The 241,629-nt window shown below is 37.4% G+C and overlaps 1 protein-coding gene, 1 long non-coding RNA gene and 2 pseudogenes across 16 annotated transcripts; 3 read left to right on the top strand and 1 right to left on the bottom strand.

Annotated features, from left to right (window-relative positions):
* Positions 1-12,507: 12,507 nt before the first annotated feature.
* Positions 12,508-226,976, top strand: AHI1 (Abelson helper integration site 1). Of its 15 annotated transcripts, XM_045499718.1 has the most exons (29): positions 16,216-16,393; positions 16,758-16,836; positions 20,787-20,854; positions 21,302-21,426; positions 28,381-29,021; positions 29,504-29,551; positions 31,781-31,962; positions 41,164-41,383; positions 42,790-42,982; positions 45,284-45,379; positions 54,954-55,139; positions 56,486-56,638; positions 61,320-61,452; positions 65,388-65,511; positions 72,321-72,550; positions 74,972-75,078; positions 78,195-78,313; positions 81,078-81,208; positions 83,383-83,523; positions 96,713-96,909; positions 100,614-100,640; positions 114,764-114,881; positions 143,101-143,156; positions 179,644-179,806; positions 183,441-183,541; positions 202,474-202,515; positions 205,028-205,086; positions 221,401-221,503; positions 226,375-226,976. In XM_045499718.1, the coding sequence occupies exons 3-29, from the start codon at positions 20,845-20,847 to the stop codon at positions 226,375-226,377; spliced, it is 3,708 nt and encodes a 1,235-aa protein (XP_045355674.1). In that variant the 5' UTR covers positions 16,216-16,393; positions 16,758-16,836; positions 20,787-20,844; the 3' UTR covers positions 226,378-226,976. The 15 variants fall into 15 exon arrangements, 12 of the variants coding, with proteins under 12 accessions (XP_045355676.1, XP_045355677.1, XP_045355680.1 ...); XM_045499720.1 differs by lacking the exons at positions 16,216-16,393; positions 16,758-16,836 and adding an exon at positions 12,508-12,604; XM_045499721.1 differs by lacking the exons at positions 16,216-16,393; positions 16,758-16,836 and adding an exon at positions 12,515-12,534.
* On the top strand, positions 77,243-78,169 carry LOC123609051 (annotated as a pseudogene).
* Positions 166,367-173,167, top strand: LOC123609050 (annotated as a pseudogene).
* Positions 174,781-179,674, bottom strand: LOC123609052. Its single transcript, XR_006717590.1, has 2 exons — positions 179,534-179,674; positions 174,781-174,948 (listed from the first exon to the last, which is right to left on the bottom strand). It is a non-coding gene; the product is annotated as an uncharacterized LOC123609052 (long non-coding RNA).
* Positions 226,977-241,629: the final 14,653 nt, after the last annotated feature.

Below are 241,629 nucleotides of genomic sequence, written 5' to 3'. Positions count from 1 at the left end.
AATAGTCAGGACTAATTTATAGTCTCTTTGGATTGCTGCCATCAGATTAATCATCAATAACTGTGTTATTCCATTCAAGATTTAATTTCCAGAGAGAGAGTTTATTGTCCTTGCTTAGCTCAAGTGTCCCTGTATCCATGTCTTGGCCTTAGATAAGGCAAAAGTAGGGCTTTTTCATTGACATCCCTTCCAAGACCACATATAATGGGAGAAGGATTATTTTCCACATGAAAATATAAGTATTTTTACCAAAACAAGAAGGAAGAGGTGCTGGGTAGAAAACACACACACACACACACACACACACACACACACACACTCACTATATTAAGATATACTGTCAATCAATAACATTTGAAGTTCCTTTTCCAGATAGTCTGCCCATTAAAAAAAGCAGCTGGGTTGAGATTAAGACAGTTGCAATACTTTCTCAGGAAAAGGACTAGAAAGAACATGGTAGAGCCTCAATTCTACAAAAGGACTGGAGTTACTATAAGAAAAACTAGAGACTGGGGATAAAGTAGGGTGATAAGGCTCACAGAAAGAAGAATCAAATGCAGGGAACCCAAGAGAAAATAAAGGAATAGGTATGACTCAGAGAGCAAGGCCAGAATGTGGCAATCACTCCTGGGCAGCAAGGGCACTCTGGGTGTATTAGACCAGTGGTCAGCCCCAATCAACCCCATTCACCCACTTCTGTCTTCCCTTGTTACTCTCTGCCTCCAAACTAAGTCCCACAGTGGGTTTAGGTCAGTTTGATCAGGTCTTTCTTTCATTAGGATTAGGTCAGTAATTAGAGATCAGTATCTATTGTAGAACCAAGTGTGTTTTTTCCAAGAAATTTTCAATTTCCCAAGAAATTTAATTTCTGAGAAGTATAGGTTAAAATAATCTAGTGGGAAAGGGGCTGTGAGTTTTTATGGCTTTCACATTTTCTAAGGAATCTCTATACCCATCATGGGGCTCAAACTCACATTCCGAGATCAAGAGTTGCATGCTCCACCTACCGAATCAGTCAGGTGCCCCTGGCTTTGACATTTTCTGAGCGATGTTAAGAGAATGAAATTCAGTTAAAATATAGTTAGTGTCTACTATGTGCAGAGCAGTATGATAAATACTGGACAAAAAAAGGTGGACAGCCATCATCATTGCTCTCAAGGTGCTTGCTATAGACTAGAATGCCTTTGTTCCCCCAAATTCATGTGTTGTATCCGATGTGATGGTATTTGGAGGTGGGCCTTTTGAAAGACGACTAGCTCATGAGGATGCAACCCTCATGAATGGGGTTAGTGCCCTTATAAAAGAGGCTCCAGAGAGCTCTCTTGCCCTGTCTTCCATGTGTAGACACAGAGAGAAGATGGCAGTCTAAAAGGAAGCAGGCTTTCACCAGACACCAAATCTGCCAGCTTCTGAATCTTGGACTTCCCAACCTCTAGACCTGTGAGAAATGAATTTATGTTGTTTATAAATCACTCAGTCTCTGGTATTTTTGTATGGCAGCCAGAACAGACTAAGACAGTACCTATCATACAGGAGGGGTATAGAAATACCAATGTTCATTGTATATATAAATGCAATCAATGTGTTTCAAAGGCATTGGAGCATGAGTATCTACTCTACACTGGGGAATTGGGGGCCATGTGAAAGGAGAGGTGACATTTGCAGGGAAATGGGACTTTGACAGATGGACAAAGTGGATGATAGTGTTCCAGCCAGAGAAAATAATATGCAAAATTATGACTGATATGACATGTTTCTACTTTAAATACTGGAGAAACTGACATCTTCCAGAACTACATATAGTGTTTCTGGTCAGGGGATAGGAGAGTAATGGTGGGGCTGATATATGTGGCTCACTGTAGGCCATATATATCGAGTATTTGAGGCAAACCTTTGAAAAATTCTGATCAGGGAAGTGAAATGCTAAAGAGCCTTGGAAAACTGTGAAGAGGATGGATTGAAGAAAGATGAGATGTTCTGCCCTAAGGGGCTTCTGTATCATCCAGGTAGAAGTAATGGGAGTAGATATGGAAAGAATGGAATGGATCTTTAGTACATAAAATAAACAGCAATTGATATAATAAAGGTTACGAGTTATAAAGCTCTATTTGTCAGGCACTAGCATTGTGTAATGACTAAAACTCCAGATTCTGGAACACAGTCTTCTGAATTCAAACATTGTGTTTCCATCTATTTAGTAGCCATCATGGGCAAAGTGCTCAGCTTTCCTGCACCTTAGTTTCCTTATCTGTAAACTACGACCTACTTAATGGAACTGTGACGATTAGTTACTATATGAAAAATACTCCAGTGCCTGAAATATACAGCAAGTACTCACAAATCTTAGGAATTATTATATCATTTTCCATATGAGTAAACTGTAATATACTTAGATTAAGGTTAGATAACTAATGTAGGAAATGTGTTTCAAATTCATGTTTGTCTAGTTCTAGAGCATGAGCATATAACTTCTGGTATTACTCCAAGTTGTCTGACCAACAGACTATGCTCAGTGATAGAAGCTTGAAAAGGAAAAAAACCTTCAGAAAACTAAATGATCTGTGTTTGATTTAAATGTTTTATTTAAACTTTGGATTTCCTATAGTTTCAGGTTTGGGAGTTGCATAATCTTTAACTCCAAGGGTTCACTAGAGATACTATCCTATTTTCTTTTAAGAGAAGGCTCTTTCTTCACTAATAGTCCTTGATGTTCCCAGTTACCATGATTTAAATTGGGGGTGGACAACAGCCCTAGAGGCTGTGCTAAACCAATCAAATTCTCTTTCTTGAACATTTATACTGAGAAAATTGGTCCTGAATGATAACAGATCATGCATGCAACAGACAATTTAGGGGTATCTTGTTTCAGGTTAACGATATTAAATCATAGGCAGAATATGGAAGAGTTTGAATTACAGACTAAGAAATTCTGATTTTATTATACTAGCAGGGGAAAAATCATAAAAGATTTTGAGTAGGAGATTGCTTGTGAAAATAAATAAGAATATTGAATTTATAAGGTTATATAAAGTGAACTGAAAGTTAAAAAGGTCAAGTTTATTGGGAACATAGATTCTTAGTCTGCCTCAGACTAGTAACAGCTGTTATACAAAGTAATGGATAATGCAAAGGTTCTTCTGAGGAAGAATTTACAAGGCTTGGTAATGGATAAAATATAAAAGGTAAAGGAAAGAGAAGAATCAAAAGTTAAATAACAGATTTTGAGATTAGAGTGTGAATTACCAAAAATACAGAATCTAAGAGGAAAAGATGTTTTTAAGGCATTGAATTAAAATTTTTAAAATGTTGAGTTTCAGGTAATGATAGACCATTTAAGTAAAAAATCTCTATATGGGTATTTGATATTAAAAGATTTCAGAGCTAGGAAGTATCTTAGAAATTATCATAGTCCAATTGTTTTATTGCTCAAGTGAGAAAACTGAGATCTAGAAGGATAAATAATTTATCTAATGTAACACAAGTAATTAATATAGAACTAGAACTCAAGCCTTTTGACCCCCAATCTTTTAATTGATTGGTTATAGCAGAAGATATATCAAAATGATAACATTGGAAGTCTACAGTGATATAATATGTTGAAGTCATGAGATTTTTCAAAATTTATTTTGAGAAAAATAGAATGAGCAGGGCAGGGGTAAAGAGAAAGGGAGAGAGAGAATCCCAAGCAGGTTCTGCACAATTAGCATGGAGCCAGACATAGGGCTCAAACTCACGAACCATGAGATCAGGACCTGAGTCAAACTCAAGAGTCAGATGCTTAACCAATGGAGTCACCCAGGTGCCTTGAAGTCATGAGATTTTTAAGGTGGAGAGATAGCAAACAATTTACAACGTACATGCCAGCACCAATAAATTAGTAATAACTGCATGGATAAGTTGAAAGCAATTCTGAATCTGTGTCCAGGCTTATTGAGAAGGAATGATATGGCCATTAGTGATCCTGGCCAATAGCAAGATTGGAGAAGTGGGAAGCATATATGACACCTGCTGCCATTACTAGTCAGAAAGAATATTGCAGTCATAATCATGAGGAAGAACTGAAAATATTTGAAAAGGTAAAAAACCGGCAAAATTTCTTAATAGCTTTGCATCAAGTAATAACATCTCCTTTCCATTATTTGGTTCCTATCTTAAATACAAAGTGTTAGATAAACTGCTGAAGGCTTATTGGAAATATGAAATGTTTGAATATTTGGGAAGTCATGATGCAAGAAGCTGAAAAAGATTAAGAGGCAGAGAAAAAGAGGGAAACAGAGAGAGAAACAAACTATCAATTGAACTTTTTTAATAACTTGGTTTATTTGGTTTGTATATTCCCAGATTTAGCTTAATTTGTTTTATTCAGATACTACCTAGTAAAACTTCTTCTGAAATAAATTATATATGCTAAAGTCAAGATGTGAATTGACCACACACATATATCTCTTCCTCTTTTCAATAACCTAGAAAATGGTTATAAAGAAAACACACACCACCACACATACATATATATGTGTACACATACCTATAATATATGTGAGTATATACACAAACTCAATAAAGAGAACAGAAAGTAGACCATCAGCAGAAAAGAAATGCCATAAATTTCTTTTTTCTAATTTTTTATATGTTTATTCATTTTTGAGAGAGAGGGACACACAGAATATGAGTGGGGGAAGGACAGAGATAGAGGGAGACACAGAATCCAAAGCAGGCTCCAGGTTCCGAGCTGTCAGCACAGAGCCGGATGCGGGGCTTGAGCCCACAAACTGTGACATCATGACCTGAGGTCAAGTCAGACACTTAACCATCTGAGCCACCCAGGCGCCCCCCCCCCCGCTTTTTTTTATTGTTTTTTTTTGTTTTTTTTTTTTTAACTGCTATCAATTCCTTAAAGAGAATAGCAGTTAGGAGAGTAGGATAGTGAGTTGAATGGTGGTCTCCCAAAATATATGTCCATGTCCTAATCCCCAGAACCTGTAAATGTTACTTATTTGGAAAAAGGATCTTTGCATGCAATTAAGGATCTTGTGATAAGGAGATAAAGAGATTCTTGATTTTCTAGGTAAATCTTAAATCCAATGACAAAAGTCCTTATAAGAGGGAGATTACACAGACAGAAGAGAAAGCCCTGTGAAGATGGAAGCAGAGACTGGAATGATGTGGTTACAAGCCAAGGAGTGCCAACAGCCACCAGAAGCTGGACACCCTAAGCACAGATTCTCCCCAGAGTCTCTGGAGGGAGTGTGGCCCTGCCAACGCTTTAGTTTTGGAGTTCTGGCCTCCAGAGCTGTGAAATAAATTCTTGCTGTTTTAAGCTCCCTAGTGACTGTAAATTTGTTATAATAACCGCTGGAAATTAATGCAAGTGGATTCTAAAGAAACTGGGAAATTTGGCCTTGCAGAAATAAAGAGAAGCTCAGAAAACACTAATTTGAAGCAAGGGATGGAATGTAGAGTTAAATGGGGGAATTAATTGAAAGTGAGTATAAGTTGGAGCTCCTGGGTGGCTCAAACAGTTACCCGTCCAACTTCAGCTCAGGTCACGATTTTGCGTTTCGTGGGTTCGAGCCCCATGTCGGGCTCTGTGCTGACAGCTCAGAGCCTGGAGCCTGCTTCAGATTCTGTGTCGTCCTCTCTCTCTGCCCCTCCCCACCTCTCCTTCAAAAATAAATATACATTAACAAAAAAAAGAAAAAAAAGAGAGTATAAGTGATAATTGTCCCTCATACTACTTCTCATCCCAATAAGCAGGATATGCAGAAGCCAGGTATTTACCACTCTAGCAGAAAAGGAAATAAAAGAAAAGGGAGGGATCCTTCTCAATAGAAACTGCACTGTCAAGAGAAGTGGGGCAGCTGACATGGCTGTTCCCCAACCAAACATCCTAAAGCAAGGTTAATCAGCTGGCAAGCCCAACCTACAACCTTGGAGCTCTCAATCAGCTTTTCATTGTGTTATTTTTAATAAATAAAAAAATAAGGAAGGAACCTCAAAATAAAGAAAGGCCAGAGATAAACAGGGAATGGGGAGGGGAGAAGTATAGAAAAAGTTGAAATGATTCAAGGAACAGGAGAGAACCAAGAAAGGGAAGGCAGCTTATTTACTGAATAGACTCAGAGAAATATGCCAGTGAGTACTTTAGCGCCTCTCCGCTCCAAACACGTCCCTTTTTTCCATGGTGATACTGAAAGTGGGCTCTGCAGGTAACATTCAGCCTTGGCTCGCTGGCCCGATGCAGCCTCTGCCAATAGAGGGCACTGAGGAGCCACCACGAGGTCAGTGAAAGAGGAGGTATTGGCCCCTCTTTCTTTTTCTTTCAGGGTCTAGCAGAGGTCCTGCCTTTCCTAACCTTAGCAGAAGGATTGGGTGCTCCAGTGCTCCAACCACACCCACTGGTCAGTGTCTGAATCTCCCCCCTTCAGGACCACTTCTTCCGAGATTCCAACTTCCTTCCTTATTCTCTTTGCCCTCAACCTTGGGAGTAGTAGCTGTTCTCTGCAGTTACTACCTCTATATACCTTCGAGTTCCCTTTCACCCCTTTTGGTAAATACGTCTTTTACTTAGTTCACAACTGTGGAATCGTATACAGTTTCTGGCCAGGAGAGGCTCCATTTTCAAGTTCCATTTTTCCTTCCAACTGATGAACTTTCGAACTGAGCCATAGTGGTTATTGTTATACAAGCTGTTGCTCATAAATCCAACAGAACAACTGCATTTGAGCCATAAAACCATTGATATGAACTTTCTGAGGACAGAAAAGTTAAGTAATACATATCAGGAATAGTTTTGTTTGATAGCACCAATAAAATAATTAATTAGATAGTAATCAAAAGCTGCTCAACTGGTTAGCACCAAATTATCAGGTTGTGGGGTTTTTTTTTCCCCCCTCTTCTTTATCAAAATCATGTAATCATCCCTTCCTTCTCATAAAAACCCCTTACTTCCCCTGTATGAGCTGGACACTTTGGTTACTTCAGAATCTGTGCTCTGAGAACTGCAATTCTGAGACTCTCAAAAGGTCTGTGTTTTCACTTTTGCCTCCTTTTCTCAATGGACACAATGTACTTAGTTCACAGTTATTTTCTCTATTCAAAGTATCGGTGTGGCAATTTTTGTTCACTGACCGGATCCTGACTAACACAATAGTCAAGACAAGTTTGAATCTTTAAAATCCTGTAAAACTAATGATTAGGTAAAGCTCTCAGATTGCTAAAGTAAAATTTTCAGTAGATGCTCAGAGGATCAAATCGAGAAAATCTCCCAGAAAATAGAACTAGTTAAAAGATGGAAAATACTTGGAGGTGAGATGGAGGTGTGGAAAGGGGGGAGAGAGTAAAAGAAGGGTAAGGTTGCCAATATCTTTATCTTAAAAAGTAGAGTGACAAGAGATATGATATGTAGTTGACCAAAAATGAAGGGGTAAGTATATTACTTAAACTTAAAAAATAACCAGGAGAGAAATTAAACATAGTAATATCAACACTTGGTTAGTGCTTTAGGTGTATTTTGACCCATTTATCCTCATAATAATCCTCTGAGGAAGGACTATTATTATCCCCATTTTACAGATGAGGGAGAGGATTCAGAGGGACGGATTCACTTGCCTAAGTTCACACAGCTTGTAAGGGGCAGAAATGGGATTCCAGAGTGTGCTCTCCTCTACTGTAGTCTGCTGCCTCCTCACATGACTTTATTGGGAAGAGATGGGGAAGGAATATAGAAGGTGATACAAATGAGTTCATTCATCTCCTTTAGCAGTACATTAAGGCAATACTTAAAACTGATGAATTTAGCAATAATGTTAAGAGATATGGAGGTAAACACCAGAAGAAACAAAACCAGAAACTGTTTAAAGGGCTTTAAAAAAGATTTTTTTTTTTATGTTTTTATTTATTTTTGAGAGACAGAGCATGAGCAGGGGGGCAGAGAGAGAGGGAGACACAAAATCTGGAGCAGGCTCCAGGCTGTCGGTGCAGGGCCCAATGTGGAGCTGGAACTCACAAACTGTGAGATCGTGACCTGAGCTGAAGTCTGACAATCAACCAACTAAATCACCCAGGCGCCCCTGCTTAAGGGGATTTAGTAGTTCTCCTTTATCCAAGGAGAATACATTCCAAGGCCCTCCTCCCGCCACCCCCCCCCCCCCAGGGGATGACTGAAGCTGCAGCTAGTGCCAAACCCAGTATGTACTGTTTTTTCCTATACATACACACCTATGAACAAGTTTAGGTTATAACATAGGCACACGAAGAGATTAACAGCAATAGTGAACAATAATATAGAACAATTATACTGTAATAAAAGTTATGTGACTGTGATCTCTCCAAATATTTATTGTACTGTACTCACCCTTTTTGTGATAATGTGAGATGATAAAATGCTTATGTGCAGAGATGACAGGAGGCAAATGACATTGTGACATAGAGCTAGGGTACTATTGACCTTCTGCTGATTCTCCTAAGGAGGATCATCTGCTTCCAAACCCTGGGTGCAGCAGGTAAATGAAACCCTGGATAGCGAAACTGCGGAGAAATGGGAATTGCGAATTGCTGTACTCTTCAGACCAGCACTTGGAGGAGGAAGTGCTGAACCACTTCCTTGTCATTTTCCCCTTCTTTCTGTATTATTAATGTCTTCCGTTAATAATAATTTATTCTAGGGGCGCCTGGGTGGCGCAGTCGGTTAAGCGTCCGACTTCAGCCAGGTCACGATCTCGCGGTCCGTGAGTTCGAGCCCCGCGTCGGGCTCTGGGCTGATGGCTCAGAGCCTGGAGCCTGTTTCCGATTCTGTGTCTCCCTCTCTCTCTGCCCCTCCCCCGTTCATGCTCTGTCTCACTCTGTCCCAAAAATAAATAAACGTTGAAAAAAAAAAAAAAAAAATTTAAAAAAAAAAAAAAAAAAAAAAAATAATAATAATTTATTCTAAACATTTCAAAAGACATAAAATTATAAATTATCTCAGGTGTGGAGAGAAAATTTAGCTCATGAAGCTAAATTATACATCCAAATTACATATTTTTTTAATTTGACATGCTGATTATACAAAGATAACCTTAAATGTGAAAACAAGTAAAGTCCCTTCTCACTCATGGTAGAAATATCTAACCTGAGTCCCTAGAGAAGGAGGCCTGGTAATTACTCATCATAAAGCTTGGGAAGCCTCTATTTTCACACTTTGTAAGAAACGTGAAGCTAGTTCTCAATCTAATAAACATATCATTTGAATGATAAGATGAAAATTTAAGCATTAATAGGCACAAGAGGCTTACAACACAGGAATAGGAATGAGTGTCTGACATGTACCTTTTGTCCAACCACAGGACCTCACATCATAGACAAAAGATGAGCTGTGTAGAGAGTGGTCTTGAGAGAGTGGATTCTTGGAAGTGTTGCTGGACAGACTTCTGATGGTACGGGCACCATTCTGTATACTATATTTATTAATCAAGAAACTACATTTTTCAGTCCAAGTCTCAAATATATCTTACTATTATAAATTCAAATTAGTAGATTAAACATCAGTAAATTAAATGGTTTGGATTATAAATGGATGCATAATAAGATGCAATGAGGCCATGTCTTTAAACTGGGATCTTTCAGGCCCCGGTAATGACAAATGTTGATTTGCTGCCATCTAGTGTTCATTGCTTGAGAGACCTAAATTGAGCATTTGATGAATTTTTGTTGTTTTCCTTTATCTCTGCTGCAGTTCCTGTTATTCATGAGGCCTTATGAGACCTAAATCAAAACACTTTTCCTAACAAAACAATATTCATATATATAAAATAAATCTATAAATAGCTTTATACATTGTGGGAAGTTCCATGAATTCTGACCTAACCCACATCTACGGGCTCACCAAGTTTTATTAGCAAGTCTCTTCACAGAAAGTTTATAAAGAAAGCTCAATTATTTCAGTAATTAATCTAATCTAATTGCTGAATTTGAATGGCAACCACTATTACAAGGCAATCACTATCAACCCATACATACCCTGTAATATGTATTAAGAGTTGAGAGAGAAGGAATCCTTTTTTACCCGATATGTCAAAGAGATACTCGGAAGAAAAAAAAAATTCTGAAAATCAGCTAGAAATGCCAACCAAATTGCCTCACTGAACTCTCTGAAAAGCAAAGGAAGTTTCTCAGGGGCCCAAAGAGAAAAAAAAAAAGTGAAACAAAATGGTAAGCAGGAACTACTCACGGGTAATCCTACACTAGAGGTATTTGCTGATTCCCTAAATGTAGTCCCACAGTGGATTGGCCTACCAAAACATAGAATATGAGCTCTTGTTCAGTGTGGGCATTAAGACCTTTGACTAAACCTGTGACCCTCAAGAGACTACACCAACAAAGGAAGACCAGGAGGCTGGTCTGGGCTAAAGTTTGAGTAGAAGAAAACTTTCCCTTCCAAATCATAAATATAGCCTCTCTTATGTGGGATTTGGGTTCAAATCAATATTAATCTGATTGGTTGTATATGGGGTATAATAAAATGAGAAAAGTCAAGAGTACTCCAAGGTGTTTGATGTTTAGCGTCAGTAACTGGAAAAAAAAATGGAGTTACCATTACACAAAATGGAGAAAGCCTCAAGGGAGGCATTGATATTCAAGTGGTGATTAGGAGTTTAGTAAGCGTGACACGTGTATTAGACATCTAAGTGGAGATATTCAGTATGCAGTTGGATGTATGAGTCTGAAGTTCAGGAGAGAGGAATGGGCTAGGGAGACATGTGTGGAAGTAGACTGTATGACCAGGGGACTATAGAGACTGGAAGAGATCACCAAGTGAGTACATGTGGATAGAGAAAAGTTTCAAGAGGTTAGTTCTGGGATATTCCAATACCAAGAGGTTAAGGAAATAAACAAAAACTAGCAAAAGAGACCTAGAAAAGAGGAAAAGTAGGAAAATGTGCAATCACCAGTTAGCAAATGAAGCGAGAGAAGTTAATGAATTCAAACTAATACCAAACATATATAAAATACTGAGGAATAAATTTAGTGATAATGTGAGACTCTTATATGAAAGCTCTTTTAATTCAAAAAAACCATTATATTTGGCATTCTTATCATAATTGATAAGGCAACACTGGAATAAAACTGATAGAGAATGAAGCCATTAAAATGAATGTATAGATGCATGTTACTGACATTTAAAAAAAGTCTTCTAGGATGGTGATACATGGTATAGACTAAGCAAGGCATCAGGACAAAGTTGATAGTATGAAGTTTTTTGTTTTTTTTTTTAAACTTGGTATATTTGGTATATACATGAAGGAAAGGAGTAAGGTATAAAAGACTATTACCAGTGATTATCATATGACAGGGTTTCAGTTTCCGCATTATAAATGTCTGGATGATTGTTTGAATTGTTACTATGAGTACACACAAACATTATTAACAAGCTTAAAAATTTTAATGAAGTTTACATGGCATATACAATAGTATGGAAATGAAAGTATAACATAATGTTAATTCAAAAAACAGAAATAAGCGTATTATATACAATATGACCAAAATTAAAATATGCATGGAAAGCAGACTGAAAACAAAATTGCCTTAAAAAGCTAATTGGTGGGGCGCCTGGGTGGCGCAGTCGGTTAAGCGTCCGACTTCAGCCAGGTCACGATCTCGCGGTCCGTGAGTTCGAGCCCCGCGTCGGGCTCTGGGCTGATGGCTCAGAGCCTGGAGCCTGTTTCCGAATCTGTGTCTCCCTCTCTCTCTGCCCCTCCCCCGTTCATGCTCTGTCTCTCTCTGTCCCAAAAAAATAAATAAACGTTGAAAAAAAAAAAATTTTAAAAAGCTAATTGGGATTCTCTTTAAGAAGTAGTACTGAATATTTTTTCCTTTTTCTCTGTGGTTCTATGTCTTTCAAATTCTCTATGAGTTTTTCTACTTTTGTTTTGACTGCGTATTACAAAAATTTCCAAACACACAAAGAAAAAGTATAATAAAATACCAGGTACCTACCATCCAGCTTCAATGACCATCAAGATTTAGGTATATATGTGTTATCTTTCCCTTACCTGTTTTTTTTTTTTTTTTTTTCTGGAATATTTTAAAGCAAAGTTTAGACATCTTGTCATTCTATCCTATTGACTTAAGAACAGCTTATTCTTACATAACTACACTGTCATTATTTCCTTTATAAAGACATAAAAATTCCTTAATATCATCTCAAACTCAGCCCATACTGAAAAATCTCTGACTGCCTGAAACATCGTTATCTAGACAGTTTGTTCTGAATGAGAATCCAAACAGGTCCCATCTTTGCATTCTGTTGTACTTTCAGCACAATAACACCCGCAGTGTTGCAGGCTGAATTTTTGCCCCCAAAATGCATCCGTTGAAATCCTAAACCCTAGCACTTCAGAATGTCACTATATTTAGACATAGGATTTTTAAAGAAGTAATTACACTGAAATTAGGTCATTAGGGTGGGCCCTAATCCAATATAACTGATGTCCTTCTAAGAAGAGAAGATTAGGACTCAGGTACACAGGGAAGACTATGGGAAGACAAAAGGACGAGGTAGGAGAGAGGCCTCTGAAGAAACTAACCCTGCCAACATCTTGATCTTGGACTTCTAATCTCCAGAATTGTGAGGAAATAAATTTCTGTTGCTTAGGCCAACCAGTACTTTGTATGGTAGACCTAGCAATGCAGTACAAGCAGTAACGCCAACATCTCTTTTGATTGGTTAATGGATATTTTGTAGAGGGGAGAAACATTTTGTCTATCAACCATACTTAGGTCTTATTCAATAAATTTGCTATTTTATATTTATTAAATGTTTTGAATGCCCTAAATCTATTTCATGAATAGTTGGCCAATTTTATTATGAGCGCTACTACTCTTGATTGCTTGCCTCTCCTAGTACCAGTAGGAACTCAGTCTGGTGCTCTGAGCTAATGAGGGAAAGCAACATATCTGCTTTCTCCAGTTTGAACAGGGCTTATTTTTATATTTACTATATATTCAATTGCCTACTGGATATATCCCACTGAAACTATCTTTTCCTTTATACCTGCTCTTCCTGCCTTTCCACTGTTAATTAATTAGCCATTTTCCATCCAGTTACCTAAGCCAGAAATCTCAGTACCTTTACAACATTTTTTATTTTAAAATACTTTCAAACTTACAGAAAATATTGCAGGAATAGTACAAAGAACTTCTATCTTTGCCCAAATCTTCCAATTGTTGACATATTACATTTGCTTTATCCTTCTCTGTCTCTACACATACTCATATTTTACTTATTTATATATACTTTTTTCTGAACCATTTGAGGAAGTTACAGATATGAAGCTTCATTACTTTTAAATAATTCAGTGTGCATTTTCTAGAAACAAAGTATCTCCTATATTACCAGACTGTAGTGATCAAAATCAGGAAATTAACATTGTTAAAATACTATCTAGTCCACAGATCCCATTCAAATTTTGTCAATTGTCCCAATAATATCCTTACAGAAAAAGGATACAATACAGAATCGTATGTTCCACTTAGTTGTCATGCCTCTTCAGTCTCCTACAACCTAAAAAAGTTCTTTAGTTCTTTTGTGTTTCATGACCTTGACAAACTTTTGGATAGTAAAGACCTATGATTTTGTAAAATGTTCCTCAATTTGTGGTTGTCTGATCTTTCCTCACGATTAGATTCAGGTTGTACATTTTTGGCAGGAATATCACAAAAGTGTGTTCTAAGTGTCTGTACCAGGTGGCTTACAATGCTGATCTGTCCTATTACTGGGGATGGTAACGTTGGTCACCGGTGCCAGATTTCTGTACTGTCAAGTTCCTATTTTTCCCTTTGTAATTAGTATTTGGTCAGAAGATACTTTAAGACTATAATGTTCCTCTTAAAATTCTCACCCTCTGGTATTAGCATACATTGATGATTCTTGGCTGAATCAGTTTTTACTATAATAGTTGCCAAATGATGATATATCTACCTACATCATTCCTTCTACATTTATTAGTTGGCGATCTAAGAAAGGACGTTTCCTTATGCCCATTTAAAAATATTCATGTACTTATTTCAGTATAGACTCAAGTATTCCTATTTTATTCAGCAGATCATAATCTATTAATATTATTAAAGTGGTGCTCAAATTGCCCCAGATGTTGCTGATGGGGGGCTCCTTCAAGCTGGTTTCTGAGTCCCTTTCATATGTTCCATTATTCTGTAAAAACTCTTTAATTTCTGGTGTAAAAAAATTTTCCAGGCTCGTGTTATACTTCCCCTGCTCCTGTTCTGAATAAGCCATTTCCCCAAGAGGCTCTAGTTCCTTTAAATAGAGAATGGTGTTTAAAAACCAAGAAATAGGCATTATGTGCTCATTGCTTCTAGGGTATCATTGTTCCTTACATCTCTTTAGCAGAGGGAGCTAGGGGAAAAAATAGCTAAGTGGATTCAAAGTATGGACAACCTTTGAGGTGAGATGTGGGGGAGTAGGAGTTTACAAGAAGAGATTTTTCAGGGAGAGAAGACAATATGTGGAAGAATGGGGACATGAGGGTATGGATTGTTTTGCATGGTACACATGAATTCAATATTGCTGAAGCATAACATTGAAAGAAGGCAATGAGAGAGGAAACTAGTCAGGCAAACGGAGTGTCTTATAGTTTAAGTAAAGCGACTACATTTTCTCCTACAGATAGTCCTTGAAGAATTTTCAGGACAGTGGCATTATCACATTTATAATTTTAGTGAGGTCATTCTGGTAACTGTATGGAGGATGGCGTTCTGGAATCAAAACTGGAGTCAGGGGACTGGTAAAGACGCCATCCCACAATAATCTTAGTGAGAAGTGATGAAGGCTGGCACAAAGCAGTGGGAGTCAGGATGGATAGGCTATACACTGGGAGTGTTAAAAAAGCAGAGCGGACATAATTTGGTGTAAGAGGCATTCGGGATGCTCTTTAGGTATTTGGAAAACTGGGAGGAGAGTGGTGGTTGAAACCAAGATAGAAATCCAGAAAGGGTAATAGATTTTATTTATTTACTTATTTATTTATTGGTGTTTATTTATTTTGAGAGAGACAGAGACGAATGCGAGTGGGTGGGGGCAGAGAGAGAGGGAGACAGAATCTGAAGCAGGCTGCAGGCTCCAAGCTGATGCGGGCCTTGAACTCACGAGCTGCGAGATCATGACCTGAGCCATAGTCGGAAGCTCAACCAACTGAGCCACCTAGGCGCCCTGAGGGTAATAGGTTTTCAATAGAAAGTTGAACAGTTCATTTTGAGATACCTCAGATGGGAATTTTTTTCACTGCCTTCTCACAGCGTTTGGGAGAAACAAATGAGATGTGCTTTGTTAAGTGTGGTGGTTCTAATATAAATGGAAAAGCTGGCCTCCAAAGAAATATGCATAACACTCTCACTTTACAAACTAAGCAACAGGTTATAGCATAGAGCATGACTACAAACTGCAAAAAATTCAAGAGCTGGGGAGGGGCCTGACTAGTATTTTTCCATCCCTGGTGACTCGGAGCTAAAAATGGCGCCTCTGGCAGAAATTAGAAAGTGGGAGGGGGCACTTGGCGTGGAAAAAGATGAGGGTTTTCTTTTTGTTCTGCTTTAAACACATGGCGACATAACACCGCGCCAGACGAATCGTGGAAATTTGTTTCCTTAATATCTGGTCTGTAGCACAATTCTATTCTCCACGCTTAAAAGGATGTTTCATTTTTGTGCGCGCGATCGCTAGGGCGGTGACGTGCCTGTTGCTTTCCTTCATTCATGCTTCTCGCCTTGGAGGGCTCCACGACTGCCTCCCTGTCTATCCCTGCCCCCTCTCGTTTTGCTCCAGCGATGGCTACGGTTTTGAGGGACAAAACGCTTTTTCAGGCGTGACGACCAAATGGGTTCAGACCCTTCCCTGGGCCCCTTAGGGCTTCTCGGCCGGGCATTTCTTTCTCTTCGGAGGGCCGCGGCCTCGCGCTTTCCGCACGGGCACGAGGAGTCCGGCGCGCGATCACCGGAGCGCGTGCCCGGCCGTAGTCTGAAGGCCCGCGGGCCGGCGCGCGCGCACCGCCTCCACAGGCGCCGCATTGCAGCAGCTCGGGGCCCCGGCGTAGGCGGCGCGGGGGCGGGGCCGCGGACCGGAGTCTAAGTTGGGCAGCGGTCCAGTCCCGGAGCTCGGGCCGCATCGGTTGTCGTGGGAACGGCGGCGTAGGCAGGCGCTGACGTCAGCAGGCGGCGCGCCGCCCGCACTGCGGCACCTAGTCGGCTCTCTGAGCCGGAGTGGCTGGCTGGTTGCTGGGTAGCTGCGGGGGCGTCCCGTGACTGCCCCGCCCCGCCCCGCCCGGCGCGGTAGGCAGATTCGCACCGTCCCAGTGTCCGCCCGGGGGGAACGGGCCGTCGGCCGCTCTGAGCTCAGTTCTCTGTGAGTACGCTGCAGGCCTGCTGGTGGCGGGAGCCCGGGCCGGGCCCTGGGCCTGCCTCGGCCTTCTCCGGGGACCGCGACTTGGGGGACTGCTTGAGTCCGAGAGCGCGGGGGCGGCACTGCGCCATCGCAGGCTGACCCGCCAAGTGCCGCGGAGCCTTGGGATGTAGTTTCTGATGAATACCTCTAAGTACTTTCCCGTTCCCTTCCCTGGGCTCCCATGCGTGGGCTCCCATCCCGGGCCCGCCCAGTGTGGTGTCCTGAGCCAGCGTGGAGGGAATGCAATCTTTGGCTTTCCTACTCCGGATTCTGGCTTAAAAGCATTTAAGTCAGATGCGCACTAAGGATGTTTATTTCCTTTTAGGGTGTCTGTTTCCTTTTAGGGTGTCAGTTTGGTGCTGAATCTCGAACCGGTGAAATGCCTTAATTACATCTGAGAAAAGGTGATCAGTGTGTTACGTTTATAAGAAAAGGGTCGTTTTGATATGTATGTGAAAAGTACACTCTTTAGAATCGCTACCAATGGTTGTGCTGCATTTCAGCATTACTGTGAGAACATCTACTCACTGGGGTATATAGCTTTCACGTTTTGAGAAAAGGATGCTAACAATTTTCTCACCTGTTGCTTTAACTATTGCTGTTACTGATTGGGCTTTCAGGAGGAAGATTGCTCCTTGTGAGAACTCTGGGAAGTTTTTAAAAAATATCTGAAAAATCCAAATACCAAACGTTTTTTAAAACCGTGCTTGGTTTATTTGTTTATCTTGTTTATTTATGGAGGCTATCTTCATTTATTAGTTGAATTATGCATACAGGGTTGTTTTTTTTTTTTTTTGGATTCTTTTTTTTTTTTTTCCTGTGCTATAAAATTCAGTTAAAGGGTAAATTATTCAAGCCTCTGCTTCTTCTCCCCATGGTCTTTACACATGTATTGGCCAATAATCAGACGTTTAGAGAAAAGGAAATATGAGATGAAATGTACTGCATCTCATATATAAATAGCAAAATTTAGTATTTCTTAGCAGCTCCTATAAAGGGATTTGTGAGGGAGAAGCTTTAAAATAATGGTATATATGAGGGCCAGAGATTCCATTTTAAATTCGTCCCTTAATTTTTGCCAGTGATGTTACTAATCAAATGTTATTCATTCAAACACATTAATGTTTGGATGTGATTATTTCTGTTATGTATATGCTATATTAAGTAATATTAGTGTCTATGCAACTATACATTGTACTACTGATAGTAAATAATGTGAACTTGTAATTCACTTGATGTATTTTATTTATGGCACAATTATTTTTAGTACTATAATAATAGACATAATTTTATTGAGCACCTACAATGTGTCAGCCACTGTGCTGATCACTTTGCTTTTCAGTATTTCCTTTTCTCCGTACAATAAAGTAGGTGCCATTTTAATTTCCTGGATCATAGAACGTTTTACCAAGGTGGAAATAAAGGGCTGAGGTAGAGAGGGAGGTGTAAAGCTCAAAGCACTGTGGGATCACAGAGAAGTATTTAACTGCCCCTTTAGGTTAGAGAGCTCCCAGAAAAGATACCATTTGCATTTAGTGTTAAAGGATAGTTAGGAGTTTCCTAGACAAAAGAAGAAAGTCATTTCTTAGGAGAGAGAGGTGTACGTGTAATGGTACAAAGGCAAGAAGGAGTTTGGCATGATTGAAGGCTTGTAAGTAGTTGCACATGGCTAGAGTTCAAAATGTGTATGGAAATGTGGCTGGAGAAAGAGAGGTTTAAAAAAAAAAGGGCAGGGAGTCATCTTATAAGTAGCCTTGAACCCCGGTGGTAAGGACTTACTAGTTTTTCCAGTGGGTGATTGGAATCTAGTGAAGAGATTTAAAAAAAAAATTTTGTAATGTTTATTTTTTTTAGAGAGAGAGACAGCACGAGTGGGGAAGGGGCAGAGAGAGAGGGAGACACAGAATCTGAAGCAGGCTCCAGGCTCTGAACTGTCAGCACAGATGCGGGGCCGAACTCACGAACCACGAGACCATGACCTGAGCTGAAGTTGGAGGCTCAACTGAGTGAGCCACCTAGGTGCCTCAGAATCTAGTGAAGATATTTAAACAGAAATGATGCCATCATGTTTGTATTTTAGAAAATTCCTCTGCTTGCAACGTGGAGGATGACTTATTCATTTATTTTTAAAAGGATAGGGTGATGGAAACATGGAAACAATCTTAAGAAAAAAAAGTAAAAACTTTCCACAGTCTTTTTGTCTCTCAAAGCTACTGCCTCATGTCACTGCCTTTGGGGGTGGGGGAAGACAGTTGGAAGCAGAATTGTAGAAATAATTATCCACACGTTTCTATAGATCTCACCTTCCATTCATTCCTCCACCTATGGCTGCCGGATTTCTGCCCATTCACAAACATTTTTGCAAACACGTGACTTCCAGACTGCAGATCCAGTGGACGCTCTTCACAACTTGCTCAAATCTTCAGACTGGCTCTCCTTGCTGGATTACTATATTCTGTTGCCTACCAAACAATCTGATTATACATACACAAACACAGATTTATATATACAGTGCTAATAGCTGTCATTTTCAAAGGGCTTGCCATGTTCTAGGCATTGTGCTAAGTATTTTACATGCATATTCCTATTTCATTTTTACAAAAACCTTGTAATTTACAGTTATGATTCCCTTTCGAATGATTAGGAAGTTGAGGTCCAGAGATTAATTTACTGGCAGGTGGAACTGGGATTTGAATCTAGGGATCTGACAGTGGAGCCAATGTTTGTAGCTGGTTAGTGCCCCAGCTCAACATGCCCCACCAAGCTCACCTGAGTGTTGTCCCGGTAGGAAATATCTGTTATAATCGTAACAGATGTTTATCAGTGCTTTTTTTTAAGGCATTGTTCTAAATCATCTAACCTTTACAACAGCCTTTTGAATGTGCACCTTTAGATTGATTTTACAAATGAGGAAACAAACACCTAAGGTCACAATTAATCGTTTGTAAGACTAATCCCAAGACTTGGGTTTTAAAGTTCTCCGTTATGCTTGTACTGTATTCCAGTTAGTAATACTACTAGCCTAATTATTCTACTTGCAGAAGCACGAGAATCATCCTTTACTCTTTGTCCTGCCTCTTCAGTCGTTTTTATTTTATCTTTCTGAAATGTCTAAAATATCATAATTTTTTTTAAGGGAAAACAGGTTAAGCTGAATATAAGTAAGCCTTTTCTTAATGACTCAAAGTCATATATATAGTTCAGCTGTTTTCCTACGTATTGAATGACCAGGGAATATATAAATATTAGGTTCTTATTTGCTTTATGTTTCAGTTACTGATGCACTTGCCTTTGAGTCTTCTCTTTTTTCTAACTTAGAGTAGATTGGAAAGTGGATGACCAAACTTATTAGATCTGTATCTACTAGAAAGAATACATTCGGGCTCCCATCAGTAAAGTGTAAGAGTCTTTACTGTGTGGATTTAGTGACATCTATTTTGTCTGTGTACCAGATAGTTGTTATATTTAAACTGCATAATAAGGTGTATGTGTGTAGTCATTGTTTCCTTTTTAGCGTTTCTTCTCAGACTTTTCTGTCCAGAATACCCTTAATATTAGAGGAACATGAATGTGGATCCCCAGGGATCTGGAGCCTCAACCAATAATTGCTGAGCCAATTCAAATTATATTTCTCTCTCTCTTTTTTTTTCTTTAACAGTCTTCCACTTTATTCTTTAAAATGTGTGAATATTATGCTCTAAGGTGGAAATTAATATGTTTTGGACACATACCTCCATCTTTAAGTAAAATTGGAAATGCAGGAATATGTATGCTGAGTTTATCCCTGGTTTTGATATGTAATAATACACACCCAGGTTTTTATTTGAGGAGAATGATATGAATGCTTGTGCTTAACCTTCTCTATTGTTGCAACATTTTCAGTGGCAGGTACAAAAATGTTTAAATTCATTTTCTGTTAATATGGTACCCACAGTCATACTTTACCAATATAATAGTGTGTGCTCTTGGGAAAGTCAATTCTGGGGTGGAGTTTGGCTTCTTAAAAGTACATTGAAAAGCTTATTTTTTACTTACAACACTTTTATTAAAAGTGCATTAATATACAAAGTATGTATTTACTGCTTTCAAGATTCTTTTTAAATTTTTTGTTTCAAACATATAAATATTTTACCCAAATACGATCCAGTTTTCTTTACCTTTTTTCAGACCCTAAACTGATTTGAATGTATTTAAGTCATTTGCATAAGATTAAAGTAAGAGAAGAGAACTTAGCTTTATTGGTATAAATCTTATGAGGTAGTAGATAAATCATGACATAATCTTGTATGAAGAATGTTTTGTAATTTTTATTTGCAAATTCCATATTACAAGTAAATTCTCTTTGTTTTGATAGGATGCTTATCAAGTCAGGGCTTTACGTTACAACTTGGTGCTCTCCATATAGCTGAGATATGCCCACTGGTAAGACTTTTATGAAATTTATATATGCAATACATGTTATTTATTTATTTATTTATTTATGTATTTAAAAGTTGGGATTATTTAAAGGGATTCTTTAACCGATTAATGAATAAAGTCAATGTCATTAACCAATATTATATTTAGATATAGTTTGGTTTTCAATTTCTATTTAATGTTAATATTTAATGTTACTGTGCATCATAAATAGAAAGTTAACTGAGTAAAGGAAACTTTTAGAGGGAGTAACAGGTGAGAGGGATACAGGTGAGTGTGGTGACACCATAGCCAAAAGAAGAGTTTTTTAAGAAGAAAGGACTGGTCACTTCTTCTAAGGTAGCTAAAGAACTCAAGTAGTTGTCTAAAGACTGTGTTCTTTAACATAATAATAATGCAGATATGTGCTATAGTAATATTGTTCAGAAAATGATGAGTCTTTATCATTTGTAGTGGAGAGTGAAGCCAAACTGAAAACCAGAGTTCGCTTTGAGGAATTGCTTAAGACCCACCATGATGTTATACATGAACGAAAAAAACTGAAGAAAAAAACTGGCATATCTGGAGAAAAAATTGTAGTGAGTAATCAGTTATTTGGTAATGATGACTTATATTCTGCATGAAATTATGACTCTCATATTAAAACTCTGAGGAACTTTGGAAATTAACAACAGTAAAGCTATGTCATGGTCAATAATGTGTGGTAAAATAAAGTTTACAGTAAAATCCACATCACTCTTGGGGTACTGAGTTCAGTCTTGAGTGCTGTCCTATGAGAATAACGTAGACAGAGTGATGAGAGATTGGGCAAACTCAGGTGCCCACACATATTACACATTTTTAAAGAAAATGAAGATTTTTAACCCAGCATTGTGAAGGACTTAGGGAGTAATTATCTTACTTCAGCTATTCAGTGGCTTATCTAGACTTACCCAGTCTAGATAATTTGATTCTACCCAGCAAAAGCAAGAGGAATCAGTGGAACCTTAAGACCGTAATTATCCTTTTGTACTTGAGGTGCACTTTCAAATGATAGAATTTTTTTGGCAGTACGTTTGGAGAGATTAAAAATGCAGAACTCAAATAGCACTAAACAAATCAACAAATGACTGCAACCTGATTCCAGGGTATTATAAAGTGTCTGTAATAGTATCCACAATTAATGTAATAGTCACTCTTTAAACCTGTCTAGCTACTTCACTCCCACCTTTTACTCTTTTGACCATAATCTGTTTTGTGCACGCACACACACACACACACACACACACACACACAAATAACTTCATGCATGTTCTGGTAAATTGGTATATAGTGTTTCTTTGGCAGGAGTTTTAGAAGTTATATATATAACCTGTATTTTGTAGCAAATTTTACCCTATTCTGAATTTTGTCATGTGCTCTCTTCATTCTAATATTCTCTTTGGCAGTTACCAGTGTAATAGTATATATTCTCAAGTGAAGCAAAAGTAAGTACTGACATTAGCCAGAATCAGCTGCACACACATACGGGGTTCATAGTACACCTGCGTAGTACTGCACATCAGTTTAGAACTACTTACAGAATGGGGCAGGTTAGGTCTCCTGTAGTGGATGCTGCCCTTAGATAGAACGTGCTTCTTCTGGTGGTACCAGTATGTAGTTTGGTAGGGAACAGAGGCATGTGGAGGATGGAACATTGCTTATTGGGATATGCCCTTTCCTTGAGCAAGTTGGTATGTACTCAAAAAAAGCAGAAAGAACCCTGGAAACAACTGAGGATATTTTTATGGACTTATTCAAAGTGAAACCTCATATTTTCTCTCACTATTAGAACTGGGCTTTGTGAGTATGCACCAAATGCTGTTTAGGCCTGGAATGCTCAGTTAAGTGGACAGCCAGAAAGTGGGCAGAAGGTACATCCATTTACCTATGGTCCAGTTTAGATATTGGGAACACACAAGTGTGAGGTGACTAAACATGACCTACCCAGCCTCTTTTAGTTCTTAGGAGGCCATTTAAAATCTCTCTCTCTCTCTCTCTCTCTCTCTCTCTTTTTTCAGAGATGAGTATACTAGGAAAAAATACTTAGGAAAAGATTGTTCAGCTCAAAAGAAGGGGGGATATTCCTGGAGGACTTAGAGGGAAACAAAATGTTTTTGAAATGATTTATTTTAGGAGTAGAGGAAGAATATCTGCTTCTATTTACTAGATAGCAGTGCTTTTCTATCTTTCAAGCACTTCTAAACATTTTATGCATATCCACTCATTTTTAATACAAACAACAAAATGATGTGGTTTATCTCCATTTATAAATGAGGAAACTAGATCACAGAGGTTGAATAATTTGCCTAAATTTGCACAGTTAGTGGTAGAACCAGACAGAATTCACAGGCTTAACAGTCTGGCTGTGGAACCTCCTCTCCTAACCACAACCCAGTAGGATCTCTTTCACTAAGGTGCGAAGAGATGGGACCTCTTCACAACAAAAACAAGGAGTCTCATGTACAGAGCAGGCTGACATGGGAAGGGAAGCTGGCTGAAATAAGAAAAGGAAGCAAGGAAAAGGCTGTAATAACTCGTAATAATGGCAGATTCACCTTATTTTTTAGCAATCTATTAGGTACTGTGATGAGAATTTTCCAAATGCTGTTTCTGATTCTCATGTTAATCATGGAACATAGGTATTGAGGCTCTTACTTTGCACATGAGAGATTTTATAGACATGACAGATTTTATAGACATCTGAACAGAAAAACCACTTAACAAAGGTGTTAAGTGGTTTGCCAGGGCCATATAACCAAAAGTAGAATAAGTGAGATTTAAAACCACCACCTCCCATGTTCTTTCTTTAGTTGTTTTTTTTTTAACTATATCTTAAGCCCAAAATAGTAGAATTGGTACCAATGGAAAATGTAGTTAGTGATGTGGAAGATAAATTTGAAGCATTCTTCCATGAGAAGAAGTGGCTAAAACACTTAAAATGAAATAAATAAGTAGTGAGGACATATAGAACTATTGGTCCTACAAATAAACGTTCCTGGACATTTATTTTTAATTTAAAAAATTTTTTATTCCAGAGAGAGAGGGAGAGCATGTGTGTGAGCGTGAACAGGAGAGAGAGGCAGAGGGTGAGAGAGAATCTTAAGCAGGCTCCATGCTGAGCATGGAGCCTGATGTGGGACTCAATCCCATGACCCTGGGATCATGACCTGAGCAGAAATCAAGAGCCAGATGCTCAACCAACTGAGCCATCCAGGCGACTCTAAACTTCCTATTTTTAAAAGTAGACTCGGGGCGCCTGGGTGGCGCAGTCGGTTAAGCGTCCGACTTCAGCCAGGTCACGATCTCGCGGTCCGTGGGTTCGAGCCCCGCGTCAGGCTCTGGGCTGATGGCTCAGAGCCTGGAGCCTGTTTCCAATTCTGTGTCTCCCTCTCTCTCTGCCCCTCCCCCGTTCATGCTTTGTCTCTCTCTGTCCCCAAAAAAATAAATAAACGTTGAAAAAATAAATAAATAAATAAAAAGTAGACTCTAAAATAGATTTTTTAAATGACAGGCATTTGACTTACAACATTGACAGATCAAAAACAATGACATAAAGTTTAAAAATAAAAATTTGCAGGGACGCCTTGGTGGCTCAGTCAGTTGAGTGTCTGACTGCATGGCCTCTAACCAGATCGATTAAGAAAAAGGGAAGACACAAGTTACCAATTAGGACTATAAGAGGGTATTCACTGTAGATGTTACAGACCTGAAAAGATTAACGTAATATTTCAAATAATTTTATGACAATAAATTTAGCAGTTTAGATGAAATACATAAATTACTTCAAGGACACAGACTACCAAAGCTGACTCAAAGAGACATAGATAACTTGTATATTGAACACCTTTAAAAAATGAAATCTGTGGTTAAAAACCTGCCCATAAGAAAACTACCTACTTTTCTCAGGTGTCCACATTGGTAAATTTTACCAAACATTTGAGGAGAAGTAATAGTGATTCTGTACAGACTGTTACAGACTATACAAAATGAGCAACTGTTTCTCTACTCTTTGGGCAGGCAAGCGTTAATTATCCTGATACACAAAGACATTACAAGAAAACTATACCAGTATCCCTTTTGAACATAGAGCAGACATACTCCATAAAATATTAGGAAACCAATCTTAAGTTATATGGAAAGGATAATACCCCATGACCAGATAAAGTTTATCTCAAGAATACATCATTAACTCAGTATTAGAAAAATCAGTCAACATAATTCATCACATTAAAAGATTAAATAAAAAAACAATATGATTGTCTGTATAAATGCAGTAAAAGGATTTGACGGAATTCATCACCCGTTCTGTTAACTCTTAAACAAAAAGAATAGAGAATTTCCTTAACTTGATAAGGGGAATCTATAAAAACCTATAGCTGACATCATACTTAAAAGTAAAACATTGAAGGCTTTTACCCTAAGTTTGAGCTTATGTCACCATGAGTATTCATGATTGTACTGGTGACCCTGACCAATGCAATAATGCTATTTTAAAAGATGGCATGAAGATTGAAAAGGGAGTAAGAGTGTCTCTGTTTACAGGTGACAAAAACCTACAAAAAGTGCTACTAACTAGAACTATTAAGTGGGTTTCTCAGAATATAAGGTCAAAGTTGGGGTGCCTGAGTGGCTTGGTTAAGCATCTGACTTCAGCTCAGATCATGATCTGACAGTTCATGAGTTCGAGCCCCACATCAGGCTCTGTGCTGACAGCTCAGAGCCTGGAGCCTGCTTCCAGTTCTGTGTCTCCCTCTCTCTCTGCCCCTCTCCTACTCACACTCTGTCTCTCTGTCTCTCCAAAGTAAATAAATATTACAAAAATAAATTTATCAAAAACTGTACAAGGCGTGTTATATCCTGATAACCCCCAAACTGCTAAAAACAAAGATCAAATAGATACTCATGTTCATGCATCAGAAGAATCATTGTTGTCAAATAATAACTGACAGAACATTATTATCCACTCTCTGAAAGTTGATTTATTGATTCAATTCAATTTTATCAAAATGCCAGTAGGTGTTTTTTTTTTTTTTTAAGAATTGAAAAACTAATTATAAAACTTACTTGTAAATTTAAGCAGTGGACCTAGAATAGCTAAAAACAATTTTTAAAAAGAAGAACAAAGTTGAAAGAATTTGACTGTCTGATTCAAAGCTCATTGTAAAGCTGTAGTAACCAAGACAACCTGTTATTGTCATAAAGATAAACATATGATTCAGTGCAACAGTATAGAGTCTAGAAGTAGACCCAAATGTGTATGGTTAATTGATTCTTGACAGAATTGCCAAGGTGTGCCAGAATTGCCAAGGAGTGAGAAAGATAACCTTTTCAAAAAATGTTGCTGGAACATATCTCCATATACAATATTATAAACTATGATCATATCATGTTCAGAAATTAAATAGAAGTGGAGCAAAGACCTAAGCATAAGAACTAAAATTACATGTTATAGAAGAAACAGGATAAAACCGTTGTAACCTTGAGTTCTGAATAGATTTTCTCAGCATACAAAAGCATGAACATAAAAGAAAAAAATATGAATCGGGTTTGTGAAAATTCAAGACATTGCTAAGAAAATGAAAACATATGCTATAGATGGAGAAAAATATTTTCAACAACATACTGATAAATTATGTGTAGAACATTTGAAAACTCTTAGAACTCAATGATTTGAAAATAACCCAATGAAAATGGGCAAAAAAATTTTAACACTTAATCAAAGAAGAGATCACGTGTAAAGATTTTCAATACCATTGCTAATTAGGGAAATACAATTTAAAACAGTAATGATAGGGTACTCTGCTGACAGTGCAGAGCCTGCTTGGGATTCTCTCTTTCCCTCTCTCCTTGCCCCTCCCCTGCTTGCACACTCTCTGTCAAAAAACAAACAAACAAACAAACAAACAAAAAACTTAAAATGTAAAACAATACTGAAATGCCATTACACACATATTTAAATAGCTAAAAAACAAAAATTGACAACGGTAAATGCTGATAAGGCCATTATGGAAATGGAACTCATGCATTTGGAACTACAAAATGTTACAGCCACTTTGGGAAGCAGTTTGGCAAGTTATTTAAGAAGTTAAACATCTAGGGGTGGCTGGGTGGCTCAGTTGGTTAAGCATCTGACTTTGGATCAGGTCATAATCTCACAGTTCATGAGATCAAGCCCCGAGTAGGGCTCTGTGCTTGTCAGAGCCTGGAGACTGCTCCGGATTCTGTGTCTCCCTCTCTCTCTGCCCCTCCCCCCTCAAAAATAAACATTAAAAAAAAAAAAGTTAAACATCTACTTACTCTATAGCACAGTAATTCTTGGGTGCTTATACAAGAGAAAAAACATGTAACAGTGCAAAACTGGAAATAACTCAAATGTTCATTAATTAGTATATAGAGAAACAAAATATAGTATAGATCCATGCAATGAAATACTGCTGAGCAGTTAAAGGAATAAACTACTACAAATGCAACAACATGAATGAATTCCAAAGCTTTATGCTGAGTGAAGGAAACCAGTCACAAAAGGCTATATACTGTAAGATTCCATGTACGTATGGTGACAGTTGTACCTACCTGAAGCATGCCGCATGTCCCTCTCTCTGTTCACCTGCTTGTCCTCTGGGTGAAAGTCACCATCTGACACAAATGGAGGTGAGGGACAGAGCTGTCCTTCCCAGCTCCTCAGTTGGTCATCCTCAGGTTTAATCCCCTCCTTCTGCTGATGTTACTTGATTCAGGGCTTATGTGGCTTCTCCAGAATCACCCTTCCACGGAGAAGTCTTTTCCTACGGGTTGTGGTTTTTTTCTGCTAATTTCCTCAAAGATCTAATCCTTTCTATTTTTTATCCTTGGGAAATTTCTCAGAATATTTATTCTATTACTAGTAACATTTCTTTTTGATTCCTAGCCCTTTTCTAGTAAAAATATCTCTTATTTTAAATAATTTTAATTAGAAAGATATATAGGCATGTATTTAGTCTGTGATTTGATTTAACTTGATAATATTTAATATTTAGCAGGATTTTCAGTGATGTATTTGAATCAGTTGTAGGGTGATTCTAGAACTATAGACTTCTGACTTCAGAATATAATTATGAAGCAAGATAAATGACCTGTGTTTTCTGTAGGGGGAATCTGAATTGCTTTAACTCTGTGCCTCTTTTAGCAATTTCTCAAATACTTTATAATTAAAGTATACATCATTCTGCCAAAGAGAAAAATAACATTTGAGGTTTGAGCAATTTATTCACTTCTGAAAAGTCATTAACTACTTTTTCTCCCTGTTAATTACCTCATTTATCTGAAGTTACTCTCAGAAATTACTAATTGAATGCTGAGAGAATAAACTAGGATAGTGCTAATGAGATGGTCTAGAATGGTATCAGTGTGTCCAAGTGAAAAATGTAATAACTTTCCCAAGATTACACATTGGACAACGATCATTGTGCTTTCTCTTTACATAACTGAACTGTGGTCGGCTGAAACTTTGTTATTGTGTCTTCTTTTCCCAGCTTGACGCTGTTAGAAGCAATCTTCAGAAAAGTAAAGAAACTAAAAGTGATGATGTAAGTGCTAGTAACACTAATAACCCAGAGAAGATCATGCCAGTCTCTAAAAACAAACTAAGGAATCTCCAGTCAGCCCCTGAAAATCCAGATGATGTCATTGCAGAGGAAGACAAGCAAGGAAAGGCGAGTAAAAAGGTAAAAACAGCACTCCAGGTGACTGCACAAGAAATGGAACTGGCAACTCCCAGGAAGAAGGTGGATTCTATGCATCGGAAAGCACAAACCAGGTCACAGCCAGGTGTTGCTCGTCAGAAAAGCGAGAAGGCAGATGAAGAAAGAGAAAATAATAATTTAGATGAGGAAGAAGAGCTGATGCAAGCATACCAACTTCAAGTAGCTGAAGAAATGGCAAAGGAGATTAAGAAGAAAATAAGAAAGAAACTCAAAGAACAGTTGACTTACTTTCCTTCAGATACTTCATTGCATGATGGCAAATTGAACAGTGAGAAAAAAGATACTTCATTACATGATGGCAAATTGAACAGTGAGAAAAAAGATACTTCACTGCATGATGGCAAATTGAACAGTGAAAAAAAAATAAAGAAAAAGAAGAAAGTTCCAATCTCATCTAAAGCTGAGTCAAGGTACTTTGTGTTGATAAATATGAAAGGTCCTCTTTAAAAAACACTAGTGTTCTCAGCTTTTGAGTAATATCTGCAGTTATACTAAGGAAATTCTTAACCTTTCATGTGAACCATGAATACCATTGTATTGCCAGTACAATAATAACAGTTATGCTTTCCATAGCACCTTAGTATATGCTCAGTGCTTTGTAAGAATTAACTCATTTATTCCTTGTGACAACCCTATGAGGAATAGTAATACTATCATCCTGTTTTGCAGATGAGGAAACTTGAAAGGGTGCAGTCACAGAACCAGTATGAAGTTTAGCCAGAACCTTACCAGTCTTGTTCTGGAGTCTCTAACCCTTAACTACTTATTTATATCAGCTTATTTAATAACAGAAACCCAACTTCTCCCTCATTTTTGAGTTATGAATGCCTGTTCAGATATATGAATATAGTGTTTTTTTCGTTCTCATACAAGTAACATGTGCTTATTGTAGAGCATACCGACATAAAGAAGAAGCTAAAAGTAATCCAGCCATCCAGAGGTAATCATTATAAGAAATTTTGTATTCTAGGTTTTTTTTTTCTATATATGATACTTACATATATGTGTTTGCATGTACAATGTGAGTTTCTGTGATCATACTTGTATTCTTATGTCTCTCTTTGGGGAAAACAAGATAAAAAATGTCTTTTAACTAATTACCTTCATTTTCTATAATCCACATTTACATAAACAACTTGAGGTGAGAACATTCTATATTTGATTATTCCCTGGCATTCAGGGACAGTTTGCCTTAGTGTCCTCACCTAAACATAATTCCCCCTTGCCAAAAGCTAGACAACCAGTGGTAACAAAGGGAAGGCAAATAGATTTGCTACATGAACACGTTACTATATGTATTGGTTATCTGTTGCTACATTAAAAAGCTACTCTAGGGGCTCCTGGGTGGCTCAGTCGGTTAAGTGTCCAACTTAGGCTTAGGTCATGATCTCATGGCTCATTAGTTTAAGCCCCGAGTCGGGCTCTGTGTTGACAGCTCAGAGCCTGGAGCCTGCTTTGGATTCTCTCTCTCTCTCTCTCTCTCTCTCTCGCTCTCGCTCTCGCTCTCGCTCTCACTCTCTGTCCCTCCCCCTCCCCCGCTCATGCTTGTGTGTGCTCTCTCTCTCTCTCAAGGATAAACATTTAAAAAATTAAAAGAAAAAGCTACTCTAGAAGTTAGCAGAACAGCACTTATTGTCTCAACTTTCTTTGGATCAAGAACCTGAGCCTGGCTTGACTGGGTGCCTCTGACTCAGGGTCTCTCGTAGGCTGCAATTAGGACGTCAGCTGGGGCTGCGCTCATCTTCACGCTCGGCTGGGGGACATCGTTGTTCGAAGGCTTGCGATGTCTGTTTTTAAGTTTACTCATGTGGTGCTTGGCAGGTCTCAGGTCCTGACTGACTTTTGGCCAGAGATGTCAGTTCCTTGCCACATGGACCTCTCCATATGAGCTACTTGGAAAGGGAGATAGAGAGAAGTCATAGTCTTTGTGAAACCTGATCATGGTGTGGGAGTGACATCTATTACTTTTGTCCTATTTTGTCTATTAGAAGTGGGTCACTAGATTCAGCCCACAGTCAAGGGAAGGGGATTAGACAAAGATGCTAATGGCAAGAGGTGAGGATCGAGAGCCATCTTAGAGCCTACCTGCCACAGTATACCACAAACCTTTCTTAAAACTACCATGTCTGTTATGAACTGGTAAGCCATACTCACTATTAAATATTAGTTCATGAATTTTAAATAAAACCATGGGTTACATGACTGGCATGCAAAAGATAGCTCTCTTTAAATAAAAATACATGTATTTGGTGATGTGATAAAATGGCATGGCCTTCTGGAGTGATAGGCAGTTTTGAAATATTTTTCTAATCTTTTTATTTCTCAACGTGTTTTTTAAAAATATGACTATATATATTGAAGTCAGTTTTTTATTACTTAGATACAGATTTTTTACTTGATAAATTACAAACTTTAATAGGCTGGTTTTTCTCCACAACTCAGTATGCTTTTAGGCTGCTACCCCTTACCATTTATTGGTTCACGTGATGCAGAACTTTAAAATTATTAATTTTAATAACAGCCTTCTGAAAATGTAGTGGTACACCAGCCACTGGAAAACACAAGCAATTAATCATTACCTAGAAGTCAAAAGTTGGGTATTTGAAGCCTCTTGAAAGCAGAACAAACTTAAAACATTTTTTTTTTGTTTTTAAATAATTTAAAAATTCCTTCATTAGTCGTTTACTTGGCAACAGGGTGAGGATCCTTTCAACAGTCAGTGGAAAAACAGAGCCCCTTGTCGGGCTCTGTGCTGACAGCTCGGAGCCTGGATCCCGCTTCGGATTCTGTGTCTCCCTCTCTCTCTGCCCCTCCACTACTCATACTTTGTCTCTCCTTCTCAAAAATAAACATTTTAAAAATTAAAAAAAAAAAGAAAGATCTATTGCTGATAAGCATGTAAATTCATTTTTTTTCTGGGAGTTTACAGCTTAAGTTTAATTTGGCTCATGGGTATGTAACTCATTACCAAATATGAAATATTACCCATTGATACCTAATTTGACAGTTCACCATTTTAGTGCATAATAAAATATATGTATCCCCTTAGCAGGAAATAATACTGATTTTAGGATTATCCTTGACTCTGTTCATTGTTCACTTTGCTGCACCATTAAGAAGAAAGTGAAGAATGCATTTGTAACAGCTTGTACTTGGGTTGTATTTGCAGTACATTAACCATCTCTGATGACACAGTTGAAGGTGAACAAAAGAAGAAATCTCCAGTTAGAACAGTTACTTCAGATTCTCATCAAGATGGTAAAATAAGCTCAATGGAAGAAAATGGAGAAGACAGCATACAAGAGGACACAAAATCCAAACCAAAAAAAAAGAAAAAGAAGGCCAGATCAGGTTTGTTATCCAAATTAAGTGAAAAAATGTGTGCCTTGATAAAAAGAATTTGATTCTAAAACTTTGAGTCCTTAAAACTAAAGAATATCTGGTTCCAAAGACTATAATTGAAAAAAATCCAATAGAACATACAGTCGACCCTTGAACAACATGGGTTTGAACTGTGCAGGCTCATTTAAACAGATTTTTTTCGATAAATAAGTACAGTACTGTAAATGTATTTTCTTTTCCTTGTGATTTCCTTGTAACATTTTCTTTTCTCTGTCTTTATTGTAATAAGAGTATATATATTCTTGCCAAATATGTGCAACATGTGAAATACGTGTTAATCGACTATTTATGTTATCATTAAGGCTTCTGGTCACCAATAGGCCATTAGTAAAGTTTTGGGGGGGGTCAGAGGTTAAACACAGGTTTGCAACTGCACAAGAGGTTGGCGCCCCAACCCTGGCATTGTTCAAGAGGTAACTGTATTTGGCACTTGTTCTTGGGTTCATCTATATTAAAACATTGATTTATTTGTAACTGTGGGTCTCTGTGATGAGTTAATATTACTTGAGTCACCTCTAATTCTTAATTTAATTGAACCCTAGAATGACATTAACTTTGTAGTTCACTTTTGTGGCACAGAAGATTTCTTCTTTATACCATTGAGTTTTAGAACCCCTAAATAAGACTCGTAGTTATTAAGAGCTATAAATGGTCACAGCCAATAAACATTTCAGATGTTAAGGCTGTATCCCTCTGCTAAACATTGTTGTCTTCCCATGTCCTCAGCCTAATTCAGTTTCTGTTCTTTCTTCCCACTTTTCCTTTCCCCCCACTTACTTTCTATTTTTCTCTTGTTTCTTTCCTCTTATTTTTCTTTACTTGTTACTGCCTTTTTCCTACCTCTTATTTTTTTTTTCCTTTTCAATTTCCATTTTATTGGCCAAAAAATGGGACCAAAATAGGCAATTTTTAAAAAATTTAATGTTTATTTTAGAGAGAGAGAGCAGGGGAACAGAGAGGGGACAGGGGATCTGAAGTGGGCTCTGCACTGACAGCAGGGAGCCCAACGTTGGGCTCCCTCTCAAGAACTGTGAGATCATGAAGATCTGAGCCCAAGTTGTATGCTCAACCTACTGAGCCACCCAAGTGCCCTCCAGAATAGGGAACTTTAGAATTTATGGTAGTTATTCATTGGATATGCAATTGATGATGCTTTGTGGTTCCCGTTACTACATTTTTAAAATGTTTGTTGCAGTGTGGTATACATATAGAAAAGTGTGCAGGTGTCGGGGACACTACTTAGTGAATTTTCACCAACTGAATGTGCCTATAAAATCATCATCCAAATCAAAAACAGAACATCATTAGCACCCAGAAATCCCTTAAATACCCCTCCAGTTCATTGCCCTTCAGGAGTACACATCATCTTGACATGTAACACAGTTTATTTTTGTCAATTTTTCTACTTTAATATAAATAGAATCAGAAATACTGTGCTCTTGGTGTCTGGCTTCTTTCACTCAAAATTATTTTTGTGAGATTTATACTGTTGTTGCCCGTAGTGGAGCTTCTTCATTATCAGTTCGGCTTTTGCACCGTATATGTATCCACTGTGTGAATGTACCACAGTAATTTACCTGTTGTACTGATGGACATTTGAGTTGTTTCTAGTTTTAGGTGAGTACAGATAAAGCTATAATATTCTAGTCACATCTTCTGTCTGGGGAGCATAGATACACATTTTTCTTGGCCATCTTCTTAGGAGAGAGTCACTGTGTCATAGATTGTGTATATTTTTCACTTTAATAAATATTTGCCATTTTCCAGAGCTGGTTTAGTATTGATGATACTAGCAATATTTGAGAGCTCCCAGTGCTTCACATCTTCACTAACATAGTGTCAGTATTTTAAAATTGTAGGCATTCTTAATATATAGTGATATTTCGTTTTTACTTTAAACTTTTGTAACTAGTGAAGTTGAACAACTTCTTCATGTTTATTGTCTACTTGGATTTCTTTATTTGTGAATTTGTTGAAGTCTTCTATGTGTGTTTTTTAAGAAATGGAATTGTCTGCCTTCTCCAATGTGAGAATATTTTATATAGCTAGATGACAGTCTTTTCTCAGATAGGAATACGTACGTACATATACACGTGCGTAGTGCAGCTATCTTCCCACTCTGGCTTTTACTCTTCTATTACTGGTATTTTTTGAAAAGCAGAATTTGAAAATTTGATATAGCCCTATTTATCCACTTTGTTCCTTTGATGGCAAGTGCTTTCTGAGATTTGAGAAATATTTCCCAAGTCCTGAAGATGTTTTTGTATACATTATTTTCTGAAAGTTTTTTGTTTGCTTTTCGCATTTAGCTCTACATTTCATCTGGAATTAATTTATTCTTGTGTATGGTGAGAGGTAGTGGTTAAGACCCGTTTTTTTCCCGTGTGAATGTATAATTGACCTAGTACCATTTATGGAAGAGAGCATTTTTTCCCCCTGTATTGCAGTGTCACCTTTATCATCAATAACATGACTATGTGAATGGATCAGTTTCCATTCTGTTGCATTAGACTGTTTGTACCAATACAACTATGACTTAATGACTGTACCTTTATGATAGATCTTGCTGTTTAGTTGTGTAATTACTCCAGTAGTTTTTTCTTCTTCAGCATTACCTGGGCTGTTCTTGGCCCTTTGAATTTCCGGATGAATTTTAGAAGCAGCTTCTCAATTCTCCCTCTTTTTTCCCCCACACCCACCATTATTTTGATCCAGAATTGAAAGATATTTATAGTTTAACAACTTTCTAGATCTATTTGACATCTTTACCAAGTATTAATTCTTGCCACTTATGAAATTGGTATGCCCCTCCATTTATTTACATCTCCAGTTTATCTTGGTAATATTGTAAGTTTCGGGAGAGTCTGTGTTTAGATTTATTCCTAGGTATTTGGTGTTTCTTAATGCTGTCATAAATGACATTGTTTTTTAAATTTTTTCTGTTTGTTTGCTGCTGGTTGTGTGTGTGTGTGTGTGTGTGTGTGTGTGTGTGTGTGTGCATGTATACATGCTTCTAAATCTATGTAGATAGAAATAGAATTGATTTTTTAAAAATTAGCATTGTATCCAGTGTTTCTGCTAAATTAATTTAATTACTTCTACGAGTATATCCATAGCTTATTTTGAATTTTCTACATACACAGTCAATATCTTCTGTTAATAATGATTATTTCATTGCACTTTTTTTAGTCCTTGTATCTTACTCCTTTTTCTTGCCTTGATACGCTGGCTAGGACTTCCATTATAGTGTTAAATAGTAAGTGAAAATACCAGGTACCCTTTTCTTGTTTATCAGCCTTGGGGAAAAGCTTCCGTTAATTAATTCACCACTGAGTGTGGTGTTTGCTGTAGGTTTTTTTGTAAATACCCTGTATCAAGTTTATGAGTTATCTTCTATTCTAATTGGCTAATAGTTTTTTAAAATCATGAATAGATAGGGGCGCTTGGGTGGCTCAGTTGGTTAAGCGTCCAACTTCGGCTCAGGTCGTGATCTCGTGGTCCATGAGTTCGAGCCCCGCGTTGGGCTCTGCTGACAGCTCAGAGCCTGGAGCCTATTTTGGATTCTATGTCTCCCTCTCTCTCTGACCCTTCCCGGTTCATGCTCTGTCTCTGTCTGTTTCAAAAATAAACGTTTAAAAAAATTTAAATCATGAATAGATACTGAATTTTATCAGGTGCTTTTTCTGTATCTCTCAACTTGATCATATAAATATTCACCATTTTTTTCTATTAATGTGACTAATTGTTATTTGAATATTAAGTCATCTATGTGTTCCTGGAAGAGGTCCTCTTTCTCTACTTTTTAATCTGTTACTGGATTTGAATAACTGATACTTTGTTTAGGATTTTTGTATCTGGGGTCCTGAGAGAGAATGGTTTGTACTTTTCCTTTCTTGAAATACTGAGAGTTTTTGATACCAAGGTTTTGGTGATCTCAAAAGTAGTTGGGAAATGTTTCATCTTTTTCACTTCTCTACAAATATTTGTATTAATTGGTGTTTTTCCTTCCATAAATGTTTAGAGAATTTACTAATGAAGTCTTTTTGGTCAAGTTTTCTTTGTGGGAAGAATTTTACATCTGATGTAGTTTCTTTAATAAATATCACTCTTCATATTTTCTATTTCTTCTGTCAGGTTTGAGAGACTGTATTTCTTGAGAATTTTGTCTATTTAATCCAAATTTTCAAATATTCTATGTCTACAGCGTCTGAAAGGGTGTCCCTTGATCTTGGTAATTCATTTTCTCATGATATCTTATTAAGTCTCAGGATTTTCAAAGAATCACCCTTTAGCTTTGAATTTTATCTGTCATACATTTGTGTACTATTTTGATTATTTTATTTGTATTAGTTTTTTCATTCTGCTTTTATTTGCTATTTATTTCTAGCTTTGTAAGATAGATTTTAATAAGATTTCAGTCTTTATGTGTATTTAAGACCTTAACTTTTCATCGAAGTATTACTTTAGTTGTATCCCACAAATTTTTGATGTATCTTCATTATCATTCAATAAAGACATTTTCTGATTTCCTTTTTAATTTCTCTTTCCATCGCCCATTTTAGAAGTATATTGTCTAAGTCTCAGGCAGCAGGTGATCTTCTAGTTATCTTGTTTTCGTTTCTATCTGCCATTGTTTTCAGAGGACAAACTGTGAGTGATTTCATTCTTTTGAATTTATTGAGGCTTTCTTTATGACCAGCTTATAGTCAATTTGATAGATATTCCATGTGCACTTGAAAAGAATGTGAATTCTGATGCCATGGGGCACAGTGTTCTATGTATGTCAGTTAGATTGGGTTTATTGTGTCCAGCTCATTTTCCTGATTTTTTTTGTCCTGCTTATTCTATCATTTGTTAAGTGTTAAAATCCACACTGTAATTTTGGGTTTTTCTTTTTCTTTTTATTTCTGTTTTTTTCTTTATATTTTTTGAAATTATGTTATTGAATTTATGCATGTTTAGTATCATTATATCTTCCTATCAGATTGATACTTGCAAGTTCTTAATCATTGAGGCTGCTGTAACGAAATATCATAGACTGGATGGCTTAATGAAGTTATTTGCACATTTCTGGAGGCTGGGAAGTTCAAGATCAAGGCACCCACAAATTTGGTGTCTGGTGAGGACCCACTTCCTGGTTGTAGACTTTCATAAGGGCACGAATCCCATCCATGAGGACTCCATGCTCATGACCTAATCACCTTCCAAACACTCCAACTCTTAGTACTGTCACATTGGAAGTTAGGATTTCAACATATGAATCTTGTGGGGACAGAACCATTCAGTCTATAAGAGCAATCATTATACAGTATCTTTTTTTATCTCTAATAATTTTTTTTCCCTCAAAATCTACTTGTGTTTGAGTTTGCATCATACAGTTTTGCCCATCATCATTTCTCCATCATTACCCACAATACACTGCCAGGTGGTGCCAACTTGGTGAGGGAGGGGTAGCCTTCAGACCTATGCTTCGCCCATGGTCCCCAGGTCTAGATAGAGCTTGCCATTACTCTATTTCTCCTCCACGCCACCTCCTAGGTGTCCCACCTGTGCCTACTTTGCACCCCCCCCCCCCCCCTTTGCTTGGGCCATAGTGTCTCTTCATTTCCTTTTTGCCTTCACTTCTTTTCTTCCCCCACCCCAGAACATGTGGGGTCACAGCCCCCAGCCTGTGAGCATCTTGGGAACAGACGTTCAATAAAAGTGAAGGCAATTTAAAAAAAAAAAACAAAAAGCCCCTTGTTTGCAATCTTTCTGTGTCTTTATATTTATTATCTCATTGTTTGCTTCTTGTATGATATATCTGTTTTATGTTCCTTTTCCTCCTTGTCTTCTTTTGAATTGTTCAAGTTATTTTAAAAATTTTCTTCTAGGGGTGCCTGGGTGGCTCAGTTGGTTAAGCGTCCAGTTTTGGCTCAGGTCATGATGTCATGGTTCGTGGATTCGAGCCCCGTGTCAGACTCTGTGCTGACAGCTTAAAGCCTGAAGCCTGCTTCAGATTCTGTGTCACCCTCTCTCTCTGCCCGTCCCCTGCTCATGCTCTGTCTGTCTCTCAAAAACAAGTAAACATAAAAAAAAATTAGAAAAATTTTTCTTCTTATATTAACTTGTTAATTCTATATTCTTTTACAGTTTGTTACCCTCAAGAACATGAAGTTTATTCTTATTATAGTCTAATACAAATTAATTCCCTAACAAAATATGCTCCCCCAATACTGCTAGAACATTAGAATAGTTTAATTCCATCTTAATTTTGCCAGGTGTTTTTTTTCTGCATCTCTCTCTCCTGCCTCATAGGTTTCTTATCATGCATTTTAGTTCTGCATGTATTTTAAACTTCACAGCTAATATATTGACCATTTTATACCGCTGATCTTTATATTCACCCCCAAATTTACTTTTTCTTTAATCTCCATTTTTCCATTTTTCATCTGCTTGAGGAGTTCAGTTTAGTATTTCCCTTAGTACAGGCCTCCTAATCCCCTCAAATTTTATTGTGTTAAAATTCGTTTATTTTACCTTCATTTTTTTTTTAAGTTTATTTATTTATTTTGAGTGAGTGAGAGAGAGAGAGCATGTGCAAGCAGATGAGGGGCAGAGAGAGAAGGAGAGACAATCTCAAGCAGGCTCTGTGCGATCAGCACAGAGCCCAGTGCAGGGCTCGAACTCACAAACCATGAGATCATGACCTGAGCCGAGGTGAAGAGTCCAATGCCTAACTGACTGAGTCACCCAGGCGCCCCACTTTACCTTCATCTTTGAAGCCTATTTGCTAGTATAGAATTTTAGGTTGCAGGTTTTTGGGTTTTTTTTAACACTTTAAAGAAATCATGCAGTTGTCTTCTGACTTCCATCATTTCTGTTTCCAGCAGCAGTCTTATTTACATCCCATTAGTGGGATTATTACTTTTTTTTCCCCTCTGACTCAGCTATAGATTTTCTTTTTCTATTTGATTTGAGTGTTTTATTACATTATACTTAAATATAGGTTTGTTGGAATTCACCCTGCTTAGAGTTTACTGATAGATATTACTTAACAATTGTGGAAAATTCTTGGTCAGAATTTTTTAGAATATAGCTTCTTCACTATTCCCTCCTCTTTTTCTAGACTATAAATTTATATATATAAATATAAGTGTATCTACATGTTTCTTATGTTTTTCCCCATATTCTTTTTAAATTTTTTCCATTATGCTCCAGTTTGAATATTGATATAGCTCTTTCTTCTGTTTCACTAATCATGTCTTTCTTTGTATCCAGTATGCTGTTAAACACATCTATATATCCAGTTCTTAATTTCAGATGCTTTATTTTTCAGCACCAGAATGCCTGTTGGTTTTCTTAACGCATTCCAGTTCTCTGTAGAAAGTTTCCGTTTTTTAAAAATGTTTTTAATGCTTATTTATTTTTGAGAGAGGGAGAGAGAGACAGAGCATGAGAAGGGGAGGGGCAGAGAGAGAGGGAGACACAGAATCCAAAACAGGCTCTAGGCTCTGAGCTGTCAGCACAGAGCCTTACGTGGGGCTAGAACTCAGGAACCATGAGATTGTGACCTGAGCTGAAATAGGACGCTTAACCAACTGAGCCACCCAGGTGCCCCAGGAAGTTTCCATTTTAACCCATCTTTCCCTTTATTTTCTTGAGCATATTAATCATAGTTATTTAAAGTTTTTGTGTGCTAACTCCAGTCTGGATCATCTGTGAGTCAGCTTCTGCTTTCTGTCTTTTCTCTTGGTTGTTGGTTATATAGTCTTGCCTCTTTTATGTCTAGTAACTTTTTATTGTATGCTGGATATTGTGTGTGGAGTGCTAGAGGCTCCAGCTGATTTTATCTCCTATTAGAGTTTCCTCTTTACTCTCTTAGGCAGATAGGGTTGAAAACTGATTTTAATCCATCAGAAATTGAGCTAGGTCAACACTGGGTTTTAGTTTTGGTAGACTGTATTTTTGATTTGCCCCATTCCTCGGATGTGGCCTTCCAGGAGTTTTGAACTGAGAATCTGACAAATATTTATCTCCTCAGCCTGAAAGACTGTGAGAGATTCAGTTTTGCCCTTCCGAGGTTTTCAGCTTAGTCCTTTAGCCTTCCACCCCATGCAGCTTCAGAATTTAGCAGATACCTTGAGGGGGAGACTGGCCATGTGAGGCCCCTCAAGTCTTCAGTTTTGTTACTCCGGCCCCACGTGAACACCAGAATCTCTGCTGGCTTCTCTGTGCCCCCAGTCGGGGCCTTCTTCCAGGGGCCATGCCTGGATTCTCAACCTCTAGCTGCACCCAGAATTAGTAAGTGACCCCAGGTGAAAAGTGGCTATAGGTGGAAAATGATCATTCCCTCTAGGGCTTTATTTTGCCTGTTTTGTTTCAGGCCTCTTCCTCTGGTGGGTCATTGTTTCCTAGTACCACAAGATTGGGGAGATTTCACTACCTCTTCAGTCTCTCAGTTCAGTTTTGCGGGGAAAAATTAGCCATGTGTTTGAGGCTCTTCAAATCTCCAGTATGATGGCTATAGCCCCATCAACCGCTAAAAGTTTACTGCTACTCTTTCTCCCAGTGGTGACCTTTTGCAGGGCTAAACCCTCATCCTCAGCGTACACCCTGAATCAACAAATGTCCCCAGAGACTAAAAGAGCTGTCAGTCCATCAGCTTATCACTGAATGATTCTCCTTCTCTGGAATTTTAGTCCATCTGCTATACATTGTCTCTGTACTGTTCTGATGCTTTTAAAAATAAGGTTTTTGTAATTCATTTGACTTTTTCCAGTTGCTGATGCCAGAAGCATTGACCTGCTACCTCCTACCCAGAAGAAGAAATTGCAGTTATAAATTAATTGAGTGATACATATTCTACTTAGAAAATACCTAAATAAAATCACTTTTTGTCTTTAGTTCTCATTATTTTCTTTTTGTGTTCTTGGTTCTTGTTAGGGAAAAAAAAAGAAAGATTCCTCACCCTATTTTAATGCATTCGTAAACATAATATTTTATCTTAGAGTGTAATCTGCTATTGTCTGGCTTTTTCTTTATTTTCCTTTGAAGTTACTTTGTTACACAGACAAATAATCATGGGTTGTAAAGATTAGGTTGCTGTATTGTTGCTATATTGTTATGGGAACAATTAATTATAATGTAGATTTTCTTTCATGTATGTAGTTTCAGATGATAAAGAAGACACAGGTGGTGATGGTGTTCATGAAGTTACAAGCCGAGATAGTCCTGTCTATCCCAAATGTTTGCTTGATGATGATCTTGTCCTGGGAGTTTACATTCACCGAACTGATCGACTTAAATCTGATTTTATGATTTCTCACCCAATGGTAAAAATTCATGTGATTGATGAGCATACTGGTCAATATGTCAAGAAAGATGATAGGTAATGTTTTTAATTGCACAACCAACCCTTGAATTTGAAACTGTCTGCAGTAGAAGTCCTATTTTCTATCATTAGAAATAAAGATTTGCATTAGAGAAGAGTTTACTAGTTGTCGGTGTTCATCAACCATTGATACTGATCAGTATGTTTTATAGAAGAAATGGAGAACATATGTTAATTCAGTGATTATTTTTAAAAATTTTTTGTAACATTTATTTTTATTTTTTTTTTTAATTTTTTTTTTTCAACGTTTATTTATTTTTGGGACAGAGAGAGACAGAGCATGAATGGGGGAGGGGCAGAGAGAGAGGGAGACACAGAATCGGAAACAGGCTCCAGGCTCTGAGCCATCAGCCCAGAGCCTGACGCGGGGCTCGAACTCCTGGACCGCGAGATTGTGACCTGGCGGAAGTCGGACGCTTAACCGACTGCGCCACCCAGGCGCCCCAATGTAACATTTATTTTTGGGAGACAGAGCGTGAGCCAGGGAGGGGCAGAGAGAGAGAGATACACACACAGAATCCGAAGTGGGCTCCAGGCTCTGGGGTGTCAGCACAGAGCCCAGTGTGGGGCTCGAAATCACAAACTGCAAGATCATGACCTGAGTCAAAGTCAGATGCCCAACTGACTGAGCCAGCCAGGTGCCCCCAGGGATTGATTTTAAGTCGAGGGGAGTTGAGAGAGCTTCTCCCAAACTTCATGACTAATTTATGGCATGTAACTTGCAGTGTAAAATCATTGCACGTTGTACTATAAGTGCTTTAATTGTCTAACTTCATGTTTTTCTTTTGAAGTTAGTATGTTACCTGGGCCTCATATGAGGGAAATGAATCTTGAATTTAATCTTTTTTCTAATATTACTTCTATAGCTCATACCTGCTTGAAGCTTACAAATGAAAAGCACAGTAAAATAAATGATTATACTAGAATTCAAAAAAAGTCATTTGGCTTGAAAAATGACAGGGATGAGAAACATGAAGATTATCAAAAAAGTCACTTATTCACTTGTCTTAGGGCATACAAAAAAATATGACATACCTCAAAAGGTTTGCAATCCTGTTGTACTCATTTTCTTATTTAAATGTAGTGTACTATTTTATCATAGACTCATTTAAGATTCTAAAGGAGTTACTTTATTGTAGCTCTGTATGCCGAACTCTTGCTTTATATTTCTGTAATAAAATGATTCACTGAAACCAATCAATAGCATATAAATACAAGATGATAGTAGGATACTACCACTTCTAAGTCTCATAAAATTTGTAATTTTCTCAGTGGACGACCAAAATAATTTTTCATCATATATCACGACTATTTGTTATTTCTTTACCTCAAGCACTATATTTTTTTCTCATCTTCTCAAAATAATCTTAATCGTGTTATTGGACGTATCTGTTTTTGAACAGTGAACGGCCTGTTTCATCTTACTGTGAAAAAGAGAATGTGGATTACATTCTTCCTATTATGACCCAGCCATTTGATTTCAAACAGTTAAAATCAAGACTTCCAGAATGGGAAGAACAAATTATATTTAATGAAAACTTCCCCTATTTGCTTCGAGATTCTGATGAGAGCCCTAAAGTCATCTTGTTTTTTGAGGTATGATTGAATAGAGTGATTTAAACTATGTTTGGTTATTAATATTTTAATTGCATAAATATAAGCTGTTGTTTTTAGTAGTTTAATAATGCAACAAAGTAGTGTGAGGATTGAATCCCCAGGATTTAGTGTTTGTAATATGCTATGGAGATAACAAGTGAGAAATTCAAGTAATAGCAAGTTTCCTGAGCATTTACTAGTGCAAGTAATTAGCCATTTGATTCACTCTATTATTTAATTCTTACAGCAACACCATGACTGTAAACTGAGGTGATGAATGTAATCTGTATCTATATAATCCTCTTTCTTAATCCGTTTTATAAAATGTAAACTCATTTAACCATATCGGACTCTCTAAGAGTTTATATACTATCAAGGGCAATAAAGAGGAATAGAGATCGCTTAGCTAAGATAGTGTAATATATAACCAAGAGGAAGTAGAACTTCTTCGATGCTGAGGGTTAGTGCAGAGTCAGAGCAGTCAGGGAAAGTTTGAGTTGACTTTGAGTTGACTTGTTATTCTGATTTTTTTCCAGCAAAGGAAATCAAGGTTCAGAGTGTAAAGGAAATATTTCCCCAAAGTTACTCCAATTTTAGGTGTAGGTAATTTGTTTTTGATGGTGATTTAAACCTGAAATACACATTTCTCTTCTTCATGTCATCTCTCCATAAGCCCAGGGAAGTGGAGAAACCTCTCTTCCCATTTAAGCAAGATGCAGAATTTTAGCAGTGGAACAGCAAGATGTGACGAGCACCAATGACTGATTTTGTGGAATTACATGTTTTTCTGATCTCTAACTTTCATATGATCTATATATGTTTATCATATAAACACTATTTACATTCTGTGATTATGTTGTGTGATGTACACAAAATTGTGATTTTTTTTAAAAAGTGATGTAACTTGTATGTCAAGGAACTTTTTCTTTGTCATAGAAACTTGTCATTTGTTATAATGCTCATTCACATTTATTTTAGTAAGATTAGTAGATTTAAGAAAGATCGTTGGATTATGACATTTTTTGTTGCTTCTTAAGTTTTAACATAATGTTATTGTCAAACAAAACTACTTTTTGACTTCAGCTTTTTTTTTTTAATTTTTTTTTTTCAACGTTTATTTATTTTTGGGACAGAGAGAGACAGAGCATGAACGGGGGAGGGGCAGAGAGAGACAGAGCATGAACAGGGGAGGGGCAGAGAGAGAGGGAGACACAGAATCGGAAACAGGCTCCAGGCTCTGAGCCATCAGCCCAGAGCCTGACGCGGGGCTCGAACTCACGGACCGCGAGATCGTGACCTGGCTGAAGTTGGACGCTTAACCGACTGCGCCACCCAGGCGCCCCTGACTTCAGCTTTTTAAGGGTTTATTGAGGACAATTTGGTATCTATTAGAAGTCTTTAAAATCATTTTTTAAGCAATCTGTAAAGACTTGTTATCTCAGCTGAGCTCTTGAAAAGTACCAGGTAGTTCTAAGTGATCGTCTCTGACAAGTACCTAGAGCACGGATAGTGTCTGTGGCAGCTTGGGTCCACATCCATGAGTCTGAACATCCAGACAGAATGGAGATATGAAAGAAATCCTCTTGAGAGCCTAATGACAACACATATCCAAAGAGAAAAATCCCCAACTTCAGGAAAGTGATCCAAGGAAGGACCCAGAGATCAGATCTCAGGTTTTTTTTGTTTTTTTTTTTTAATTTTTTTTTTTTTTCAACGTTTATTTTATTTTTGGGACAGAGAGAGACAGAGCATGAACGGGGGAGGGGCAGAGAGAGAGGGAGACACAGAATCAGAAACAGGCTCCAGGCTCTGAGCCATCAGCCCAGAGCCTGACGCGGGGCTCAAACTCACGGACCGCAAGATCGTGACCTGGCTGAAGTCGGACGCTTAACCGACTGCGCCACCCAGGCGCCCCAGATCTCAGGTTTTTTAAACAATCTTTAGAAGTTGCTCTCAGACATCAATCAATCAATCAGTCAAAGCCTAAGAATTCTGTGCTTGGTGTATTTGTGCCTAGACTATATTTGAGATACTTAATATTTGGTCTTGGATGTGAAATAATTCTTAATAAATGATTTATTAATAAAAGATAAAAGTGGTCTAAAAAATGGACCCTCACTGACAGAATGAGTTAACTTAAAGGTGAATGAAATGAGATAAGAAATGCTTCTCTTCCATGTGAAGAAAACATCTGTGAAGTATACTAATTTTTCTTTTAATTTCAATAATATTTTACTAGAAAATATTAAATTTCATGTAGGCTAGTATTCTCTGAAGTAATTTTTTGTACCTATTTTACAGATTCTTGATTTCTTAAGCATGGATGAAATTAAGAATAACTCTGAAATTCAAAGTCAAGAATGTGGCTTTCGGAAAATTGCCTGGGCATTTCTCAAGGTATGTTTTTCACCCATTTTAAATGCTTTAAAAATCATCTTCAAATCTGATTGGCTACATTTCCCCAAGTCACTTTGCTTTCATATAGGGAGTTGTGATGTGAGGCAAGATTGCAGTGGAGAAGAATTGTTAATTCAAGCTTAGAGCATACTCATTCAGATTCTTAAATATTCATTGAGCATGTAGTATGTGCCAGATACACTATTTGGTTCTGAGTATGTAGTATTGAAAAAGATACTGTCTGTGTGCCAGCAACTTTTCTAGTCAGTGAAAAAGAAGATAAACTCCTTGACCTTGTAGATTTCATTTTCTAGCAAGAAAAGGAGATATAAAACAATTGATTATACAATTTATCATTCCTTGCAATTTTTGTAAATACTGTGTGGAGGTCACAGAAAGCTTTCCTAAAGAAGAGAGGTTGAACCTGAGTATTAGCCAGATGGTGGCAGTGGGAGAGAGAGTTGTAGGTAGGTAGAAGGTACCATATATGCAGTGACCCTGATGTTGGGAGGAGCAGGATGTACTCAGATAACCAAAAGGCCGCTGATTTTGGAGGACAGAGACTGAGGGTGGAAATGGTGTCTGAAAAGATTGCTGACGTAGACAGAGTCTTGATTATGCAAGGTCTTTGAAGCCATTATAGGAACAGAAAGCCATTATGGAATTCTAAAGAGCAATGGGAAGCCATTATAGGACTTTAAACAAAGTGGTAAAATAATTTGATTTATGTTTTCGAAAGATTACTTTGCTTGGTGGAGGATGATTTGAGAGGGTACAGATATAGGTACTGGAAGATTAAGGTTAAAAATTGTTAACAGTAATCTAGGTAGGAAATGATGGTGTCTTTTGAGTGTTTCAACAGACATAAAAGACATGGATAGGTTGGTTATTACAAAAGGGGAATTTTGTAATTTTATATTTTATATAATTTATATATATTATATATAAATTCGTGTAAATTTATATATTATATATAAATCATAATTTATATAATTTATAATTATAAGGTTAAAAAAATTCTTTTATTCCTGGTATCCTCTATTTCTGACTTCAAATATAAATGAGTTACAAAACATCTTGAAATTAACCTATTTTGTACACTTTATAAAACTTTTCCATTTTTTGCATCCATCCATTCAATAAAGCTTTAAGTGTCTGTGAAATGCCAGGCACTCTGCTGAATACAGAGCATTCATAGATAAATTAGACATTGTCCTTACCCTCCAGTTCATTTTCTGTATAAACATATTACTTGAGCAGCTGGGTGTCTCAGTCGGTTAAGTGTCCGACTTCAGCTCAGGTCATGTCACGGTTTGTGGGTTTGAGCCCCACATCAGGCTCCGTGCTGACAGCTCAGAGCTGGAGCCTGCTTCAGATTCTGTGTCTCCCTGTCTCTCTGTCCCTCCCCTGCTTGTGCTCTCTCTGTCTCTCAGCAATAAATAAATGTTAAAAAAAATTTTTTTAAACCATATTATGTGATTATGTGCTATAGAGTGGATGGTGTGAAAACCCAGGTAAGGCACTTAATCCGCATTGGGGGTTATAGAGAGGCTTTAGAAGAGGTATAGTCTGACTGCCTGCTATAAGGCAGCCAGATTGGCTGTGGGAGGAAGTTATTCTAAAGTGGACTTAGGAATCAGTTGGTCCAATGCACCTTCTAAAATCACCCTTTTGTAACGTGTTAAAACTTTTTTATATCCCTCCCCCCCAAACTGATTTAGAGCGAAAAATAATGCAAAAGCCAAAACAAATAAAAAAAGGTTACTTTCACATAGTAAATACTGTCATTGTGTGGTCTTACTAGAAAGTACTTTCGTTCCTTTTATGCTAATTTTTGTGCAGAACTACAGTATTTACTACGAACTGCACTTGGGAAACAATAATGTCTCATAGCCTTTTCCCTTTAAGTGTCACATAGGTTTTTATTTATCCATTTTACGCCATTGGCAGAAATGGCAAATCAGGAATTCTCTCCTCTCCACCCCCTATAAAGGGTAAAGTATTCTATGTATTTCCTGTATTATAACACTTATGTATTCCCTTCATTAGATTGTAAGTTTTTCAAAATCACCAGGAACTTCTTTTTGGCAAATTTGCTGAATATGTTTTAGTCCTTATTTTACCATATCTCTTTGCATTTGACATACTACTCTCTTGAAAATCTCTCTTGCATAATTACCATTAGCTCCCAGCCTATTAGTGGTACACAGAAAGTGTATGGTGAATGTCTATTGAGAAAATGAACAAATGTATGGAAACAGTGACTAGGAAAAATCCATCTTTGAAAGTAGCATGGATTAAGTTAAAATTTAAATGTGTTAATACCTATACCATTGGTTCCAGGAATGTCCTAGTATATTGTAAAGTTATACAGGGGTTCAAATAAACCCAAAGGACCCTTATCCAGATACAAATTCTCAGTTAAAGGTACTTTCAGTTCATTTAGCACATATATATTACCATTCTTTTAAATTTAATAAAGCTTTATTTATCCAAGTTCTACTAATAGCAGGATGTTGGCTGGATTGTAGTCATTTACTCATGCTAATCATCATACTAGTGTAAACTAGATTGCCTGGTGGGTATTAAAACAACCTATAGGAAAGTTTGATTTAGAATCTGGGGAATAATATCTCCTTAAAATATTATTCCCTTATGATAAGCTTAAGACAGGAGTAGGATTTATGAAGGGAGTCTTTTTTTTTTTTTTTTTTAATTTTTTATTATATGAAATTTATTGTCCAAATTGGTTTCCATAAAACCCCCAGTGCTCATCCCAAAAGGTGCCCTCCTCAATACCCATCACCCACCCTCTCCTCCCTCCCACCCCCCATCAACCCTCAGTTTGTTCTCAGTTTTTAACAGTCTCTTATGCTTTGGCTCTCTCCCACTCTAACCTCTTTTTTTTTTTTTTTTTTTTTTCTTTTTTCCTCCCCCTCCCCCATGGGTTCCTGTTACGTTTCTCAGGATCCACATAAGAGTGAAACCATATGGTATCTGTCTTTCTCTGTATGGCTTATTTCACTTAGCATCACACTCTCCAGTTCCATCCACGTTGCTACAAAAGGCCATATTTCATTTTTTCTCATTGCCACGTAGTATTCCGTTGTGTATATAAACCACAATTTCTTTATCCATTCATCAGTTGATGGACATTTAGGCTCTTTCCATAATTTGGCTATTGTTGAGAGTGCTGCTATGAACATTGGGGTACAAGTGCCCCTATGCATCAGTACTCCTGTATCCCTTGGATAAATTCCTAGCAGTGCTATTGCTGGGTCATAGGGTAGGTCTATTTTTAATTTTCTGAGGAACCTCCACACTGCTTTCCAGAGCGGCTGCACCAATTTGCATTCCCACCAACAGTGCCAGAGGGTTCCCGTTTCTCCACATCCTCGCCAGCATCTATAGTCTCCTGATTTGTTCATTTTGGCCACTCTGACTGGCGTGAGGTGATACCTGAGTGTGGTTTTGATTTGTATTTCCCTGATAAGGAGCGACGCTGAACATCTTTTCATGTGCCTGTTGGCCATCTGGATGTCTTCCTTAGAGAAGTGTCTATTCATGTTTTCTGCCCATTTCTTCACTGGGTTATTTGTTTTTCGGGTGTGGAGTTTGGTGAGCTCTTTATAGATTCTGGATACTAGCCCTTTGTCCGATATGTCATTTGCAAATATCTTTTCCCATTCCGTTGGTTGCCTTTTAGTTTTGTTGGTTGTTTCCTTTGCTGTGCAGAAGCTTTTTATCTTCATAAGGTCCCAGTAATTCACTTTTGCTTTTAATTCCCTTGCCTTTGGGGATGTGTCGAGTAAGAGATTGCTACGGCTGAGGTCAGAGAGGTCTTTTCCTGCTTTCTTCTCTAAGGTTTTGATGGTTTCCTGTCTCACATTCAGGTCCTTTATCCATTTTGAGTTTATTTTTGTGAATGGTGTGAGAAAGTGGTCTAGTTTCAACCTTCTGCATGTTGCTGTCCAGTTCTCCCAGCACCATTTGTTAAAGAGGCTGTCTTTTTTCCATTGGATGTTCTTTCCTGCTTTGTCAAAGATGAGTTGACCATACGTTTGTGGGTCTAGTTCTGGGGTTTCTATTCTATTCCATTGGTCTATGTGTCTGTTTTTGTGCCAATACCATGCTGTCTTGATAATGACAGCTTTGTAGTAGAGGCTAAAGTCTGGGATTGTGATGCCTCCTGCTTTGGTCTTCTTCTTCAAAATTTCTTTGGCTATTCGGGGCCTTTTGTGGTTCCATATGAATTTTAGGATTGCTTGTTCTAGTTTCGAGAAGAATGCTGGTGCAATTTTGATTGGGATTGCATTGAATGTGTAGATAGCTTTGGGTAGTATTGACATTTTGACAATATTTATTTTTCCAATCCATGAGCAGGGAATGTCTTTCCATTTCTTTAAATCTTCTTCAATTTCCTTCATCAGCTTTCTATAGTTTTCAGCATACAGATCCTTTACATCTTTGGTTAGATTTATTCCTAGGTATTTTATGCTTCTTGGTGCAATTGTGAATGGGATCAGTTTCTTTATTTGTCTTTCTGTTGCTTCATTGATAGTGTATAAGAATGCAACTGATTTCTGTACATTGATTTTGTATCCTGCGACTTTGCTGAATTCATGTATCAATTCTAGCAGACTTTTGGTGGAGTCTGTCGGATTTTCCATGTATAATATCATGTCATCTGCAAAAAGCGAAAGCTTGACTTCATCTAAGCCAATTTTGATGCCTTTGATTTCCTTTTGTTGTCTGATTGCTGATGCTAGAACTTCCAGCACTATGTTAAACAACAGCGGTGAGAGTGGGCATCCCTGTCGTGTTCCTGATCTCAGGGAAAAAGCTCTCAGTTTTTCCCCGTTGAGGATGATGTTAGCTGTGGGCTTTTCATAAATGGCTTTTATGATCTTTAAGTATGTTCCTTCTATCCCGACTTTCTCAAGGGTTTTTATTAAGAAAGGGTGCTGGATTTTGTCAAAGGCCTTTTCTGCATCGATTGACAGGATCATATGGTTCTTCTCTTTTTTTTTGTTAATGTGATGTATCACGTTGATTGATTTGCGAATGTTGAACCAGCCCTGCATCCCAGGAATGAATCCCACTTGATCATGGTGAATAATTCTTTTTATATGCCGTTGAATTCGATTTGCTAGTATCTTATGGAGGATTTTTGCATCCATATTCATCAGGGATATTGGCCGGTAGTTCTCTTTTTTTACTGGGTCTCTGTCTGGTTTAGGGATCAAAGTAATACTGGCTTCATAGAATGAGTCTGGAAGTTTTCCTTCCCTTTCTATTTCTTGGAATAGCTTGAGAAGGATAGGTATTATCTCTGCTTTGAACATCTGGTAGAACTCCCCTGGGAAGCCATCTGGTCCTGGACTCTTATTTGTTGGGAGATTTTTGATAACCGATTCAATTTCTTCGCTGGTTATGGGTCTGTTCAAGCTTTCTATTTCCTCCTGATTGAGTTTTGGAAGAGTGTGGGTGTTCAGGAATTTGTCCATTTCTTCCAGGTTGTCCAATTTGTTGGCATATAATTTTTCATATTATTCCCTGATAATTGTTTGTATCTCTGAGGGATTGGTTGTAATAATTCCATTTTCATTCATGATTTTATCTATTTGGGTCATCTCCCTTTTCTTTTTGAGAAGCCTGGCTAGAGGTTTGTCAATTTTGTTTATTTTTTCAAAAAACCAACTCTTGGTTTCGTTGATCTGCTCTACAGTTTTTTTAGACTCTATATTGTTTATTTCTGCTCTGATCTTTATTATTTCTCTTCTTCTGCTGGGTTTAGGCTGCCTTTGCTGTTCTGCTTCTATTTCCTTTAGGTGTGCTGTTAGATTTTGTATTTGGGATTTTTCTTGTTTCTGGAGATAGGCCTGGATTGCAATGTATTTTCCTCTCAAGACTGCCTTCGCTGCATCCCAAAGCGTTTGGATTGTTGTATTTTCATTTTCGTTTGTTTCCATATATTTTTTAATTTCTTCTCTAATTGCCTGGTTGACCCACTCATTCGTTAGTAGGGTGTTCTTTAACCTCCATGCTTTTGGAGGTTTTCCAGACTTTTTTCTGTGGTTGATTTCAAGCTTCATAGCATTGTGGTCTGAAAGTATGCATGGTATAATTTCAATTCTGGTAAACTTATGGAGGGCTGTTTTGTGACCCAGTATATGATCTATCTTGGAGAATGTTCCATGTGCACTCGAGAAGAAAGTATATTCTGTTGCTTTGGGATGCAGAGTTCTAAATATATCTGTCAAGTCCATCTGGTCCAATGTCTCATTCAGGGCCCTTGTTTCTTTATTGATCGTGTGTCTAGATGATCTATCCATTTCTGTAAGTGGGGTGTTAAAGTCCCCTGCAATTACCACATTCTTATCAATAAGGTTGCTTATGTTTATGAGTAGTTGTTTTATATATTTGGGGGCTCCGGTATTCGGCGCATAGACATTTATAATTGTTAGCTCTTCCTGATGGATAGACCCTGTAACTATTATATAATGTCCTTCTTCATCTCTTGTTCCAGCCTTTAATTTAAAGTCTAGTTTGTCTGATATAAGTATGGCTACTCCAGCTTTCTTTTGGCTTCCAGTAGCATGATAAATAGTTCTCCATCCCCTCACTCTCAATCTAAAGGTGTCCTCAGGTCTAAAATGAGTCTCTTGTAGACAGCAAATAGATGGGTCTTGTTTTTTTATCCATTCTGATACCCTGTGTCTTTTGGTTGGCGCATTTAATCCATTTACATTCAGTGTTATTATAGAAAGATACGGGTTTAGAGTCATTGTGATATCTGTATGTTTTATGCTTGTAGTGATGTCTCTGGTATTTTGTCTCACAGGGTCCCCCTTAGGATCTCTTGTAGGGCTGGTTTAGTGGTGACAAATTCCTTCAGTTTTTGTTTGTTTGGGAAGACCTTTATCTCTCCTTCTATTCTAAATGACAGACTTGCTGGATAAAGGATTCTCGGCTGCATATTTTTTCTGTCTAGCACACTGAAAATCTTGTGCCAATTCTTTCTGGCCTGCCAAGTTTCAAAAGAGAGATCAGTCACGAGTCTTATTGGTCTCCCTTTATATGTGAGGGCACGTTTACCCCTTGCTGCTTTCAGAATTTTCTCTTTATCCTTGTATTTTGCCAGTTTCACTATGATATGTCGTGCAGAAGATCGATTCAAGTTCCGTCTGAAGGGAGTTCTCTGTGCCTCTTGGATTTCAATGCCTTTTTCCTTCCCCAGTTCAGGGAAGTTCTCAGCTATTATTTCTTCAAGTACCCCTTCAGCACCTTTCCCTCTCTCATCCTCCTCTGGGATACCAATTATGCGTATATTATTTCTTTTTAGTGTATCACTTAGTTCTCTAATTTTCCCCTCATACTCCTGGATTTTTTTTATCTCTCTTTCTCTCAGCTTCCTCTTTTTCCATAACTTTATCTTCTAGTTCACCTATTCTCTCCTCTGCCTCTTCAATCCGAGCTGTGGTGGTTTCCATTTTGTTTTGCATTTCATTTAAAGCATTTTTCAGCTCCTCATGACTGTTCCTTAGTCCCTTGATCTCTGTAGCAAGGGATTCTCTGCTGTCCTGTATACTGTTTTCAAGCCCGGCGATTAATTTTATGATTATTATTCTAAATTCACTTTCTGTTATATTATTTAAATCCTTTTTGATCAGCATGAAGGGAGTCTTGAGGGCTTACTATTTAATTACTGAACAACTCTATTACTCTATTGAAACTGTTGTTTACCCCTATATATCATAACATCAACTCTCAGCTTACGACCTCCATTGACTTTACATTCTTCCCTAGAAGGCTAGGGATGAGATAGGCTATATTTTTGTCAGCTCTGTTTCTTTATTGATGCTTCATTCCTGAACAGACTACAATCTGGATTTTGTTTCAGCTATGCAAACATCTCCAAATGAATCAGTGACTTCTATTTGCCACATTATTGAGTGAACACTTTAGGTTTTTTAAATCACACCTATGTGTGTTTGATCCATCACTCTCTCGAACCTCTGTTTTCTTGGTTTCCTTCATTTTCCCTGTACTCTTCCTTCAGTTTCCGGCATGGTCTTCCACTTACCTCTTTAATGTCACTCCTACTCATAGTTTCAGCTTTGATCTGCCTTTCTTAGACCCACTTTTCTTGCTTCTGCCTCACATTTCAGACATTGCAACTTGGATGACCCATAAATATCTAGACTCCTATAGTCTGAACATCTACCTATATTCTTTACCCCTTCTGTATCTGCTACTTCAGTTGATAGTGTTGCCATCAGCCCAGTCTCCCACGTTTACAGCCTTAGAGCTGCACTGTTCATTTTGGTAGCCACAAATCACGTGTGGCTATTAGAATTCAAATTAATTAATTAAAATTAAATATAATTAAAAATTGAGTTCCACAGTTGTGCTAGCCACACTTCCAAGTGCTCAATAGCCATAGATGACTAGTGTATGTTGTATTGAGGACCACAAGTGTAGAATAGTCCTATCATCACAGAAAGTTCTGTTGGAGTTTTTCTTGAATCTTCCCTTTTTCTCCTTTCCAAGTTGCAGCAGTCAGGAACAGCTACTCAGTATATTCACTGCACCCAGTCCCTGTTCTCTTAGTTTGTCACCCTCATGTTCTGTCTGAACTGCTGCAAAAGCTCCAAACTGTTTCTACTCCTAATTTGTAGAGGACACAACGGCTAACAAAGACATTTTCTGGGGCGCCTGAGTGGCTCAATTGGTTCAGCGTCTGACTCTTGATTTTGGCTCAGGTCATGATCTCAGGGTTCATGAGATTGAGCCCTGTGTTGAGCTCTGCGCTGACAGTGTGGAGCCTGCATGGGATTCTCTCCCCTGCTAAGGTCTCTATCTCTGTCTCTCTCTCTCTCTCTCTCAAAATAAACAAACTTAAAAAAAAAAAAAAAAAGAAAACAGACATCTTCAACTTAGAGTCATGGTCTGGTAAAAGAGGACATATTTTGAGTTGGTAAGGTTTTTATTTTTCTCATAAGAATCTCCATTTACTTAAGTATAAGTTGTTTTAATAAGTTTTTTTATTGAATAAACTTTTTTAAGAAGGTAGATTAAAATATTTTTTATTGTAATGAATGCCTTTATGTTAATTACTCTTTGAAAGTGATTTTGACTTTTTGAAAATTAAAACATTAAAATGTTCCCATTAAAAAACTGATACAAACAAATGGAAAATTTGTTTCTGTGTTTAAATAATACACATTTTAATTTTATCATTGTTATTACAAACAAAGGTGTTTTGATCACCTCCTTTGTGCAAAGTAACATCTGGCACAGTAATGTAAGTGCTTTACCAATAGCCTGAGTTTGTACGTGCCAGACGGCTATCAAGAAAATATGTAAAAAGTTGTTTGGGTTACCTTTTGCTGAGATGATCTGGAATTGTGTTTAACCAATTCAGTATTCTTTGCTTTATATCTCTAAGGAATATCATCATGCCATATTAATCTTTTTTTTTTCTTCAATGAGTTTTTGACTTGTACTATTGCTTTACTGGATATATTTATTTTCAGTGAAAGTAATATTTTATATGAATTTTTATTTTAAGCTTCTCGGAGCCAATGGAAATGTAAACATCAATTCAAAACTTCGTTTGCAGCTGTATTACCCACCTACTAAGCCTCGATACCAATTAAATGTTGTTGAAGTTTTTGAATGGTGGTCAAAACACCCAAGAAATTGGTACCCGTCAACATTGTACGTAACTGTAAGAGGACTGAAAGTTCCAGAATGTGTAAGTTAATAGCACATATAAATTATATGTTCTCCATTGTTGAAATTAAATGGTAACATTTTCCATTTCTAGAAAGATAAGGTCTCTAAAATTATTTTAATTGATTTCTGGAATATAAAAGTACTTTCAACAGCTATGTATTAAGCCTATGCTTAAGTAAAGATACTTAAATGGCGGTGCCTGGGTGGCTCAGTCAGTTGAGCATGCAACTCTTGTTTTTGGCTGAAGTCATGATCTCAAGGTCATAGGATCAAACCCCACATTGGGCTCTGTGTTGGGTATGGAGCCTGCTTAAGATCCTCTCTCTTCCTCTAGACCTCTCCCTCTTCCCCCTCCCCAGTTTGTGTGCCCTCTCTTACTCTCTCTCTCAAAAAAAAAAAAAAGACACTTAAACGAATTTTTTAGTACGAAATAAAAGTTTCAGTGTTAGGAAAATTTTTAAAAATAATATTCGTTTTTAAAAATTAAACATAAAAAATGATATGAAGTAGGAGTTGACCAATATTTTCTGTAAAGGACCAAATAGTTAATATTTTAGACTTTGTAGGTCATATAGTTTTTGTTGGAACTACTTTGTCTTTGTAGCGTAAAAGTAGGTACATAACACATATGTAGGCAATGCTAACAGATGGGTATGGATATGTTCCAGTAAAACTTTATTGACAAAAACAGCAAGCTAGATTTGGTCCAGGCATTTGCAGTACCGTGATTTATAGGCACATTTTTCATGATATTATTCAAATAATCAGTAAATGTTTCTGCTGCTGTTTTCCATAGATTAAAACTATGAATGACTTTAGCAAAGAATTGGTTCTAAAACAAAATTTTTGTTTTTGTCTTATTTGCAATGAGACATTTCAGAACATTTGGATATTTTGTAATTGATATTGTAAGTTGTGACCACAGGGTTGGTTTGCATTGATTTGAATGGAGTTAAGTCTCTTCTTAAGAAAAGCACAATTTAAAAACTTTAGGTCTTTAGGGTATCAGTTTTGCCATGTTAAGGGGAGAGATACCATTGTATATCAGAGCTGTGAAATAACATCTGGTAGGTGTTGGTGAAGAGGCAAAAACAAAGGGATAGAATTATTAAAACCATTTCGTGCAACCATCGGAATTGTTTTTTTCCTCCCAACTTCTAGGCTTTTTGGTTTTATAGAACTACAATTTCAAGTTCCCTTCATCTTATTTAGAATAATGTACATAAAAGTAGGATGTTTTTCTGAATTACATTTTGAAAACATTTCCACATTGTTTGTTTCAATATTTAAAAAACCCTGTGTGCTAGAAAAGAGAAAAAGATTAAATCAATACTTAACATTTTCTCAACTTCTATACATATTTAGATAAAGCCGTCTTACCATTCTGTGGTGGCTCTTCAGGAGGAAAAAGGTAAACCAGTGCACTGTGAACGACGCCACGAGGCCAGTTCATTAGATGCAGAACCTGGACTAGAAGATTCCAAGGAAGTGGTGAAGTGGAAACGACTACCTGGGCAGGTGAAGTGTTGGATTATTCTTGATTCATTTAGAGGTGTCCTTACTTACTTTAAAAGCTCCAACAGTTCTGAGGGTAACTAGCTTGCTACTTAAAACTCTCAGATTATCCCTGTTTTTTTTACCACAATCTTGTCTTTTCATTAATTCACTTGGCAACTAATAATAGAGAGTGCATATCATGTGCTTTATGAAAGCACTATCTTGGGGCTCCTGGGTGGCTTGGTTAAGCATCCAACTTCAGCTCAGGTCATGATATTACTGTGAGTTCCAGCCCCAGGTCCGGCTCCCTGCTGTCAGCACAGAGCCCGCTTCAGATCTTCTGTTCCCCTTTCTCTCTGTCCTTCCCTCTGCTCCTGCTCATGCCCTCTCTCTCAAAAATAAATAAAAGCATTTTAAAAAAATAAAAATAAAAGCACTATCTTAGGTTCTTTGTTAGGGACCTGGGTTTTTTCTATCAGTTGGCTGCAGCTGCGATAAAGAAATACCACCGACTGGGGTGGGCGGGGGGGGGTGCTTAAACACCATAAGCTTACCTCCTCATAGTTCTGGAGGCTAAAGTCCCAGGGTTAAGGGTTGGTTTACTCTGAGGCCTTTCTCCTTGGCTGGCAAATGGCTGCCATCTTGCTGCCTTTTCATGGTCTTTTCTCTGTGTGTGTTCATCCATGGTGTCTTTTCTTCTTGTGAGGACAGTAGTCTTAGTAGTTTAGGACCCCACCCTAAGAAAAACAAACAAAACCTTATTTTAATATAATCGACTCTTTAGAGATTTTTATCTCCAAATATTATTATTAGAATATAAATATTCTGAGTTACTAGAGTTAGGGTTTCAACTATGAATTTTGGGAGACACAGTTCAACCCATAACAGCAATAAAACAACAGATTTCTGATGTTTATAAAAAGTAAATCTCATAATGGGTTTTCTTAGTAAAATGGATTTTATTAAAAAATGGATTTTTTTAATGGGTTCATGAGATTTATTTTTTAATTCCCAGCTTCTTCCTGAATCACATTTTGATGGAGATACATATACTTGCATATTTTTCTACCACAAGTTGAGTAATATTTAAGCTTTTATTAATGTTTTCCTTTCTGGTTAGCATATTTTACAGTAGCAGGAAACATTGTTGATACAGTTTTGCAGATCTCTTACTTATTTCCACAAAGAGTGAAGTGGTTCATTCTGTACATCTGAGACATTGCCAGGTGCAGTTTATCCAAAATCTTAATTTATCCAAACATTCAATATATACATAAGAATAATTACCTTCATAGACTTTTTTACTTTCTGTATTTTGCATCATATTTGACTTTCTTTTTGAGTCCCATTTCACAGATACATCTTAAAGTCATTTTATTTTATTTTATTTTTTTTAATTATTTTTTTTTTTCAACGTTTATTTATTTTTGGGACAGAGAGAGACAGAGCATGAACGGGGGAGGGGCAGAGAGAGAGGGAGACACAGAATCGGAAACAGGCTCCAGGCTCTGAGCCATCAGCCCAGAGCCCGACGCGGGGCTCGAACTCACAGACCGCGAGATCGTGACCTGGCTGAAGTCGGACGCTTAACCGACTGCGCCACCCAGGCGCCCTTAAAGTCATTTTAAAATACTTTGAATATGGAACGAGTGGGTGGTCAGTCAGTTGAGTATCTGTCTCTTGATTTTGGCTCAGGTCATGATCCCAGAGTCATGGGGTTGAGCCCTATATCAGGCTCCACACTGAATGTAGAGCCTGCTTAAGATTCATTCTCTCTCTCTCTCTCTCTCTCTCTCTCTCTCCCCCCCCCTCTCCCCCTCTCCCCCTCTCTCCCTTCCCCTCCCTCTCCCCCTCCCTCCCTCCCACCCTCTCCCCCTCCCTCTGCCCCTCTCCCTGGTTCACACTCTCTCTAAAATAAAAAAAATAATAAAATACTTTGAACATAATAATAATGATAGAGTAACATTAGACTGTGCCCTTGGAGACCTACAACATTCGTTGGGGAAGCAGGAGACAGTTGCCGTGTTGTTCGCTGTCAGGTGTACTGCAGACAAGTCTTGAGGAAAGGCAGTTCTGATGATAATTGCAGAGTGCGATTTGGGAACTGCTGGAAGTCCTAAGACCCTTTCAGGGCGTCTACAAAGTCATCTAATTTTCATAATAGAATTGTAATGATTCTGATTACTTCATAATGATTTAGTTTATCTTCTTCACTTTTGTTCTCCCTTAAGTATACACTGGAGTTTTCCAGAGACTAAGTGATAACATGATAGCACAAGAGAGTGACAGCAGAAGCAATTATGAACATTTGGCTGTCTTTTATTAAGCAAGATATTAAAGAGTTTTTCAAAAGTGTGGAACAATTCATTTTATGTAGTTATTTTTCATAAAAGACTAATATCTTTATGTTGACATTTAATAGGTTAGCTATTTGTTATTTTTTTCAATGAATTAAGAAATGTTCTTTAAATTTCTCAATTGTAATTTCTAATATGATAAATATGGTTATATCCACATAGAAGTTTTTTGGGGTCTTCAAAATTCTTTAAAGACTCTGAAGCCATCCTGAAACTAAAACAATTTGAGAATTGCAGATATGAAGAAGGTGAGCTGGAGTGGTGGAAGAAGGGTTCATTCCACAGGTTGGGGGAGCTTGAAATAGACTTTAAAGGCAGCCAAGTTAGGGGTGGGTGAAGAGGGACAGGGAAGGGTGTTTCAATATGGGGGCAAAGTTGTAAATAAATGGGAATGGACCTCTTGTATTCAGGCACTCAGACATTTGGCAGGCTGGATTGGGCACCTGGGTTGCTCAGTTGGTTAAGCATGTGACTCTTGATTTCTACTTAGGTCATAATCTCTCAGTTCGTGGGTTTGAGCCCCACATCGGGCTCTGTGCTGACCAGAGCATGCTTGGGCATCTCTCTCTCCCTGTCTCTCTGCCCTTCTCCTGTGCTCTCTCTTCCTCTCTCTCTCAAAATAAGTAAATAAACATTTTTTAAAAAATGGCTGGCTGGAAACCACAGTTTGCATAAGAGATAAAGTGGTATGATTGATTGGGCCCACGATGTAGAGTATCACTAATGGTAGCCCAATACTTGACTGTGTGGGATGTGAGAAGTAATGGAAAGTTTTTGGGTAGGAAAAAAGTATAGTAGTACCTCATAACCATATTTTAGAACAAATTAATTCTGGCATAGCATGTTGGAGATCTTGAGGTAGGATACATCAGAATGAGAGAGACCACTACAAGGCAGTTGTAGTCATTAATGTGTGGGGGGAAAAGGTTCTAACCTTGGGATAATGGTTCAAAAAGGAAAAATATGGGATGAATACAAGAGAAAGATAGAACAAAAACCAGCATAATTTAATGACTGACAGGTAGGAAAGAAGGGAGAAGAGTCAAAGATGTGGAAGACCTTTATTATCAATTGTTCATTGAGTGCCTCTTCTAGTACAGTGCCAAACCCTGGTCATACGAAGAAAATTGTAGTAGCTTCAGTGATTTTACTTTGCTGGTGTGGCAGAGTTTTCCTCAGCCGCATCTACTGCCGGCAGCAAGTGCTTATAAGACCTCCTGATTTTTCCTTCAATTTTTATCCTCTTTTTATCACCCCTCCTTTTCTAAAATGTGTGGATGGAGAATGGAGGGCAAAGATGGGTAGCATGGTGTCCACTACCTTGTTGACACCTAAGAAATGTCTGTTGAGTATTCCACTTTCCTAGTAGCTGCTTGTGATGCTGCCTGCTAATAATGCTGCTGAATCTTGGTGCTACTTGTGACGCACCTGGTACCTGTCCAGAAGGCAGAGTCTTGAGCTAATAGTCTTTGATTAGGCCCAGCAAGTTGCACTTGACCCTCTGAATAATCCTTATTAACTGTATGTAGAAATAATGGTTACTTACAGGGTGCTGTGATGAACATATTAAAAGACATTTGTGAGGTAGTACCACATTCATAGCATATAGTAAGGGTCCAATATATGTTTAATTGAACTTGCAGAATAACAAGAACTAAGGCTCACGAAAGTTTGGAAGAAGTAGAATTAGGACAAATAAAAGTAGTATTTTCTACAGTAGATACTATACATGGAAAGTTTTGGGTTCATCTGGTAATTCATAAAAATTAACGAAGAAATTTTAATAAAATTAATGAAGAAACCAACAAGAGGTGATTGATTACTTTGAAAGTACCTTTTGGAAGGCAGCCACAAATGATGATGATTTTAAGAGAGAAGAAGAGAGAAAATGAGCATTCATACATTCTGGGCTTAAGCTAGACCCTATAGGGCATTTATGGTCTCAGAATTAGTTGTGGTTCAGCAAATATCACTTATTAGGTGTCATGGAATAAAGATCTGATATGACATTTTTTTGTGCGTGGCTATATCTTTTGTGCAGTAGTGACAACTTTAGAGTACCAGATAATGGCATTATTGCTTCGTAGTTTAGGTGAATTAAGTGCTAGTACTCAATTTATTGAGTATAAATTGACTTTATTTTATGGAGAACTGATTCCCTCTTTAGGAAGTAAAATAATTTACTATAGTTTTCCATCATTCTGTTTACTTGCTTTTCTCTTTCTCTGCATCACAGTAGAGGGACTTAAAAAAAAAAAAATAAAGCTCTACCATTTAGTAATTGAATCAACAACTAGCCTTCATATTTTAATGTTTCTTATTTTTCTTAATATGTGTTTTCTTAGGCTTGCCGTATTCCAAACAAGCACCTCTTCTCACTAAATGCAGGAGAACGAGGATGTTTTTGTCTTGCTTTCTCTCACAACGGAAGAATATTAGCAGCAGCCTGTGCTAGCAGGGACGGATATCCGATTATTTGTGAGTAATAATTCTGCCTGTTTAATCTGATCGAAGTCTATGTGGAGGACATTGTTTGGTTTTTAAAATTCATTGAAATCTTAATTTGAGTAATCCTCCAGTTTTTTAACAATAATTTTACAGCTTTCTATAAAATTTATGTTCAGGAGTAGAAAGAGAATGACCAAATGAAGGATGGTAAGTTTACTTTTAAAACATGCAGGAGGGGGGCGCCTGGGTGGCGCAGTCGGTTAAAGCGTCCGACTTCAGCCAGGTCACCATCTCACGGTCTGTGAGTTCGAGCCCCGCGTCAGGCTCTGGGCTGGTGGCTCAGAGCCTGGAGCCTGTTTCCGATGCTGTGTCTCCCTCTCTCTCTGCCCCTCCCCCGTTCGTGCTCTGTCTCTCTCTGTCCCAAAAATAAATAAACGTTGAAAAAAATAAATAAATAAAAAAAAATAAAACATGCAGGAGGATTTTTGTAAGCATTTTCTATTTTAAAATAGAAATTTAGAAATGTGCAGGCATTAATAAATCTCATGAGGAATTCTAGTCCATTATGGTCAGTTGGTAACAGTGATAATTTAAATTATGAAAGCCTTTGAATTTCATATGCATTAGAAGGGTTACATCTGGCTCAGGAGTATCTAGAGAACGACTTCTCATTATGGTAGAGAAGTCAGCAGTGGCCCAAAACCCACTCTCAAATTGCTTCTAAAAAAATATAGAAAACCTTGTTGGGGTGCCTGAATAGCTCAGTCAGTTAAGCCTCCAACACTTAATTTTTGCTTAGGTCACGATCTTAGGGTTCATGAGTTCGAGCCCTATGTTGGGCTCTGCGCGGACAGTGAAGAGCCTGCTTGGGATTCCCTCTTCCTTTTTTCTGGAGGTGCATGCTTGTGTTCATGCGCTGTCTCTATCCCTCAAAAATAAACATTTAAAAAATATAGAGAAAACCATATTAAAATTTTCTGTAACAGTTGAGATCTTTTTTAAGTGAGCATCTCTTCTAGACTTAAAGGCATTAAGTACTTTCCCTTACTTTTTTTCCTTTTTAAATATTTATTTATTTATTTTTGAGAGAGACAGAGTGAGTGAGGGAGGGGCAGAGAGGGAGAGAGAGAGAATTCCAAGCAGGCTCCACATATCAGCAGAGACCCAGGTGGGGCTTGAACCCATGGACCACGAGATCATGACTGAGCCAAAATCAAGAGTTGATGCTTAACCAGCTGAGCCACCAGGTGCCCCTACTTTGCCTTATTTCTTGCATAATTATGAAAACCAGCTTCCTCAGCAGGAAGTAACCCACTCCCTATGGGCATCTGCCCAAAGCACTAGGTAGTGTTGAACTTCCCTCAGTCTCACACAGTTTATTTCTTAGCAGATTTATTCTTTCAGCAGGGACTTCTAATTGGCTTGATTAACATTTTTTAAATAAACATTAAATGTTAAATAAATCAAATAAATATTTTTTTCATGAAATGTTAGTTTAAAAAAAACATTTTTTTTGTGTAGTTGTATTATACCCATGCTATTTTAAAAATTCATCAAAACCTGTTCATGAAGGAGAAAAGATTCTTAAGAAACATACTCCAGAGTGTTAATAGTGATTTATTTCTTTCGGGCAGTGAAGGAATTATTTTCATTCTTATTTATGTTTTCAACATTTCAGTGACAAATGTTACTTTATGCTTAAAAACAACTTGTGCAAAATGCTATATAAATTTAGACGTACTTATTGCTTAAGTCTCAAAAAACAGAAGAAGAATTTGGTCTTTGGTTTTTGATTGTTTGGTTGTGATGTGTCTGCTTGAAATTTATTTAGCTTGTTAGATGTGTGGATTAATGTCTTTCCAAAATTGGGAAGTTTTCAGTCTTTCTTTCTTCACATTGTTCTGTCTGCTCCTTTCTATTTTTTCTCTTCTGAGACTTGTCATCTCTTTGTTGGTACACTTGGTGGTGTCCCACAGGTCCCTGCAGCTTTATTCTTTTATCTTCATTCTTTTTCTCTCTTTTCCTCAGACAGCATAATCTCAAATGACCTATCTTCAAGTTTGTTGATTTTTCTGCCAGTTCAGATTTGTTATTGAGCCCCTCTAGTGAATTGTTTATTTCCATTATTGTATTTTTCAACTCTAGAATTTTTGGGGTTTTTTTATATATAATTTCTGTCCCTTTGTTGGTATTTTTTTGGTGAGAATTATTCCTAATTTTTAGGGATAGTTTTCTTTATATCTTTGAGTATATTTGTAAAAGTGGGCTTAAAGTCTTTGTCTAGAAATACCAACATCTTGGCTTCCTCTTAGACAGTTTCTGTGGACTGCCTCATTTCTTTGTATGGCCATAGTTGACTGCTTGGTTTTTCATGTCTCCCTAATTTTGTGTTGAGAAGTAGATATTATTACAGTGTAGCTGTTCAGGAAATCAGATTCCTTTCCTTCCCCCTCCTCTCTACCCACCCACCCAGGATTTGTTGTTGTCTCTGAAGTCTCTGCTCACTTAACTTGGTGGTCAGCCACGGTTGGAGATTTTTAAATGTCTTGACTGAGCAGATCACCCAGCCTTTGCCAAGGGGATCTGTGTGTGCATTGGGATGTACTCTTAACATGTTGTGGTAGGCAGTTTGCAACTCTGCCATAGCCTTCACTTTATGTTTGCACAGAGCCGCCTGAGGTCAGCCAGAGTGAGAGAGGGCCTAGAGTCTTTCACTCACATGTACATGCCCTGCTAGATTCCCAGGAGTTTGTTGAAGTCCCCTATGGACATCTCATTCTCATTGTTTTCCTTTTAAGTTTTTTGCTCAGCCTCTTCTTAGCCTCAGTTGGCATCACTGCCTCAGACAGCTGTGCCACTGATTATTTCAGCGTGTACCCTAGGGTTAGGGCTGTTCGCACAGAGCATGCTCTGAGCCCAGTTAAATAAAGCCAAGCCCTGAGAATGGAGACTTTCAGGGAACTGCTAGACTGTGTTAATAGTAGTAAGTCTTGGGGATGGGGATTTGGGGGAGCTTCATACCTCTTCTGCCCCATCCTGTGGCTGCTATGCTGCTGGCTTTACGTTGTGAGGCTATTGATTTTTAAAGCTTCTTTGGAGCTTGGGGGAAGAGAATGGGAACACGGCAAGTTAAAACACCACGAAGCTCAGGTTCTTACCAAGATTCAGCTGTTTTTCTTAATTAAATGCTCCTCATATTGTTGCAAACCTTTGTTTAATTTCTAGAGTTCTGAAAAAGTTAATTTGGATAATTTTGGCAGTGTTCTCTTTGTTTTTATCAGGGAGCAGATATTCGGAAGTCCTTCTGTTACTATTCCGGAAGTAATTCTGTTCTGCTTAGTATTTTAAAGGGGATTTGGTTTTACCACTAGATGGAAGTAGAGACTTGCACACTTTGTTGTTCTAAATTCAGTCATTGTCTTGGAAGATTTTATTGTGAACCTAACTTACAGGAAAACCACAATGCCTTTTAATCAGATTGGGTCTTTGTTAATTCTCTTACTAAATCATTTTAGTATTAGAAATTTTTTCTGATAATAGCACAGTTCACATTTTTTCCTCAAAGAATTAAAATTCTGTTGGAATTTAATTTTCAGTAAACTAATGCTTTATTCATGAAAGCCCAAATTATAGAATCTTTGGAGTTGCAATTTAAATGTTATTTATTATTTGATTAATGATTGTCAAAGATTATTAGAAAAATTGCTTTGAAGTGATGAGAATAAATGTTAATTGGAGCATATTGTAAAATTTTGTATGTGGAAATTCTTGTGTCTAAAGGAAATGAAAAACTGTTTTTAAGTAGACTTTGAAATTTTTTATGCTAAAATATCTTTGGTGATAATATTCTTGGAGGCAGTGCTTACCTTATGTACATACAGATTATCGTAAACTATGTATTTGTGTATTACTGGATTGAGAGTCTCTGTCCTGGAAACCTACTAATTTTTGAATATTTTCATTAGTATACGAAATTCCTTCTGGACGTTTCATGAGAGAATTGTGTGGCCACCTCAATATTATTTATGATCTTTGCTGGTCACATGACGATCGCTATATTCTTACTGCCTCATCTGATGGCACCGCCAGGTTAGTATCCTTGAGAAGTACTTCTTCTGTACGTTGCTTGCCATCAAGGAAAGTAACTAATGCATCAGTTATGTTTGGATGATCAAGCGACTATCAGAGATGCATCCTACAGACTGATTAGATGAGTCGTAGTGCAAAATTTTTTTCCTGAAGATGTTTTTGTTAAGTGTATTAGGTAATGTATAATACTTTTGGTCTCAGTGTCTTTCAGTGATCATTATGTACACTGTTTGATTAATACTTTGACATAAGGTTATTAAATAATTGATCTTTTCCCCAAAATATAAGCTCTTAATGGTAGGGGTCTGTCTTCACTGTTAGCTGTATGCAGGGGCCAGGCCACAGTGCTGTAAGGGCCAGTAAGCTTTCCTCTGCTCTCCAAAAGTATGGCATTTCTACGAAATTTTTCCTAGGACAAAAATGGCATAAAATGAAGAAGTAATTACTGTTAATGTATATGGAAAAGTTTTTGAGTGTTCCCAGACCTAAAAATAGCCTCTTGGACTTTTCTGATACCAAAGAACATGTCTTGCTGATGGATGCACACAATAAACTGGGATAAAGCGGAGATGCTCACAGATACAGTTCAGAGCTAGAGCAGCTCAATGTGGAGATGCTGAGTGTGGTTTCCAGGGAAGAGCTTGACGGTGCTACTCGCTGCTTGGGGTGTGTGCTGCCTCTGTAAGGGCTCACTGCAAAACAGATGCTGAACCCTAGTTTTGCTTTTCTCCTTTTTTCATCAAAGCAAAAATTCTCTTCAGCTGTCTTTGGGTTAGTGAAAACAAACCAAAAAGTACTAATACAGGTCTTAGGCAAAAGCAAAGTGGTATAATGCAGACTTTCGAAAAGCAGGGGATACTTGTAAGTGAATATGCACCTCATGTTTTAAGAGTTTTCTAGATTGTCAGTATTTTCATTTTTCAGAATGTCAGTCATGAAATAACCTAACCCCTTCCAACCTAGTAAGTATCACAGTAGCATTTTTAAACTACTTTGTGAAGTGCCATTGACACTGTTTTAGCTGCTTGCTCTACCTTGCATGTATTCTAAATGTATTATTAGGCAGCTTTTCAGAATGCCTTTATAGATGTCATTTAATTTGATTCCAACAAATGTAGGTAGGTGCACATAAAAAAATATTATTTCTTTTTTTTTTCCATTCTCAGAACTTTATTTAAGATTAGAGTTGAGCAGTTTGGCCTTTTCTTTGGAATTGCAATGCACTTTCCAAACACCCTTCATTTTAATGGGACTCTGGCTGATAATCACTGAGGTTCTTTTTTTTTTTTATTTTATTTTTTATTTTTTAAAATTTACATCCAAGTTAGTTAGCATATAGTGCAACAATGATTTCAGGAGTAGATTCCTTAGTGCCCCTTACCCATTTAGCCCATCCCCCCTCCCACAACCCCTCCAGTAACCCTCAGTTTGTTCTCCATATTTATGAGTCTCTTCTATTCTGTCCCCCTCCCTGTTTTTATATTATTTTTGTTTCCTTCCGTTATGTTCATCTGTTTTGTCTCTTAAAGTCCTCATATGAGTGAAGTCATATGATTTTTGTCTTTCTCTGACTAACTTCACTTAGCATAATACCCTCCAGTTCCATCGACATAGTTGCAAATGGCAAGATTTCATTCTTTTTGATTGCCAAGTAATACTCCATTGTGTATATATACCACATCTTCTTTATCCATGCATCCATCGGTGGACATTTGGGCTCTTTCCATACTTTGGCTATTGTTGATGGTGCTGCTATAAACATGGGGGTGCATGTGTCCCTTTGAAACAGCACACCTGTATCCTGTGGATAAATGCCTAGTAGTGCAATTGCTGGGTCATAGGGTAGTTCTATTTTTTGTTTTTTGAGGAACCTCCATACTGTTTTCCAGAATGGCTGCACCAGCTTGCATTCCCAACACTTACTATTTCTATACACTAAGAAGCTGATACTTGGAGCAGTTCGCGATCCCCTCTGACTTCACTCTTCTGCTTCCTGCTTTTCTAACACACTTTGTAGCAGATACTCCTTGCGTCTGGATCCCTTCTTTTACTAGTCTTATCAGCTTCCTTTTTAATATAAGATGTCTAATTGATTAAGATGTTATCATTACCGTTTACTTTATATTTAAATGCAAAAGATAGTAATTGGTGAGCATTGGTTTCCTTCCCTGTGTAGCTGGGAACCTGCTATGCGTCCCTCCTTACGTTATCCTCCACAACCTGTGGTCTGCTTGTTTTCTCGGCATAGCCATTCTGTCTGATGCCAGGTTGTACTAGAGAACAGTTTATAACCCTGCCAAGGCCTGACTGGATTTGTAAGTCTTAAAATCACTTGAGCTCTCATCTCAGCTGCACAATCCTCGTCCTTATCAAAATTCAGCTGTTTCCCCTCATTTCTCTGGCGGCATATCCAGGCCTCACGGCACTTCAGGTTCTGTACACTGAGTCACATCTTCCCACTTTCATTAGCTGAATGCCTTCAGCTTACAGTGAAATTAAGCCAGACACGCACTTCCTGTATTTCCCTCTGGTTTTCCACCCAGTGTCTGTCAGTGTACCCATCTTGATCTCTGTCTGCTGCCTTAACAAAAAGGTGAATAAAGACACTTTTTCCGGCCACTCTTTGATCTATGCTTTTAATCTCAGTCCTTCAGTCTGCAGCTCTGTTTCCTACCTCTTGTCTCTTCACTATCTTCCTGTCTATTGACTTTGTCCTGTCATCCTAAAAATACGTTCACATCTTCTTATCTTAAGAAATCTTTTTCTCAACTCTTTCTCCTTTCCAGACTACCACATTAGTTTTCTTTCTACACCATCAAGGGCATTCTATGCACGTTGTCTTTACTTCAACCCAGTTAGTCTGGCTTTCACTCCCATTCTGCTAGATAAACCTTCTTCAAGAGGTCAGCAGTCAGTTGCTGATTTTCAGATCCCAGGGCCAGTTTTGGTCCTTATCCTGTTTGCTTTCACTGCAGTACTTAATTATTGACCAGTCTTCAAATATTCTCAGTTAATGGTTTCCTTGACAACCTCTTCTGTTTCCTTTTTATTGTGACTCTGGCCAGTTCTCATTCCCTGCCTCCTGTTCCTCCTCCTCTGCCTATTCTCTGTAGATGTTTATTCCTGGGATCCTCTTCTTGTCATCTTCCCTGGTTTGGGGTGCTCGACCTGGTCTCTCTTGTCTTTCCCGGCTTGGAGTCTCAGTCTTAGGCAGTGACTTCTAGCGCCCACTTTTTTCTGAATTGCACTTTCTGTTACACACTTCTGTCTGGACTGTCCAGTGGCACCTCAGATCAGACTTGCTGATAATCACAAAACTTTGCTTTCCTCTTTTAGTCCTCTTGTGGATTTTTTAATGGCATCCTTATCCACCTTGTCTCCTGAGCCAGGAACCCAGGGAGCCCTCATTTCTTTTTTTACTTCCCACCATTCCTCCCCGCATCCAAGCAGCGCCACGGTCTGTCGGTTCACCCTTCTAAAAGGCTCACCATTCTGTCACACTCTTTCTGTCCTCACTGGTGTTACCTTCATTCAGGCCCTTGCTATCTGCTCTTAAACTGTTGGTGCTGAACTTTCCCACTGTTCAGTCTTTTGTTCCTCCATCTTTCCAAAACCATCTTTCATAATGCCTTGCTTTTCAGAAGTCTTTGATTACCACCACCCTTTTGAAAATGTTCCAGTTCCCGGGGCGCCTGGGTGGCTCAGTTAGTTGGACATCCAATTCTTTTTTTTTTTTTTTTTTTTTTTCAACGTTTTTTTTTATTTATTTTTGGGACAGAGAGAGACAGAGCATGAACAGGGGAGGGGCAGAGAGAGAGGGAGACACAGAATCGGAAACAGGCTCCAGGCTCTGAGCCATCAGCCCAGAGCCCGACGCGGGGCTCGAACTCACGGACCGCGAGATCGTGACCTGGCTGAAGTTGGACGCTTAACCGACTGCGCCACCCAGGCGCCCCTGGACATCCAATTCTTGATTTCGGCTCAGGTCAGGTAGGTGGGATCGAGCCCCATGTCAGTCTCTGTACTGACAGCATGGAACCTGCTTGGGGTTCTCTCTCTCCCTCTCTCTCTGCCCCTCCCCTGCTCACATGAGGACATGCAAACACATTTTAAAAATTGTAAAAGAAAAAGGAAAGAAAGAAAGAAAGAAAGAAAGAAAGAAAGAAAGAAAGAAAGAAAGAAAAAGAAAATATTCCAGTTCCTTAGCATGGCATAACAAGCATGTTTCTCATTGACCCTACACCCTTGTCCTGTGCACTTGCTATATGCCCTCGGCCTCACCCACACAGTCTTTTGAAATGCCCTTAGTATCTTACCCTCTTTGAAATTCCTGTGCCCTGTAGCCTTGCCTCCTCTTCCCGTGCTTAAATGCCCTTTTCCTAGCCTTCCTGCCCAACTCAGTGACTCAACAAACATTTAAGTGCCTTTTATGAGCCACCATGGGCTCATAGTCATCATTTAAAACTCAGCTCAGATTTAGCCATTTCTTGAAGACTCTTGGATTTTTCCACACAGCACATAATATGTTGCAGTACAGTATACTTTTTTCTTTTTGTAGCTTTGAAATTTATACTGATTGAGAGCTCTTGGCATCATAAAAATATTAATGTGTAAGATTAACTGAGTGAAGAGGGAAACATTGTGACTAGAACCAAAAAGACTGAGGTTTTTGAAAGGGGTAAGGACTACTAAAAATGAATAAGCTAATGTCAAAAGGAAGAGAATTAGAGTTGCTGATGCCAAGAGTGGCAGAGGGATGAGTTTCTCTGGCTGTTTCTTCCATCTTCCTGGGGATCCACACCACATGTTAGTGTCTCCTGAGTACAACTGTATCCCACTGGATAGCTCTCTGCCATGTAAGTGTAACCAAAATCTTTAGCTGTCATCCAGATAATTTGTATTTTTCTCTAACCGGCAACTCCTAAAATAATCCAATTTTTCCCATGTGTAATGGCTCCAGTTAGGCACATAGGTCCCTATGCCACCCTTAATCCCACATACTGTCTAACTTCATGTTTTTTCTTACCCAGTTCTAATAATGTTTTTTGTGCGCTCATCTAGTCATTACAAATTTGAGTATCTCCTTGTTCTTTGTGATTAGCCTGTTTTTTCCCCCAGACTCATTAATATGTTTCTTTTGTTCTTGGATTCAACCATTGCTTGCTTGATGAAAGCCATCATTCACACCAGTTAGGTCTTCACATAAAAAGCTTCATTTTTATTTTAAAATGCTGTGTCTGGATTTTTTTTTTAATTTTTTTAAACATTTATTTATTTTGAGAGACAGAGACAGAGCAGGAGCAGGGAAGGGGCAGGGAGAGAAAGGGAGACACAGAATCCGAAGCAGGCTCCAGGCTCTGAGCTGTCAGCACTGAGCCAGATGTAGGGCTCGAACCCGTGAACTGTGAGATCATGACCTAAGCCAAAGTCAGACGCTTAACCGACTGAGCCACCCAAGTGCCCCCAAAAATGCTGTGTCTGTTTTAATTGAGCTGTTTTTAAGGTATGATTTCTTCATTTCTATCCGCTATATAGTATTTCAGATTATACCACTGAGATTTTTTAGCAAGCAACTGAAGTTTTCATCCTTTAAACAATCTTCACAGTATTAATCACAAATTAATGATTTTGTTCTTTAAGTACTCTATTTCATGCAGCATGCATTCATTGAAAGTATTGCTATGGTAAAAATGTTTATGCAGTGACATACATGCTTTATTTTTACTTGAAAACATGTTCTTTCCCTTCCTTCATCATTAGTTTGGATTCTTACTAATTGAAGATCATATCCTGTATTTGAAGCAGCTGCTGAGAAAATGCATAGAATGTTATTCTTAAATGGCAACCATATTTTTTCTTTTTTCGATAAATTTGAAAAGGACTTAATTTGCTTTAGTTCTTAGGTAGTAATTAAAAGAATGAACTGTAAATCCCCTCATTAAAAAATTAATATATTTTTCTCATTCTAGTAATTTAATCAAGTTAAAAAAAAACAGTGTTCTACACTCATTTAGTAGCTGTCTGTTGTTAGATTTTTCCAATTTTTACACATTGACTAGAATTGCAGAGTTTCTGACATAACAATTTTAACGCTTGAGATTTACTCTTTTGTCAAGACTGTAGCAGTGACAGTAACACTGCTTTTTAAAAATTGTCCATTATTTAGAGGAAGAGATAACGAGAGTGTTGAACATAAGTTGATTATTTAATGTAAGGTAGTCTGTTTTCTATCAAAAATCATAATTATTTTAATCTTATGCAAGTATTCATACAGTTATTTCATTATGGCTTTTAAGTCTTTGAGATCATGTTCTTTATCTATGCTATGAAATTACATATATAAGGTTAATGGAGTATCCTGTTCTCTAAACCTCTACAGTGAGCACTTTGCAAAAGCAATATACACAACCTAAGTGGGGGATAATTAAAGCTTTCCCTAGATTTTATTTTTTGTGTGTAATGTACTAAATGCAGTATTTTACCAACTATACAGTGTGTATTTAATCAATGACAAAAGTAGGTATGTTTAAGAAAAACAGATCTATCCAAATATAATGTTTCATTTTACAGTATAGTTACAATTAGTAGACAAATTAACATGGTTCATAATAACTAAGAAATAGCTTTGTCAAATTGTAAAGAACCCCAGCCATCAAATCTTTGATCATATTATTTTTGATTGTTAGGAAATTTAGTTTACCATTGGTTGTTATCATTGCTTACTTGAGTCCCATTGGCTGTGTTTTTAGAGAAAGTTTTAGAAACTTGTGCATTTCAGAAGCAATATATAACTTTTTATCCTTTTCCAGGATCTGGAAAAATGAAATAAATAGTACCAGTACTTTCAGAGTTTTGCCTCATCCTTCTTTTGTTTACACGGCTAAATTCCATCCCGCTGTGAAAGAGGTGGTGGTTACAGGGTGCTATGATTCCGTGATACGGATATGGAAAGTTGATATGAGAGAGGATCCTGCCGTATTGATCCGACAGTTTGACACACACAGGAGTTTCATCAACTCTCTCTGTTTTGATGTTGAAGGTATGTCACAATATATTCCAAATGGAAGATAGTTGCGTGAAGAATTTTTTTTTAATTTTATTTCACTAAGATAATTTTTTGAGAGGGATTTTGTGTGTTGATAATTGTACGTATTTGTATATATGTGTATTTTGCAGATCATATGGTAGATGTAGGCACAGATTTAGCACTGAGGGAGTTTTGTTTGTAATTTTAAGTTCATTAAATTCCTAAACATTTATATTCAACTAATCTTTACTGTGAGAACCAGTCATATATCAAATCTCATAGATATATTTCATTGGATTGGTGATTATCCCCTCAGTAGGTTTTTTTTTTTTTTTTTTTTTTTTTAAGATTTATTTATTTATTTTGAGAGAAAAGTGTGAGTGGAAGAGGGGCAGGGAAAGAATCCCAAGCAGACCCCACACTGTCAGTGCAGAGCCCAATGGGGGCTCAAACCCACAAACTGTGAGATCATGACCTGAGTGGAAGTTGGACACTTAACTGCGACTGAGCCACCAGGTGCCCCCTCAGTAGGTTTTTTTTTTTTTAAGTGGCTTTTGAGTGAAAGGGTTAAAATGAGGAAGAACGGGAAATACCAAAAGAATATTAGATAGATAGTGGGAGAAACCTGTATTTACACTGTGTACTGAGCACCACTGCATTCAGCTAACAGTTAATAGGTATATGTTATAGAGTCGTCTAAATGTATCTGAAGAAATTTTCAAGAAAAAAACATTTTCTTTTTTTTTTTATTTTTTTTTTTAGTTTTTATTTTTTTAGTATTTATTTATTGTGGAGAGAGACAGAGACAGAGCTTGAGTCGGGGAGGGGCAGAGCGAGAGGGAGACACAGAATCCGAAGCAGGCTCCGGGCTCCAAGCTGTCAGCACAGAGCTCGATGTGGGGCTCGAACCCACACACAGTGAGATCATGACCTGAGCCAAAGTCAGATGCCCATCCGACTGAGCCACCCAGGCGCCCCGAAAAAAACATTTTCTATTATCGGCAATGCTTAAAGTGTTTTCAGCTTTCTCGTATCATGAACATGATTTCTATGAATACGAATTTATTTATATATATATGTGTGTATGTTTACATATATATATACACATATATATATATAAATATATATATGTGTATATATATATGTGTGTACGTTTATATATATATATACATATATATGTGTGTATGTTTATATATATATACATATATATACATATACATATATATATACATACATATATGTTTATATATGTATATATATAAAGCTTTGTTGCGCTATTATTTTCTTAACATAAATTCCTAGATGTGAGGTTACTGAGTCAAACATTTCTGGAGTCCTTGCTATGTGGTTTAATGTTTTAATACTTTACATGTGTAAACTAGTTTATTCCTCACAAAATCTGTATGATTATGGTATATACCTTCACAATATTTCAGACGCTGGGTATACAGACTATAGCTATAATTAATTAGTATGGGATCCAGATCAAAATGACAATACTGCTAATATATTCATTTTAACTATAAGGATGTTAAAAAATTGGAACACATTTAGAAAAGTCAACCAAGGATAGAAAGGTGTCTGTAAACTTTGTCATAGTAGAAGTAACTCAGATTATAAAAAGAGGAAGGAATTTCTTCATATATTTGACTAAGACCTCTATACATGAAACAAAGTCAGTCTGTGTTGCTTCCAGTAGGTAGAGATGGGACCAAAGCGGCAGAAGGCAGATATTCTTTGTTCAGAATTAGAAAGAACATTCTAGTGTACAGAGTAGTTCATCAGTTGAATATCTGCTTTGTAAAGTATTAAGTTCACGCTAGACAATTGTCTGTTCATTATGGTGTGGTAGATATTCCTGAGTGGGTGTGAAGTTGAATTCGATGGTCTCTGAGGTTCCATTCAACTATGAGAGGGTTTGACTCTAAGAATGTATGTTAAACTGAAGCACCTGTTACTTATTATTTTATTCATTCCCTGATCATTTGCTGAGTTTCTACTGGTATCAGGCACTTTGCTAAAAGTATGTATAAAATATAGGTGTTTTTCCAGGAATACAAAACAGATTATACAGGTTAATGAAAGTGAGCAATACAGACATATTGGATAATTCAAATAATTTGTTTGGCTTTGTAATTTGAACCATGTACAAATGCACTAAGATGCTCATTTCTTTTTGTATTCAAGTTCAAGTAAGTGACAAAGGGAAATAAGTCAAACGTAATTTGGTAGAGTGAAGAATTCATTTAAAGATCATTGGGATTTGACTACAAATTGTATTTTGGTTTTTGGCCTTTTTTTTTTTCGCTAAAACACCTTTTAATACCCCTCTGATTCTTTGTTATACTGGGCTGTGTTTTACCAATTTCATATTATTTGTTTCTACCTGTGTGTAGCACTTATAAAAGAGTAATTTTACTTTTTTTTAAATAGGTCATCACATGTATTCAGGAGATTGCACAGGGGTGATTGTTGTTTGGAATACCTATGTCAGAGTTAATGATGTGCCACATTCAGTGCATCACTGGAGTGTAAATAAGGTATAAAATCATACTTCATATTTAGGGTTTAATTAAAGAAATTAGAAAAAATTGAACCACATGAATTTAAAAATATGATGTCAGGACACTCTGTTCTCTCTTCTCAAAAAAAAGTGAAGTTTTTCTCAGTCCCTGCAAGCTATCATTGATTAATTATCAAGTCTTCCTGATGGCTAATTGGTGATATAGCAACTTAGTGAAAATTTTCATTTTGGTCAGACTTCACTTCCTTATTTTGAACCCTAATTGGTGATATGGCGTTCAGTGATCCACTACTGAAATTATGCTCAAATGAGGCATATGTTAATATTACCATCTCAAAGTCATAACTTCTGTTATCTGCTATTCATATTCTTTCTTTTGACCCAATAACATCACTCTAAAAACAACATGCTCAACATTTTAACAGTCGTGTCTTTCACAATGATGTAATCAAAATTAAGTAATTATGAGTGGGGTCTACTATTCAATCACTATAATTGCTTTCATTTAAACTTTGCTAGGGGCGCCTGGGTGGCGCAGTCGGTTAAGCGTCCGACTTCAGCCAGGTCACGATCTCGCGGTCCGTGAGTTCGAGCCCCGCGTCAGGCTCTGGGCTGATGGCTCAGAGCCTGGAGCCTGTTTCCAATTCTGTGTCTCCCTCTCTCTCTGCCCCTCCCCTGGTCATGCTCTGTCTCTCTCTGTCCCAAAAATAAATAAACGTTGAAAAAAAAAAAATTAAACTTTGCTAAGTAGGCAGAAACAAACGAATAATCTTTCATTTTTGGAGTGTTTTTAAGGTGGCTGGTATGTTAAGCAATTTTGTTGGTGCATATTGAGTACTTTTTAGTTAAAAATACAAAGTGAATTCTTAAACCTGAGTTTTGTATAAGTTGATATAGTTTCTAATATGCTATAATTTATTCTTAAGTTTTTGTTCTTCTGTAACAGTTGTCCTCATTTGAAGTAAAGACACTCTAAGTGAAAAAGAATTTTTATGAACTTTAGTTGAATCTATCAGATCTGTTTAAAAAACTGTATTCTATTTTTAGTCATTCTCATCTAGTCTCTCAGATTAATGATTGATGGCTTGGAATTCGTGTTGTAGATTAATTTCACACACTTTGAAAAGAACTTTCTAATTCTTATATACCTGAGGGATTGGCAAAACTCCAAAGTCGCCTATTCCAGTAATTTGCGTGTAGAATGCGAAGTCTATTATTTGTGTTAAATATCGTGTGTTTCTTTACTTCAGTATAGTAGCTAAAAGGCACATTTATCTTCAAAATTGACAGCCTGGTAGTTACTTGACACAGTCCAAAATAAAAAGTCAGGAAATGAACTGGAATGTCTTTCAGTAGCTAATGCCCTAGAACAAACTGTAGACTCTGATTTCTTACGTGGTTCTCTTCAGCCAGCAGTGGGACATGTGAGGTTATACTCAGCTGTCCCTTAAGATGAAGTGTCCGTGTGCTGTTGCACACACTCCTTGTTACAGGACATGGGCTTCAGAACTAGAACATTTTTAGCTTGAAGATGAGTACGATAAAGAAAACTATAAAGGAAATCATTAACAGATACTACAAACGCTAGACCTGCTAGCACTTTTGTCAAATTCATGCCTAATGTAACTTGTTAGACAGCTCTGTGTTTTTGATTTTGCACCTTTGCATCTGTGTAAATGTTTCTCAGACCCCCAACAGTGCATCCCTGACCCCAAGTTGTTGTGGTTCAATTAGTATAACCCCCATCTGTGCTGTCAGTGTTTGGCTCTTCTCTGTAACTTTTAAAAAGGAGCTAGCGGCGGGTCTCAGTGTCAGACAGCGATAGCGTGGGCTCAGCTGCTGCTCTCGGAACTGTAGCCCTCTGTCCTCCAGCTGGTGCCAAACCGCCCCTGAAGAGGAGACCCCTCTAGGAACTGGCGACAAAACATAATGTCGGAGCCTAGAAGGACATGAAGGCTAATTCCAAATTCTGCCTGCAGGTTAAAGCAGACTTTCTGTTGACTCTGTGGACTTTAGTCTGAGCAGTTTTGCTTTAGTAATTCTTCCTTGTGAGGCTTACCCAGGCAGGTTTTCCTTCAGTATGTATGTCTTTTTTGACATCATTAGCCAGGAGTCTTCCATGGCTGCCTTAAATAACTATCAAAAAAAAAAAAAAAAAAAAAAATCCCGGAGGCTCAGGTGCACTTTAGATTTGGCTCCACCATAACCCATCACCACACAGAGGAAGGCATTGCTGCTAGAGGTGTAATGGACGTTAATACTGCTTTACAAGGGTGCTGAAGACCACCCTCATCCATGGTGGCCTAGCACGTGGAATTCGCGAAGCTGCCAAAGCCTTAGACAAGCATCAAGCCCATCTTTGTCTGCTTGCATCCAACTGGGATGAGCCTCTCTCTGTATGTCAAGTTGGTGGGGAGGCCCTTTGTGCTGAACACCAAATCAACCTCATTAAGGTTGATGACGACGGGAAACTGGGGGAATGGGTTGGCCTCTGTAAAATTAACAGGGAGGGAAAATCCTATAAAGTGGTTGGTTGCAGTTGTGTAGTGGTTAAGACTGTCTGTGGCAGAGAGTCTCAGGCCAAGGATGTCATTGAGGAATACTTCAAATGCAAGAATTGAACAAATAAAAATCTTGGTTCTTGTTCCTCAAAAAAAAAAAAAAAATCCCTAAAACTATAATCTAAATTAAATGAGCTCAGAATAAGATGCCAATGACATACCTTTTTCAGGATAAAGTGGAAATAAGTACATGAAAAAATGATCTCATACTGAAATAGAATTTGAAAGTTAACTCAGTACTAACCTTTGAAGTTATAAAAATTAGAATCTTTCTTATATGATGGTAAGCAAGAAAATTCAATGTTAGAAGTTATGTTTTAAGAAGTGCCGTTTATTTGGGAATATACTACAATAATGCTAATTAAGTGTAGCCGTATATAACAGTCAAAAATACATATTATCAGCTTTATTTTCAACCTTCATTGGGAATTCTTTGGCTAGCAATTTTAAAGGGCCCTTTAAATTATAATTGAAAATGACTTCTTTAAATTAGTTTTGTACTCTAAAAGAGGCTTCATATTCAATAAACTGTTCAGTGCTAATATTTTATAATCTTTTTTAATCATTTCAGGAAATTAAAGAGAGTGAGTTTAAGGGGATTCCCATAAGTTATTTGGAGGTTCATCCCAATGGAAAACGATTGTTAATCCATACCAAAGACAGTACTTTGAGAATTATGGATCTCCGAATGTAAGTATATTTCAGTATTGACAGATTAAGCACTCATAGAATAAGAAATGAATTCATATTTATAAAATGCAGCTGTAGTTTTTAAATAGACAGTTTTCCCTCCAGAGGACATCTGACAGTGTCCGGAAGCATTTTTGAATGTTAGTATTTAGTGGATAGAGACCAGATAGTATATAGTGGATAGAGACCAGAAATACTGCTAAGCATCCTACAGTTTGTAAGACAGTGCCCCCACCTCACAACAAAGAGTTTTCTGGCTCAAATGTGAATAGTTCTGAAGTAGAAATATAGTCAGTTGCTCTTTGTTGTCACAATTAAAAAAAAAAAAGAAGAAATTTCTGCCTTAGATATCTTTTATTTTTATGATACTGGTATAGCGTAGTACTCTGATATACTACCATAACAGAATGAGATGGCTTTTGATTAACATGTCCTTGTTTTTTTTTATTCTGTTTTATTTCTAAATAAGGAAAGGAAATATCCTTAATGTTAAAAGCAGAGAAGCGGAATTCTGGACAAACCAGCATGGTCTTCTGATCGTTCTTGTTTGGTGTTAATAGTACTTGTAAAACAAACAAGAGAAGGCTAGTTCTGTTAGTTGTCACTATTGTATTTTGAAAGGAAAATGTAGTAGTCTATACTAGTTTATTCTGCAATTATCTTTTAGGGCTAACTGTTAAGACCTTCAGTGTTTATGTGGAGCTGTTCAGGGTACTGACATCAGTGCTATGAGAGAATGATTAGCAGAATTAGTTCATTAGGAGTTTATAATCTAGTTGAACTGCCTCCAAAATAACTCAAAAAACATTTAATGAGGCTAAATTGTGAGATCTTCTAGGATTGGAATCTGCTTATTCTTCTTACATACATAGTACCTATGTTATACCTGGCTGATAGTAAGTACTTGATATGTATTTTTTTTTTAATGAAGATAAATACATAAGAGGATTATATCTTTCATGGCAATAGTAAAGGTGATGATAGGTCTACTATAGTCTTCTATTAAAGGCTCTATGGAGAGGCTGGCCTTTGAGCTCGGTCTTGAAGGATGGATGGAATTTAGAGAAGATAGAAGTGTTGTCAGGAGGGTGGAAAACATGAAAAGCCTGGAATAAAATTCAGAGGTAGGTTAATAGAAGTTGTGTTCAAGGCAAGGTGGGTAAATCTGTAGAAGCATAAGTTTCTTGATAAGGAGTGCTGAGAGAGAATTTCTTTGGTTTTAAAGGTTACTCATTTATTTTGAGAGAGGGTGCACATGCATGCAGGGGAAGGGCAGAGAGAGAGTGAGAGAGAGAATCCTAAACAGGAGAGCATCCTAAACAAAATTGTACAGAGCCCAATGCAGAGCTCGATCCCACAAATTGTGAGATCATGACCTGAGCCAAAACCAAGAGCCGGACACTGAGCCAACTGAGTCACCTAGGAGCCCTGAGAGTTTTAGAAGTAGAGATTAGAGCCAGATTTTAGAAGGTCATGCCTTAGAAGTTTGGTTATTCTCTTTTTAAGTAGTATGTAGTGTTCAGCTTAGAATCATGCCTGAGCTCTAGAGGCAAACTGCTTAGAGTCAAATACTGCCTTTTCCATCCCTGACTAACTGATTAACCATTCTGTGCCTCTCTTTTCCTCCTCATTCAAAAAGGGGAAATAATATACCATATTTGTAAGGGTTTTGCGGGGAATAAATTAGTTTACACATGCAAAGTGCTTAAAACATTGCACCATATAGCAAGGACTCTAGAAATGTTTGACCCAGTAACCTCAGGTCTGGGAATTTATGTGAAAATCGTTATAAAGCAGGGAAAAAGTACAATTACACAAGCTTGTTCATAGAAATCATGTTCATGGTAGGAGAAAGCTGGGAATATTGTGTTGTCTCATAGTAGAAGATTTCTTAAGGTACGTTTGGACTTGATATAATACACACCTACTAAAATGATAATACCTAATTTATACGCTCTGACACAGAGGGCCGTTATTCATGAGTCATTGTTAAATCGGGGACAATTGTGTGTCTACCTGGCACATAGTGAGCACTAAGATAATGTTATTATTCACAAGCGAAAAAGTCTAGAAAGTTATATACCATATTTAATAGATGATTTAATTATATTTTTATCTAATATTTCTGCAAGTGTCCCAACTCTGCATTGTGTGATTTTAAAAATTTATCACATGGGGTGGTAAATGGGTGGCTCAGTCAGCTCAGGTCTTGATCTCACAGTTTGATTCATGCTATTGAGCCCTTTGTTGGGCTCTGGATTCTCTCTCTCCCTCTCTCTGCCCTCCCCTACTCGTGTACACTCTCTCTCTCAAAGTAAGTAAACTTTTTTTTTTTTTTTTTATCACCTGGACAAAATATGAGTATAAAAATTTTGTACATTTTTCAGTAACCAACTCAAATGCTACTTCTATAATATAGGCTCTCTCTGCATAGCTAGAAATAATCACTTTTATCCATATCTGCAAAGTACTCTTTTTGTTCTTTTATGGCACTTTCTGTATCCATTTTCTGTTTTGCATGGATGCATTCCTTCTCTGTCCTGCTAAATTAGAAACTCCCTGACCTCCGGGACTATCTCTTCTTTATTCTACATCCATCATAGAATGTCTCCCATGTAACAGAGTCTCAAAAATCGTTAAATGCAAGTGAAGTATTTAAGAGAAAAGGGTTTGTTTGTTTGTTTGTTTGTTTGTTTGTTTTTTAACCACCAGTCTTTTCCATGGTTAAGACAGGTTATATGTGTGAAATCTTTTTTGTTTATAGATTAGCAGCAAGGAAATTTGTAGGTGCAGCAAATTATCGGGAAAAGATTCATAGTACTTTGACACCATGTGGGACTTTTCTCTTTGCTGGGAGTGAGGATGGTATAGTATACGTTTGGAACCCAGAAACAGGTAAGTATTTCATTTATCTTCAAAACATTGTTTGGTTTGCTTTTATTTTGCATAAAGGTGAAAACTACCATTTTCTGGAATAATTTTCACGGAAATTCTGATTTCAGGTTCTCAGTTGTGTTTATCAAAATGGGAAATGGGAAAGCTGATAATGGAACTAAGCTGCAGTCTAAATTTGTGTTAACATTCTGTTCTTTACTGTTTTGATATCTTTCACATTATAATTCAATGTTTATAATGAGATATTATCAATCTTAAGAGAAGTATTTTTTATTGTGGTTGACATACAATATTATATTAGTTTAAGCTGTATGACAAACATAATGATTCAACAGTTACATAATTACAAAATGCTTGCAGTGATCAGTGTAGTTACCATGTGTCATCATACAAAATTATTATAATATGATTGACTATATTCCCTATCCTATATTAAGAGAAGTATTTAATTAAGATTGTAATGCAAAATACAAAATATTTATAAGCTCAATTTGGAATATAAGTGAGTATACAAATGGCTACATATCTATAATATATTTTTGTTAGAAACAAACATATTCCTGTCAAAGTTTTGATGTCTGAAACTTAATAGCAACTTACCCGGGGCGGGGTGCCTGGCTGGCTCTGTTGGTAGAGCATGGAACTCTTGACCTCACGGTTGTAAATTCAAGCCCTAGATTGGGTGTAGAGATTACTTAAGAATAAAATCTTTAAAACAGAAAAGAAAAAAAAAACACCATTTACTTCAATTACTGTAATTAATTATTCGTTTGTGCCTCACCTTTGCTTTTCAAAAGAAAAGCTAAAACCACATAAACATTTCTTAGCACTAAATTGAGAGATTTTATAAAATTTAAAATATCTTTAATCAGTAGTATTTGGTTCACTGTGCTTATTCTCTTAATTTTTTTTCCAAGTGTTTATTTAAATTCCAGATAGTCAACATACAGCGTAATAATAGTTTTAGATGTAGAATTTAGTGATTCAGCATTTACACGCAGCACCTGGTTCACATCACAAGTGCCCCTCCTTAATCCACAGTCTCGATCTTTTCTTTAACATTTTTGACTAGTCAGTTCACTTAGTGTTTTTTTTTTTTTTTTTTTTTTTCTTATCATGTTTCGATACTTTAGGATTGGTTTGGAAGTGTTAAATTTCTTTTCTCCTTCAATAAGTACATCTAGATTCTTTGCTTTGTGAGTTCTGTTTTTCATAGGTTCCTTAGGCCTCTACTGTAGGTCTCTTTTAGCGATTAATAATCAGATATATCTTTAAAGCACGTGGTATCTCAGTCTCTGAGGAAAAAAAAATAGAAAAATTTATTCCCCACCAGATCTCCCTCAGCCAGACAGTATCTTCAGTTTTAGAGCCTGCAGTTCCGAATGAGTTCTCCCTGAGTTCTTTGTTAGTTGGCATTTGCTCAGCTCTGTCAGATTTCAGGGTCAGATACTTCTCTACTAGTAAGTTCTTTGTTTTTATTTTGTGCCTGGAAAACCTCATTGAAGAGGTTGAATTGCAAAGTAGAAAAGGTCCAACAGGATGAAAAATAAATATAAGAGTTACTTGGACGATTAAGTGTCCGACTTCAGCTCAGGTCATGATCTCACAGTTCGTGATTTTGGGCCCTGCATTAGGCTCTGTGCTGATAGCTCAGGGCCTGAAGCCCGCTTCAGATTCTGTGTCTCCTTCTCTCTCTGCCCCTCCCCCTCCCTCCCTCCCTCCCCCTCTCTCTCTCTCTCTCTCTCTCTCCAAAATAAATAAACATTTTTTAAAAAATTAAGAGTTACTCAACTATTTTTAAGTATTTGAAGTTCTCATGTAAATAATATGAGCTTTATTTTTTTAAAAAAAAATTTTTTTTCAACGTTTATTTATTTTTGGGACAGAGAGAGACACAGCATGAACGGGGGAGGGGCAGAGAGAGAGGGAGACACAGAATCGGAAACAGGCTCCAGGCTCTGAGCCATCAGCCCAGAGCCCGACGCGGGGCTCGAACTCATGGACCGCGAGATCGTGACCTGGCTGAAGTCGGACGCTTAACCGACTGCGCCACCCAGGCGCCCCAATATATGAGCTTTATTACATACTGTAACTATTTTAGTAAGTTGCAGAATAATCTTCTAATGAGAGATATTTGAGATAGTACAAATGATTGAATGTCTTTTCTTACTTAGGAGAACAAGTTGCAATGTATTCTGACCTGCCATTCAAATCACCCATTCGAGACATTTCTTATCACCCACTTGAAAATATGGTTGCATTTTGTGCGTTTGGGCAGAATGAGCCAATTCTTCTGTATATTTATGATTTCCATGGTAAGTTCACTGCTGATAAGTAAACAATATTTCGAGTAACCTTTACTTTTAGACTGACCCAGGAATCATGAGCTCTGTAAAAACTATCAACCTTTGTATTAATAAAGCTTTCTTAAATATATTTTAAGACCCAAACAGATTAAATAGATTATATTATTATTATAACAGTTTATTTTTCCAAAAGCACTATCATTATGGAGTTTAAATATCAGCAAAGATACACATAAATGGTTGTGCCCTTATGTTGGAATCATAGAAAGGTAGTCATCACAAGTCAAATTCACCTAAAAATTATTTGAGAATGTATTAACTAAATTTCAAAGGTAAATAACATTTAGGAAATATGGATCTTTAATGTTTTCAGTTGAATATTTAATTTCTTATTCCATATTTCTGTTTTTCACCAGAGCACATAGTTGTAATAAGTTATAGTTTCAAGAATTTCTTAACCTAAAAGGAAGGCAAAAAAATCAAGTGTCAGTGAAACAAGATCTGGAATTGGAAATTTAATGTCTTTTTTTACTCTGAAGTTACACTGCTCCATCATTCTGAGAAAAAATAAATAAAGATTCTGGACACATTTTTCAGAAATAATGTAGCATTCTTAGAATTATTTGGATTTATGCGGTATTTCATACATATCTTTAATTTCTTTCCTGAAATTAGGATTTCATTGTTCTACATCGCATTGATAGTGCTGTCACTCCCAAAATTACGGTTCCATTTTCTTTATATATTAAATCTTGTTCAAAAATAAATGGTCTTTATTAGTTTCTGATTTGATTAGGATGTCATATATCATCATTCACTGTTTTTGCTAAGCTAGGATGGCTTACATACAATGTCATAAATGCATAAATGTGCAAATACATCCATTATAGGTAACATGAATGTGGGATTATTTGGCAAAGAGTTTTAAATTTAAATGAAATACAAGTGGTTACATTTACTGTGTTCACGCAGATCACACAGAAATGTTAGCGTTAATTGGTTATTTGTTAATGGTTGTGATAAGTGCTAAATTATTAAACAGTTAAGTTCTAAGCCTGAAATTGTTGATCACTGAATGGGTATTATTATTATTATTATGCTATTCCGGACAAATTATATTAGAAAATAATTTGTAAAATTGAAATTTATTTTTAAAAATCTTACCAAGATGTAACCAGTTTCTCTAATGCATATTCAAATCTGGTGACGGGTGCAAACATGTATCCAGAGACAGGTCTTTCTCTGTGCCAACTCTAAATCTTCCTGTGAAAGAGAGTTACACCTAGGCACTTATTCTTAACCTGGGACTGTTGTACAGAAATCAGCAGCGCAGTTATTTCCTCAGAACCTTTAGAGGTTTCACAACAGTCTTCATTTAATTCCTAATGTGCTTTTTTTAAGGCTTTGGAAATTTTCACTACACATGCAAGTGAAAGTCCCACTCTTATCTTTTTTTATTCAGTAATTTTTGGTCATGGATCAAGGGTTTCCATCAGATTAGCCCAGTTGGGTTTGCCAGCTTGGTTTTGAGGCAGTAGGCACATAGACTAAGAAGTCCGTTCTAGAAATGTCAGTAGAAAGAGCAAAGTGCTTTTAGGAATTCAAAAACAGAGGTTTTAGGTTCCTTTCTGTTGCTGTAGTGACCTGGTGCAAGCCTCTTGCCTTCCTGAAGCTCCATTTCCTGATCTGGTAAGTGGTACCACTACTGTTTAATACCTGTGCCACCTAAGAGAGCCATTTGTGGGGAATCTGTGAGTCAGGAACTGGGAAAGTACTTCATATATGGAAAAGGACTATATTAAAACAAGGAAAAAGGTGAAATGGGTTGTTACCATATTCATTTAACCCATATATACTTGACTTTGTGGTAATTTAGGTTTTAATATGCTGGTAAGCACCTCTCTATGAAAGGGAATTGAAAAAAAGGGTTTTTTACCCTTTCATTCGTTCTATTGACAGCCTTTATTAGAGTATGCATCTTTTGGGGTCAGTTGTATTAGAAAATAAATCATGAAGTTAAGAACATCATGTTATACCTATACTATATTACTGTCAGAAGGAAGGGATTCAAAGTGTTTCAGAAATTAAAAAGTTCAGATAATACATATGGAATTTAAATTATTTTGTACCATGATTTTAGAACACAATTTTCAATATACTGATACCTTTACAAACAAAAGTCAAAATGTTTCAACACATTTTCCTAACTCTTTGTTGCCTATTTTTAAAATGAGGAAGCTTAGGAAGAAGTTACATAATCCTAGGCAGTCCAAGATTTAGCACAGTTCTTGTGAATGGTATATATTCATAAGAAAACAGAAAGTTGTTTTCGATCCAAAAATAAATTTTACTTATTAAATACAGGCCAGAATCATCAAGTGAAATAGTGTTTAGATTTTTTATTAAAACATATAGTATTTATTATTAATCTTTTACAGGTTTGCCTTATATTTTATTTATTTTTAATACAGGAATATTTTGCCCAGACTTTCTTGTCTGAAAATAAAGTTTACATGTATCTTTCTATAAATGTTTTAATGGTATAAAATTTGAAAGATATAGAATAGTTACATGATTTTAAAATAGTATTTATCAGAGCTGCTCATTCGTTTAGACATTTTTCAAGGAAAATGGAGCAAACTCATTTTTTTTTATAAGTTGAATAAGCTGTGAATGAGACCACAATGGTAGCTAAATGTATCATCTGTCTTTCAGTTCTAGCAAAATCTGTGAAGAGTCAGCAAGCATCTTTCCCTGCTAAGCATATGTTCAGGTTGTGGTCTTTGGGGTCTTTCATTCTACTGACTTTTTGCTGTTTTTGGTAAGGAACACAATTTTTACTTTCAGAAGGCAGTTTTATTTGCCTGATGTTGAAAGGGTTAATCATCTGGTAATACAAAATTTAGTCACAGAGTACCACAAATAATGTACTTTTAGGATTCCCATAATAACAGAGTACTAGTCAGAAGAAAACGGCTTCCACTGAATTAAATTTATGAACCTAGGCTCTAGCAGTTAATGTTCTGTTATTAATATCTGTCTACCTCCATCTCTAGGATCCTGTTCTACATGTAATGATAATCATAACTAGTACTTACAAAGCACTTTCTTCGTTCCTGGTACCGTTTTAAGCATTTTATGTATATTCACTTCATTTTTCACAGTAATCTTAAAAGGTAGGTACTGTAATTATCCTCATTTTACATGAGCCAGGACTTGAATCCAAAAAACTACCCTTGGAGACCATGCTCTTATTTGCTACACTAACTTGCCTCTTTAGGAAATTTCCTGAAGTACTAGCTTTTGATTGTCTAATAAGCAGACTTTTTTTTTTTCTGCAGTATCATTTACTTTATGCCTCTTGAGTATGTGATTTTTTTGTATTATCTGTACTTCGTAGGGAGCAGAGATGGAGGCTTATTCATCTTTTTGTTACCAGTACCTAGCCTGAATACTAACACACAATGAAAATACATGTAGTATTTTAAGCAGGTCAAGTCTTAAATTGGTAAATTGTCAGCATTACTTGATAATCCCAGGTAATGAGCCTGACGTTCCACTAGGTGGCAATCTTTTCTCTGAATCAGATTAACTCTGGAGTACTTTTTAGTCATAGTGGCTTTCTGAGGGAAGACAAATCTTTATTGAGCATCTATTGTGTGCCAAGTTGAATAGAGCTATAAAATCCAGGAATCAGACTGAGATTACCATGCTCCTTTCCAGTCTTTTGTGCTTTCCAAGTTGTCGATTAAACCTCTGGAAGAATTTTAGTTAAACTGAACAACAATCTCTAGCATTGACACTAAATGTGATTTTATTATTGGATTCATGTTCATTAACAACCACCTACATTGTCGTTGTTGATGGCTTTATTTTGCACACTGCAACATACTTTTCCAGAGTTCAAGGCAATGTATACCTTTATGTTCCTATAAAAAATTTGTTGTAGAAGTTGTTTATTGACCAAAAGTCCATGGTGTTTGCAATGCCTTATGTCTAACATAGTACCTGGTATATTACTGATGTGCAGTAAGTGTGTGAAATGAGAATTACAAATCCTATAGAATGGCATTTTTCCCTTAAATTTTATAAAAAACATAGAATGAGAGGCATGATCAGTGAGTAAATTGGGGGATAATAATAATAGTGGTAGTAGGAGCTAACATTTATCAAACATTTACTGTGTCCCCTACTCTTTTTTTTTTAAGTGTATTTATTTATTTATTTTGAGAGAGACAGAGAGTACAAGCAGAGGAGGGGCAGAGAGAGAGGGGGACAGAGGATCTGAAGCGGGCTCCTTGCTGACAGCAAAGAGCCTGATGCAGGGCTTGAACTCATGGATCGTGAGATCATGGCCTGAGCCAAAGTCAGACGCTTAACCGACTGTGTCCCCTACTCTTATGAGCATATTACATACATCTTCCCATATAGTCCTCTCAAAACCCCACAAGGTAGATGCTATTATTATCCTCATTTTGCATATGATGAAACTGAGGCACAGGGAGAATGAAGTAATTTACATCAGGTCACACATTTGGTAGATGTTAAAGTTTACCCAGCTAAGTCCAGAGCCCATAGTTTTAAAACGCCAGTCTGCTTACTTCAGTCTTGGCATTTCCTGTTTCATGAGTAACTTAGTTAAGAAGGTAACCAGATATTCCTGTAATAAAGTGTGTTGTTTGTTTTTAATTTTAATATTTCGAAAAAGCCCTTAAGACTAAAAGGAACTTTCGTTACTTAGTATTATTAATAGTTCATTCCTTTACAAATGTTGGGGACAATTATAACGCATTAAGCAGTTGTATTCTCAGTATAGTCCAAAATACGAATTATCTTTATTATGTAGCATTAAATTTTAATGTAACTAATTTTGTAATATTTTTGCAACAAGCTAATATGTAGTTGAGGTAAATTTAATATGCATAGTTGTCTGTATAAATTTAATAGTGTTCTTAAAGTACTAATGATGAATGCCTGAAAACAAGCTCGGTTATTACAGTTCTCATACTTGGATAAGGTTATGCAGTAACATATATAACTGATGGTAGGTCCAAGTTTAAGTGTCTATTGTTAGCCTGGTAGGAGAATGAAGAGATAGAAATGCCGTATTTGAAGATATGCTTAAACTACCTATTTCTTTGTTGTATCCTGAAGTGTCTATTAACATTCTGTGCAAAATGGATACTTTGATTTGGTTATGTCATTCATAGATTGAGGACATATGAAAAAGTAGCTTTGAGCATAAACAGCTGTGAATTCCTCATTCAGACATTTTTTTTTATGTTTACATTGGTGCTTTTTAAAGTGCATCAAGAAGGAAGAATGGTACAGTGTGAAATAGCAGTGTGATGGGAAAGGCTGGAGTAGGAGTGAGCTCACTGGAATTCTAGACAAAGTGCCATCACTTTCTGCTTGACCCTGGTCAAGTAATTTAGCATTTTTGTATCTGTTTTTTTTTTTCCACTGTAAAATTAAAATACCTATCCTGTTTTATCAAATACCTCTCTTAGTGTTTTATCAAAGGCAAAAATGCAACTATAAAGCATGGTATAGAGCATTCGTATATTAAGAATTCATGAACCAGGCTGCAGTAGAGAAATCCTAGCCATTTTCTATAGCGATACACACATCACACACTTTAGTTGAATAGCATGACATATGGAAATTGATGGATAATGGAATAGGAAATCAACAGAAAGACAATAGCAAGTACTTCAGGAGACCTGGAGATAGTTTATTATATTTTGGTGTTCACCCAACAGATTTGCTGAATGTCGGTAGATGCTCTCCCATTTGGTTAGCTATGAGGCATGGATCTATTACACTTTCTTGTATAGCTTTTTGGACAGTTTCTTTTCTTTTCTTTTCTTTTCTTTTTTTTTTTTACCGTTTATTTTTGAGAGACACAAGAGACAGAATGCGAGTGGGTTAGGGGCAGAGAGAGAGGGAGACACAGAATCTGAAGCAGGCTCCAGGCTCCGAGCTGTCAGCACAGAGCCCGATATGGGGCTCGAACTCACGAACTGTGAGATCATGACCTGAGCCGAAGTTGGATGCTCAACTGACTGAGCCACCCAGGCACCCCTGGACAGTTTCATTAGTAACACTTATAAGTTCTCTTTGACATATTAAATATTAAATATAAAATTACTAATGGTCCTGAATACACCCAAGCTATTCGAATCAAAGTGTTACTCAATAGAACTTCTCTAGTGCATCCATACAGTTTCTTAAGATTAGCTGAAGCAGGAACAAGTCGGGCCCAGTAAAATACAATTAAAAAAACCATTATAAGCCCTTAAACATTCTTGTCCTGGCCCATTCAGACTGCTATAACAAAATACCAGAGACTACATGGCTTTATAAACAACAGAAATTTATTTCTCACAATTCTGAATGCTGGGAAGTCCCAAGATCAAGGCATAGCAGACTCGATGTCTAGTGAGAGCTTACTTTCTGGTTCATAGACAGGATCTTCTAGCTGTAACCTCATGTGATAGAAGGGGTGAGGGAACTCTCTGAGACCTCTTTGATAAGGGCACTAATCCCATTCATGAGGGCTCACCTCGCAAAGGCCCCACCTCCAAGTACCAGCACTTTGGGCATTAGAAAGAACTTCAACGTGAGAATTTCAGGAGGACACAAACACTCAGACCACAGGAATTCCCTACACATTGCAGATGTTAGAGGAAGAGAAGGAGGGTGCTGCATAACTGCTGAATGCTGGGAAACTAGAAAAGCAGACCTGCCAGCTTACAGTAATACTATATTTAGAAATCGTTCATCTATAAGTAAAGAAATTAGGTATCCTGTAAAATGACTATACCCATTAACAGAGCTGTGTAAAATAATAGGTCTTGAACAAAGGAATTAAGTGTTGAACCAAAAGGAAATCTTAATGTAGTATAAGAGAAAAAATATTTTGTTTTTTTAGGTGCACTTTATTATAAAGTCAATAACATAAGTAAATATAGGTTTTAATAATAACAAACATGTATTCACTCTGAATGCAAAAGGCTCTGGATTAAAATATCTTATTTCCTCTGTTCTTCCTCCTATAAAGATAAAAATCTCCTGAGAAAACCACGTTATTTTTTATAATTGTTTAAGGTCAGAATGTACACAACAGCACTGAACTTGTATAAATCAAAATTTGATTATCAGTTATGAAAACATTTTATGAATTTAAGTGTGTAAAATTTAAAATCCCCAATTATAGCCAATTGTAGGCAGGTTTATAAGTAATTTGATGGGTATATCATTCCTTTAAGCAAATGTAGTTGCCACCTCTGTGTTCTTAGCACCTTGTGGGTCCCTCTGCTACATGACTGAGCGCACAGTAGTACTTACTTGTTGACCTCCAAGAGATTCAAGCCCCAAGACGGGCCTGTGTCTTTGCATTCCCAGAGCCTGCTCTCGTGCACTCCTAAAAAAGTGGTGGAAGGATGGAGATGAGACGTACAATTTTGAGTTTTCTCAGGTTAAGTTAGTTTTAAGTGTATAAAGTTAAATTAGCCAAAGAAGAGAAAATGACTAAGTGAAGAAATACAGGTATTTAATTGCAACATTGTACTCCAATCATGGCCTATGTGAAAATGGTTTAGAAACCTTTGAAATGTTAGAAGCGTAGAGCTCAAGGGAATTTCAGAAAGCTTCCATTATGACCTATTTTACAGTGAAATAATCTGTACAGCGCTATACAAATAGGTGTATGTATTTGTGGAGGGTGAGGGAGGGGAAGAATGCAAAGACTTGTAAGTAGCTTCTGTTTCTAGTATCTGAGAAACTAGGTCTTTGAATATTTCTGCAGACTTCTGTTTTTATGACTGCCTTCACAGCACTAGAAGTGTTAAATATAAAGTACGATGTCCGTGTGACTCCTGGAAACCCAGTCAAATGTCTTTTGCATAGAAAACTCTCCTTAGACAACAGAAACAAATATTCATAATTGTTTGGGCTTTATTTTTGTTACCTGCATCTGTGTAGGCCATTGTAATCTTTTTGGAAAGGCATCTTTATACCACCAAAAATAAACAGGCAATGCTTTTTGTTATTTTTACTTGTTAAAAAACTCCTTTTTTAAAGAAAATATGATACATAATACTTAGTGTAGCATAATACTTAGGAAATACAATTTGGCAAGAAGAATAAGATAAATATCAAAATCCTGCTATCCTGCATAACTGCTGCTTATATCAGCATTTATGTGCTTCTGTGCTCGATCACTCATAGCTTCAAGTTAAATCGTGCTGAGCTTATTAGGTAACTAGCAAGTACAGAAAACCAGAGAAATCAGAAAATGCCATTAAATACTTTAAGACCAGCTCTACTTTCCACTCAACAACAACAAACAATGAAATGTTAAAAGAACAGTTTTGAAAAGCAAATAAGGCAAAGATGGTGAAACATTATTTTTATCTGTTGATTCATTCATCCCTGGCTCATCTACTAATGTTAAGCCTTCAGTTTCCAATTCCAAGAGCACTTTTCTTTCACCTCCTCAAAGTTTCTGTTGTTCTTTAAACAATCTGAATATTTGAGAGTAAATTTTCAGTGTTAGGAAGGGAAGTTCAGAACGTGTACAGAAAAGTAGTGGGCAGACCCATGAAAATCTAAGCATAGAAGCAGCTACGCTTCCATCTGCCAACAGTAGTTGGGTATTGAGGAAGGAGCATCCTCTGGGATGGTAGGTTGTAAGCAGGTCTTCTCCCTCAGTATTGTTCCCTGGTACTTTCATCATTAAGGTCTGCAGAAAGAGAGCACCCGTTAGAGTGTGTGCTGTATTTAGAGTGTGTAAATGAAATAGGGCATGAATACAGTGGTCAAGGCCCTAAAATTTTTTATATGTGCTATCTCAGATTCATGGTTGATGAAACCCCAAGACCGGTGACAAAACAAAACAAAACCACGTGATTATTCTTTTGTATATCCATTATATTGCTTTATAAACTATTTTTCCTGCAATTAACATGTTAGCAATATTTCATCATGGCAGCTGTACTTCTGTACATAATTTTAGTTGCTTAATTCCCTTTCATTAAACAAATACACCATAATTTATTTAAAATATTATTGTACGATTCCACTATTACATAGTTTTTCAATATTTTAAACACGACTTCAGGACTTGCCTGGCTACTCCATTTTGCTTCTTAGGAAAAAGGATCTTGAGGTACAATGGGTCAGTTAAACAGGCCAAAAACAAACAAACAAACAAAAAACATCATTTTCTAATTTGCCTTTTTTTCCGTTATTCCTTCTTACTGGTGAGGCTGAATATTTCTTTTATTGGCCACATAGTTATTCTTTTGTGAATTTTCTGTGGTGGTCCTTTGCCCATTTTCTGTTAGATTATTCATTTTTAATTCATTTTATGGGGACTCTTTGCCTGTTAAGAATATTAACCCCTTTTATCACTAGTTTGCCATTTGCTTTTTTTTGTATGAGCAACATTATTAAGGTACATTGAAATACAGTAAACTGCATATATTTAAAATGTACATTTTGATAAATCTAAACATATTTAAACATGTGTGAAACCATCATCTCAATCAAGATAATGAACATATCCATCATCTCTAAGTTACTTTGTGCTTCTTTGAAATTTCTCCCTACCACATCCTTCCCCATGGCAATCACTATGAGTTAATTTCCATTTTCTAGAATTATGTATAAGTGAGACTGTTTATACCATGTACTCTTTTTTGTCTGACTTCTTTCACCCATAATTACTTTGAGATTTATCTCTATTTTAGCTTTTATTAATAGTTTATCCTTCATCCTTACAATGAGTATTGTTTCATTTTATGATATATCACAGTCTGTCTGTTGATGGAAATGGGGGTTGTACCCAGTTTTTAGCTATTAGGAATAAAGCTGCTATGAACATTCATCTACAAGTCTTTGTCTGAACACATGCTTTCATTTCTCCTGAGTAAATTCCTAAGAGTAGGAAGACTGCATCTAATTGCAGATGTCTGTTTAACGTAAGAAGCTGCCAGACTGTTTTTAAAGTGGTTATGCCATTTAACCTTTCTCCCAGTAGTGTGTATTTCAGTATCTCCATACCCTTGCTAAATTTGAAGTAGTCAGTCTTTCTAATTTTAGCCCCCTCTGATACTGATGTGCAGTGCTATTTCATGCTGGTTTTAATTTGCTTATCTTTAGTGACTAATGTTGTTGAGCCACCTTTTCATGTACATATTTCCCATCCATTTATCTTCTTCAGTGAAGTGTCTGTTCATGTCTTTTGCCCGTTTTTTAGTTAGCTTATTTTCTGACTATGAAGTTTTAAGTGTTAGGTTTTCTCCATAAAAGTGGTGCTCTATTAGATACATGATTTGCAAATATTTCTCCCAGTCTTTGTCTTCTAATTCTCTTCTTAACAGTGTTGAAGAACAAGTGTTTGCGATTTTGATGACGTTCTAAATTACCAATTTTTGTTTTATATGGAGTTTCGGTTTTGTATCTAAGAATCTTTGCCTAATCCAAGCTCACAAAAGTATCCTCCTGTGTGTTCTCTAGAGAAGTCTTACGGTTTTAGGTTTTAGATTCATTTTGAGTTATTTTCTGTACATGGTGTGAAGTATGTATCAAAGTTCATTTGCTCACATATGAATATCCATTTGTTCTAGCACTATTTATTCAAAAGAACCGGCTTTACACCATGTCCGTACATGCTGAGCTCTATTCTGTTCTCTTATCTATTTGTTTATCTTTGTGCCAAAAACAAAGTGTCTTGATTACTACACTTTATAATAAGACTTGAAGTCAAGTTGTATAACTCCCCCCTTTTTTTTCAGCTTGTTTTGACTCTTCTAGATCCTTTGTATCTCCATTTGAAGTTTAGAATTTGACAATTTCCCCAAAAGAGACCTGCTGGATTTTGAGTGAGATTACATTGAATGCACAGATCATTTGGGGAGAATTGGCATTTTGACAGTATTGATTATTCAAACCAGGAACATAATCTATCTATCTATTTAGGTTCTTCTTCAGTTTTATCTCGGCACTGTTTTGTAGTTTTCAGTGTACATGTCTTTCCCATCTTTCATCAGATGCTTCCCAAAATATGTCATGTTTTTTATATCATTCTAAATGGTATATATTTTTTAAATTTAAATTTCTGACTCTTTGTTACTTGTCTATAGAAATAATGCTGATCTTGTCTAAAGTTGATTGTTAGTTCTAATGACTTATGTTTTTAGATTCCAGTCAGATTTTTTACACAAATGTGGGGCCAGGACCTGAGAGTGAGAACCTCCATAAATTTCCTTTGTACTGCTTCACTTGTCTTACCATCATCTTAGCTCTGGATAGACGATTCTGTTTATAAAGACAATTTCATTTCTTCCTTTTATACATTCTATCTACTTTTTGGTAGTTCCAAGCAGGAGGGAAAATCCGGTCCCTTTTACTCTTATTTTGGCCAGAGATGGAATTCTCTTACCTTTCTTATGCTTTTTTATTTTTATTATGATAGCCTTATTTTTTTTTAATTTTAATAGAGCTCTTTAAATGTTCACATAGAAAAATCTGTCCATCTTTTATGTTGACAATTCTTAACATTTTCTGACTCATGCAGTCCTTTGACAAATAATCTGATAAAAGTTATGGATCTGATTTCCATAAACATTTACACATTCATATTTCTATATGTAACTTCAAAAGTCCACAGAAACCCTGGAGGCTGGTCTATTGATTGATTCCCTGTTATGAATCTTGATTGTATCACTTTCTTCTCATGTTATGTTTAGAAAGTCCTTCTATTAAAAATTATATAATTAAGGAAATACTTTTTAAGTGATTACTGTATACTTTTCTCCTTTGTATATACAAACAGGTACTTACAAATTTTTAGATTCCTTTATTTTAAATGATCAAATGAGATAGTGTATATAAACGCATTCTAAACACCATAAGGTACAGTATTCATGCTGTTGTCCTTGTCGTCGTCATCATCAAAAACATTCACTCTTTTGGCCATCTATTCCAGTCTGGGGAGTTAAATCCAAAGAAAGAATTATTTCAAGAAATAATTTGAACTATGAAAAGTACTTGTTCATACATGGTCTATAATGAGGGAAAACAAAACATTGTAAATATTTAGTAATAGGAGAATGCATAAATAAATAATAGTGCTTCATTGGATGAGATGTTGTAAAGCATTTAAAAGTGGTAACTACATAGTTATAAAAATACGAAAAATGTTTGTAATTAAATTGAAGACAATTAAATTTTATTCACATTATGGTATCTTGTGTAAAGTGTCCATATGTATAAAGATTAAGAGGGGTATAGAAATATGAAAAGAGTTGTTTTAGGGAGATGGGTTTGCAAATAATTATTTTTATTGTTCTTCCCTTTCCTTTATCTATTCTATTATGCCTTTGATTTTTTTTAATATTTTTTTTTATGTTTATTTTTGAGAGCAAGAGAGACAATATGAGTGGGAGAGGGGCAGAGAGAGAGGGAGAAACAGAATCTGAAGCAGACTCCAGGCTCCGAGCTGTCAGCACAGAGCCTGACGTGGAGCTCAAACTCACAGACCGCGAGATCATGACCTGAAGTTGGCCACTCCACCGACTGAGCCACCCAGGCTACCTAATGCCTTTGATTTTTTATATTACGTTTTCTGTATACATATATTTAAAGTTAGGTTCCGGGGTGCCTGGGTGGCTCAGTTGGTTAGGTGTCTGACTTCGGCTCAGGTCATGATCTCGCAATTTGTGAGTTTGAGCCCCGCGTCGGGCTCTGTGCTGACAGCTCAGAACCTGGAGCCTGCTTCGGATTCTGTGTCTCGCTCTCTCTCTGCCCCTCCCCTGCTCACGCTCTGTCTCTCTCTGTCTCTCTCTGTCTCAAAAATAAATAAAACATAAAAAAAAAATTTAAAGTTAGGTTCCCATTCCAACATGTTTTTTACCACACCAAGAGATGACATGGCCTTCAAGGCTGATTTATAATACTGCCTGACATAAATCATCTGTGAAATTATTATTTTTCCTTTTTCATGCTTTTATATTATTGAATAATTCCACAATTTCACATTTTGCCAGTCATGTTGTCTTTTTATCACCCAGTTTTTAAAATGTCTTATGTAGTTTCTGATCGTTGGTTTAATGCTACAGTGTCATGGCTTAATTATTTCATTGTGCTTTTGCTATGATGACTTTAACTAATTATGGATGTATTTTTTCAGTTGCCCAGCAAGAGGGTGAAATGTTCAAACGCTACAATGGGACATTTCTGTTACCTGGAATACACCAAAGTCAAGATGCTTTATGCACCTGTCCTAACCTGCCTCATCAAGGCTCTTTTCAGATAGATGACTACATCCACGCTGACAATTCTTCAGTGAAGATGCAGCAAGTGAAACAGAGACTCGATTCTGTCACAGTATGTCTGATGATTTTATGCAGTTGAGAAGTTGGAAATTTTAAAACCATTTTGATTCTATTTTACATTGCCATGCCAATAAGTATTAATTCAAAAAAGTAAGTAGGTTACTTAAAAATAGGTTTTCTAATGCTTTTTTGGTTGCCTTCTGGTATTTGTTCTAACATCACCCACTGCAGTAAACAGACTGATATGGGATAGGTAAACTATCATGCTTTCCCAACTTGATATTTCTGTAAAGACCAGCCCAAGATCTCTTTTGCTATTTAAAAATGGAAGTGCGTATGTGTGTGCATATGTACAACACAAACAAACACGAAAGGCACCAACCTGGGATATTATTCATGTAAAATATATTAGAGGTACAACCTCCTTAATATGCCAAAGTTTAAATAAGAAAGAAAAAAGACTTGAACAAAGAAATGGATAAAATAAATAAGCAGGAACTTCCAAAAAGAATAGATACAGATGTTCCTGAAGCATATTTAAAAGGATTGTTATCTCACTACAAGAAAAGTGCTGTCAAAATCAGGAATGGCCATAAAACTGGAAAATAGGTCATGAAAATGAGGAGGAGGATGCTTAATTAAAAATAGAGTGCTTTTTATTCTGTTCATTATAAATTATTACATTAACTTCCTCAAAGATAACTAATAAAATGTATTGGGAAGCTTAGATATCCTTAAAAATGCTTAATGCTCTTTGAACATAATAGTTCCTTTAGTTAGAATTAGCCTTGAGCTCCTTGAAGACAGGGACTGTGCAGACTTGTTCCTTGTCGTGTTGTCACCTTTTGGCACAGTGCCTGGCACTTAATAAATATAATCCCTTTCTCTCCTCCATTGATAGGAATCTTCACCAGTTTTAACCCAAACATAAGAGGAACTATATTGAGACACCTTTAGTTATGACTATACTTACTTCCTCTCTACTTTTCTTTCTTTAGAAAATTGGAGTTTCAGATATACCAGAATGCAGGTTTCGTTGGAATATAAGGGAAATAATTTTATTTTTATCAGTATAAATTTTAGAATATGTACTATAAATTAATAAATTTGTTTCAAAGTTCTGTGTATTTTACCATTTTAATTGAATAATGTATGATGTTCCAGATTTTAAAAGGAAGTATAAATAGATAAATGGAGTTTTAAAAACTAGAGAAAAATGTTTCTTCACTAGGGAAAAAAGTGTCCCTTGTGTAAAATCTTACATGGCAAAATGTCTTCACAGATTTAAGAACAACTAACTGACTGATCAATTAAAAAACAAGTTTCCTACAATCTGTTGATCTTTACACTATAAAACTTAATGTGCTGGAATTACCTTAGCCTTGTAGCTTTTCTTTTGTCATCTTATATAGCTGTCATCTTCAGATAAATGAAAGGACATAAGAACAAAAGAAAGTAGATGTAAAGGAAAAATCAGAAAAATATTTTTTAAGATATGAAATCAAAAGCAAGGGGGAAGTAGATTGATAATTTATTATAAGAGAAAAATTTCTTTCTCTTATTTATTTATTTCTTTTAAATTAGAGTGTCTGTTTGCATTGGGATTGAGGTAGACCAAGGCTGCCTTTAGAAATGAAAACTTTGTATATAATGGCTGTGGTTTTTGAAAAGCCCTATTTTTCCCATGTTGAGAGTGCACCGAACTCTTTCAGATGTCATCTGCAATATATTTTCTTTTGGAATGTAGATAGTATGTATGGGAATTAAAACAAAATGTCCTCTTTATTCCCTTGGCAGCTCTATTTTTATATTTTGCAAGCATTGACTGGATTGTTACCTTTTGTCACAAATCCTTTTTCTTGTTTCTTGTAATTTATTTTGGTAGAGCCCAATTTTTTGTTGTTAGGTTTTTAGTCCATTGAAGACTCTAACAGTGGTCTTCTATAGAGAAGTGTAATAGGGAAGACTTGATTACTTCTATATTATGAGGACTGTATTACTAGAGATACTTCTTTCTTTGTAACCACAGTAGGAATTTTTTAAATAAAATATAGTGCAAGCTTAGGGTATGATGTGTGTGTGTTTGTGTGTGTGTGTGTGTGTGTGTGTGTGTGTGAATTGCATAACCAATCCAGTTCAGCAGGTGTTTACTCATTAATGAATAAAGGAAACAAAAATAGATAATTCTCTGTTCTCCATAGCCTTACCATTTAGTCATTTAGCTCTTTCCTCTTTCCTTTAACAGAGTTGACTATACTTGCAGCTACAGCAATACCTGAAAGGCATACTGCAGCCCAGATAGATCTCTTAGGTAGACAGTATGCTAAGAGCATTGCCAAAAGTCACTCTTTTTTTAAAATTTGATCTTATCAGTGCATCCAAACTTGCTCAGAACCTGGGGTACCTACTGGGAGTAATCAGACTTACAAAAAGTTGATTTATGAAGTTAAAAAACTTACTTATAGGGAAAAGTATACCTTTCTAGCTGCCTGAACACTCAAGACCACTCTCACTTTTAAAAATTAATCTGAAGCCCAGGCTAATGATGACAGAGTTGATTATAAGCAGAGTCGTAGGAGTAGGGATTAGATAGATTTAAAAATGTTTTATGCCAGCTTTGCAAAAAGGTTAGTTTTCTCTACCTTTTGGGAGATTTCACCTAATAATGATTGATGATAACTAACATCTATTTAATCATGAATGATGACTAACATCATGAATTCCTGTGCTGAGTGCTTTACTTGTTCACTGTATTTAATCCTGAAAACCATCCTATAGTGTGAGTGCTAGTATTATCCCCATTTTACGGAAAGTGAAGTTGAGGCTTACAGAGCTCAAGCAATATCACCAGTGTCGCACAGTTGGCAAATGCTGGAACTGAGATTCAGTCCAGACAGAATCTCATGCTCCGGCAGTGTCATTTTCTCCTTTTAGTGATCGAATTACTGATACCCTTCAGACATAGTCTCTGTCCCTTAGAAATTTCTGGATAAAAAATTGATACTCCTCTTTTAGTTCTCTTTTTTTCCTAAACTCCACATTCATCGTTAGCATTTTTCTCTGTTTCTCTTGTAGTCTGATGATACATGCTGGCTGACCTTAATTGGACTTGGATATTTTTTGTGTCTCCATAGCAGCACATTTTCAAATCATTTATTATAATGTTGACTTTTACTAGTTTCTTTGTCAGAACTGATCTTTTTCTTCCCTTGTCCCATGAATTGTAGGTGGTTCCTTTCTGTAGCTCCTTCAATAGTGATAACATACTTTGCCATTTAGTAGTGTTTGTTACTAGATTTCCTCAGAAGTAAATTATTAATATGGATATTATATTTATGGGCATTGTTATTTGTAGAGATAATTATATACAATAATTAATTATGGGTGCGTCTTTGAGACATGTTAGTGCTCTGGTGTAGAATTTTGGCATTTACAAGTTTATTATTACTAGGTTTGTCTATGAAGTTTATTGAGGCCACACGGTTTTCTTGAGGCAGATGTGCGTGGGCTCTCCGTGCCTTTTGTTTCAGCAGGTTAGATTTACCAAGAACTCACTGAGTCTTTTTTTATTTCACACTCTTTCCAGCTCATTGGAAACAATGCAGAGTGACAGCTACAGGGTGATAGACAAAGAGGCTCTCCCAAATGTTGATTTTGGTTATTAAAGGATTAATATCAGAATGTGTTGAAAAGAGTTGATAATTTTATTAAAATAAAATTATGAATATTTCCTTACTTGTATTGTATTTCTTTTAGGAGGTGATACGAGCCTGTACTGCAAAGGTAAGCAGTTTTTATCAGGAGGAAGATAACTTTAAGACCAGAGCTTTCATTGTGATGTACCAGAGAATTGAAATGTACCATTCGGAGTTTTTACTAGAACTTTTACAAAAGCTAGTCAAATGTGTATTTTCCTTATTTGAGCTCAAATCTATCAAAGAATTATATACGGGAATCTGAGACTTTAACAAATACCTTCGTATTTTCGAAGATTTAAGAATATTAAGTAATTGGAATGTACTTTCAGTAAAGGGCCAGCAAGGTCATTTGATCCTCTGAGAAAAATATTATACGATACTTAATAGGTAAGAGACTCCGGTACAGTTCCAGTGGATGTATGCTGAGTAAACTGTATAAGCCGTGAAATGCATGCAAGCTGCGCGTAAATAACAGTGATACACTGTGTGCTTATAATGCTCTTGATCATTTACTTATACCAGTGTCTCACACTTCTTTTTCCATTTAGCTGCATAGCAATCCTGACAGGCAAATTAGATATTATTGTTACTCCAATTTTAGAAAGGAGGAAGCTGAGGCTTATTGAAGTTAAGTGATTTGCTCAAGACCCCAAAGTTAGTGGAAAAATAGTAGCATACCTTTTGATTATTAAACAGTTTCAACCAAATTGTATCTAAGATGCTTCCAACACAACAGCTTTCTTCTTTTTACAAGCAAAGCTATTTTATATACAATCTCTAACTCCATTGTCAAGAAAATAAATTTTAATTTAAAAGAGTTGGAATGGCACCATATGTTTGTCTTTCCCTCTCCTCTGTCCACTCCCCAAATTCAGTTGAATAATTAGACGTTCATTGATTTATCAAATGTAATTATATCTATCACAGAGTAAAAGGGTGAGACATTCAGAAGGGAATTAGCATGGTGTTGGTATGTTCAAAGACTGCTTTGTGTCATATCAGTGCAGTGGAAGTATTTTTTTTATTCGGTAAACATATACTACCATGTGGCAGGCACTTGAAATACAGAAGTAGGTCCTAGGCTATTGCTTCTTTTCACATGAGGCATCTTACAGAGGAAACATGTGAGAAAACACTATACTTACCCCATCACTGAACTGTCCAGTATCAGTGAGGACCCATCACTTTTTTACCTAATTATCGCAAGTCAACAGGATATGGAATATAGACAAGGGGAAGGAAGATGAAGGGAAGAAGAGAACAAGCTATATTCTGACTTGGGCTGCAGATATTCAGGAAACTTGCTCCTGATAGCGGTGATTACTATAGTGATTGTAGCTCCAAGATTACTACCTCTTCTTAAGTATACATAGTATATAAAACCAAAGTCAAAAAATAATTTTCTGGCTAGCAATTCAGAGCTTTTTCTCTTTAACAAATAAATATATATACGCTTCTTTTGTTTAAAAAAAAATTGTTTTAATATTTTATTTATTTTTGACACAGAGAGAGACAGAGCATGAATGGGAGAGGGTCAGAGAGAGAGGGAGACACAGAATCTGAAGCAGGCTCCAGGCTCTGAGCTGTCAGCACAGAGCCCGACGCGGGGCTCGAACTCACGGACCGTGAGATCATGACCTGAGCCGAAGTCGGACGCTTAACCGACTGAGCCACCCAGGCGCCCCCCCCCTTTTTTTTTTTTTTAATATATGCTTCTTTTGTAAAGCTCTCTGAATGTCCAAAAGTCAGGTGATCTGTACATATTTGCCAAAGGTTGAGAAAACTGTCATCTGCTAATCTGGAAGCTCTCTGCAGATGCAGGATCGTTATATTCATCTTTGTACCCCAAGTATTTCACAAAAGTAAAATAAATGCTCATTGAAAATATGATGATATATTTGGAAATTAAGTATTTGGAAAGATTAACCTTACTATTGTCTCTAGTTATTCTTTTTTGGTAAGTTTTACTGAGAGGTAATTCACATACCATCATAATTTACCCTTTTGAAGTATACAGTTACTGGGTTTTACCTTACTCACAGTCTGTGCAAGCATCACTATTACCTGATTTTCAAACTTTTTTATTGCCTCCAAAAAGAAATCTTGTTTCTCTTAGCAGTCATTATTTCTATAGGTATATGCACATGCACACACACACACACCCAAACTCCTGGCCACCACTAATATACCTTCTGTCTCTATAGGTTTGCCTGTTCTGAACATTTTATATCAATTGAATCGATATGTGGTCATTTATAACTGGCTTCTTTCACTTAGAATAATGTTTTCACAGTTCCTCCATTTGTAGCATGTTATCCATACTACTTTTTATTGCCAAATAAGATTCTGTTGTACAGATATATTACATTTTGTTTACCCATTCATCAGTTTATAGACTTTTGGATTGTTTCCATTTGGGGGCTATTACGAATAATGCTACTCCAATCATGTGTGTACCAGTTTTTGTTTAGGTGTATGTTTTCATTTCTTGAGACATATAGGAGTGGAATTGTTAGGTGATATGATAACTCTGCATTTAACATTTTGCACAACTACTAAACTTACCCAAAGTGGCTGCACCATTTTAGAATCCTGTGTGGTAATTCTGTATTTAACATTTTGAGGAAATTTTATATTTAACACTTTTCCAAAGTGGCTGTGCCATTTTATATTCCCACCAGGAATGTGTAAGGGTTCCAGTTTCTCCTCATTCTTACCAACACTTGTTATTTTCTGTCTTTCTTAGGATAGCTATCCTAGTTGGTGAGAAGTGGTATCTCGTTGTGGCTTTTGATTTGCATTTCCCTAATGACTAACGACATTGAGCATGTTTGATGTGCCATTTGTATATCTTGCTTAGAGAAGTGTCTGGTCAAATCCTTTGCCCGTTAAAAAAAAAAATTGTCTTTTTAATGTGCACTTTTTAAGAGTTCTGGATACAAGTCTCTTATCAGATAGATGATTTGCAAATATTTTATCCCACTTTGTGAGTTGTCTTTCCACTTTCTTGATGATGGCCTTTAAAGCAAAAAGGTCTTAATTCTTGTGAAGTTCAGTTTATCTATTTTTTTCTTTTGTCACTTTGCTTTTGGTATCATATCTAATAAACCATTGCCTAACCCGACACATCAAAGATGTACTTCTTTTTAAGATTTTAATATTTTTAACTCTAACACTTAGTCTGTGATTATTTTCTCTTTTTTTATGTGTATGATGCTATGTGGAGCTATAACTTTATCCCATTGCATGTGGCCACCTAGTTGTCTCTGCACCAGTTGTTGAAAAGGCTGTTCGTGCCCCATTGAGTGGTCTGGGCACCATTGTCAAAAGTCCTTAGTCTTAAAAGCAAAGTATATTTCTGCAGTTTCTCATTTGTTGCAACCAGGATAGTAAATTTTGCCAGGTATCTAAGTTTTTTCTTCCTTAAATCCCAGCCAAATTTTTATGTTGTTGAAGATTCATTCCTTTTTTCCATTAACATGCTTTAATAAGTATTTTGTGTGTGTGTGTGTGTGTGTGTGTGTGTGCGCGCGCGCGCACGCACATGTGTGCTTGGGTTAGAACAGTGAATAGGCACATTTTGTCATAGGAAGATAAATGGTAAAAAAAGGAAACAAGGTAATTTCAGACAATAAGTGACGTAACAATAAAAGTAGATCCCCGAGACAGAGAATGCCGGGGGAGTGGGGGACGGCTGCCCTCAAAGTGTGTTCATAAAAGGCCTCTCTGAGAGAAACATTTGACAAGGAGCTAGTCCTGTCCTGGAAAATCCTCATCTGGAAATATAACTGGCAGAAAGAAGAGCACTGTGTGTAAGTAGTAATCATGAGCAAGTAAGGAGAAATGGTGTTTCGTGACGAGGTTGGAGAGGTGATCAGGAGACCATGCATGCCTTTTAAAATGCCTGTAAGCGGGGCGCCTGGGTGGCTCAGTCGGTTAAGCGGCCGACTTGGGCTTAGGTCATGATCTCACAGTCCGTGAGTTCGAGCCCCGTGTCGGGCTCTGTGCTGACAGCTCAGAGCCTGGAGCCTGTTTCAGATTCTGTGTCTCCCTCTCTCTGACCCTCCCCTGTTCATGCTCTGTCTCTCCCTGTCTCAAAAATAAATAAAACGTTAAAAAAAAATTTTTTTTTTAAAATAAAATGCCTGTAAGCATGGTAATGCAGGGGAGGAATAATTTCCCTTCTCTCCTAGGTTCTGTCCTTCTAGGTCTGATGGTTAAGTTGACATAAGAAAGATTAATAAAAGAAAAAAATCTAATTATGCACATATGGGAGCCCCACAAAGATATGAGACTACAAAGCTGCAGGCAATTGAGGCTTTTATAAACCATCCTTAGTGTAGGAAAGGGAGGGATAGGGATATAGGGCTCCAAAGTGGGAAGGCAGCCATTCCCAGGAAAGTGAGAGGAGGAACTCTTAGGCGAACAAAGCCTGCCCTGCCACGTAGTTAAGTCCCTCCAGTGAAAAAGGTCTCTCTGGGCATAGCTCTCTTCCTAGTAAAGGCCTCCTTTTTAAAGTACATTTCCCGGGGCGCCTGGATGGCTCAGTCGGTTAAGCATCTGACTTTGGCCCAGGTCATGATCTCATGGTTTGTGGGTTTGAGTCCCGCATTGGGCTCTGTGCTGACAGCTCAGAGCCTAGACCCTGCTTTGGATTCTGTGACTCCCTCTCTCTCTACTCCTCCCCCACTCATGCTCTGTCTCTCTCTCTCTCTCTCTCTCTCTCTCTCTCAAAAATAAACATTAAAAAAATTTTTTTAAGTACATTTCCCTCATTGAAGGGTAGCTTCTCTACCTGTTTTCAGAGCTTTTCCAGTGTCTGCAGTTTCTGAAAATAATCCTTATGCCAAAGAGGCATATTCGAGGGTGACATATCCTGCTAAACCTTCAGTAAGGAGTTAGGTGTTGTTTTAATCAGAGAAGCTGCGATGGAGGTATTAAGCTGGGGAGGATGTGAGAATAGATTTTAAAGGGAGTAAGTCTTCAAGCAGATCAGTTAGCTGACTTTCATGGTTGTCCATGAGGAGATGGTAGCCTGGACTAAGGATGGTGTTAAAAGATAAACTGACACCTATTAAAATTTTTTAGAGTTTATATGAGCAAAAATTGATTTGAATGGCACAGCATCAAACTGGACATGGTTAGAAGTGCTCCACTGGCAGGAACTGAGGAAAGACTTTTTATAGAGAAAAGGCTGAAGGAAAGCAAGGAAATTAGAGACTGATGATAGTTTAAAGCCTAGTTGGCCATTTGTGATTGGTTGTCCTTAGGTTTCAACTTTGTAACCTGGAGGTATTTACAGGCTTAGATTGGACTTTGCTTCCATAGCCTGTAAGGCCAGGCACCATGGCATTGGAGCTGCCTGAGACTCATTGCCTCCTGTTTAATTAATTTCACAGTGGCAATAATGAATTTGCAGGCAGTGGACAGATTTGCAATATATTTTGGAAGCAGATTCAACACAGCTCAGCGATGGATTGGATGTGGTGTAAGTGAAGGAAAGAGGAAAGATGGCTTCTGTGTTGCTGCTTGCAGCAATTGTATGGATGCTAGTAGAGCTTTGAATGAGGTGAGGAATGCTGGCGTGGAGGGAGCAGATTTTAGGAGCAGAGTTTTGGATGTGGATGTAGTTGTGTGGTAGGTGTTTGGACTTCTGAGTCTTGAGTTCAGGGAAGAAGTTAGGGCTAAAGTTACATTTATTTAAGCTGTGAGATTGGATAAGATCTCCTGGGGAGAGGTAGCTAAAGATCTGAGGCACGGGTCCAGGAGAAGTGTATGTCAGAGAAGCCTAGAGGAGAGTATTCCAAGGAAGAGAGGTGCTAAACTATCACGTGTGACTGAGAGAATGAGCAAAATGAGGATAGAACATTGAGGATTGTATTTGGCTGGATGGTGTCCTTTGGTTACCTTGATGGAAACTGTTTCAGTAAGTGGCAGAGACAAACGCACAATTGAAGTGAGTTGAGGACAGAATAGAAGTCCATAAATTTTGACTGGGAAGCAGAGAAACAGGAGCTGAGGAGGAGTCGTCAGTGGACAACATCAAAGCATATTTATTTGCTGATTGGAATAATTCAGCAGTGATGGAAAAGTGAGTACTGTACCACAGAGGTGGTCATTGCTGCCCTCAAGTCCTTGAAAAAGTGAGAGGGGGTGTAATCCTGAATACTAGTGGAGGAGCTGGCCTTAAGAGAAGGGATTTTTCATCCTGTCTGATAGGCCAGTAGGTGGAAACTGGGTAGATGCTTGGATACAAATTTGATGATGGGAGGTTGTAAGAGTGCTCATCTGATTGCTCCAAGATAGGAAATGGTATTAGAAGTCTTGCATTGCTCTGAATTGTGATAGCCCTAAAATATCGGTGTATGAGTTTACAATTTACGGATTTCCTTGCTCTTTTCCTTGGCTTAGAGTTGGATTGAAGCACATCAGAAATGGTATTGCCTGGAGTCTGTGTCCATTCAGCTCTGTGTTATTCCTCACAAATGGAACTAAATCTGTTTTTCTCCTGTTTCCGGACATAATTATATCATACCTGGCATGTGTTAGAAATGGGCCTATTCTTCCTTAAATTATAATTAATTTTGGCTGCCTTTTCCAGAATGAAATTATGAATTCCCTCAGAGAGAAACAACTCTCTTTCTGCCTTCTCCCCTTCCTTCCTTCCTTCCTTCCTTCTTTCCTTCCTTCCTTCCTTCCTTCCTTCCTTCCTTCCTTCCTTCCTTCCTTCCTTCCTTCCTTCCTAACTTCTTCCCCCTCCTCCTTGTTCTCCCTCCCTCCCTTCTTTCCTTCTTTTTCAGCTTCACATAGTACTGCCTCCACCTCTAATCTTACATTTCTGAATCTCCACACTCCTTTGTGAGCTTCTCAAAGCTATTTGTTTGTTTTTTAAATTAGTAATATCACCTGTCCTAGATGAATATAAATGCAGCCAAGCTGAAGTTCATTGAATTATGTTTAGTAGAATAATGCTGTAAAGGTAAGGTCATAATTAAATTATAGTCTAATATATCTTAGAACATAGTATTCACTAAAAAATAAAAAGGTTTAAAAAACGGAGAATCCAGAGATGATGATTTTTATAAATCTCCTAAAAAAAAGTTTGGATATTTTCATCATGAAGAGATAAAAATTAAGTTGAGATTTTAATAGAATAGTTGTTTACGCTTATTTGGAGAGTTTCTTTCTCAATGATTTGTTTTTAATGCTTAAAATTATTCCTTCATGGCATTCCAAAACTCAAGAAAAGCAAATTAAGTGTTGTTATTTTGACAGTATTTGGGAGACTGGCCTGACTGTAGGAGTGGTACAGGCCAAAATAGGCCACTAAAAGAAATTATGTAATTTTATTCCTGAAAGTTTTAGAAAAGAAGAAAAACCCCTTGTTTTACAAAAAGCCAGTTTTCCTCCCATGTGTCTCCTTTACTCTCGCTCGACCACCAACCTTCACAACACTTCTGGTACCAGATGGGCTGTGGTTTTTTTCCCACACCAAGCAGTTCTCTGCGATACAGGATGTCCTACACTATAACTCAGTTTTGACATTGTCCACCTGAGGATAGCGGCAGATCAGCAGATTCCATAGGTTTAAGGACTCAGTCCCACAAGCCTTCACGTGCCACCACACCTCTGACATTTCAGGTGCCGGTGTGGGTCCACATCGTTACCTGTGTTTCTGACCAATCAGCTGTAAATTGGAGGGTCCCAGGCCAATTTCCTCAGGTTCAGTTAATTCCCTGGAGCAGCTAAGAACTCAGAAAAACAATTTACTCGTTACTGTTTGCCAGTTTATTATAAAAGGATGAAGGATACAGGTGAACATCCAGATGGAAGAGATGCAGAGGGCAAGGTGTGTGGGGAGGGCCCGGAGCTTCCATGATCTCTCAGGCGCAGCACTCCCAGCACGTCCATGTGATCACCAACCTGGAAGCTATCTGAACCCCATACTCTTGGCATTTTTATGGAGGTTTCTTCAGGTAGGCGTGATCAGTTACAATTCCATTTCTAGCCCCTCTCCCCTCCCTGGAAAATGGAGGCGGGGGGGGGGATGGGCTAAAAATTCCAAGCTTCTAATCATGGCTTGGTCTTTCTGGAGACCAGCCCTCATCCCAGAGAACACCAAAAGTGACTTCATTAGAACAAAAGACATTTCTGTCTCCCAGGAAATTGCAAGGTATATAGGAGCTCAGTGTCTGGAACCAGAGTCAAAGACCAAGTATTAGAACAAAAGATCCTCCTAGTACTTTTATCACTTAGGAAATTACAGGAGCTCTGTGCCAGGAACTGCAGCCAGAAACCAATATTTTTTTTTCTGTTACTTCACATACCTATTTCTAGGTTTAAATTGAGTATTAAACCATGAAATTTAATGTATTTTTTACTTTTAAGGCTTTCATTCTACCAATTTTTATCATTAAAAGGTTACATTTGAGAAGTCTTGAACACAGTTACCACCTTAGCTTTGGGTAGGTTTTTAAACATGCACTGCTTTCACATTTATATTACTTCATTTGACTTCTGTGCAATTCTCATTAGTTTTATAGGAGTTATTTATTAAAGAAAGATGAACAAAAACTGGTTCTTACCCTCAGGAAGATTACAGTCAGTTGGATAGTAATTAACCAAATAATTAAGCACACCAAAGTGTTACCAGTGCTGTGATAATACAGTATGATAATAAGATGCGAGACATGGTGGGGAGACAAGGGAGAGAGAGGTAAGTTCTCCTGGGAGAATCTGAAAGGCTTTTCACACATGATATAATACTCAAGCTAAAGCTTGAAAAAGGAGTTGACATCCATCAGGAAAGTGGAGGCAAAAGGAAAGCCCATTCCTGGAAATGGAACGGTATGAGCTAAGTGACAGGGACATGAATCAACTTGGCACGTCTGCAGAGTTATACACAGTTTGTCTTAGCCAACGTAGGAAAAGGAGTGATAAGGTTGAGGAACTAGGTAATTATTAGAATAGAAAGCTTTGTATGCCAGGATGAGAATTATGGACATTATCTAGTGGAACAACTGATGATAGGTTTTAACCAGAAATGTTAGTCAGTAAAATTAGCATTTCAGAAAGATTATCTTGTTAGTATAGAAGAAGAATTAGAGATAAGGAGATAGGGAGACAAAGCAGGAGACTATTGCAGTACTTTGCAAGCAGAGAAAAAGGCCTGAACCAGAGCCCTGACTGGAGACAAAGAGTGGGGTCAGATGTCCAAGCATCTAATTGACCTAGTGACCAACTCGGTGGAGTGTGAGATGGTCGTGTAGGATGATGTCCACCCTTGTGGCTGAGGCAACTAAGTGGATAGCAGTAGCTTTCCCTGAGACAGTAAATAATGGAGGGAGTTAGTTTAGCTTTGAACTTAACGTGTTTGGAAGAGTTTTGGATTTCAGAAACGTCGGCATAGAAGGCAGATGAAGTGATGAAAACAAATATTACTGCCTAGGGTAACCTTGTGGTGTGAGGGAAGAAGAGGGCCCAGTGCGTCTAACAGGCAACCCTGATAAGCAGTGGTGGCAGGATAGCCCACAGAAAACAGTTTTCCAGAAACAGAGGAGAGTGACTGGCAGTGTTAGAGATCTCAGAGGCTTAAGTGAATCTGCTAAATCGGCCCAGTTGAAGTCTTGGGTGACTTTAACTTCAGATTTAGTCTTCTGGTAGAGAAAAGCTTCATTGTGCTTGGTTGAGATTGAATGGTTGAGTTATATGGATAGCAGTTATGTGCTATTTTTCATGGACTTTGGCTTTCAGTGAAGCTTAAGGAAATTATGGAATCATTGTGAGAATTTTTCATTTTTTGCTATTTGTTTCTACACTGAAGTAGAAAGATCTATGCCTTTTTTCCTATAGGGAAACAGCCAGTGGAGAATTTGAAAGTAGAATTTGGAAGAGCTTGAAGTATCCCGAAGGGAGAGGCACCAGGGTGGTTTAGTCAGTTAAGCATTGGACTCTTGATTTCAGCTCAGGTCATGATCTCGAGGTTCTTAAGATCGAGCCCTGTGTTGGGCTACACGCTGTTAGGGTGGATTGCGATTCTCTCTCCCTCTCTCTGCTACCACGCACGCACTCTCTCACTCTCTACCAAAATAAATAAACTTTAAAAAAAAAGTATCCCCAAGGGAACAGATGGAGGGATTAATGTTCAACAGAGGGGCACTAGACGAAAAGAGGTGAAGGTGGATGTAAGAGCTGTATTCTTTGAGAGGTTTGAAAATGAGGGTTTCAGAGACTTGAAGACCAAATTTTCTCTGTGAAGTAAGGAAATACACTGAGAAAGGAGGTAAAGTTTGGAGAAAACCAAAGACATTGAGATAAATTGACTTTGACTAAGACATGTTGGATAAATGGTTTGAACCAGCACTGCATCTTAATTTTTAAGCTTTGCATGGAGGAATCATATCAGTTATCTTTGAACTACCAGCCCTTGGTGTGTGTGTGTGTGTGTGTGTGTGTGTGTGTGTGTGTGTGTGTGTCTATCAGAAGTTCAAAAAATCTTGATTAAATACTGCAAAATAAAACTTCGTTATGACTGATTCAAATTTGAATTCTGGTTTTAGTTCATGTAGCAGTGATGAACTGATTTGGGGGGAGACTTCCTGGCACCTTACCCTACTGTAGAAATTTCTCTTCTGCACGAACGGTGTTTCTTCCTGATCCCTCACTTTACTGTGGTAGCTTATATGGAAAATACCTAGGGACCTAGAGCTCATGTTTGAATTTCTCTTTATGAGAAATTTATGTACCACAGGCTACTCATTTGTTAGGTTTTACTAACCTAGAAATCACAGGAACTTAAGCTGCTTTAGTTTATCATATGAGAATGTTAAGATACCTGACTGACTTCAGTTGCCTCGAGTCTCATTGTGGCTCAGGTTTTCTCTTTCACTTGTTCTTTAATACTGGGATTCTAATATTTATAACAGACATTCAGTTTGCAACAGAACATTTCCTGGGTATTGGGCTTTTTTTTTGCAACCAGAACTGTCTTCAGATGAAAGTATTATCTGCATTGTTGTTCCAGTGTAATGGAAAAAAACAGCCTTTTGGAGGAAGGAGGGGACACATTTGCAAACATAAATGTATAGACCATATTATCATCTTTCAAGTTATAATTTAAAAGCAATTTGAAGTATCTCCACAACTTGAAATTTTAAAAACAATTCTACTTCATGTGTATGTACCATATAATCTAAAATCAGCTAAAATGATGAGGTCTGTAAATACATATGAAAATGAGTGTTATGTATCTCCCAAAGGTTTCATAGTTTAGCTAATCACTAAACAAGAAACTAATTGTTAGCTTGTTCAGTGTTGGGCACTCAATTTGAGGTCAGGGTAATGACTTTTTTAATATGAAAATTAACCTCCTCCTAGAGAATTAGTATTTGCATATTTTGCCCAAAGCTGCTTATGTTCAGAAAGAGTAAGCAAAAGCATTTTTGTGATTAACTTGGCCGAAGTTCAGGTGATATGTTTTCCTTTTTACTATTAAGAATCTCATTAAATTTTTATGTTTTTAGTTCTCCCCAATTTGGAGGTATTAAACTGACTTTGGCAGACTGTGGTTTTTGCATGAAGCAAGCAGAAAAGTGTGTTGTGAAAAGAGGGTAGATTTGTGTAGGGTAGACTATCTTAGCCAACCTTTCTGTTGTTGTAAAACTATTAAGCAACTCTTTTCCACAGCATATATTTCAAAAATAGATATTGCTTCACTCTAGTTAATGGTTATTATTATTTTTCTCCCCTTAAGTAAAGTAGTGAATATGTATAGGCTAGCTTTGAAAATACTTGGAGTGCGAATTTCAAGTCACTATAATGATTAACACCTATCCAAAGTCTTGAAATCTGCTGTATGTTGCTACTTACCACCTCATAGGTATTAGATAGTCCCTAAAGAAATGTGTTGAGAAAGAACAGAATTTTTAAAATGCCTAGGAAGAATACGTGAAGTCTCTGAGCAGAGACGTTGAAGTATCCTATTCTAGCTTCCCCATTGTTCTTTTTGGTTTTAGCACAAGTAAATATTTGAAGAGGAAGACTAAAAAAGCCTGTAGTATACGTGTGTGTGTGTGTGTGTGTTTGTGTGCGTGTGCGCGCGCGCGCGTGTGTGTGTGTGTGTGTTTGCGTGCGTGCGTGTGTGTGTGTGTGTGTCCCCAGCATACACTTGTTCCTTTGGACCAGATTTCAAAATGCATTGTTTGACATGTAGGAAAAAACTTTATAAGAACACAGAAGTAAAACTGAAAATGATTCTAAAAAGAGAAGTGGATTAAATAGTTAAGTGATAAATATATATCATTGTGTATAATATTTCCATTTAAAAGCATAGCACTATGAAAAATTTACTGTATCATTATACTAAATTACATATTCCTAATTACTCTTACTTCTAGTGATGTTAATAATAATAACTAATATTTCTATAGCACTTTATATTTGTATAGCACTTTATGGCTTCCCTTTGCCAACATACTCTATTTCATATATTTTTTATTTAATATGTTATCCAGTGCTTTATGTTTTGCATACATAAATAGCACTTTATAATACCAATTCATCTTTATTGTTCCTCCAGCATATTCCCAATGAAGCATGCATTCTATTTTTATTATCTTCACTTAAAGATGGAAATAAAACTCAAAAATGTGAGATGATTTCATTGACACTTTAGGTATTGTATTGATGTAAATAGTCACCATTAATGTTGCTCAACGTTTAATCATGGCTCCTGATAGAATTTTTAAAGCTGGATAATTTTTTTTAGCACTGATGCGGTATTTGACCCTATTTTGAAAAATATTTTTTTTTTTATAAAATGGCATCATAACAGTTTACAAACTTTAGAGCTATACTATTATATGGTATAATATATAATTTTTTTTTACCAAATATGTAAAAGCCCTTTGCTTTAGAAGAAAAGTTTGATACACCCTTTACTATCACTATTTGAAAGAAGAGAAGCATTTACAAACATTATATGAATGATGAGTCAGATAAAGGACATGCAGGAACCACAATCTACTGCTATGTAGAACATCAAAAGGGAATTTTTTAATATTAGTACAGTAGTTGTCCTCTGATTATTTTTTGAAAAGAGCAAGGGAAGGCAACTATTTTCATATATTAGTATTTATATGCCATAAACTATCATTTAACAGTTTGGCAATTCACAGATTATATTTTACAATAAATTAGAAATTCAAACTTTAAAATTTTTCAGAATTAGATCACATTTTATCATGATTTCTGAAAATGAAGTTATTTCAAAAAATAATAAAGGTATAATTTATTAATAACCAACAAGAGACTAGATCATTGCTGAAATTAATTATAAGTTGCAAGATAAATTTACTAATATACATTTAACACATTTGGTGACCTGTTCTTTATTTTCCTGCATAAGCTATTATTATCATGTACTTGTTACAGGTTTCATTTCTAGAAGACCGTTGTATTCAGACAGTGGAAACTATTCCACTTGGCAGGTTAGGTTACAGCTGTGTTACCTGTGTCACCGTGATGTATGAAAACGTGAATATTAGAGGTGTTTTCTGTACAGTCTCTGAAAAGAAGTACCTGCTGTTTCACAGAATGTTAAAGAAGTGTGGCTGTGAAACATTCTAACTTTCTTAATTGAAAATTAAGGGGGCAGGTCATTTTTAATTTTTGCATGTCTTTGCATAACTTTTAAGACCACTCTGTTATTGGGGCGCCTGGGGGGCTCAGTCAGTTGAGCGTCCGACTTCGGCTCAGGTCATGATCTCACAGTCTGTGAGTTAGAGCCCCACATTGGGCTCTGTGCTGACAGCTTGGAGCCTGGAGCCTGCTTCAGATTCTGTGTCTCCCTCTCTCTCTGCCCCTGACCCACTTGCGTTCTGTCTCTGTCTCAAAAATAAGTAAACATTAAAAAAAATTTTTTTTAATAAAAAAAAGACCACTCTGTTATTAATAATGTCAATTCCATGATAAGCACATTTGTTTTAGTAAGGCAGATTTACTTTATAGTTCTGCTTTCATTACCACTGTATTCCTTTCTTGATAAAAACTACTCTGTAAACTTTAAAAACTAAGCATATAAATCGTTACCACTTGTTTTGACCTACCATGTGTCCTGGTTTGCATTGTAAGCAAACATTTCTCATCCAGTTTTTGCATCAGTAACCCAGGAAATTACACTTTGGTTCTGATTTGCCTTTCCTATTACAGGTCAACAAAAATCTCTCGTTTACTTCAATGCCAGCCTCCTCACAGCCGTCTAAGGTAAAGCAGTCAGACATGCTGGCCGCTCATCAGATTCTTCATCAGTTTGGTTTCACTCAGACCGGTGAGCCCCTTTTCTTATTTTGAGTACTCTTTTAAATGTTCAGATACTGTTTTTTTAGAAGATGCCATTTATTTCACTTGAGAACTGTAGCTCATAGCATTGTAATGGTCAGTTCTCATATTTGAGTTATGTTCTGGCATTTTTTTTTCTTTAAAATCACTGAAGTTATTTCAAAAGCAAATTTGAACCTGGTGAATGTAATAGTAGATAGCTCTCAAGCTCTATTTTGTTGAACAGAAAATAATTTTAAAGTAGCAAAACATGCATTTTAAACATGTTTAATATTAAATCTGATTCAGTTTCCCTTGGATAAAAGAACCATAGTTGATGGATAATCCCATTTTATAATTTCAAGGAAAGCCAAGGTAGAATACATTTGGAAAGAAACAGGATATAGAAATCTACATAAGTCACTGAGTTGAAACGAACTGTACAGTTGCAAATTTTTAGGCGAATGTTTTAAATTTATTTGAATAATATTTTCAAAGGATGTCAACGAAAAAGCATCAAGGTGAGAAATGTGTATTTTGGGTAATTAAAGAGGACTATTTCTGTTTGTTAGGCTGTATGTTTTGACAGTGTGTATTTTCTATTGAATTCTTTTAGAAAGATGAGACAGCTGGGAATAACAAAATGATTATCTTTGACAAAGAGATTATAATAAGAAACTTGAGCTTGAAAAGATTAACATTATTTACAAATCCAGGGACAATACTGCTTTTCTACTTTAAAAGTATTTGGAGTTTACATATACAAGCTGTTTTAATATAGTTGCATTTTAATATTGCTATATAAGTTACACATTACAGTGTGAACATACTTAAATTAACAGTCTTATATTCAGTCCTGGCTGTGCCTTTTATTACTCTTATTATATGAGAACTTTAAATCTTCATTTGAAAAGTGGAAGTGATGTTTACATTAGATATTGTTGAACTTCAAATCACATAGCACATATGAAAACACTTTGTAAGCATAGGTACCATATGAATATAACATACTTATTAACATGATGAATGTATATACACTAGCTGTGAAAATACTTTCAATTCTCATTGCAAATCACTATAATAATTAAGTTATCTCAAACCTTAGAAATTTTAAATTTCTAGTGTTTTAGATGTGTGCCAGAAGTTGGAACAATGGCATTAGTAATTTTTAGGCACAATAAAGGGCACACTGTGTGCCACCCCTTTAGACTCTTAATCCCTACACCCTAAGTAGATACTTAGTTTGCCCTCAAATCAGGTCATTCTAATGACTAGGAAAGAAAGAACCTATCTCTACCACTTGATTCCTGTCATCCGGATGCTTCAGGATCAAATCTGGTTGAGTTAATATATTGATTAAAACTCATTCAAGTAGTGTCAGCCAACAAATGAAGATGATAGATGAAGAATTCTTCCCTTTTCCATAAAGGGAAAAATAGGGATAGATAGGAAGCCTTTTGAAATGGGAAGAGGGATTGCCACTGAGACAAATAAAGGAAAAAGGAAAGCCAGATATGATAAAGGCCAGTCTTTCAGACTTCACCATTATACATAGGATTTGGTCCATTTACCTTCAGCTTTCCATGGCCTTGAGTGTAGCATTTGTATCATGCATCTCTCTGTGTATACACTATCTTAGAAGCATTACCCTTAAACCATATGATGGATGGTAACACTGCTTCACTTGATTGTTTCAGTTATTAATATGCCTGACCTCATTTTAAGGCATAGCCTTCCTATAAAATTTGTTGAGATATCAATGTATGGAAAAATTATAAAAGCAGAATATGGAATCCATTGAAAAATGGCCAAATTAATCCATTTCATTCATTCAGAAGTCTATCTTTGTGGGGAAAAAACTATGCAGTAGGAAACACGTGAACTAGTTTCTACATCTGGCTCCATTTCTAAATGACCGTAGAATCCCAAGAAATTTTTTCAGGCCTCAGTTTTCTCATCCCTACAGATAAATGAGGGCTCTGAATTTAAAGAGTTTCTGTCTTAAAAATTCTATGATGCTGTCCTGTATTTAAATGAGCCTTAAAAAGGGATAGTTAAGTGTTCCCCACTGTACAAAAAAAACCATTAGAGGGGCGCCTGGGTGGCGCAGTCGGTTAAGCGTCCGACTTCAGCCAGGTCACGATCTCTCAGTCCGGGAGTTCGAGCCCCGCGTCAGGCTCTGGGCTGATGGCTCAGAGCCTGGAGCCTGTTTCCGATTCTGTGTCTCCCTCTCTCTCTGCCCCTCCCCCGTTCATGCTCTGTCTCTCTCTGTCCCAAAAATAAATAAACGTTGAAAAAAAAAATTAAAAAAAAAAAAAAAAACATTAGAATCTAAAATATAAGACTACAAAAACAAATGTAGATAGAAGGTTTAAAAATAAAAATCTTACTTGAAAACCTCTGTAAATATTCAAGTCATATCTGTAGACATTTGGCTTTGTACAGTATAAAGAAAAGCTCCTTAACACAGAGCTAATCAGGATGGGCCCTCTAACCCTCATGCTAGGAGGCTGAAAAGCACAGGTTGGTTTGATTTACATTCTATATGAATTTCTATGCTGGAAGGCTAGACTCCAAAGCAGGTTTATGGTCTGTAGTAATTTCTGTTAACTCTTATTCAGGGTAAGTTCTATGTAATGGAGACTGCTAGAAAAGTAACTTTTTCTTCTTTGATTTGCATTCCTCGGAGTTTCTAGAACAGTGCCTTTTTTCATTCTACAATCATTGTAAGTGGCTCCATTGTTGAAGATCCTTTCTTAAATGGACTAAATATTATAGTCTCCACTCTCAAGCAGCTTACAGTCTGATTGGAGACATTAGTGAATGTGGACCAAATTATGTCAGCATTGGATAGATTATGAAATCACAGTGTAAGCAAAGCAGGACTGGAATAGAGACGGACCGAGCAGCTAAGAGTTTTCTCAGATTCTTCTATGCCCAAATAGAATTTATGCCACAAACCCCACCTTCCACCTCCACTTTCCCTCCTGCACACACACCGAGGCTTCCCAATCCCAGCGCTCCAGCCACATTCACCTAGTTGTTAGGTGAAACTAGGAGTAAATTTTTAGTCATCTTTTTTCCCACCACTTCCTACACCTCCACTCTTGTTTCTTAGCTTATTCTCCCTAGAGCAATGTGATTCTTTGAAAAATGAATTGGAAAAAAAAAAAAATGAATTGGAGCATGTTACTTTCCTTCTTAAAGCTCTTAAATGGCTTCCTATCACAATTAGAATGATTCCCAGAGTTCCCACCCTGTCTTATGAAACCTTTCAGAATCATGCCCCTGTCTTCATGTTGGCCTCCTTAACAGCCGGGGGTTAAGGGACCATGCCAAGAGAGCCAAGAAGCGGGTAACCAGACCTTTGCTTTAAAGACAGCTTTGCTTGGCTAGGGGGGTTGACTCTTAGTTAGCTGGAAGAAATGCTCAGGTGAATGTACTTAAGAAGAACTGAGTATGCGAAGGTAGGTGGGGGTCAAATTGTGTCCTACTGAAGAGTTCATATTTTATTTTCTAGGTAAAATAGAGCTGTCAAAAATGTGTTTTTAAAAAATACGTCTGGTAACTGAGTGAAGAATGGGTTAGACAGGAAAAAAGCTGGATACAACTCTTATGAGATCCTTATTTCAAGAAGTATTCATTAGGCTATTACTCTAGGTTCTTAGTTACAAAGGAATAAATCAGCTAATTCTATTAATCCTGTTAAAATTAAAACTATAAATCCCTCCAAAAAATCTCTTCCCGAGTAACTTTTGTAAGAATGAAAATTTTATAATTTTGTCAATTACACTTTAATAAAGCTGGAGGGAACAAAACAAAAATGTAATCTTAACATTTTAGGTTAAACTGAAGGTTATAGCTTATCATGCCTCACCATGTAGAGGACATGTTATACTGCATCTCAAAACTGTCTCCATACTTCTTTAGTATATAATGAAGAAAATCTCTAAAACAATAAGAGTAACTTGTGTTTATAAAAAAAAATTGTGAAGTGCTTTCATATACATTCTCATTTGATCTTCGATAAAACTTTCTTGGAAGTAGGGTAAACATTAAAATCATAGGGCATGAAATCCTTCTAGAGCATCTAGGACGTTAAAACTTTGGCTGCTCAGCCCTTTACGGTGAAAGGGAGAGGCAGAGAGGCTGGCTTGACAGAGTCCATGTAGCTGGTAGTGTCTTAAAACAGTATCTCCTCGCTCCTAGCTCCGTCCCTCTCATACTACCGTACCAAACTGCCTAGTCCTAGAGGAAGGCACGAGTGTAGGAGGTGGAGTGGACTGCCTTCTCGATTCTGTCCGTGAGGCTGGCCCTGGAGCCACTCCTTCATTTCTGGTCCATTGACCTCCCACTCTGCCACATGGTCCCTCTGGCTTCAGGTGTTCTCTTTTGTTACGAGCTTTGGAGGTCTGTAATCTCCTGTAGAGTAATAATCTGAACAGTACTAACTCTGTGCTAAAGCTGAGGTGAAATGAAGGTATTTCCTAAGGATTGACGAACTTCTACTTTGCTTTGACCTTTAAATATAATTCTGAGTTTGCTAGTTGTTAGATTTTTTTTTAAGGTTTAGTTCCAGTGATACTGTGGTATTTAAGTGTGCAGTCAAATCAACAGGTTCTCTGCAGAGAAATTTTGTTCTGTGATAGTTTGTCTCAATCCCAGATCCCATTCAGCCATCTCAAGAGTACTTATTATGGAAGTAAATTTTAAAATGTGGATTATTTAGTAAAAAATAGAATTAATTACTGTTATGGGCAGCAGAAATTAGCAGGAAGTGCTCATTCTACTGGCAGTAGGATAGGTGGTGTATCATCTTTTCATGTTTATATTCGAAGGGCAGCATGCTTCATTTTTATGTATTTAATGTATCTTTTTTTAAGTGTATTTATCTTGAGATAGAGAGTACGAGCTTGTGTGGGGGAGGGACAGAGAGAGTGGGAGAGAAAGAATCTCAAGAAGCAGGCTCCACACTGTCAGCACAGAGCCTGATGTGGAGCTCAGACTCACAAACCATGAGATCATGACCCAAGGCAAAATCAAGAGTCGGATGCTCAACCTGCTGAGCCACCCAGGCACCCCTTATTAGTGTATCTTTTCACAGCATTGCTTTAAGTTAAATTTATTTCATATTCAATAGGTAAGTTGAGTCATACAAAATAGGACATTTTTTAATGTGTTTATTAATATATCTCTTTTCATTGTAGACTTGGAGTTTGATAGGGAAGACCGTGTGACATGGTTTTTAAAAACAATCAATAATAGCTCTGTCTTCTCCATATTTTGGCTGCACTTTCCAATAGCCCATATAAACATATATTAAACTTTACCAACAACCATTTAATCTAAGTTTTTATCATATCCTAAACAGGCAAAGGATCTGATTTAGGCATAATCATAAACTGATTCAGATGGCTTCAGTATTGGTTAAGAGATACCAAGTTAACTTTTGTGCATCTACATGTTTAATATTTGAAGAACTGGATTTTTTCCATCGATTTTTGCATGCCTTTGAGAAGTAGACACTTATTCCCTTGACCAGCTCTTAAAATTAGGACCCACTTTCCAGTTAAAATTAATTTTTATTCTTTTCAAGATTTCCGTATTTCTTAAGGTTTTAATTATTTGCAGAAAAATGCAAAACTTATAATACCACTGAAATTTAAAATGAATCCTGGACCCTAGTTTCACCAGAGATTCTGTAATATCATTATATAACCCATCATAGAAGGTAGATTACATCCAAGTTGGAAACGTGACACTTGTATTTCAGAGGAAGGGAAAGAAAACATGTTGGCAAAAATCGAGAGTTACAATGACTCTGAGTAAACACAGCTGATGGTAGAAGGGGGTTTCCATTTTAAGGAAGGTAAAATGAGCTTCAAAGAACTGTCTCATGTTATCAGAATTGGCAGTTTTCTCATAGTATTAATGAACTTTAAAGTGTTAACTGAAAGCATGTTTGATTGAATTCTGATAACAGACTTCCAGAATTCCAAGATTGCGATTTGGGTGGTGGGACAGGTGACAGGAATGAATTTGCCATCACAGATAAAGATGTCTGCAGAATTAACTGATTTTCTATAGACACATGTCCTTAAATGTGCTTTATGGTACTAAAAAGAATCAAAAATATTTTTATTATGCAATGTTTTTTTTTTAATTTTTTTACGTTTATTTATTTTTGAAAGAGAGCAAGCACGAGCGGGGTAGGGGTAGAGAGAGGAGAGAGAATTCCAAGCAGGCTCCATGCTATCAGTGAAGAGCCTGATGTGGGGCTCAAGCTAACGAACTGTGAGGTCATGACCTGAGCCGAAATTAAAGAGTTAGCTGCTTAACCGACTGGGCTCTCCAGGCACCCCTATTATGCAGTTTTTAAAAGCAAGAATTTGTTTTCCAAAACAACCAGTTTTCTAAATTCAGTACATGTGCCTTATGGTGCAAAAAGCACTGCACTAGACCTGGGGTCAGAAGGCCAGGGGAGCTGGGCCCAAGCCCTAATTGTGCCACTGCCCAGCTGTTTTCTTGGGTCACTGCCTTTATCTCTCCAGGTGTATTGTCTCTGTTTTCTACTTCATTGTGAGGATCAGAAAAATATTTTTAATACTTTGAAATCCATAAGAAATTGTAAGAATAAACAATATGAGATTTTATAGGAGATTCTTCTGATTTTTTTGTTTGTTTGTTTGTTTGGAATCATACAATCTGTATTGTGGCCAAAGGAATGGAGGAAATCTTATTTCAAGACATGTTTTAATAAAATGTGATAAGTGATGATTATAGAAAAAAAGAACACGTCAGAGAGGCAAATAATGGTTGTAGAATTTTTAGAAGCATGCCAAAAAAGACATTAAGATGAAGTAATTTTAAGAAGAAAGTTTTCAAACGAGCGTCTCAAACTTAAATAATCCACTGGAATCCACTTACCTTTGAAATTTTGGTTTTCCCCATAAGTACGAGTCAACACAAAACCCTGGAGGTGTGGGACTATGTTCATATTTGGATTTTTCTGGACACTGAGCAAATGACCTTGATTTCATGAATATTTTTTAACAAGTCACTATTTTATATTTCCCTACCACAAAGAATGAGATTTTATTTGTTAGATTTTTTTTTGTTGTTGCTTGTAATTGGAATATCTAACATTGATGTTTGATTGTTACATTAAAGAATTAAGGTGCCATTTTAGTAACCAATATCATTATTTTTACTAAGTAATTCTCCAGTGATCAAAGTCCAGCCCTTTGTTTAAAAATTTTTTTTTAACATTTATTTATTTTTGAGACAGAGAGAGACAGAGCATGAACGGGGGAGGGTCAGAGAGAGAGAGGGAGACACAGAATCCGAAACAGGCTCCAGGCTCTGAGCTGTCAGCACAGAGCCCGACGCGGGGCTCGAACTCACGGACCGCGAGATCATGACCTGAGCTGAAGTCGGCCACTTAACTGACTGAGCCACCCAGGCGCCCCAAGCCCTTTGTTAAAAGAATAAAACTTATCCTTATTTGTAATAGAAGCCCTTATACTTCCTCAATAATAAATATCATTTGAATTAGTAAAGTGTTTCCAATTGTGTTGATAACAAAGTATAATCTATATATTTATCATTTCCTAATTTAAAAATCATTTTATCAACTCTAGTAAATACTAATATACTTAATGAATGGTTCTTCGTTCACATGGATATGCATTTCGTATTGATGTCCCCATTGAGTTACTAAATTTTTCCTAATACCCTCTGAAGAGAGAATATGAATGCAAACATTTCTCCTCGTTTAAATCTGTTGATTTGAATGAGCTTAAATTTGTCCATTAGATGCTAGCCAATTATTTTCTAAGAAGCTATTTTATATGGTATTTATATTGTGTATATGGTTCCAACCTTATAATTTTCAACCTTTTCCCCCATGTGTTAAAAATAAAAAACTTTAAGCTTTCCTTTTATTTTTTTAACATTTGTGTGTGTGCACGCATGCGCATGTGTTTTAAGAGCCTATTAAATTTAGTTGTTGAAGTATATTGTAGTACTTACCCAGTGGATTCACTTTAAAGGTGAAATAATTATATTAACATTCACTGAAAAATAAAAAGAAAGCAACTGAAAGCCATTAACTATAAGAAATTAAAATGAGATTCTACTGATTTAATAAATGAGAACTACCTAATTTAATCCTAATGCAGTCAAAATACATGCCAGACCTTTGAATTTGCATTTTATAGATATTCTGATGTTTATCTTTTACAAAATTTTCCAATTGATGTATTAAGAACCTTGTTGTTTTTGTTTATATTTTGAAGATTTATAGAAGATACTTGCGTATAGCATCCTTTTTTAAAAGATCACATGTAAATTTTTTGAGAGCTTAGGCAAAGTTAAACAGCTACTATAGTATGGATGGCTCTGAAATATGAAATGCAGAAGATACTTAGCCTCAAGCTTGTGTAGCAAGATATATATAAACTAACCACTTTGGTCATATATGTGACACACATGTAATCATTGCCATGCATGAGCTTTCATTTCCTGAAAAAAGCTTCTGTATTTTATTCTCCTGCCTCATTTTGGATGACAGCATTACCATTTTTCCAGTAGAAACTGTGGACCCATCTTTGAGTCCTTTCCTTTGACTAGTTCGTCTCAGAGCCCTGTCTTGATTCTGAATCTTTCTTAACTCACCAACTGTCCTTCTGATCTTTATGGTCTCTTTCTTGTCCTGTTTGTCCCTTTTTTTCTGGTGTCAGAGTTTTATGGATGTCATTACGTCTTCCTAATTCTAAATAAAGTTCTTTTCTCTGAATTGATGTTTTTCTCCTGTGCTCAGTTTTTTCATCTGTTTATGTATCCTATGTTTTTGTTTCATGCCAGTGGTTTTTCCTTTGTATCTGATGATCATTGATTGGTATTTGTCTTTTTTTTTATATGAAGGACTGGGTACAAATATGGTGTCCCTCTTCTGTGGTGTAAATAGCTCTATAATCTTGCTATTTTGTTCACTTTAGCAGAAAGTATTGAGGACTTTGTATATGTGGCTAAGATATATTAACTGGCAGCTTATATTTAGGGTAAGCAAGCAAGATAAATGAGTCCACTTGTCAGGCTGTCACACTCATTGCCAGAATGAGAAGTAGGGCAACAGTATTCACTGTAGAAGTGTTCACTCTTTCAAGTGGTATGTTCAATAATATTTTTAGGGACAATCCCACTGATTTATTTTTACTTTTTAATCTTTTTTTGTCTATGGTTAATGCTCGGCAGCATCCATTTTATGTGGGATCGATCTGCAGCCTGTTTGGCCTAAATATTTTATATATGAACCTTCAATTATTTCTCCTGGGTTTTGTTTTGCCCCCTACGAAATATGCTTTTTCTGTGTCCACAGGTCCTCAGATTCACTGTCAGATAATTCTGTATCTACTGCAGCCCACCATAATGTTTTCAGACAGATATTTCTAATCACTTTTCATCTTCTGTAAATTTATTGAACTTTCTAACCTATTTTTTTTCAAGCTCACCAGTGACTTTCATGTTGCTCATACAAGTAGTCAATCCTGTTTATGTTACTTGACCTATAAGCAGCACTTGACACATTCGATCTCTTCTCAATATACTGGTTTCTGGGATGCCACATTCTCCTTTTAACTTCTATCTCATTAGCCACTACCCTTCATTCTCTTTTTGCTAATTCTTCCTCTTTTCTTCCATGTCTTATCACATGGTTCCACTGCAATCTGATCCTCTTTTATTTCCAGTATTTATGTTCATTTCCTTGGTGATCTCTTGACTAAATAAAACTTCTATACCAGTGTCTTATCTTCAGCCCAGACCGCTTTTCCAAACTCTAGATCTGCACAGTCCAGTACAGTAGCCTGTAGCCTCATGTAGCCATTGAATACTTAAAATGTAGCTAGGGTGATTTGGGAACTGTTTTTTATTCTATTTTATTTCAATTTCAATTTAGATAGGCACATACAGGGGTGCCTAGGTGGCTCAGTCAGTTGGGCATCCACCTCTTGATTTCGGCTCAGGTCATGATCTCACAGTTTGTGAGTTCAAGCTCAACATTGGGCTTTGTGCTAACAGTGCATGAAGCCTGTTTGGTGTTTTGTCTCCCTCTCTCTGTGCCCCTCCCCAGTTTGCTCTCTATATCTCTCTCAAAATAAATAAAAATAAACTTCAAATAAATAAAATAAAATAAGATAAATAGACACATATGGCCAATGGCTGTTACGTTGGACAGTTCAGACTTACAAAATCTACTTCTATGTATATCTTCATTATCTGACACCAGACAAATCAGTGTTACGATATAAAAAATGGATTACCACTTTTTAAAATATACATAATTCTTTTAATATTAAGACCTCCTTGAATATAATGTTGAAAATTTTATGGTGTTTTATCATCAGGATTGTAGAAATGTTATTAATAAGCAGCATTGATATTAATTTGAATAGGGGGTCGACAAGTTTCTTACTCTTCATATTTAAATCAATACATGACATTCTGCTTGCACTTAGCCGAGAAGTCAGACACCCGAATTTAGATCCAGATTTTGTTAGTTATGCTATGACCTGCAGTAAGTTATTTCATCCTAGTGACTTGTCATTTGAAAATAGAGGATGGGAAAGTGTTTACTGCAAGTGAAAGTTTTTAAATACCAACCCATGCTTGACTTAAAATGCACTAGGAGTTATAGGTAGTATCTTTATGACTATATTCAGAGCTATTTTAATCAATGAACTTTTTATTTTAAATTTACCTAACTTCCCACTAAATTTTAGAAAGAGAAATCACTATGTTCTTAGAATTAGGCTTAGTGAATGTTGTGTGTTAAAATCCATATTCCTCTAGTACACTATATATTTTTTCAAAATACAATCTCTAGGGGCGCCTGGGTGGCTCAGTCGGTTGAGCGTCCGACTTCAGCTCAGGTCACGATCTCACGGTTTGTGAGTTCGAGCCCCGCGTCAGGCTCTGGGCTGATGGCTCAGAGCCTGGAGCCTGCTTCCGATTCTGTGTCTCCCTCTCTCTCTGCCCCTCCCCCATTCATGCTCTGTCTCTCTCTGTCTCAAAAATAAATAAACATTAAAAAAAAAATTAAAAAAAAAAATTAAAAAAAAACAAAATACAATCTCTAGGCATACTGGTTAAAACATTTCCATGACAAAGGTGGTTTTTATCATGTAGTTCTAAAGTAGAAGAGCTGGAAATTTTCATCTTTATCAGAACATAATTTACATCATGATGAAAGTAGTGAATGTTTCTGATTTACTGCTGTGCCTCCAGGGAAAAATGAAACTGTCAGTAATCAATTCACTCAAAAGTGAGGATTATTGAAAGAATTACAACTTTATATGGCTGCACCCGGCAAGGGGAAAAGGGCAGATTATAAAACAGATAAATTATTTTTGGCCAGGGGTAACTTTATTTTTTACATAGCTTGAGAATAAGACTACGTTTAATGTTATTTAACATCAACCATAAGATGCATTTTACTATATTTATAATCTCACACTGAAATTGACAGTTTTTCCATTTCTAAGGCAGTAAGGCATACAAAATGATATTATTATAGAGTATATTTTCATGTATGTAGGTTTTAAAGTAGATTTTTTCATAACTTTTTTTTCTGATAATAAACTTAAGGCATGGTTTTGAAGGGAAAATGAGTATTCCACAATTTTGACATCTTTCAATTGCTAGATACCAATAAGTTTTTCAGTATTCTAGTCAATATATCTGTATTTCAAGATGTTGACCACATCTCTGTTAATGAAGAATATTTTTAATTCATGTTGAAAATAAAAAGTCAAGTAATACTCCATGTTAATCCAGTTTACTCATTCCTTCCATTGATGTACCTGCACATATTTCACATCCCTTCATTTCAATCTTTATGTTCTGTGATTCTGTGAAAAGTGATGAAATTTAAAAACGAGTAATCACTTTTTATTTATGTATTTTGCTGAGGGTGGGCACTGCTTAGAACCAAGGAAGCAGTTCCCATGTTTACTCCCTTGGTCAAGGGGGGGAAAATGAAATACCATTTAGAGCATAAAAATAATAATTTTTGTTTCCTTTGTAAATTCCAGCATCCCAGAGTAACTTTTTAAAAAATTAAGTCTATGACAAGACATAATTCAGTTTTTAAACATTTTAGTTTCTGTCTACCAAAGACTCTAGAAATTTAGAGGAAGACTCTGGAAATTTGGAGGAAGAGGACTATTTAAATTAAGTTTTCATTCACTCTTACTCAGTTAGGTTATGCTTTATAAGACTATATTCAGAATAGTCCTAAGGGTTCTCTCAGACTAGCCTAAGTGCATACTTTTGAATTTTGTGGTTTAGTCAGTTTGGTCTGGATAGTGAACATTCTATGATATCATAGAATTTACTGGTAATGTTTTCTGGAAATGAATATCCATCACTTATTGAAAATGTCAACTAACGATGGAAATTAGGTTTAGGAACTAGTCCTTCTGGTAATGATAGAGATGTCTAGATAATGTTGATTTGTATTTTCCAGAATTTTAAATGTGTGTTTTCAGGAAGCTTTTTCCTTGAATGAAAAGTGAATGAAAATGTAAAGAATCACTCTTTGTGTTGTTCTTAGTCAGCAACTTGCCTCCAAGTCTGAGAGCAAGGTTGATGACAAATATGGCAACTTAAGAAATGACTAGATGGAGTGACTGGTCATATTTTAAAAATAATTTAAGAGGCTTTTACATTGTAAACGTTCAGTAAGTAAAAAGTAGAACATTGTCCTAATGTTCTAATTTCAGGCAATTTACTTTTTTTTCTCAACTTTCTCCTCTGAAAAATATTCAACTATAATTTCATAAAGAGTAAAAATTGAGAACGTTTTTTGACTAGTATCCATCTTTTTGAACAGAGCCAGAAATACTGTATTTTAGTAGAAATATCCTAACAGAACCTGTTAGTTTAAAAAAATAAAAAACTTTTGTATACTTTATCAAAAATTAATTCATACAGTTCATCAACAATTGTTTTTGGAGAACTTACTGTGTGACAGGGACTGTGCCAAACCCTGGCAGAACTGGAAGATAAAGGACTGCCCTCAAAGTCCTCAGAATAATGGGGTTAGGTTCAACAGCAGATAAGCATAAAACACTAAGGGAATACAGGCATGAAACAGTCTGCTCAAACACATTATCCTTGTGAAATGCACTTAGTTTCATGGCTCTGCTTAGAATTGTGTGTCTTCTATTCAGTATAAAACAGTATTGTCTATTTAAAACTTCTCCCAACGGTAGTTTAGAACTAGGAATTTGAATTTTGATGCTGACCTTTTATAAGGCCAGTGTATCACAAGTCATGTAATAACCTCCATTACTGTACTATATCCTTCAAATCTGCCTCCTAAGGGTGTTCTGGGAATAAATGAGTGAATATTTATAAAACACTCCAGTTTCTTTTCTTTCCTACAAATATGTGTGAGTGACTGTGTGTGTGTGCGTGTGTGTGTGTGTGTTGTCTACACCTGACTTCTTTTTGAAAAGAGTCAAGTCACATCTCACAGCTACTAAGCTCTGTCGAAGCAGTGTAGCAGATGTTTTATTTTGGCCAATTCAGAGTCAACCAAATGTGATGTGTTTTTATTTGGTGCAGGGATAGGGGTCTCTTGTGTTTCTTTTTTCCTTATTTCCACTTGTGTAGTAACGTTATGAGGCTTGATACTTAATGTCTTCTCAGTCTTTTAATCTGTATATTTTCAAGTGATGATTTAACATTAACAACTAATGTTAAAGGCAGTTATAAATGCACAGTATAACAGGCAAATTAATTTACTTAATATTCATTAAACTTTTATAGGGAAAAAGTTGATATAGCAACATCTTTTTTTTTAATAACATCTCTTTGCCTTGAGTTATGGAAAATGTCTTCTAAATCATCATGCTTGTGTTTGGAATCTTAGCATATTACCTCTCCCTAGTACTTAAATTATTTGTTTTATAGATAGACCTGAGAATATGACTTCTCACCTTCCTACATTCTCGATAGCATAAGAGTGTAATAGATGAAAATACTTTTTCCATTATTAATTCTTTTCTCATTTTAACTTTTTTTTTGGAGTCTTTTCTTAATTCTAAAGGATGTTTAATTCTTTCACATGCAGATACTGGGAATGCAGCATTCATTCATACATTCAGTAAATACCCCGTGGGTACTTACTTTATCCCAGGCACTATTATAGGTGGTATGTGAATGTATAAGTGAACAAAACAGGTAAAAATCCATATCCTTGTTCAGCTTACCTTCCAGTGAGAGAAGGAGACAATAAGCAAATAAATATAGAATAAATAACAAGCAAAGGAGGGAAAGGGGTTAAAGTGAACTGGGAAGTGAGGTTATATTGCTGTTTTAAATAGGGTGGTCGAGAAAAAAATGTCACAAGGAAGCTGACAGTTGAGCAGAATTTTGAAGAAAGAAAGCCATGTCGTCTGGGAGAATAGCATCCCTAACCAAGATCTCAAGTCAGAGATTTGTGTGGTGTGGTTCTTCTTTTGAAGAACAAAGAGACCAGTATGGCTAGAGTAAAGGGAACGAGGGGAAAAGTAGAAGACAGTGAGGCCAGAGAGGTAGCAGGGGGCCATATTGCACAGAATCTTGTGTAAATGAAGTGCAGAACACTGCCTGTTCCCTGGTGCTGACAATATTCACAAGAGACATCTTTTTTTAGTTTCTTTTAATACTTATTTATTTTTGAGAGAGGGAGTGACCACAGCTGATGGAAAGAGAGGGACGCGGGCAGAGGATCTGAAGCGGGCTCTCTCTCAGCAGAGAACCTGATGCAGGGCTCCAACTCACAAAGCAAACCATGAGATCATGACCTGAGCTGAAGTAGGACGCCTAACCAACTGAGCCACACAGTCACCTGAGATATATTTTTAAACGGGAGAGGTACGTGGAATCTTACAGTTTGATACTCTCTAAATAAGAAAAATGAACAAAATGTACTGGAGTGTATATATGATGTAGTTACAAATCCTCAGAGAAGGCACTATTTAATTGTTATCAGATGAGAAAACTAATAATCATAAAAGGTGTTAGTGCATTCCAGCTAGGAAAGTCAGTTAAAAGGTGATTTTTAACAATCGAGGTGGGAAAATGGGACTGAAGTAAGAAGATAAAGACGGATAAAGACGTTTAGGGGCACCTGGGTGGCTCAGTCAGTTAAGCGTCCAACTTCAGCTCAGGTCTGATCTCACTATTCATGAGTTCGAACACCACATCGGGCACTGTGCTGATAGGTCGAAGCCTGGAGCCTGCTTCAGATTTGTGTCTCCCTCTCTCTCTCTCTGACTCTCTCCCGCTCACACTGTGTGTGTCTCTCTCTCTCAAGAATAAACATTAAAAAAAAATTTTTTTTTAAGAAAATAGAGATGTTTAAATCATTAAGTGTTAGAGATTTGGAATGTGAGTGGTAAGGAATAGAGAATTTGAGGGTAACTATGGCTTCTAATTTTGGTGAATAAGTAGATGGCAGTCCATTAACAAAAATAGGGAGATATCTAGAAATACTGGGGAAAAAAGGTAATGAATTATATTTCTGATATATTGAGTTTGTGATGCCTGGAAGACATTCAGAGCAAGGTATTAGTAGCTTGCTTATTCATTTGGGCCGCATTTATTAAATATCCTGCTATGAGTCAGGCCCTGTCCTAGGAACTAGACTGCATACTTTGAAATACGGGCTTGAAGGGGCACCTGGCTGGCTCAGTCGATGGAGCGAGTGACTCTTGAACTCAGGGTTGTGGGTTCGAGTCCCACATTGGGTGTAGAGATTTCTTAAAAATAAAATCTTAAAAAGTTTTTGAAATGTGGGCTTGGAGCATAAGTAAAGATTAAGGAGTCAGTGGCCTATGTGTAGTCTTGATGTCCACAGGAGTTAATGAGATAAGCTGGAAGAGGCTATTAAATGAAAAGAGACCAAGAGACTAAGAGCCATTAGGATGATTCCGAAATAGATAGCTTGGATGTTCACTAACCAGAAGACAGAAAAGGAAAAAAATGAGGAAAGCAGGCAATTGCATGAAGCTTCTTTTGGTGCTATATGTTGTTTTTTTTTTTAATTCTTCACTGCAATAATAAATTTGAAAGAAAAAAATGCCTGAATTATGATAGTTTACATTTTATCCTTTTTGTTGCTGTACTTTGGTTTTCAAGATTCTGTAGTATGACTGCTAAAATAATATTAGTCGTAGAGACTTACAGATACTAAATTATATTTAAAGGATTTCACACACACAGAATTGTAGTATTTTGGCTTTATCTATATAATAAATATGTGACATAATTATATTAGAAATATATCCTTACTATTCTCAGATTGAATATGTAGAAATATGCATGTCACAAAGGGTATGATTTGAACAGACCTTAATCTCCTGTTAAGAGTTTACTGAGGATGTTTGTCAGATACTAAAAATTGTATGCAGTTTTTGGTAGTAAATAACTACTGTAGAATTTTAAGTGATTGTTGGTTAGGACAGTTAAATTATTTGGGCATCAGTTTACAAGTTAGAGATATGCTAACATTATATTCTCAGTGGATCAGTGAATTTAATTTTTTATTCATAGTTGGGAATAAATAGCACAGATTATTAGAGACTGAAGGATCTTCCCAACAGGTGTGAGGCTTAAACTGAAGCACAGAAAGACTATGATGGCAGGGCTGTAACCAAGAGCCGTATTGTCTGGTTGATGCCGTCCACACTGTAGAGTTACTCTCTTTTCCCTGCTTGCTTTGTACGTTTCCAGAAGCATTACCAGTCTCAGTTTACCAGTCTCAAATGTTAGGGACCCCTTACCCTCCTTTCCAGTGTTTTACCTACTCATTCGTGTTTACATACCCTTGATGAGTAGGTCACTACCTATTTCCATAACTAACACAGGAAAAAGCCTACTGATTTGTGGTTTTGTGTATTCACTGTGCTTTACCTCTGTGGTCTGCGTAGATATCCAAACTTTGTAGACTCGGGGCCCTCAGCCTTTGACGTTTCTGAGTGTGGGACGGTTTTTTTCCTCTAATGTATGAAAAGTAAATTGTTCAAAGAATGTTCCCTTTCTGTAATCTGAAATATGTATCCAGTAAATGAAGGGCTTCCCATGCCATCCTGAAAAAGTCCAATATAAAAAATAAATGTTAACATTTTACTAGGCTAGATGAGGAAAAGTCATTTTAGGATTTGCATTTATTAAAAATTTATTTTAGATGAATATTTAGAAAAATACGTAGAATATGGGATGACTGTACCAGTGGAGAATCTGCAGCCTGTTTTGCTGCAAGATGTTTTTAACTCTCATTTTCTGTATATGTGTTTTCAGTCATTCAACAGGCATTTATTAAATATGAACTTTATGACACATAGAACTAAGCAAGTTTTCATAAACATAGTGAGTTTATGTTATGATAGAGGATTGTACAGGCATGCTAAGGGAGGGAAGAGCTGGAGGGAGGTATATGAATCAGAGTGCGGTCTGAAGAAGAATATCACAGACCATTTCCTAGAGAACACAGTGTTTGACCTGAGCTTTAAAGGATGTCTAGGAAATAATTCAGCTTAGAAGGAGGTGTCAGAAATGGAGAAAGCTTAGGTACATTCTGCTTAAAGAGCAGCTGGGGGAATGGCAAGGGTGAATGACAGGGGGGATGGTTAGTGAGCCAGGCAGTAGCTACATCCTGAATAGCTTTGTGTGCCATTTTTAGTTAAGCAGTTGAGTTAAAAACTCGAGAAGGGTGATTTTTATCCTAAAGACTATGCTATAGAAGAAGAGGATAACAATTTTTCCTTAGAATAGCCACTCTGGCAGTGTGGGATGTCATTGGAAAGCCCAAGTCAGGGGGGTTGGTTAGGAATCTATTCCAGTTATCCAAATGAGGAGAAACAGTCCAAGTTAAGTAATGGGATAGAGAGGAGGGGGCAGGGTTTATATATATATACATGGGTATGTATGCCATCTGAACCCACACACATGTATATGTATGTATGGGCATAGTTTTTAATAAAAATATTTTTATGGTATGATAAAGTTAATTACTTTTTACCTCAGGTTGTATGAAGCAAGCCATTAAGTTTTCTAAAGCAGAACTCATTATTAGACTATCTGACCCTTCATACAAATATTTAATTATAATGCTTACTTTAGTTCTACCTGTATTTGAGGGCTATTGAAAAAATATACAAATATACGTTATTTTAAACATCAAAATAAACATTCTGATACTGTGTGTGTGTGTATGTGTGTGTGTGTGTGTGTGTGTGTGTGTGTGTATTTCAAACATACATAGTATGCCAGATGCAATTTGAAGTATTTTTTCCTATAGTTAACTAATTAATTCTCCCATCAACCTATGAGATACATATTGTTTTCCCTGTACTGAATGAGGAAATGGAGACACAGAGTGGAGAAATAATTTGCCCAAGGTCACATAGCTAATCACTGCCAGAGCTGGTCTTCCGAAACATACAGAGTAGTTCCAGAGTCAGGATTATTATGGATAAATATTATTATTTAAATTGTCCTTTGAAATGTTTTTTCTCTAATTGTAAAGGAGCAAAAACTAATAATAGAGAATTATAGATAACTGATACCTCTGATTTGGGACAGGGATTTGCCATGAAAATTATTTCTCAATAAACAGATTTATTGAGTGAAGCTATCAATATGTAAACTATAAATACATATTGTAGTAGCTTTTTATTCATTTGTGCATTAATTTTGGAGGTTTTTCTTATTTTTAGGAAGACACTCCATTAAATTCAGAGTTGGGAGAAGTGTTTTCATTGACTGTTTTTAAATAATGCTGAGAAATTTTTTCAGTGAGAACCTAAGCCCTGTTTACTCTGCTTACGTGGAAGATTTAGCAATATTCAAAACCATTGACTGTTTGCTTGCCTGCTGTATGATCATTACATGTCTAATAAGTGTATTTTGAAGTGTATTTTCCCCAAGTGTATTTTGAAGTTTTTTAATACCACAAAAAAGTTGGAAACAAGATAAAATAAAACCAAATTTGCACCATTTGCATCTTCCCTTCAAAACCTTCATTCAAATATCTGTTAAGAATAAGGATATTCTCTATATAATCATGGTACCATTATCACAAGGAAAATTAACAATGATTCTATAATATCAAATAAACAGTTCATATTCACAGTTTCTTAATTCTATCTAAAGTATCTTAAGCAGTTTTTTGTTTGCATGCTTATTTGTCCAGCATCCAATCCAGAGTCACACTTATATTGGTTGCTATGTCATTTTAGTCTCATTTAATCTCTGTTAATCTACTCCTTTGGTGGTGGTGTTTTTCATGACATGGACTTTTTTGAAGAGTCTGACTGAGCCAGTTGTTCGGTAGAATATCCAGTGTTTTGTTTTTATCTATTTCACTGTGATTAGATTCAGGTTAAACTGTTTTGGCAAGAACACTATAATGTGTATTTTTCTGCATCACGTCAGGGGGCATGGAATGTCAGGGTGTTCCATGACTTGTGTTGCTAAATTTAATCCTTGATTAACTTGGTGAACACTAGATCTCTCTGTGGTAAAGGTAAACTTTTCCCTTTGTAATTGCTGAGTGGGTATTCTGTGGGCTGATACTTTGAGACAATGTGAATACCCTGTTCCCCAACAGCCTTACTCAGCGGTTTCGGCAGCCACTGATGATCCTTACTTGAAATAACTATTAACAGTGGTTGGTTTCTAACGTTGATTGGTTCTACATTTATTGGCTGGTGTTCAGTCCAGAGGCGCATTTCCTTTTCTTCTTGCCTGTCTCTTTTGAGTATTGTGAATTTTTTTCATTCACTTTGTTGTACTTCTTCACTGTCATTTTCTTTGTGTTGCTGAAACTGTTCCCTAATTTGGGAAGGAGGAGCCCCTTCATGTCCACTCCTGTGTCCTTTGATACGAACCAGGTAGCTCAGAGTGTGTGCTGCTTGCAGTGTCCTAGGTTCATCCTGTATTTGCCCTACCCAAAGCTGGAATCAGTCAGTTCTCCAAGGAGTCCTGGTACTAGTTTGTGGATAATGGAATTTAGAAACTAAAATTCGGGGCTGAGTACACTCATTGCTGTTGGGATATCATTGCTTCTAAGACTTTTTTTCACTGGACATATCTAGGAAATCAAGTCTTAAAAGCTCAATGAATTCATACTGTGACTTCCAACTTAAATTTTAAATCACCCTTATTAATATTTGTATATTTTTGCTTTCCATAATAGGGAAACTTGTCATCTGTCAGTAATGTAGGTTGCAAACATTTTCTCCAAGTTTTATATTTGGCTTTTGATTTTGCAGCACAAAATTTGAAGAAAGCTTTTCTCATTGGGTTTGTAAAGACATTCACTATGTTTTTTCTTCTCATATTGGTATAGCTTCATTTTTAGCATTTAAACATGACCCATTAAGAATTTCTTTTCCTAGTGTATGGTGTGAGGTATGGATCAGTTCTTTTTCAAAACATACATTGCATCCCAACACCATGTATTAAAAAGTATCTCTTCCTCTTTGCATGTAATTTCCATATGTAATTGGATCCTTTTCTGAACATTTTAATATATTCTACTGGTCTACAGGTCTATTCATGTGTCATTACCACATTGTTTTAATTGCAGAGACTTTTTATAATATGTATTGATCTTTAGTAGTGTTTATTTCCCCTCATTGCTCTTTTTATTCCCCAGGATTTTTCTAGGTGTTCTTGCATATACTTCTGTATGAATTTTAGAGTCAATTTGTGCTGGGGCAAAAAACTTTTTTTTATTGAAATCACACTAAATTCATATATTATGTTGGAGGGAATTAGCCTTTATATAATGTTACATGTTCTTGTTGCAGAATAAGGGGTGTCTGTTTGTTCAGGGCTACTTTTATGTCTTTTAGAAATATTTTAACATTCATATTGTTTTGTACATTTCTTGTATTTATTCAGGTATTTTATCTTTTATTTTGCTCTTATAAATGAGGTATTCTTTGTCATATATCTTCTAGCTAGTTTGAATATGTAAAGGATATTGATTTTTGTATATTAAATTTTATATTGTGCTAACTTCCTGATGTATTGTTATTGATTATGTTACTTTTAGCAGTGATTCTTTTGAATTTTCTAGTTATAAAATTATATTATCTGAAAAACAGTTTTACTTCTTTTCTAGTTCTTAAGAATGCTTGCAAGCTCTGCACCACTTGTATGTTAAATTTGCCTTGAAAGAACACTACCTTCTAAAACTACTTTACTGGAATATAGTACATTTTATTTCATTTTTTCCTAGTCAAAAGTAATCAAAGCATAATTCTTTCTGCCTTATATAGAGATTCATGATTTCTAAAACTCAAAAAGGATGCATAGTTATATTGTTGCATGAAGTGAATGGCTCCTAAAAAGGGGTCATGAAAGGGAGAATCAGGGTTCTCTTGTCCCTAGCACAGTGCCTTGTGCTTAGTGGGTAGCCCATAAACATTTGGTGATGATACATAATATTGCTGTATATATATTCTGACTCTAGAATTTGGCACATATTCCTGCCTTTCTTGCTTTTGCAAGAAATTTCATTATCTTGTTTTTTTTTCCTTTGTTCGTGGTCTTGAGTTGAAGGTGTGTGGACTTTAGGGAAACTGTAAAATATATAATTCTGCTGTTTGAGTCAGTCAAGTACAGGGGTAAATGTCATGCTCTAGTTTTCTACAAAATAAAATACCTAACCATCTCCCAAAAAGCGTAAAATGTTTTCCATTATCTTCTCTAGAATGTGTAATATCTGGAAAATTAGGAAAATTTTAAAGTAACACACTTTGGTTTTACAGTAAGTTTAGATACATTACCAGAGAACGTAGTAAATTAACATTTTTGAAAGCAGTCCTAGAGGATTAACTCAAACATTCTGATAACTAATGCACACAGGTAAATATGTATTATAGCACGTGAACTCAGTGGATATGGCATAGTTTCCATTTATTCATTTCGAGAGTTGGGGGTCTTCTGGGTTTTAAGCATTTGGACTAGGCACTTAGATGCAAAGATGAATAAAATCAGGGCCTTGCCACAGGAGTCAAACACGCCAATGGGTCTGGAGGGTTTGTGACTCATACACGTAGGTTTCAGTCATGGTACTGCTGCTCATTGGTTGTGTGACTTTGGGAATGCTACCCATCTTCCTATTTACTTTCTAGAAGCCACTACTGTTTCCTTCCTTTAAAATAGAGTTATCTTCATTGCTTGTTAATTAATATCTTAAAATTCTTAATAGTTGTTGAGTTTTGTTTGTTTCATTACATTTTAATTTAAAAGACCCTCTCATTCTTCCTTTGTCATCAGTGGCACTACCAGTTCTAGAAAGTTATTTGGTCATGTTCAGGTTACTGAAACTCCTTATGAGAGTTGATAGTTTTCTTTGCATGCTCATGGTTTGTGGTCCCAACTATACTGATAGAGGTCTGAGCTATGGCAAAACACGAAAACACCCACCTGCTGAGGCACAGGGGTGAGCTCCTCCTCTCAGGTCTCATCAGTTGCAAGTTACAGTCCTCTCCCAGTGGCTGGGCCTGGAACCAGACTCCTCCAGTTGTGTAGGTCCCTTTGCATGTAGGCTCTTTTATTTTTTTTTTTTTAATTTTTTTTTTTTTTCAACGTTTATTTATTTTTGGGACAGAGAGAGACACAGCATGAACAGGGGAGGGGCAGAGAGAGAGGGAGACACAGAATCAGAAACAGGCTCCAGGCTCTGAGCCATCAGCCCAGAGCCCGACGCGGGGCTCGAACTCACGGACCGCGAGATCGTGACCTGGCTGAAGTCGGACGCTTAACCGACTGCGCCACCCAGGCGCCCCACATGTAGGCTCTTTTAGATCCACTGTGGTGCATAGGCTCTCCCAAGCTCTTTTTTTTTTTTTTTTTTTTTTTTAATTTTTTTTTTTTTTTTCAACATTTATTTATTTTTGGGACAGAGAGAGACAGAGCATGAACGGGGGAGGGGCAGAGAGAGAGGGAGACACAGAATCTGAAACAGGCTCCAGGCTCTGAGCCATCAGCCCAGAGCCTGACGCGGGGCTCGAACTCACGGACCGCGAGATCGTGACCTGGCTGAAGTCGGACGCTTAACCGACTGCGCCACCCAGGCGCCCCTCTCCCAAGCTCTTGATACACTAAAAACATTAAACTGACAAATACAGCCAGTTACCCAGAGCATTTATTATAACTTCTGCAGGCTGAGAGACCTCAGTGAACTCTAAAAAAACATTTTGCCTACACCTTTGGAAGAGACCAGCTTTCCCTGCACATGTCCTTGCTTAGTACCAAGGAGAACAGAGCCCTCCCGCACCTGCCCCTACCCCCATTCCTGACACATTGGCATTGAGATCCCAGGAAAAAACTTGATCTTCTGATATACTCTCTAGGGTTTGCCATCCTGTTTGCTTTCATCCTTGTAGGCCTCTAGAAAGAAACTAAGCTAAACTGTATGATTTCAAGTTTTAAAAGCATTAGACAAAGTGAAAAGAAGATGCTTCCTTAGAAGATTAAGTACATTGGTTATCATAAAGATAAAAATTTTGAAGGTAAAATAAAATGAACTGCTAAATTTACAGAAGTAACAGAATAAAATTTCTCTAAGCAGTTGATAAAACTCTGCCCATTAAAGGGCTTATCAAGTCCCAAGAAAGGTTAATTATAGCCAAGACACAATTTGATATACCCTAGTAAAATATCTGATTTTCCAGATACAGGGAAAATTTCACAAGCCTGTACATAAAGGAACAGGTTCTTTACCTTAGGAAGAGAGTTGAATGTAAAAGTCTCGAAATCTGGCTGATAGTGGAATAACCTGTTCAGACAACTAAGATAAAGGATTTCTTATCCAAAAATCAATTACTCAGATTTAGAGGGAGGAACTGATCTTATTTTTAGATATTTAATAAGTAGATGTACCGAGATTAAAGCAACAGCCCAAGCCCAACCCAGGCTAACTCCTGATTTGAATACAAAGATCCACCCTTCACCATAGCTTTCAAGAAGAAGAAAGAGTGAGCCCTTTCTGGGGAAGCATGCTTTCTCTCTCATTCTCTACCAATTATATATCTAATAGGTCTAACCTGCAGTCAGAAATATGAAGCATGTGAATAAGCAGGAATAGGTGACCCATAATCAAGAAAAAGAACAATCAGTAGAAGGATTGGAATTCGTAGACAAGAACTTTGAAATAACTTTTATACATATGTTAAATAATTTTTGAAGAAACATGGGTATGATGAATAATTTCAGCAGAGAAATGGAAACCATAAAAAAAGAAATAAGTGGAAATTCTGCATCTAAAGAGTATAATAGATAAAATGAAAAGTTCATTAAGTGAACCTAATTGCTGATAGTACACATTGAAAGAAAGGATCCTTGAACTCAAGGACATAACAATAAAAATCATCCAAATCGAAGCACAGGGTAGGGGAGGGAAATAACAGAGCATCAGACCTGTGTGACTACATCAAATCATCTAAACATGTATAAATGGAATTCCAGAAGGAAAATAGAGAAGATAGGGTGAAGAACTAATAGGCCAAGAATTTTCCAGCTCTAATAAAAGAAAATAACGTAAAAGATATAAAAAGCTTAGCAAACCCCAAGAATATATATAAGTGAAACCTCACCTAGGTACATTTTAAATAAACTGAGGAAAATGAAACCTAAAGAAAAGATCATAAAAGCAGCCAAAGGAAAAAATGCATGACATTCAGAGAATAATAGTAAGAAATGATGGCTTTGTTCTCGTAAGAAACAATGGTATAAAATCAGTAAAGTGCTAAAAGACAATGGCTATCAACCTAGATTTCAGTATCCAGCAAAATTAGCCTTCGTACATGAATGCCTGCTAAAGTCTTTACAGGAAAAAAAAAAAAAAACAGTCATCCACAGATTTACACCGTGAGAGATTCAACAAAGAGTTCATCAGTCTAAAGGGAAATGATCTCAGATGAAAACTTGGATCTGCAGGAAGGAATGAAAACACTGGAAAGGATCAGTATATGTGTAAATATAAAAAGCTGATTTTTCATTCTTAAATACTACTGTTTAAAACAGTATCCAGGCAAAATGTTGTGGGGTTTATAACATATGGAGGTAAAATACAACAATAGCATAAAGGGTGGAAGGGTAGATGGAGTAATACTGCTTTGAGATATTTATATTGTTAGTAAAGTATAAAATCATAATTCGGGGTGCCCTGTAATAAATTAGAGATATATATTGCAATCTCTAGCCACTAAAAGAAAAAAATAAAGATGTGTAGCTAACAATATAGCCATTGGGGATATAAAATGGAATAGTAAAAGTATTTGATTATTTCAAAAGAGTATGGAGAAAAGAGAAAGGAACAGAACTAGATGCAACAAAATAGCAAGATGGCAGACTTAAACATAGCCATATCAGTAATTGCATTAAATGTAAATAAATATCAAGAAGCAGAGATTGTCAGACTGGATAATCTAGTGGTAAATATCTATTGACATATTGATTTTTTTATTTGGTAGATTAATTTATCCTACAGATGTAATATTAAGTTCATTGTGAGGTATTTGGATTTTTAAAATATAATAAGTTGGACCTTTTAACCATATTACTGCATCATTAATTAGTGAACAAAAATTTAATTTAGAATAAGTACAAACAATTGTAGTTTCATTTTTTTAAATTGTTTCCCCAAAAGTTAAGTGTATTAGTTAGCCTCCAGAGAAACAGAACCAGTAGAATGTGTATATAGATCGATTTATTTTGAGGAATTGGTTTACGCGCTTGTGCAGGCCGGCAGGTACAAAACCTCCAAGGTCAGCTGATAGCCTGGAGACCCAGGGAAGAGTTATAGTTCAAGTCCAAAAGCAGTGTGTTGGCAAAATTTTTTCTCTTTCAGGGGAAGTCATTCTTTTTCTTAAGACCTTCAACCAACTGGATGAAACCCTCTCACATTACGGAGAGCAATCTCCTTTACTCAGAGCCTGTTGATTTAAGTGTTCATCTTATCTAAAACATACCTTCACAGAAACATCTGGAATGTTTGACCAGATATGCAGGACTGTGGCCTAGCCAATCTGACACACAAAAATAACCAGCACAGCAATCTATTTATTAGGAGCTTTCACTTATTATCATACCTTAATGAAAGTGAAATAACATACAAATGGAGACTTTTTTGGTAAAATGTACTTAAAATAGTAAGCTGTTTGGGAACATTTTTTCTTACGCTTATTTTGTGTATATTCATTACTGAAAGCTCGAACAAACATGTATTAATTGTATTTCCAAATCATATTATTTCAATTGGCAATCTAAATTTAAAACTAAGGTTATATCTTTGGATAATCCACTTTAAAAATTTTTAGTTTCCACCACCTACTTATCCTGAAATTGAAACTGTAAAATACGTAGCTGTTTTTTCTTTGTAATTGTATAAGCTGAAGATGTAGATTTAGTTTTTATTTTCAACATCTTGAAGTTACTTTCTTAATGGATAAGAACTTTAAAATTAGTAATCAGCCTAGGTCAGTTTTATAGCAGTCAGATTACAATAGTGAGAACACACATGTAAGATTTTGCTAACTCTTGATTAAAAGCCTGTGTCATGCCAGACTGTTCTCAGTGGATGCAGCCAGAGAGGGTTGTGGGGAGTGTGGGCGCTGGGGAAGTGGGGATTTCACCATTTGTTCTATATACTTCAGTATTACTAAAATCTACCAGTAAGAGTCAGCATTATCTGAACATTTTCTAATATGTTTACTTGGGGTTTTTAAAAATTTTTTATTCAAGACCAGTGTTACTCTATGAATAAAAATGTCTTTGCATAAAAATTACTTTAAAGATTTTGTTATTATTCTTAAGACAAAACTTTTAATTTGCTTTGTAGTATTTTTTCAAATACAGAGTATTTATATTTCAAATTTGTATTTCAAATACTCTGTATATGAAAAAATACTCTAGTATTTCTATATACTAGAGTATTTTTTTCAAATCCTCTGTTTTACTCGAGTCTTGAGGTCAGAAATTATAATTTATCCTTTATAATTCATCTTTTATCACTGATACCAAATAGCCACTTAGTAAATATTAGTTGAGTGTATAAGGTAGTATACTGCTTTATACTTCATTGGCTAATTATAGCTGAATTTTTTAAATGAAACAAAAAAAAATTTTTAATCGTGTTTCATGGTACTTTGTTCATTTTTAAATATTATTTCACAGCGATAAAAAGTGATTGTTTTATGATTCTCTCACATAATCCCTTATCATACTTGAAGAAGAATGAGTTAAATGACTGTAAATGGGAGGAGCTATTGTTTCAATCAGAAATTGTGCTAATTGCTCCTAACAATACTTGTAGTTCTTACTTCTAAGCAGCCTTGCATGTGAAAGCCTGTATCATTATTTGAAGGAACTAGAACTATTCTAATGTCCTAACTCACCTGTTGGTTTGCTGATGGACAGAGATTATAAAGTAAATGAGACCCACACCTGTGTTCATTTTTAACCTGAGCTAGACTTTGAACCAGTATCTTTATAGATGAGATACAATGTGTTATATCCTTAAAAGCTGTTTATTACAAAGAAATGCAGGAGAGGACATTCGGAACAAAAAGATAAATCCACACATGATAAAAGGATTTTTCTCAAGTTTAGCAGTCAATATTATCATTTTAAAGGAGAGAATCAGGGGGAACTTTTTTTTTTCAGACACTCCATGGTGATTGAATAAATAGAATATGACATAGTAGGAAGTCAAGTGATCAAAGAGAAATTCAAGTAGATTTATTTATTCTTTATGAGAAAATAAGGAAGTGATTCCTTTTACAGCCTTTGTGATATTTCTTTATGAAAACTTGATGACCTCAAGTCAGAAATAAAAATTTAATGGAAGAACTGCAGCAGAGTGGAGATAATGGTATAATTTTTGAGCCAAGAGCAGGATATGGACACATCTTAGACTATTGCTAAACACCTCTTGAATGGGAAAATTTGCTCAGCTCACTTTGAGTTGGGTCTCTTAGTTAGCTAAACTCTCCAACTGTTTCTGACCAAAGAATTCATGATAGAACTTTAAAGGATCCTGCCATTCAAATGAGACTTTTTTCCTTATAAGCTATAGGAGTTACCTCTTACTGAGATAAATGTTTTCACAATAAAATGTATAGGTATAATCAAATATCTATCATCTTCTTTTCTTTGCACAGGAATTATCAACATAGAAAGAAAGCCTTGTAACCATCATGTAGATACAGCACCAACGGTAAGACAGTCTATTTCTGCATTGTTAAAACTGATAAGCTACAAAATGATCCTGGTTATAGGACACAAAATGCCATTGTAGAAAAGTCTTTTGACCTCCCTTTTGCCGAAAATTATACCCCTTCAAGAAAATTAACCTCATGTTTTCTAACTTAATGAGGAAAACATACTAATTTTTGCCAATATTTGGGAAAATAAGATATGGTATCATTTTTGCAGATACTTGTTTATGTTACTATTATAAATAGAATGATTTTTAATTTAAAAATATTTTAGATTTTTAATAAGCTAATATAAATCTTCACACAAATTTATTTACACTTTTTAAAATGAGTTTTATTTTGTGCACTAGCATCATTATTTAGAGTGAATATTTTTTTTTTTTTTTTTTTTAAATTTTTCAACGTTTATTTATTTTTGGGACAGAGAGAGACAGAGCATGAACGGGGGAGGGGCAGAGAGAGAGGGAGACACAGAATCGGAAACAGGCTCCAGGCTCTGAGCCATCAGCCCAGAGCCTGACGCGGGGCTCGAACTCGCGGACCGCGAGATCGTGACCTGGCTGAAGTTGGACGCTTAACCGACTGCGCCACCCAGGCGCCCCAAGAGTGAATATTTTTTAATAGTAAAAGCAGGCCATCATGTTTCATTTCTCTTATGAATTACTATGCTTTATTATTATAGAAGTGAAAACTTTTATCCCTCTTCTATTACTGCCAGACAACAAAAGGCATTTAACAATTATAATACCTATTTACTATGTTAAAGATAACTGTATAAGATAATGTAGAAGGAAAACAATTAAATTTCCCTTCTATTCTCTAAATATAATATTTGAATGAAATATGTATCAGTGGCCAATTCCCACTTGAAAGATCCATAAAATAATACAGAGTAAAATATATCTTATTCTTCACTGAGCATAATCTTGTTTCTCTTATCGATCCTGTATATTAAGTCTTTTAGATACTCCATACAGTTCATCATTTCCTGTTAGAAAGATTTGGTAATGCCTTTTTTATGAAAATAAAGGCAATATTAAACTATATTTGAATTTTATTGATAATATTTTCCTCACTGGCAGGTTGCCTCCATTTTCCATTTGTAATAAATTCATATGATTGAGTCATCCTGTTTGATAACTTACTGTGTGGGGCTCTGGAAAAGTGGTGTTTGAGGAATTAAACACCACTGTAATCCTAAAAGTACTTGGCTATTGTGTGTGTTGCAGTTAAACTTTAGTAAGTATGCTAAAATAGTAGTCATGACATGTACACTGTATTCTTTAATATTTAAAAAATGCAGACTAGCAATTATGGAAAATAATTTATTTTCTCTCAGGTGTAGGTCTTAAAAGTTGAGGTGTCTGAGGTGGGGTTTGAACCCTTTACTCCTTGAGGAGAAACTCCAGGTTTTACTTTTTCTGTCGGTTGTGGGTCACTGCACTGGGGTCGGGGTTTATGGCAAGGTTGTATCTTAGGCTCTCCTACATGCTTCAATGTGGTTTTCTTCTTGTTTGCCTGTGGGGTAGTCCTCATTCAGCCAGCCTTTTGGTTTTTTAAGAGGAAATTGTTCCACATGTAGCTACAGACTTAGTGTGTCAGTGGGAGGAGGTAAGTTGAGGATCTTCCTGTGTTACCATCTTGAACTGGAACCCCTTAATGTATTTGAAAAAGATACTTACTGGATTATTTACATACTTTTGAAATTCAGTTTATTCCTATAGGCTTTCCTACAGCACCTGTGTTTCCATTTCTGGTTTTGTTGGGGGTTTTTTTGGTACATTCTAGAACTCAGAAAAGTGTAACCTAACAGTTTTTTTTGTTTTACTCTGTAGGCTGATTGTAGATTTCCGTCTTAACTAAATGATGCAATAATAGAACTGACTTCTCATGAAATCATGAGAAATAATGGCATTAATGTTTACAGTAATGCCCTAACAGTCTCAGAATGACTCCAAAGAACCAAACAAAATCTAATACATAAGGGTTTAGGTATTGTTGGTCTTTTTTTATGTTTTTTCAGTTGGATTATTAAATTATAGCTCCTAATATATTAATAACATTTCTGATCTATAAAGCTGTAAGTTTTAATATATTTGGTTTATACAGGCACACCCCAAACATGCATTGGTTCTCCAAGCCCTCACTTGAGCCAGGCTGCATTTTGGTATGTTTTTCTGAGCTCCTTCAGTGTCTTTACTACAAACTCCTTAGTTTACTAGTTTACTTAGTTTACTACTGCCCCCTCATTCCCAAAAAGTCCCCTACCTTGCTGACAGTTAACTTTGGCCTTTTGTCCATAACCTCTAAATAGAATCACAAGTCTGTTCATTACCCAGTGTCTTCTGGTCCCCAGGAGAGGAAAAGTCTGATTTTCACGGAAATAGTGTTACCTAATTTCCATCCTTTGTATGTGTGTGCCCTTGTTTTCCTTAAAGGGTTTAAGAGAAGAAGGTATTTAGAGATAAAAGAAATAGGAAAAAGTCTGTCGGAAAACTTTAACAAAGTAGAGTATTTGTAAGTTCAAACCTGGTACTACTCTAGCCCAAAAAGGAGAGATACTCTGGGGTCCTGAGAAAAGATAAGAAGGCGGTGGACCAGGGTTTTAGAATGGCTGAGGCCAGGTCCCTGAGTGACTTCCTGGACCTCGTTCCTAACCACCAGCCTCCAGGTCACCTCTCTCTGTAAGTTATCACCTCCACTTTCCTGTTGCTCCGAGAATTACCGCAGATGGTTTGGGGCCCAGAGAGTGCTAGATGCTAATTACAGCAGTTCAGCAGGTGAGGGAAATGAGACTTTTTCAGGCCTCTATCAAAAACTGTGTTTCTTGACATTCCAAATCGGAATGAACTTTTCAGTAAATCTATGGTTATGGAGGAGAGTTTGATCCTATAGTGTTCTAATGTGATGCGGTGTTCTTTAAGTATAGGTTAGCCTGAAAACAAAACCACCTCTTTGTTGTGTTCTCTCCCACTCTCTTTTTAACTGTCTTGTTTCTTTTTGTTGTTGTTGTTCATTTAACACATGAGCTTTAATTTTTTTGTTTGGAATTTTTTTCTTTCTGACATTAAATAACACCCTGTGTGTTTTTGAGATGCCTTCAATTAGAAGTAAAACAGAATATCCACACATGGCATGATCTCCTCCTTCAAAGAGAATCAAACCTCACTATTCACTTTTTTTTTTTTTGCATTTTGAGCTCTTAATTTTGTTTATATCCAACAGTATATTTTCAAGTTATTTTTTTCCAGAAATATAATGTGAGAGGTATATTATCTGAGTATCTGAGTCTACATATTTTAAAATATCTTAGTTGTCTTTGAATAAGAGTTTGCTAGGGTTTTTAATTATTTGGACATAAACTTTCCCCCTCAGAACATTATGGAAATTGATCTTCTTTTGCTTTCTGGTATTTAGTGTTTTGGGTGAGACATTGGACACCAGCCTAACAGTTCTTTTGTGAAGGTAGCCTGTTTTACCTACTCATATATTCAGATTTTCTTTTATTTTCTTTATACCTGATGTCCTAGTTCAGATTTGATGGTTAAATGTGTGGCTTTCTTTTTGTCCTGAATGGTAGTCACTCAAACACTTTACTATTATAGGAAAAGCAAATAAGACATTAGACAGTCATGATATTAGATTACATGAAAATAATTAGATCATGCCACTTTAAGAACGAGTTGCTGTTAAGGATAATATCAGACTCAAGATTAATCAGAGGTCATTGTCTGAACCCTGCAAGGCAGGTGTAAAAGTTAGTTAATAGTTAAGTAAGCACAGGCTTGAGTCTCATATTCACTTTAAATGAAGGACTCATTTGTAAATCAGAGAAAAATCACAACTAGCATAAGGAAGTCTCTGTAAATCTTTGGTCTTATTGAGATTATTACAAACCTGCCCATAGCCTGCTATATGCATGGAACTTCCCATAGCTTTGTATGTTTTCTGTTGGAATTAAAACACGATAAGTCATGCTGAATATGTACAGAATTTTTAGTGATTTGAGAAGAATTGTTTTTGAATCTCTTCTAGTGAAAACTGGTATGTTAAAAATTCAAGCATCAGCATGGCCTGTTGAATTGATTGCTGATTTTTATAAAGCTCCTGCATTCCAAACCTGTAACGCTAGTTAATACTACTCCTTTCTTCCTCTTTTATTCAGTGATCCCACAATCCGCATTAATGAGAACAAATTTTCTTTTAACAAATGGATTTTCTGGCAGTGTATATAATTACAGCTTGCATCAGCCACAACGGGTTGAAACAAAATCCAGGCTGTCTCATTAAGATTATACCAGTTATGGGATACTTTTGCCATCCATCTAAATATTTCATTAATTATTAGAAATTAAAATATCCCAGTCTGATTAGAAATTTATTCATTCATTATTCTTCATTTTGTAAGTTGCATTTAACAAACTTTTATTCATTCTGCAGTTATACTTCTAGGTTTTCTCAGGGCTTGATTGACAAGTTTTTGTCATGTAATGTTTCATCAGTAGTAAATTTCAATATGTTTTACAGTATTTTACTATTCTGGAAAAATATCTGAGATGTTCATGATGTTGCTTGCCGTTTACACTAAACTTATTCGTAAAGGTGTTGATCTGAATCCTAAAAATTAAAATCTATTCTAAGAAAGAGAGCATGACTGGGGGAGGGGCAGACAGAGAAGGAGAGAGAGACTTCCAAGGCTCCACACTGTCAGTGCAGAACCTGAGGCAGAGCTCAGTCTCACGAGCCAAGAGATCATGACCTGAGCTGAAACCAGGAGTTGGATGCTCAATGAACTGAGCCACCCGGGTGCCCCTCTGTGACATTTTAAGTTGTCTTTGTTGTTAGGTTTGGGTCATTATTTAGCCCACTATGTAAGTTCACAAGATTGCTATATATTCTATTATTACACACAAGTATACTATGCCTTATACATATATGTAAAATTTGTCTTTCACATTTTAACATAGTACTTGGGGCTGTATATTTATGGATAAATACAGAAGTTCAAGTGAAATGCTTCTTTTGATGTGAAGAAAGCACTTTCTTTTTTTCCAGTCTGTAGAATTTTCCAGGAATTCATAGTATGCAAACTGGGGTGAATGTGCCCCTATAAAACTCATAAAATAAAACCATGGCCAATCTCTTCCTGTAGGTAATTGCAGGGTGGAGAGGGAACCGATAAACTATAAGCATTTATAACTTGTCATAAAAGAATCTGTTTCACTTATCAATAAAGTAGCAATTCAAAGCAGTCCTGTTGAAATTCGAATACAAATGCAAAATAGGTTTTCCTTTAAGATCACTTATGAGTTGTCCATAATATAACAATTTTATTAAGTCTTGTAGGTGTTGTTTTTCCACATGTTGTAAATTATGATGCTTCATGTAGATTTTTCCCACTAGCATACTCTTCTGACATTTATGTTTTTCTTAGACTTTTTTCCCTAATTCTCTTCTGACTTGATGATTTTTAGAGAATGCTAAATTTCAGGTAGCCAGAGGCCATAAACAAGTAAAAATGTTCAAAGAACTGAGAATATAGGCTTAGAACTCAGAAGAGAGGATGAGTTTGAAGTTCTAACTTTGCTGTGCTTCATAAAGAGCCAGACTCTATAGCTCTGAAGTCCAGACGGGAGAAGCAGTAGTCAGAAGGCCTGGGCAGAGGTTGTGGGAAGTCCTTCTGTCATCATGGGCAGGGAGCAAGCAGATTCTTGACAACAGTCACTCAAAAACCCCATGCAGGAAGGAGGCACATATCCAGTCTCTATAACAACCTGAGTCAGAAACCAGTCTCCTCTTACTCACCTTCCAAATCCATTCTCCACAGAACTATTTATCCAAAAGATAAGAATGGCCATGCATTTAGGATCCTATGGTGTACCCCATAGGGTACCAGTTGAAAACTAAGCTATTTAGCATGCCATTTGATGTCCTACTACTACTTTTCTAAACTTATTTCCAGCTTTTCCCCAATACTCTGAGCTACTTGCAGTTCCCTAAATGTGTCTGGGCCTCTCACATTAAGTAACAGTATTAGAAGAGCAGGATGAAGGAGTGCCTGGGTGGCTCAGTGGGTCAAGCATCTGACTTAGGCTTAGGTCATGATCTCGCAGTTTTTGAGTTCGAGCCCTGCTTCGGGCTCTGTGCTGACAACTTGGGATGAAGAACGCTTGAGTTCGGAACCATATTACCTGGCTTCATGTCCTGTTTGGCTACTTTTGCTGTACATGACTTTAGGCAAGCTTCTTTCGCTCTTTGTTCTTCAGTTTTCTCATCTGTAAGTAGGGATAATACCTACCTCAAGGATTATTATGAGGAATAAATGAGTTAAGATGCATTGCACCCCACTCAATATATTTTTGTATACCAGATACTGAATATTATTTCATCACAAGAGATGGCCAGATATTGAGGACAAGAACATAGCACAAGCCTGAGAAGTAAAACTAGGTCAGTAATCAAAGGGAGGACACCAGGGTCCCACCTAGGTCAGGGGCATCAGGGACAAGGGAATCTGATGAAGGTTGCCACAAAGCCTGCCTGTGTCTTGACCAACCTTCTTTGTTTTTCTGTGTTCATTTTTCAAAGTTTGCTTTAGTATTTATGTACTTACTACATATTCTGACTCAAAAGGAGTTGGTATAGAAGTCCAGTTACACCAGGACAACGGGCCTAAACTGGGACTATGTTGGGCAACCCTCCATGTGTTGGTATTTATCAGTCTGAAAGTCATGACAGCCAGAGTGATCTTTTTAAAATCTAAGTCATAATGGCTTACCCTCTGGCTTAACACTCTTCAGTAACTTCTCCTTATGTTTAGAATAAAACCCAGGGCCTGTAGGGCCTTGCATGATCTGGTCTCTACCTACCTCTCCAGCATTACCCTATGATACTCTCTGCTCCGAGTTCCTCAAACACAGCCAAGCTCTCTCCCACTCACCTGTAGACCTTTGAGCATTTGGTCTCTCTGCCAGGAATATACACACCTTTTGCGTAACAGCCTTTTTCTTTAGATCCCAGTAAATGTCAACTTTTCAAAGGACTTTCCTTTACTGCTCTATCTGAAGTAGATACTCCCCAATTAGTCTTTATTATTGTACCTTGTTTTTTCCTTCTTAATATTTATCCCCATTTGTAATTTTTTATTTAGTTGTTTTCTTGTTTATCACCAGTCTTCCTCAATAGGATGTAAGTTCTATGAAAGCAGGGACCGTGTCTGTCGTACCATTGCTTACAGACTGTCATTAGATAATGCTTAGCTGAATACATGAAAATATGATGAAACTATAGGAATAAATAAGAGCAAAGAGACAGGCCGGACCTGAGGGATGTCCATATTCTAAAGGTTGGGAGAAGAACCTTCACAGAAGACGGATGAAATGAGAAGAATGTCAGAAGAGATCAGGAATAGTGTAGCATGTTGGAAGTCTGGGGAGAGTGGAAATGAAGGGAGTTTTGTTCTGTCATTCGTAGCCAGAAGCTTTGGGAGAGATGGGAACAGGGCCCTAGAAAGGAAGCTAGATGGTCACACTAGGAGGCATGAAGAACTGGATGAATTCAGGAAGCCTGTTACAAGAGGAGGATGGAAAATAGAATAGCGGTTCACTCAGCCTTCTGTGTTTGTCACTGACTTACTTCACAAAAGAAAGTAGCATTTAGCAAAAAGAGCTGTCATGAGATTAATCTATATAGAGTGCAAAGTAAATGTTTTTCCATGTTCTTCAAAAGTGAAAAATGAAATTTAGGTATTTATACAATAGTATTACATTCAAAATGAATATTTCTCAGAAGAAAAGGTCTAGCAATATAAATGGGGCAGGAGAAAGATGCAGACCAGATTTTAGCATTTGGCAGAGGAGTAGGGTAGGGCATTTGTGGCAAGGTCCATTGCCAAGGGACTTATCTAGTTGGTAAAATTAGGTTGAAGAAGTTGATCTTTCAAGTCCATTTCTGGATCTAAAGTTCTGTGTATCTTTTTCAGCTGCCCTTACTGTTAGGAAAGAACATACTAAAGCATAAAAATTAAGCAAATCTCTGATAGTCATCTCTTGAGTGCACAATCATCGTTTCTCTCCTTCAGCTCGTCCTCAGGATTCGGTTAGAATTCACTTCCTTGTGTTATACACATGGCGTTTATGTTCACCACGTCGTGTAACAAATGCCCATCACCATCATTGCTATTGGAAATTTTGTGCCGCTTATGTGGTGGACACAGGCTAGCTGCCTTCAGTAGATCAAAAACTAAGTCCCTTCCTATAGGACTGAATCTCTCCACCTTCGTAAGCCCAGTACGTGGTGAAATGATGCCAAGCAATAGAATATGGTGTTCAGATATCCGTGCAAGTGAGCCAACAGATGGTTTAGACAGCATGTGTAGTAGAGTGGGGAAAAGGCACTGGCCAGGCTGCCTGATATTCTATTGAAGGAATGTCCTGCAATCTTTTTTTGTCCATTTTAAACTCTTTCACTATTTCTCCTAACACAGGAAATGGCACATCCGGTTACACACATTGGTAGAGCTTGAGGAATAGGCTAATCAAAACCATGACTCAAGAAGTCAAAAGAGCCTAAATATTTTTAAATAGCATATCTTAAGCATTTGAAAACAAAAATTAAAATCATTTTAGTTTCGACTCTAGGTGAGGTACTTTCTTAGGGAAGCCAACGAGATACCTAGAAGTATGAACACATGGTTCCCATAGGTCCTACTCCAGAGGAATCATTTTGGTCATTTTCCCCCTGCAAGCAGCAAAAAGAACAAGTGCTAGAGGGTGTCTGCTCCCTTACAGACTTAAACTGGGAGGACAGGAGCCAGAAGGCGGGATCCCGTTTAATGCCATACAGGGGAAGTGCTGATGTGCCCTGCCCAAATCACCTGCTTAACCCCCTAACCTGTTTTCTTTGTAGTACTTACTGTTGTCATAAGTAAGTACAGTCTGTATTTCTGTGTGTTTCTATGGTTTCAGTTAGCTTGTGTGCATTAATAAATAAATGGATAATGTCAGTATGAAAGCAGAGGAATTTTTTCTGCATATTTTAACTGTGAAAGCAATCAGAGGCCAGCTTTCTCAGTCTAATGGAAAGACCAAGCAATTTTTTTCTATTTATTTTGAAAGAGAGAATCCCAAGCAGGCTCTGTGTTGTCAGCGTGGAGCCGAACGTGGGGCTCAATTTCATGAACCATGCGATCATGACTTGAGCCTAAATCAGGAGTCAGACTCTTAATCGACTGAGCCACTCAGGCACCCCAAGACTGAGCAGTTTTTAAAAGCTAAAGTACCTTTTTGAGTGGCCATTTTAGTAGCTTTAGTAACTGCTAATACAAATGAAGAAGCAGCTAAGACATTTCTCCTAATTTCAGAAAAATTGTCGTTTGATTGATGAAGTCTAAAACCTGGGTTGGCTTTTTAATTTTGATGAACTGGTCTCTGTTGACAGTAAATCCTTTCAAGGACCTGCATTTCAGAAGAGGTCTCATGGATGCTGCTTACGGGCTGCAGTCTCAGGATGGACTGACAATAAAGTTGAGTTCAAAGATATAACACCAGCCAAGATTTAACACCACATTAGTACATAGTTTAAGATTGTTACTGTTTCTGTCAGTGCCCTAGTTACAAAGCTCCATAGATTTTAAGTAGTCTGCAACAACCACATCTTTTCCACAAACCCTGTTATATTTAATTCACAAGTTTTACCCATTGTGAGGTCTTATAGCAGAAAAACATATAAAAAATAAAGGAATTTATCTCCATAGTAAAGTATGTAATACATCAAGAGAAGGAGTTTGGGTTTTATTTTTGTTTTTTGTTTTAACAACTCTACAATTTGGCATTTTATTTTATTTTTATTGAAGTGTAGTTAACACACAATGTTACATTAGTTTCAGGTGTACAATATTGTGGTTCAACAACTCTGTTGTTATGCTGTGCTCACAAGTGTGCCTACCATCTGTCACCATACATCACTATCACAATACCATTGACTATATTCCCTGTGCTGTACCTTTTGTCCCCATGATTTATTCAGTACATAACTGGAAATCCATACCTCCCCTCCCTTTCATCCATTTTGCCTGTCTGCCCCTCTGACAGGCACCAGTTTGTTAAAAGAGTGATTTTGCATGTTCCTGTTCAGCACTACAATCTGAGTACAGTACATTGCACACATTATTACTACCTATTATTATATTACCGATACTCTTAATGATCCTGAATCTCCAAGAATTTTATCAAATTACTATTCATTGGGAGCTTCAGTGGCTCAGTCGGTTGAGCATCTCTCTTGATTTTGGCTTAAGTCATAATCTCACGGTTTGTGAGATTGAGCTCCACATGAGGCTCTGCGCTGACCACGTGGAGCCTGCTTGGGATTCTCTTTCTCCCTCTCTTTCAGCCCCTCCGCTCATGCGCACATGTGCGCGCAGTCTCAAAACAAACTTTTTTTTTTTTTTTGCCAGGATCTACAAGAGGTTTATTTTTTTAATTTAATTTTTTATTTTTTAAAATTTGCATCCAAATTAGCTGCAACAGTGGTTTCAGGAGTAGATTCCTTAGTGCCCCTTACCCATTTAGCCCATCCCCCCTCCCACAACCCCTCCAATAACCCTCAGTTTGTTCTCCATATTTATGAGTCTCTTCTGTTTTGTCCCCCTCCCTGTTTTTATATTATTTTTGTTTCCCTTCCCTTATGTTCATCTGTTTTGTCTCTTAAATTCCTCATATGAGTGAAGTCATATGATTTTTGTCTTTCTCTGACTAATTCCACTTAGCATAATACCCTCCAGTTCCATCCACGTAGTTGCAAATGGCAAGATTTCATTCTTTTTGATTGCCGAGTAGTACTCCATTGTGTATATATACCACATCTTCTTTATCCATGCATCCATATATGGACATTTGGGCTCTTTCCATACTTTGGCTATTGTTGATGGTGCTGCTATAAATATAAACATGGGGGTGCATGTGTCCCTTCGAAACAGTACACCTGTATCCTGTGGATAAATGCCTAGTAGTGCCATTGCTGGGTCATAGGGTAGTTCTATTTTTAGTTTTTTGAGGAACCTCCATACTGTTTTCCAGAGTGGCTGCACCAGCTTGCATTGCCACCAACAATGCAAAAGAGATCCTCTTGTCCGCATCCTCACCAACATCTGTCGTTGCCTGAGTTGTTAATGCTAGCCACTCTGTCATGTGTAAGGTGGTATCTCATTGTGGTTTTGATTCGTATTTCCCTGGTGATGAGTGATGTTGAGCATTTTTTCATGTGTCTGTTGGCCATCTGGATGTCGTCTTTGGAGAAGTGTCTATTCATGTCTTTTGCCCATTTCTTCACTGGATTATTTGTTTTTTGGGTGTTGAGTTTGAGAAGTTCTTTATAGATTTTGGATACTAACCTTTTATCTGATGTGTCATTTGCAAATATCTTGTCCCATTCTGTCAGTTGCCTTTTAGTTTTGCCGATTGTTTCCTTCACTGTGCAGAAGCTTTTTATTTATTTTGATGAGGTCACAATAGTTCATTTTTGCTTTTGTTTCCCTTGCCTCTGGAGACGTGTTGAGTAAGAAGTTGCTGCAGCCAAGATCAAAGACGTTTTTGCCTGCTTTCTCCTCGAGGATTTTGATGGCTTTCTGTCTTACATTGAGGTCTTTCATCCATTTTGAGTTTATTTTTGTGTATGGTGTGAGAAAGTGGTCCAGGTTCATTCTTCTGCATGTCACTGTCCAGTTTTCCCAGCACCACTTGCTGAAGAGACTGTCTTTATTCCATTGGATATTCTTTCCTGCTTTGTCAAAGATTAGTTGGCCATACGTTTATGGGACCATTTCTGGGTTCTCTATTCTGTTCCATTGATCTGAGTGTTCTTGTGCCAGTACCATACTGTCTTGATGATTACAGCTTTGTAGTATAGCTTGAAGCCTGGGAAAAACAAACTTGTTAAAAAATTATTTATTAATGTTTATTGTGAACATTAATGATATACATATATTGAATACTTACTGTGTTACCAGTGTTTCTTTATATCTACTCTCTCTCCATCTGTATAATTCTCAGGTAGGTATCATTATTCCCACTTTATAAATTAGGAAACTGAGGCACTGAAAAGTGAAGAGGTTCACCCAGCATCACAGGTAGTAAATACAGAGCCAGGAAAGTCTTTTCCTTGTCAACATGTTACCGAGAAGCCTCAGAGTTTTTGCACCAAGACTTTTCAATAGACTACATTATTTCTTAATGGGATATTGTGATAACAAGTGTTGAGGCATTTCTAGTCTCTACACATTTGTAGTTATTTGGCATCAACATATGAGAAAGATGTGTCACTGAGAAAGACAAAATCTTTTTACGTGTGGATACATTGTTTCCTGATAAGCAAAAACTGGTTCTACCTTGTAAGCATTGTGTTTTCATTAATTACCCAAGTTTGTGCTTTACTACAAATAGTATCTTGGCTTCTAGACCATGGTAGACTAAATCAGGTTCTCTTTCTTTTTTTTTTTTTTTTTTTTTAAGTTTATTTACTTATTTATTTTGAGAGAGAGAAAGTGCATGGGAGGGGCAGAGAGAGAGGAAGAGAGAAAGAATCCCAAGCAGGGTCCACAGGTCAGTGAGGAGCCCAGGGTGGGGCTCGGACTCACAAAACGCGAGATTATGATCTGAGCCAAAATTGAGAGATGGACGCTTATCTGACTGAGCCACCCAGGCGCCCCAGATTCCTCTTCTGTAAATGCAGCTCTTAAGATGCTTGGAGCATCTATTTTATCTTGACCTTCTCTTTTTTAGGTTAAGTATACCCATTTTCTTCTATTCATCTTAATCTATGCTGATTCCATTCCAGTTTGTTTACATTCTTTGGAAAACTGATATCCAGCAGTGAACTTAATATTCCAATTGCAGTGAAAAATATAGTGATTACCATTGGTTTCTGTAATCTGGATATTGTGTTTGATATTGAATTGTGACCTACCATAACTCCTTAAAGTTTTAAGCTTGTGCTGTCAAAACGTATGTCCCATTATTTACAGATCTGTGCCTCAGCATCCTCTTATCTAGAATGGAGTTAATAATAGTACCTTCCTCATTAGTGTTATTCTGTTGTTTTAAGTACTGAGTACAGTGTCCAGCACACAATGATCTTTCAGATATTGGCTTAATACCATTTAACCCTAAGTGTATAGTTATTCATCCTTGTTGAATTTCATCAATTCATTTTGGGCTCAGTATCCGGCCTGTGAAAATTCTTTTGAATTCTGAATTTTTTTCTCAGGTATGATAATAGCTCTTCCCCAAACTCTTTAACACTGACAGATTTAATAATACCACTTACTAATTGTGTTTATTCAAAACATTAGAAAAATATTGAACAGTGAACAAAATAAAAATAACAATTTATTTATATACGGGCAATTTTGTTAGGGGGATGTTATGATTTCAAAGAAATTTCAGTGTTAATTGCATTATGTGCTTTAGCAAAGCATCTACTTGCCTGTCATTTAAAATAAGATTTGGTAAAAATAAATTGAATGAATGAATGAATGAATGAATGAATAAATAAATAAATAAATAAATAAATAAATAAATAAAACAAGATTTGGTGATTACTTGAAATTTTCCTTACAATCAGTATAAAATTTGATTCTTTAAGGAAGTGTTAATATAGTCCATTGCAGAAACCAAAACTTGACTCGATCATGCCATCACATGAAGGAAGACTCAACGTTCATCATCCCGGAATATTAGTTTCCATTTTGGGAGAAATGTAATCAAAATTCCTCCAACTAGTGCTCTGTTTTTCCTGCCTAGATAGACATGTGGCATCTGGCACTATTAATGTTCCACAGATCCTTTTTTTTTGTCTTGGTAAAAACATGCATGTTGCTCTTCCTGGATGCTCTTTACGCTGCCATTATCTCAGGATCCCCAGAGATCCGTCTTTGGCAGAAATAGCACAGCATTCAGTAATGCAGACACCTCCTGGTATAACCGCATAATTGGGTCACAGATTGGTTTGATGCATAAAGATTAAGTGAGATAAATCCCTGGAGGAAATGAAACTTCTTGTTCTGTGTTTTGAATGAAACTTCATGAAGTTTTCTTGTCACCATAGCTCTGCCTGGTGTGATATTTTATGGCAACATTAGCCGACTTCTCTGAGGGCCTCTTCTGGATTCAGAGCTTATTTGCCAAGCCTAGAAATAAAATTTTGTTTTTTGGAAATGGAGTTGGTGTTAGTAGATCTGTTTGGTTTAGAAAATATGGCCATGTTCATAGGTGTGGGTATTCTACAGAAATATTTTGCTATAAAACACCATTGCTCTATGATACCTTGAATAACTTTAGGGGTTATATAGTAATTATACCTAACATTTATTAGGCACTTACTGTTTGTCAAGCACTGTGCCAAGTGTTATTTCATTTGAATAAGTTGTTTCATTTGAATATCATAACAGTTGTATAAAATAAAAATGTCACTATTATCATCGTTTGCCAGTGGGGGAACTGAGACACAAAAGGTCTTTAAGCTTCTTCTAGAAATATTTAAATTGAATATGTTAATGAATTATGGTAGATGACCCAAAAATATTAACTCCCTTAAAAGCAGAATCAGCTAATGTGAATAAACCATTACATTCTAATGTTACTCAGTGGCACAAGGCAGATTCTGTGGAAATCGGGAACAGTTCTGGTAATGTTGACAGCAGTTAGCACTTATAAAAACAATTTATGGTTTTAAGAGCCTGGCTTTATACTGTATATTGTCTCCTCTGATCTTTGTGTCATCACTGTAACTTGTAACAAGATTGGGCAGAGGTGATCATGAAAGGCAGCTAAGCACTACAGGAAAGGCTGACCACAGTAACAGCTAAAAAGGGTCATGAGGCCCTGGATTTGAGGGGGGGTGGTGTACCACCAAATACAATTCTTCCCTCCTAATAAATCTAACATGGAAGTTATCTAAGAAAGCCAGTTTCAAAAAATATTTTGGAAAATATCCCATCTACCCACCAAGAAGTTTTAATCAGATATGATTTGAGGTTAGTGGATAGAGTCTTAGTAGATTTCCTGGAAATAATTCAATTTTAATAGCAGTGGGTGAGTTAAAGTCATATAAGTGGCAGAGAGTAATCTGGATGTGAGAAGGGGATCTTGGGGTTTAGTGGGAAGAAAGGGGCCCAGAAGCTGTGGTTTATCGAGTGCACTGGCATAGTCACCTGTGACCTTGAGAAAGGAAATTGTACAAACACCTGCTGCACTTCAAACTATGCTACCCACATGCCACAGACAGCTGTTTGAAGAAGTGGAGTGAAGGAATGAGAAGGTAATTGTGACTATTACCCAAGAATGAGGTGATTGGGCTTATCCCTTCTTCCCTGGGACTTACTTGCAAAGCTCACTGTGTACACACAAGTTTCAGTTGATATGGAATGATTCCTCAGTGGATGTTTCTGGTCTTACTCTTTACTTTCTCCATTCTAATAGAAAAATCTTTATAATACGTACTTAGGCTGTTAACAGTTGTTAACTCAACCTAATTATTTTGTTAAGTACAGCTCAATAAAATTCCTGTCTTCCCCAGGACTTTCACTGGGACTTTAATTTTCTGTCCCTGGTGCTACCAGCTGTTCAGTTTTTACCAAAAATCCTTGGTAATATACATATTAAGCTTACTTATCTCTCTTAGGTCTCACGTGCATTTTTTTCTCTTCTATTATATTTCCACAGTCTAACCTCTCTTGTTCATTTCCAAAGCCAGAATCAAGCCTCTCCCCTCTGTCGTGAAGAACTGTGGTTTCCATCTCTATATTTTTGCTTGTATCTGTTGTTTTATTCATCATAACCAGCTTCACCTCCCATAACCACAATTTCTGTGCTCTCTTTTTATTTTTATTTAATTTTAATTTTTTTAATGTTTACTTGTTTTTGAGAGGGAGAGAGAGAGAGCACAGAGGGGCAGAGGGGAAAAGAATCACAGAATGCGAAGCATGTCCAGGCTCTGAGCTGTCAGCACTGAGCCCAATGCGGGGCTCCAACTCACAGACCGCAAGGTCATGACCTGAGCCGAAGTCAGACACTTAACTGACTGAGCCACCCAGGCGCCCCTAAGATCACAGATTTATTTGGGTATAATTCACATAGCATAAAATTTACCCTGTTAAAGTCTATAATTCAGTGGGGTTTAGTATATTCACAGGGTTTTACAACCATCACCACTCTCCAATTTTAAAATGTATTTGTTACCTCAAAAAGAAATCCTATGCTCATTAGTAACCACCCCCCTTGCTTCCTTCTCTCTCTAGCCTCTGGCAAATACTAATCTACTTTCTGTCTCTATGTATTTGCCTATTCTTGACATTTTATAAAAATGCAGTCATATCACTTATGACTTATTGTGTCTGACTTCTTTCACTTAGCATGATTTCAGAGTTCATCCATGTTGCAGCATGCATTAGAATTTCATTCCTTTTTATGGCTGAATAATATTCTATTATATGGATATACCACTCTTTATCCATTAATCTATCGACCGTTTTGGGGTTGCTTCCATTTTTAGCTATTATAAACATTCAAGTGCAGGTCTTTGTATGAACATGTTTTCAGTTCTCTCGGACATATATTTAGCAGTGGAATTGCTGTGTCATATGGTAACTCTATGTTTAACATTTTTGGGGAACTGCCCAAATGTTCTCCAAAGTGTCTAAACCTTTAAAATCCCACCAGCCATGTACAAGGGTTTAAATTTCCCCACATCCTCACTAACACTTGTTACTGTCCTTTTTATTATATCCATTGTAGTGGTTGAGTAGTATCTTCTGTCTTTGATTTGTGTTTCCTTAGTGACTAATGATAGAGCATCTTTTGAAATGATGTAAGTGTATTGTCTCTGGAAAAGTCTATTCAAATCCTTTGCCTATTTCCTAATTGGCAAATTGCAATTATATTTTACTATATTACAAATTAGAAGTATTTTTTTTTTAATTTTTTTTTCAACGTTTATTTATTTTTGGGACAGAGAGAGACAGAGCATGAACGGGGGAGGGGCAGAGAGAGAGGGAGACACAGAATCGGAAACAGGCTCCAGGCTCTGAGCCATCAGCCCAGAGCCTGACGCGGGGCTCGAACTCACAGACCGCGAGATCGTGACCTGGCTGAAGTCGGACGCTTAACCGACTGCGCCACCCAGGCGCCCCACAAATTAGAAGTATTTTTAAGTGAATATATGTTATGTATATGTATATGTATATGTATATGTATATGTATATGTATATGTGTATGTATATATTGGATTAAAAACTTATTATGCCAAATGTAGAAATGAATTGTTTTTAGAAATCGAGTTAAAGTTAGCAACTCTATATTTAATTTGAAAAATAGGACCACATTTATACCCTTGGGCATCCTACAGAAGTACTTTCTTACAAAATCCCTCTGTGATAACTCAAAGAACTTTAGGAGTTAAATAATAATAGTTCTACCTAACACTTACTGAGTACTTACCACAAGCCAGGCATATGATGTATAAATGTAAACACATTATATAAACATCAATTGCATATTATATAAATTATATATAAATATAAACATGATGTAAATATATTTGTATTACTTATGTCTAATTAGGTTTATTTTTTTATTATTGACTTTAAGAGTTTTTTTATATATTCTGGATACAAGTCTTTTACCAAGTATATGATTTTAGATATTTCTTGCATTCTTTAGGTTGTCTTTTTCTTGTGTCCTTTGAATCACAATATTTTTAAAAAATTTTTATAAAGTCCATTTATCTACTCTCTGCTTTAGTCACTTGTGCTTTTGATGTCATATCTAAGAAACCACTGTCTGATCCAGGGTCACAAAGAATGACTCCAGTTTTCTTATACATCTAGTTCTATCGTTAGTTCTGGAATCTGTTTTGAGTTAATTTTTGCATATGGTGTGATTTAGGAATGCAACTTTACTTTTTTGGCATGTGGGTTATCCAGTTTTAGCAGCACCATTTATTGAAAAGACTAGTCCTTTGGCATGCCTGGGTGGCTCAGTCGGTTAAGCCTCTGACTTTGGTTCAGGCCATGATCTAATGGTTTGTGAGGTCAGGAGTCATTTCAGGCTCACTGCTGTCAGCGTGGAGCCCACTTCGGATCCTCTGTCCCCTTCTCTCTCTCAAAAAATAAAATAAACATTTTAAAAAAAGAAAGAAAAGACTATTCCTGGGCACCTGGTTCAATAGGTTAAACTTCAGACTCTTGATTTCGTCTCAGGTCTTGATCTCACAATCGTGAGACTGGGCTCCAGGCTGGGCATGGAACCTGCTTAAGATTCTCTTTCTCTGGCCTTCCCTCGCTCACACACTCTCTCTCAGAAAAACTTAAAAAGAGAAGAAGAAAAGAAAAAAAATATTCCTCTCCCATTTAATGGTCTTGGCACCCTCGTCAAAAATCTCTTGACCATGAATGCAAGGACTTATATCTCTGCTCTTTGATTGTATTCTTTTGTTCCATATGCCTGTCTTAAATCAGTAATCTACTGTTTTAATTACTATAACTTTGTAGTAAGTTTTAAAATCAGGGCATGTCCTCTGACTTTATTCTTCTTCTAGATTGCTTTGGCAATACTAGGTTTATTGTGTACAGTCACCTTCTCAGTTTCTATAAATTTTTTGATAGGGATTTTATTGAATCTGTAGATCAAAATTGAAGAGTATTTTAATCTTACTAGTATTAAGTCTTCCAATCTAGTAACATGGATCTTTCAGTTTATTTAAATACTCTTTAATTTCTTAATGGTTATTTTTGAGGGAGACAGAGCATGGGCAGGGGAGAGGCAGAAAGAGAGGAGGACAGAGGATCCAAAGTGGGCTCTGCTCTGACTGCAGGGAGCCCAATGTGGGTCTCAAACTCACAAACCCACGAACCGTGAGATCAGGACCTGAGCCAAAGTTGGACGCTTAACCAACTGAGGCACCCAGGTGCCCCAGATAGTCTTTAACTTCTTTCAGTGGTATTTTGTGGCTTTCAGTATAAAATTCTTAGACTTCTGTTTGAAGTACTTCATTCTTTTTGATGCTGTTGCAAATGGAATTGGTTTTATATTCAGATTATTCATTCCTCGGCTTATATCATAGCAATATACTTGCTTTTTTTATATTGATCTTGTATTCTGCAACCTTGCTGAATTTATTGTTCTAAAAGATGTTGCGGGGAGCGGATTATTGATTCCTTGAGATTATCTATATGAGATCATGTCATCTGCTAATACAGAAAGTTTTACTTCTTCCTTTCCATCCGAATGCCTTTTTATTCCTTGCCTAATTATTCTAGCTAGCATCTCCGGTGCAGTGTTGAAGTGGCAAGAGTGGATATCTTTGTCTTATTCTTAATCTTTGGGGGGAAGCTTTCAGTCTTTGACCATTAAGTGTGTTGTAAGTAGTGTGTTTTTTGCACATAGCCTTTATCAGGTTGAGGAAGTTTTCTTGTGTTCTTAATTTGTTGAGTGTTTTATCAGGGGAGGCTGTTGGACTTTGTTAAAAGCTTTTCCAGTATCTATTGAGATAATTGTGTGGGTTTTGTCCTTAACACTATTAATAAGGTCTTTTACATTGACTGATTTTCATGTTAAACAGACCTGTCATTCCTAGGATAAATTTCATTTGGTCATGGTATATAATACTTTTTACATGTGGATTCTGTTCACTGGTATTTTATTCATGCTTTTACATAAATATTCATAAGAGATCTTAGTCTGTAGTTTTCTTGTCTAGTTTTGGGATCACAATAATACTGTCTCTATAGAATGAGTTGCAAAGTGTTGATTTCTCTTTTATTTTTTTGTGGAAGTTTGCAAAAGTTTGATGTTATTTTGTTTTTAAACATTTGGTACAATTCACCAATGATACATACCGTTTGGGGGCTTTTCTTTGTGGGAAGTTTTTTGATTGCTACTTCAGTCTCTTTACCCTTACAGGTCTATTCAGATTTTCTTTTTCTTCTTCAGTCAATGTTGTGTCTTTATAGGAATTTATTCCTTTCATCTAGCCTATTTAATTTGTTAGCATACAGTTGATAATAGCACTCCCTTAGGATCCTTTTTATTTATCTAAGGCTAGTACTGCTATCTCCTCTTTCGTATTTGATTTTATTATTTTGAATGTTACCTCCAACCCATGGTGAACCTAGTTAAAGTTTTGTTAATTTTCTTGGTCTTTCAAAGAACTAATTTTAGATTTATTAATTTTCTTTTTTCTTTTTTCCATTTGTTATATCATTTACTTCCATGCTAGTGTTTATATTATTCCCTTCCTTCTATTTATTCTGCGTTTAGTTTTATTTTTTTAAATATAAGATTAGCTGTTGATTTAATATCTCTCTTCTCAACAAAAGCATTTATAGCTACAAAATTTCCTCAGATCACTGCTTTTGCTGCATTCATAGATTTTTGGCACATTATGTTTACCTTTTCATGTATCTTTTCCTAATTTCTTTGGTGATGTCTTTTTGACCCATTGGTTATTAAGAAGTGTGTTGTTTGATTTCCACACATCTGTGAATTTCCCAAATTGTTCCTGTAACTGATTTCTATTTTCATTTCATTGTGGTTATAGAACATACTTTCTATTATTTCAGGGGTTTTTTTTGTAAAGGCTAGGGGCGCCTGGGTGGCTTAGCCGGTTAAGCATCCAACTTCGGCTCAGGTCATGATCTCACTGTTTGTGAGTTCAAGCCCTGCATTGGGCTCTGTGCTGACAGCTCAAAGCCTGGAGCCTGCTTTGGGTTCATATCTCCCTCTCTCTCTCTGCTCCTCCCCCGCTCGTGCTCTCTCTCTCTCTCTCAAAAAAAATGAAAAAAAATTAAAAACTTAAAAAAAATAATAAAGGCTTATTTTGGGGTGTAGCATATTGTCTATCCTAGAGAATGTTCTGTGTGCTCATAAGAAAAATAAGTACTCTGCTTTTGTTGGGTGCAGCATTCTATAAATGTCTGTTAGATCTAATTGGTTTGTAGTTTTGATCAAGTCATCTGTTTCTGGGTTGACACTGGGCCTAATTCTATTCACTATTAAAAGTGGGGTGTTGAAGTCTCCAGCTTCAGTTGTTGTTGAACTATTTCATCTTTTAGTTCTATCAGTTTTGCCTCATGTACTTAGAGGCTATAGGAGGTGCATACATATTTATACTTACTTATGTCTTTCTGATTCACTTTTTATCATTAAAATATTCTTGTCTCTACTGACAGTTTTTGTTTTAAATTCTATTTTGTCTGATATCAGAGATCTGATATGCAGCTCTCTTTTGTTTGTGTGGTGTATTTTTTTCATACCTTTTTTTTTTTTTTTTTTTGTCTTTAAACCTAAAATATTTCTCTGATAGCATACAGTTGAATCATTTCTTTCCATTCTGATAATCTCTATTTTCTGTTTGGAGCATTTAATTTATTTACCTTTAAAGTAATTATTGATGAGGTAGAATTAAGTCTACGATGTGGTTTTCTTTATGTCTGACATATCTTTTTGTTCCTTTATTCCTTTATTGCTCACTGTTTTGGGTTAAATTAATATTCTTTACTATACAATTTTAATTCCCTTTTTCTTTTTATATATATATATATTCTGTGAGTTGTTTTCTTAGTGGTTACACTGAGAAGTACAGTTAACGTTTTGACTTAAAACAACGTAGTTTGGATTAAATTAGCTTCATTTAAGTAGTATGTAAAAACTTGACTATAATACAGCTCTTTATCTTTTTGTCTCCTTTGTGCTACTATTACATAGATTCCATCTTTATACACTGTAAACTCATCAACACATTTTTGTAATTATTTCCTTAAGAAGTTGTCTTTTAAATCAAATGGAGAAGTTACAAAAAAAAAAAACCAGTCTTTTTATATTTACCTATGTAGTTACTTTTTCTGCTGCTCTTTATTTCTTCATGTAGATTTGCATTACTGTCAAATGACTTTTTGTTTCAACCTGAAGAACCTCCATTAGTTTTTCTTGAAGAGTGGATCTGCTAGTAATGATCTCTATTATCATTTATTTGGGACTATGTTAATTGCTGCATATTGAATAGTTTTGCTGCATATTGAATGATAGGCAGAGTCTTTGAACACAAAATGTTGAAAACATATTCCTACTAACTTTTGATCTCCAAGTTTTCTGGTGAGAAGTCTGTTGTTAGTCTTATTGAGAATCCTTTCTACGTGATGTGTTTTTCTGTTGCTACTTTCAAGATTCTTGTCTTTGGTTTCAACGATTTGATTATGATATTCCTAGATCTGGAGCTTTTTGAGTTTATCCTGTTGGGGTTTGTTTAGCTTCTTGGATGTACAGATTAATGTTTTTCATCAAAATTGGGGACGTTAGGGCCATTATGTATTCAAATATTTTTTCTCCCTTTTCTCTCCTTCTGTGACTCCTGTTATGCATATGATAGTACAGTTGGTGGTATCCCGTAGATCTCTGAAGCTCTGACATTTTTCTTCTTTTTTCTTTCTGTTCCTCAAACTAGATAATTCCAAAATACTTATCTTAGAAGTTCACGGACTCTCCCCTGATAGTTCAAATTTCTTGAGCCCCTCTAGTTAATATTGTGCTTTTCAACTCCAGAATTTTTATTTTATTAATAATTTCTATTTTTCAATGACATTTTATTTTCTTATTTTTTTAATTTTTTAATGTTTATTTATTTATTTTTAAGAGAGAGACAGAGACAGAGTACAAGCATGGGAGGGGAAGAGAGAGAGGGAGACACAGAATCTGAAGCAGTCTCCAGGCTCTGAGCTGTCAGCACAGAGCCCAATGCAGGGCTCGAACTCAGACCAGGAAATCATGACCTGAGCCGAAGTCAGACACTTAACCAACTGAGCTACCCAGGTGCCCCCATTGACATTTTCTGTTTGCTGTAATTCTTACACTTTCTTTCTGTCTACATATATAGATATAGATATAGATATAGATATAGATATAGATATAGATATGTAATATATTTATTTTATATGTGTATATGTATGTAATGTATATATATGTATATGTATATGTAATATATATGTATGTATATGTGTATATGTATGTTATATATACTACATTTATTTTATATGTGTATATATGTATCTTTATTATATATGTATATATATGTCTTTATTATATATATCTTTATAAACATATGTGTATGTATATATACATATCTTTACATACATACATAAACATATATGTATGTGTATACATACATATACATACATGTACATACATACATACACATATATGTATGTGTGTATATATATTAAATCTAATGTCTATTCCTCAGGGATAGTTTCTCTTAACTTCTTTGATTCCTGTGTAGAGTTATACTTTACTGTCTCTTTATATTTATCATATAAACTGGACATTTGAAATGATATAAATTGGCAGACCTGGAAATTAGATTCTCTATACCCACTCCGCATGATTTGTCATTTTTTGTTATTGTTACTATTTTAGTTGGTGACTTTCCTGAAGCAATTATATAAAGTCTATATTTTTTTGGTTTTTTGATCACTGAAATGTCTGTTTGGTTAGCTTAGTAGTCAACTAATCGTTGGACAGAAATTGTCTTAAATGCCTGGAACCAAGTTCTGCACCCTTTTCCAAGGGGCTCTGTGTGTGTTGGGACTTGTTTTCATTGCTTCAATATGCTGTGTATAACTCTGTCTTAGTTAGATTTTACTTTCTGTTTGCACAGAGGTCAACCAGAGATGAAAATTAGAGCCTTCTCTGGTCTTTCTTAGGCATACACACAGTCCTGCACATGTGCATGGCCTTCTAGATTTCCAAGAATATGTGGGAGCTTTTCAGAGTATCCTGTAGACATATCATTTCCCAGTGTTGCCTTTTAATTTTTGGCCAGCCCCTTACTTTTCCTAACTCATATCATCATTTTTGATAAATATCCTCAGGATACAGCTGTTCACACTTCTGGCTCTGAGTCACATCAAATAAAGATGAGCCCAGAGAATGGAACTTTACAGACTTTTCAGGGGCTACCATATAGGTCATATAATGACCCTTCTCTGGATATAGGGCTTTGGAGGCACTCTGAACCCATTTTGCCCTATCTGGTGACTGCTAGCATCATGGTTTTCAGTTACCATTGTTGTGAGTCTGTTTTTGAGGCTGCCATAGAGCTGGTAAGAGAGTGATGGGAACAGGACAGGTTAAAATTCCTCAAAGTTTGCAGTTTTTGCCAAGATTCAACTGTGTGTGTGTGTGTGTGTGTGTGTGTGAGAGAGAGAGAGAGAGAGAGAGAGAGAGGAGAATACATGCTTTTTGAATTGTTGCAACCCTTTGGCTAATTTTCATACTTATTAAAAAGTTGGTTTTGACCATTTTTGCCAGTGTGCTTGCCTTTATGGAAGAGCCGGTTTTCATTACTCCCCTGTTCCAAAAGTGCTTCCCCTTTACTCATTTGTTCTAAAGTTAAAATTTTCCATTTCCATCTTAAAAATTCCATTTGCTGATTCATATTTTTCTATTTGAAATGGTAAGTTTCATGTTCCTTAAGTGTGTACATCTCCATACATAACACAGTTAAAATTATATACTAACATAGGGACATTTTCCATTAAGCTTTTTCATCATCTTTCTGTTATTCTTCTTCCCCACCAAACCACATGTTCACATACATGTACATGAGCTTTTTCTGGCATATTTGGATTGACATTAGAATTGGAAATAGGGAAGCGTCGTGTTTAAGATGAGCAGTGAATTATTGATGTGTAGCTATCAGCAACCTAAAAAGCTTTTCTTTACATTTAAACTTATTACCCAAGATCCTTTTGCAAAGTTTTTCCTAATTAACTCTGCCTGTAGCATTTCAGTAATTCCCTCCACCCTTAAATATAAAGTGCAGTGATCAGATGGGCACATATGTTAATATACATAAAAAGCTGTGACCTTGGCCCAGTGATGGTTTCCCACATAACTTCCCAGTTTGGTGTCATCCATTAATTGTGAATAAGAAGCTAATATGAAGAAAATGCTTTGATGATCTTCTTTAGGTGCCTTCTTTAATAGAAATGCCAAGTGTTTAATACCCTCCTTTCAGCATATTCTTAAGGAAAGTCACAGTCAATGAACCAAGCAGCTTCATATTTACTTGGTTCCATGAAGGCCTCTAACTTCAAAATTAAATCTGTAAATTTAGTGACTAAAAGCATAGGCTTAGGAGAAAAGCAGACCTGTATGCACAGATGTACACACACACACACGCGCGCGCGCACACACACACACAGAATATACTTGTATACTCTTTGTGCTTAGCACATCCCTGGCATATAGTAAACATTAAATAAATGGTAGATACATATATTTCTAGATATAACTACATCAATACACACATATCTATAGCATCACAAATTATTAAATACCAGTAGATGTATATTGATGCTGAGAAAAGACTCAAACAGATTCATACACTTGTTTTAGAATTAATAAATGTAAAATCTTGGTTGATTAAAACTAAAACATCTAAATGAGATGTGTTTATATAAAATATCTCATAAAACAGATTATTGTAAATTTATTAACTTCTTCTAAACTTTAAAAATAAAGATTTTTTAGTGTACAGTATTTGAAACTATATTTTTCTTAATTTTATGCTAAGCATTTTCAGGTCAAGAACTGTAGGCTGCATTTCTCTGTATCCTATACTGTGTCTATGGCCTTCTATATAGCACACACTTGAGATACTTATTACATGAATGAGATCTTAATTAATTCATCTTTTTAGAAATTGTTTATAATCTGTTAATAAATTTAACACATGTTTTTAGGAGTGCTTTTTCTTTAATTTTTTTTTTTAACGTTTATTTATTTTTGAGACAGAGAGACAGAGCATGAACAGGGGAGGGGCAGAGAGAGAGAGGGAGACACAGAATCTGAAACAGGCTCCAGGCTCTGAGCTGTCAGCACAGAGCCCGACGCGGGGCTCGAACTTACGGAGCGTGAGATCAAGGAGTGCTTTTAAGTAGATCTCAAAAGTTTCTGTAATAGATTGTCTTGAAATATTAAGGACTACAACTGTTTGCACTTAGAATTGGTGCTCAGGAAATCCTGAAGATGCCATTAAGCACCAAAAAGAGATTTAAATTTCATTCTCAAAAGACTTGTCTTCAGACCTTATGTTATTTTTAAGTAACAGGTGTTTTATGACTATTATGCATACTTAAGCACAGAGGCATAAACCTGTACCTCACTCTAAAAGAAAACAATGGAAATTATTGCTTATTTCGACATTGGAGTCCCTACTAAGTGCCTTTTCAAGTTTAGAGAGGATTTTTCCAAAGTAGTTTTACAGCAATACAGGTCTGTCTGTTTGAAGACCCTTTTATAACTTATTTATCTATTTATGTTTATTTTTAAGTTCTTTAACATTTATGTAGTTATGTACTTTTGAAATTTTTTTACTACCTCTCACAACCCTATGGCTATGGAAAGACCTGGCTAGGTAAGTATCATCTACAGGTAGGTAAAACCAGGTAATAAATACAATACAGTTAAAAAGAATATCCATTTATCATAAGGGATATATTTCTATATATAATCTCTATGAATTTCTGCTTTAAACTGTAGAGTTTAAAATTTATAACTGCTAAAACTGTGTTTATAAATTGTGAGTAATATGTTATTTGCAAATACTTGAATTTATTCTTGCTTAAATATATTGTTTGCATCTAGCTCTTAATTTTTTATTTACTCATAGCTTATGGTTTATTATAAGAATTTAAAGAAATTTATTATACTTTCAGGAGTAATTCATAACTTAGGGAACCTGGGTGGCTCAGTTAAGCATCCAGCTCTTGATTTCAGCTCAGGTCATGATCTCACAGTTTGTGGGTTCCAGCCCCACATCAGGCTCTGTGCTGACAGCATGGAGCCTGCTTCAGATTCTCTCTCTCCCTCTCTCTCTCTGCCCACCCTACCCCCCCCACTCATGCACATGTGTGCACTCTCTCTCTCTCAAAAGAAATTAAAAAAAAAAGAAATTCATAAATAATTATTTTAGAATTTAATATGAGCACACACCCTGGTACTGTGTATTAGCAACTTAAAAATAGATAAACAGAAGAGTAACTTGTACAAGTATTAAAAGTAGCCCTTTTTCTGAAAAGGCCTACCAGACCAAAAACAATAAAATATCCAGTAAAACAGAAGCTCTCTGGGGCGCCTGGGTGGCTCAGTCGGTTAAGCATCAGACTTTAGCTCAGGTCATGATCTCTTGGTTTGTGGGTTCAAGCCCCGCATCAGGTCCTGTGCTGACAGCTCAGAACCTGGAGCCTGTTTCAGATTCTGTGTCTCCACCTCTCTCTGCCTCTGGTCCACTTGCACTCTCTGTCTCAAAAATAAACAAACATTTAAAAAAAATTAAAAAACAAAACAAAAACAGAAGCTCTCTTAGAGCAGGGATTGTTGTCTGTATTGTTCACTGCTGTCTCCCCAGCCTGTCAGAATAGCTCAGGCACAGTAGGTACCTCATAATTGTTGCTCAATGAACAGATTCTGTTTTTCAGTTCTGCTTGTTTTCCTGTTTTAAAGATCTCACTAATCCTTAAGAGGTTGTAGGGAAACTGAAGGAATGTTTGCCCTGACTCCTGGTTGCAGTTTGATCATGTGCTTATTGATAAAATGACGGAGTAGATGTTAAATTACTCAGATCTAGTACTAGTCAGCATTTCAGTGAGACAAGAGGAAAACTAAGCAAGATAAGTAAAACTAATAGGAAAGGAAGAACAGGTTTACTTTTTCTTTTTTTAAAGTTTTGCCAGTAACGCTTTGTTACAAGATTTGGCTTTATATTTTATGCTTCTTACCCATTCAGTTGCATACTTTATATGTGCAAAAAAGAAGTGTGCATGTTTTATAAAGTAGATCATTGAAATAAAATACTAACTAAACTTTTAAGTATGTTAGAGTCACCTAGAAGGCTTGTTAAAACACAGATTGTTGGGCCCATCCCCAGAATAAATGATTTTAGTTGCTCTGGAATGGGGTCTGAGAATTTGCATTTTTAACAAATTTCCAGGTAATGTTGCTGCTGCTGGTCTGGAGAGCACACCATAAAAACCCTAATTTAAATCAATGATTCATAATTCTCTTTTTGCTATCCCTTCCAAGAAAGAAAAATTACACTGCCATTTTTCTTCACTAACAACAACAACAACAAAATCTGTACTCCAGTCTATAAAATAGCCTGCATCATTCTCTTGATTTTTTTAGGAGATAACCAATAAAAGGTTACATTTGAGCTCCTTCTCAAATGAAGCACTAATGATTCAGTGTAACAAAATGTGTGAATTACGATTTCTAACAGGAAAAGTTTTAAGTGATACCAATCATCAAATAAAATGAGTGGCTTTATGTGTGAAGTCCAAAGGTCAAGTCATTCCTATTTGTCGAAGAAGTAGTAATTTCTAAATGGTAATTCAGAAGAAATGCTGTATTGTTGTTGTTCTTTATTCAGTACCAGGAGGCCTTTCCGGTGTAGTGTTGTAGCAGTTAAACAAGCTTTTCCAATTTATGGATGATCACAAATAATATAGCTACACTATTATCCAACAAATTACTATTTTGAATTTACCTTGAAATTTGTGAATGTTATTTTTTTGGAATAGTTTCTTGAGTACATGTTATGATAGAATTTTGAAAGCTCAAGGGCATCTGGTCCAGACCTGTTCATTTACAGCCATCCAGTCTGAGTGTTTTATGGTACATTTCAGCCTTGGAGGCCCAAACAGGACTGGTAACTAAACATGTTAATTCCTAGTTTGGTATTCTTTCCATTACCCTACTTACTTTACCAGAAGATATTTGGAATTTAGTGTTTTCAAATATTTGTTTGATAAAGTGTTTAAGGTTCACATATACTAACATTATATAGCAGGATAGGAACAGATAGTTTGTCTGGCACAGAGACAATAAACTTTGTGCAATTATTTACTTTTTTTAATCTCTGTTTTCTTAATTTATTATTATCCAGATAAGATCAGTTAAAAATAATAGGACCTTGGTTTCTTTTTTTATAAACATCTGTGGGGTATCTTACATAGTACTTACGGAAATAATCATAAGAGACCATATATCTTCCTACCACATGATGCTTGAAATGGGCTGTATGCTTTTTATTCCTCTCATGAAATAAAATACAGTCCCAGTGTCACTTAGTAAAGTAGTCATTGGAATATTCAGTAATGTATTTCTGTGCAATTTAGAATTTTTTGTTAAATTTGGTTTTCTACTAGCATTTTTTAATCTCTTTTTTTCTATTTTAGTAATAAAGACCAAATATTCTGTAATTGACATCATTGAAGAATGAGACTTTCTTAAATCTTATTTTACTTGTTAAATGGTTGCTGGGGGCAGTGGGTGGGCATAGCCATGGCAGGAAAGGGGGACCCACCCAGAGGCTGATGCTCAAGGGCATGGCGGTTGGCAAGACATACCTACTCATGAGCTGTGCCACCGACGCCTTCCTGGAGGAGTGGTGCCCACCATCTTCAGTGCAGTCAGCTACAGGGCGGAGGGCAAGCACCCCATCCTGAGACTCTGTGATACAGCAGAACAGGAAGATAGTCATCAGACAGGAACACTATGGTCATCTGAGGCCTGTATCTTATGCAGTGCGTGATGTCTTCCTTATATGCTTCTCTGTGACCTTATTTCGAAATATGAAAGAGGAGTGGGCATCAGAACTTAGGGAACACACACTAAATGTGCCTCGTTTAGTAGGAACTCAGACTGATCTTCAAGGTGAGCCCCAAAACTTTAGCAAAACTGAATAATATGAAAGAAAATCTTGTTTATATATAGAACAAGGACAGAAACTACAAGAGACAGGGGCCACCATGTGGAAAGTTCAACTTTAACCCAGAAGGGATTGAAGACAGTGTTTGATGAGGCTGTTGTAGCCATTATAATTCCAGAGAAAAACACTGTGGGGGAAAAAAAAAAAGGATCAGGATATATAAACTGCTCTTTAATTACATGAGAAGTTTCTTCATTGGCCAAGGAAACCGTTTCTTTCTCTCAGAAAGCATTTGAAATACTACAGCTGTACCCAGACTTCTTATAACTTCTTGTAAAAAAAAAAAAAAAAAAAACAGTTTACAGCTTGAGAGAAGAGGGTGGGGGAACCCTGTTGCCAATTCTACAAAATTAAGAATGTTTCCTCAATGTCCAAGAAGCAGAAAACAGCATTTGAAACACAATCTATTGGGGCGCCTGGGTGGCGCAGTCGGTTAAGCGTCCGACTTCAGCCAGGTCACGATCTCACGGTCCGTGAGTTCGAGCCCCGCTTCAGGCTCTGGGCTGATGGCTCAGAGCCTGGAGCCTGTTTCCGATTCTGTGTCTCCCTCTCTCTCTGACCCTCCCCCGTTCATGCTGTGTCTCTCTCTGTCCAAAAATAAATAAACGTTGAAACACAATCTATTATAAATATTTCAGCTGGAAGGTACAGTCTCTCAGGGGTTTGCTAGTTTAAAAAGCTACAGACCCATCATGTTGTAACTACATAAAACCCAGTACATTTACACGTAAATGGAACTGCCTGGCTGAGACATACTCATTTCTGCGCAGTCCTTATGGAGTCTGCAGAAAGAAGTATCTTCTCCCTTTGCTCCAGTTAATTGTTCTTGCATGTAAGTTGCTGTACCAGTATACCCAGAGTGATAAACCCAAGGCCAGCCACGTAGCCAGAGCTCACTTTAAGCATCTCCTGTATACGTGAGGAGAAAATATGTAAAATCAAAAAAGAACAATGTTTTATCATTTGAAACACAAGTGTAACCTGAATATATCTATACTAAAGCTTAATGCACTTTCTTAAAGAATGCCAAATGTGTAATAAAGTCGTAAGTGCATTTACCTTGAGCACTAAAACTGTACACATTTTAGTTGATGTGCCTTAAATTGTAACAAGGCTTCTGGCAAAAAAAAGTAATAAACCTGAGATGTTACTTTTCGTTTCACTTTATGTTAATTGGTCATAATCCTGCCAATAACCATAAGGAGGACTTTTAATACGTCTTTGGCTGAGGGGCGCCTGGGTGGCTCATTTGGTTAAGCATCTGACTTTGGTTCAGGCCATGATCTCATGGTTTATAAGTTCAAGCCCTGCATTGGACTCTGCACTGACAGTACGGAGCCTGTTTGGGATTCTCTTTCTCTCCTTCTCTCTACCTTTCCCCAACTCGCTCTCACTCTCTCTCTCAAAATAAATGAACTTTTTAAAATAAGTCTTTGGCTGAGTACTAATGTGTCTGTGCTTGGGGTAAAACTCCATACATAAGGAAAGGACCATCAGAAATTAGCTACACAACAGAATGGGAACAATTCACATTCCTGGCAGCCATAATGGCAAAACCTCCTAAAGTGTGGGGCATCGAGGAAAATTAGCAGGAAGCAGTGGAGGTTATTGAGCCCTAGACTAAAATCCTCATGAATCTGTTCTAACAAACCTGAAAAGGGTCAAACTAATCTCAATGACTACACACCAGTAAAAGATCCAATTGTCTTTAAGGGAATACAAGAAAATCCAGCATTCACCAAAGTAAAATTCACATGTATTAGTTCCCTAGGGCTGTAGTAACAAATTACCACAAACACAGTGTGGCTTAAAACAACGAAAGTTTATTCTTTTACTGTTTCTAGAGGCCAGGAGTCTGAAATCAAGTTAAGCAAGGAGAAAGCGGAGGGAATGTGGTAGGATTCAGGTCCACGTTGTCTGCAGCCTGGCACAAAGAAGTTCCCGATGGTTGTAGACCCAGCTGAAGCGGTCCTAAAGGAGAAAGTACTCACGTTTATGAGTTTATTCAACATAACTTTGCTTGTTGAATGACTTGGGACCATTATTAATATTGATTTTTAGATTATATTATAATTGAAGTTGCAAGAAACATCTGCTGCTCAGCAATACTGGTTAATGTTCCCTCCGTACACTGGTTTCGAGAGCCACTGAGAACTCTTCAGAGACAACTACAATAAAAATTTCTCAGAAGATAATACAAAGAGGAATTCACCTCAATGTCTTACAACAGCCTGGCAGACCCTGCTTACCAAGAAATAGTCTCTGACGAGCACTGCTTTGAAGACTAAAAAAGGAATGTCAGAAAAAAATAAATAAAAGCTTACCCTGGCACTCCCATCATGACTGCACCCAAGTAGTTTGGCCAGTTTGAAAAGAAGGAACTCTGTTTCAAGTATGTGAAATACGGACAAAATGTGATCGAGTGAATTTTGTTTAAAAAAAAAAAAAAAAATCTCATTTCCCAGACCTGCCATTACCAACATGGGCACAATGAATGAATTTTTTAAACCTCTTTTGCAGAAATATTTCATAACTGCTCTGTCAGCTCAAAGATACTGCTGAGGGTGTTGTGTCGTTCCTACATGCTCAAGCACTGTGTGCAAAGCAGTGGTGCGTTATAGAAGACACTCGTCACAAGAAAGGTCGAGACAATTTCCTATGACAACACCTACCAAAATAAAGAGGAAAGTAGACACGGTGTTAAGTTAAAAGAAACCTCCTGATGGGATTGCGTCTCTCAACTTTTTTATGGAGCTTTACGCTACCCTAAAATAGCGAGAGAATAACGAAATGTAATTGGAGACGGGGGAGACAATTGACGCAGAATCCACTGCAAATTTTAAAAAGCAGAGAAGTTTTTTGTGTATACGAAGATGCTCAGAAGAGAGTAAGTGATCCTCAGATGAGAAGATGACATGCTGGATAAAAACACCCACTGTAGTGTAAGCAGACTATATAGATTAGATAGCAGAATATAAGCCGTGTGGCTTTAGTCCTGTACCTTCAGTACGTTGAAGGAATGGCCGTAACTCCACTGCCAGGATGTGGACTGTTGGCATGTGCAGCACACAGATTCCTCACTGTATAGTGGTTTTTCGCTTAAATGTCAGTAATGGTATGATGGTGACGTGCTCCAAAGACGGTTTCTTTGCTTTGAGGGATGTAGCCTCCCTAATGATGTTGGTGATGGAGTTTGGTGACGAGGCCATCGTTTCTACACCAGGAGATAAAATAATGGTGTTGAACACCGTACTGTAAGCTGGTAAGGCTCTAAAATGGGTAGAATTAAGGTGTTGTCCATTTGCGGTGCATGGCAGGTAGTAGTGAGTGATTCATCTGACAGCATCAGGTTGTAGAACTGGGTCAATCTGCCAGGACTGCTGTAACAAAGTACCAATAAACTAAGGGCTTAAAATTTTTTTGCTCACAGTTCTAGAAATTGGAAGTCCAGAATCAAGTAGCCAGCTGGGTTGGTTTCTCCTGAGACCTCCCTCCTTGACTTGCAGACAGCTGCTTTCTCACTGTGTCCTCATATGTCCTTTTTCTCTGTGCATGCATGTTCCTGCTGTTTCTTCCTCTTTTTTTTTTATAAGGACAGCAGTCCTGTTGGATTAGGGCCCCACCCATATGACTTTATTTAACCTTAATTACCTCCATAAGGCCCTATCTCCAAATACAGTCACATGGTACTTAGGGCTCCAACCTATGAATTTGGGGGTCATACAGTTCAGTCCATAACAGGGTCAAAGAGGGTGGAACATAACTTACAAAGACTGGAGGGCTGTGGAACACTAGTGTTCTATAGGGGCACCTGAGTGGCTCAGCCGGTTGGGCATCAGACTCTTAATTTAGGCTCAGGTCATGATTTCACAGTCATGGGCTCAAGCCCCACATTGGACTCTGCACTAACAACCAGAACCTGCTTGGAATTCTCCCTTTCTCACCCTCTCCCTCTCTGTCTCTCTCTCTCAAGATAAATAAACATTAAAAAAAATAGTGTGCAATATTTGTGTAAGGAGGATAATCAGTGGATACTTTAACAGGCAAGTTGAAATGTAGGGTCTTAGAGGTCTTTTGGACCCCTCTACCTCTGAAGAGACTCTTATCAAATACCATAGTGGAGAATTCAGGAAAGGTTTTCTGGCTCTAGGTTGATGGATTCCAGATTGTCAGTAATCCACCCAAGGACCCATGCCTGATACGGGACTTTATAAATGATTCTCTTGCCTGAGCCAAATCGCTCCTGCCCTTCTTCCGAGCAGCCAGCTCTGGCTCCTGATAAATAAGCACACACCAACCTCATCCTTCCATAAGATTCACCCACGTTGTGCTGTGTCGGTGCACCAGTGCCAGGGTGAGGAGCCCACTGTTTTCTGCGGCTGGAAATCAGGTGTCGTGGAAGAGCAGGCCTGCAGGTGACCCAGGTCTTGATTCTCTCTGCAGAGCCAGCCACTTACATGGTGCCACCCAGAACTGCGTCTGCTCTTTCCTGAGGTTTGGGGAACTCTGTCCCTCGTCCCTTCTTCTCTCCGCTGCTTCCTTGTGTGTTTGATTCCAGACAAAGACGTCTTATAAATGTATTTAGTTTTGGACAAAAAAAAAAGTAACTCCTTATAGTTTACTTTAGACAAGCTACTAAAGTTCTCGGTACATAAAATCCCTCAGTTATAAAATTGAAATGAGAATTCATACCATCACAGGATTGTCTAAGAACGTACATAAGCAGCTAGAATTGTACCTAGACCGTGGCAGGCATTCAGAACATTTTTATTAGCTTTCTTCTTCTGTGACAGTGCCAGCTAGAAGAATAAAGGAGAAAAGGTTTGGAGAAGACAGAAGGAAGGAAGAGTTAAAAGTTCCACTTTTACAGGACGCCTGGGTGGCTCAGTTGGTTAAACTTCTGGCCTCGGCTCAGGTCGTGATCTCACGGTCTGTGAGTTCGAGCCTTGCGTGGGGCTCTGTGCTGACAGCTCGGAGCCTGGAGCTTGCTTTGGATTCTGTGTCTCCCTCTCTGTCTGCCCCTCCCCTGCTCTCTTTCTCTCTCTCTCTCTCAAAAATAAATAAACATTAAAAAAAATTTTTTAAGTTCCACTTTTACATAAATAGTTTGGCGTCAGTACACTAAAAGTTATAAAAGATTTGTAAACTTGAAACCACATCCTGTATAGCAAATTGTTTATTACAGACTGTGCTAAGCAGTACAATAGGAATGGCATTTGTACCATTTGAATTAAATTATTTTTACTGCCCTTATACCATATAGTGACAGCAGGTAAGTCCACATTTATCCATTAAAATATCCAGGTTAATGTGTTAATAAATATTGTAAACTAAAAGGCACCACAAAGAGATTTGTAAACTGTTACGGAATCTCCTGCTTAAAACCCTCTGTCTTCCCATGGCCTCTATTATGAGCATGAGCTCCTACAACGTGCATGATCTAGCCCCTACTTGTCCCTGTACCCTCTTTCCCCCACCTGGCTAGTTAGGCTCTTGCTGCTAATTCAGGCTCCCACCATATTGAATATTTTGGGTTTCTCTTCCCTGGACTCACACAAGCAATGCAGTCTGCCCAAGACATGCTTTCTGTCTCTTCACCTGGTTAATTCCTGATTATCCTGTATTCTCCTGGAGAGCCAAAATGAGGTAGCCCTTCTAGAAAGGGTCCTATTTATTATTATATATTTAGCCCCTAGCCTAGTAGCAGGCACATTAGGATTTCAGTAAACACTTGTTAAGTGAATGAATCAGTACGTAACCTAAATGCACAAAGGATTGTAATGATAATTTGCCATTACATATATAGTTGTATAACCTGTTAATTTTCAGACGCCATTTAAGTAGGAAAAGAAGTAGTTTCTTCTTTAGTATACATATTATGTTCTGTGTTATACAATGCATGACATATAAAATGGATTGAGGTCTGCCTCATCCTTATAACTGCTCTGAGGGATTTGTTAAATTTCTGTGCAAGCCATTTTTATTGGGTTTTTTTAAAAATAAAAAGATCGAATACAGTGACTACCATACAGTATAGGAAAGAGTATTCTTGTAGAAAGACTTTTCTTCTTAAATTTGTATCTGGTGAAAATAACTTTATTAAGAGTATTTTTAATCAAAAGACTTAGTTTGATATAAAATACCAAAAAAGCATGTGTTCGTGGGAAAATATATTTTTAAAAGAGACATTAACAGTGATCAAGTGATCACAATGAAGTTATGTAATCAGGCTGTTTCATTACATTTTGCTGTTTGTAAAATTGTTGACGTTCTGAGGAATTTTTTTTTTCAGTTACATCTGCTTAGCACAGAGCATGGGATCCAAAGGGAGTATAAGACAATTCTAAGAGAGTGAATGGTGTGTGAGCCTTCTTTTTATTTGCTTCACAAGTAATTCACTTAAAAAAAAATTAACATCTGCTATTTTGAAGCTAATCTTAGTGTATTGAATGCTCTTAACCATTTCTCAATCCCGCAGTCTTTTATCTTGCTTCTCCTGCTGTGTTCCCACCACCCCTGATCCCATTAGCAAACCTTGAGACAGCCTCAGACTTACCAAAGTACTGCTTTGGTTTCAGCTGCTCTTCTGCAAGAGGAAGTGAATGTTGGGGGTTTTCTCTGTGGTACAGTTGTGATAAAGCTGTGGTGGTCTTATCTCTCTCGTAGGTAGTGGCTCTTTATGACTACACAGCAAATCGATCAGATGAACTAAGCATCCATCGCGGAGACATTATCCGAGTGTTTTTCAAAGATAATGAGGACTGGTGGTATGGCAGCAGAGGAAAGGGACAGGAGGGTTATTTCCCAGCTAATCATGTGGCTAGTGAAAGTAAGTTTTATGCTCCCTTCCTGGCTTACTAATATGGTATAACTGATAGTCCAAGATTTTATCATCTGCTACCCTTTACTCTCTCTGTAACTTTTGCATATGTTTACCAATGGGTATTGCTTTTCATTCTCTTGATGCAAAAAATAAAAATAAAAAGGTGGCACTGATGCACTAGAAAGCTACTACATTCCGAGATTGGAATATTTGCTTCATGGACTTAGCCCAGGGGAGCTGCCTCTCTAGCTACCAACATTCTTCAGCCCTACGTGCTGGCCACCTGCTTCATACACTCATGTCGGCTCATCTCTTGCCGCAGTGACTTCTCACTTGACAGGCCCTGTGAGAACCAGTCTCTTTTTTACTCTGTATACCTCAGTCCTGGCTGGTACCTGCTAGAACGGAACCACATCAAGTTGTTTCATTCTCGGGTAAATTAAATCCCCATTTGTGAGAGGCAAAGGAAATGAGCTGGAGAAGAAGTTCTAAATAGGAGTTTGTGAGAGCTGTAGATGTCCTAGCAGGCATTGGAGAGGTACAAATAGAACTAATACAGAGAGCCTGAAGATAAAACAGTTTAAAGACTGAAGAAAGGAGAGAAGTGGAGCAGTGCTTCTTGAGAAGAATGCTTCTTACCAGCAGTTCACTGGGTGGTTTGGTGCAAAAGCACAATACTCAGGGGTCAGGAAAACTGACTTTTAATCCTTGCTTGACAGCTAATATCAGTATGCCTCAGTTTCCTCCTATAAAATGAGGAAGTTCAGCTCCATCACCTGTAAGCTTCCTTCCAGAAACACTAAAATTGTATAGTTCTGGTTTAAAATGTAGTACAGAGCCTTGAGAGCACACTTTTTTGAATCATTATTGTTAAGTCCTTTGTTTCTGCAAAAAAGAAAATATTATAAGTAACAGTTTGACTTTCAGGCTAGTCTGCCAAACCCCATTTTAACCCAAACTGGCTGAACAAAATACTATTGATTCCTAATGTAAGTTCTGAATTTTGAGAGCAAAAGAGACGAAGGAAAAGAGGAAGAATCGTTTCTTCCATGAGAACTGGGTGCTAGGCTAGGTGCAGATGAATTTACTTCTCTTTCACCCCCTCTCATTACCGTGTCTGCACCCTGGTACTTCCCAGGGCCCCCTTCCCCAGTCTCCAGAGCTCCTGGTCTCTGCAGCTCTTTCCCTCAGCTAATCTGCTGCTTTCAGCAAAGTCCTCCCTTCAAAAGTGCGAAGTGTCTCAAAAATTACCCACTTCTCTCCCTCATAACAAATTCTTAATTTCCTCCATGCCACTGTTGTAATTCTTCTCTGAGCAATAAATGATTGATAGCTCTTAAAACTGCTTTTAATATTCAAAAGAGGATGCACAGTGGAGAAAAATTAAGAGTGCGGAAAGAAGAAATTTTGGGACAGGTTAATTCCCAGTCACTTTCATAAGCTCAGTACTTGTAACTTGCAGATCGGTTCAGATGTCCCAGTTCTTCCTTCCCTTTCCCCGTGATGGCTTTCCCTCGAGATCAGCAGCCCCAGTTTGGCAGGAGTAACTCCCATTTTCAAGTCAAGAGAGCTGCTGGCCCAATGACAGTCACTCTGCAGTATGTCTGTAATTTTAACGAGGTATTATAATCTACTGTTTCTTCTAGACAAAGTGGAAACATTCAAACTATTTTTTTTTTACTTGACAGTATAAAAAGATGATGTATTTATTTCCAGGCAGGATGGTATTAGATGTTTTAACTTTAGAGTAGTTATTTTGTTTAGAACAGTTAGTTTGTAGAAATAACCTCTTAGGCTTATGAATCTTGAGAGGCTATAGGTATGTGATCTACAGTGGGTTAAAAATCCATTAAAATTGGTTTCTGTTCCATAATAACCAAAGTGAGACTTCTGAAGCATACTGCAGTGGTGGTTGATGGCTGCATGCAGAAATTAATTCCATGTTCCAAGGAGTGACCATCCTTCGACTGCCATAATTCCTTATTGTATCCCAGGGTAATTGGTATTTGCTTTTGGCCTCAGTCACTGCTTCTTGAAAAAGCCTTTTATCCAGAACACACAAAAAATTCTCAGAAAACCCGAGAATATAATGATTGAATTCTCACTTCATCAGGGGTTATCTTCTTTTCCCCTTTATCCTACTTTATACCTGAATTTAACAAAAACGCACCTGCTCAGTTTTAACACTAGAGAATAAAGACCATCAGCGGCATATCCCACTCTAAAAATAGTAGGAGAAATTGTCCTTTATCTTCATCTGAAGCCCAGTATGCAAAGCAAATGCTCTAAGGGAGTGTATATATGTGAACAGACTCTGTACCAACCGTTCAGTTGAAAGCCATGTCCTCTAGGAGAACACAATAGAAGTACCCCATTATTATAAAGAACTTACTCCTTTTGTATCTTAAGCCACTGGAAAGAAAAACGTGAACAGCTTCACTTAATGACATCTAACATCCTTTCCAATGAGAGATAAAGAAGCCTAATAATAAAATCAACCCATACACAAAGCCAATTAATATATCTTATAATTTAAGGATTTCAATCAGGTATATTTTACCAATGTCTCTCAATTCAGAGTTGCCCAGGATTTTCATTTAACTGAAACACGTTTTCTGTTTAGTCCTTTAAAATTCCCACATTGATCCTGAGAAACTTAACAGAAGACCATGGGGGAGGGGAAGGAAAAAAAAGAGAGAGGGAGGGAGCTAAACCATAAGAGACTCTTAAAAACTGAGAACAAACTGAGGGTTGATGGGGGATGGGAGGGAGGGGAGGGTGGGTGATAGGTATTGAAGAGGGCACCTGTTGGGATGAGCACTGGGTATTGTATAGAAAACAATTTGACAATAAATTTCATAATAAATAAATAAATAAATAAATAAATAAATAAATAATAAAATTCCCACATAAGCTTTTCAGAGTCAACACTGTATGTAAATAGATTATATAAATTATAATCTTAGACCATCAGAACCTTAGACTCAGACTGTGAACAGATTCAATATTGTTATAGCCCTAGCCCCATGCTCATTTATTTCATAACATCTTCCCAAATTATTCTTTCTCCTTACCTCTGCCTGCAAAATCCTACCTATTCTTCAGAGTCTGACATACCTACCACTTCTTGCATTGAGCATTTGCCATCCACATCAGAACTTGTCTTTATTGTCTCTCTTTTGAATAATGATACATTGTTTTATGTTACAATTGTGAACACGTCCGTCCCTGACCAGATTGTAGGCTCCTTGAGAGCAAAGGCTGTCTTTTGATCCTCTTCCAACGCCTCTACCAGTACCTAGCGGGTAACCTTGCCTGTAGCAGGTTCCTGGTAAATGTGAGTTGAGAGAAAATGAGATAAGCATCTGCATGACCACATAAGAAGTGAAAATGACACCTTCTATGTTTTTCAAATCCTGCTGATCAAAACTTTCCAATCGTAAATTATGTTCTTTTGATAACTACTGTGTGCAACTATAAATTGACTATAATATTAAGTGCTAGGTAGCTTATTGTTACACCAAGGAAGTGACTATCAATACCTATAGTTTCATATCTGCGCCCCCCCCCCCCACTGTTTCCCCCACCCCTGGCGTCAGTGCTCCTCAATTTGTGACGTGAATTCCTCGTTCAATTCCAGCCCTGTATCAAGAGCTGCCTCCAGAGATAAAGGAGCGATCCCCTCCTTTAACCACAAAGGAGAAAACCAAACTGGAAAAACCTTCTTCAGCTCTTCAAAAGGTAAATGTTTTCAAGAATATGGATTGCATATGAACTGTAATTTTTGCTCTCTGGATAAAATACAACTTTATTTTTCATGCTTATATACTTCATTGCTTTCATTATTGTTTCTTTTAATATTGGCACCTACGTTAATGAAATATATAAGGCAAATATTATTATCATTATTATCATAACATTAGTAGCCATAATAGCCATTTTCCAGAGAAGGAAACTGAGAAGGCTCAGAGGGATGAAAATAAACCCCAGGTCACAGCCCAGGTGGTGGGGCAAGGACCCCAAGTGGAACCTGTGACTTTAAGTGTGATGCTGTTTCTGTGTTGATGCTGTGCTGACCCTGTCACCCACCCGCCTGAGGGTACACAGTTAGGCTAGAGGTCTTAGAGCCCACAGAATAAACATGTTCTATTTTCCTGGAGCATTCCTTTGACTTGCTAGGAATTCAGAATGTTTTAAGCTAAAAAGAAAATGGATAGGGGCGCCTGGGTGGCTCAGTCGGTTGAGCGACCGACTTCGGCTCAGGTCATGATCTCACGGTTTGTGAGTTCGAGCCCCGCGTCGGGCTCTGTGCTGACAGCTCAGAGCCTGGAACCCGCTTTGGATTCTGTGTCTCCCTCTCTCTCTGTCCCTCCCCTGCTCATGCTCTGACTCTGTCTCAGAAATAAATAAATATAGAAAAAAAATTAAAAAATTAAAAAAAAGAAAAATAAAAGAAAATGGATATATTAGAGAAATGTCATGTTTTTTAGTCTGTGCCATCTGATCCCCTGGGGATATCAGTCTGTTCTTTTGATGTTAGTAGTACTTTGATAGAAAAGTTTAACAAGCAGTGTACCGTCATATATATTACTTATTAAACCTAAAACTTCACTTCTTGACTCCTTAAACTGACATATATGTTTTTTGTACAAATACCATGTCATGATAGGGTTGTTTTTTTTTTCCTGATAGAGTTTTTTGACAGTTGAACCTGTCCATGTGTCATTTAGTCATTCAGCCTGTGTTTATTGAGTGCTTATTTCCATGCTGGGCATTCTATTCGTCCTCACAGAAACAGGATTGAGTAGGCAAAGCATATGCCTGTCAGGAGCCTGCAGGCTGGTGGGTGAGACACCAGCGGACTAGGGCAATTCCAGCGGACAATGGTGGGAACTATCATGAAGCTATGTGCACAGTGCCTTGGGAACACACAGGAAGAAACCCTCTGAATGTGCCCTGGGAGTCCAGGAAGAGTTCTCAGACAGGATCATTCTTGAGCTGAGGCTTATACGATGAAAAAGTATATGCTAGCTAGATGATCTTAGAAAAAACATCTAGCAGAGGGAACAACTTGAGAAAACTGTGGAATGGTATGGTTATGTTTGAGGAACATGGGGTCTAATGGGGAGAAGGAGAGGAGAAATGCAAGAGCCAGGCCACGGAGAGCTTATTGTGCTCTGCTAAGATGCTTACGTTGTAAATGCATCAGACAGAGGGGATCCCCTTAGAGGAGTGACATGGACAGATTTGTCTGTTAAAAATACATTCTAGTGGCAACACAGTGGTTGGATCAGAGGTACCTAAGACCTGGGTCAGGGAAATTCATTAGGAAACCACTGAAATAAAATATAAAAGCCTGAACTAGTGGGGAAACAAGGGAGGATGTAAGGTATCATTGATTGGGTTTTTTGATTGATTGAATATGATTAGGGAAGTTGGAAATCTAGGATTGTGCTAAGGCCCTGGCTTATTATACAACTGATTGGAGGGTAGTACCATGGAAATAATAAAAGAATGAGGAATAGTTGGGGGCATAGAGACTGACAGTGGTAACGAGGAGCCTGTGATGAGTTCAGTTTTAGAGATCTTGATTTGTTAGTGGTGTCTGTAGTGCTCCCAGGTGGAAATAGTCCCTAGGAAGTCAGACATGCAGGATTGGAATTTGAGAGAAGGTAGGGCTTCAGGTCACGTGGGGAGGAGTTAGTGTATGCATTGTAGTCTATCAGAAGAGTTGAAGCTTGTAATGAAGGAGAAAGCCCGGGGGGTGGGGGGGGGGGCGGTGGGGAATGTTGTAGAGTTTTCAGAGAAAAGCCAGGGACAGAATCCCAAGTGAACACTGGTATTTAAGGGAGAATCTGAGAAAGAGGAGACATTAAGAAAGAATAATCGAGTGGAAGCAAGGAACCAGAAAAAAAGAAGTGCCCTGGAAACCAGGAGAGAAGAAAGGTTCAAGGAGGGTATGGTCAGCAATGTCAGAAACAGCCAGTCAGGTCGGCAGTGGAAGCATTTGGTAATCAGGAAGCCCTGGCACCTGTGCAGAAGTGTCAGTGATTGACAACTAGTATGACCGGGATTGAAGAGTAGAATGGGGCCTCGGCAAGGGAACTCGTAGAGGTCATTCCCAGAGCTTCACCTGAAAGGAAAAAAAAATTCCCACTGTGTCTGGAGGGCAACACGCTTCCACGAGCGACTGTGTAAATACTGGAGTGACGTGTCAAACTCTATACTAAGGAGACAAAAGCAATGGGCAGGTTTAGGTCGCAAATAGATAAAGAAAGCACACATAGATCTTGGAGGAAGCAGGAGGTTTTTATCAGAAAGACAGGTTGATAGATTAGCCTTGGCTTAGAGCAGTGGTTCTCAACCTAGGGTGATTTGGCCTCCGGGAGGCATTTGGCAGGCGTTTGGTCTGGAAATATTTTTACAAATACATGCATAGAGGGGGATACTGTTGTCATAGATACTGCTAAACATCTAGAATGTACAGGACAACTCCCCTACCACCAAAGGATCATCCGGCCAAAAATGTCAGCAAGGCTGAACTTAGAGCAGTGCCCCTCTGAGACAGGTAAATGTCAGTGAAGATACAAATAAGTTGGTAGGGTGGAAGTCTGGAAATTAAGGTTGGCATTATGTTCTCCACCACAGAAAAGAGGTCCACTTCAAAAGTGAGGGCCAAAGGAGTTAGGAAGAATAGTGACCCTTAGAATGCCTGTAAAGAGAGCAGGCACGAGAGCTCATCTGAGACATCTAGAGAGGTTCCTGAGTGGTGCTGAGAGCTGCTGTTTGTGTCCTCTGAAAATGTAGGTGGCCTAATTCTGTGTAGTTGGATTTTTTCCTTCAGTTGTGTTCAGCATGCGGGCCATAGCAGTGGAGAAGGCATATTTGGTTCGATACATAACCAGGGCAGTTGTGATAAAGCACGAGAGGATAAGAGACTTGATAGTGTTGTTAAGAGAGTCACCAGAGTGACAGACACACCGTGGGGGATCTGCCAGATTGAAAAGGATGTGGAATCAGGAGAAGACTGGCCCACTTAGGAAGCAGGGTTCTCTGCAAGGTTGCGGTAAGCCATGCCTGCCCACGTGGAGGCAGAGTGTCAGACCCTAAAGGAGGTGACAAGCTGGGGACGCCTGGCTGGCTCATTTGGTGGAGGATGCCACTCTTGACTTGGGTTTATGAGTTTGAGCCCCACATTGGGTATAGAGATTACTTAAAAATAAAGTCTTTAAGGGGCACCTGGATGGCTCAGTCAGTTAAGCGTCCAACTTTGGCTCAGGTCATGATCTCGCAGTCCGCGAGTTCGAGCCCCACGTCAGGCTCTGTGCTGACAGCCTGGAGTCTGCTTCGGATACGGTGTCTCCCTCTCTCTCTGCTCCTCCGCAGCGTGCTCGCGCTCTCTGTCTCTCTCTTCCTCTCCTCTCTCTCTCTCAAAAATAAACATTAAAAATATATAATAATAAAATAAAATAAAATCTTAAAAAAGAAAGTTGGAACTATGCCATGTAAGCCCACAGACTCTTTTGCTTACTTAATATTTCAGATGTCAGGCAACTGAGGTTATAATAAATTCACAGAGCACGTATAAGAGCTGAAGTGAATAGAAGGACACATTGTAAAAATTGAGTTGGTCAAGGAACTGGACCCAGAGTGGTGAATAGGTTGTTCTCTTGGACTTTAAAATTCTATAATGGTTACAAGAGTTGGGATAAAGGGGACACTGGTGACCCAAGAGCTGATGTCCTTGATTCTTACACTGGAACAGATGTCTCACTCTTGGCTTCACATTGAAATCACCTAAGAAATTTAAAAAAAATAAATATCGATACCTGTCCCCACACCCAGAATGTGATTTAATTGCTCTGGAGTGGGATCTCAGCATGGGTAGATTTCAGAAGCTTTCCAGGTTATTTCGATGTGCAGCCAACATTGAGAACCATTGTGTTAGAGTAACCACAAGGTCTGAGGCAACAACTACAAAGACAGATAGGGAGTGGTGTAGTCAGGTGTCAAGGCATCCAAGGAAGAGTGTTTTAAAGGTATAAGCCTTTGGGGCGCATGGCTGCCTCAGTTGGTAAAGCATGAAACTCTTACCCTGTGAGTTCGAGCCCCAAATTGAGTGTAGAGATTACTTTTAAAAAAAAGAAGTATTGGGGCGCCTGGGTGGCTCAGTCGGTTGAGCGACCGACTTCGGCTCGGGTCACAATCTCATGGTTTGTGAGTTCGAGCCCCGTGTAGGGCTCTTTGCTGACAGCTCGGAGCCTGGAGCCTGCTTCCGATTCTGTGTCTCCCTCTCTCTCTGACCCTCCCCCGTTCATGCTCTGTCTCAAAAACAAATAAAAGTTAAAAAAATTTTTTTTAAAAAGTATTAATAGCCTAAAATTAACAACAGAGAGTTAAGAGGGGGCATGTGTTAACTCCAGGCACCTGGGATTCATGGTTGGGTTATATAAGAATGAACTGCCTGTGCTACAAAGAACTGGAAAAAAAAAAAATGTTTCTAGGTAAAGTACCAGTTTCAAATACAGCAAGGACATATGACAGTGGTCACCTGTGACAGTATGGGGACAACAGGGGATACAGTTCAAAGGGTTGGTAAGGTATTTGAGCAAATGCTACATGTGTAATATTATCCATTGTTTGTAAATGAGCACCAGGGTTAAGAATTTAGGAAGATACTAATGTACATTTACAACCTAAAGACATTTAATGCAAAAAAGCATTTATAACATCAGCACAGGGAGTCATTGTAATAGCTCACAATATTCGTAGTCTGTCAAGAACTGTTAGAGATGCTATGAAAGGCATAACCTTTACTTCTAGTGACTTCCTGGTATCCCTGACTCCACATCATGCTGACCTTTGAAATTGGGGTTACTCAACCCCCACGTCTGTGTGCAGTAGCCTTGAACTAATTCTGCTCTTACTGGCTGCCAGGGATGTTGGTATTGCCCTTACCTCTTCCTGATGCACCTGTGTTCCTATGGATACAGACCTCTTAACCTGCTTCTCAGAGTCCCCAGTTCTCACCTCTGCCCCTACTTGTCCACTTAGAATAACTTACTTCATCAAAAAATATTGTGTGCTTTTTCCTTTCACAGACTGATGTCCATGATTCATGTATACCTTTATATTTATAATTCAGCAGAGTAATTCTTCAGATATCCGTCTTGACCCTTGAGGTCTGCCTCAGGCTAATCCCACTACTGCCCGAATTCTAGTTCTAACAGACCTCAAGGACCTTGCAGACATGCAAAGTAAAACATTTAAAAACATAAAAATAGGTAAAGCAAGGAGTTGCAGAGGATAAGACTCCATGCGAGCAAGAGAGTAGAAGAGTCTTCATGTTGAGAGGGAACTCAAATGGCCTTTAACATTTAAGATGCATAGATTTCTTTAGTTGAAGAACATGATTTTATCTGCTCAGACTGGATTCTTGTGTTAGAATAGAGTCCTACATGTTTTTTCTCCTAGGAATATAACAGGTGTATAGGTAGATAGTGTTTTACTTTCCCTCTCTGAGAAAGTATCAGGAATGATATACGCTTATGTAAAAAGAAGAAACAGTAATGTTGCCCCAGGTAATCAAAATGCTTTGGGTACACTTTGAGTCATGATGCAGACAGCCAGCCCTTGAGAAATGTGTAACCAGCCTTCCTTAGCACCTGGCATAGTTGCCTTTCTTCAGTTGAGTCCTTTATCAGAATATATATGGTTTGATTTTATCAAGATCCTGCCACAAATTCTATCAGATGTTTAATTTCATGTGCAAGTTTTATATTTATTGTCATATAGAAGATTTGTTTAAAAAGAAGAACATGAAAAGTAGTTCTGATAAGTGCTTAGAATTGTGGAGGGGAGGGTCCTAAGTTCATAGAATTACAGAATTGATGACATGGAAGGAACTTTAGAGATCATCCACAGTGATTCTAGTCAATTCCTTCATTTTACAGATAAGGAAATCAAGATCCAGAAATGTTGTAAGAGTTTTGTTCAGAATGACTCCTAATTAGGAGCTCGGACTTCATGTTCTCAGGCTAGTGCCTCTTTGTCCCCACCACCTAGTCAACAGCACAGACAGCTGTTACCTGCACAGCTAGCCACGTTTCGTGTCACATTGGTTTTTACATTCCTGTTTTATGTTTGTTTCATGGGGCCCATCTCCATGTGGAAGTTTTTAGAATTGTATTCTCTGTACTTTTTAAGGAAAAAAGGAAACCACCTAAGTAGTTTTCTTTCTTCTTGAACTTATCTCTATTCAAACTATGGAATAAGAAGTAAAATTATACCTTTTAATAGCTTGGCAGCTGCTGAATCCTGTAAGTCCTTCCAAGTGGAGCACACCTGTTCTGTTGCTGAAAGCCCCGGGTACATTCCAGCATTTCATCTGGTTCACTGCAGTGTCAGTGGGTGATGGCAGCATTTGGCTCTCCCAGGGCAGGAGGCGGGCACAGGGCCTGAGGTGGTGACTCTCCATGATAGGCCAGAGAGTCCCAGACAGATCAGCCATTACCTGTACCACAGGAGAGCGAGAGGAGGAGAATGTTTTCCTCAGGCTCACTCCAGAACATTTTTATCAGGATGTGCTGTGAATGTGCATCTAATAGAAGGAAGAATATTGGTGCTATCAGGGAGGAAAAAACTGAGAAGCTTGGGGAAAAAAATAGTGCTGACAACCTTGGTTTATTTATGTTTGTATTTTAGACCTTATTGTTTTCTTAGGCTCTCTATTTTTACTAGCCTAATTATTAACCTATGTCATCCATTTATTTGGGGAGAAAAGTTGCTGTTAAAATTCCTGTTTTAAAATTTTTTTAATAACTTTAAGTTGTCTGACTGTAAAAGTAGTATATGCTCATAGTTTTAAAAATTTAACCAATAAAGAATAGTGTAAATGAAAAATAAAACCCCTCTGTCTGGCTAATATTTGTGTTCATTCCAACAGTTTCCTCCATATCCTGTTAAAAATGCTGTCTGCACATATGAGCATGCATATCTTTATTCATGTCTGTTCTTCTTTTCAATGAAACTAGGATCATTCTTAATATTCTGATTTTTTTTTCCCATCAGTATATCCTGGACATCTTTCTTATTAGCACAGATACTTCTGATTCTTTTTTAAGTTTCAAGGTACTGAAATGCCCAGTTTCCTTTTTTTTTTTTAATTCCTAAAATGCCCCCTTTTTTTTAATTTCAGAAAATGCTTATTTTTTTGCTAAGAATGAAACCCAAAGCAGAGAAGCGTCTTCTACTTTATGAATGTTTCAACATTGATACAACCAAGTATGTTTTTGTGCAAATTCCAGGTGTATGGTAATAATTATGTATAGGAATGTCAGATTATTTTTGTGAGTATAAAGAAATTACTGTGATGTTTTTGTCTTTCTCTAAAAACTCATTAAAAGAATAGTATTTATTAGTTTTGCTATTTCAAGGTAATTCTAAAAATATCCGTTATAGCTCAGCTTCTCCCATGAGGAAAAGAGTGTTTTAATTCTGTTCAGTATTTTACTGAGCATCTGGAATTAGTGAGAGCAGGCTGGGCTTATTCAAAAGTGCTGACCCCTAAACCAAAGTGCATGCGACTCCAATTGTATTCAGGAACAACTCTCTTCTTGTCTAGTCCAAAGCAAAACAGAAAACCCAAAAGCATCAGGTAACTCCATAGTAGTACCTCTTCCAGCCAAGCATACAATGCACACAAAATCTTAAATTGATAATTCTGTCAACCTCTTAGAAAAACAGTAGGCAGTGGGGCGCCTGGGTGGCGCAGTCGGTTAAGCATCCGACTTCAGCCAGGTCACGATCTCGCGGTCCGTGAGTTCGAGCCCCGCGTCGGGCTCTGGGCTGATGGCTCAGAGCCTGGAGCCTGTTTCCGATTCTGTTTCTCCCTCTCTCTCTGCCCCTCCCCCATTCATGCTCTGTCTCTCTCTGTCCCAAAAATAAATAAACGTCGAAAAAAAAAATTAAAAAAAAAAAAAAGAAAAACAGTAGGCAGTATATTAGCTGCCTTCAGTGTACATGTGTCTGTCTTCATCTACCGAATCTCTAATTTTCATTTACCCTCTTCATCCCAAAAGAAGACAGTTCATTAAGCCGGAATTAACTGGGCTATATGTCACTATTTCCAAAAATCACTTCCTATAGAAAAGAAAAATTTCATTTACTGGTCCTTGTACCAGGAGTGCATCTGAATTATTTTTAACCACAGAAATAATATGATTTTATTATGTTTAATCCAACAACATGTTTATAATAGGCACTGGTTATTTTTGGTATGTTGAAGCAGATTTTTCAGATATCCAGAAGTTAATTAATGTATGCTAAATCATTGAAAATACAATCATAATATTGCCTCCTTCCTATTGCTAAAGAATAGTATCAATTTATGTCTTTTTTTAACTTTAGTAATTTGGCTTATCAAACAAAATACAGTTGATTTGTCCCTAATTTGTCATTTTAAGTAGGTAGAAAATTAATTTGTGTTTGGATCTGTTTTAAAATTTCAGGAATGTTTAGTTTTCTTCCTTCTTCTGAAGAGCATGAAATCAAAATCTTAACTTACAAGTAAATCTAAAACCAAAGTACTTATCTGTGTCCTGTGAAGAATCTCAGTGCAGACGATACGGATGTGTATTTTTCTTTATAATTTGTTTCAATACCTTATAACTATTTTGAGAAAAATATTAACTTCAAAAACCATTGTCTACAACTGAAAATTTTCTATTAGCCTAGAGGGAGAACATGTTCTGCAAAGAAAGTAAGTGGACCCTGATGATGTGACAGCAAAGCGAGTATGAGTCACCTCATGCCCACAGACTCTCCTTTCAAAAGTAATGTTCCTAAATGTTCTACACGGAGAAACTCTAAAAGCCTCTAAGATCTCTCTTACCCTGAAAGGAAACCGTATGGCCTTGACCTTCTTAAAGGTCTGGTGACCAGTGTCTCTACTCATTCTCCTTTTTACACCTTTGCCTCAGCCAGCGTGTTTGACACGTGTACCTCGGCTGCTGCCTTATCTCTTCCCCTCAGCATCTGTGTTGCTTGCTATTTGGGCAGAGTCCCCCTCTGTGTTTCCAGGAGTCTCTTAACCCTGGCAGAGTGAGACACCGCTGACAGCCTGTCTTCTCAGCTTATCTAGCCTAGGTCCAGGACCTCCATCATTGCCAGCGGTTCCAAAATTAAAGGGGCTGTGAGAGAATCCCCCTGTAGCCTCCACCCCAAAACTTAGTTTGGGGAATGTGTCATATCCTTGATGTCTTCTTAACTCCTGTTACTTAAAATTAAACAAAATTACATAAGGGCAAGTTTGTTTTCCAGTTTAGCAACGCACTGATGATTCACCTGATTTGAGTCTCTGAGCCCCATCCTCTATCACGTTTCGGTTTCTTATGTAGAGCTTCCACTGAAAACCCAGTTTAGAGAATAATATAAATTCAATAAAGATTTCATAATTGTTCCAAGAAGCCATTGGTAAGAATTTGTAGGACATTCCCTCATGACTCTGAGAAGGCAGATGTAGCATTCAATCTTTGAATGGATGAATATACATTAAAAATATAAAATAAGTGATGGTGTACTCAGTCAAACCAACGTTTTGCTTGGCCCATTACTCACTCTTACTATGACAGTAAGCATTGTTTGATAGAATAATATGGTATTTCCTTTTGCTTTTCATGATGGTATCAGTAACATCCATCTAATAATCTGTCACCGATCTAAAATATGTAAGTTGTTGGGGTGCCTGGGTGGCTCAATCAGTTAAGCATCAGAGTCTTGATTTCAGCTCAGGTTATGATCTCACAGTTTGTGAGTTCGATCCCCACATCAGGCTCTGCACTGACAGTGTGGAGCCTGCTTGGGATTCTCTCTCTGTCCGTCTCTCTTTCTCTCTCTCTGCTTCTCTCTCTCTCTCTCTCTCTCTGCCCCTCCCCCCTCGCTCTCTCAAATAAATAAATAAATACTTATTTTAATAAAATTAATAAAATGTGTAAGATCTTGTTGGGAGAACTTGCCACCTCATTCCAGGTTGTAAATTGTCCTTTAGATACTGGCAGAATTGATTAATATCAGTCACCCTGTCTTCTGATTCAACAATAGCATGTCCTTTTTTTCTGAAGTTCTCTGATACTCTGACTTTGCTGTCCTCTTGGGTTTTGTCAAGTACTCCATGGTTTCTCAAACTTGGCACACTGGCATTTGGGGCCAGATAATTCTTTGTTTGAGGGAATGTGTATTGTAGGATGTTTAGTGGCATCCCTGGCCTCTGTCCACCCATTCACTAGGTGCCATAAACACTAATCTCTCCAGTTGTGACAATCAAAAATGCCTCCCAGACATTGCCAAATTTCCGCTGAGACACAAAATTATCCCCTCCAGTTGAGAACTACTCTATTGTAATAAAAATATACATATATAATATATAATATTGTGACATACATATGTGTGTTTTTCCTTCAATTACAATTCTTATTGTAAGGTCCTGTTAAGGAAATTTTGCCTTCATTTTTCCATTTTTGGCAAGCTATACACATATACGCTATATGGAGTTATGACTATCCTACTTACTTATAAATAATAGCTTCACATAAAGATGTATCCAGCTATGGTGAGGCTCAACATGAAGAGTATATATAAAATGTCTCACTTAAATTTAGATAGCTCTTGACTACCATTTATTTCCTTTGCCTTAGAAATTAACTATATGCTCATGTTCTTGTTATTACGCAGCAGCCCCAATAATGCCATAATGATCTCTAATTTTAACATGGTTCTCCTTTAGTTGGCAGACAAAGGAAAGAAACTTTTTTTATTTAAAAGTCTCTTTTATCTGCACAAACCCTGCATATAATACAATACACTGAAACAGTTTTTCTTTTATCACTCTTTTACAGAACTTTCTTGTGCTTAATGAGCTTTGTTTGTTTGTTTGTTTACCCCTATTTATGCTTCCCCATTACCGTGGGTGTGTTGAAGTAGCGACCTCAGTTACACACTTCTGTGTCTTACAAAGAACGTAGAATGCTTGATAGACCTCCCAAAGGTTGACATCTCCTTTGTAAGAAAGTGTTCTCTGCCCAAGTGATGCCATCTTGGAGCGACTGACTAAAAGCAGTATCATTCCCAAGATTACAGTAGAAAACATGGCTAGGCCGAGGTCATGAGGCTATCTATTGCCCTGTCCTGAAACTCACTGGCAGGTATAAGTGTAAATTACATTTCATATTGAACTTCCCCATTTGAGCAATGTTGTAGTATGGTCATGATTTTTTATTTTTTTTTAAGTTTTTATTTGTTTATTTTGAGAGAATGTGCATGTGTGCACGCGTGCATGCACAAGTCGGGGAGGGGCAGAGAGAGAATTCCAGACAGGCCCCGTGCTGTCAGTGTGGAGCCCAATAATGGGCTTGATCTCACAAACCATGAGATGGTGACCTGATCCAAAACCAAGAGCCAGACGCTTAACCAGTTGAGCCATTCAGGCTTCCCTGGGTCACATTGTTTATCACAACTTTTGTAATTAACCACAAATGCCATGTATAATTATTTCATTTGTTATAGCTAATAAATTTTACATTATAAATATTATTAAAACAAAAGCGTGATTTGTGCTTGGGTATAATGGATATAAACCTACTAAAATGATGTAAAGAGCAAAGTTAAAAGCAACATCACTGAACAATTTTGTTCAAACTAATATAGATACGTACGTATCCATATGCATATGTACACATACTGAAATGAAGAAGAATAAGGAATCATTCATTTAGACAGACTGGCCAGAACCTCCCCTTGGTCAGAGAAGTCTTTTCCCCCCATAATCTCATGGCATATTGTTGGTCTCTTACTACATTTGTCACCTGCTACCTCAGTGCCAAATTATTTGTACATACGTTTTCCCTTACTAAATTATGAGTCACAGCCTCACTGTTTCTGTTTAATATTGTTTATCAGGAGGGCAATTGAAATTCTTGATGGGTAGGGTTGGTAAGAATAGAGATTCAAGCTGGAAGAAGGGAAGAAAACAAGGGAGGAGATCACATAATCCATGCTTATTGGTTACTAAGCTATATTCACTAAGCTTCAGACACCAAATCAAAAATTAGTCCTTAGCTCTCCTACCCCAACAAATTGCCAATTTGATTTATGCCACGTTAATAGTTATCAAAGTGCTAGGCCTCAGAATCACCTGGGGCACTTGTGTAAAAATCCTGGTGCCAGATCCTACCCTAAACATGCTAATCTTTGGGAGATACTCCTTTATATTTCTGAAAGCCTCCCTGGGAGACACAAGAGTTACGGAATTTTGCTAGCAAATGTTCTTCCAGCCTTATTGGAGAAATAACATATGTGCTTCAGATCCCTTGATCTCTGGATATATAAACTTCAAGTTGACCTGACGCATTACAGCAGCCTGTAAAGCATTACACATAGCTGTGTGAAACCAATGGGAATCAACTTCCCAGTTGTTCCTTTCAAAGCCCCTCATCTTAGTACTTTACATAGAGAATATTCTCAATAAATTATTATGATCTGACTGGGACAGAGCTCCCAAAAACTTCATAGATATGTCAGGAGTAAGAGAAGGTAGCAACAAAGAACAGTAAAATAGTAATTTTGTAGATACACAGAAGCCATACCGAAAAATATAGAGCGGATTCTCATTGTTCATAGTAGTTATGGTCTCTGAATTCACCACGAACACTGAATTGGTGAATGAATACTGAACCAGTGTTCCAGGGAAAATACCGGATTAGGTTCCCGTGAGCCTCTGGCCACCACATTTTCATCAGCCAACCAATACATAACCTAGTTTTATGTGTGTTTCTGTGTAAAGACACCTTATTTAATATATATATTGTTGATTCATTAAAATTGGACTCCTATCCAACAGTACTATAGCTTGTGCCTGAGCACAGATCATCTGACATATGTATTTCATCTAAGGCACATCAGCCTTCTTGCATTTAGTCATACTAGACAACATTTCAACATGCTGCTTAGGGATCATTTTAAACAGCAGAATCACCAAGCCAAACACAAAAATGTGGAAAACATAGCAGTAAATAGACCACAAAAGGGATGCTCGTTTACAGTATGAGAGCTGAAATAAGACAGAACATTTGAAACATGCCAAAGCTTTACAAGTTTCTAGTGTTTCAGCCCCAAGTGGGATTGTGTGCATCAGGCAACTCAAATTTTTCACCACCCTGCACGTGCACACGTATTCAAATGACTATAAAAGCACTGCCGGTATTGATCTGGGATTACAAGTGAACTGTAGTGAGGAGGTGAATTCGCAAATAGGCAATCCATAAATAATGATCGGTTGTGTGTTGAAACTCTCCTAAAAGTACATAGTTGTTCCATAAAACCCATTAAGTCTTTATAATAAAGATGAAGAAGAAGGTCAGGCAAAGGAAGCTGGTTTAAAAGAAAAAAAAAAAAATACAACCTGCTACTTCTAGCATGACTCATGTGTCTGACTTTTTTCTTCTATTTCTTTCTTCCTCTCTGGGTGGAAATAAAAAGTCCAAATGTTCCTTGAAGGCAGGGGTTATGTTCAGAATTGAATCCCCAGCATCTAATACAAAGCAGGTATCCAGTGAATGTTTACTGAGTGATGGAAAGGTCAGACAGACAAATAGGAGCACCTGTGCTGAGATGTTTGTGAATCTTCCACGTCGGACCTGACCCCCGTCGGAGACCGCAGTGATGGTGCTCATGCTCACACAGCAGATGTTCAGCAGTGGATAGAGGGCTGGGTGCGATGGACTTCATCAAACAGTTAGGTCTCCATGAGTCTCTCCAATTTCCTTCCTTAATCTCCCATCTCTAGCGAATAGTTCAGTCCCAGATGAGGAGGGGGATGACCCAAATGATTCTTTAGTTTGCAGGAATTTAAAAAGAGGGTAGCATTCTGATGTTTCCTGCCTCCCCGGTCATCTGCAGTCATTTTTCATTCTCCCCAAATCAGGTTACTCTAGACCAGCCAGAAATAAAGTCCTGGAAGGCGCAATTATTTAGCAGTTGAATGCCAGATACATACAGTACTTGGAGTGTGTGACTTAGCATTACTACTCTTACCGGTCCCTAGGTCTGGGGGTAAACTGTTCATTTTAGCATTGCTGAGGAAAGTCACTTAATTGTCTTGCTTGTCTCTGCGTCATGGTTGTGATTCCCAGCCTCAGTGAGGCCCATGGTCTCGATCATCTTTTTCATTCTTCCTGACTGACTCCCTGCCCCGTTCTGTCTGTGCTGTGCCACAGAGACGTTCACATCCCTCCAGCCCCATCCTCTTACTCCAAGCTGACTTTGAAGAGAAGTCCCCCAACATGAATTTTCTCTACTTCCCATCTCTACGGTCTCTGTATTTCTGTAATTTCACCTTCCCTCTCCAGCTGCTTTCAGATAAAAAAGGAAGCCCCCTTCTTTCTACAGCTGACGCCTCCACTGGTGGTTTTGGTCATTTCCCTTCCATGTTCTTCTAGCTCCTACTGCATCCGTGATCCCCATCCTTGCTCCACCACTCCTGTGGCATCTTATTATTTACTCATTTAACACATGCATATTGAATGCCTGCTGTTTTTCCAGGCACTGCAGTGGGATGTTGTCTGGATAGCATAATGGCAAATTAGACAGAAATTGCCCTTCCAGCTTTTATAGGAGTTATAGTCTAGGGGCACCTGGGTGGCTCAGTCGGTTAAGGGTCTGACTTCAGCTCAGGTCGTGATCTCAAGGTTCGTGAGTGCAAACCCCACATCGGGCTCTGTGCTGACAGCTCAGGGCCTGGAGCCTGCTTCTGATTCTGTGTCTCCCTGTCTCTGTCTCTGCCCCTCTCCTGCACATGCTCTGTCTCTCTCCCTCAAAAATAAATATTTTTTTTTAATTTTTTTTTTAACGTTTATTTATTTTTGAGAGAGAACATGAACGGGGGAGGGGCAGAGAGAGAGGGAGACACAGAACCGGAAGCAGGCTCCAGGCTCTGAACTGTCAGCACAGAGCCTGACACGGGGCTCGAACTCACAGACCGTGAGATCGTGACCTGAGCTGAAGTCAGACGCTTAACCGACTGAGCCACCCAGGCGCCCCTCAAAAATAAATATTAAAAAAAAAAAGAGGGCCAGGTAGGCGGGAGGATACATTTGAGGCACTGGCAACCACATGTGCAAAAGCCCTGAAGTGGCTAGAAATACTCAACAGAAAAATTTTAAAGCCAGCTAGCTGGTCACAGGGGGAAAGGACAAGGAATGAAACGCAGAGTAGAAGGAAGGACCAAACCCAGCAAATAACAGACCATGTAAAGAAATACTCCATACCCGCAATGTCCTGGGTCATTAACACCAGCGTCTCTCTGCTGTTTCTCTCTTTCCTTTCAGCGCTGAACTTACTACTGCTTTTTCATCTGGCTTCACCAGCCACTATATTTCAAGCCTTCTCTGAGACGTACACTGCTGCATCTTTTTTGTTGTTGTTTTTTATTTTTCTCTAACGTATTTTTGTCTAGGTTATCACTTCTAGCCCCATAGTTTTGGATATCACTTTGGTATTCTCAGATGTACCAAACTCTACATCTGTAACCCTGGCTCCTATCCTGAATCCCCCAGGTATATTTCTAACTGCCTCCTAGAAGTTTTTATATAGATATCATTCTGGAATCTCTGGTCATGCCCATCATCTGCCCTCACCTTCAGGGAGCTCCCTCTTGAAATAGCTGGCAGATGTCAGACATTTGGGAGTTTTGCTGCACAAGAGTTCAGTAGACTGCAGTACAAAATGCAAGAAGAACAAATAGAAATGGTTCCTGACCTAAGCTTCGTGAGGTCAGGAAAAGCTTTCCAGAGGAATTGATTTCTAAATTGAGTTTCATGGAAGCAAGGCAATCCTGGCAGACTGAACAGATATATACTAAGGCCTGGTACACTTGGGCCACACAGGTATTTCATCAGGTCTAGAGGTTGGGATGCAAAGTTAAAAACAGAAAGAGCTAGGGCACCTAGGTGGCTCAGTTGGTCAAGTGTCCGACTTTGGCTCAGGTCATGATCTCGCAGTTCGTGGGTTTGAGCCCCACACAGGGTTCTGTGCTGACAGTTCAGAGCTTGGTGCCTGCTTCAGATTCTGTGTCTCCCTCTTTCTCCCTCTGCCCTTCCCCCACTCATGCTCGCTTGCGCTGTCTCTCTCTCTCTGTCTCTCTCTCTGTCTCTCAAAAATAAACATCAAAAAAAACTTTTAAATATATTTTTAAAAAAGAGCTGAATCTGAACAAGGAGACAGGATTTAAGAAGGTCCCTATGGCATGTTAAGAAGCTGCATTTTAGGGATGCCCAGGTGGCTCAGTCCGTTAAGCGCCTGACTCTTGATTTTGGTTCAGGCCATGATCTCATGGTTCATGAGTTCGAGCCCCACATCGGGTTCTCACTGACAGTGTGTAGCCTACTTGGGATTCTCTCTCTCTGCCTCTTTTTCTGCCCATGCCCCCGCTCATGCTGTCTCTTTCAAAATAAATAAATAAACTTAAAAAAAAAAAAGAAAAAAAGCTGCATCTTATCCTGGAGGTAGTAGGGAATCACCAAAGGATTATGTAATTGTTTGTTTCAAAAGTGCATTCTAGAAGCTCTGAAAAAAATGGAAAAAAAGCAATACTGAAGGAACTATGACCAGGAGAAGCTGTTGCAATAATCCACGCCAAATACAATGAGAAACTAGGATTTGGTGAACTAAATCCATGTGAAGGTTAAGGAGAAACCTGGGTTTCTAGTTTGAACACCCCAGTGTATAAGAGTAGAAGAACTTCAATCTGAGACTCAATGAAATTGGCGGCATCTATGCAACAGTCACTTACAGATATCTTGCAGACATCTATGGAACTCGGGAGAGATTTGCTGAAAACTCAGACTTGCAGGTAGTTCTGATGAAAATTTACAGATCCAAGTGTGTTTTTGGAAAAAACTGCTGTGTTTACAAAATTTGCTGAAAACTAGCTATTGCCAAGTCATTTTGGAGAAAACTTAAGATCTGGATCTGGTTTAATGGTATTGATTTGGAGGTCATTTGCTAAACATACTGGTTAAGTCCATAAGATCAGAGATTTTGTAAAGAATGGAAAGGACAAAGGGTAGAAGGTTAAGGGATGCCAGTTTTGGTCAAGAGTGAACTTAAGAAAGAGCATGGGAAGGATGTTGCTGTGAAATAGCGGATCTCCTGAGATCTCTTAAGGTCTAGCTAAATGCTCCTTCCTCTGTGAATCCCTTTCAAAAACTTCCAGTTACGATTCAAGGCTTCTGTTCCTTTATTTCTGCACATTTCCTTTTTATCGTCATTGTAATGTTTATTCCTCTCTGCCTTGTTGGTTGTATGTAAAGCTTTCCCCATTAGGTTATGAATTCCTATAGCCTCCTCAGCTTTGTACCCCCAGGACATCTAGCACAGTGCCTGGCTCAGAGTGGGGTTTCATAAATACCTGTTGTTGTTTCTAACTGGCACAGTTAGTACCCAAAACTACAAATCATGAACCAAAATGAAAACCTTCACTTTGTGTTTTTATATACTTCCAGAAATTGCATCTTAATGCACGGGACTATTTTGTCCTCAAGGAAAAGCATTATAATTCAGCATCAAATACAATTCACATAACTAATAATAAATTCTAAAATCAAAGAATCAAGGGAATATATAAAATCGTAAAATTGTGCTCCTGGAACCAGAATTTTAGCAACAGAGGAAATCTGGAAGAGCTTGTTTAGTCCTGTGGTCTATAAACTCTCCTCTGTAGAACCCTGTTCTTTAGGGCTCTGGGGAGTAGAGCTGGGAAGACAGGGTTTGCCAGGCCACCAAACCTAACTTCACCTAGACTAATGCCATGTTTAAGTGTCTCTATATGAGGCGTCCAAGCAAAACTGTCTTTGAAAAATAGTTTTGTTGTTAAATCAGTTTGAAAAACCAGAATTGTAGCCTTTGGGCGACTTCTGTAGCCTTGGCGAGTCTGGGCCTCCATTTCCTCATCTGTAAAATACGCGAATGGTGCTGTGATAGATCATGCTTTTATTCGGAGCCCCTTCTGTTCATTTTCAAGTAAAAAACAGACCCCAAGAGAAGGGAAATGGCTTGTACTCAAGCCACATGGAAAGCTAATGACAGAGCCACGACTACAATTTAGCCACCAGCTCTAGTTGTTGTTTCCCTCTCTCTTTTTAAAAAATTTCTACCAAGTGGGTATAAATAAACAATAGATATTAATTATATGAAAAAGAAGATATCAGAAGGTATTATAAACACATAAATATAGAGCTGTACGATACCATATATTTGCCTTATTTAAAGCTCACCTGTGTGCTACCTACAACAGACATTGATTGAACATTTACCTAATTTTACATTCATTCTTCAAGTTTACAGAAATACTTGGATGAGTTGTTTGCATGGCCCATTTCTCTTACAAAGCTATTTATGAGTTGTTTTCTTCTTGGTAAATCTCCCGTTTGATCGGTGGAGGCACTTAAAATCATTTCGTTAATCATTCCTTTCATGTTTAAGTCTCACTGCATCTAATTTTAAAAGCCTCACTAAGAAGCTGTGAGGGTTTGGCAAGCAGGAGCCCCTGGATTCTGGTCTTTTCATTCATCTCCTTTGCTTTGCTCATCTTCCTCTCCTCATCCCCTCCTCTCCAAATCAAGGGTACCGTGAAGAGGAGACAAAGTCACAAAACAACTTGTGAGGTGTGTGTGGACTGGAGGGAAAGAAGGGCGGTCATGCTCCCTGGCCTTGTGGATGATGGGGGGTGCTGTGGGCTGGTGGTATCACAGCCGTGGGGGCTTTTTTGTTAAACAAGGAAATGAAACAAAACAGCTCACAGAGATACCTTCTTCCTCCTCCTTCTTGCCTCCATGAGTAACTACCCATATGGCGTGCTGCTGCTGAGACCAAGGAATGAGTGAGTAAAGGTGTTTAGAAGTGGAATATTGGTCCTAATTAAATAAGTGTCCTTTAATAAGTGTTAAAACTTTGTAATGTGGATACTCTATTAACTTGGGATTCATAAGATTTGAACACAATTTAAGCCACCTTTGCAACATGAAGAAGGACTTAATGTGCCAGTTACTGTAATACAGTAATACAGCAGGAAAGATGGCAGGGACAGTGTCAAATCTACTTAAGACAAACCTTCTGCATCCATTTCACATGATGAACAGACTATTAAAAGCAGGTTTGGTAAGACCTACACATGACAATATGTTGTTACTCATATGTCAGGGTCACGATAAATAACTAAAAATAACATTGACTTAACAGTGATATACAATTCAGTCTTATTTCTCTTCCCTCAACCTCTGAAGTAGGTTCAAATTCTGATCAGAGCTGTTACATTGAGGGGTTTTTTTAATCCAGACTTTTATAAAGTTGCATACGTTATATATATATATATATATATAATATGTACACACATTATATACATATACATACATACGTATACATATGGTAAGATGCTGGGCTTGCCATGAGCAAAGAGATAGAAGTAATACTTAGACCAAGTAAAAAATAAAATCAATTTGATTGCTGTCTTTGGAATTTATTTCATAAGACTGGGAGAAAAACTAAATGTATTGAGTTATAATTGATACTTTCTGAGTTTAGATTTTGATGGTTTTCTTTGCTTCTTGCGCTATTGGGTTGAGGGCAGGTAGACTGTTCTGCAATCTGAATTAGTCCGTGAATTTGAATTTTTCATGTGTTTGTACTTTTTGTCCCAAACACATTTTAAGTAAGTCAGATCATCTTCACTAGTAGGGAAAAATCAGGGTGTTCTGGGTGCTTTGGTTGTTCTGTGAAATTGAGTCACTTGCTACAAAATCCACCTTTCACCACTAAGTCTTCTTGTTCTTTTATGTTTTTATTATATGCTTGATTTAAAGCTATGCAGATAGCAATAATACTACATAATATATCGTCTTGAAATCTTTATGATTAATAATACTTGTTTTAAAATATCCAATGACTTCACTCATATGAGGACTTTAAGATACAAAACAGATGAACATTAGGGAAGGGAGACAAAAATAATCTAAAAACAGGGAGGGGGACAAAACATAAGAGACTCTTAAATATAGAGAACAAACAGAGGGTTATTGGAGGAGTTGTGGGCGGGGGGGGGGGGTTGCTAAATGGGTAAGGGGCACTAAGGAATCTACTCCTGAAATCACTGTTGCACTATATGTAACTAATTTGGATGTAAATTAAAAAATAAATTATTAATTAAAAAGAAAAAAATAATACTTGCTTTAAGATCCTCAGTGCCAAATCTTGCTAAAGAATGATCTTGCAGAATCTGATTGTGAGGGACGAAATCTAAAAAGCAAAACAATCTTCAGGAAAGATAAGACTGGGAAAACAGTAGTTACTCAAACAACTTAAGACTGAAACAACTTAAGGACTGTGCTCCTTTTCTTTGATTTCATCTTGGTTTTTGTTTTCTGCAGTTTTTTTTAATTAAATAATTAGGTGGCTATAGTATATCTCTTTGATTTGTATATGGCTCAAAACTTAGTAACTGTATATTTTCTATGTGAATTTTAAATGGATTCTTTCCATAACATGTAATTACCTCTTTAAAAAAATATTTGTAGTCAATTTTATAGCAACGTTGGGTAGATTTATAAAATACTGTCTCATATCAAATTCCATTTTCCCACAGTATACTTTCATTTGGACTTAATGCTGGAATTCTGGAGGAACCATCAAACATAACAATATAATCTGGCACCACTGAAAGCACTTTTAATTTGTTTTCTTCACAAAGGTGCTGTTAATAAAATATGTACCGAACAAATTTTGTAGAAGGCTGGGTTTTCAGATCCAAAATTTTAGATAGAATTCCATGAGTGTCATCACTATGAAAATATAAAGTATGCCAAAAGGATGAGGAACGAAGGATGCGATGTTGAAAGATACATTTAGAACCTAAGTGATATGCCATATGGTGTTTCTAGATTAGTTTACACTGATTCGTATCTGACCTTTTTTTTGCCACATACCTGAAAACTGACATGACATGCGTACAGAGTGCTCAGATGATCTGGAGAACTTTCTCCTTGGTTGTCCGTAGGAGTGAAAACATTATGCTGATAGACATTTATGTTCAGAACAAGCATGCTCTCTCCTCATTCAGCAAGTTGCTACTATTACCTGTGTTGTGCTGAGTTTGTACTTACGTTTGTTGTTCTTCTTTTGCAGCGGTCAGTCATTAAGGACAAGTCCCAAGATTTCAGGCTGGGCTCAGAGTCTGTGACATAGTAAGCAACTTTTCCTTCTAAATACTTGCAGCGCTAAACAAGTATTGTTTGTTTTTTTAAGGACAGTTTCTCCATTTCTCTTTTTATGACATTACACCAAAAGTTAAATTTCAGGGGCACCTGGGTGGCTCAGTCGGTTGAACATTCAACTCTTGATTTTGGCTCCGGTCATGATCCCAGGTTTGTGGGATGGAACGCCATGTTGGGCTCTGCGCGAACGTGGAGCCTGCTTAAGATTCTCTCTCTCCCTGGGGTGCCTGGGTGGCTAAGTCAATTAAGTGTCCCATTCTTGGTTTCAGCTTGGGTCATGATCTCATGGTTTGTGGGTTCAAATTCCACATCGGGCTCCACACTGACAATGCAGAGCCTGTCTGGAAATCTCTCTCTCCCTCTCTCTTTCAAACTCTCTCTGCACCCCCTCTCAAAATAAATAAATAAAAAAAAAAAGGAAAAGATTCTCTCTCTCTCTTCTCCCTCCCTCTCTTCGTCTCTCAAAAAAAAAAAATCTCAAACTTTAAAAAAAGAAAGTTAAATTTCAGAATAATTGATTTTTTAAGAGTTGAGCTAGCTTAGAATATTTTATTTTGATTTTTTTAGTGTTTATTTACTTTTGAGAGAGAGAGAGAAAGAGCAGGGGAGGGGCAGAGAGAGAGGGAGACACAGAATCCAAAGCAGGCTCCAGGCTCTGAGCTGTCAGCACAGAGCCTGACGTGGGACTTGAACTCATGCAAGATCATGACCTGAGCCGAAGTCGGACACTAAACCGACTGAGCCACCCAGGCGCCCGTAAGAATATCTTAATGGTTGGACTTTGAGAATGTATTATAACTAAGTTATAAGAAATAATATTAAATAAAATTAAAATATCATACTAAATTTTTGTTTTTTGGGACCATTTTGTCATTTATTTTTGTTTGAGTAACATTTTAAAATGACATTAACTGAAAACACGTAGATGATGTGTGGTTTAAAAAAAATTATGAAATACCTATCTTGAGACATTAAAGAAAAGAAAGTAATACCCAGAACATTATCAGTGTATATTTTCTCCAAATGCGTAATATATTTAAGCAATTCGTTTCGAGGTATTTGTTATAAAAGATCACTAGGAAGTTTTTGTAGTTTCATTTGGTACTTGCTGCATCATTTAATACATAAATGAAAATCCCTTTTACCTCAAAAAACTTATATCAAAAATCTTCCTGTTTCTCATTTTTTTTTATCAGTGCAGATCATTTTGTACCTAACTTTCAGCCCAAACTTCATATTCACACAATCACTAGCGAACTATCCCAAGAGGGTAACAGCCTCGAACAGCCTAGATAATCTGTCGTGCCCTCCTATTCATCCACCACCAACCATACCCACATACGCATATGAGTACATGCTTACACACACACGCACCCGGATGATCCCAGCTGAATTTCCTTCAGGAAGATGTTTGTTCAGGTTAACCCTGCTACTGATGTTGACATTTTGGAGAATAATATGTCTGTTTCACTTCAAAAATTCTGAAGGAGATGACAGTCTAATTTATAGGAATTATCAAATAAAACCATGCATTATTTCACAAGATAATGTTTTATTCTACAGATGAAAGACAAACATAATTTAAATGGTGTTTTAAAGAGTCACGGAATGGGGCGCCTGGGTGGTGCAGTCGGTTAAGCGTCCGACTTCAGCCAGGTCACGATCTCGCGGTCCGTGAGTTCGAGCCCCGTGTCGGGCTCTGGGCTGATGGCTCAGAGCCTGGAGCCTGTTTCCGATTCTGTGTCTCCCTCTCTCTCTGCCCCTCCCCCGTTCATGCTCTGTCTCTCTCTGTTCCAAAAATAAATAAACGTTGAAAAAAAATAAATAAGAGTCACGGAATCATGACCTAGAAGATTCCTTAGAAATTCTCTATCCCCTCTGTTTTCTAGTCAAGAAAACTAAGGGGAAAGGCCTTGCATAAATTTCCCAGGGCACTTCTGTGTCAGTGCACAGACCAGGAGCCAAGATCCCCAGACTGCTGGGCTGTTTGTTTGTCTGTTTGTTTTAAATTATATTTAGTGTTGTCAGGCTTCCCGGTAAAATGCCATTTTGTTGGAAGCTTTAAAATCTTTTAAAGAGAAAATCTGATGATGATATAACTATATATAGCCCTGTATCACTTCAGAGCACAGCCACTCACATGGATCACATTTGGTTCTATCTCCCTGCAGACCAGTATCCTGACCCCTGTCTTAGATCTTAGAGGCTGTGACTTGTCTCAAGTCACTGTGGTTACTAAATGTCGGACCCAGGACCAGAACACAGGTCCTCTGTTTCCTAATCTGCTTTTCTTTCCAGGCTTTCCCGCTGCCTCCCGTATGAAACTCACATCCCAGGTCTTTCTGATCTTCATTCTTGTTACATCTGCCAGGAAATGTTTCAGTTCCATTCTCTAAAACACTGGAATTTTATATAATAGTTGATGATACAGTCATTGACCCTAAAGAGTTTATACTCAATGACAGATCACTCATATAAAAAATACATGAACAGTAAGGACAAACTGTTTCAACAACCAAAAAATACCATAATATTTAGGGGCACCTGGGTGGCCCAGTCAGTTAAGCATCCAGCTTCGGCTCAGGTCATGATCTAGTGGTTCGTGAGTTTGAGCCCCACATCAGGCTCTGGGCTGACAGAGCCTGAACCTGCTTCAGATTCTGTGTGTGTCTCTCTCTCTCTGCTTCTCCCCTGCTCATGCTCTCTCACTCTGTCTCTCTCTCTCTCTGTCTCTCTCAAAAATAAAAATAAAAAAAATTTTTAAATACCATATTTAATACATTATGGCAACAGTACTCTTGGTGTTTTTGAACATGTTTTATAAAAAATTTTCAAACTTGTATCTAATATGCAAATGAGAGTCTGTAGTCACTGACTGCTTTGGATGCCTATTCTCCGGTGATACACAGATCCACACCATGCTTTCCAGGTTAGAATTTTTAAAAAACCTCACAAAACGTCCCAGCTCCTAAAGACTGTCAGGGTAGCTTGACTTCTCCTTTTGAGCACAGAACACTTACAAAGCTTCTGAAAATAAATTTTCATGAGAAGTTCAGATATGTCTAAATGCTCAAGTTCATCTGCAGCTTTTTGGGCTTTCCCTATACTAGTAATTTCTTAGAAGTAGGGATGAATTAAGATACATTTCTAATGACCTGAAAACTGTAGGCAAGTGGAAGGTGGAAATATTATAGCCCCATATGTACAAAGTCATTTCTTTATTTCTTTAATTTACCTAAATGAGTCCATTGTACCCAAGTAAATGGACGGACGCTAATTTTTATTATTATTATTATTATTATTATTATTATTATTATTATTTTAGAGAGAGAGAGCACAAGTTGGGGAGGGAAGCAGAGAGAGAGAATCTTAAGCAGGTTCCATGCTAAGCATGGAGCCTGACACAGGGCTTGATATCACACGATCTCGTGATCATGGCCTGAGCCAGAATCGAGTTGGAAATTTAATCAACTGAGCCACCCAGGCGCCCCTGAAGACTAATTGTTTTGTTTCTTTCAGTCTTGCCATTCAGTTTGCAACTTATTTAGTTGGTTGACCAGAATATATAAATAAGCCACATAGGACTACCTCTTACTACTTCCACTTGAATTTCTTATCTTCTTTATTCTTTCTTATTTTTATTTTTTTTAGAAATGTCAATCACTTCTGTGCAAGTAATATTTACACATTTTAGTAAAGCTGTACTCCCTTCTTAAGGTATCAAGAAGAAACCCCAATAGGTTAATTTAACCAAAGCATTTTCTTACAAGTCTGAAACTTACACCTTTTGTACTTCATGCCCCTATAATGTTATTATCTACTGCCTGAGGGTTGGTAATGAAGTTTCTATTAATATGTGACAATTCTTAATAAGTAGTATCCGGTATTCCCTTGTCATTAATCTGTTTTAACTTGAGTTTGTTGGGGTTTTTTTTTATTTTTTTTTTATTTTTTTTTTTTTAATTTTTTTAATGTTTTATTTATTTTTGAGAGAGAGGAAGAGACAGAGCACAAGTGGGGGAGGGGCAGAGAGAGGGAGACACAGAATCCAAAGCAGGCTCCAGGCTCCGAGCTGTCTGCACAGAGCCCAACGCGGGGCTCGAACCCATGAACCATGAGATCAAGACCTGAGCTGAAGTCAGTTGCTTAATCCACTAAGCCACCCAGGTGCCCCTTTTTTTTTTTTTTAATTTTTTTAATGTTTTATTTATTTTTGAGAGAGAGGAAGAGACAGAGCACAAGTGGGGGAGGGGCAGAGAGAGGGAATTGGGGTTTTTTTTTAAAGATAGAATGTTTTATTTCATTAACAGCTTTGATCAGAGAAAAGTTAATTCAGATAGTAATATTAAAGTCCTTTATTTATGAACACTCAGATGGGAACTGAATGAACGAAATCTCTTCTTAATATAATGAAGGCTTTAAGAGTTAATTCTAAGTATCCTGTCACTCTTCCACTATATATTCCAGTTTTATAATAATCCTGTTCCAGACTCCAGTTTCCTTTTCACGAGAAGGAAGTGGTTTACCTTTTTTCCTTAAAATACCTGTTGCTTGCAACCTTTTTTTTTTTTTTTTAGTTCTTGCTTTGTCCATTTTTCAGCCTTTTTTTTTTTACCACCACCCCCCGACCCTGACCTCCACTTTGTGAAATCAGACCCAGCCATTGTGAGTGAGGTGTGTGACATCACAATGTTCTTTATATATTTTAAATATGTTCTTCTGCAGATACATAATTTGCAGATATTCTCTCCCAGCCTCTGTTTTCCCTTTTCATTCTCTTTTAACAGTGGCTTTTATTTTGATGTCGTTTATCAGTTTTTTCTTTTATGAATCATGCTTTATACTGTCTAAGCATCCTTTGCCTAAAGTCACAGAAGTTTTCTCCTACGTGTTCATGTGAAAGTTTTATATTTTCAGGTTTTGTATTTAAGTGTATGATCTGTTTTGTGTTAATTTTTATATATGGTGTGAGGTTTGGATCAGATCATCTATTTTGGTTTGTTTGCATTTGCATATTCTAGTTGTTCCAGCCCCATTTGTTGAAAAAACAATCCTGCCTCAGATGAATGGCCTTTTTGCATTTTTGTGAAAATCGATTGTCAGTATCTGTGTGCATTTGTTCCTGGACTCAGTTCTGATCCATTGATCTGGTTTTCTGTCTTTAATCAGTAATACACTGTCTTGATTACTAGAGATTTATAATAAAACTGGAAGTCTTGGAAGTAGGTATTATTGGTCCTCCAACTTTGTCCTTTTTCAATGTCAATTTAGTTATTCAAGGTCTTTTTTATATGCACATGATTTTTAGAATAAGCTTCTTCTACAGTAGAGCCTACTGGATTCCAATTGGCATTGCCTTGAATCCACAGACCAGTTTGGAGAGAATTGACAGGTTAACAATATTCAGTAATCTGACTCATTAACATATTTCTTCATTTATTTAGTTCTTCGTTAATTTCTCTCAGCACTGTTTTTTTAGTTTTTAGGGTGTAAGTCCTACAGATGTTTGACCCATTTATTCTTGAGTATTTCGTATGTAAATGATATTTATAATTGTTTGTTGCTCATTTATAGAAATACTACTGACTGTTGGATGTTGAACTTGCATTATGCCATCTTACTAAAACGTCTTTTGAGTTTTAGTAGCTTTTTAGTATATTTTACTAGATTCTCTACATAGACAATCAAACAAATAAAAACCAGTTTAATTCCTTCCTTTCCAAACCAGATGCCTTTTTTTTTTTTTTTTTTTTTTTTTGCCTTATTGCAAAGGCTAAACCTCCAGTATAATGTTACAATGTTGAATAGAAATGATGAGAGTAGATAGCGTTATCTTCTTCATGATTTTATGGGTAATGAGTGGGAAAGCATTCAGTCTTTCACCATTAAATATGATATTATCATAGGTTTTTTTTTATAAATTTCCTTTATCAGGTAGATTCCTTCATTTCCTGGTTTGCTGAGAGTTTGTGTCAGTAATGGATGTTGGATTTTTGTCAAATGCTCTTTCTGTGTCTATTCAGATAATCATGATTTTTCTTTATTAATGTGTTCATATGGTAGATCACATTGATTTTCAAATATTAAACTAACGATTCATTCTTAGGATAAACCCTATTTAGTCATGGTATGTTATCATTTTTATAAATTGGTGAACTTGATTTTCTAAAATTTAATTTAGAATTTTTCACATTTTGTTCATGAAAAATATGGGTCTTTGGTTTTCTTGTAATGTTTTAGTCTGTTTTGGTATTAGGGTAAGCTGGCTTCATGGAATGAGTTAAGAAGAATTTCTAGTTCTTCTGTTCTCTGGAAGAGTCTGTAGATTTGGTATTTTTTCTTTTGTAATTTTCATTTCTTCATTGATACTCTCTGTTTAGTGACATAATTTCCTTTAGTTCTTTGAACATATTTACAATAATAGATTTCAAGTCTTTGTCTAGAAAGTCCAATGTATAGACTTCCTAAGGAACAGTTTCTGCTGATTATTTTTTTCCCTTTGTATGGGCCATCCTTTCTTTGGTTTTTTGTATGTCTTTGTAATCTTTTGTTGAAAACTGGACATTTTAAAGACTATAATGTGACAACTCTAAGAATTGGATTCTTCCCTTCCCTGGGGTTTGTTGTTGATGCTACTTATTATAGTTGTTATTTGTTAAATAACTTCTCTGAACAAATTTCTACAACTCTATAATTACAATGTTTGGCCACTGAAGTCTCTGCTTCGTTAGACTAGTGATCAGCTAATTGGACAAAGATTTCCTTGAACACCTGGAACCAGTAAGTCTCTCAGTCTTGCTAAGGGAGCTCTTGGGGTATTGAGCACACCTTCGATATTTAGCCAAGCAGTTGACAACTCTGTGTTAGCTTTTGCTTCCTATTAGCACAGAGCATTAAGATCAGCCAGAAGTGAAGGCGTAAAGCCTTCTTAGGTCTCTGCTGTGCATGCTCACAACCGTACATGTGTGAGACCTTCTAGACTCTCCGAATAGTGTCAGAACTTGGGAAAACTCGTGTGGAAATCTTACTCCCCCAACTTTTCCTTTTCACCTTTTTTAGTTAGTCTGTTGTTTGGCTTCTATTATCCATCATTCAGGCAGCCATGAAGCTAACTGTAATTGTTTTAACAAGTGCCTCCCAGGGAAAAGGCCAGCTCTGAGATAAGTCAAATACTGACAGCCTTATAAGTGGTATCTTCCAAGGAACCACCAGACAGATCAAGTAAAATAGTTCTTTAGAAATGAGGCTTTGAAAGAGCTCCATCCCTGTTCTGTTCCTTCCAGTAGCTGCCGGGCTGCTGGCTTTCGCCATAAATTGCAGGCTATTCTTCAAGGCCACCACAGAGCTACGGTGGGGTATGGGACTAGGTCAAGTTAAAATGCCACAGAGCTCTCTGCTTTTACCAAGGTTCAACCATTTTTCTTGAATAAACATTCCCCAGTTGCCACAGGCTTTTGACTAATTTCTAGAAATCTGAAAATGCTGATTCTGACCATTTTTGCCAGTTTTCTCTTAGCTTATTTGGAGAAGAGAATATTCGGAAGTCCTTAGCTCCACCACTTTCATGGCCATCATTTTATTTCTTCTTCAAATGTTGGATAAATTCACAGGTAAAGCTGTCTGGCCCTGGAATGTTCTTTTTTGGAAGATTTTTAACTACAAATTCTATTTATTCAGTAGAATTAGAGCTCTCAAGGTTATCTGTTTCTTCTTATGTAAACCTTGATAGTTTGTTTCTTTCAAGGAATTTGTCCATTTCACTCAATTGATTTAATTGGTTGATATAATGTTGTTCATAATATTCCCTCATCTTTTCAGTAGTAATAGGATCTGTAGTAGTGTTGCAGCCCCCTAATCCCTGCTGTTGGTAATTTATTTTTTTAAGGCAGCGAGCAATCTCAGCCTAAATAATTTCTTTTTTTTCAATCAGCCTTGCTAATAATGGTTTATCAATTTTGATCTCAAAGAATCAAATTTTTGTTTCATTGATTTCTCCTTATTGTTTCTCTATTTTCTCTTTCATTGGTATCTACTCTGGTCTTTATTTGGCTTATTTGGGGTTTAATTTGTCCTTTTTCACAATCTTTAAAGTGGAAACTGTGGACATCGATTTAATACCTTTCTTCTCTCCTAATATAAACATTTAGTGCCATAAATTTCCCACTAAGCACTGCTTGAATGGCATTCCACAAATTTTGATATATTGTGGTTTCATTTTCATTTCTTTCAAAAACACTTTTTTAATTTTTCTTCAGATTTATTCTTTGATCCTGGGTTACTTGGAAGTGGGTCACTTCATTCCCAATATTTAGGGAGTTTCCCAGATATCATTCTGTTATTGATTTCTAATTCCATTGTGGTCAAAGAACATATTCTGAATGATCCAAATCTTTTTAAATTTATTGAGAATTATTTTGTGATTCTTAATATGGTCTCTCTTGGTAAAAGTTTTTAGTGCCCTTGAAAAGAACGTGTAGTCAATGGATGTAGAAGAAGCACTTGACAAAATACAGCATCCTTTCTTAATAAAAACCCTCAAGAAAGCCAGGATAGAAGGAACATACCTTAACATCATAAAAGCCAAATATGTAAAACCCATGACTAATATCATCCTAAATGGGGAAAAACTGAGATCTTCCCCCTGAAATCAGGAACATGACAAGGATGCCCACTCTCACCACTGTTGTTGAACGTAGTGTTGGATGTCCTAGCCTCAGCAATCAGACAGCAAAATGAAATAAAAGGCATCCAAATTAGCAAAGAAGAAGTCAAAATTTCACTTTTCACAGATGACATGATACTATACATAGAAAACCTGAAAGACTCCACCAAAGATCTGCTAGAACTAATGCATGAATTCAGCAAAGTCACAGGATACAAAATCAGTGTACAGAAATCGGTTGCATTTCTGTACACCAGTAATGAAGCAGCAAAAAGAGAAATCAAGAAATCGATCCCATTTACAATTGCACCAAAAACCATAAAATACCTAGGAGTAAACCTAACCAAAGCTGTAAAAGATCTGTATGCTGAAAACTATAGAAAACTTACAAAGGAAATTGAAGACACAAAGAAATGGAAAAGTATTCCATGCTCATGGATTGGAAGAACAAATACTGTTAAAATGTCAGTACTACCCAAAGCAATCTACACATTCAGTGAAATCCGTATCAAAATTGCACCAGCATTCTTCTCATAGCTGGAACAAACAATCCTAAAATTTATATGGAACCATAAAAGACCCTGAATAGCCAAAGTAATGTTGAAAAAGAAAGCCAAAGCAGGAGGCATCAGAATCCCAGACTTTAGCCTCTACTCCAAAGTTGTAATCATCAAGACAGTATGGTATTGGCACAAAAACAGACACATAGACCAATGGAATAGAATAGAGAACCCAGAATTAGACCCACAAATCTTATGGCCATCTAATCTTTGTCAAAGTAGGCAAGAGTATCCAATGGAAAAAAGACAGTCTCTTTAGCAAATGATGCTGGGAGAACTGGACAGCAACATGCAGAAGAATGAAACTGGACCACTTTCTTACACCATACACGAAAATAAACTCAAAATGGATGAAAGACCTAAATGTGAGACAGGAAACCATCAAAACCTAGAGGAGAATACAGGCAACAACCTCTTTGACCTCTGCCACAGCAATTTCTTGCTTGACACGTCTCCGAAGGCAAGGGAAATAAAAGCAAAAATGAACTATTGGGACCTCATCAAGATAAAAAGCTTCTGCATGGTGAAGGAAGGAAACAATCAACAAAACTGAAAGGCAACCGACGGAATGGGAAAAGATATTTGCAAATGAGATATCAGATAAAGGGTTAGTATCCAAAATCTATAAAGAACTTACCAAACTCAACACCTAGAAAACAAATAATCCAGTGAAGAAATGGGCAGAAGACATGAATAGACACTTTTCCAAAGAAGACATCCAGATGGCCAACAGACACATGGGAAGATGCTCAACATCACTCATCATCAGGGAAATACAAGTCAAAACCACATTAAGATACCACCTCACACCAGTCAGAGTGACTAAAATTAACTCAGGAAACAACAGAAGCTGGCGAGGATGTGGAGAAATGGGAACCCTCTTGCACTGTTGGTGGGAATGCAAACTGGTGCAGCCGCTCTGGAAAACAGTGTGGAGGTGCCTCAAAAAATTAAAAATAGGGGGCGCCTGGGTGGCGGAGTCGGTTAAGCATCTGACTTCAGCCAGGTCACGATCTTGCGGTCCGTGAGTTCAAGCCCCGCATCAGGCTCTGGGCTGATGGCTCAGAGCCTGGAGCCTGTTTCCGATTCTGTGTCTCCCTCTCTCTCTGCCCCTCCCCCGTTCATGCTCTGTCTCTCTCTGTCCCAAAAATAAATAAATGTTGAAAAAAAAAAAATTAAAAATAGAACTACCCTATGACCCAGCAACAGCACTACTAGGCATTTATCCAAAGGATACAGAGTGCTGATTCATAGGGGCACATGTATCCCAATGTTTATAGCAACGCTTTCAACAATAGCCAAATTATGGAAAGAGCCTAAATGTCCATCAACTGATGAATGGTTAAAGGACATGTGGTTTATATATACAATGGAATACTACTTGGCAATGAAAAAGAATGAAATCCTGCCATTTGCAGCAATGTGGATGGAACTGGAGGGTATTATGCTAAGTGAAATAAGACAGAGAAAGATGGATATCATGTTTTCACTAATGGAACTTGAGAAACTTAACAGAAACCCATGGGGGAAGGGAAGGGGAAAAAAATAGTTACAGAGAGGGAGGGAGGCAAACCATAAGAGATTCTTAAATACAGAGAACAAACTAAGGGCTGATGGGGCAGGGGTGGGTAAGGGAGAGGGGAAAATGGGTGCTGGGCATTGAGGAGGGCATTTGTTGGGATGAGCACTGGGTGTTGTATAAAAGCGATGAGTCACCCCCAAAACCAAGAGCACACTGTATACATTGTATGTTAGCCAACTTGGCAATAAATTATACTAAAAAAAAGAAAAGAAAAAAGAAAAGACTGAGTATCATGCACTTGTCTACCTGAAGTGTTCTTTTATAAATAAATTCGATCACATGGGCTAATAAGTGTTGTTTATGTCTGGGATAGCCTTACTGATTTTCTATCTATTCTATTAATTGTTGAGAGTTGGGTATTGGAAGTCTTCAACTAATATTGTGGGCTTGTTTTTTTAATTCTTGTAGCTCTGTTAGGTTTTGTGTCATGTATTTTGAAGCTCTGTATTAGGTGCCCATATGTTTAGGATTGTTATGTTTTTTTGGAGGTAAATGACTTTATTTCTGGTCCTATTCTTTGTTCTGAAATCTACTTCAATTAATATTAGAAAAGTCACTCCAGCCTTCTCTTAATAGTGTTGGAATGATATATGTGTTTTTATACTTTAAATATAAAAATGCAAATAGGTTGAAAATTAAAGTATGCTTCTTATAGGCAGCATACAGCTGAGTTCATGCTCTTTTTACCCAATATGACCATTTCTGCCTATTAGGATAATTAAGCAAACATTTATATTTAATATGATTATTAACATGGAGAAGTTTTAGTCTATTATACTGTTTTTTGTTTTCTATTTGTCTCAATTCTTCTCTCATTTTTCAACTTTTTCAGCTTTCTTTTAAATTATGTTTTATCTATTTTATCTTTCTTTGTTAGCTTATTACCCATAATGCTGTGCTTTCCTCTTTTAGTGATTTTTTTTTTTTAGGGTTTAGCGCTTTAAAATGGTGTTTTTCCATTTCTTCCTTCCTGACCTTCATGCTTCTGTAGTCACACACTTTATTTATATTAGTTATAACCCCTTCATTATGTTATTAATTTTGTGAACTGTCATCTTTGGAAGAGATTGAATAAGAAAACCTTAATATTTGCCTATTTTGTTTTCATTTTTCAGTATTTTTTAATTCCTTTGTGTAGATCCGTATTTTCACCTGGTACCGTTTTCCTTTACACCCAGAGGACTCCCTTCAACATCTCTTGTAATGTTGGTTAGCTAAAAATGAGTGCCTTTACTTTTCACATGTCTGAAAAGGACTAGTTCATCTTTTATTTTGAAAGCTGTTTTCATTTGGCATACAATTCTGTGTTGAAAGATCGGCACTTTTTTTCTGGTACTTTAAAAATACTGCTCCATTGGAGCCAAACCATAAGCGACTCTTAAAAACTGAGAATAAACTGAGGGTTGATGGTGGGTGGGACGGAGGGGAAAGTGGGTGATGGGCATTGAGGAGGGCACCTGTTGGGATGAGCACTGGGTGTTGTATGGAAAACAATTTGACAATAAATTTCATATCAAAAGAAAAAAAATTCAGCTCCATTGCCTTCTCACCTGGCAGTTTTTTCCAACAGGAAATAGACTCATGCTTCTCTGTGTTCCTCCATACAGAGCATGGTTTCCCCTGTGTTGGCTACTTGTGAGATTTCTCTCTATCACTGGTTTTGAGCAATTTGATTATGATGTGCCTTATAATTTTCTTTACGTTTCTTGTGCTGGAGGTTAGTTGGATCTTTTAGGTTTATGTTTTCATCAAATTTGGAACATTTGGGCCATTTTTTCTTCTTAGTTTTGTTTTTGTTGTTTCCTGCCTCCATCTGTTTCTCTCATCTTTGAGGATTCCAATTACACATACATTAGGCCACATGAAGGTGTTCCATGCTCCCTGATGCCTTTTTTTTTTAGTTGTTTTTTTTTTCAATGTGTTTCACCTTTTCTATTGCTGTGGCTTCTATTTAATTTCTATTAATAGTTTCTGTTGCTGCGTCTTCAAGTTATCTGATCTTTTCTCTGCCGTGTCTCATCTGACTTTAATCCCTTCCAGTATATTTCTCACCTCAGGCCTTTTAGTTTTCATCTCTAGAAATTCACAGTGGGTCTTACAGATATCATCCTTGGGTCTACTTAACCTTTTGAGCAAGTGGAATATAGTTATAATAACTGTTTTGATGTTTTTTCTAGCATTGTTTTAATGAGAATTCTAACATCTGAGTCAGTTCTAAGTCAGTTTCAGTTTTTTGATCGTCATCATGGGTTGTATTTTTCTATTTCTTTGCCCACCCCCCAGTACACTTTTATTGGATGCCACACATTGAAATCTTTACCTTTTGGTTACTAGATATTTCTGTATTTCTATAAATAGTCTTAAGCTCTGTTCTAGAATATAGTTAAGCTACTTCAGAACAGTTTGATCTTCTCGGGTCTTGCTTTTAAGGTTTGTTAGGGGGGACCAGAGCCATTCATTATTCCTCACTATGGACACAAATCCCTCCGGGTACTCTGGGCAGCCCCTTCTGAGTTGTGAGGTCTTCCAGCCTGGCTGGTAGGCACAGGCACTGTTCTAGCCTCAGGAAATGTCCTCAGATGCATGAGTTCACCAGCTCTTCTGAATACTTGAAGGGAACCCTTTGCAGATGTTCACATTCTCTCACTGTGAAGCTTTCTCCTCTCTGACACTCTGTGAACTCTAGCCATCTCCGTCTCCTCAGGCCCTCAGCTGTTAGGGAGTCCACCAGGCATAGCCTGGAAACTCAAGGCGGTGAGCTGGGTGACCATAGGGCTCATCTCATTTGTTCTCTGTCTCTTGGGTATCAGTGTCCTTTGTTGCCAGTGATTCATTGTCTTGAAAACTATTGTTTCATATATTTTATCCAGTTTATTGTGGGGTTTTTTGGTGGTGGTGGTTTTAGGCAAGCAGTATATCCAGTCCCTGCCTCCCCATCTTGGCTGCAAACAAAAGTCCAGATGTTGTATCCATTTTCAAGGTAATTTTCTGTTACATTGTATATAGATTATGAGAGAAAAAGTGAAGAGGATCACACAGTCTGATTTTCCTACAGTGGTCAGTAAAAGCCAAAGATATAAGATAGTATGTAAGTCCTAAAGACCATATTGAGGCAGGGTGAAAAAAAAGAGAAGGACCTAGAAATCAGGACATCGGGAGCTAAAGCGTGAAAGTGCCTGGGGTACCCTGAGGCCAGGAGATACTCTGTGGCCAGAGCAGGGGTCAAAAACTAGGGCCTGCCAGCAAGATGCAGTCCTAGTATCTTTGGTTGGATCCACTGTGTATGTGTATGTATGTGTGTGTAATTTTCAGTGGCTAAATGCAAAAAAAAAAAAAAAAAAATTCACATAAATGCAGACTTTGTACTTCTCTTGAAATTAATCTGATGTTCTGGACCACAGTTCCATGAGCTGAGCTGAGGAAGCGGATTGCCTCTCCTGTGTGGGTCATCCACTCTCCAGTTCGCCAGTTTACTGTATTACCCCTAGCTTGCTTCTCTCATTCACCGCATTACCCACCATAGCCTCCACAGACACCTGAGTTTCTACTTTAATGCCCGAGAATAGGTTCCCTGGAGAGAGATTGCAAAAATTATCAGTGCTTACAGACTGGGTCGCTTAAGCAACAAATTTTTTTTCACAGTACTAGAGGCTGGAAGTTCAAAATCAAGGTTGCAGCGGGGTCAATTTTTGGTGAAACCTCTCTTCCCAGCTTGCAGGTGGCCTCCTTCTTGCTGTGTCCTTACATGGCCTTTCCTCTATGCATGTGTTGGAAAGAGCTCTGTGGTGTCTCTTCCTCTTCTAATAAGGACTACCAATTCTGGTCTGTAGATGAGAGTCTCACCCTTATGACCTCATTTAATCTTAATTGACCTCCTTAAAGATCCTTGCTTCCATTTTGGAATTAGGACTTCAGCCTGTTATTTTTTTTTTTTTAATTTTTCTAATGCTTATTTATATTTGAGACAGAGCGTGAGCAGGGGAGGGGCAGAGAGAAAGGAAGACACAGAATCTGAAGCAGGCTTCAGGCTCTGAACTGTCAGCACAGAGCCCGACATGGGGCTCAAACTCACAAACTGTGAGATCATGACCTGAGCCAGAGTTGGACATTTAACCGACTAAGCCACCCGGGCACCCCTTCAGCCTGATTTTGAGAGAACATGGTTTAAGTTTGTAGTAATCTCTATTCAATCCTATTTATTTACTTGATTTTGAAATTCTTGCATCTGGATCAAACTCTTCCACCATTCCCAGACATGGTAGAAAGGAGACACTGTCTTCCACTTTTTAAATTTCCCTTTTTTCATTGTTTTTGTATTTTCTTTTCTCCTAACACTATTTACTCTGCACTCATTCACAAAGTATTTGTTTAATATTTTACTCTTACTGTTGAACCATTTGAAAAGCTGCATTCCACATCCCACAGATCAGAATATCACAGTGTTGGTTTTTGTGCTTGTTTGTTTGTTTGTTTGTGTTTAGTGTAGTTGACACGCAGTGCTTCATTAGTTCCAGGTGTACAACTCAGTGATTCAGGAAGTCTTTTCGTTATACTGTGCTTACCACAAGGTAGCTCCCATCTCTCGCCACACAACACTATTATAGTCTCGTTGACTGTATTCCCTGTGCTGTACCCTTTATTCTCCGGACTCTTCATTCCATAACTGGAAACCTGGAACCCCCCCTCCCCTTCACCATTTTGCCCATCCCCCACTCCCATCCACTCTGTCAACCATCAGTTCTCTGTATTTGTAGGTCTGATTCAGCTTTTTGTTTGTGTATTCACTTGTTTTGTTTTTTTATATTCCACATGTAAGTGAAATCATCTGTCTTTGTCTGACTTATTTTAATTAGCATAATACCCTCTAGGTCCATCCATGTTGTCACAAATAAAAATACCATGTTCTTTTTTATTGCTGAATAATGTTCCATTGGGTAGATACACCACATCCTCTTTATCCATTCATCTGTCAGTGGACACTTGGGTGGCTTCAATATCTTGGCTATTGTAAATAATGTAAATAAGAGGTATATATCTCTTCAAAATAATGTTTTCGCTTTCTTTGGGTAAATACCCAGTAGTGGAATTCTTGGATCATATCACAGCTTTCTTATGCATAAATTTCCTTCACCCCTTTCTTTGTCATTAAGGAATCTCATGTTATTTTTACACATACACACATGTTTTTAACATCTAGTTTGATAAGAAAATATTCTGGCTTTTCCTGGGCATTTAATATTTTTCTAAGAGAAGTTAAATTTATTTTATTCTGTCCCTTCATCATAATAGAGAAGGAACCCTACCAGCTAAAGATTCATGTCTCTACATTATTTTGAGCATCTCCCTAATGTTTTTCTCTCAGATCCATCCATTGATCTCCCCTTTCTGTTCCCACTGCTCCTGCCCTAAATCAGAGCCTCATGTGGGCTATGGCAGCAGTCTACTTACGGGCTCCTGTTTCTCATCTTTCCCTCCCGTAGTTCTGAAGTGGGCAAAGCGCAGAGCCGTGAGGACCGAGGACACACAATGGATATGCAGGGGAAGAAGAATGAGCAAACCAGTCAAAAGGTCACCCTAATAGAGGTAAGAGGAAAACCAGGAGAACGTTGTAGCCTAGAGTCAGCAGGGAAAGATTTAGGGAAGGCCTGGTCCGCCATCACAAATGCCAAATAAGTCATGGAGATGAAAAGTACAGGATAGGAAATAGAGTCCATAATATTGTGATACCATTTTTGGTAACAGGTGACGACTACACTTATGATCATTGAATAACGGACAGCGTTGTTGAATCAATGTGTTGTACACCTGAAACTAATATAATATTTTATGTTAATTATACTGCTATTAAAAATAAATAAACAATGATGAATGCCAAAGGGAGGAGAAGTAAAATAAGGACTTAAAAGTGCCCTTTCAGGATTTCCTGTCAGGAGGCCATTTATGACCTCCAAGAAGATAGTTTTGATGAGAGTCCTTGAATCAGACCGTCTCCAGTGCAGAGGGAAAAAATAATCAGAAGAGACTGCTTTTCCAAGAAGCTGTACTTCAAAGGAAAGAAAAGGCTGGGCAATAACCAGTAGAAAACACGGGATTTAGAGATCTTTGTAGAGAGGGGAATGAGGAGAAGAGTTACAAACTGAAAGGAAAGAGCCCCAGGGGAGGGGCCGTTCAAGATAAAGGACAGGTGAATAATCCCTGGAGACCAGAGGAAATACACAGATTAGAATTTGAAACAAGGCAGGGTCACTTTTGTACTGAGATAGGCCAGTGAGACCAGTGTGTTTGAATGACGGTGTTTTCTTGTGGGGGATGGAATGTAGGAAGGTCAGGAAGACCTTTCTGAAGAAGAGGCCTCTGTTTTCTCGGTTAGGCAGTGGTGACATTTGCCTGCTAAACGTGAAATGTGTCCACTTTTGTGAAGTTGTCACTTAAAGGAAACCAGATTCAGAATTTTCATAAGTATTTTTAGATTTTAATTATAAAAAACTTAAATCTCCTTATACCAAAAGCATATAGATGAGTAGTTATACAATCATGGGTTAAGAAATGACTTTTTATCCTTGATAACAGAATCAGAAAACATTTTAAAACAAATTTTAATAATAAGATCTTCAAAATGATTTAAAGCAAAATCTAGAAACATATAATAACCCAGGATGAGGAAGAACTTCACAAGATATGTGACAGATAAATAATTAATACCCTTAACATATTTTTAAAAAAACTCTTAAAAATCAACAAAGAAAAGAAAAATTGGCAAAGGGCCTTCAGAGGACATTCTTAAAGAAAATGAATATATGAAAAGTGTCTCCCTTCCAGTGATCAAATAACAAAAATTAGTAACTGATACAGTATTTTTCCCCTCACAAAATGGCAACAAGTTTCAAACTTATAAAACCGATGGGGGCACTGAGTTTCCTCATACACTGCTGGTAATTGTATAAGATTCATCCATTCCCTATGGGGATAGCTTGGTGATACTTCTTTTTTTTTTTTTAACTTGTCAAACTGTTCATGTCCTTTGATTTGACAGTTTTAGTTCTAGGAATCTATTATAGGAAAATGGTCAAGTATACATGGGCAGAATCAGTTAAAAGGCTGTTCCTTCAAGCAGTGTTTTAAAAATAGGAAGAAAGAATTAAATTTCTATGAATATAGAGTTGATTAAATTACAAAACATTTCTATAAGGGAATACCATGTGATACTATTTATTACATTATTGAAGTATTTTCATAGACATGGAAAGATGTTTAAGTAGAAGAAAGACGGTTATGAAGTAGTTTGTATACAACATACTCAGTTGACTCTTGAACAACGCAGGGGTTAGGAGCACCAGTCCCTGCTTTATGCAGTCAAAATCCGTGTATAACTTTGGTTCCCCCAAACAATAACAGCCTACTGTTGACCAGAATACTGATAACATAAATAGTCACTTAACACATATTTTGTATGTTACATGTATCACATAGTGTTCTCTTACAATAAAGTAAGCTGGAGAAACAAAAACGTTACTAAGAAAATCATACAGAAGAGAAAATACATTTATATTACTGTACTAATCAATATCGTAAGTTCATATCGTGTTTACAAGATGAATCATCTGTCTGTACCTACATCATTATTGTCTTATATGATATAAAACACTGTAGGTGTAATATGTATTACTAATACTGACATCAAAAATGAAAAGGTAATGTAAAAATCCATATTTATTTAAACGTATAACATTCATGCATTGATAACAGATGCAGCAATATGATTACTTTATGGTAGCCTAGTGTAATCATTGTAATTGCTTCACAGTCACCTGGCCTATACAGTAATGAATGAATGGTTATGGCCTATAGTACTGTAGTTCTCTTCCTTATACCAATTGGAAACACTGTTACATTTTTTTAAAAACAACTCCTGTGGTGAAAGGCTGATACGCAGTTTCTCTGATTAGGAGAGAGAGAGAAGGATGCTGTACTGTAGTATAATTGTTTGAAAACAGGAGTTTTAAACAGGAATAGAACTAACACATTATTTTTTTTTTAATTTTTTTTTCAACGTTTATTTATTTTTGGGACAGAGAGAGACAGAGCATGAACGGGGGAGGGGCAGAGAGAGAGGGAGACACAGAATCGGAAACAGGCTCCAGGCTCTGAGCCATCAGCCCAGAGCCTGACGCGGGGCTCGAACTCACGGACCGCGAGATCGTGACCTGGCTGAAGTCAGACGCTTAACCGACTGCGCCACCCAGGCGCCCCAAAGCTAACACATTATTAATTTTATTACATAGCACTGCCTATATAGTCTGTCCACTTCCATACAAGTGTTGCACGTAATGTTCTACACAGTGAATACTTAAGCGATGATGATGATGATGATGATGATGATGATGATGACGACGACGACGACAGTTAATTAGATTTTCACACAGGGACGCCTGGGTGGCTCAGTCGGTTAAGCGTCTGACTTCAGCTTAGGTCATGATCTCGCAGTTTGTGAGTTCAAGCCCTGCTTCGGGCTCTGTGCTGACAACTCGGGATGAAGAACGCTTGAGTTCAGAACCATATTACCTGGCTTCATGTCCTGTTTGGATACTTTTGCTGTACATGACTTTAGGCAAACTTCTTTTGCTCTTTGTTCTTCAGTTTTCTCATCTGTAAGTAGGGATAATACCTACCTCAAGGATTATTATGAGGAATAAATGAGTTAAGATGCATTGCACCCCACTTAGCCTGGTTCACTTCTCTTAAAGATGTTATCTACACGGCCTGCTTCACTGTGTCTCTGGAGGGTTCCCTCTCCGGAGGGTCCTCTGGCTTCTCTGTTTACTTCTCATAGTGCCATCTCCACCTGATGAATGTCACTTGTCCTACATCCTCTGCACGTGCAGGATGCAGCCCACTCACTTCCAGCTGCTCTTCTCTCCCTTCCCTTTTCTGTTTTTCTTCTTTGTTTTTGTTACCACTTTTATAAACTCCTCCTCTGACTCTGTTTTGCCTCGTTATTCTTCTAAGATCCTTTTACCTTCCTCATGGCCCCTTGCAGATGTTTATAGGGTTTCTCAGGCCCTGGTGCCCAGCATCCATTTGAGCCTTTACTACCTTCTTTTCCATTTTTATTGGGCCCTGGGCCCTGATTTGGGACAAGTTTTGTGTGCTTCCCATGTATACACACAGGGACAGAATGAATGACACCCTTTTCTGGCCCCAAGTGAGATTGTACCTTGGCACACCACCTCTGTACCCTTTTACACTCTACTTCAGTTGCTTTCATGAGCCTCACTTGGAACATTTTTGGACTTGTACATTTAATGCCACCTTATCTGTGCTAGCTCTGCTGAACAGATTTGAAGTCCGGAAACGGACTGACAGAGGATTTTCTTTCCCCTCGTGTATAAATGTCTTTCATCAAAAAAAGATAGCAAAAAAGATAGTTTAACTATTTATTTAAGATTGAGCCTGCCCCTAAAAGCACAGATGTTGCCTGAGCCTCCTGTGCTACCAGGGAAGGGGCTTAGGAAATGGTTACCCTGCCCTTTCGTGCCACGATGCCCTAGCCTCTACTTTTCCCAGGAGCGCTTGGTAGAATTGATCGCCACCTTAGCCACACTGCCATCCCTCTCAGGCGGCATCTGCCTTCTGAGAGCAATCAAGCATGAAGCCCTTTCTGTTCAGAGGAAGGACAGCAGCGTGTTTATCTACTTTCAGATACTCACCACTGACACATGAATAATTGCAGTAAAGGGTGTCCGGTTCAACACGACTAGCTTATCTCCCCCTAGTTTTTGTGTCCTTCCTGCATGTTCTCTAAGAAGGTCCTTGTTTCATCCACGTATTGGTTCTTGATTTTCATTAGTGACATAATTTGATTTATTTCAAAGCTGCATCTAAATGCATAATTAACCATCACTACCTTTGTTAAAAATGACCCACACCATTTTTTGGTTTTATGCGAAAAATGTAATAGTTAACCCACTTTGTGAAAATAGACATAATCATTGACTAAACGAAAGAATGCTATTTAATAAGATGGTCTATATCCTTCCCATTTACTAACCTTGGAGCATCATCCATGACATTTTTTCCTCCAATGAATGAAGAGCTTTCCGAATTCTGATTGCCTGCTCTTAATTTCTGGAAGTTACTCCAGGTTTGGAGTGCTTAGGGTCTGTATTTGAGAAGTGTATTTCTTTTTCACTTGTCAGTGCTGGAGCAGGCCTTACACAACCACTAATGGTGCCAAAAGTGTTAACAGTGTGTTCAAGAAGCACATTAGGAGATAGGTGATTAGTACTTTGGTCTTTCTTGGGTGTGTGTGTGTGTGTGTGTGTGTGTGTGTGTGTGTGTGTGTGTTATGCCATGTGCTTATTACCCACGTTGTTGCCAGGGCACACCGAGATTTGGTTGTGGCCAAAAGACATTGTCTAAGTTCATTTAGTACATTTTGTGTACTTTTCTCCTAGTAAAGAGTTGAAGAATGAAGAGACAACCAAATACACAGAGATGAAATGACAAATTAAACCAAACGGAATTTCTCTTCAGAGTGAAGAACTTCCAGATACTAAGGAAGAAAGTAAGGCCCCACTACTCCTTGTCCTTATGAAAGAATCTAGAAAAATCAGAAGCGAGGTGTGAGTAGAAAAATAAATGGGGCCTTTTGACCTTAATTATTTTAAACCATTGTGATTGTTGTTGATCCGAGTATTGGTCCTTATGTGTATTAGTTATTGCATCAGAATTACATTACCACCGTTGGAAAACCAATAAAGAAAAAAACATAATTGCCACTCAGCCGAGATGAAGGAAAAGTGTTTGCACTGTCAGGATGTCCATTAAGCAGTCATTTAATATTCTTACATCTGTATTGTGATTGTATGTGTGATGTTCTGTTCAGAATATGAAATACATGCTTTTGAAATTTAACTTTATTTAAGAGGGAAGCAGCTTCAGAATGTGTATTCAAAATGGTCCCAGTAAGAAAGACATTAAAAAGGAACAAATTTGTTAGTTTTGAATGAATCATACATGTAACTTGATACATACAAACTAAAAATGGCTTTTGGCAGCAGTGTTTCAAATTACTTTTAAAAAGAGCACTTCATATTTAAGCATATAAGTAATTTGTAGACTTAACATTGTTTAATATTTATTTTAGTCTTAACATTTATTCTTAAATTATTACATTGCATTATTTATTTCTTGAGTTCCAGAACAATGGTATCATTACCATGTGACATATATATATATATATATATATATATATATATATATATATATATATATATTTTGTGTGTGTGTGTGACTATATATTTTAAAGTGTGATGTTATAATAGAAAAGTTCATTTCTTTGGTTTTTTTTCTTGACTCTTCTCCTTTCTCAACTATGTGATTATAAGTCTGTCAATAAATATGTAATCCCACACAGGTCAAAACTAATAAAACCCAGAAAACTTATTTACCAAATTAGACAATTGATTCCATTAAAGTAAGAAGTGAGAAAAACAGTGTTGAGCATTGAGGTGTAAATTTTGCCCAGATGCATACCCAATATAAAATACCTTCTAGTAAAAATGTATGTGGCTCTTATCCCTGCACATGTTGTTGAGGCATGAAATTGGTAAACATTCCCCTGCTGTGTAGAATTTAAAAGGGGGGAGCATTTTTGAAGGTGGTGAGTGGCATCAATGTCAGCCAAACCCTCAACGATCAGCACAGAAGTCTGTTCGGGTGGCACAGAGCCCCCAGTGTCCTGAGTGCACACATCTGTGCCTTCACGTACAGCCCGGCCCAAGCAGCTTGAGTCACCCTTGTAGAAGCTTGTTCTTTCTGTCTTGTGAATGCACTTGATAATTAAAAAATAAAAATATGCATCTCTGCAGTTTCAGCGCATTGTTTTGAGATGCGTACTGATTCTCTGATTTCAGTTTTAATCACAAAGAATTTCAACAAGTTGCAGAAAGATTTTAAGACAAATGAAATATGTCAAGGGAGCTAAACATCTGCTGAGATCTCATATGAAAAATAAAGGGTTATTTTTATATCGCAACTACTGAAGACAAAAATAACAATTGAGGCAAAACCAGGAAAAGTTGGTTTTACTCAAAGCCCAGTCCTTCTCTCTTTTGTCCTGTTGACAAATGAGACTCCAGTTATGTCCACAAATAGATTAATAAAACATCTTTACCATTCTCTCGAACATGAGATGGGGTGGGGGCGATCATAAAAGTGCCCTCCAAATAGAAGTCCAAATTATAGTCAAGTAAAGGAATCGGACACAAGAATCTATTTGAAGATTCTAATACTGCACATTTTCTTAGTAACAAATGAGTTTTCTTTGTTTATCTTCATTCTGAAATCATTGAATTGTGTCCCATTTTATGAAGTCTCTTTTCTCCAAACAAGTAACATTTTGACACTATCTTTCTCTAGATCTAAATAATACTTTTAAGCCATTCTTACAAATTTATTTCCCAATTGATTCTACTCTATCTTGAACATTAAACTTTCTTCAATATCAAAACTATATAGTGGATAAGATTTGCAAAGCTAGTACAACAATCAAGTTTTTAAAGGTTTAAGACATGAAATATTTTACACCATGATGCAAATAAATGTTTAAAATGCACATTTTAAATGAAATCAGTGTTTTTAAGTGACTAATACTTGGTACTTTTAAAACCTTATGTAAGGCTTCTTTCCAGAAAAGCAAATACTTGACCTTCATTTTAGTTTTAAGTTACAGGGAAGTCTTATTGCAAAAAGACGTTTTCACTTTAGGAAGCTCAACAAGAGTGTATCTGGGAAATAATTTACCATTTCATAGCTTTATATGACATGTCACTTTAATTGTATATTTAACTCACAAATATTTTTGAGAGTTAGAGTTCTAGGACCTTTAAATTCAAGACCTTCAACTTTTTTTTTACGGATTTTATTTTTAAGCAATCTCTACATCCAACATGGGGCTCCAACTTACAACTCCAAGATCAAGAGTCACGTGCTCTACCGACTGAGCCAGCCAGGTGCCCCAAGACTTTACACTTTTACATGTATTTAAATGATTTCCATCAAAGAGCCGTATCTGTTAAGTAAATTATGAGACCATTTTTCAACAGTCCGACTTTTTTAAGCTATGTATTTGTTGATTTCTGCTTCATTGAACTCAGGAACAGAAAATATTCCCCAAATCTTCACCTTATGTATATGATCTCATTTACTCTTCACATCAAACCTATGAGGTAGGTAGACTATTACCTGCCCTACAAATAAGGAAACCAAGATTTTGAAAGTTTAGTAATTTGTCCAAGTGCACGTGACCAGTGACGTCAGCACTAGTTGTAAATGGAGATTGCCAGACTCCACTGGGAGGTCTCTGAAGGGCTGGATCTCAGTTGCTGTATAGAGTAAATGCCAGTAAATGCTTATTGTTGGAGACTCCAGCACAAGCTAGAAGAAAGAAGCAGTTTGGATGTACCCACAACCACACTCAGACTAGAAGCATCTAATATGTCTTTAATGCAACAGACACCCAAAAAAAAAAAAATAAAATATGTCTGAGTTAACAAAAAATTTTTGAGCTGATAACTTTGTTTATCCCATAATTATTTTGATAAATCTTTACTCCATACTACAATTCTTACATTTTCTTAAGAAAGATTCTGTGGAATCAAACTAATACATGTACAGTAAGATATTATTCAGGAAACAGAAAGGCTCCATTCCAGTCATATAAAAGATAATAAAAACATCAAGAGTCACGTCAATCAAAAGGCTCTGTTGACTGGAGAACTCAATCTATGGATGGACCCAATTATCTGCAGGAGAATTGATGTCAGCATCATTTAGGGTTAACAATGGACCAACTAGGCAGAAGCAGACAGCTACTCTCTGTAGAGACCCAGAAAGCAAACTTCGTAATGAGGCGCTTCATTCATCATACCCTTCTGCTCCAATTATTAAAGTGAATAGGAAATACTTTAAGTTAAGGCGGGAACTGGATAGCATAAAAACATTTGTTTTGTAAACACAAAGAATGCTTTTTTTCTAATGATCTTCTTCAAATCTACATCAAGCATATGTTCTCAGCACACTGTTTTCTAAAGTTGCTCTTCTGACACCTGAAACTCATTCTGATTATGGACGAATTATTTTTGTTATCTCAACGAGGGAGGCTAAGACTGCTAAGAATCTACAATTTTAATTCCTGTTTTCAATCTAAAAAGTGGAGGGAGGGTCATAAGTGCATATATAACCACAATACACGTCCCACCTCTGTCACCGATGTCAAAATGGCCCAAATATATATACTGCAGTGTCATTTCTACAGGTATTGAGTGAACAATCTAATTTAACTACTTCCAGTTCAGTTTTCCTTCATTCATCATTTGATCCTTGTCAAGAATTGTGAAAGAATATGGTGGAAGAAAATGTAGGAATGGTTTGCTTATACAGTGTTTATATAAGTAAACTTCTGTATTGTCAATCATTTAAAATCGCTTGGAATAGAATGGAAATGATTTGCTCAGTTGAAGATAAGGAAAAGATAAAGTGCAAAAGGAGGAAAGAGCAAGAAGGTGAGGAAAATAACTGCTGCCAGAGCAAAAACGAACTGAAGCTTGAGAAAAGCAGTCATGAGACAAAAGGAAGGTTCCCTGGAGAAAAGTGTGGTAGCTTCAGTTCAGTTTTTAAAGTGTTTTCAACTGACAATCAGTAGTTAATTTTTTTTTCTATTAAATTTGCTCACAGGGCCATTTTATATAAATGCCCCATGTAATTTTTTCAGAGCTGCAGTTCTTCAATTTAAAGTAAATGGAAGGTTTGGTTAAGCATAGTAATGTTTTTAACCATCCCTGCCTGTTCTGCTGAAGTTAATGTTCAGAAGTATCCGCAGATGCTACTTTTAGCAACTAAATATTTCCATGGTGGTAAAGAAATGTCAGTAAAATCTATGTACTTTAAGAACATCAAATTCTTATTATACTTATCATGTGTGCAGGCAGAGTACATAATAAACTCGTCTATAGCAGCTGTAAATTTCTGAGGATTTATCTAACCACAAATACATTGAAATGGGGAAATGGGGCTATATTAAACCATGCAAGATGCTGCTGGAGCTTTGCCATTTCTGCAACATCCTGTAATTAATTTATCATGACAGGTCTGGCAAACTGAAACATCCAATACACTTGCGACAGACTGTTATACCATAGTTGTTGGAGATCCTGCAGCCACATAAAGTGAAGGTAGATTTTTCTTTCAAATATGAATATGGTACTATTGTATTTAGGATGCCCTATAGCCAAGGACAGACTTGTCAATTTTGAATTTCAAAATAGAAGAACATCTAGAATATAGAACAGATCCTGGGCTGAGATAATGAGTTTAGTCTGTTCTCTGCATTTTGTGGTCTTTTTCCTGAAGACGAATGGCCCTGGGTAGGAGACAGTACAGTCTGGTCAGCCCTTCCCATGCATGGGTGCCTGCTGCTGGTTATGATGGGTTTCTCTCCTGGGAGGTTTGAAGGTCACTTCCCTCTTGGTAGTCTCTGGGACGCATCCTCTTCCTGAAAAGAAGACACAAGACCACTTTTTCCATCTGGGTGTCCTCCTTTTCTGAAAGCCACAATCCCGCCATTTTGTAAACTTAGAGCACAGATAAATTCAGACATTATTCCTGCTCCAATCCCCCCTCCAATCCAGAGAAAGAAAATAATGTAATATTGGTTTTGTGGGGGGTTTTGCCAAAATAGATTTTCCTATAAAACAGTGAGTTCTGGGATTGCCTGGCTGGCTCAATCAGTAGAGCATGTGACTCTTGATCTAGGGTCGTGAGTTCAAGCCCCCCATTGGGTGTAGAGTTTACTTTTTAAAAAGGTAATAAAAATTATATATAAAATCTTTTAAAAAGCAGCGAGTTGTTTGGCAGTTCCTATCAGTGTGAAAGAACGATCCGTCTTTACTTGACGTGTCATTTGATAAAGGTGTTATAGTGGTTGATGTTAAGAGTGGATCTTAGTAAATAAGGCTCCTCCTTACTGGAGGAGTAGAGAGGCACCACGTCTAAAAAATAAATCTACATTGATTCCATGTCCACAACCTTCCTTGTCCATGTTTTTCACAAGGTCAGAGTTCCTCCGATCACAAACAAGAGGTCCCAAGGAGGTCTTCCTTGAATCTGGAAATCTCAGAGGTGATAGGTCCCAGGTGGTAGAAGGTAAAATGGAAGCTGCTCAAGGGAAACAGGTGAGAAGCCAGGCAAAGGTAGTGGTTCCAGCCCCGTCACCAAACATTATGCTCCTTGTATTTTCTCTAGTTCTTGCCTTTCTCTTGGTCCTTACTACTGAAAATGGATCCTATCTCAGAGGACCTGAGAAGTTTGTTGCTTGGGCTTAAGTTTAAAAACAACAACAAACCATGCATTCCCCCAAACAGAATAATCTGACGGAAGGTGAACAAGAGGGAATGTAGGAAAGCTTTTGCACCCTTCTGCCCCCCCCCAACCCCTGAAAAGCTCCCTTCAGAGCTCTACTATGTAAAATTTTGGAAATGGGATGGACAGTATGTTTGTGTCCAGAAAATAAAACAAAGACCCTTCTTTTACACACCCCTGTTAGGTAACTTGTCCAGAATCAAAGAAACCAAGGGCAGTACCCTGCCTTCTGCTGATTCCCCTCCTCCTACTGCTGCCTACTTGGTAACATTCTTACTTCACTTAAAGCTGAATGACTAAATCCTAATTCTGAAAGTGCCCTAAATCTTCTCAACCTCATCTGCAGCTGAAAGTGACCATCCCATGTAGAGCATGGTCTACATTCAGATAAATTTCCCTTAAAACTAGGTTATTACAGTGATGAATTAGAATGAGTGAGAGTTGGAAATAGGTAAGAGAGAGTGGAGAAGTGACATTTTTATGCATGTGTGAGAAGAGAGGTTTGTGTGTGTGTGTGTGTGTGTGTGTGTGTGTGTGTGTGTGTGTGTGTTTTCTATCTTGACAACTGGATACAGAGAAGAACTAATTCTGTTTATATATATCAAAACCTGGATGGGACGCCTGGGTGGCTTAATCAGTTGAGCATCTGACTCTTGATTTCAGATCAGGTTGTGATCCCAGGATTGTGGGATCAAGTCCCTGCAACAGGCTCCACACTGCTTGAGATTCTCACTACCCCTCTCTCTTTGCCTCTCTCCCCAGCTCGCGCTCACTCACTCACTCTCTAAAATAAAATTTTAAAAAATTAAAAAGCTGGGATTATTAACTACCTTCCTAAATATATTTTTATAACTCAGGATCATCAATAGTTTTAACACATTTAATATTTTTTAAAAGTGTGCGTGTATGTGCGCGCACACACACACATTCACTTATTCGACAGCACGTGATTGAATGTCTGGTTGTCAAGCATTGGACAGGAGCTGGATGGACAGTTGAACCAGGAGCCTCAACTCTTCTCTGTCTCACCTTGAAAATGTCATGTGTTTATTGCTGTTGTCACCCTACAGTGGTTTTCAGAGGACCTCCACAAACATCACCGAATTTGAGCCTCATTGTGTAACAACCTTCATTACACAGAAAAGGCAGGACTCTTCCATTTTTCACACCAATTACAAGGGAGGTAAATGACTTGCCCAACAACTGTTGATGAGAGTCCAGCTCTCCTTCTCCCAATGTTGTGTTCTTTCCAACTAGGAAAACTCCTCACTGATATCTGAAATATGTGGAAATAAATTATGTGGAAAGCCAGGAAATGTTTTCTATAGAAGAGGCACCTATAAATTAATAAGACTCATTTAGATGTGTCTTTTGGAATCGAATGATCTCCTTCTGAAGTCAGCTGTAAGATGTTTGTTTTTGCTGCCATCCAGTATTTACATATTTTAAATGCAAGCACTTAAAAATGAAGTTATAGGGGTGCCTGGGTGGATCAGTCAGTCAGGCATCTGGCTCTTGGTTTCAGCTCAGGTCATGGTCTCATGGTTCGGGAGTTCAGGGCCTGCAGTGGCTCTGCCCTGATAGCTGACAGTGTGGAGCCTGCTTGGGATTCTCTCTACCTCTCTCTGCTCCTCCCATGCTCACGCTCTCTCTCTCTCTCTCTCTCTCTCTCTCTCTCTCTGTCTCTCTCAACATAAACATTTAAAAAATCAAGTTATAACAGTCCAAAACATGTAAAATACTTTTTAATTGTGTTTTATAGTCAAAAGAGGAGGAAAATGTACAGAAAATGCCAGGGTCCTTTTCCAAAACCTTTTCATAAACCAAGTAAAACAGAATCATTTCATGCATTGGACTTATAAGCCAAATGCTTATTGTTCAAGTTACCAAATACACTTTCTGTTAAAAGACAGTAACTCCCCATTTGATCTTGAACTTCATTAGATCAACTGAGCAACTTGGAGGCACCACAGAGTATTTTTATAAAATGCAAACCTGGCATGTCACACCCTGCTCAAAACTCCACTGGTGTCCCCATCCGCTGTCACTAAATCCATTCAGCTTTTCCTATTTGCTTAGAATAATTCCTATAAATCAAGTCCTGTGCTCTGATCACAGCAAACCCAAAGGAAAGTCAGTGACTTCCAAAGTTGACAGCAAAAGTAAGAAACGGTTGGTATTCAAAAGACCAAGCAGCTGAGGACAGCAAAGACCTCCATGACCTGTCCCCTGCTGCCTCATCCCGTTTTGTGATTCACATGGATGTCCTCTGTTCACATTACGGCAAGACCCCAGTACTTCCCACAAAGCACGATTGCTGTTTCAAGCCCTTGGGTTGTGCTGTCAACCTGAAAACACTCTTCCACACCATGCCTTTGCTAAATATTGCCCTTCCAGTTTCATCTCAAATGTATGCACTAAGATCCCTTTCCCAATTACTAACAATGGGTTAGTGACCTCCTCACTGTGCTCTCATAGCATCCTAAAAATAATGTCTACCAAGACACTTAACAGCCGACATCGAAACTAACAGTCTATCAATCAAGGTATTATTTAACATTAATATGTAATCTATTGGTCAATGTATTCTCTCCTATTTCTTGTGTGACTGAGATAATTCTTACAAATCTGTGCTTACGCTCAATATCACAGGATGTCCCCAAGTGGAATATAATCTTTGTAATAATTCTAAATACCCAGCGGGGATAGGGAATTTATGTAAGGAATCTACGAAAATGTCATTAGTCTTTCTGTAATACCTTTCTGTGGTCATAGCAGCGTTTCATCTTTTCTCCTTCTCTCTTTGCTTTCTCACACTCTCCCCTTTTCTTCTTCCCTGCCAACATCAGCCAGTAGCATTCACTGAATTCAACATTAAACATTAAAACCATGACTGATCACATCTAAGTCTGCCTCCAAAGCCAGGGAATCCAAGATGGAGGACCTATCCAGAAGGTGAGTTCTACTCAAGCCACATGTGCATTCTGAGCAACGCTATATTTACATAAAAACACAATCTTAAAATGTGGATGGGACCCCTCCCTTTTTTGTCTTTAATTTTTCTTACCGAGGCAAAGTATACAGAAGATTAAAACTGGTTTGCATAATATTTTGCATTCCCATTCATCTGAGGGGGAAAAAAACTTCAAAAGTCTTCTAAAATTTGTGTATCTGAACCTGTTGCCTGTGAATCCAATGCCTCGATCACCCTTTTCTTAAAATTTCAGTAGTTTTCTGAGAGAAATGATTCCTAGACTCATAGACCAAAGTCCACACTATGACTGTTGCTGAGTCTGAGCAACTCCTCGTAAGAACTCATGGCTTCATGTTATCTATTTTCATGCCTATAAGTGAATCCAGTCATTTTCATCACCCATGTTTGTATCATCTAAAAAAAAAAAAAATCCTGAAAGCTTCACAAAGTCTTTGTTCAACAAGTAAGCCCAGTATCCAGCCCGGCAGTGTTTACCTAAAAAGTCTCAGGAGCTGCATGGAGACCCTGAGGCACAGGTGCACAAGTCAAACGCAGACCTGGCTGACTGGGGCAGGGGGCTGGGGCGCCACATCCTTTGGCATGGGTCCAGCTAAGGCAGGTCTGCTTATGGTCATGACACTGTGCGCTCAGATTTCTAGGTGACTGATGTTAAAGATGCTGTTGAACACCTTTAACTTTTAGTCTTGATGTGCTTTTAACTTTTGATCTTCTAATTCTCCTTAGGATTAGTGTAACTGCTCCTGTGTATAAACAAGAGTCTGGTCAGCTTCTTGAGAATGTGGGCCATTGTGGGTAACCTCGCTGTGACACTCGCTCTGTCTACACAGCCAGGGAAATGTGATTTTGACATTTATCCTATTAAATAAATTACTCATCAGCACTACTGGATTATTTCACTGAAAAATTTAACCATTTTAGTAGGCTGTAGCCACTAATTTCACAAAATAATTGTCATTATTCCTATTCATTCTGTCCTATGCACAGTCATAATTTAGCAGGAAAAGGAAAAGTTTATTATAATTATTCATTATTACAGACTAATTTTAACTATAGTTACCATTTGTTGAGCACAGGCTAGGCACAGGATTCCTTGTATGCATTATCTCAATTCAAAAAAATAAACTTAAAAGGTAGATATTATTACTCCCATTTAAAACAGAACAAAAACCCTACAGCTCAGAAAGGTAAAGCTGTGTATCTCAGATCACACAGCTTGTAAACTAGGGTATAAGGATTAGATAAGAAAGTTAAACATTTAATAATTTCCAAATTTCTAATGCCTTTTGCAGAACAATCTTCAACAAAATGGGTTGGTCAAAAAGAGTCTTGGTGTTGCATATTGCCCTGGAAATACTCACGTCAACTTTTAGCATTTAAGTAAAATGCTGTATTTCCAAATTCCATATGCTACAGACATTATCCTAGTCCAAAAGGAATGACTGATAAAAGACTACCACCAATACATTTCACACCCTTGTGGGAATTGTGTCTTTTGGTGAAAGAAGAGGTTTGTGTATGATATCCCTTCTCGATGCGTCCCCTCTCCAGTCTCCCTTCACTATTCTAGGGAGCCACAGATGGCCCATTCCGTTCTCATGGTCCCTGGGACGTCTCTGTCACGCAGCACTCTCACTGTACATGTGAACTTGCTGTCTGAGTGTAGCATGAACTATCTTTTCATCAGTGATTCCAGGGCTTTACCTCAGGGCCAGGCACATAGTAGACACATTCAGTACTGAGCAAGGCAGATCACAGGTCCAAAGTCTTATTTTCTATACATCGGTAATTTGAGGACAAATTGTAGGTAGGGATATTACCATATCATAGAAAATATGAAGCACTGTCACACCATTACAAATTCCTGTGGATTTTTCTATTTCCTTTAGCAAATTTATTTATTCTCCCTTTCCTCCTCTCTACTCCCCTCTCTCTACCTCCCCCTTCTTTCTCTCTCTCCCTCTTTCTCCCTCTCTCTTTCTTTCTCCCCCCCCCCCCCCCCAGGACGCAGCTCACAGCAATGTCTTTTTAAACTCTTACATTCTCTTTATTTACAGTCAAAATTGTTTGCAATACTCCACACCTTCTGGCTTCCAGCTGGTACTTGTATTCAGGTGCAAACAAAAGCAAGACAAACACATATTGCATCTGTACCTTGAACCAGCCTCCATTCCAGGTGGTTGAAAGGACTCCCTGGGGCACCTGAAAATTCAGGTGGGGTGTCAGCAGTGTTTCAAGTCCAGCCCGCCTGTAATTCCCCTTTCGTCTTTGCTGCGGGGCGGTAAAGAGCTGGGTGCCCAGAAGTGATCGCTCGGGTTCTGTCAGGTGTGTGCAGCAGCGAGGGGCAGGCTGATTTCCCGAAATACGTTCAGCCTTGGCTTCACCGAGGTCACAGCCAGAGGACTTCATGTGTCTAACACCGGTTCCCAAAGGGTATTTTCCTTCGGGACTGAAAGGGAAAATCCAACTTCCTATGGTTTTTCTCGTGAACTGTGCCATGGACAATCCATGGGGCCAGCCCTTTGGGAACCAGGGCACTCATCCACTCTCGGCCAGGTTGGGGGTGCCTGCTCGTTGGGTTCCGATTCTCCCTGCCACTCGCTGCTCATGGTTAGTTACCCTGTAGCCCCCATGGATCTCAGGGCACGTCAACACTTCCATTACAACTTTCTGGCCATGGGTTCATAACATTAGCACCAATAATCATCTGGCAGGAAGAAAAAGATGGCGGATGGCATAGTTAACAAGAAGGTAACGTGTGCAAGTAGTTATGTATTAGCTAGTTATTTTCTGACTAGGAGAACCAGACATACCGTGGCAACACTTTTTCTAACCCCACAGCTTTAAAAGTTTCCTAAGTGGAAAATGGATGTGAATCAGAAAGGAGGGTCAGTGAACTACCTACAAAGTGAAGTGGGCTTAAAAAAGAAAGCTGTCCACTTTGGGTGTTTTAGTTGAGTTCCTTTCTGCCAAGAAATGAAGAAACTCCATAACACCTTACACAACACTTCCCGTTTTCTTAATTCTTCTAAAATTCTTTTATTTAAAGTTCAGTTTTAAAAATTGGCAAATCAAATAAGAAGGAAGTCCGTTTCCTTATGGCACAGCTTAATAAGAGACCCAGGATAAAGACTTGGGCTCTTCATTCCCAGCACGATGGGGGGGGAAACTTTACAAGATTTATGCAAAACTTCAAAGGAAGCCCCTCCCTACACACCCCTCCCCCTTGCGTGGGTGTTTCCTTCATCCCACTACCACCAGTGTTGGTTTTTATGTGAGCATAATTGTGCTTTTGTCTCAGAGTTGGCTCACCTCACCACACTCCAGCCTGAGATCCCCTGGCCCAAAGCCCAGGGTGGGGCTTTGCCCTCAGAACTGTAAATAATGGTAATTACCTTTACAAACTTAAAAAAAAAAAAAAAATCATTTTCCCAAGGCCAAGAATATCCAAAGTCTAGAGCATTCTATATAACCCCTGGTTCGAAAATCTGTTAGAATGAGTATGGTGATTAAAGAGTATCTCCCTCATGGAGACCACAACCACAAGAAAATCCTGGGCGCTCAGCTGCCCCATGGGTCCATCCGGGCCTGTGAGTTTTCTGCTTCCACTCTCGTGGTGACATAAGTCCAAATACAAGGGGTAAATATTGAAGCAGAATTTAGGATTTGTTCTCACCGCTCCCACAGAAGATTTTGTGAATTGGACTGAAGGAAAAACATATTCCAGACGCCTGCTAGAAACTCCCAGGGAGAAGAGTTTTGCCGCCGAACTCCAGACCGTGTTATTTCTGAGACATTACTTCCTACAGTATCTCTGTCTGGTTGACAGCACCTATTGTTCTGATTAAGTTGACATACATCCAAGCTTTTGCCTCATTAGATTATCACCATGGTGCTGAGGCTGTAATTTCTGCATAATCTTGGTATTTTATTTCATGCACAATCACTAGCAGCTGCTATCCATGTTTAAGATCAAAACAATTATTGGAAATTCAAAATTTTACAATTCAATAGCTTTTGGCCACATGACCATTCCAAGACTCATACAAAAGTTTTGATATATGAATGAGGGAGATTGGTTTCCAGGCCACAGAGTTCCTTTGATTATTTTACTTCCAGATTAACTGGTTTGAGTGTGGAGACCTGAACATCTGGACAGATGCCCTGAACCTAGCATGGACTCATTTCCAAGCCCATGTCGAGGCCAAAGACCCAGACTAGGAAGCTTCTTGGGCATGTGTGACAGCTGGAAATTTGCTAAGACTCTTGAAGTGTCAGAGTTATCTGCATGTCATTTTTTCCGTTCAGAAGTCAAACCATCGCTCCATGGCTGTGAGGGTTAAGGAGGTCATGCTCTGTGCTCATACCATGGTGCATTCCGGGCATTTAAATTATTTAAAAATGTTCATCTGTGACGTCTCTGGTGCTGAGAGGAACTGATTTATAATACACCTAGCAGAACGTGAAGCCCTCTGACCCACAATACTGTCTCTTCAACATCTTTGGCTCAGGACTCTGCTTCCGGGTGGGAGCTCAGGAGAACTTGTAATCAGCAGTAACAAACTTCTCTTCTCACTAGGAGGGCTCACGATTTAGGAGATAATTCCTCCGTTGCACTTGGCCTTGTTCCAAATGTTCAGCTCTCGTGGAGGTTCTGAGAGCTATTCATGCCACCCTCACAATGTTTGTTCATGCGTTTGTTAAAAATTGCCCTCGTCCCTCTGTGATCCCTCAATTTATCCCCCACGAAAGCTCCGAAGACTGCCATTATGCAGATGACCTATCTGTCTGGACTCTACACAAATTCAACTCCTCCAAGGGGACTCCCCAAATGGCTAATGTCCTTGTGCACAACTATGAAAAGTAACCCCATGTGAGATGCGGTGGGGTTGTCATGGGGGAAAGAAACAAACCAGCTCAACACCAGCGAGGCAAGGCTGTCCCGTTCTCCATCTTGGGAAGTTTGAAAACTAGGCTGCATGCCCGTGTCTCCTCTCTGCCGCTTACCCTCTAAGACCGCTCGTTTGATGGTGAAGGAAAAAAGTTGAGGGCAAACAGGAATTGGTTCTCTAGGTCAGGTACAAGACATATGACACACCTAGAGAATCCGACGCATGACATCACTCCCATTCCGGAAAAGCATCCACCTCTGGGTGTCTGTCAGCACAAAAGGAGTACCTCAGCCCTGGCAACAAAGCTGGAGAGGCCTAGCGATAGTTTTCCAAAACTTTTGTCTAAAAGTGTTTAGTTCCTTCCTTCCCTGAAGGGAACACTGGTTTGAAGTAACGTTGCCATCCATTTCGCTTGGATTTCTTTCGAACAGACAGCGGGGTAGGAGTTATTTTCTAAACCATGGTCCTTGACTCTGGTTCGTGTAGGAGAAAAAAGGGTTAAGTCCTCTGAGTAAAACATTGTCAATCACTAGTGACTGCCACCGAGATGAAAAACAAGCTGCACCTGTACATGGGCAATTTAAGAGATTCTGGTCAGCTATTTTTCTCTGGTGCTTTGTTCTGCCAGCTGCCTCTGTGCTTTGGATGCAGGTGGAAGCATGGACTTTGCTATCTATAAAAAAATTTAATGGTGAAGATCAACTTCCGCTTCGCCTCCCCAGGGATCAAAGTTTTGGGGCTTTTTTTTTTTTCCTCCCTTGCCCTGAAAGACTAGTCGAGCAAAGCGCAGCTCAGACAATGGGTATGTTGTCGAGATGCCCATTCTCCCCCAGAAAAGTAGCAGGAGATCTCTTCGTGGGTTAGGACTTCTCTTCCCAGTGTGAAGGAAATAACGGAAACTGGGAGATGCATGCCTCCACAGGGTGAGGTCAAGCATCTGTTGAAAGGAGGGCTAGAGCTGACAGACAGCTGGGGAACCTCATTATTGCCACTGCATTTCCCGTCAGCCGCCATCAGGAGCCTGATGGGGAGCCGGTGGAGACGTCGTGGAAGTGACAGGCTCTGTGCCTGGGGGCGGGAAGGATGCTGCGACATACATGCGGCCTAATCTCTGTGGAAGCAGGGTGTCCAAATCTAATATCCTGTCAGATTACTTGCTGTCACACAATCAATGGCAAATAACATGTGTAGGTAGAAAAGCTTAAAAATCACACACTCTGGATGAGCTACTGCAAGAAACTCAGTGGCTTGTCTCACCAATGACGTTATCAAAGTTCTTGTATTCGGCATTTATTGCGTACCAGGTGCCAGGCACAGAATTAGTTATTGGACAGTGGTTCTTATGGGCTGAACTGTGTCTCCCCAAAATTCATGTGTTTAATTCCTAGTCCCTAATACATTGGAAT

The sequence above is a fragment of the Leopardus geoffroyi genome, chromosome B2 (assembly GCF_018350155.1).
Source record: "Leopardus geoffroyi isolate Oge1 chromosome B2, O.geoffroyi_Oge1_pat1.0, whole genome shotgun sequence".
Lineage (NCBI taxonomy): Eukaryota > Metazoa > Chordata > Mammalia > Carnivora > Felidae > Leopardus > Leopardus geoffroyi.
Note: the sequence above shows the minus strand (reverse complement) of the source record. Positions and strands in the feature narration are given on the sequence as shown.

Coding starts and splice junctions, on each gene's coding strand:
- AHI1 (XM_045499720.1), top strand. Junction 29,022..29,503: donor TCATCTAAAGCTGAGTCAAG/GTACTTTGTGTT, acceptor TGCTTATTGTAG/AGCATACCGACATAAAGAAG. Junction 96,910..100,613: donor AGAGACTCGATTCTGTCACA/GTATGTCTGATG, acceptor TATTTCTTTTAG/GAGGTGATACGAGCCTGTAC.